Raw genomic sequence first — 288358 nt, forward strand, 5'->3', positions numbered from 1 at the left:
GGGATAGGCTCCAGGTTCCCCGTGACCCTGAAAAGGATAAAGCGGTATAGAAGATGGACTTCATTTTAGGAGAGTCTGTGTGACTACCACCGCTGGACGAGGTATTTGTGCCCATAATTAAACACACAGAGGCATCTACTGTAGTGGCTGTTTACCAAAGAACAAGTGCTTGAAAGTGGTTTGACTGGTCATGATCTGGAAGACGTGCTATCGGTGTAATAATACACCTTTTGAAATTACCTGGGTGGAGCAATGCGTCACTCTGATGCTCAGTATGTCGGTTTAAGATCCCCTTATCCTCCCCCCCCCCGCCCCCGCACACTAATATAAGGTCGAAACTCACAAGTGAAACTGGCAAAGGAAGGAATAAAAGCAAACATTTACAATGGCGCTAGCGAAAGGGAGAGTGGCAACTACTGTACACCTGTTTAAATATATATATATATATATATATATATATATATATACACATGCCATAAATCTCAAAACACGACGCCATTAAATACATATGCGACGGAGGAGTAACAGGTGAGTGTGACTTTTCCTAAATACAGCGACGACTGCAGGATTATTCTGTTCAATTTAAATCAGTATTTGTAATATTCCTTTTCTAAACCCTAACCTGCTTTACCTTTCGGTATGTTTTCATGGAAAGCAGGGTCGGTGCTTTGCTGAGGTTTAGCAGCACGCGCGCAGATTACCTCAAACACAAGGGTTATGTTACTTTAGTCATTACTGACCTTTACACCACCAGAGGTAAATAAACTTAAATAGAAGAAAAGACACAGGTAAACCACCTCATAGTGCCTTACTAAATAGTTTGGCAAAATGAATCATCAAAAACTTGGCAAAACTGTCTCTGGCTGTTTTTAAACTCAGAGAAAGATTATACTATATATATATATATATAGAGAGAGAGAGAGAGAGAGAGATAGATATATATATAGATATAAAAAGCTGTCCTGCTATTTTGTGTTGTTTGTTTCACTTTGCTTTGAGTTCTGCTTTGATAATCTGTAAACACAGCTAAAGATCTGTCTCACAATTTACATTTACACTTACATTTATTCGTTTAGCAGACGCTTTTATCCAAAGCGACTTACAAATGAGAAAAATACAAGCAAAGCGATATATCAAGCGGAGAACAATACAAGTAGTGCTACCGTACAAGATCCGTTAATTGAGTTCCAGAAGAAGCAAAGTGTGCAGAGTAGAGGCGTAAGTGCCAGAGTAAATTTATTTATATATATATTTTTGTATGGGTTGGTTAGGTGTTGACTGAAGAGGTGGGTCTTTAGCTGTTTCTTGAAGATGGTGAGAGATTCTGCGGTCCGGATTGAGGTTGGAAGTTCATTCCACCACTGAGGAACAGTTAGTTTGAAGGTTCTGGAAAGGGACCTCGAGCCACGCTGAGTAGGTAGTACTAAGCGTCGGTCGCTAATCGATCGCAGATTGCGTAAGCCTTCAGGAGAGAGTTGAGGTAGGAGAGAGCTGTTCCAGACAAGGTCTTGTAGGTGAGCATCAAGGCGTTGAATTTGATACGGGCAGCTAGAGGAAGCCAGTGGAGGGAGATGAAGACGGGTGTGACATGGGTTCTCTTGGGCTGGTTGAAGACGAGGCGTGCTGCAGCATTCTGAATCATCTGAAGGGGTTTGATGGAGCTGGCTGTACAATACAATTAGTGTCTAATATTGCACACGATTAAATCCAGTAGCTGCTCTACTCTGTCGCGTATCATAAAAGATATGAACAGCACACAGCCGTAATGTTGTGATTACAGTTAAACACGACTTGCCCTATGACACCATGTATTCTTCAATGAACTACAGTTCCGTTCTTCAACTTTCCAATGAGTCTGATGTCCACTATGGCACTGTTAACAGAAACTAAAATACATTTCATGTTCTTATATCCTCTGATTACAGTGTATAAGTGGCACGGGAAATGTCACAATAATGTTTCAGAGACGGTACACTCTTCATTACAGAAAAGTTTACACCTGTTGCTGAGCAACGTCACTCAATGCATCCTCTTAAAGTAGCGAGCGAGAACTTTTTTGTGTGTGTGTGTGTGTGAATAATGTTACCAAGCTACAACAGCACTTTTTTTTTTGTCAACTGTTAAGCATGGGAGTATATTTGCTTTGGGATTGTGTGACAGCCAGTGGCACAGGAATGATTGCACAGGTAGATGGAAGAATAGATTCCAGTAAATATCAGCAAATTCTGGAAGCAAATGTGATGCAGTCAGTCAAGAAACAGAAACTTAAAAGAGACAGCAGGACAATGATCCAAAACATACCTCGAAATCCACCATGAACTACTTAAAGAAATGCAAGCTCAAGCGTTTGGAATTTCCCTCACAGTCCCCTAACTTGAACATCACTGAAGGTACATTGTAGGTACATCTTAAACATGCTGTGCATGCAAGACGACACAAGTCTTTACTGACTTTTACTGCGGGTCTGCTAAAAAAAAAAAAAAAAGAAGCACAAAGATCTGTGTCTAAAAGCATTTAGACAAATCAGAGCTCTTTTGGAACAATATAATTTGGTCAGATTTGGTTATTTGTCAATAACTCAGTTTGTCATGTTGGGAGAAAGAAGGGTTGTGCATACCCACAGTGAACACCATACCCACACCGAGGTGGGAGCGTCATGATATGGGGCTGGTGTCTGCAAGCGGTGACCCTGGACATATTAATCTCATTAGCCAAGAAACGGAATCTGGGGGGAACATGGATGTTTCAACAAGACAACTACCCCAAAACAGCCGAGATTCAAAACTTGAATCCCACTGAAAATGTATGGAGTATTTTGAAATCAGTGGGATCTTGGTGAATTTAATACCATGATCCAAAACTGAACCACAATGCTGCAAAAAAAAAAAAAACCTGATTACTTCTTACTGTAGACATCTTGAAGCTGTAACTGCCAACAGCAGCTCTGCAACAAATAATAATAAACTTTATTTTATAGAGCGCCTTTAGAAGCAGCTTCTCAAAGCGCTGTACACAAAATAAGCAGTACACAGAATCTTTTTTTATTTATAAAAGTTAATAATAATAATAATAATAATAATAATGAAAGTAGACATCTGCAGTCAAATGCAAGTTTAAAAAGTTGAGCTTTAAAAATCCCAAAGGTCTGAGCTTCCCTGAGTTCAGGAGGAAGAGAGTTCCAAATGGAAGGAGCGTAAACAGAAAAAGTCCCGTCACCCATAGATTTTAAGCGTGTTTGTGGAACAGTTAACAGATCACACTGTGAGGAGCGCAGTCTGCGATTTGGGGTGTAAGGAATGAATAAAGCAGATAAATAATAAGGAGCCAAGCCATGTAACGCCTTGTATGTCAGCAGCATAATTTTTAAATCGACACGGAACCTGACCTGACCGGGAGCCAGCGCAAGGACTGCGGAGCAGGACTAATACGATTGTATTTCCTGGTTCCAGTCAGGATCCTGGTGGCAGAGTTTTGTACATATTGCAGTTTATTGATTGTGGATTTAGACACTCCGGCTAAAACGGCGTTACAGTAATCTATACGAGTGACTACAAATGAGTTAATCGGCTTTTCAGCTACAGAGAGAGTTTAGCATAGGGCGCAGTCTTGGTATATTCCTGAGGTGAGAAAAGGATGCTTTAACAGTGCTCCGAACAAAAGAATCAAATGTAAGACTAGTATCGGAAATTACTCCCAAGGTTCGGAGCCGTCAACAAATAGAGACAGTGGACCCGCTTTGAGAATTTAACAAAGTACTAATGTTGTTAATCTGTGGTGTGCGTTTACTTTTCTTAAGCGTATATATATTTTTTATGATTTATGCTTATGAATACATACTTTTTTTGTTCACATTGATAAGTACAAAGTTGGAAGACATTATTGTGTAAATGTGAAGTGCATATGGAAACACTGGAAGCGTATTAAATAACCAAAACAAACGTGTCGGATTACTCATTTCCCTGCACTGTATATTGTGACGCCACTAGCAAGCAGTCCAATGTCAGTGAAACACCGGCTAGGCAATGTGGATAGGGGGTTACTGTAGATAGGCTAGATGTGGGACTTCAGACGTAGAAAAGGGGTTGTATGTTTTGTTTTTAATTTCTGCCTAGATTTGGAGTGCACATCCAGAAATACAAACATTACAAAACGGGGGGAAAATGTATGTCTATGCAGAAAAACAAATTAATAATAATTTGAGGCGTGGATAGAGTTAAGGATATTTTATAGATGGAAGCTGGGCTGTTTTGAGCCACATCTGTGAGATGATTGGCAGTGTTTCCATAAACAGTTTGGATGTCATTCATCCAAAACTTTAAAAGAGACAAATCCTACTAAAGGAGATCTTGTACCTCTGTTTTCACACCTAGTCTATGGTCATATGCCAACACATACTCTCTTCTTCCCCATCACAGGATTGAACTCTGAGACAAGTCTAGCTTTGCAGTAGAGGATGAAGAAGAAGAAACATCGGAAGCTGTTTTTAGTGGGGGTAGTAACCTGGGTACTGCTCTCGTTCATTTTGTTCTGCCAGAACACAGACTCCAACTTGATCGTCTTCTGCACTTTTGTACTCTCACCTTTCACCCGAGGCAGCATGAGGCTCATCGATGCCCCCCATGTGGAAAACAGTGCCGGCACTGAACAACTGAAAGAGGCTATCTTACCTACAGTAAGCAGCAGTATGCAGCAGGATTTAGAGGAGTCCTGGGCAGATAAAGTGATTAGTGGACTATGGATGGGCTTGGCATCTTCTGACATGCTGAGTTCATATCTTCAGAAAGCCAAGAAGGACTATATTGCTATCAACCTATACAGGGTGACCTACACAGGACACGGGACAAAGCAGAAGGACAAAAAGAAGCTCCTGTGCCAGCTGAAGCAGCAGAAACCACTCAAGACACTGACAGGGTATGAGGAGCCCTTTGCGAGCCTGGGATGGCAGAAGCTGGTGCCTCAGCAACCTCTGGAGCAGGCAATTAGTGGTCCCTACAGAACATGTGCTGTAGTTTCCTCAGCTGGTGCCATTCTCAACTCATCCCTGGGTAGGGAGATTGGTGAGTGGCTGTGTTTAGATCTTAAACAAGTTTGACTGATTGCATAGATAACCACTGGACAGTTTGCGTTCAAAAATGAAGTCCTATTGCTTGAGATTTGTTTCCTGTATAGTTGAATGTCAACTAAAAACATACCATGTATCATTCTTCCACAGTTTTAATTAACATTAATATATTAATAATATATTATGAAAATGACTACGTATATCATTGTTTCTTATTGACCAACATCTGATATACTTAACAGAGTGGTCCTCAATGCGTTGTTCATTATCATCACCACCAATATACACAGATCAGCCATAGCATTAAATCCACTGACAGGTGAAGTGAATGACATTGATTATCTGGTTACAGTGGCACCTGTCAAGGGGTGGGATATATTAGGCAGCAAGTGAACATTCAGTTCTTGAAAGTGATGTGCTGCAAGCAGGAAAAATGGGAAAGCGTAAGGATCTGAGCGACTTTGACAAGGGCCGAATCGTGATGGCTAGACGACCGGGTCAGAGCATCTCCAAAACGGCAGGTCCAGGTCTTTGGGTGTTCCTGGTATGCAGTGGTACCTACCAAAGTGGTCCCAGGAAGGATAAACGGCGAACCAGCAACAAGGTCATGGGTGCCCAAGGCTCAACGATGCACATCGGTGAGCGAAGGGAGCGAAGGCTAGACCATAGAGGAGCTATTGTAGCACAAATTGCTGAAAAAGTTAATGCTGGTTATGATAGAAAGCTGTCAGAACACACAGTGCATCGCAGTGCTTGCTGCATAGTGAACATGCTGACCGCTTGTCCACCGCCGAAAGCACCTACAATGGGCACGTGAGCATCAGAACTGGACAATGAAGCAATGAAAGAAGGTGGCCTGGTCTAATGAATCACATTTTCTTTTACATGATGTGGATAATGCATTCTGCCACACTGCAACAATTGTTCAGGAATGGTTTGAGGAACAAGCCAAAGAGTTCAATGTGTGCGCCCAGGTTAACCTTAGGACCTACCTCGCAACTGACAGGACTTAAAGGATCTGATGCTAATGTCTTGGTTCTAGATACCACAGCACACCTTCCATGCCTCGACGGGTGAAAGCTGTTTCGGTAGCACCAGGACCTACACGATATTAGGCAGGTGGTTTTAATGTTATGGCTGATCGGTGTATACAGGAAAAAGGTGTATACAGTAAAATTAATGCAAAATGTCTGCGAGGTTCAGAATTAATTGAATGTGCAGCGATTCGTACAAATAGAGACATATTTGTGAATACAAATGTTCTATTTTGTATTAATGTATCATAATTTGCGCACGCAACAAGTAAGAGGTGTATTTGTGGATCAGGTAACACGTGTGCATTCACTGATGTCTTTTCTGAGTCGACCCTGTTCGGTTTATCAGGATCTCGCCTTGCACAATCCACACATTACTATCTCCCGATCCACACACAGCTGTGCGTAAGAAAAGCAGCTACCACTAGATGGCAGTCTCAGCTTTACAGCGTTCCAGAACAAGTGCTACTGGACGTTTTTGGCATCCTCCCAAAGAACTTCAGACACATCGATTAAAATGATAATACTAGATTTAACATTTATCAAGTTCATGGATAAATGTGAACGCGTTTGTGAATAATTGTGAGACTAATTTCCATCCCACCCAATACTGGAAGTAGTGTTTGCTTGCTTAAATAGGACACTTGCTAATTTACTCTTTTCTTTTACACAGCATGACCGTAATAAGAATGTTATCTACATGTGGTAGGTCCATTTTGTGGGAACTTTAAGTTACATTGAATTGCCAGTTTATTAGTTATATCGACCTATATCAGCACCATGGATTCGATCTAATACTATCATCATCAGATGATCATTTTGATCTACTGTAAATTTACAATTTCAAGAACTCTGGTTATGTTTTCTGTATTCAGACGCTCTTCTTATATGCTTCACGCCTGGAATGAGGTGATGCAGCATTTGCTGCCATCTATTAGTCACAGAAGGAATTGAGCAGCTTGGTGTAACCCAAATCTCACCGAGCTGCCATCGCCCCATCGCCTATGGTTGTGTAGAATATAAACCTGACCCTTGATACTGTGTATGAATTTGACTAGTATCTTTGTCTAACAAAACTGTATAAGTGTCAGTCAATTATATATTATATATTGTTCACCTCCCTGCGCTCCAGGGGGTTCCTCCCCCAGTCCAAAGACATACGTTGTAGGCTGATTGGCATTTCCAAATTGTCTGTAGTGTGTGAATGGGTGTGCGATTGTACCCTGTAATGGGTTGGCACCCCGTCCAGGGTGTCCCCCACTTTGTGTCCCTGGTATAGGCTTCAGGCTTCCCTGTGTAGGATAAGCGATATAGAAAATGGATGGATGGATATTGTTTGCTCAAATTTTGGCAACTACCAAGTTTAAGGAGTCAAAAATTCTGGGAAGGGCACAGTCACCTGCATACTGTCATTTGTAAATAATAATGATGTCGCATTTTGTGAGAGCTTGTGGTTGCCAGATACCGAACAGCTGAAGCTAGATATTATCTTCAGTATGTATCAAAAGCAACAGCAACAAGGAACAAGAATATGACTGGGGCTATTATAGAGTGGCAAACAAATAGAAACATTTTAGGGGAAAAAGGGGGTTGGGGTGTACAATAACCTGTCCGTTGTAACATTGTAACAGGGGTGTGTAGACATTTTTTAATATCCACTGTATATGAATTTGATTTGATCATATTTTTTATTGGGGAGGCACCAGTTTACTCCAGTTTTCCTGGTTTCCTCCAACCTCTGTGCCAGTAGGTGGATTAGTGACAGTAAAGGTGTGGAATGCAGTTCATCCATGTTGCATTCCCTAGTGTTCCCATGATAGGCTCCACATCCCTGACCATAATAACTAGGTTACTAAAGATGAATGAATATTGTTACTGTGTCAATAGATTCTCATGATGCAGTGCTTCGGTTCAACGCTGCTCCAACGGAGGGCTATGAGAATGATGTGGGCAGCAAGACCACCATCCGCATCATCAACTCACAGGTAGACCTCTGTCCACTCCCATCTGTCTCTCTCACATACTCATGTACTTGCTCTCTATCAGAGAGGACAGATATGGAATGTTAATTACATAATAATAATAATAATAATAATTAAAAAAACATACTATCTCCATCTGTGAACAGATTATGGCTGATCCACAGCATAGGTTTGCTGACAGTCACCTTTATAAGAATGTTACACTTGTGGCATGGGACCCTGGTCCATATTCTGGCAACCTCGAAGCGGTGAGTAATAACCAAAAGTAACCAAAAATTCAATAGCTTACCTCTGTTGATCAGTATGTCCACAAACAGCTTTGCAAGTCCAGCTTAGTCCAAGATTTATGTCATGTACCTTCACTTGTAATTCATTAGTGTACTCAAAATCACTAGCTGTAAACAGTTAACAGTGATCGAGTATTGAAATGGATTTGCGATTAAAAAACGTGGGTTTCACAATATGCTCATGAGAAGTGAGGAAATAGGAACAGACAGAGACGGCTGGTTCTCCCACCATACCCCACCCCCGACTTCCTCTTCCACTGAATGAAGAGTTTTATAGAAATATTAGCTTAAGATTCCGGCGCTTTCATGACTTCCCATGTCTTTCATAGTGGTACAAGAACCCAGATTATGACCTGTTCACGGCATATGTTGAACGCAGGAAGAGATCTCCATCACAGCCCTTCTACATCCTGCATCCAGACTTCCTTTGGAACCTGTGGGACATACTTCAGAGCAATACAGAAGAGAACGTCCATCCAAATCCACCCTCGTCAGGGTTTATAGGTTAGCCTCAAATCCATACAGAATTTTTTTTTTTTTTTAAAAACTCTGTTTGCGTAGGTGATCCAAAGACTTTTAAAGCCATTTCGGAACTCTGTACTGTTGAGCACCTCAATGAACTTCTTGATGACCTCATCAAAATAAGCCGATAGCAATGTTGATGAGTCTGAAATAATGGTATACCATTGCTCTAGCAATATTGATGTTACAAATGTGTAATGTGTAAAGGCAGCTTACTTCTAGAGGTATAAACCTCAGGCTTCCATGCGACACAACATGATTTTAGTTCTTAAGGCAGCGCTTCAATTTGACAGTAACACTGAATCTGCTGTGGTACAATATGAAAAAAAAACAAAACAAAGATTCCTAAGGCAACAATGTGATATTTGACGGTAACACGGAATATGCTAAGATACAATTTGATTTAGTAGCCTCTGATCGATATGTGACCCCAGAATCTGGGGTAGGCCTACTGTTAATTCATGAATGATGGTGATATAGAGAAGGATTATTTTATGTATTGGAGTTACAAGGAAATCAGCTTGCTAGCCTATTTACATATCAGTTTAAAAAGATGAATTATAGTTTATTGGTGGATTTGTACTCAATCTGAGTCAGCAATAAGCCGTTTATGAATTTTCCCTGATTTCCTTCAACCGTTGCCTTTTAAATCGATGAATCAATGCAAATCGTCCAATTGTCACACCCCTAATTTCTTCATGGTATTACGGAAGCCCTAAGCGGCCATGCGTTATTACTCTTTTTTTTTTCCCTGTTGTTTTCTCGTGATCACGACTTCATTTTCTCGTGATCACGACATAACGAAAGTCGTTTTTTCATGATCTCAACTTAATTTTCTTGTGCACTGGACAGCAATCATCCTGAAGTCAATGGGGTTTTTTTTAGTGGGTTTTTGGTTAAATGCCTGAAGTAAGGTCTGTGGTTAACACAAGCTCAATATATGTTCACGTTTTATACTATGCCATATAATACCCCACTCAGGATTTTTTTAAAAAGCTTTTACATGTCTTGAAAACAGACGGTCGCTAACAAGTGGCTAAATGGGACTACAGAGGTTGTCGCGGACATTAAACGTCATCACGCCGAACAGGAAAACTCTTCTATTACAGCCTCGTTGTGTTTATACTCACACTCTTGCAACTCAACTTGTAGATTTATCAATTTATAGTATTTTCCAATTGTATTGTTTTTTGTTTTTTTTAAATAAAGACTGAAAGAGTTGTTGCAGGATTGACGACTTCCACGTTAGTGTCCAACAATTGAAAAGTGGGACACACGCAACTCTCTCTTAATGCAGAGATAAAGTCCATCTCTACAGCGGGCAATTATTACATTCATGTTAGCGAAGATGCCAACGTGCATGTAACACCGGTCCCATTCACAAAGTGCGAGATTTTCTCTCAATAAAATTACATCGTGAGAAAACAACTTTAATGTCGAGATCACGAGAAAACAAAAAAGTAATAAAAAGTCATAATGCATGGCCGCTTAGGGCTTCCGTACGATGCTAATCGACACCATTTCATTTTTGGGAGCTATCTACGATCAGCAACTGAACAAAAAGCTCAACTTGTCTAAAGCTATTTAAAATAAGTGGAATATTCCACTTCCATCTCTTATCTTGACTAAGCACATGCGCATGAGTGTATAAATCTGCAAGCAGATGGCAGTCACGATAAACAAAATGACAATTCCTCTTTCTTTGGATTAGTACCTGAAAATATGATGCTCCAAACAGCTCTGGCATTGTTCCTTGACATGTTGGCGACAAAATAATTCCAACTTTTTACATCTGTTTTGTTTCAGGCATCATTCTGATGATGAGCATTTGCGAGAATCTTGATATCTACGAGTTCATCCCGTCCAAAAGACACACGACTCTGTGCCACTACTACGAGAAGTACCATGACTTTGCCTGCACACTGGGAGCGTATCACCCGCTGTTTTATGAGAAGCTCTTCATCAGAAGAATGACCAAGGTCTCTTTGGACGAACTTATGACAAAGGGCAAGGTCACTCTTCCGGGGTTCAGTCAGATCACCTGCTCCGGACAACAAGCGTAATCAAGACGTCAGCATAAACTCAGATCTCATTTAAAAACCACCCAAACAGAAATTACCAAATTGAAATATGAAATGACTCAGAAGCCATAACAGTATATTAGTAATATAGAGAAACCGGGTGGAAAGTACTTGAGTATTATTTTAAATTGAACACTTGTACTCTTAATTACATTTCCAAGAATTTTTTTTTATTATTATTTAGATCTTCAAAGTGCTTATTACAAATCACGAAGGTTTCTTCTTCTCATCCAGGCAAAGACTGTACGCTATGTATCAGTCGAGTGCGCTCAGTTTAGCATCCAATCATTTATTTCAGTTTAGAATCCAATCATTTATGTTTAGCGTCCAATCATCTCAGTTTAGAATCCAATCATCTCAGTTTAGCATCCAATCATCTCAGTTTAGCATCCAATCATTTGGGGGGGGCTCCAACGAACTCGGCGGGAGGATATGCAAGTGAATGTAACGTTAATGGTCAAAAACTGGACCTGACGTTAGCCTAGCCTACTTCATGGGTGTGCAGATATCACCAGTTAATTGACGTTCTTAAGAACAAACCAAGCCACGGTATGATGCCTTCTATACTAAGCTAAGGTCACCTACTATTTAGGTATCTAGTTACTGACTGTCTGAATAAAAAGCTCGTATGTTGTGCTGCACTTTTCTACGCTTGGCTGCTGTCTCCATTTCTTACAGACTGAGCTGCTCAAATAGATCAACCAACTTGCGTTGAGTATGGACGCAACCAAGTGTACAATGGGGAGGGGGGGGGGTGAGGGGGGGGTCACACACCTATTTTCCTTAACAAACGGAAATATATTGAAAAGGAATAGACATAAATAAATAGAATAGATGAAGAAAAGACAGATCCGTTGGCAGGGTTCATTAAATGGGGACATATAGAAAATATTTTGTACTGTATATTGGGGGGACAGATTGGTATTTCCTCAACATTGGGGGGGAAACGACCCCCCCCAAAGAATGCGTGGTTACGCCCATGGCTATAACTATCCGTGCATCTGAATATGGATAAACTGCCAGACCTCAGTATGGAACTTGAGTATGAGCACCCCTGGCCCTACCTCAGTAAAATATTACAATATTCTGTTATAAACAAACATTCGTAAAAATTAGACGTCTCCTTTGCCTCCCTAGAAGGCATGAACTGAATCTAATTTGAAAAAGCATGCTGAGGGGAATTTTGCTAATTTGCAAACATTATGTTAGCTTGTTTTCTGTGCTAATGCCAGGTTTGGCAAGACATTTTGGCTGGATACATCCACTTTAGATTTGTGACACATTCTCTATAATTTAATTTGAGTGTAATCTCTCAGTACTATTCCATGACTGGAGATTGGAAGCTCAGCTAACAATGTTAGATAATTATAGTGCGGAACTGGAATCAGAAAATGTCTGCTACTACTTACTTTGTAATAACACAAAACACAACATGCCAAACAGATCTGAAGAACAGTTACATAAACAAAATTAGACAAAGCACTGAGACATGGTCCATCTATGACATGAGATTGTTGGGCAACATACTTACACTTATTTATACATGAAGTTTCCTCAATTACAGAATAGGTGTAGGATAAAAAGGGACCACATTTTTTTTTTAGGGAAAAGGGTGACACATCTTTATCATCGTTAGGAGTAAACCACTATATGTGACTCATCACTTTTTATATTGAGAACGCACTTTTATTTATGGTACTGTAAGTTCAAAAGTGTATCCTTATTTCAAGGTAACTTAGGATTGTATGTTTTTATGACTTATTATATTTGAACCACTATTGCCATTTAAATAAAGAAATAATGTAATTACATTAAAACGCATGTAAGATATATCCTTTAATTTCAGACTATTTAAGTTGTGTTTTAGAACGCATGTCTTGAAGTTCAACAAATGTGGGTTAAAACAGGGTGTTCCAAAACATTTGGTGGTGTATACTGTAAAGTTTTCAGTGTTCAGCCTGCTGCGCTAAATCTAAAGTTTATGTGTATGTGTGTCTCCTTTTCTGCTTTATGTTAATTGATAGCAATTAGCTCCCCATGTTGTGTTTTATAAAACCTTTTTTTACCCTCTAACAATGTGTTCAAATTGTGTTAAAAACGTCTGATTATCTTTTCAGCTGTTTTTTTTTTTTTTTTTTTTTTTTTTTAAACACAAAGCACAAGTGTGGATGAAATTTCTCTCATATTGGCTTTATTAAATCATTCTGTAATGCTTTTTTATTATTATTATTATTATTATTTGTTAAAAAATTGATTAAAAAAGTCCCACTATCAAAATGGACTCCTCACTAGACATTGACCTATATAACAATGTATAGATTTATATGAGAACTATAAAGAGCATCTTTTAGTTCTCATATAAATCATTCAGTATTGGGAGGCTATGATTAATAATAATCATAGTTGACATTGGCTCCGTGTCTGAAGGCGCCGGCATCCCGCGGTCCCATTGCAGCATTCTCATCATAATGATGCTGCCGACCCTGATCGTTAGCTTTGGCTTGGTCCATCCAGTACGCGAGATCTGTCTCAAGCCTCTGTAAGTGTGAATCACAATATATGAAATATGTTTCATTAATAATTCAAAGACCTTCATTAAATTTCTTAACTTAAAGAAAACAGGTTGGAAAATAACTTAGAAGAACAATAAAGTGCATATCTACGCTTTTCCTTTCACTAAGTAAGCAAGGAAGCATCAGTAAATACACCCCCTGTAGATGAGTCTGACACGTGATAGGATAGATCAATGCTTCCCAATCTGGGGTCCGAGGAAAAAACCACTGGGATAGATCATGTACTTCCGTTTATGCGTCTATCCATAAAGCCAATCAACCTGATTAACATTCAATGTTATTTCATATTATTTCATGTTATTGGAGTCTTTATGTAATTCATGAAGCTGTGTTCCCTCTACAGACAGCCTGTATGACACACTGCTGATACTTCTTAAACAGACATTCATTGCAAGTATTACACTGCCTGCGCGTATCTACACCGCTCATAGTTACAGGCATTTATAAATGCGTACATGAAAGTTATGTAAGTATTATTACTTGTGTCAACTCCTTAAGGAAGAACCTTACTCAAAATGTTCACAGTGTTCTTGTGAGTTCATACAGTGAATTGCCTCAGCTACGTTCAGGAAATGACTATACTACGTATGTGAGTATTTTTTGTTAAGAGTAAAAACACAAGGCTTCACCAGGAATGATCAAAAAATGAGTACAAGCAATTTAAGATAGGACATGGGTACAAAACCAAAAAGATGGCAGATGGTCATGATGTGTTGAGTGAAGTGATTTTAAAGTATGTGAGTTTTAGAGATGTTATTAAAAATGAGCGACAGTGGGGTGTTGTGTTGTGGCCGCTCAGATTAGTTACCATTAGCGCCCCAAAGTTGATTATTTTCCAACACCATTATTATTCCTCATATACCACAATTACCAACAATTACAGCTAAAATGAAATAAAATTCTCAAAGCAAGACGTTATACTTTTTATCCATTTATAGTTTCATTTAATGTTATTGAACATCCATGACATGTTACCAATTTACAAAGAAACCGCAAGTCCTTGGACTTTTCCGTGTCGAGAAACTAAAAGTTACAGTACTACATTTTGATAACCTGGAAGACCCTCTAAGGTTAGCGGTTGTGTCCATCTTAGATGCAGTAGGGATTAATCAGAACGTAATCGGGCCTACTCATAATGGTGGTCACACTCTTGACCTCATACTAACATACGGACTAAGTATAGAAAATATTATCATTCTTCCGCAGTCTGAAGTTGTCTCAGACCATTATCTTATCTCGTTCATAATACGTATTGATCATAATATTTCCACCTCGCCTCGCTACCGCGTAAAACGTACCTACACATCAGCTACTGCACCGAGCTTCATAAATAACCTCGCAGAAACATCAATTAGATTTGGATCACCGTCAGATCCCATAGAACTCGATCAGGCGACTGAAAGCTTGGAGTCAACACTCCGCTACACGCTAGATAGAGTGGCTCCACTCAAAAGAAAAATAATTAGAGAAAAAAAATTAGCACCCTGGTATAACGATCAAACGCGAACCTTAAAACAGACAACTCGACAATTAGAACGTAAATGGCGTCAAACCAAACTGGTGATATTTCAAGCAGCATGGAAGGAGAGCCTACTGAAATATAGGAAATCTCTTGGCGATGCTAGAAAAATCTATTTCTCCACCTTAATAGGAGACAACAAAAACAATTCTAGATTCCTTTTCAACACAGTAGCTAAATTAACTAGGAATAAAACCACTACAGAGAGAAACACTCAATCATTACATAGCAGTGAAGATTTCATGAAATTTTTCATCGATAAGGTTGAAAATATTAGACGTGAAATACAGGCCATTAAATTAAAACCGGACAGTACTGTAACAAACCCATTACATGACAATGTAGCAATATCAGATCAATGTTTAGAGTGTTTTGCTCCGCTTAGAGAGACCGAACTAGCTACATTAATCTCTTCAGCCAATTCATCAACTTGCATACTAGATCCCGTACCTACATGTTTGTTTAAACAGATTTGTCCAGGAGTAATTGAACCACTTTTAAATATAATCAATTCTTCCCTAAGCACTGGCTATGTACCTAAATCACTTAAATTAGCAGTTATTAAACGCTTGATTAAAAAACCTGATCTTGACCCGTCTCAATTGCCCAGCTATAGACCAATATCAAATCTCCCCTTCATCTCTAAGATTTTAGAAAAGGTTGTAGCAAAGCAGTTATGCTTGTACTTAGATAGGAACAACATTCATGAAATGTATCAGTCAGGGTTTAGACCTCATCATAGCACAGAGACAGTGTTAGTTAAAGTAGTAATTGACCTTCTACTGACCTACGATCAGGGTTGTGTCTCGCTGCTTGTGTTACTCGACCTTAGTGCAGCTTTTGATACTATAGATCACACTGTTCTCCTTGATAGATTAGAAAATGTTGTTGGCATTAAGGGAACAGTCCTCTCCTGGCTCAGGTCTTATCTGACCGATCGTTATCAGTTCGTAGATGTAAATGGTGATTTCTCCACGCGTACTGAGGTTACTTTTGGAGTTCCACAGGGTTCTGTTTTAGGCCCACTGCTCTTTACTTTATATATGCTACCCCTAGGTCAAATTATTCGTAAACATGGAATTAGCTTCCACTGTTATGCTGATGATACACAGTTGTATGTTTCAGCGAAGCCAGAGGACAGACAGCAGCTTAGTAAAGTTGAGGATTGTGTAAAGGACATAAGACGTTGGATGTTAACTAACTTCCTTCTACTTAATTCTGATAAAACAGAAATACTTTTATTAGGCCCACGTGTAGCTAGAAGTAATCTTTCTGATCGCATGGTTACTCTGGATGTTCTTTCTGTTTCATCATGTACAGCAGTTAAAGACCTTGGAGTGATTATTGACTCCAGCCTATCATTTGATGCTCATGTAGATAATATTACTAGGATAGCTTTCTTTCATCTCAGAAATATTTCTAAAATAAGAAACATATTGTCACTACATGATGCGGAAATACTAGTTCATGCATTCGTCACCTCTAGATTAGATTACTGTAATGCCTTACTGTCTGGATGTTCCAGTAGGAATATAAATAAGCTCCAGTTAGTCCAGAATGCAGCTGCTAGAGTCCTAACTAGAACCAGAATATATGACCATATCACACCAATATTATCAATACTGCATTGGCTCCCAGTAAAATCTCGCATTAACTATAAAATACTATTATTAACCTATAAAGCACTAAACGGTCTCGCGCCACAATATCTAAGCGACCTTTTGGTTTTCTATGATCCGCCACGCCTACTTAGATCAAAAGATGCAGGCTATTTGACGGTACCTCGAATAGTGAAGGCTACAGCAGGGGGGAAGAGCTTTCTCTTATAGAGCCCCACAGTTATGGAACAGTCTTCCTATTAGTGCTGGGACTCAGACACAGTCTCAGTGTTTAAGTCTAGGCTTAAAACGTATTTGTTTACTCAAGCCTACCCTGACTAGATTCTGTTCTACTACTTCACAGTCATAATAATCTTTTTTCTCCCTCTCTCCTTTCGCTGAGCCCCACACGAATTTATGGAGATACTAGAGATCCAGATCCTTTCTGCCTCTGGATGGAGCTCAAATCTTCTCTAATTCCAGACTGCTGGGACTACGGCTGCTCCTAAGGCCATACAGACTTCATATAAATCCATAATGAACTTTTTCACACTATCTGTTGTTACCCAGATGAGGATGGGTTCCCTTCTGAGTCGGGTTCCTTTCAAGGTTTCTTCCTCTTAAAACATCTTAGGGAGTTTTTCCTTGCCACCGTCGCCACTCAGTGGCTTGCTCAGTTGGGATAAATTCACACCTTTAATATCTGTATACCGTGTTGATATTTCTGTAAAGCTGCTTTGAGACAATGTCTATTGTAAAAAGCGCTATACAAATAAAATTGAATTGAATTGAATTGAATACCTCTGAACATCACAAAGCACTGATACTGGAGACTTCTTCCGTACATGTAAAGTAAATGTTTCCTAACAGAAAACTTCACCATATCACTGAGATATATACATATACATATCATATATATATATATATATATATATACACAGTATCTCACAAAAGTGAGTACACCCCTCACATTTTTGTAAATATTTGATGATATCTTTTCATGTGACGACACTGAAGAAATGACACTTTGCTACAATGTAAAGTAGTGAGCGTACAGCTTGTGTAACGGTGTAAATTTGCTGTCCCCTCAAAATAACTCAACACACAGCCATTAATGTCTAAACCACTGGCAACATAAGTGAGTACACCCCTAAGTGAAAATGTCCAAATTGGGCCCAAAGTGTCGATATTTTGTGTGGCCACCATTATTTTCCAGCACTGCCTTAACCCTCTTGGGCATGGAGTTCACCAGAGCTTCACAGGTTGCCACTAGAGTCTTCTTCCACTCCTCCATGACGACATCACGGAGCTGGTGGATGTTAGAGACCTTGTGCTCCTCCACCTTCCGTTTGAGGATGTCCCACAGATGCTCAATAGGGTTTAGGTCTGGAGACATGCTTGGCCAGTCCATCACCTTCACCCTCAGCTTCTTTAGCAAGGCAGTGGTCATCTTGGAGGTGTGTTTGGGTTTCGTTATCATGCTGGAATACTGCACACTGATCATGCTCTGCTTCAGTATGTCACAGTACATGTTGACATTCATGGTTCCCTCAATGAACTGTAGCTCCCCAGTGCCAGCAGCACTCATGCAGCCCCAGACCATGACACTCCCACCACCACGCTTGACTGTAGAAGACACACTTGTCTTTGTACTCCTCACCTGGTTGCCGCCACACACGCTTGACACCATCTAAACCAAATAAGTTTATCTTGGTCTCATCAGACCACAGGACATGGTTCCAGTAATCCATGTCCTTAGTCAGCTTGTCTTCAGCAAACTGTTTGTGGGCTTTCTTGTGCATCATCTTTAGAAGAGGCTTCCTTCTGGGACGACAGCCATGCAGACCAATTTGATGCAGTGTGCGGCGTATGGTCTGAGCACTGACAGGCCGACCCCCCACCCCTTCAACCTCTGCAGCAATGCTGGCAGCACTCATACGTCTATTTCCCAAAGACAACCTCTGGATATGACGCTGAGCACGTGCACTCGACTTCTTTGGTCGACCATGGCGAGGCCTGTTCTGAATGGAACCTGTCCTGTTAAACCGCTGTATGGTCTTGGCCACCGTGCTGCAGCTCAGTGTCAGGGTCTTGGCGATCTTCTTATAGCCTAGGCCATCTTTATGTAGAGCAACAATTCTTTTATTCACATCCTCAGAGAGTTCTTTGCCATGAGGTGCCATGTTGAACTTCCAGTGACCAGTATGAGGGAGTGTGAGAGCGATGACACCAAATTTAACACACCTGCTCCCCATTCACACCTGAGACCTTGTAACACTAACAAGTCACATGACAACGGGGAGGGAAAATGGCTAATTGGGCCTAATTTGGACAATTGCACTTAGGGGTGTACTCACTTTTGTGAGATACTGTGTATATATATATATATAGAGAGAGAGAGAGAGAGAGAAAGAGAGAGAGAGAGAGAGAGAAAGAGAGAGAGAGAGAGATATTTATTGCAATGAGTCAGAGTAAAAACGAAAGGTTTTCTTTTTTTTATTATATATATATGCAGTAGATTTGTAGCAGCTGAGTTTTAAATATAGTGAAGTTGAGTTCAAATTATTTGTTGCTGATTTAATTACACTCACAGCCTCGTCGTAACCCATGTGCATGAACTGCTGGATCCACTGTTGCACGTCTGGACGGCTGCGGTCCCACAGGTTTCTCCGAGGTCTCCGGGGAGCCGACAGGAATTCCTTAGCTTTTACTTGAGAGACCACGAGTCCGTCTGCGGTTCTGCTCAGGACTGTGAAATAGATGTTCAGTCACTGGGTCTGTTCGACAGGTTTTATGTTTCATAATTCTTTATCATTCTGATTTTTAGATCAATTTAACAACACGGCTGGGAGAGAGCACGGTACAAATAATTCCACGAGAGGACAAATGGGTTTCGAAATCTATGCATAAAACTTAGTTCCAGTCTTTGGTTAGTGGAAACACGGCGATGGATATTTATCATCACTTTCTGAGGTTGACACAGCATAAAAGAAAAATCCACCCTAAATGACTATAATGAAAATGAGTCTTTATTTATCACATATACATATGCACAGTGAAATTCTTTCCTTCGCATACCCCAGCATGTCAGGAAGTTGGGGTCAGAGCATAGGGTCAGCCATGATATGGCACCCCTGGAGCAGAGAGGCTTAAGTAGCTATGAAGTGCTGGGGCTTGAACCCCCGACCTTCCGATCAGTAACCCAGAGCCTTGGTTTTTAGAATTAATGTGATCTTTAATGACATCCCAGATATATTTCGTAATCAGATCCTGATTTGACTTTTTAGCCTACTACATTACCCACAGTGCTCTTCGAGAACATGCTGATAGTGGTGTCAATGGAGTTCAGCTGCATCTCTACCTAACTAGACAGATGCAGCAGCACTTTAGTCCTTTAGTCTGTCTGGCAGTCTCACCTCCTCATCTGTAAAAAGCTTCAACTTTCACGCTAATCCCACTGTTAACCTTTTAGATTGCTAATTATCCACAGCGCAACTGCTCTGTATAGCTGCATTGTATTCTGGAATTGGATTTCTCATTTATACGATGTTGAACGTTGCTGGAAAATGGTGAACGAGAAAAGAAGCTCTTCCTCGGTTGTTTTTAAGAGTGAAACCTGACTGTCATCACTTATACACCATTATAACTGTGCTAGCAGTGTGAAGGTAGAGTGGTATAAAAATACAGCACTAATCAATACAACAAATTATCACCAGAATCACAAAGTACATCACACAAATTTAAATATACATTTAAATTGAATGTGTTTCAGGGCGGAGATTTCCTTTCATTCAAGCCCCACGATATCCTTATTGCTCTGATATACATGTCAACAGTAAGGGACAGTTATAGTTTAGGCTACACATAAAATCATTATGCTTTGAGAGGCTGTACTGGATAAAACAGTGGACATATTACCATCCCTTTTCTTCAGTATCTTGCTCAGTGTACTTTCACCTGATCCACCTGGAACAGACAATCACAATGCTGATCAGACATGGCATTAAAACTCTTGTCGGATTACTCTTTTTTTTTTTTTTAAATTTACCATTAGCTATAGCTGCTTTTATCACTAGTTATGTCATTAGTTCAATGTCGTTATGCCATTATTATAGTCTATAGTTATTAGTTATCTTTCCTTGGTATAGCTCACATTCATAGGTCACTCTTTGCCAGATCAGTTAATGGTTTATAGAGAATGAAACGAGCTGTACATTTCAAATATCCTTGCTAATCCTAGCTTATCTTGTATCCATCCATTTTCCATACTGTTTATCTTACACAGGGTTGCGGGGAGCCTGGAGACTATCCCAGGGAGCTCAGGGCACAAGGCAGGGGAAACCCTGAACAGGGTGCCAACCTATCACAGGGCACAATTGCACACACACACACACACACACACACACTCACACACCCATTATGAACAATTTGGAAATAGCAGTTAGCCTACAACAGATGTCTTTGGACAGGGGGAGGAAACCGGAGTACCCGGAGGAAATCTCTGAGGCACGGGGAGAACGTGCACACTCCGAACACACAAGGTGGGAATCGGAACCCGAGCTCTGTAGGTGTGAGGCAAATGTGCTAAGCACTTAAGCCACCATACACACCAACCCCGCACCCCACCCCAAGCTTCTCTTATCTTACCTATCTAATCTTAATTATCGTATCTACACTTAATGTGCTCCAGAAAATGCAAAGAAATCCTGAAATGCTTTCAGCCCTTAAACTCCCAGGACCTTTCACTGGGTCCAGAATTCTCTCTTGTAACAAAGTACATTTCCTTAGTTTCACTTTAATTACTGGATATCGTTTAAGATGCAAAACTGAATAAGCTGAGAGTTCAAAGGTAAGAATGAAATATTTTCGCTATATTTTCATCATGATATTAGAGTTACTTGTAGGTCTAGAATCATTTTTATAATTTGACGACTTGAAACTACTATACTAGTATGCATATGAGAGATACAAAGGCACAAAGTGAATAGATACTTCAGCACAGCAGAATATTTTGCCATGAGGCCTCTAGGGATTTTTCTTAGCAGTAAGCTACAGAAGATCAATCCAATTCCAACATCAGGAATCGGAGATACTGTACTTTCAGTGGTCACTGGTGGTCCTGCTAAACCTGTGTTGACTAGTCTTGCTGGATTGTCTTTTATGTTCATCAGAACACACTGTTTGCAACAAAAGTCAAGTTTTCAGTAGTCATTTAAATCCTATATCACTCTCTCAGCATAACCCTGATTGTTTACACTGATCTGGTAAGAGGAACAAATGCAAAAGCCATTACATTTGAGTGGGGGGTAAAATCCAGAAAAGAGGTAATTAAATGGAGCAAGAGAATATCGTCAAGGTATTAACGTACCTGAGGTGTTGCAGAGGATGAGGAAGATGAAGAACAGCAAAGCTTTTAGGCAAATACTGTAGAGCTTCATGTCTGTGGTCATTTAGCTTAGCTGGGGCTGTGTGGTATGAACTAAAGTACACTATTATAGGTACTTTAGGCTGAAGAATAGCCCTCAGGACAAAGGGGCAAAAATTCCTGCTGGGAAAAAAAAAAAACTTGCCACTGCTCGTAAAGGAATGCGGCCAAAAGCAGAGCAAAAGAAGCTAACGTTTGTGTAGCCCTCCAACTTGGGCCGTACACTCACTGTCAACTTTATTAGGAACACTTGTACACCTGCACATTCATGCAGTTGTCTAATCAGCCAATCATGTATCAGCAGCGCTGATCAAGATGCAGATACAGGTCAAGAGCTTCGGTTAATATTCACATCGAACATCAGAATGGGGAAAAAGTCTGATCTCTGTGACTTTAACCGTGGCACGGTTGTTGTTGTGTTTGTTAAAGTGAACAGTGTTAAAGTGGATGGTCAGTGTATAATCTTATAACACAGCGCTGTTGTTTCGGTGAGGAGATGTGTATTCAGAGTTTTTGGAAGGAGTCTCCAGTTTCGTGTGGTTTTCTGACATCTTCAGGACAGACAAGCTGCATTTCTTTTTTCTTATTAACTTAAATAGATAGATTGAGAGAGAGAGAGAGAGAGAGAGAGAGAGAATAGACTATCAAGGAACAACTAAGATGTATAATGTGTGTTGGATCTAAAATAGTTATACACCATACACCATAATGTCAGCTGGAGTGCTTGATCTGAAATGTACCATAAGACAAAGCAGTTCAATTATATCAGTGTGGATATGTGTTTACAAAATAACAATACTTCATAATTGCATAATTGGAACTCGAAGTTGGAGTAAACCCTCACCGTGAGCCAAATAGCTACAGGTCACGGCTCAGTGGATGGAGAAATGGATGGAGCTATGAACGGATAAACATGTGGATAGCCTGAGGCTGAAAGAGAGAAGTGTCTCCACAATGTCATCCTAGCCTTCAAGCTACATTCTTTACCACTCAACCTTTTCAACACTATATGGTTCACACACATTACCCATAGCTACAGCAGTTTCCATAAGGATGAATACATTAAAGCAATTTTGCTTAAACAGACCAAATGGAAGCATCAAAATCGTCCTACTGTTTACAATGTAAGAATTGCAGAGATTGAGACGTGCAGCACATTTATCACATATTTATTGCGTGCTTAACAATGCTGAATCTATTTTTTAATTTTTTTTAAACTCCAACGTTTAAACTTTGCCTCCTCTGTCTAGTGGTAGACATGGCGGCCGGACATGTGCTGTAATGTCAAAGACATTTTGACAATCATTAATGGAACTTCAAAATAGGCAGGAATTTCTGAAAAGCGGTAGCAGTTTAGACCGCATTAGTGTTGTTGCACAGAAAAAAACATCACACACGTCATCATTCTTCAGGAGCCGGGGAATCGTAGCCCAAACGACTAGCCGAGGGAAAATGAGCCCAGAAGGTTTTTGCCAGCTCGTCGATTTTGTCATAGCCAGCATGACTGCGCAGCTCTTCGATCCAGCCGAAAAAGTCTGAGGAGGTCAGCGCCCAGTTTGGCATGTCCCGCTTTTCCCTGGACTCAGCTGAGAACCAATCAGACAGTTAGCCAATGAAAACCAATGAGTAATATTTAAAACGATGAGCCGAACTTCACTTATCGTATATATGTAAAAAATGTAGGGTGCTCAAATGACATTTTTATCATTTAATAATCTTCATAACCTTTATCTTCCATACCGCTTATCCTACACAGGGTTCCGGGGGAGCCCGGAACCCGAGCAGGAGACACCTTGGGTGGGGTGCCAACACATCACAGTGCACAATCACACACACACCATGGACAATTTAGAGATGCCAGTCAACCTCCAGCACATGTGATTAGACTGGGGGGAGGAAACTAGAGTAATCCATGCACATAGGGCTGAGGCGGGACTTTGAACCCCAACCCCAAATGTGTGAGGCAAACATGCTAATCACTAAGCCACTGTGTCCCCTCTAACCTTTAACCATTGTTTAAATAAGAAAATCACTAGTAAGTAAAGTATTAAATGAAATCCAATCAGAAGTGGAAGAGGATAACATTTTGTAGTCAGTCAATTAGCAATGTTATAACACAGAGTATGTGCTTAACATGCATTTTATCACCATTTCTGGGATTATATTTATGTAATAAACTGATTTATTTCATGTAGTACTACATGTTTACTACCCATTAGAGAAGTTGTTGGGTTTTGGTATTTAATCTGGACATATTTTTGTGCTTTTTGAATGATGGTATGAATCAATATAGCACTTTTTTGTTGTACTGTATAATCTATACAGAATTGAGCATATTATATATTGTTTAGAAGATTGATCATGTTTACAGTGAATGCTCACCTTGGCTCTCTTCAGCACCTGAAATGAACAGATTTAAACCTGAGTGAATAAAATGGCAGTTCGAGTCCGAGTCTTGTGTGCTAAATAAGAGCCAGGCTGGGATAAAGCACACAACAGTACTCAAAAGTAGATTAAGATATGATTTTGCAAAAACTAATATGTATGAAAAGATAATAATTAAAGAAAAAAAAAAAAGGTTAGCATTAAAGCATGGGGTAGGTTATAAACCAGATCATGTAGAACAGCTTAACATGCAGATTGGGTTCGAAATGCCTTGTGATGATTTGCAGCAAGAATGAAGAAATCTGTTGTTTGGTTTTGATTAAAATGTCAATTTTAAATATATATATTTTTAATGTTTGAGATTTTCTCAACTCGGTTTTCTTGCACACCACGACGGTGCTGCTCTCTGCACCAAAATATCATCATGTGATTTTTTAACAAGCACACCTTAATCCACGATCAATCATTTATTCAGTCAGGTAATCATTTTTTATTTAAAAAAAACAAAAACAAAAACATCATAATAAGATTAGCCCGAGGAGTGCAGTAAATGCAGATGAAACGTCTTTCCCAGTTCTTGCAGACGAATTGGCACCGAGTATGCTGTCAAACGGCAGGTATATCCTTTATTATTTAAATAATGATTATTTAAAAGTAGCTAGGTTTCTTACCTGACAGGCAGATGAGTCCGAGCACAAGCACGCATAGGACAAGCGGGAAGCGAGGCATGGTCACTTTACAGAAAAGCAATGTCTTCTTAATTACAATTCCCTTTACTTCTGTTAAATTTCATCCCCACCGAGGAGGCGATTATAAAACACTGCTGTGCCCAAATACACCCCCCCCCCTCCCCATTACTAAATATCATGTCAGTTTTCTTCAATACATCAATTCTAATATAACGCTTTGTATTGTAGAAAAGCAACTAACAATAAATGAAACCTGGTGAGCTACGTAAACAGTAATATCCTAATCGGCATAGAAACAAGGCAATATTAATAACTGCAGCTGTTTGTGAGATTACCTGCAGCAATTTATTCCACTCCTGTAGCTCTTGGTGTGTTCCTGGAGAATTTTCGGTTCTTTAACCCGAGACCCTGACAGAGAACACGCTGAGGGCTGGAATGCACTGTTTTGCATTTCACATGTCCTCTCTATATGTAGTACCTCCATAACACCAGGGTACACTGCCTTGTTACTGTTTGTAGTGAGATCTCACACATCAGCATGCTGGCTGGCTAAAGGTTGTTCAGTGGAATGTGGTCAATATTCAAGAAACGAGGCCCTGGAAACCAGCCGATCCTGATTTAAAAGAAATCCAATTTTAACACAGTAAAAAACATTTAAAAGTGAAAATGGTCTAAACTAGTAGAGAGAGAGAGAGAGAGAGAGAGAGAGAGAGAGAGAGAGAATGTTCAATATGATGCTCACTGTAACATTTTGTTGAACTTTGAACTGCAGTGCTTTTGGGATACTCATTCCTGAACACTGCTGGATGTTCAAACTTGAGCTTCATGCAATTTTATTTATTCTTATTATGCAAACAAAGATTGTGACACTGTTTACATGTGACAAATGCAAAATAACCTTAATGACATTAAAAAAGCGAGGCATGCCGTACTGAACCAGCCAGAGGCGAGAAATCCAGGGCGAAAGAGTGCAGGAAGATGGCGGGAAGGTACAAGGCCAAGGCCCCAGTCCCCACACCACACCACACCCACTCAACTAATCCCCTCTGCACCAGACAGGGACTGGGATGCCAGGGTCCTGAAGAAGGGAAGGAATTAATATTTATATGTATTTAACTAGGTTTAATATTAAATCAGTACTGCTACCTCTTCCTAATCCCCCTCCTCCCCCAATCATATGTGGATGTTGATAGAGGTGTATCGTTGAGGTTGGTTTCAGACAAAGAAGGTCAGCGGATTCATGACTGTTGGAAGGTAATGAGAGCTGACCAAGAGGGGTGTAACTCTAGTGTAGTGTTTGGAATGGAAGTGGACAGGTTTTCCATGGAGAGGTAATCTATTAGTAAGTTTTTCCAAGATGTATGGTGTTCCTTGATTTCCAGTTCATGAGGATAGTTCTCATGGCGATAGTTAGAGCCACTAGGAGTAATTGACTGTTTGTGTTGTTTTGATTGATTATGATAATTTGATTACGGATAGGTCAGCTAATATACAGAGGGCGGAGGACATTGGGATGTGACATCCCATTAGGACAGATAGTGATTTAGTGATGTTTTCCCAGAATTATTGTCATTGGGGTGCAATCCCAAATGGTGTGAACATAGGTGTCTGGGTTATTTTGTGTGCCGTGTGAGCAGGTTTCTGAAGTAAATCCCATTTTAAACAATTTTCGTCCAGTTAGGTGAAATCTATGAAATCTATATAGCTTATACTGTATGACTTGCATGTTGGCATTTTTTCCCATAAAGCAGATATTTTTGCAGATTTGTGTCCAAAAACGGCATCGGGAGTAACGGATAAGTCTGATTCCCATTTAGCATTTGGCAATCTTAATGTATTGTCGGAGTTTTTTTTTTGAGGAGGATATATTAATTAGCTCTGAGATTGAAGGGGAAAGGTCTAGGTTAATGGTCAGAGGGTCAATTTTTGATTGGTTGGATGATTTGATTTGTAAACATTCCAAAAAACATTTACTCCCGACGCCATGTTTCTGGACCAAGTGGGAAAATGGTGCCAGGTTATCATTATGAAGGATATGTTGAAGTTGTGTGATGCCCTTTTCTGCCCATGTGTGTAAGTTGAGTGGATTCTTGTTAACTATAAAATCTGAGTTATTCCAAATGGGGGTGAATTTATATGGTGCAAGAGGGGTGTTTGTGATTTGATTCAATTTCCTCCAGGCTGTCAGAGCTGCTGCTGTTGTTGCTGTTTTAAAACAGAGGTGCATTTTGATTGTCTGACGGTAGAAGGGTAAGTCTGACATGTGAATGTCCTTACAAATTGTTCAACATCTACCCATGTGTTTTCTGATGGGTTAGGATGAATCCATTTGTATATATTTTGAAGCTGACTGGCCAGAAAGTAGTGCTAGAAATGTGGTGCTTCCAGTACTTGGTTTCTGTAGGGTAGTTCATTTAATTCTTGGGGTCTTATTTTTCCAATAGAATTTGGTAGTGATCGAGTCTAGTGATTTAACCCAGGTGAAGGTGGGTTGTGTTGGAATTATTGAGAATAAATAGTTTAGTTTAAAGAGTATAGTCATTTTAATGACTGATATTCTGCCCGTAATGGATAGTGGTAAGTTCATCCAGCATTGAAGATCATCGTTTTGAGTAATGGAGTAAAATTAAGTCCAAACAGCTCTGACAGAATGGGGGAAACATGAATGCCTAAGTATGTGATGTGATTGATACATAGAGGGATAGGTCGTGTCTGGGATGTCACATCCAAGCTGTTGGAGTGTAATGAAAGAATAGAAGATTTACTCCAGTTGACTCAGTATTCAGAAATATTTGAGAATGAATCAATGAGTTTAATCGTTTCTTGTGATGATGATGTGTGTGTGTGTGTGTTGGGTCTTCTAGATATAGTCATAAATCATCAGTGTAAAGGCTGATTTTGTGGTGCATGTTTAGTGTTTGAATTCCTTTAAAATAGCCGTTTTGATGAATGGCTGCTGCTAACGGTTCAATGAAAATGGTGAATAGTGACGGGGAGAGTGGGCATCCTCGTCTAGTCCCCCGGTGCCGTGTGAAACTATGTGATGCTAGTCCATTGGTGATGACAGTGGCTGAAGGTGATGTATACAGAATTTTGATCCAGTTAACGAATGACTCCCCAAAACCAAACCTCTCCAATGTGGAAAACAGGAATTTCCAGTTAACCTTATCAAAAGCTTTTTCTGCGTTGAGAGTAACTCTAATGGTTTTCGCTTTCTGAATTGATGAGTAATACATTAAGTTAAAAAGTCTGTGTGTGTTGGTGGATGCAAGTCTACCTTTAATGAAACCGGTTTGGATTATAGATGGCATGACTTTTTCTATTCTATGGGCTAGTGTTTTGGTGATGATTTTAATGTTTACATTAATTAGAGAAATGGGACGATAGCTTGACGGTAATGTTGGGTCTTTATTGAGTTTGAGAAGGAGTGAAATTGTGGCTGTGTTCATGTTAGCCGGGAGTTTTGATTTTTGTTTTGATTCACTTATCATTCGGATACAGAGTGGTGATAAAATGGCCCTTTATTATTTAGAATGAGTTTTAGGACATTAAAAAGTTCATGTTGTCTATCCACCCATCTTCTATACCGCTTTATCCTTTTCAGGGTCACGGGGGAACCTGGAGCCTATCCCAGGGAGCATCGGGCACAAGGCGGGGTACACCCTGGACAGGGTGCCAATCCATCGCAGGGCACAATCACATACTATGGACATGCCAATCAGCATGTCTTTGGACTGGGGAGGAAACCGGAGTACTCGGAGAAAAGTTTCCGCACAATCTCCACACACACAGGGCCACGGTGGGAATCGAACCCCCGACCCTGGAGGTGTGAGGCGAACATGCTAACCACTAAGCCACCATGCGCGAGTTCATGTTGTGTTATGGGTAATTCCAGTCTATGTATTTGATGTTTACTGAGTTGTGGCCGATTGAATTGAAATTGACGTCTTTCTGATTTGGGTCTTTTTCTGACGAGTATAATTTGCTGTCAAAATTTGGAAAGATTTGGTTTATTTTTTCCAGTGAATTGGTGGGTTTCCCTACTGTGTCCGTAGTAACTGGGATTGTAGTTTTTTTCCTTATTTTGTTTGATTTGATTTGCCAAAAACGGCCAGATTCATTACTGTAATGAAAGTCTTCTTATCAGGAATTGGGTATGTTTATTGATTAATTCATTTAGTTCAATTGATATTTTCTTAATTTATTCTGTGTTTCTTCTGTTGGGATATTTATATTGATAAATATAAATAACTTCTAATTGTCTGATATCTTCTAGTTGTTTGATTTTTTTTGGTTTTTTTTTGTTCCAGTTCTGCTTCTTATCCCTTTTCTTTCTTTTTATTGTATACAGAGAATGAGATTATTTTTCTTCTTAGTACTGCTTTCCCTGCTTCCCACAGAAGAGATGGAGACGCTTCTGGAGTGTCGTTTATTTCTAGAAATCACGCCCACTTTCTTTTAAAAATAACTGTCAAATTCACTGTCAAAATCTGTTACGGGGTTTACATGGACTAGTTCTATTCCATTTTAATATTACTGGGCCATGGTCACTAATGACTATTGGATGGATCTTCGATTCAGAAATATCTGATATGATAGAATTACTGGTGAGAAGCAATGAAGCCAAAATCAATGCGGGATTATGAGTGGACTGGTGAGATAAATTAACATGCTTTAGCATTTGGATGCTGTAGTCACCAACTATCACCAAGACCAAAATCACTCATTAACCGTTTTATGGTTTCTGCAGATTGCCAAATGCATTTATTGCTCGAACTGTGGGTCAAGAACTGTGTTGAAATCTCCTGCTATTATTGCTTCCTGCAGTGTGAAGAGCGTGTTTGAAGAGCGTGTTTGTTCTATAATATTCCTCTTAGAAACTCATCTGTTATACAATTTTTAAAAATCTCTAATCATAGTCTGTAGACAAGACAGAAACATACTAAGCGAAAAAAATAAATAAATAAATTAGATATATGTTTTAGGGGGGAAAACAGTATAAGTAATAATTAATGTGCACAAGACTTTATTCAGATTTAGTCATGGCTTTTGCCTGATGAACATGGTTTTGAATCAGTACAGCATACAGTCTCCATACCTGTACTACAGCAGCCATGATTCAAAACAGTGTGTAATCAGGCAAAAGTTGCAGCCATGTTAGCAAAACGAATCTTTATATCCCCCTTAGATAATACACAAAATAGATCTTACATAAAAACACACTGAAAATTGCTATTCAACTATTCCTCGCTTTAAGCGAACTAAAAATACACAGCACATACCGTGTGTAAGACTGACACCAGTACACACTGATTTGACTCTTAATCCTAATCCTTCACTATAAAATCATCATTATTTGGGTCGCCCAACACAAAATACACACAAAAAAGATCAGGATGTGATAGCAACAAAACCATTAACAGTCATAACAGACAAGTCCTGTTTTAAACGATGCTTCTAAAACACTGCTGTGTCCAAATACCACCCCCACTGATTACTAAATATCAAGTCAATTTTCTTCAATACATCAATTCTAATATAACGCTTTGTATTGTAGAAAACCAACTAACAATAAATGAAACTTGGTGAGCTACGTAAACAGTAATATCCTAATCGGCATAGAAACAAGGCAATATTAATAACTGCAGCTGTTTGTGAGATTACCTGCAGCAATTTATTCCACTCCTGTAGCTCTTGGTGTGTTCCTGGAGAATTTTCTGTTCTTTAACCCGAGACCCTGACAGAGAACACGCTGAGGGCTGGAATGCACTGTTTGCATTTCACATGTCCTCTCTATATGTAGTACCTCCATAACACCAGGGTACACTGCCTTGTTACTGTTTGTAGTGAGATCTCACACATCAGCATGCTGGCTGGCTAAAGGTTGTTCAGTGGAACGTGGTCAATATTCAAGAAACGAGGCCCTGGAAACCAGCTTTTCATGATTTCATGATTATTAATACGACTACTACTACTAATAATAAACATTCTTTATCACAGTTAAAACATTTAAAAGTTTAAATATTAGTGGAAGTGGCAGTTCACTTCTATTATACCCCAACACTCACAGGTTTTCACCGATCAGCCATAAAATTAAAACCACAGGTGAAGTAAATAACATTGTTTACCTAGTGTCAGTGGCACCTGCCAAGGGGTGGGATATATTAAGCAGCAGTGAACAGTCAGTTCTCGAAGTTGATGTGTTGGAAGCAGGAAAAATGGGCAAGCGTAAGGATCTGAGCGACTTTGACAAGGGCCGAATTGTGATGGCTAGACAACTGGGTCAGAGCATCTCCCAAACGGCAGGTCTTGTGGGGTGTTCCCGGTATGCAGTGGTTAGTACCTACCAAAAGTGGTCCAAAGAAGGACAACCGATCAACCGGCGACAAGGTCATGGGCGCCCGAGGCTCATTGATGCACGTGGGGAGCGAAGGCTATCTCGTCTGGTCCGATCCCACAGAGGAGCTACCGTAGCACAAATTGCGGAAAACATTAACGCTGGCTATGATAGAAAGGTGTCAGAACACACAGTGCATCGCAGCTTGCTACGTATGGGGCTACGTAGGCGCAGACCAATCAGAGTGCCCACGCTGACCCCTGTCCATCGCCAAAAGCGCTTACAATGGGCGCATGAGCATCAAAACTGGACCATGGAGCAGTGGAAGAAAGTGGCCTGGTCTAATGAATCACAGTTTCTTTTACATCATGTGGACGGCCGGATGCGTGTGCATCGCTTACCTGGGGAAGAGATGGCACCAGGACGCGCTATGGGAAGAAGGCAGTCTGGCCGAGGCAGTGTGATGCTCTGGGCAGTGTTCTGCTGGGAAACCTTGGGTCCTGGAATTCATGTGGATATTACTTTGACACATACCACCTATCTAAACATTGTTGCAGACCAAGTACACCCCTTCATGGCAGCAGTATTCCCTAATAGCAGTGGCCTCTTTCAGCAGGATAATGCGTACTACCACACTGCAAAAATTGTTCAGGAATGGTTTGAGGAACATGACAAAGAGTTCAAGGTGTTAACTTGGCCTCCAAATTCCCCAGATCTCAATCCGATCGAGCAATTGTGGGATGTGTTGGAGAAACAGGTCCGATCCATGGAGGCCCCACCTCGCAACTTACAGGACTTAAAGGATCTGCTGCTAACGTCTTGGTGCCAGATACCACAGCACACCTTCAGAGGTCTTGTGGAGTCCATGCCTCGACGAGTCAGAGCTGTTTTGGCAGCACAAGGCGGACCTACACACTATTAGGCAGGTGGTTTTTATGTCATAGCTGATTAGTGTATATTAATGTGCTTGTTATAGTTGATTATTATTTGTAATGAATTCAGGACTGGGTGCATGGTGGCTTAGTGGTTAGCACGTTTGCCTCACACCTCCAGGGTTGGGGCTTCATTTTCCACCTCCACCCTGTGTGTGCAGAGTTTGCATGTTCTCCAGGTGATTCGGGGATTTCATCCAGGTACTTTGGTTTCCTCCCCCAGTCCAAAGGCATGCACTGTAGGCTGATTGGCATCTCTAAATTATCTGTAGTGTGAGAATGTGTGTGCAATTGTGCCCTACGATGGGTTGGCAACCGGTCCAGGGTGTCCCCCCCCGCCTTGTGCCCAGAGCTCCTTTGGATAGGCTTCAGGCTCCCAGCGACCCTGTGTAGGATAAGCGGTATGGAAAATGGATGGAATTCAGGACTTGCTTGGCAGATCCACAAACTCTGATTCTCAAACAGCTTAAAAATGTGTTGATATATTTATTTAAAAAAAAAAAAAAAGAGAGAGATCGAATTCTTATCATGAAATTTGCTATAAGAAGGCATTTATTTATGGATGGAGTCTCCAGTGTCAACACTTGGCTAGAGGGTTTTGCAGTTTTTCTGTAACACGCTGCATTATTTTTAGCTTATTAACCAAAAAGAGAGAGAGAGAGACCAAATTTGTTTGTTCTTTTGCAAATTGCTATGCCAGAAGAGAAAAAAACAAACAAAAAAACACCTTGGAGCATGGTGCGATAGCAAAATAATCAACTTTGGTCTGTTAAAAGAATCATCACACTACCCAATCGTTAATTATTTTCCTAACCGCATGTCCCATCATGTTTTATTCTTTATTTGGTGCAGACAGCCATTGAAAAACAATAAACTGACAGTATTATAATGACAACAGATCACAGTGTAAACAGCATCAAAACGACATTTAGGATTTATGGCATTACAGTGCCCATCAAATCCATCTTCAGGTAAATGAAATAATTACGCAAATTGTACGTACTCTTAGATGCACGCACAACGGATGAAACGAAACTGAAACGTACTAAACTAAACTCATCTACAGACAGATACATCTCCAGCATAGCCACACTGATTCTTCCATCACTGTGTCCTCCTCTGAAACGGTTAATCGCGCATCCCGGTTTCACGCCATCTTTAACCGTCAGCAACAGCTCAGATAACCCTGGACCTGAAGTCATTAACGTGACATGTTAATGAACATATCTCCACTGTAAGGAAACATTCATTTGTATTGACTAGAACTGCTTCCACATTTGGACTTCCTTGGTAAATTGATAACCATCTTGTGCATATTACAAACCTTTTATACTTATAATAATACATGAAATAAATGGTAAATGGTCTGCAGGTATATAGCACTTTTTTTTTTTTTTTTTTTTTTTTTCAACCTTAGTGGTTCCAAAACGCTTTCCACTGGTTCTCATTCACCCATTCACACACAACAAATAACAACAGGAATGTATGTAACATTTAGGGTGATTCCACGATTGCAGTGCCATTCAGGCCTTTTAACTTAGAGAAATGATTCTTTATTTCATTTTTCAACATTGACTCTAAGAAAGCTCACGCAACAATACATATTTTTTAAAAATGGTTTTGTTGCTAACAGGCTGAATTCTATACTTGCACTAATCGTGTGAAAGCACCCTGAAAAAGTGAAAATAGCCTAAATTAGTGGAGAGAGAGAGAGAGAGAGAGAGAGAGAGAGAGATGTTCAATATGCTCACTGTAACATTCGTTGAACTCTGAACTGCAGTGCTTCTGGGATACTCATTCCTGAACACTGCTGGATGGTCAAACTTGAGCTTCATGCAATTTCAAGAGATTACCAAGGCTTGTTTTGTTTGTAATATTCCTCTTAGAAACTCATTTGTTATACAATAAATAATAATTTAAAAAAATCTATACTCTAATCATAGTCAGTAGACAAGATAGAAACCCGGTAGAAAGAAAATAAATTAGAAAAAAAAAAAAAAATTAGTAATAGGTGATGTGTTCAAGCATTCAGATTTAATCACAGCTTTTGCCTGATGAACATGAACAGGCTCCATACTTGTACTACAGCAGCTCTGATTCAAAACAGTGCAACTGTATTAGCAAAATGAATCTTAATATCCGTCCATCCATCCATCTTCTATACCACTTTATCCTTTTCAGGGTCACGGGGGAACCTGGAGCCTATCCCAGGGAGTATCGGGCACAAGGCGGGGTACACCCTGGACAGGGTGCTAATCCATCGCAGGGCACATTCACAAACACATTCACACACACATTCATACACTACGGACACTTTAGACACGCCAATCAGTCTACCATGCATGTCTTTGGACTGGGGGAGGAAACCGGAGTACCCGGAGGAAACCCCCACAGCACGGGGAGAACATGCGAACTCCACACACACAGGGCCACGGTGGGACTCGAACCCCCGACGTGGTATGAGGCGAACGTGCTAACCACTAAGCCACCGTGCGCCCAAATCTTAATATCCCCCTCTTAGATAATACACAAAATACATCTTACATAAAAACACACTGAAAATTGCTATGAATTGCTTTTCAGCTATTCCTCACATTCATGGAACTAAAAATACACATCACATATTTTGTGTATTACTGACACAAGGACACACTGATTACACAGATGAACTCTTCATCCTAATCCTTCCCTGTGAAATCATCACCATTTGGGTCTCCCAGATCAAAATACCTTCAGTCCAGACAGTAAGCTGTGGATTAAAGCATGGTGAACTCTGTGTGAATGAGATCAGAATGTGATCGCAACAAAACCATTCATATTCATAACATCGTATGAATATAGTATAAACCCTGTAGCAGAGCCAATAAACAATAAACTAGCCACTATAGTTTTCTAAATGAAGCATGTTCTCTGTTGCAGATTGTTGGCGATCATGATTTTACATCATATGGCCAAAAGTATGTGGACACCTGATCACCACACCCGTATGTAGGTCTACACCCAAAATGTTGCTACAAAGTTAAAAGCACACAACTGTTTAGAAGGAATTCTCATCCAACATCCGTGCCCAACCTCACTAATGCTCTTGTGGCTGAATGGGCAGAAACCCCCACATGGGGGTTAGGTGTCCACATACTTTTAGCCATATACAGTCCCATCCGAAACTATGGGAACGGCAAGGCCAATTAAATCGTTTTTGCTGTAGACTGAAGACATTTGGGTTTGAGATCAAAAGATGAATGTGACTGAATGGGCTGCCCAAGGAAAACAACAGCTGAGGACAAAAACATTGTGAGAGATTTTAAGAATAATCCAAAAAACAACAGTCAGTGACATCACCAACAACCTCCACAGGGCAGGAGTGTAGAGATCACAATCTACTGTTTGAAGAAGACTTTGAGAGCAGAAATATAGAGGCCATACCACAAGACGCAAACCACTCACCAGCAGTAAGAATCAGAAAGCCAGACTGGAATTCACAAAGTAATATGGAGATGAGCCACAAAAGTTCAGGAACTAAGATTAACCTCAGACAAAGTGATGGAAAAGTCAAAGTGTGGAGAAAGAAGGGATCTGCTCATGAGCCAAAACATACAGTCTGTGAAACATGGTGGAGGTAGCGTCATGGCTCGGGCTCGCATGGCTGCTTCTGGAACGTGATCACTAATCTTTACTGATGATGTAACTCCTGATGGGAGCAGCAGAATGAATCCAGAAGTCTACAGGAACATTTTGTCTGCCAATTTACAGAGAAATTAATCCAAATTAATCAGGAGGAACTTCATCATTTCCCCGAAACACACAACAACTGAAAGAGGCTGCGGTAAAAACCTGGAAAAGCAACACGAAAGAAGAACCCAACAGTTTGGTGCTGTCAATGAGTCGCAGTCTTGATGCCGTTTTTGCAAGCAAGGGATACGCAACCAAATATGAAGTGCTTCAAGACTGACCTGTTCCTATACTTTTGCTCCTGTAAAAATCGGGTTGTCCGATACAAAAGGTTCCATGTTTGATGTTGTTTAACACATCTAGATGTAAATATCAGGAAATAAAAGCTGAAATCTTAAAACTCTCATCTCATATCCATCTTTTGATCTCAAACCCAAAATGTTTTTAGTGTACAGCACGAACAACTGAACTGGCCTTGCCGTTTCAATAGTTTTGGAGGGGACTGTGACGTGTGTACATTATTTAGCTGGTGGCAGCTCATTGCATCAGAGACTACCAGAGCTACACGGCTTAGTGGGGAGTTTTCACAGACTTTCAGAACCTATAAAAAAATAAAAAGTCAACAACAATAAATGTGTGTTTTTTTTTTTTTAAAAAAACAATGAATGGACAGTGAAGTATGGATTTACTCTCCTTGTGTCAAATTCAAGATAAATACATCTGCAAATGAGTCTGTTATGCCCGTCAAAACCTAACCACTTTAAATGGCCTTGTTTATTGTCAAAAACAATAATTAATAGTTAAGTATTAAAAGGCAACGGTGTTGCCTCCTTTGAGTCATGTAGGCTGCTTATCTGGACCTCTGTACGCAAGGACTCTTATTTAACTAAACCTTTACAGATTTGAGTTGACCTCTGGTATATAGCTTCTACTCTGAACCTGTTGAAACCCGTTCCCGCCCCCCCCCCCGATCTAACTCTCTATACTTTACCCGTTCAATGATAAAAGCCTGAGACATTTTACCATTATTTTGCAAAATGTTTAATTAAACAAAATGTATATCAACGTCCAACATAACGGTCATTGGTACAGTGCTTAGTAAACTCCTATATGCACCTTATGCTCTAGTTTAAATAGACACAGATTTAAATAACAGTGCTCTTACATTCAGACAAATACTTTTAAAAAGCTGGGAAATTAAAGGCGTGTACAGAGAAAAAAAAAAAAAAAAAAAAAGCTGTCTTGTAATTATACAAGATACCCATAACAGATATAGTACGACTCAGGCTATTGTCGATTTTGGGTTGGAATAAATGTGGATCGTTACACTTAACGAGTGTGTGGCACATTTGGTTGAGCATTTGACATTCATCTCATCTCATAAACAGACCTCCCTTGTGTGAGTCCATGCATCCTTTTGTATATGTGTGCGCGCGTGTGCGTGTGTGTCCAGCAGGGGGCAGTCAGTATCTGTGTGTCACAAATTGGCTCGTCTTGCAACACGTAGACAGACAGTCCTGTAGCTCCTCTGATACAGACTGCCACGTGAAGGCTCAGAATATTCCCTATCGTACCGTCGAATCAATTTATAACAAAAATAAAATTAAAAGGCTATTTCTTGCCAGCTTAAGTCTGTTCGCAGTGTAAAATCTGAATCGGAACTGCGGCAACAAAAGCGTGCGCCTCTTATTATCGGTCAACACTTAACTGGAAAGATTTATTAGCAGACGGTTTTATGTCCGGCGAGGACAAAATATCTGACGTAGTAAACAGGAAATTCAACAGTAAGAGGGTAACAGTGTCACCGCCCAGTTGCGTGAGTTGGCACTCTTGCCCACTTGCTGGTGAGAACTGACCATCAAGGAGTTCAGTAAGGAGGCTTGGCTCAGTGTGAGGTCTGATAAGGTTCGTTTTTGGCTGGGAGGTCACTGCAGGGGTTTGACAAGGTAGAGCTTGTCTCCGTGCTCACTGGTGAAAATGGGTGCTTTCTTGTAGTGCTCGACGAGCTCGTCCATAGTGTTGAAACGCCGCTGCCCGATGCAGTACACGCCCTCGCCACACTGCACCTTGAAGTGCTTGTTCTTGCCCGATGCCTTCAAGGAGATGGAGAAGTCGTTCGGCTAAAGAAAGAGAAACATACATACGTATCACTGTATTAGTGAATTAAACAAAGACGTCCGATTCGTATCCAATCAAGGCAACTACGACTCAGGTTTTTACCCCCCCTCTCACCACTTCACCAGTGTGTGCTCGGTGATTGCGTGTAATGTTTTTCTTGCTGTAAATCTCCTTGAGTTATTGAAAAGAGCTGCGAGTATATGATTATCAAGTCACAGACGTTAATAGGAGAAGTTAAAAGCAACAGGTTCTGTTTGAGCGGGCCAATAAAGCCTTCTGTGAATATATGAGCACAGTATGAGAATATTTTATGAGCACAGACATTTATTGGAATAACAGGACAGTTTATAATTTCGCTCCCGGCTCCAATTTCGTGAAATGTACAAGAATCAGTCTGGCAAGCAGAAAAGATCAGTAACCAAACATCTTGAACATCATTGAATATTACCCTGGAGAAGTACCCTGTAAGTGAAACACTAATTCCCTCATTTACTCACAGAGGACTCGCTGTCCCTCACTAGGAAGTCTCCGTCGGCTCCCCTCTCGTTCAGCGTGCATTCAGCCTGGTGCCGCGTCACGCTGCCGTAGTACCAGTCCTTCCCAGCGAATCTGCCCGTGTGGGTGGGGCCTGCATGCTGCACAGGATGGACGGTGAAACTGCTGGCCCCTCCTCCTTGTGCCGACCCATCTTTCAGCACCGTCACATAGTTTTTGGGCACGAGGCCCACTTGGCCTTGACCGTTTTTACACCTCCACCACTCGGGGTCATTCTCAGGCTTCTCCAAGACCTCCATGATTTCCCCTTTATCAAAATTCAACTCTTCCTCTGTGGCCGAGCTGAAGGGGTAAAGCGTCTGCACTTTGTGCAACGCTCGTGAGCTCTGCCCATCACCCATACCTGCGTCTTCCTCCTCCTCCTCATCCTCCTCCTCCTCCTGGACGTAGTTGGAGGGGAACCACCCGACCCGGCCGTCACCGCAGCGGCCGCGCCACCAGCCGTCACTGCATTTCTCGAGCACCAGCAGACGTGCGCCTTTCGCCAGGCTCAGTTCATCATCGCGCTCTGCCGTGTACGCAAACTTGGCCACCGCCGCCGTGTGCAGCTCGTAGATGCGCTCTGCCCCTGCTCCGACGCCGTTCGGTGGGCACTCGGCATCCGTGCTCGGCTTCCGCTTGGTCTTACCCAGACCTGCAACGATACGCCATCCATCAGTCAGTTTCAAAAACACAACCGCATTCAAACGACGAGTTGTATTATAAACGGCAACGAATACAAAAAAAGTTCATCCCATTTTTAAACACAAAAAAACGAATCATCTTGGTGAGATTTGATTGGAATATTATCAGTTGCTTCGGTCATTTGATATTAAATGCCTGTAGTTTGCAATTATCACCTTATACAACAATATGAGCTTACAAGTCCAGCACTTTCTCTATGGCGGAATTCTCGAAAACAGGAGTGTTTCTGCCAATAATATACTTTCACATATCTACTTTAAAAAAAAAACAAAACAAAACACACACATAGGGGTATATTTTACCCCCTCAACCACAGTGATTGGGCATCTGTAAGCTCATGTGTGTGGAAGAAGGCGGATAGCGCTTTCCTCGGAGTGTGTTACACTGCCCTGTAAAGCAGTACGAGTAACAGGTCATAAAGATGTGGTTGTCTCAGAGGAAACTCGTATTAGCCTTCACCCTTTCTGGTTGGTACTGCGGCTTTTGAAGATGATAAGGGAGAACCGGCTGGTGGGTGGGAACTGGCAGATGAGCAAATTTGGGAGAAAAACATGCATCAAGATATCTAAAACCCAGCTAGCGAAGTGTGATTTCCTCACACAGCGAACGTCAGGCTTTCCTCGTGGACGTTAGCGTGACGAGGTCAGTCGGGTGACGAGACAATGATGAGGCTTGTGATTAAATGCTGCGAGTGACTTTTACCTCAGGCGATGATTCCCATTTTAAACGTGCAGTTCTTTACAATTTCGTTCACACGTTGTTTGTACACAAGTTGGAGATAGGGTCGGGTAGGTGGTAGCTCAGTGTTTAAGACGTTGGACGACTGATTGGAAGGTCGCGAGTTCAAATCCCAACACTGCCAACCTGCCACTGTTGGGCCCTTGAGCAAGGCCCTTAACCCTCAACTGCTCAGTTGTATAAACGACATAAATGCAAGTCGCTGTGTATTAGCCATAAATGTAGAAGTAGGTGGGACATCTTTCTGTGGAATTGGAATCAATTTTTCCACTTTTCATTTTTTAAAACTATATAAAGTAGTAAACATCAAATATTTGACCATGTGAAGGGTTTTGATAAAACACTGGTATCCATTAAAAAAATATGGTCAACCCCTACTTTATGGCTTTTAGACCAGGGGTTCCCAATCTTTTCCAGGGCAAGGCCACCCAAATGGCATTAACATTTGACCGAGGCACCCATTTTGCATGATATCTTTAAAACACATTAAAAATACAGAATTCCGAATATATCCCCCCCCCTTTTTATTATTAATAATTACATCTTTACATTACTTTAGGAATTGATTGTGTGTGTGTGTGTGTGTGTGTGTGTGTGTGTGTGTGTGTGTGTGTGGGGTTGTCAGAGTGAGAAAGAGAAAACACACTAGTGGGAGGGATGGGCTTGGTGGCTCCGACCAAACTGTTGAGGCCCCGTGGGCGCCCCCTGGTGGCCCCCACTTTGAAAACCACTGTTTTAGACAATTACAACAAGTATGTCATATTTGATAAACAAATGATTATAACACGGAAATCTCTCGTCTTAGCAGAAAAACCCAAATGAAACACGGAGGCGTCCGAAATCAAACACGTGACCAGTAATGAGAAAAGCTGAAACTCACAAACTGAGACCGGAGAGTATTCAAGCCCATTGTTACTGCGCAAAACACATACCAGCACCATGCACTGCCAGTCTCCCATAAGCAAACGCATACCATGACGAGCTCTATTTTTAACCAGCAGATTAAGTCAACAAAATAAATCTGACATCCTGTCTGTATTTAGATGTTTCTGAAGAATGTCAGACTTAAGCACTATGTTCTCTCCTGTACACATGCATCAATCTGTCAAAGCCATGTCTTCTTGAGGAAACGGTGGCAAGTAATCCAAGCCTTTTATGTGCATGTGTCTGCACATCCCTCATACGACTAACCACAACACACGCCACAATTCAGTGGCAACATCGCCCTCTTATTTGTGCAAGATACCCGGTTTTTAAGCAGCAAAGCCAGAGGGAGGCCAAATTTACAAAACAATACAGACATTAAATAATAATAATAATAATACAAAACAACATCTTATACCATATTCCTGCAGTTGACTCTGTAAAAGGTTTTCTTGTGGCAATGCGACCTCAAAATAAAGATGATTTAAGACTCTTCTAGATCATATAATATACTTCACACACAGGCGTTCTAATGGGTTTATTGACTGTGCTCATTTTATACTTTACTCAACAATCACTCAGTGATAAGTGTATTAATCATTGACTGATCACTGATTCACGGACTCATTATTGACTTGTAATTGACGCACCAAAGTGATCCGAGATCAATCATTGATCACGGACTCATTATTGACTTGTAACTGACTCGTCAGTGACGGATCATTGATCTATGATCATTAATCATTGACTAATCACTGGCTGATCATTGACTCATCAACGATTGATCAATCTGTTGAAAATTGTTGATGATGGCTATGAAATCGATATGTAAAATGTCCGCGCACTTATCCATTATCCTAAAAACTCTAGTCTTGGTTACTTTAATTTGCACACAGGATGAGAACCAGAAATGAGCCGATCGCAAACGTCGAGTCAATATGTTACGGGTAAAAACGACAGAACTGTTCGGGATGGGTAATGAATGAATGATTCGATCAGCTCTGCTTGTGTATTTTCAGATAATTGGTTTACAGCGCGTATACTTAGCGTCGAAATGAAGAATCATCTTCGAATGAACAGGTCTGACTATATATTGCTTACTCCACTATTATGACTCTGTTTAGTTTAACAATCGTGACAAAGGTCGTCTCACCTCCTTAGGTACAAATGGAATCTCTCCTATTCATACTGAATATTTAAGCGGTCCTAAATAATAAAAATATTCCTTATACAAAATACTTATTTTTCACAATTGCACTCAAAGCGCAAACTTCATCCAATATTATAATTATCATCATCATCATCATCATCATCGCTGCTTTTTTTTTTTTTTTTTAAAGTAACCTTTAGAACAAAGGCCTGTGTTATACACGAAGACATTGGGTAGACTTAGGGGTCAACGACGCGGCTTTTAACAGGCAACAAAAATAGAAGCTCTAGAGAGCCGCGAGTCATGGAGGTCACTGTTTTCCATACGCTTCAAACGGTTCACATGAAAGCACAGCAGATGACGACTCACAACACGATACGTCAGATGTGTCTCACGGTGGCTCCAAGACACAGGTCAGGACACAGGTCTGATCCAATTTAGTCTAGATAACTAGGATGTCAAGATCCAAGATGGCAACCCGCTAAATCGGGCATCCGTGCCACAAGGAATAAACAAGGTGCAATGTGGTATAGAGATGGCTTGTTTTTTTGTTTTACTCGTCACACTATTTCCACTTTATGGTAATGCTTTTCATTAAGATTCCCTTAACTGACATCGTTCAATGCTTTCATTAACCCGAACAATCCACGGACTTCAACATTAATACACCATTGACAGAGGAAGTAACACTTGTATTAACTGACGTTTTTCTTTTAAATAATAACCCGCATAAATCAATCGTCGCATTAACCGATGCTCTTACCACCGGTTAGTAAAACGAATCCCTCGGCGTCTGTGGCCGACTGGCGAGTTCTAATATTTACACCTGCAAACCAGAGTCCGGTTCTAAACGTTTAAGAACGTGCTGTAATGCAATTTCCACCTTAACTAGACAGGTGCAGACTGGGAAAACATTGCCTTATCATCTCAAAATATGTATCGGGACGTACTTGCATTGTGGCTTTAGTCTAATGGATACGAGAACAATGAAAAGGTATTACGTAAGACAGGTGGAAATAGGCAGCTTTGAACCGCAATGCTGTTTTGAACGTGTATATATATATATATATATATATATATATATATATATATATATATATATATATATATATATATATATATATATATTTTTTTTTTACCTATATCAATATTGTTTTATAAGTCTCTGCGGTGTAATTTATTTGAAAGGATTATATTACTCTCTATTGCTCTCCGTTATTGGATACACAAACTTTGCCACATCAGTACAGCTTAGAAATGTTTACAGACTTTTTTTTTGTTTTTTAAGGCCTTTATTATGCGGATTCAATGTTAGCATAAAAACAGGTGGAATGGAAACCCCACCTGAGGCCCTGTGCATCTGTTGTGTTTTGGGTCTCCGAGTCTCACATGCTCCCACACAGACAAACTGAACAGACGATACTCCGAGGGAGACAGCATGCCTGCTTTGCCTTTGATATAACGAAGTGTTTCAGTGGCGTTTCCCTGAAATACATGTCTGATATACTAGTGTGGTTATCAGAAGGGGATATCCGATTCAACCAGACGTCAGGTTATGGACTCATTTTTAACATGCAACAAAATTAGATCCGACCTCAGACAGCCGTGAGTCATCAAGGTCACTCAATTCCAAACGGCTCTCATGACTCACGTATTGACTCGTGACTCACTTATGCCATGTTAATGCAGGGCACACAGGTAAATCCCCGAAGCTACAACACTGTTAAAACAAGGTGGCCTACTTTCCAAAGAGCAAACATCACGTCAACATAACACATTCTGATTATCATATTGGACGTATAATGGTTTTTTTTGTTTGTTCCCCCCCCCTGAGCATTTGTGCGACCACCTGATTCACACCTCCAAGGAACGTCACACACACATTATTAAATATTGATTTAAAAATCAATAGGTAAGCAGAGTAAAGACTCGCGCTCTCCGCCAGATGTCTTCACTGACCGAGCCAAAGTTTTCCCATCCTATACGAGTCCTGATATGAGGGTCACTCCATGCGATTGACATCATTTTCATACTCAAACAAGTCACCGTATCTCTCAACCCAATAAAACCCCGATGGGATATTCCGGAGAGATGTCTCAGGCAGCGCTCTATAGCTCATTCGGCAACAAAACACAAACTGAGGCAATGTCTTTTGGAGGAACGGTGTTCATTCATCCTGTATACTTCCAGAGAGTTGTAGAATCTAGGCCAAGGCAATTAAAGCTGCTCTGTAAGCTTGTGGTTGCTGAACATTGAAGATGAATCTACCTCAAAAGTGAAATCAGTAACTACTCTGTGGTTGGTGGAAAAACGAACAAATGACACAATTTTGGTCGGCGGTTCAGCTTTTATTCTAAGGAACGGTACACTCTTTAGAAATACCCAACATTTTAAAAAAAATAATTAATTAATTAATTTGACGAGTTAGTGTTTTCTAACTTAATTCTGTTGTAGCAAGTATACAATAAAACGGGTGTATTTATAGAAAGAAACCTGATTTCAATCAATTTGATGAAGGGAATTCGCTAGCTAGAACACATCACGTAGCTAAACACACACTTACAAAAAAAAAAAATTAATAAAAAAAAGATGAAAAAAAAACGATAAATACTTGTGCAGCTAGTGTTAATTATAGAAACCTGGTCAGGAACACATGCAAGGACTATGCAAAGGTGCTTGGATATCAATGTATGTTTTTGAGGTTATTATATCATTTCAGATCGACAAAAACACATCATTTAGGCATAATTGATTTCTAAAATGTGCTTTGGTTACCCCGAAATGCGCTAAGGATTTGCTCATTTGTTCAGGATGGGAACTTGCAGAAGCTCCCGTGTGTTGATAAATGAAGCTTTAATTAAATCTGACTTCAGCATAATCTGACCTCTTCAAGTACTGAGATGACATTGAAATGCCTGCAGGTGAGGTTGGAAAACGGAGCACACGTTCCAGACAGGCCTGCATAATCCAAGTCATTTCAGGAACTCAAACGACAAACTACCGGACCATTGCTGAGATTATTGTACTTCCAAGTTCTTTCAGTTGAAAGAGGGCGTGGCCATGAGGAAATGCAGTGGATTTGAATCAGTATTTTGAGAACGTTAACCATGAGGTAGGTAGGTCTGATCATATACTGTGACCAAGTGTGAAACTGCGACTCTGTAATAACTGCAGGTCGGATGTGTACTGTGTACGTGTTCAGTAATAAAATGCGTTCATTGCTTCTGCAGTACAGTATATATTGTCTAGCTCTTGTAGGTAGAATTTTGATTCAAAACTAGGTTGTGTTTAGATGTGGATACGGTCTTATTATTTGAAACAGGAAAAAAAAAAAATTCATTTGATTTCATTGATTCCAATCTAGTCATGTAATATGGAATGGTTTGTTATGTTCTGCTAGAATGCCAGTCGCTGTAGTTCAGAAATCTATACTGGACTTCTGTTTTCTTTTTTTTTCTTTTTTTTCCAGCTTGTATTTGTCTTTAATTTATTTATTCATTTTCATATGGCTCATTTACATGTGATTCATTTACATATGATTCATTTACATGTGATTCATTTTCATGAGATTCATTTTCATGAGATACGTTTTCATGCAATTCATTTACGTATGATTCATTTACATGAGATTCATTTTCATGAGATTCATATTCACGTGATACATTTTCATCCGATTCATTTACGTATGGTTCATTTACATGTGATTCATTTTCATGAGATTCATTTACGTATGATTCATTTACATGTGATTCATTTTCATGAGATTCATATTCACGTGATACATTTTCATGCGATTCATTTACGTACGATTCATTTACATGCGATTCATTTTCATGAGATTCATATTCAAGTGATACATTTTCATGCGATTCATTTACTAATTTGCTTCTCTTGAAATCCAGTTTTAGACTGTAATATTACAAAGGTCTTTCCAGATTATTACTTGCTACACTGTATGAGAGAACCCCAGTAAAACTGCCTGAATTCTATAATATAATTTGCTCACCATGTTAGGTTTAAATCCTCTAAAAACAGATTCGCAATTAAATAATGTTTTCTGTGGTGGTATATGTCGTAAATTTACAGATTTACCCACGTTCTTTCTTTGTTCTGAACTTGCTAAGAGTAAGATTCGCCTTTAAAATAATTCAGAATTATGGGTTACAGTTCTGAGATAACAGTTTTCAAAACCCTAAATACGAATCTCAAATACGAACGATTTTATGTAAATGAACCAAATGTGAAGTGTCTGAGATTCTCAGGGAAAAGTAGATGTTTTTTTCCCCTTTATGTTCTACTCAAATTGGCAGATTTCTACATGTTCACACTCGATGCATAGTATATAATATTAATAGAAATGTAGCTTTTTCAGTATCACATGTATTTAAACACAATTACCTCTTTATGGTTCATCGTCCATTCTGACTTCACTAAACTACGAGGATTGTCAAAAGTACTTCGGTACCAAGTTGTTACTAAAAAGAAAAAAAAAGTTGACGGTACCAGATTTTCATAAGCACCGAGTACCAGGTCAAAAGAGCCACATCTTGAAATACTCTGGATTTGAGGCAGATCACAAAGGGAACATCAATAATCAAAAACCAATTTGCAAACACTGTAATCGAAGTTTTGCAACAAAAGGAGCAAACACATCTAACCTATCCATCCATCCCTCCATCTTCTATACCGCTTATCCTTTCTTCAGGGTCACGGGGGAACCTGGAGCCTATCCCAGGCTCTATCGGGCACAAGGCGGGGTATACCCAGGACAGGGTGCCAATACATCTAACCTATGAAAGCACCTTAAAGACCGACCCCCAGATTTATGTGAATTTTTGTTTCTCTTATTTATTTAAAATGATCGTTGGTAATTTGCGTTTGTTGTGTGGGAGCTCTCAGACGCTCGTTTCCCGCTCTTCGTGCCGTTACTGCTAAATGTGTAAAAAAAAAAAGCCGCACCCCTAAAATATACGTGCGGATGGATTAACCGTGCCTTCAGGAAGAGCGGCTGGTTTAACCGCAGTATTTATTCAAGGAGTTCAAGCAGGTGAGTTTCATTATGAATGCTGGAGCATAGTTTAATTCCAGTGTATTATTTATTTATTTATTTTGCTTACTTAAATGGTTAGCATATGCACGTTTAACGCTAACACGGTCAAGAGTCCTTATTAACAATTTAATGCTTGAACTTTTATCGGGGGAAAATAAATGGGAGGACACGACGGGGTTTACTCATTGTACACACCAGACGCGTTCTGATGAGCTGATCATTTACGTGTTCGAAAACGAGATGTGCGGCTAGCACTGCTCATGTCTTTAATATCAGTCAGTCAGGAAAAACATTTCTACTCTTGGCTGCAGAACTCTAGTAGCTTTAATGAAATGATATACAGTGGGAGAAATGAGTATTCAACGCGTCAACATCATTTTCACTTCCTGTATGAAGAAATTAATGGGCCGCAGTGTTCCGGCATTCTTCTAAACATATTGTCTTTAAATCTTGTTCAACTGGATTGATTTCTTCACACAGGAAGAGTCTTGAAGCGTCATTACAAACAAAGGATTCTCCACTAAGTATTAAATACGTTTCAGTTAGCGTGTTCAGTACTTTTTCCCCGTGTCATTCCGCTTTACTACACATAACTTCATTTATGGGCTTTAATGTTGTGAATTCTTTATATGTGAGGATTTATTGAGTTAATACCAAAGTCTGGTGAAAATTTCATGTGAATAACCTCGTTGGAAATATATTTACTGACTAAAATGTTGACACGTTCAATACTTATCCCCCCCCCCACTGTAAGTAAAAGCGGTCTAAATTCATATTCAAATGCTTGCGTCATTTTCCAAGCTCCATACCTCTCTGCATAACTCCGCTCATATCACTCTTCCATTTCCTGTCTCTAACAGATGCAATGCGTTCAATCGCTGATTTATTGTCCACGTCCAGAGCAGCCAAGAATGTCGACCTCAGGCTAAGCATCCAATTAGTGTGAAGAGAAAATTATGAATTTATGCGGCACTGTAATGTGTTTGTGCGCGGGTGTGAGTGTGTGTGTGTTCGCTCTGACGGCTTCTCACTTTAGTCTGTCAGGACAGTGGAGTACGGTGTAAATTGCTCCATCACTCACTGAAGTTCGCCTCTCTGTGCTGAAACACCGTCATTGAGTATTAAGTACCAATAAACAGGCACACGATCGATGCCCGGGGTTTCTACGTGCGCCTCCAAGGCGTCGTGGATCAAACCCGCATCTTCACAGAACATTGTATTTCTACATTCGACAAAATACAAGCACTCGTAACAACTGGACAACGAGTTTGAAAAAAAATGATCGCAGTTCACTAATCTAAATAACTAAACCCCTGCATTAAAGATTCACATTTACAAATATGGGCGCCTGCAGCAGTACGCCAGCTCTACCTATTCCACCAAAATCCTATCAGATAAGCCAGACACAAATCTCTCTGAGGTCAGACACAAAACAGGATATTTTTAATCTGGAGTATGAATTGCGCTGCATTATGTCGTCCAATCCCAGCTTTCAGACAGCTTTGAAACTCCCAGACTCGTGCTATTAATCCGGCCTAAAAAATGTTTCATTACAGGTGACGACATGGTCGATCAATCCCTCGTCCACTTTGTGCGATTAAAAGAGCTCGGTAATTAATTCTGCTTTACAATAAAACCCATCTCGATCAGTTTAGCCTCCTACGCACTCTTCATCTTAAAAGGTCCTTCAAGGGCAACGCCACCCTGATTCTACAGAGATGCGTCTAATGAAGACTTTCATTAAGCAAGATCGTGACAAGTAATGAACGGCGATTAAAAAAAAACAACAACAGTTGCTGTGCAGGTAATTGACCGATCAATAAAGCTTACCCAGAGTGTCCTTGAGGTTCTTCACCAGCGAGCCCTTCTTCAGACTGTTTTTCCTCTCCACGTAGTTGGATGGCACATAGCCCGTGCGGTTGGCAGCGTTGCGGACACGCCACCACGTTTTTGAGTCGTCTAGGAGCCACAGGCGTTCGTTCTTCCGGATGTCAAGTTCCTGCTCCTGCTGTGCCGAGTAGTCCCACTTGGCGATCACAATCACCTCTTCTGACATCTTTCATGGAGTCGCGCTAAAAGACGAAGAAGTATGGTTCATTCCAGTGAATAGTACAGAGGAACGCTATTTGCATACACACACACACACACACACACACACTACTGCATTAATTACCTAGAGTATGAACTCTGAATAAGAATATGAAATGCTAAAGAGCCCATGTGTCCCTTGCCATCTTGCACCATGCTCGCCATCTAGCGCTCCTGCCAGCCTGGGTAATTGACCATGGATGGGCAGCGACAGAGAATTGGGAGTCCTGCCAGCTTGAGGTAAGCTTATCTAGCCAGTCTCAGCCAGAAAATCACTTGCTTAGTTATACATACACACACACGCCACGTTTAGACTACAGTCCCACACCTAAAACAGCTCCCTTATTAAAGATTTTCCCAGTTCCACTAAAATACCGTAACTTATTTAACGGCTATAAAAGATCAAACAGTGAGGCGGCTTTGCGCGTAAAAACACTGAAGCTTGGGAAGAGGATACCATGGCCAGAAAAGGAGAAACTGAATGAGAAAGCAGAATGCGAGGGAGAGAGCAACAGATGAACCGAATGCCTCTAACAAGAGCTGGCTGATTGAGACGAGGCAAGAGTGTGTGATGGGGCTGTGACAATCCACTTCCTGCCTCAGGGATTCTTACTCACACTGCTACCCAATCACTCTGACAGAAGCCATACCCACAACAACCACTGGGGAGTAGCAGGTACAGCGGTCACTGCAGGGTCTTCTGGGAGAATACTGTGCCATCCATCATACTGCACACAAATCACGGCCACTTCACAGCCTGGCTCTCCATCCCCATCGTTCCTCTCTCCCTCTCTCTCTCTCTCTCTTACAGTTGGCCCAGTACAGCAGATAATTTACCAGTCACAGAGCATCATGCCAATGCTGAAGCAGGCCTGCAGGATTATGGGCTTTTGGGTAACAATTGTCACAGACTTTATGCCACTTCTAAAATAAGCATATTCAATTCAATTCAATTTTATTTGTATAGCGCTTTTGACAATAGACATTGTCTCAAAGCAGCTTTACAGAAATATCAACACGGTATACAGATATTAAAGGTGTGAATTTATCCCAACTGAGCAAGCCACTGAGTGGCGACGGTGGCAAGGAAAAACTCCCTAAGATGTTTTAAGAGGAAGAAACCGTGAGAGAAACCCGACTCAGAAGGGAACCCATCCTCATCTGGGTAACAACAGATAGTGTGAAAAAGTTCATTATGGATTTATATGAAGTCTGTATGGCCTTAGGAGCAGCAGTAGTCCCAGCAGTCTGGAATTAGAGAAGTATTCACCGCTCCTGAGTGGTGCACCAGAAAAGCGTTCGCCCGGTCGTCGGGAGACCGCGAGTTCGAATCCCAGCAACGCCACAGCCGTCCATGGCCAAGGAAGCAAAACCGGCTGTGCTCTCCGGATTCAGTGCAACTGCACTCTTGCTCATGTGATTTTGTTTAAGTGAAATTTGTTGGCAACTATTATCATCATCATCATCGATTTTTTTTTTTTAATCGATTAGTTAATGCAGCCCCTACTGTCAAATGCAGCCCCGACGCCAACCGTTGAGCGTATAATGGTTGTATCGGGAAGTGCAGTGAATAATTTCAGACAGGGCGGAATGATTTTCTCTGAGATGAGCATCCGAGACTACATTCACGTTCTCAAGAGCGAAATCGACCTGGAACTTTTCTCCATTTAGGCTGATGTGCACCATTCACAAATGAAAGCAGCCGAAATATAAAAGGAAATGGCTTTTTCCTGCTTCTCCGATTTGCTGTAATGGTTGTGCTTACACAAATGAGCTTTTGTTTGGGGCAACTTTTTCCCCAGGACGAGCATCTCTGAAAAATCTCTACGTACAGCACGTGCTATTAGACTAGTGTGATGGCACAAGTAAGTGAACAGAAAGAAAGAAAGAAAGAAGTCACTAGAGATAAGTTCCGTTGACTCCCATTGACTAATACAAATAAGGGATTAACACATGCGCAAATATTAGCATAATATTTCCTGTTGGCAATGTTTCAAATTAAACTTTTGTGATATAAATATTTAACCAATGGCTGACTGACTGCAAAAATTAAAATATTGTTTTATTAGAAAGGAAAAAAAAAAAAAAAGTTTGCTGGTTCCATCACAAATTTAAAAAACAAAACAAAACTGTGTACTGCAAATTTTCTTTTGTTTGGCTTCCTTAATGCGTCCATTGCCTATTGATGACAAAAACGGTTGCTGCAGTGTCAATATATTTGCAAAATGATTTACAAATTTAAAAAAATATTTTAAAAAATTGTGCAGTGCAGTGAAACCTCTATTTATCAGTTCTGGTGCAACCACTTAATCATCAATTAAAGAGTCACATGATCTCACTATAAATAAATGCCCATTCCTGGAAGGTCCCAAAGAGCACACCTAAACAAACATCACAACGACGACCCTCACAAGAAGCTATCAAAACAAGCCCAGAACAAAGTTCAGGAAATGTATAAATCAGGGTTTGGTTTAAAAAAAAAAAAACTTAAACATAACTTTGTTAAATAAATAGATAAATATTAACTGATCATTATTAAATCCACCCGAGTTCTATACCGCTTATCCTTCCTTCAGGGTCACGGGGGAACCTGGAGCCTATCCCAGGGAGCATCGGGCACGAGGCGGGGTACACCCTGGACAGGGTGCCAATCATTATTAAAAGAATGCCGTCAACCACAAGTGTGTGAACAGGTAAGGAGGCCCATAGTCAGAGAAACAACCCAGAGGTCACAATAAAAAAAGGTTTGGATGTACCTGGAGGGATCATCATCATCTCGAATGGGAGAACCATATCCAGGACACTCGATAAAGCCCAGAGCGTCAGGAAAAACAACTATTATTGAAAAACCCATTTGAAATCCCACTTGTGAACAACACTGAGAACACCATCATGTTGTGGGGATGCAAGTGAATTACTGTTAGAGAACGTGAGCAAAGAATTTACTGAAATGAAACTACAAAACGTGTTTGTTTAAAAAAAAAAAAAAAACTGCTATTGTTTCACCATCCCCACAGTGACGCAGGCCGGTGGTAGCATTGTGTAGTGTGGAAACGTTATCAGCAGGGACTAGGAAACTGGCCAGGGTTGATGGAAAGTTAGAGGTAGCCAAATATAGGGAAATCCTAGATGATCAAATATACAGTAGATGTCATTATTGTAAAGAATTAATCAAAGAAACGCTCCTTCCTCCTCCCTCCTCCACCTCCTCAGTCTCACTACTGCTCAACAAGTGTTTTTAAGTCATATATATATATATATATGTGTAATTTATTTATTTATTTACTTGCTGATCAGATTGCTGATGGAGTACCTACAACTAACACCTCGGCCTGTTCCGTCCATCTTCTCTCTGTCTCATACAGTCTACAACGCGCGCAGGGCCTATGGGAACCATCTCTGACCTTGTTCTTTCATTCAAGGCAGATGTTTCGGTTTTAGTCCACAGCCACCCATAATCACCCTTGCAGCTGGAAAACATGATCGGGCCGAGGGCACGAGAGAGCAATTTCGTTTCCGCAAACAAGAATCCCACGATGTTCCGCCAGCTTGCGCTGGGAGCTGTTAAGCAGACATTAAAACACACATGGAAGCACATCCAAGAAACCATCCTCTCACATTATCCCCTTTTCTTCATCTCAATGTCCTTGTTCATTTAGCACCTCATCCAACAGGATACAGGGAGAACGGTGCTGTGAGCTGGTTTATCGCCTAACAGAAAAGGGGAAAAACTTGACTAAGCGTTTTTCTAAGTTTTTTTTAACCGTTTTACACGAAGTACCATATGAACCAGAGCTTGTATGAAAGTAGGAAAGTCTCGCTCAGAGATGCTCAAGTGTCCGTCAGATATCAGCTTGAGGAAATCCGTATACTATAATAACCAAGACTCACTAATCCTCCTTATCCTCATTGCTCTCATGTGAAAATGAACTCCTTCAGTCTTTGTCTCCGATGTGAAAGAACGAATACGCAGAATGAAAGGACAACCGGATTATTTCAGTCTGACTCGGATTTCGCGTTCAAGAAAAATTGTACTGAAGGAGATTTCATGTACTTTCCATGTACTTATTTTAACTGTAAGCCAGACATCTGTACTCAGGTGTATACTACAAATTCTCCTTCTTCATGCTTGTTTAAAGGAGAAGAAAAAAAAACCCAGCCTTTAATAAGTAAGCTTTAGAGAATGTCACTGTGCAACAATTTATAAGCCAATAATCCAGTGCATGGAGGCCATTACTTTGAGAAGCAACCAAGAAATAATGCATCTATCCATCCATCCATCTTCTATACCGCTTTATCCTTTTCAGGGTCACGGAGAAACCTGGAGATTATCCCAGGGAGGATGGGGCACAAGGCAGGGTACACCCTGGACAGGGCGCCGATCCATCGCAGGGCACAATCACATACACACTCACACGCCCATTCATACACTACGGACACTTTAGACACGCCAATCAGCCTACCATGCATGTCTTTGGACTGGAGGAGGAAACCGGAGTACCCGGAGGAAACCCCCGCAGCACGGGGAGAACATGCAAACTCCACACACACAGGGCCACGGTGGGAATCGAACCCCCGACCCTGGAGGTGTGAGGCGAACGTGCTAACCACTTTCCCGACACCAAATCTCAAAGCCTAAACGGACACTAGTTAGTTTCCCTTGCTACAGTCTGTATTCGCGACCAAGATGGATATATCTTATTACATTTTATACACAGCGTGGTTAAACTCTCAAATCTGATTGGTCAGAAGAATGAATTTCCTGTACAACGGCAAGGCTCAGACAGTAAAGCTCCAGCTGTAACGTGAATGATAGGTTTATATTAACGCGCTCATTCTAATACGTTATTGTTTGGACTAGTACGGCGGACACGTCACATAAACTAAGACTAAATAAATAAACGGGGTTGTTTAACAAAGAAAAACATGATCGTTGACGTGGTGAAGTTTTTCCCGTTAGGAGACGGTTGTGTAACATTTATGTCAGGAGTCTCGAGTGTAGGCGCTTTGGAACAGTCACAGCGCTTTGCAAAGCTTCCCAGCACAGGAAAGTCTTCAGGACAGAAGAGTAAAGGAGAGGTGAGGGAACGGTTTAGGGAAGTATTAACATCCATTCCACAACATTAAATCGAACTATAAGCTGCCGAACAGCACGATGTGTCATTTACTGATAAATGAACATTGTAATCACGGTGTTATAAACATCATAACATGCCGGACCGTATCACGGCACGGTTCCCCACTATTTCGCCGCGTCGTTAGGTTTCCCGGTAACCAAAACAACTGGACAGCACATTGGTGCTTTTACGGGTCCTGAAGGGTTTGCTAATAAATCTATAATCGGTCCATCCCTGAGCATAATACAACTTAGTTAGATTACTGTCTGCGAGACCACATTTGTCACAGGTGTGGGATTTCAGTATCCGAGCACGGTTATATTTCTAACAATGTATCCAACAGTACATAAACCTGACCAAACATTACATAATGATTAAGATTTATCCAAAAAAATTAGACAAGTTTGTCAGCACTGAGGTTCTAGGCTAAAGGTTTTAAGGTGCCACATCATTCTCTAATCTTACATGATCAGGTCTGCATAACACTCCAATTAGAGAGAGAGAGAGAGAGAGAGAGAGAGAGAGAGAGAGAGAGACAGAGAGAGAGAGAGAGATTCAAGTCTGGTCCTAATATCAGTGGTGTCAGTTTTCAGTACTTTTAGCCAGACTGATCCATGTGACTCGAGCCCCCTTGCGACCCAGTTGCTGGGAAAGGCTTAACCCGGAGGCAAGAGAGGAAGAGGGCAAGAACGAGGGAGTGAGAAAGCGAGAGAGCACAAGAGAAACAGACTGCACCGGAGAGAAGACGACAGATAGGAATGTGTGGAGCAGAGATGGATGCAACACACAGGAAGTTAGAGACATGAACCATCTGATCCTTACAGAGTGACAGCGGACGAAGGGAAAGTGAAGGAATGAGTGTCGCACTTCTGACATCTTGACTTCCTCAAAGCCTCTTGTTTGTCAAATTCTAAAAATATACTTTATTCCCCTCACTCCCATTGCTAGAAGCAGGTCACTCCAATTCTGAAAACATTTATATTTTTACAGATCTGAACATACAGGAGAATGCAAGTTTTAATACCAGTCCTGCTACAGCCATCAAAAAGTTCTCTGTGTCCTTCCTTGGAGCACTTTTGGTAGGTACTAATCACTGCATACCAGGAACAACCCACAAGACCTGCCGTTTTGGAGATGCTCTGACCCGGTCGTCTAGCCATCACAATTTGGCCCTCGTCAAAGTCGCTCAGATCCTTACGCTTGCCCGTTTTTCCTGCTTCCAACACGTCAACTTCCAGAACTTGCTGCTTAATAGATCCCACCCGTTAACAGGTGCCACGGTAATGAGATAATCAATGTTATTCACGTCAGCTGAGAGTGAGTTTAATGTCATGGCTGACTGATCACTTGAACAAATCACAAAAGTTCTGGAACAACATCCTCTGGACTGATCAGACCGAAGTGTAGATATCTGTCCATCATACACAGCGCCATGCTTGGCGAAAAACCAAACACAACCTATCGCCATAAACACCTCATACCATCGGTCAAGCATGGTGGTGGATTGTTTTGCAGCCACAGGACCTTGGAATCTCGCATTCATTGACACAACGATGAACTCCACTTTATATCAGAATCTTCTTGAGATAAATGTGAGGCCATCTTTCCAGCGGCTTAAGCTGGGCCAAAATGGCGTCATGATCCCAAGCATGCCAGCAAATCAACATCTCAAGGGCTGAAGAAGAAAACATGTAGGTGGTGGAATGACCAAGTCAAAGTACAGACCTCAACCCCATTGGGATGTTGACGCGGGATCTTAAGAGGAGCTGTGCATAAACAAATGTTGTAAAGAAGAGTACGCCAAAATTTCTCCAAAACGCTGAGAGAGACTGATAAACTCCTAGAGAAAACGTTTACTTGAAGTTATTGTTGCTAAATGTGGTTCTACATGTTACTGGGTGTACTTAATTTTTCCCACCTGCTTTCTGAATGTTGGTTTACTTCTAGTTCTCTGCTACTGTTCTTTTTTTTTTTTTTTTTTTTTCCCCCAGGAAGAAATAAATCTGTCTACTGTCTCTGGCAAACTTTTCAAATAATGCCGCTCTGTGCGACATCTGACTGAAAACCCAAACCAATTCCACCTTGCAGAGCACGCGTGGACACTTTCCCTCGTGTTCTGAGACAATTTTCCAACCCTTTTAGGGCCTTCCAGACTTATTTGCACTTACGGTTAGATTTCTTTCCCCTCTTTGTCTGTGGATTTAAAATCACCACCTAGTGGAATGACACCAATAGAAATAACTCTGCGGCTGGATAGGAGAATAGAACAACTTAAAATAAATAAATAAATAAATAAATAAAAAGTACCTACTTATTTGTGATCGGAATTGTCCGTGTTATATCGGCCAGCCCTACCCTACTGTACCCAACAGCCTGGTAGGGTGCTTGGTAACGATCCCTGGTGGGATTGGAGAAAATGGAGCAAACATAAAACACCCTCATTAATCCTTCACTGACAGATATTATGTTAAATACACACCAAGCCTGTCTCAACCACAGATATACAAGACAAGACAAGTAAATACTGCAAGCTGTATCTTGCTAATAGGCTAATGCTTACAACTATAGTCAACATACTCCAGGACATGATAAGAGAAAGAAGAAGAGGATAAAAAATTTAAATAAATAAATAAATAAATAAAAAACACACCTGCTGTACCTGAACCTTCTTCAGTTACACGTCTGTAAACATCAGCCGCTTTATACAGAGTACTGTAAGCAAGAATGTTAAGAATAATTTAAAAAATTCCATTTCCGAAAAAGTTATATGACTAAACTGCTATGAAAAACGTACAAGCGTGACTGCAATTCTGCTTAGAATCTTCTCGCAAAATGGTGCCGAAATAACAAAGCGGTGAGACAGGAACTATTTCCCTCTCTGTTGAAAATTTTGCCGTTTGTTGTATTTCACACATTTTGTTCAGCTTCAAAAATCAGCCAGTGCCATCTGCAGACTACAAACAATGGCACACAAATCCCTGCATTCTGCTGTGTGTGTGTGTGTGGTATTTAAAATTGTGCCAAAAAAAAAAAAAAAAAAAAAAAAAAAACAACCGTCATTTACACACATCTAACTTGACTGCCATTATAGAGCTACTGCAGAGCAGCTAATGCCACAAACCAGTGAGAAACGCTCATCACACTTTGGTGTGTGCTGAGAACAGAATAAAACACAGCAGTACATACAGGATTTTCCATCCATCCATCTTCTATACCGCTTATCGTTTCCTTCAGGGTCACGGGGGAACCTGGAGATTATCCCAGGGAGCATCGGGCACAAGGCGGGGTACACCCTGGACAGGGTGCCAATCTATCACAGGGCACGATCACATACACACTCACACACCCATTCATACACTACTTTGGACACGCCAATCAGCCTACCATGCATGTCTTTGGACTGGGGGAGGAAACCGGAGTACCCGGAGGAAACCCCCGCAGCACGGGGACAACATGCAAACACGGTGGGAATCGAACCCCCGACCCTGGAGGTGTGAGGCGAACGTACTAAGCACTAAGCAGGGGAGGAAATCTCTCTAAAAATTTAATATGAGATGACGGGCACAATACAAAATGTACAAAGATTCTGTGGGACATCACCCCATGAAATCTAAACACAGAGCTTACCATTTAAAATACGCAATTCTCATCCTCTGCTGTTGTCCTCGTTCGAGGACTAAATAGTCAATAGGCTGATTGGCGTGTCTAAAGTGTCCGTAGCGTATGAACGGGTGTGTGAGTGTATATGTGAGTGTGCCCTGCGATGGATTGGCGCCCTGTCCAGGGTGTACCCCGCCTTGTGCCCGATGCTCCCTGGGATAGGCTCCAGGTTTCCCCGTGACCCTGAAAAGGATAAAGCGGTATAGAAGATGGATGGATGGAATTTTTGAGAGAAACCGATGCTTCATGAGATAGATTTCATACCGCTCATATCAAAACGCGTTGTATTTTCTCTCTTTCTTTACTATACACGAGAGACCAAACATTCTCCTCCGTGTTTAGCTCATCCGGTCATCCTAAGCCCTCTCTCACAAATCCCAGAAGCCCCAGCTGTAGTGTCACAGCACTCAGATATCGTGTTTCCCAGAAGCTAGAAACCACAGGAGCAACCATCTTTCCAGAATCTGTATGAAACATCAATCATGGGTTTTTTTTTTTTGGTTTTTTTTTAAACGCCAAAATTCACAAAGCACACCCGACAGAGTGAGGAAGACTGAGAGACATGAACGAACGCAGAAATCATCAGAAGAGAAAGAGAAAGCGATAGCTGAAGAGATTCTTCTAAACAAACACAGGAGGAAAGCGATAAACGAAGCCTGCTGCTCTGTGCTTAGTATTTGAGTCACACGCAGCTGTCAGAAGAATTCAGCTCTATTTGCCTTTAGCAGGAAAGTGATCTTTTTCCCCTTTTGTTCGCTACAGATATAAATAACTCCAAGTTAGTCATTAGGCGCTCTCCACGCTATACGCCGGTTTAATTGCCTCCATTTGTCGCTCATCTATCTTCAATACTGACAAACATTTCCAAGAGAGGCTTTATGAACATCTCCTTACGTTGCACAAAAGTAATCCAGTGCAGAATCACGTCAGGGTTAGAAACCTCACCCGATTCATGATGCCGAGCAGCGTCCGACTGTCTTCTGCGATTAGCGAGTCTGTATCATTTTAATACTCCCGATACATTACTGACTAACTGAACATGATTTGTCATAACTTGCTCTCTAGGTGTTTGGTTTTAAAATGACCCAAACGTCCGCTTGTAGTGAGACGCGACAAATTTAGCCTAATAAACGGATGCGGCGAGTGGGTCATATCAGTCAGAAAGCTTGCCATTAATGCATCACGTGTGTTATTCAACACTAATTCTCCTCTAAGTGCCTTATGAATTACTAGCAATAAAACAAACGATGCTAACGTAACCAGTTGTTAATGTAGCGTAGGCGAATTTAATTCATTAAACATGTGCTAGGAAAATATACAGTGGGGTCCAAACGTCTGAGAGCACTAGTGAAAATGCAATTCTGCATGAATTTCTCATTTAATACAACAATTTTCATTAGAAATTATATTCTAGACAGCAACTTGAGTGAAAAGTCGAGTCTTTGAAATAATTACTTTATTTATTTATTTAGAAGAGTTTCCTAATATTTGTTTTGTCCGCATTTTTGCTTTAATGACCGTGCACTCGGCACAGCTGGCACGGACTCCACGAGGTTTGTGCGAAACTTCATGATCCGTTTCGGATCGAATCCATCTGGGTGTGAGATTAGACATGAGGGAAATCAGACCTTTTGTACGAAGCAGTTAGCATGGTCAATGCTTACATTTAAATAGGGACCTAGAAACAGTGCGGAATCTTGAACATTACATTTTCAAGATACTGAAAGTTTATTTTCTTTGTTAAAAATAGTAAGAAATCCGAAAACCCTGTTTATTTCCAATTATAAGTAATAATAATAATAAAAAAACCAGATTTTTAATTTGATCTCAGACTTTTGGACCTCACTGTATCTACATCTGTATCTATGATCTGCTAAAGAATTGATGTAAGAATAAGTATTTCTCAGTCTCTCTCTCTCTCTCTCTATATATTATATATATATATATATATATATAAAATTTTGTTTAAAGAGCAATTTTTTTTCATTTAGTACTGCCCTTCAGATGCTAAATAAGATAGTATTTTGTCTTCTGGGAGACGTGCAACTAACAATTTACCCCGATCATCCTGTTCAAAAGTTTACACCCCCCCGGCTCTTAATGCATAGTGTTGCCTTCCTGAGCATCGGTGAACGTTTTCACCTTATATAATAGTCGTGTACGAGTCGCTCAGTCGTCCTCAGTGTGACGAGATGGATCTCAACATCATATAGAAACTGTTGGAAAGGGTGAAATATGCAGAATATGATGGGAAAGCACAGAATGTGCAGGACGTGGAGGATTTTTTCTGAAGAACAGTGGGCAGTTTAACTGCTCAGGACAAACAAGGGACTCGTGAACAGCTCTCACAAAACATAAACACAGTCGCTGATCATCCAGGTAACGACACAGTATTAAGTATCGAGGGTGTGTAAACTTTAGAACGGGGTAATTTTTATAACTTCAGCGATTATCTTGTCTTGTGGACTATATGTAAACATCTGTTATGTGAAATAGCTTATTCAGGACAGAACTAAATGAAAATCAACATGGGATTATTATGATCATGCTTATTTTGTTAACAGTATTAAGATTTTGCAGATTCTGCAAGGGGTATTGAGTACAACTAATTTTATATATATATATTTTATATAAAATCAATGCGGTGTGGCATGGAGGCGATCAGCCTGTGGCACTGCTGAGGTGTTCTGGAAGCCCAGGATGCTTTGATAGCGGCCTTCAGCTCGTCCGAATTGTTGGGTCTGGGGTCTCTCATAGATTCTCTATAGGGTTCAGGTCAGGCGGGTGTTTTTGTTTGTTTGTTTCTTACATTTGTCAAAGCACCATAAGCAAAAAATAAGTCATGATCTAAATTCCTATTTCATTAATAATCTTGCAGATATACATACCCAACATTTCATTTTCCACTGGCTATCCATATATGCATATATAAAGAATGAAACCAAATGCTAGGTTCTAATGGAAACCTAACCATTACATTAACTAACCGAAAGCGGCCAAACTGACTCCACCCAGCGACTGGGTTAAGTAAATAATCCAGCATGTGGTTCACACCTTCACAACTCGATCTATTCCCGAACACGGTTATCATAACGCTTAATTCTACACTGCCCTTCAGTAGAGAACTGAAGCTCAACAGCCAATCAGACACTCACAGGGAGGTCCCTCTGTCCTAAACCAAGAATGCAAATACAGAGGAAAAGCTTTCAGGAGAAAGCTTCCTTAACAACCCACATGACCGCCATCGGTACTTACAGAAAGTCTCAGAGCCAAATTTTTGTCCACCTCACCATCTAAACTTTGTGCATTCAGAACGCCAGCAGGATAATTTAATATACAGTCAGAGCAGACAGCTCGAAAATGATGGTTTCACATGTTTCAGTACCTGGAATCCAAATCTTCCCCTCTGGTTACTTGCTCCTCACTCTTGCCTCTCTGTTCATTTCCATATTTTTGATCAGAAGTTCCTCAGAAGTGTCAGTCTCAGTCAAACTCATTAAAACACCTCTCACATCCACAATGCTTTGTCTACGGTTTTGATTGATATTTTTATTCTCGGTCAAAAGTTGCCTGTCGAACTTTACAAGCTAAACGTTTTGGATTTTTTTTTTTTTTTTTTAATTAAACAAAAAAGCTTTTATACTTCCACAAAACTGAAATTAAGACAGATTATAAAATCACGTCAAGCTAACGGTTTCACATTATTTAGGAAATCAATACTGGCCCCAAGAAAAATAAGGGTGTGTATCAAGCCCTCACGGAACCTTTGAGTTGTGAATAGTGGAGCTAATGAAACTACTCAGTGATAATCACTATAACAGTTATTCCACTTCACATTCGATTAATCTGTGTTCATTTACAGCTCTGCACTCGATGCTGCAATTACGGGGATTGTGCTTCAACAAAAATGGGGTTCACAAATACGATTGTAAGGCACAGAACAAAGCTGGGAGAGATGACAATATGATCTTGAGATCATGATAAATTATGCCAATACACCTTTCCAAGATACTGTGAATATCCTTTTATTATTTTTGTAATAAATAAATAAATAAATAGTATATACAGTGCCCTCCGCTAATATTGGCACCATTGGTGAATGTGAGCAAAGAAGGCTGTGAATAATTGTCTTTATTGTTTAACCTTTTGATAAAAACTAAAAAAATACTAAATACTAAAAATAACTTTTTTTTTTTTTTTTTTTTTAAATATAGGTGTGCAACAATTATCAGCACCCCTAAAAATAATCCCCAATGATATTTTACTTTTTTTTTTTTAGTACACCTGGGTGACTAGGAACAGGAAATTCTTCAACCATGATTTCCCGTTTCAGAGGGAAGGTACGAGATAACACATAGGCCAAATTCCCTTAGTCATTCATAACAATGGGTAAGATCAAGGAATATAGCTGTGATGTGCGGCGAAAGGTTGTTGAGCTTCACAAAATGGGGTGTGGCTATAAAATAAATAAATAAATAAATAAAATAGAAAGAGCTTTGAAAAGGCCCATTTCCACCATCAGGGCAATAATTAAGAAAGTTCCAGTCAACTTGAAATGTTATGAATCGACCTGGAATTGGACGTGTGTCTATATCGTCTCAACGCACTGTGAAGAGGACGGTTCGAGTGGCCGAAAACTCTCCAAGGATCACAGCTGGAGAACTGCAGAAGTTAGTTGCGTCTCGGGGTCAGAATGTCTCCAAAACTACAATCCGAAGTCACCGACATCACCACAAGATGTTTGGAAGGGTTTTAAAAAAAAAAAAAAAAAAAAAAAAAAAAAGCAGCCTCTACTCTCATCCAAAAACAAACTCAAGTGTCTTCAGTTTGCCAGACACGATTGGAACTTCAAATGGGATCGGGTTCTGTGGTCAGATGAAACCAAAATAGAGCTTTTTAGCAATCATGCCCACGGTTAAATATGGTGGTGGATCTTTAATGTTTTGGGGCTGTTTTTCTGCCAGAGGATCTAGACATTTTGTTAAGCTATATGGCATCATGGACTCTTATCAAATATCAACAGATATGAAATGGAAACCTGACTGCCTCTGCCAGAAAGCTTCAAATGGGCCGTGGTTGGACCTTCCAGCAGGACGATGATCCACAACATACATCAAAATCAACACAGAAATGGTTTACTGACCACAAAATCAAGGTCCGGCCATGACCATCCCAGTCCGTTGACCTGAAACCCATAGAAAACCTGTGTGGTGAACTGAAGAGGAGAGTCCACCAGTGTGGACCTCGAAATGTGAAGGGTCTGGAGAGATTCTGTATGGAGGAACTGTCTCAGATCCCTCGCCATGTATTCTCCAACCTCATCAGGCGTTATAGGAGAAGACTCAGAGCTGTTATCTTGGCAAAGAAAGTTAGCACAATATTGACTAAAAGGATGCCAATAATCGTGGCACACCTATATTTAACAAAGACATATTTTTGGGGGTAAACTTGTGTTTGCAATTGTTTGATATCCACGAGAGCAGAGTACTTTTGTGAATTTTTTTGAACAAAATATAAAAAAAGTTTTCCACTGCCTTCTTTGCTCATATTTACCAAAGGTGCCGATATTAGTGGAGGGCCCTGTATACACACACATACACCCTGCACTTGAAGTCGGTCAGGTCATTTGTTTCTTTCCAGGCAGGGTGTGAAGATACGGGATAAATACATTTTCTGGTATTCATGAATGGTCACAAATTTATCTAACCTATTTCACTACCACTTGTCAGGAGAAGCCAGATTTCTGGCTTCTCGGGGTTAATCGGGGTAAATCGTGAAGACTGACATTGTACAGCCACAAGGAAGTTAACCAACATAATATAAAACAAAGGCAACCGGAGTAAACACAAAATACAGTTTTGAAATAATAACATTATTTATTGAAGCAAAAAACATTATTCAATACCAATTGGGCCGGTGTGAAAATGTATTTGCGACCATGGTTACTAATTCCCCGAATCTATGAAACTGCATTCGTAATGGGGTTCAGCTGGACTAGACCTGATTACTGCAAACCCTGCTCAATCTAATCAACACTTAAATAGAACTTTAACAAAAAAAGAAATTCCAGAAATGATGAGGAAGAAGGTGATTGAAATACATCAGTCTGGGAAGGGTCACAATGCTATTTCAAATGAGCACAGCAATGACTCATCCAGGAAGTCACAAAAGAGCCAAGGACAACATCAAAGGACCTACAGGTCTCTCTTGCATCAATACATTTACAGCATTTGGCAGATGCCCTTATCCAGAGTGACTTACATTTACTTGTTACTTCATTTATACATCTGAGCAGTTGAGGGTTAAGGGCCTTGCTCAAGGGCCCAACAGTGGCAGCTTGGCGGTGCTGGGGTTTGAACTCTCAACCTTCTGATCAGTCGCCCAACATCTTAACCACCGAGATACCATTGCCAAACAATGGACCAAAGTGCAGCAAAGGGAGGGAATGTCAGAAACGGGATTTGAACCCATGCCTCCAGGGGAGATTTGTTTATTTGTTTGTTTTTTAAAGCCATGCCAGCTTCTATGGCTATTTCCATGGCGAGAAATGTCTATGGAACGCTATATAAGGTTTTTAAAATCTATTTTTCCTAAAAACTCTAAAATTGCATTAGGTATGACTTTGTTTAAAAAAAAAAAAATTCCACAGTTTTGACTGAATAAAAAATATTTCTCACGGGGTTAAAACCAGTAGAGTCAAATAAAACATGTTTAAAGGATCATGAATTCTGGCAGAAGGTACATGTTGGCGAGTCTCCTGATACTAAAAATTTGAGTGTCATCCTGGAGTGACCGAATCAAAAGCGGGTGTAGACAATCTAGTCCCGGAGATTTGAAAACAGAGAACAGTGTGTCAACAATAGGGCTGATTTCATGGAGTTTGATGGTGCATTGGTCCCCACTCAGTTTGCCATTCGTTGTTAATATACGAGTTTATTAAGGGTTTTAGGTCAGTCGGAGCTATTCCTCCAGTAAGACTGTAACCTGAATGCAGTGCCGTAGACCGCTCAGCCATCCTGACACACACAATAAAGGTCACTGTTCATGACTCCACTATCAGAAAGACACTGGGCAAAAATGGCATCCATGGAAGAGTGGCGAGGTGAACACCACTGCTAACCCAGAAGAACATTAAGACTCGTCTGAATTTTGCCAAAACACACCTTGATCCTCAAACCTTTTGGGAGAATGTTCTGTGGATTGATGAGTTGAAAATGGAACTGTTTGGAAGGCAGGAGTCCTGTTACTGTATCTGGCATAAACCAAACACAGAATTCCACAAAAAGATCATCAAATCTACAGTAAAGCATGGTGGAGGACGTGTGATGGTGTGGGGATGCTTTGCTGCTTCAGGGCCTGGGCAACTTGTAGTAATTGAGGGAAAACACGAATTCTCTCTACCAGAAAATCCTACAGGAGAACGTCCAGTCTGTAAGTTGAAACTCAAGCGTGACTGGATTATACAGCAAGACAACGATCCAAAGCATAGGAGTAAATCCTAATCCTGGAAGTAAGTGAAAGATCTCCTGTTATCGGAAGCGTTTGGTTGCAGTTACTGCTGCTAAAGGTGGCACAACCAGATTTTAAGTTTAAGGGGGCAATTACTTTTTCACATTGATGATAGGTGTTGGATACCTTTTTTTGCTTCAAAAAAAAAAAAACCAAAATAAAAACTGTAGAGTGTGTTTACTCAGGTTGCCTTTTTTTTACGTTGTATTTAATTTGAACATCTGGAACTATTTAGTATGAGATATACACAAAAACAGAAGAAATTTAGGATAGGGGCAAATACTTTTTTCACAGTATTGTGTGTATATATTATATATAAAAACAGCCACAAGAAGCAAAACAACATCTGGGTTGTATCAGATTTATCCGGACATAATATCCGATATCCGTTTTCATATCCCATTCGCGGTCCGGACCATTATCTCCACGTTGTGGGAATGACGCAGCACTATATTAAATGGGCGTCGGATTTGAGATACGGAGAGCCAGTGAAAACAGACCATGTCAATGAAAGAAGTTTAAAAAGTCAATCAAAAGGCTAATACACTAAACACTAATACTGATGAGCAAGTCATTCAGGGTGGATTTTCCCTTTAACGTGAAAGGCGACACAAAGCATCAGTACAAACACACACACACAAAGCTCACTAAGACACTAAAAACAGCATCAGATTTCAATTCCGGAAAATACATCTGTCATGAGGCTACAGTATCTATCATCACAGTTAATTCATCTGACTAGATGGAGCCCTGGAGCATTGAAATGTAGGTTAATGCTTATAGTGGACATCTGCTGGGATGAAAGAATTCCCAACACAGGTGATGCTGAGGTATTAGCTGCACAGAAACATCTAGTATTGCAAGTTACATTCAAGTAGGGAAAGAATGAGGGTTGTTTTGTACAGGGATAGTCATGGGTGTGTGTCTGTTTTCATAGCAATGCCTAAAGGAGGAATGCGAATGCCAAGGATCGTCTGATGGTATTACAAAACCTAAATGGCATGATTCACACTCGGGGATGATTTGTAGTTTCCCAGCTATGTAGACTAGTTACACAGTCAAGAATGTAGGAAAACAGCTGTTCTGCAACGTCTAAGAAAAAAAATGGCGTTGGCTCTGGATCTTCTGCCATGTATTAATCCATAACCGGACTTACAGCGAAGCAAGCACAGCTGTGAATATTCCCCTCAGGCGCTGTGGCTCAGAAAATCAACTAAAATTGTTATAGAATTGTTGCGATAATGTTTCTAGATCGAATTGCTTTTCTCTCTGAACACTTCAATAGTGACTGTGTGTAGTGGCCTATTTCTGTTGAACGTAAAAGGCAACATCAAACACACAATCGCAAAAACATTAATGTTTCAGATTCATTTTTTTTTATACCCACAGTAATTTCATGTCTTATTGCCTTTGTATTATTTTTATTTGACTCCTAAATAAGGAGTAACATAAGGAAGCTGTTAGCCTGTGCCTTACATAAATAATGTAGAAGCATATTTGAGCTTGAGTGACAGAAAATGCTTGATGTATTTTTATACTTGATAAAAGTATGCACTTAAATTTCTCAGTATTTCCACAAAATGTTAAGTATTGGAGAGAAGAAAAAAAAAGGAGCATAGCAACAAAGCTAATGAATTTTCAGCAGAAATTAATGACCCATTGTACCCAACTAGGACCAATCACTGGTCCCAATTGTTCCAAACTACTCCTCACTAGTCCCTCATTGCTCCACTATCCCAGATCGCCATTGTTCCCATTGACCAACCAGTGGTCGCCACTGCTGCCAACAACCAATCACTGATCACCATTGTTCTCAACAACCAATCACTGATCACCATTGTTCTCAACAACCAATCACTGTTCCACCATTGTTCCCACTGACCAACCACTGATCACCATTGTTCTCAACAACCAATCACTGATCACCATTGTTCTCAACAACCAATCACTGATCACCATTGTTCTCAACAACTAATCACTGTTCCACCATTGTTCCCACTGACCAACCACTGATTACCATTGTTCTCAACAACCAATCACTGATCACCGTTGTTCTCAACAACTAATCACTGTTCCACAACTGTTCCAAATGACTAACCACTGGTTCCCATTGTTCCTAACCAATCACAAATCACAACTGTTGCCAGATTACCATTGCTCTCAACAGCCAATCACTGATCACTATTGTTGGTCTCTCTCACACACACACACACACACACACACACACACTTTGTTCTATGTTTTAAACTTTCTTCTTGGCTATATTTACAAGTAATAAAGGAGAGGTCTTCCTTCCATAACTGTTTGCCTCCATGTCTAACTCGGTGACTCCTCTAATCAAGTTATGTTCTATTCCCAGGATGCATTTGTGTTTGTGGCCCTGTTTTTATACCTAGATGGTGACCAAATGTCCCCACGAGGATAGGAATATTTGGCAGTTTTGACCTTGTTGGTTAATTTTTAATTTTTTTTTTTAAACCAAAAATAAATAAATAAATCCAGCTTTTATTTTAAACAAAGAAAGAAGAGACCCAAAAGGTCTGCGTTTGGTTGCCAATGTTAAGGTTACGGATAGATTCAGGTGTAGCATAGCGTTATTTAGCTGCATTAATAATTATGTCAATGGAAGGTCCTTACAAGGATAGTCAGACAAATGTGTGTGTACAAGTCAGAAAGTACAAAAGCAGCATGTAGTTACTTCCTGTGCTTACAAAGGAGAGATTAGGCTCGCACAGTACGTTACACCAGGATAAATTGTAACAGACCAAGCAGGTAATTAATAAAACACATGAAAATACACACATTCATCTTTCCTAAAGCATTACTACAACATATGAATATACACACATCATTAGTCATCAGGAGGATACGAGCAAACTGAAATGGAAATGGTTTGTACTGGACATTAATCGCTGTGACTGATAACGCAGGAGAATAAAGATGGCCGCAACACTGAATAAACGGATCTCCTGCTTAGAGGCTCTGTGTCTAGATGCAGAACAAATAAGGGTGTACCTTACCCAGGACAATTACTTAAAATCTCTCAAACATTAAGTCATGATTGACTTTCCATTAAAAGTGCCAGTAAAACTTCAATAGGAACCGTGGCAGCTTTCTCCCATTAACAGAAATGACTGTAACTAGTCATCTAAATCACTTCATATAAATAGATTTGACAAAGAAAAATATGGGAAATTGGACAAAAGGTAAGTAGAAACAAACAAAAATACGCAATGAGAAAGAAGAAAAACACGCCGAAACTGAAAACCGTGAACTCCGTGGCAAAAGTGTAACATGGTCTTCAAATCAACAGCGTTCTTTCTTAACACTTTCCTAAGCTTCCTTTTCACTAATCATGGTTTATGAGTTTTCGCTTATGCGCCGCAAATGTACGTTCACCATTCGGTCACAAACCTCTCGTGTGGGCGGGGCTTAACAGCGATTTACTCTCATTGGCTAGTGAGATTTGGATCGACAGCTCGAGTGTCCAGCTGAGGAGGAGGAGGAGGAGGAGGAGGATGAACAATGCTCCATGTCGCTTCTGAGAGCTCATCTTGAAAAAAAATAGTCATATGAGACGATCCAAACCTCAAGTATTAATTACTAATATACTGGTCATATACAAATATTAATAACTGATATATTGACTAAGTGAGAAAGGAAGTAAATAAGTAATTTCCATTACAAACGGCACACAATATAACTAGACCGAGAACCGAAAATTCGTGCCACTGAAGTCTCCTGGAAGTACTTCCTGGTCGATCCGAATCTCACTCGCCAATGAGAGTAAATTGCTATTAAGTCCGCCCACACGAGAGGCGGTACGGGCAAACATTTATATCACAGAATCCGTAGATATTGGCACCCTGTCCAGGGTGTACCCCGCCTTGAGCCCGATGCTCCCTGGAGTAGGCTCCAGGTTCCCCCGTGACCCTGAAAAGGATAAAGCGGTATAAAGGATGGATGGATGGACAGTTCACCTTTTAGCAAACCACCCCTCCGCTGAATGAACATTAGTGGTCACTAAAGTAAATAGTGTTTATATATTATATATATATATATATAAGTTGTCTGTAATAGACGCGAACACTTGTCCTCCTCCACAAACTGCAGGCAAGCAAAACCTGTTCTGTTTCTAAATCATAAAATACCGAGGCATGAGCCAATCACAGCTCAGCGGGCAGCTCCAATGCGGCACATTTTTCTCATTTCTAAAAATAAATGCATACCTTTTGTATAGACATCAGTATATTCTAAATGCCGCTGGGTGTGGACTGCAACTGATTATTTAAGCTACACTGTTAAGCTACAGACTACAATGTCAGTTAGGTTTTCCAACCAACCGATTTGTGTCACCTCATCACATGCATTCGATTACTAACTGACGAACGATGATAATGAGTCTTTATTGGTCAGAGATACACTACAGCACAGTGAAATTCTTTTCTTCTTCACGGTCAGAAAGCCGTGGTACGGCACGCCTGGAGCAGAGAGGGTTAAGGGCCTTACTCAACGGCCCAACAGTGGCAGCTTGGCAGGACTGGGGCTTGAACCCCCGACCTTCCGATCAGCAACCCAGTACATTTTCTTTCACAAGCAGCTCTCTTTCGTTTTCTGTTCTTCCCAGTAACATGACAAGCTGTGTTGTTTTTTTTAACCCCATTAACTTCAAAAGCAAAGAAGAAGAAGAAAAAGAAGAAGAAACTGAAGAGAGAGAGAGAGAGAGAGATAACAGGAGCTTATCTCATGGATGTTTCATAACCCCATTATTTGCTTATAACAGCATGGATCATGGTGTTTTCCTGTTTACATAAAGAGTGTGTTGACAACGGGATCCTTGATTCTATGTAGCGTCACCAACTGTGCTCTTCTTCCTCATCAAGCCTGGATATTAAAATCATAGAACATCAGTTACACATTTTAAAGACCTGAAGCTGGTTCAAATATTTACAAATGGTATCCTGAGCCACGACTGACAAGGGTAACCACTCTCTCGGAGTAGTACGACATGTCACAAACCCTCACGCAAGCTTAATATCAGCCAGAAATCCTTCAGAACAAACAAACAAGAACATATACTACATCATTTAAAATATCGGTAATGCCATCACACAAGACTTGCCCATTTATAGAGTGATATCGTTTCTGTTAACATATTGGTCTTTTGAGCCTCTTCACAGCTCACAGCCATTATCCTGATGCTGATCTCCTCAACACTGCAGATACACAGAAACTAACTCTTCTTTTCAATGACTACGTTTACATGGACAGCAGTAATGTGATTATTGAGCTTACTCTGAGTAAGATAATAATGTGATTAAGGCGTGTACATGAGTCGCTTTTAGAACACTCTTGTCATGTACCCGTTTTACATGTTCGAGAACATAGTTCGATTACCAGCACACGTCATTACGTCACCGCGCCACGCCGTCCGACGTTCCTCTAGAATTTCACGTATCGACATACAGTTGGTCTTCGTTATGGTACCGTATACAGTTTTGGGTGTTTTTATTTAATTTTTTACGAATGCTTTAAGTGCGGTTAATTATTTGTCGTGCTGTACGTGCTAATAGACGACTGCTTGCAGCCGTGGGCGCGTCCCAAACCGCGTACTTACCGTCTATATAGTAGCCGAGATGCATGTATTTCAGCTACTACAGGCCTATAGTAAGCAAGTACGTGGTTTGGGACGCAGCCGTGCTCTCTCGTTTGCCGTAAAACGGTTGAGCGCTGCCGTGTGTGATCGTGTCCTGTCGCAAAATGCGGTGCAAACTCTCACACGACGTTCATAATGTGATTAAGGTGCGTACACGTCTGTAATACACGTCCATAATGCGACTAAAACAGGAGTGCTCCAGGAGTGTCTTAATTCGATTCGTGTTTACTTCGAGTATGACGTTAATCGGATTAAGGTAATTAAAAATGGCTGTTTACATGCTGGTTTCTCAATCAGAGTATCGTCTTAATCGGGTTAATAGTGGATTATTGTTGCCCGTGTAAATGCACTGAATGAACACTGGCTTTGCCAAGATGAAAACGTAACCATTTTATTTAATTGCTGCCAATCTGAAACCTCCCATTAGAGCCTGGAAACTCCCAGTTGCACTACAACTATAGGTAAAGTGCTATGGTTGAAGATCACGTCTACACTTTCCTAATACAAAGATCTCAACTGCCATCTTGAAAAGCACATTCAAGCACAATTTGTGATTTCTCTGCTCAGAGACACCTGATTGAACTCCCCAGTTAATTACCCAGCATACCAGTAAGTGCCACTTAAGGCTTTCATGTGAATCCCTCATAGCTCTAAAGGTAATTGCAAATGATTCAAAACCTCTTCCCCCTTTATGCAGCTGTATGTTCTCTGCAAGTCACTTGTGTATTTTTAGCCGATCACTCAGTAAAACCTCTTTACAGAGTGAACTGCAGCTACCTTAAAATGTGCTCATGGCTAAGCAAATTACAAAATCACAGTGGCTCCTATTCATCAAAGCTGCATCAGTTAAATCTGATTGTAAAACAAGCGCATACAAATTCCACCTACAGTTTCCTTGTTCAACAATTTAATCTTTGGCATCTGTGACATCAAACTTGTGTCTGGTTGGAGTGCATGTAAATTTGAGCGGAATATTTTAACTACCTGAAATTTATATTTAATGATGAGTATATATATATATATATATTATATACATGTTAAACTTACATATATGCTTATATATAAACAAATGTTAAACTTCAGAAAGTCATCATTTACACCTCCATACGTTTTTTTAATTGATTTGAAATAGTACTCATTCGGTTTGCACAGGATTTCAACAGATTTCTTTTGTGACCGGTGCAGGCGAAAAATGCTCAATTTTGCTGCTGCTATTTCGTGCATGTGCAGAAAGTCTGCGGTAATTTTTCACAATCGCGAGCTCCTCTGAATATTGCAGAGTTTGCTTGATTTTCCATTCATTTCTGCGATCGCAAAATTGCAAAATCCTGGAGGGAGTGACTAATTATCTCTTTTGATGTTGCCTTATTATTGCAAAATCGGCAAGAAGTGCCAATCGAGGTACGCCGGGGCAGGACTCACGCTGCCCCATGCTCACTATATGAACATTTTCAGTGAAGGAGGAGAAGCGGACAGTTTCAGGGTGGCCAGCAAAAATACTCCACAACCATCAAGATCATTCAGCGTATAATCTAAATTAAACAGAATAAATTTCTGTAAAATAAAGAAAAAAAAAAAAAAAAACGGTAAAGTGTCTATAATGTACAGAACCGTTTGTATTGAGATAAACGGAGTTACTGACTCCCAAACGAAGGAACCCATTTTGAACAGCTGAATCGAGTCGTTAGTGATTCCAGACTTTACTTCCTGTACTAACTTACATCGGTTTGTAACAAAAAGCCCCGCCTCTGCTCTTCATCCGCTGCTCGCGAACAGACGGAGCTGAAACTCGTTATGGTAGTAGGCGTTTCCTTTTCGGCACACGCTGACAGCGGTAAGACCAATCACAACCGACTGGGACATCTGACCAATCACAGCAGAGTATGCTCTCTGAAAGGCGTTTAGAATGAATCCTTCAGAATGGATCACTGAACGAGTCGTTTGTGACACAGCAGGAAAAAAAAGGTTAACGCTGCAGTTTAAATTATGAGCACATTAAAGGGTTTTTTTGACCTTGGATGCATGTAAATCTATTGTACGAGACCTTTAAAACAAAATTCGGCCCGTTTCAAAACCATAACAGGTGCGCTTTAATAGGCAGGAGCTGGTTTCCATGCAGCTGAAGCGGATTCATCACTTGTACACAAATCTCAGCTCGGTTGTGCTTGTTCCTACACAACTTTGATGTCCTTATAATAGCTCTATCTGTTGTATAGTCATACAAGTGGGCAAAAATGTCTCACAACCTGAAAAAATTTGCAATTTAGAAATGGAACGGTTTCCAGAGCTGCTATATACCAGCAAGGCAACCCCCAGCGCAAAAATGTCAACACTCTTCCTCTTGACAGATTTAAATTTTATGGTCTAGATCGGACGGCATAACCACACACTACTCTCCCTGTCTACCACACACACACACACACACACACACACACATTACTCATAGATCCTACAAGATATGGAGTAAACCTCCTCCTGCATCTCACAGACAATTTCACAGGCTGACGAGTCTAATTTGCCGAAAATGAGTTGCAAGGAAGCAGAATGAGTGAGGAGAGATAACGCTCATGTGACTGAATGCTCAAAAGGAATGATCTTTTTCACAATTAGACACTGGGATGTATAAAGGGCTGAGGCTTTGTGAGTGACGGCTCGATTCAAAACGACTCGGCACAACCGCTGACCTTTTCTCTGTGAGAGAAATACGCTCAGAAGGAAACGGTGTACAGCAGACATGTAAAACGAAGATACGTAGATATGCAAAGTCAAAATCTGACAAAACCGAGGAAGGAAAGAGGACCAGTTCCAGGAAGGAAGTCGGCCAAAGCAGATTAAAGGATCCAACAAATAAATCGGTGGCAGATTCGAAACCTGGAGGCTCCCGAAAAGAAGCGACAACACAAACTGCAAATCAAACACAGCCTCACACATAACTCAACAGTAAATTATATACACCCCACGACATGCTAACAGAAGCTTCCTCTGCCCACAAGCTCGCAATATACACCAACCTTTGAAACAGAAAGGGCAGCACAGATTTTCCACACTGCACAGCAGGGCTGTCAAAAACAAATCTCACTATCCAAATCCTATTCAAATTGACGACAAAACAAAAAGAGAACACTTCCAAATGTTTAAGGGCTCGTGTTAGGCAAGTAAAAGAAAAACACGTCTAAACCAGGTTACTCTAAAGTCAAAGAAATCCCTAACGTTACAACTAGTAGATGGAAAATAAAAGACATGCGACTCCCGGACACTGTGTGGAAACTGGATTCCATCAGATAAATGATCTGATTCACTTCCCATGAGTGCAGCATAAAATTCCTGCTAATTTTATACCCAATTAATATCTGAATGCATTGGAAAACTAGCTGTTTTCTAGCTAAGTAACCGAAATTTGGTTGCGATTTTAGAAGATATTTGACAGCCCTACTTAATAATAACTAAGCATACGGTGAAGATTAACTTTCAATGTACAATTAGACAGATTCCATTTTGTGGAATTATACCTTCAGTACCAACAGTTAGAGGCCAAATGGATCCAAGTGCTTCTGAAGGAACCAGCTAAACATAAAAGGCGTACAATTGAACATGATCGTGACTTTGCAACAAATGACATGAAGTCATTTGTTGCAAAAGAGGAAACATAATTTCTTAAAATACTGACATTAACGTTGGAATCCAATAAAACATACAGTCCCCCCCGAACGTATAGAAACAGCAAGGCCAATTCTTTTGTTTGTGCTTTACACTAAAGGCATTTGTTTTGAGATAGAACACCAACATGAGACGATAGATCAGAATTTCAGCTTTCATTTCCTGATGTTTACATCTAGATGTGTTAACTTGGAACATGACGGCTTTTGTTTGAACCCACCCATTTTTCAAGTGATCGGAAACATTGGAACATGTGACTGACAGGTGTTTCTTATTGTCCAGGTGTGCCCTGTTCGACTGACTGTTTAAACAATGAATAGCTCCAAATGTCTACTCTTGGTTTGAGCCCTGTGTTTTGCCTGTGAAGACTGAATTTGTTGTTAAAAAGGATCACCAACATGAAGACCAGAGAGCTGTCTATGGGAGAAAAGCAAGCCTTTACAGGGCAGCGGTGAGGGATCACAATCCACCGTTCAAAGATGACTTTAAGAGCAGAAATATGGAGGCGATACCACAAGACGCAAACCACTCATCAGCAATAAGAATCAGAACTGGCAAAGAAATACAGAGATGAGCCAGAAAAGTTCTGGAACCAAGATTCTAACAAAGTGCGGAGAAAGAAAGGCTCTGATTCAAACATACAAGCTCATCGGTCAAGTACGATGGAGGTAGTGTCACGGCTTGGGCTTGCATGGCTACTTTTGGAATGGTTCACAAATCTTTACGGACGCTCTACAGACACATCCTGTCGGCCAATTTACAGATAAAGGCATCCAATCTAAATTTGGAGGGGACTTCATCATGTAAGACAATGATACAATGAAACATACTGCTGACACAAGAAAGGACTTCATCGGGGGGGAAAAGTGGAAGGTTTTAGGCTGGAAAAGTCAATCACCAGACCTTAACCCAAATGAGCATGCATTTCACCTCCTGAAGAGGAGACTGAAGGGAGGTGGCCCCCACTCCCCCTCACAAAAAAAAAAAAAAACCAAAACTTAAATAAGCTGCAAGCCTGGACAAGCATCACAAAAGAAAAATGCAACAGTTTGGTGAGGTCAGTGGGTCACAGGCTTGATGCAGCTATTGCATAAGGAATATACAATCAAATATTAAATAATATTTGTTCCAATACTTTTGCTCACCAAATGTGCCATATTTTAAGTTGCTTAATACATGTGGATGTAAATATCAGGAAATGAAAGCTGAAATTCTGATCTACCGTCTGATATTCATCTTTTGATCTCAAACCCAAATGTCTTCAGGGTATAGCAAAAATAAAAGAACTGGCCTTACTGTTCCAATACATTTCACAGGGGACTTTATACTCCAGTACACACAAACTGCAGGACTCAATGCTTTTACTTGCATTTCTTGTTGAAAATCCTCACCAGTCTGACAGAAATATCCATCCATCCATCTTCTACACCGCTTTATCCTTTTCAGGGTCACGGGGAAACCTGGAGCGTATCCCAGGGAGCATCGGGCACAAGGCGGGGTACACCCTGGACAGGGTGCCAATACATCGCAGGGCATCTGACAGAATTTTTATTTTGGTACGATCACTCACCAGCTGAAGAGGTGGCAACACTGCGTCTCCGTGAGTCTTTTGACTGTAATAAATCCCAGCAAAGCTCTTCCAATTAGCTAGTAAATAAAGTAGGTTAGCCTAAAGGCTTTCTACAGTGTTTTCATTATGCTCTGGACTTACCACCTACAAAGCAAAACCAAACAGCATGAACTGGATCCTTTGATTTGGGATTTAGGATGTTATATGAGATTTGGTTCGTTATGCAAGACCGCAAGTCTCAAAACCCTTAGGAATGTCAGAATTCACCTGCCAGTGGCAGAGATAACTGGCCACAGGTTCAGGCTGGTATGTCTCAAAGATATACTAGGCACTACATAATCTACACTACGTAATATATAGTAGTACCTGATCTTTGTAGGATATTAATATCTCCAATTGAACTTGAACATTCTAACATGTACTAAACAGAAGCGGGAACCAAAAAAAAAACAAAAAGCAACACGATTCATTGCATCAGCTGACATTTTTCCAACCTTCGATCGTACAGTATCGGTGAACCTGTGTCCATTTTAGTCTCCGATTCCTTTCTTTGACTGCCCAGAGTGGAACTGGGTAGAATGTTTTGAGATGCTTTTCTGCTCACCAGCTCTTTCGAGAGTGATTAGATGAGTTCCTGTCAGTTCAAACCAGTCTGGCCATTCTCCTGTGACTTCTCAGGGTGGTTCCTCCAGCAGAATTGCCACTCAAACATGCATACAATGTTCCACTATAATCGAACTGTAAAACTAATCCGCTTTAAAGTGTTATTAAAAAGCATATACTTGCAATGTCAAGGCCAATCTGAAAAAAAAATAAATAATAATAATAATAGCAGAGAAAGCTAAAAGCGGTCATTCCGTGCTGAAAGTAAGGCGATACCTCGAGAGGCGCTGTGCCTGCGTCTTTACACACGGGGTTTACCCGGCGTTTACGTTTGCCGTCTCGAGGACGTGGAATACCTCAGCTGTGAAGATGAGCTTGCTGACCTTCAAGCCGATTCTGTGTCAAAGGACTATTTCCACAAGAACGGACACAAAAAGCTTTGGATTGTAAAAGGACACGCTGTTGCACCCAGACTGGCCAAACACGCAGCTAATAAGGGTTATTCTTCCATTCAGCACTACAGTATGTACCTGTCTGAGACGGCCTTCAGCGCGCTTGGAACAATAAAAAAAGCCTGTAACAGGCTCGATGTCCACCAGGTAATAGGCTGGCTGTCACTGGCATCACATCTGACATCCCATCCCTGGTCAGAGCTATGCAGGCCCAAGGTGGCCATTAGTTTTTTTTAAGGAACTTATTTGTTATTGTTATTTTTCACAACACATACATTATAGCTGTGTCCACATGATGTGTCTGTAACTGCCCCTTTTCAGTTAATTGCTCTGACGGAGATGTAGGACAGAGCTACACGGGTGCTGTTAATCACATATTACGCTGGTAATGAATCATTATTATTCTTTTTGTAACAATGTGTAGGCCTAAAGTTAATTTTACACAAAAGATATATAATTGATGTAACTATAATTGATGTAAATCAAGATTAGGAACGAATCACTTTATTCTTGGGGTGTGTGCTGGGTAATGGGGAGACACAAAGGTTGGGAACCCCTGCTCCAGCCTATCATCAGTGTCACTTGTGCACTGCTCTCCGCTGGATATTTTTGGTCAGTGGACCGCTTTTGACCCAGCAGAGGTCTCAGCTGCACCAAGAATGGTCCATTATCCAAATAACACGGTCAGTGGTGGTGTTTTTCCATCGGTGAAGGGGGCCGAGGAGAACTGACAAATTGTGCACAGTAGAAGATGGACTGTAGTAAATGGTTATATACCTACAAAATTACTGTTAGGGTAGGTAGCTGAGAAAATGGCCGATGTAAATGTTTATGAAATAGGCATATATACATTTTTAAACATAAATAAATAGGCATATATTACTAAAAAAAACCTGTTTGCTAGCAGTTCGCTAGCTAGCTAGCTGTTTGGAGTCAGGGAGCATTTTCAGATCACATACTCATGTGTACTTTTTAATATATGGGGGGGGGGGGGTTGGATCTCTGTGACTTGAACCATGAACCATGGCATGGCTGTTGGTGCCAGATGGGTTGGTCGGAATATTTCAGAAACTGCTGATCTCCTGGGATTTTCATACACACACAACAGTCTCTAAGAGTGTACACAGAATGGTGCGATAAACAAAAAAACACAGAGTGAGCGACAGTTCTGCGAGTGGAAAACGCCTTGTTGATGAAAGGTCAGAGGAAAATGGCCAGATTGGTTTGAAAAGCCAGGAAGGAGAGAGTAACTCGATCACTCTTTACATCCGTGGTGAGCAGAAAAGCACCTCGGCATGCGCAAAACATCAAACCTCGAGGTGGATGGACTACAACAGCATAGGTTCCACTTCGGTCAACCAAGAACAGGAATCAGAAGCTATCATGGGCACAGGCTCATTCCAAACTGGACAGATGAAGACTTGAACACAAGTTCTCCAAAACCATGTAAGAGACTTACAAACTAGGTATTTGGTCCCTGGTGAGAGTGAGTCTGGGAGCAGGCTTTATCGAATACATTTTTCAAATTGCTCCATAACTGTCCCAAAGCAGGAACTGGCATCCTCCCTGAATCTTTTCTAACCGAGAATTGTTTATTCAGAGGCGTTCCAGTATTTCAACAAAACTGTCTTTCAAAATAAATGAGGAGCAACACATGGCTTTCCGTTCAGTTTAATAGGCCTACAATTTGTCCCTCTCACTGAAACTTCCAGCAGTGTCTATTTTTAGTAAGCGTCATTCTTTTTCCTGGCACCGAGTACGCACGCTAGCCTGATTAAATATTGAGGCGCTATTTTCCCCCAGATGGTTAATAAAAGATGCATCAGCCACACATGCTGAGCAGCTCATCACTCCACAAGCCGGCTAATGGATTCACATGGTGTATGGATTTCTACGGAGTGGGAATGCAGATACACTATGAGAACGTGTACGGTTATGGCGGTTTTGTATAATTTGATCCGATTCCGCTGTAACTTAGTCGATTTCTTGACAAAAGCGCTGGTAAAATACAACCTCGAGTCCACCTGAACGCCGACCCGACATTCTTCTACCTAGTCGGCTCAGGTCCCTGGTTACGTTGTTCACGTTTTGTCGACGTTAAAATCACTTAAAATAAGCTATTTTGGTTTTTTTTGGGTTTTTTTTGTAAGTAATCTTCCAGTAACTTTGCCCACATTTAAATGGTCTCTGTGAACGTGTACTCTCACAAGTGCAAAAATAGACATCACGTCACATTTCACCTCGCCCTCCTCCACACCCACAAATAGTTACACAAATACGACGGATACAAACGAGTCGGCTACTGACTAGCAGGTAGCTACACTAGCAGGGTTTTCACCGTCTCTGCCTCCTCTCATGTGGTTGCCAGTCGTGTTGCACGAGGTAAATAGTCATCCATAAATGCCTGAAGGCTAGCATCTAGATCTCGCGCATTACTTCCGATCGAAACAATGGGCAAAACCAAACAAACCGTCCCATCCTGATCACATTTGCAGCGTTCTATTGGGGAACTCAGAATGGCAGCTAAATCAACACAGTATCTTGTATTGGTGTCTGAAGCCACATGAAGCATATTACGGTTTAAAAACCCTTATTAAAATCAATCCTTTCAAACTGTTTCTTCCTTTTTACTGAATCATTGGCTACTTTCATACATCTTTTATGTGATGAATTCGATCGTGCATGAAGAATGTCGTATTGTCTTAAACAATTATGGTTTATATGCGTCTTAAGTTTCCATTTTCAACCGATCAAAAACATTCAACGTTATGAAAATACGATCGTCGATATTTAATAATGACGCAATCGTGTCCTCGTGTTGTTGATTACTTTACGGCCGACTAAGGGCTCGTATCTGCAGCTGTGAAGTTCCTGTGGCTGTGACGTTCGTTCGCCTGGCTTCGATCAGCCAGGAAAGGCTGCCTGAATGTAGCAGAGGACGTGTGCGTGTACGTTCCTTCATGTTCTCACCTACTGTAGTTTTACAGAATGGAAAGGTTAGGTCACCGGCCATCAGCATCATAACTTACCAGAAAGCCGCAGTGGTCCCGTACACCAGACAGTCACGTTCCTGCTTATTGCTGACTGTAGCCATTGCTATTTCCTCAAGGGCATGTTTAGGAGTAAGGGTTTTTTTTTTTTTAAACCCTGCTAGCCTATCTTGATGAGATGTATAATAAATAAATAAATAAATAAATAAATAAATAAAGCTACTTTTTCAGAGGATGGATTGTGAGCTTGATTACATTTGCATGTTAATTACAGCTTGTGCGATACAATAGGTAGTTCATAACAAAGAGCGTACTTTAATATGCAGTCTGTTGAAGAAATTGTTCAATATTCATGGATCAAATGATACAATATACTATATCGTTGCACCCCTGTTCAGGAGGTCCTCATTATGGAGCTGCTTCAGGCCCAGTTACACTAGCGCGTTTTCGTTCTGAGACGCATAACTGTTGCTACGGTTACGCCCGTCGTCTACACTACTCCGGCGTTTTCGAACCCTCGAAAATGGAGACTTTTGGAAATGCCGAAGACCCCGTTTTAGTTTGAAAACTCCGGGCTCGCGGTTCAGCTTCGCCCACATCCGCCCCACTGATTTGGCCTTCTGGATCATTGCGTATCCTTCCCTGATTCGTCAAGCCCTACCACATGCACATTACGCTACTTTGATTGTATACACAACAACACGGAGACTGAACCGCAAGCTCTGCGCTGCCTACACGCGCACGAGGCGAGCTACGATTAGAGAAAATCGCCAACAAATCTCATTTCAAGCGCCGTAAGCCCTACATGGAGCGCCGGTTTGTCGTGCCTGCCGGAGTCTAGCAACCGGCTTCCTGTTTACACTCGTATACGCGTATCCAGTGTGCACGAATGCTCATACGTGTGTATTCGGTCGCGTAGTGTGGACGGAGACCGTTTCTGAAACGCGGCGGAAACGCCAGTGTGGACGAGGATCGTTTGCATTTTGAAACGCCGCTTTAAAACAAGAACGCACTAGTGTAAAAAGGGCCTCAGAGCAATGCCACGTTTGCAGTCGGATCAATTAACCAAAGGAAAAGTGGTCACAACGTTTCCAGCTATGCAACAGGACACACCTCCCCGCCTCAACCAATCAGGTTGACCTACAGCACTGTAGATTTGCATTAAGCTTTTGAAGGAATACACATCGGTTCATCAGTGCACTGCTGCACATCAGACTTACCCAGAAACCCCCTCTCTGTGCCACAACATAAGTGCGCCTTAACACAGAAGTATAAACCAGTCTTTGCACATCCCTGCGAAAGAGTGATGCACATTTTCAGGATACTACTTCTGCATTTAATTGGAGACAATATATGAGCCCATCTACAGGCCTAGCCGGTTAAAAAACAGTATTCAGATGATATTTATCTCTAGTAGCATCAAAGCTTTAAATAAAACTACGCATGTGCTGATATAATACTTAAGCAACAGAGTTTCAGAATTTTCAAATCAGCAGGTGTTGAGTAATTTTCTATAACAGGACGGCTGTGACAGCAGCGCGGGCTGAAATTTAAATGACCAGTTTATATCAGTGTGATCTGATATGATCTAATACTTATTTTTAGAGATGCACCGATGTATCGGCCGATAAAGTCTATTCTTCACGCTAGTGGTTTAAAAACATCCGACGACCGGGGCCGATTATATCCTGTCAATCAAAAGAGGGCGGGAAAACACATGGATTACGTGCTGTGTGTAAAGATGATGACAAAACTTCAGTTGGTAATCTCTGTAATGTCTGCACTGCGAAAATTTTACACCGGACTCTGCAGCAGTGAAGCGGGAGTTTCAGCGTACAGTCCGATTTATTTTTTTTGCCGCGCTGCTCGCACTAAATTAAAACACCAGTACATTGATGAAATTTAAATGAAAATGAGTTGACAAAAAAGTATATATATTGCACAGAAAAATATATTTGTAGAGTCGTATATTTCATATCCAGTTAGTGTTAATATATAAAAAGTTGATATTATATACGACCAGTTTGATGTTAATGATGGAGTAGAGATGCTTGTGTTTGTGGAGAGTGAACGTGAGACTAACACGAGGCTTGTTTTAGAATTCAGTCGATGTTAATACGAATGAATAACATTCAATAAGTTAATAATCTTACTTTAATCTTCAGAATTGAGTTCGTGTGTTCATGTTCATGAGAGTCATGTGTGTTCTGTTGATGAGACCAGTTACTGTGGAACAACTTGCTGAGATGGAGCGAATAAAGTTTTTATTTGCATTTCCTTCAGAATTGCGGAATTAATCATTATCCATTTAAAAGAAGGTCTAAAAGGCAGAACTATCTGTTATCCGTATCGGGCCGATATCGCTCGGAACAATCGGTTGAGAAATTTAGTATCGGTGCATCTCTAGTCCTTTTAGTTAGCTTTTACAGTAAGAACTCATTCATGGATGATTAAGAAAAAGATGAATAATAACTGGATAAAAAAAGAAACATTATTTCACAAAGAAATGTGTATAATTATTGATACGGGACAGGAGACGTTTCATTTAGTATTTACGGAAGGAGTCTCCAGTTTCAGAGCTTCGTAACCGACAGTAACCTTTCCACTACAGAAGAGTATTCAGCATGCGCGTCGTGCTTTCCGATGTCTCCAACATAACAAGCAGTGTCATTTCTGTTTCTTATTCATTTCGAGCGAGAAAAAAAAACGAGGCTGTTTACAGATGTTAGAACGCAACTTGTCTTGCGGGCATTCGGCGACGTTTAACATAACTGTAGACGATTACGTGTATGTCTGAGAGATCACGCGATACTGTGGTTCAGGAATAACACTGCTCGAAATGTGCTCTTAGAAGAAAAGAATCTACGTCAGGGTAGTGACGGTCTTCACGTCTCATCACACCACTCCGTCGTTGATTATTATCCAACGAGAGCAGTTTTACTGCTTATTTATCTTAACCTCGCACCTATATTCGGACCCGTCCCTGCTCTTCAATCCACACGAACGTACAGTTTAAGCAAGGATCTCTGTTTTGAAGACTTCTTCATCAAGTAATGCGCACTTGTAGACCATCAAAAGTCCACAAGAAGTCACTTTTCAGCACCTTTAACCTGACTGCTCCTATATTTGGATGCACGTTCACTGTAAATCTGTCAACAAACAAACAAACAAACAAACAAAGAGCTTTGTTAAGAGAAAGCTAAAGGGAAAGCCTAAACATATAACTCCAGTGTGCGACATGTAGAACCCAGTTTATTGTTAGTATTCAGTGGATATGACCAGAGCACAGAGCCTGAGGTAAACACTGGGTAATGTTAGCGAGGAAAACAGATGGGCGTGCGTGCGCGTGCACACACACACACACACACACACACACACACTATTAACGTTGACGCTTAACGCTAAATTTCTGCTGAACAAATACATTATTCATCCTGAACACCGACTGTTTATCTACACAAACAAACAAACAAATAAATAAATAAATAAATAAATAAATAGCACCATCGTGTCCAGCTATTGTAGTGTTGTAGCGTTAGCTACCGCGCGCGCGCGGCTAAACAAAGCCATTCCCTTTGATTTGTCCTGTATATTCATAGAGACTCGGCGAAGCAAATAAACACCGTGTGTCAATCTCGCTCGGGTGAGGTGCAACTTTGTGGATTTGTTTCGTATTTGTGCAGGTGGGCTCCACAAATCGCACTTTAAATCCTTTCCAAACTGTCCCGCCAATGCATCTCTTATTAAACACACATACACGCGCACACGCGCGCGCCAACTTTCCAGCGAGCTGCTAGCTAACGTCAGTCTTACCTTGCGGCTCGCGCTCGAGCGGATCGGACAGCGAATACAGCGGGAGTGGAAGTTCCTGGTCTGCTGCTGCTGCTGCTGCTGCTGCTCCTCAACATGCGAAAGTTTGATTCCGAAAACGTGCTGCGGTGTTTTCAGCAGGCCTCCCCGGGTTTCGTCCTCTATCCTCTATCCTCTGCTTCTACTGCTCCTTCGCCAAGGGTTGCGGCGTGACGTCATCGCCGCCCGGACAGGACCGTCACGTGCGATGTTATGTTCAAGCGTCAAACCACAACATGATACAATTTAAAAAAAAAAAAAAATTTATTTTTTTTAAAGCGCGTTTAAATGAACGTTTTAACATTATATCTACGGCACGTGCTTGACTGTGTGCATACTTGTCTCAATTTTGGAAATAATTTGACTTAAAGCACAGTCTGAAAAGTTTAATGGATGGAAAAGAAGAAGAAGAAGAAGAAAAAAACTGGTTGCAGTGCTCTTTTGCATGGATCCACTCAACACTTAGGTGTGTCTGCTGTAAGACAGATAAATAGATAGACCGATCAACCATAAGATTAAAACCACTGACAGGTGACGTGAATAACATCTCCTTACAGTGGCACCTGTCAAGGGGTGGGATATATGAGGCAGCAAGTGAACAGTCAGTTCTTGAAGTTGATGTGCTGGAAGCAGGTAAAATGGGCGAGTGTAAGGATCGGCTAGACGATTGGGTCTCCAAAACGGCAGGTCTTGTGGAGTGTTCCTGGTATGCACTACCAAAAGTGGTCCAAGGAAGGACAACCAGCGACAGGGTTAGGGGCGTCCAAGGCTCACAGATGTGCGTGGGGAGCGAAGGCTAGCCCGCCTGATCCGATCCCACAGAAGAGCTACTGTAGCACAAATCGAAGGTGCCCCACCTCACAATTTACAGGACTTAAAGGATCTGATCTAATGTCGTGGTGCGAGATACCACAGCACACCTTCAGAGGTCTTGTGGAGTCCACGCCTCGACGAGTCAGAGCTGTTTTGTCGGCACAAGGGGGACCTACACACTATTAGCCAGGTGGTTATAAATGTTCAAGCTGATGGGTGTAGCTAGATGGATAGATACTTTATTGAACCCAAGGGAAACTTTAGGGTGGTGGTGGTTGTTTTGTAGATTTAAAAAAAAAAACAAAAACAAAACAATGCCTCAGTATGAGATTAATGCACAAGTTTCCAACCCTTCGGTACCTCCCATGTCTTTCACATTCGAGCAGAGAAAACACTCAAATGTGCACAACAGAGCGGGAGTCTAGGATCAGAGCTGTGAACCTGTGGTGTGATTTGTGGTGCATGTGTGTATACTCTCACTATATCATATGTCGCACGGCCGTGTGTGTAGAGTAGGGGTGTAACAATCAGATGACCGGGATTAATACACTGATTTAAACGGAGATGGAAACTATTCGAAGTGACAATTGTAAATCTATTATTATTATTGATTTTAATCAATTAGCAAAAAACGACAGACGAGTGGTGTAAAAAAAAAATTATTCATATTTTATTTAGTCAACAGTAGACCTACTCCTGATTCGGAACAAAGTTGGTCACATATTGATTGGAGGCTACTGAAGTGAATTGTAGCAGATTAAGTGGAACCGTAGACATTTTTTTTATAGTTGCCTCATGAATCGAAATCGTGTTGTATCGCAGCAAATTCAGTGGCATCGTCAAATATCAAATAATTGCCGTAAGAATCAAAATTGTATCGTATCATACCTTAACTAATATATAACAACATACAATAATACACACATCAATAATTTTGTTCATATTAAATGCACCACTCTTTTAAAAGTCTATAAGCAACATCATCTGTAATGGTAATATGATGCTTATATAAATTCAGGCAAATCTGTGAAAATCAGATTGTGTGCAGAAAAATCACTGAGCCGTCGCAATAGGTTGTTCAAGTGTAATGACACATGAATATTTTTATTAGCATTAAATGGGCGCACGGTGGCTTAGTGCTTAGTACGTTCGCCTCACGCCTCCAGGGTCGGGGGTTCGATTCCCGCCATGGCCCTGTGTGTGTGTGTGCGCGGAGTTTGCATGTTCTCCCCGTGCTGTGGGGGTTTCCTCCGCCAGTCCAAAGACATGCATGGTAGGCTGATTGGCATGTCCAAAGTGTCCGTAGTTTATGAATGGGTGTGTGAGTGTGTATGTGATTGTGCTCTGCGATGGATTGGCACCCTGTGTGGCACCAGGGTGTACCCCGCCTTGTGCCCCATGCTCCCTGGGATAGGCTCCAGGTTCCCCCGTGACCCTGAAGAGGATAAAGCGGTATAGAAGATGGATGGATGGATGGATGGATAAATAACCTTTTTAAAAAAGAAGGCTCTGGAGAAGAAATCCTGTCCAACCTGTTAACTGATAATTATGACACGCCATATTAATCATTTAGCACCATTAGCATCATTGTTCAGAGCTGAGCCATGGAGATTGAGAGCTTCAATTAGACAGCCAGCTGCGCTAATAATCTTTGGATATGAGTATCCAGCGTATGAATCACTGAACTGTAAACAGAAATCATAAAACAACCTCCTGTTGTGGTATATCACTTACACGCTTTTGGACTGATTATGTTCTGCTTTAACTGTGAGTCACGTTAGAATATTTAGGTCAAAACCTGGTTGTCATCCCCACTGCCCATACTGAAAGGGAACATTTGTTGTTAAACTCTAATCTTAAAATAGACCAACTATTACTGCAAGCTGGACAGGAAAAGTAAGTCTTAAATACCAGATAGATACCAGGCTACCAGCAATTTGCTGACCACACCTACTAAAACCTCACATTATAATCACTGCTAATCCTCCGATGATGTAAGCTGTTCTTCTTACTTAAATGTTATGAGGACTGTGAGCCACTGTTGGGGCACTTAACCCTCAACTAAACAGAGCTCTCATGTAGGGTGTGTCAGTCATCTCCCTAGCACGTGAATCAGTATATCGTGAATATACACACAAATATGTACTCGAGTTCGGGCACTGGTAAGGACCCCATGGCTCACTACACATTGGGACACTGATAACTCGATTTCCGGCGACATGATTATGTACTGGCGTCGTAAAACGTCACCAAAAATGTCAGTTTTATATGCCTTTTTAAAGCTTTTTAAAATTGTTAGGTTAATCACACGTACTTCTGTCATAATATGTCGAGCAGAATTATAGGCCAGCTAGTGGATGTTTTATTTTTTTTGAAATCATTAAACACTTAAAAGTTGTTAGACTCAAACCGTATATAGAAATAAAGTTTAAAATTGTTAACGTAAGTAATCATTTGAGAGCTACATCATCATCATTATCATCATCAATGAGAACAAGCTGACATGTGTAGCCAGAAGCTGGCTGAGAGTTCATCCTCCATCTTTTCAAGCTGAGAGGCTTCAGGAAACATGACGTCATTTCCAGTAAGGGAACATAGCGAGCATCGATGCTCCTTGGTTTTTGTGGTGCATTGTGGGATTTTTTTTTTAGGGTGCAAACGTTCCAGTTCATTGGAAGGATTTTGCAGTTGAGACAGCCCTGAACATGTCTGACTCCCTGATCAGTGCCCTAACTATTGAACTAGGGAGCTGGTGGAGACATACCCTTACTTTCAGGAACCATTTTATCCTGGTCAAGTTCTTGGTAAATCCCGAGCCTATTCCAGGAACAAGGCAGGATGGGACTACTCCATCTCAGGGCACTATGCGCACACATAGATTTACACTTGGGAGCAATTTATTGTAGCCAATCATGGCAAATCCATTCATCTGTCTATCTCTCTCTTCACTCAGATAGTAACCCGAGCTCAGGATTGAACCAGCAACCCTGTCAAGACCCTGTGAGGTGGCAACACTGCCCAATTTATTCAATAATCATGTGGCAATGCATCCATAAAGCAAAACCCCTTTTAATATAAAACTGATTTTAATTTTCACTATATTTAAAATGGATTCTCATATGTATTCCCGATTGTTGCCAAACTCTTCTCTCGGTAGGTCATGAACAAAGACCTACAGTGTTTGGTTTGTTATTTTCACACCATCCTAACAGGTTTGTTTGTCCCTCTCGCTCTCTCTCACACTCACACACACGACATTACCTCACAAACCTGTTTTAATTTGGATCATCCCATTGTTAGTAAACGTTGCCACCAACTTTGCCTCCCCAAACAATAATCAGATTTTTCCTCTTGATCTAGCAGCGCCCCCTGCTGTCAAAACACCATACAGCACGTTTCAAATGCTCCAGAATTTAAGCAACACATTCAATCAGACAAGGAGGCATGAACAATACAGTATTAACAAATATGTTTATATAATTTATAAAACTAATAGTCCATGTGCAAAATGCTGCTGTTGCAAGTGTCTTGAGTCCATGAGAAGAGAAGGATATTTCCTTCAACAATGGCTCTACAATTCTATATCATCTAAGGGTTTCAGGTCCAACGTTCATTACACAGGAACAACCTTTAGGCCTAGATTTAGATCTGATGAGCCGTCATCTCTGGGCCACCTCCAGTTTTGTTTCCGACGCAGGCAGTGCATCAATGACTTCCCCACACATAAACTGCTCCTGAAAAATAAACAACGCTTCTAAACATGTACAAATTTTCCCTCATTTAACCCATGTGTTGGTGATGATGCGTATACTAATCCTAGGGGACACCATAGAAAATGCTGACTTTGAGACTTGGGTTACTTTCAAGGAAGTTATTACATACTATAAAGTAATGATGTTCTCTAAAGAGGGAGTATACAAAAATAAAATAAAATGTTTAAAAAAAAAAAAGAAACACTAAGAAAACAAACAGAGGAAGTGTACTAACTAGGGCATATGGGGTCAGTGTGAGAAACAGCCAGTAACAAGTCTCTGCATGACAGTAATGAACTACTTGCCTTGTCATAAATTACTTTAACAATCAGCGAGCAGCTTGGACACGTGGCCACTTCCTCACCGTTCTCTAAATCCTCCTGTAAAATACAAGCGTTAAAGTTTTGCTTTAGAATTTCTTTAGATACTAGTGACAAAGTGAAGAGTTACAAACAAGTCAATTATTCTTTTAAATACTGCATGGGAGAATACCAATGCACAATATTTTAAATATATAATAAGTGGGTCTATCTATCTATATACACAATATGGACAAAAACTAATGGACACCTGACCATCATACCCATATGTGCTTGTTGAACATGCCATTCCAGATTTAGTCCTGCTTTGCTGTTAAAATAACCTCCACTGTTCTGGGAAGGTTTCCCCCCCGAGATGTTGGAATGTGGCTGAGAGGATTTGTGGATTTAGCATTAAGAGCATTAGTGAACTTGGGCACTGATTTCGGGCGAGGAGGTCTGGCACCTAGTCCATCAAATACAAAGGTGCTCAGTGGGGTTGAGGTCAGGGCTCTGTGCACAACACTCAAGTTTTTGCACTCCAACCTTGACATACCATGTTTTCATGGACCTTGCTTTGTGCTCAGGGGCACTGTCATGCTGGGAAATGTTTGGGCCCCTTAGTTCCAGTGAACAGAAGTCTTAATGTTATGGCATACAAAGACATCCTTTGTGGCAACGGCTCGGGGAAGAAGAACCATATATGAGCGTGTGATAGTAAGGTGTCCTCAAACTGAGGGACGTGGTGATGTGGAGGTGATGTGGAGGTGATGTACCACCCCCCCCCTTTAAAAACAAAAAAAACCCAAAAAACATTTGAGCCCCTGCTGAACTCTAGACGTCCCTGATCAAACTTTTTTTTTTTTATCTATCTATCTATCTATCTATCTGCTTGCTTATTGATTGCTTTTATTGACTGTGACCCACTGGTTCTGTTACTGTTGTTTTCATCATTAATTTGAGTTAGTTTAAGTTCTTGCTCTGTAATTGGCTGTCTTATTTGTTCTTATCCTAACAGAAGTCAAACGTTTGCTTTAATAAACACATAATGATAAACTTAAGCTGTACCTTTGGCAATAAAATGGTTTAAAGGACAGCATCTGGTCCTTTAAATAAGTAATGCAGCCAGGTTGTGTCTACTTTTCAGCATTAGTGTATATATTTAGCGTTACTGACCTTCGTGATAGCAAATCTGTCTCCACAGGGACACGGAAAGTAATACGTTTCTGTTTCTTCGTCATATTCGAAGTCCTCGATTTCGACCTCGTCGTGAAAAACCGACATTTTAAAGCCCAGCTCTTACTACTTGCTGTAATATCAAAAGAGTTAAGTCTCACGCATATTCTGCCCTAAAAGTCGCAGAAATATGACGTAGGCGAGCATTTTTAGCCAAATGCTAGGAGGTGTTTGACCACTAGAGGCCAGTGTTCCGACTAATTTTCAACTCTAAGACGCTAAATGGACAACATGGGCACAGGGGTTTCTGAAAGTGGGTTCTGTGAACGCCAATAGTGTGTGTGTGTGTGTGTGTGTGTGTGTGTGTGTGTGTTACAGTGGTGGAAATCACACCACTGTATTTATTATAATATTTCAGAGTCCCAGCACCAATGTCAACTCAGAGTTCATACATTGAAAGCTCTGTGGTTCTAAAATAATACTTGACTAATTTCAGTACCGTTCATTAAATAAGTCAGTACTGTGTCAGTGGAATGTATTTTGTAGTTAAAGAGGTACCTGGCTGTAAAATGTTTGAGAACACCTGTTATAAACTTCAAAAATATATACAGTACAGCACCCTCCACTAATATTGGCACCCTTGGTAAATAAGAGCAAAGAAGGCTGTGAAAAAGTATGTTTATTGTTTAACCTTTTGACCTTTTGTTTAAAAATAATATCACAAAAATACTCAGCTCTCATGGATATCAAACAATTGCAAACACAACACAGGTTTATCAAAAAAATATCTTTGTTAAATATGTGTGCAACAATAATTGGCACACTTTGAATTGAAAAATATATTTGAAGTATATTCCCATTGATATTGTAATTTTTTTAGTACACCTGGGTGAATAGGAAAAGGATATTGTTCAACCATGACTTCCTGTTTCACAGGGGCATAAATATGAGGTAATACATAGGCCAAATTCCCTTAGTCATTCATAACAATGGGTAAGACCGAGGAATATAGCTGTGGTGTGCGGCAAAAGGTTGTTGAGCTTCACAAAATGGGAAGTATCTATAAGAAAATAGCACAAGGGTTGAAAATACCCGTTTCCACCATCAGGGCAATAATTAATAAGTTCCAGTCAACAGGAAATGTTATGAATCATCCTGGAATTGGACGTGTGTCTATATCGTCTCAACACACTGTGAAGAGGACGGTTCAAGTGGCCGAAAAATCTCCAAGTATCACAACTGGAGAATTGCAGAAGTTAGTTGCGTCTTGGGGTCAGAAAGTCTCCAAAACTACAATCTGAAGTCACCTACATCACCACAAGTTGTTTGGAAGGGTTTCAAGAAAACAAGCCTTTACTCTCATCCAAAAACAAACTCGAGCGTGTTCAGTTTGCCAGACACTACTGGAACTTCAAATGGGATCGGGTTCTATGGTCAGATGAAACCAAACTATAGTTTTTTCGGCAATAAACACCAGAGGTAGTTTTGGTGCACACAGAGAGGTAGTCGTGTGGAAAAGTACCTCATGCCCACCGTTAAATATGATGGTGGCTCTTTAATGTTTTGGTGCTGTTTCCTGCGAGAGGACCTGATATTTTGTTAGTATACATGGCATCATGGACTCTATCAAATACCAACAGATATGAAATGAAAACCTGACTGCCTCTGCCAGAAAGCTTCAAATGGGCCGTGGTTGGACTTTCCAGCAGGACAGTGATCCACAACATACATCAAAATCAACACAAAAAGGGTTTACTGACCACAAAATCAAGGTCCTGCCATGACCATCCCAGTCCCTGACCTGAACCCCATAGAGAACCTGTGGGGTGAACTGAAGAGGAGAGTCCACCAGATTAGACCTTGAAATGTGAAGGGTCTGTAGAGATTCTGTATGGAGGAACGGTCTCAGATCCCTTGCCATGTATTCTCCAACCTCATCAGGCATTATAGGAGAAGACTCAGAGCTGTTATCTTGGCAAAGGGAGGTAGTACAAAGTATTGACTGAAAGGGTGGCAATAATTGTTGCACATTCAAGAAAACATGCATTTAACTATTCACAATATGTGTAATCCCATCTCAGGCAACAATATATTCTCTTTATACCACGGCGCTGTTGAATTCTCGATTCTGATTGGCTGACAGACGTTCTGAGGTGTGCAAATATTTTTCAGTAAATGCACAGCTAAAGTAGTTCCAGTCAGGTCTGACCACGTTACAGTTCTATATCACTTCGCCAATTAACGGAAACAACAGAAAAGTTGCCTACTGTCCACCGCAGCACACACATTTAACAACAATCAAAAGGACAAAAAAAATTTCAATTTCTCTCATTATAAGTAAGTAATTATTGGTGACGGGCCGTTGAATTATTACAAAAAATAATGTGCACCCGAGGTGCTAACGTGGCCACGAGGCGAAACAGCGGCTTGAGCATTGATACGCAGTTATTGGAACGAGAGAGAATGAGAGAGCAAGAAAAAAGAAAGAGAGAGAGAGCATGAGACAGCATGTGTGATTGCTGTAATATGACAGAAAAGCCAGTGAACAAGTATCTTTATTTATTTATTTATTTATTGTATTTTCTGCAGTAATAAAAAACTTAAATCCCTGTGAACAAGTAGGCTTATCGATATTTATTTATTTAATTTATTTATTCTATTTTTATATTATCAGCAGGAAACAGAAAAAAACAAAACAAAAAACCATGAACTCTCTCTCTCTCTCTCTCTCTCTCTCTCTCCCTCTCTCCAACTCCATATGGCTGAAGCCTCCGTTACTTGCTCTGAAGTGGCGGTATGGAATTAGCAACGGAGGCTTGAGATGGGATGCGTGATATATTAGTTCCACACGTGAGCATTTTAAGAACAAAAACCCGACAAATGTCTTTAAATAAAACATCTGAACGACGTCTTGAGGTGTGGTAACTGTGGTATGAGCGGTGTAATTGACTCCGGTCTGTTGAATCACTAGAAAATAACGCACACCCGAGGTGTAGCGGCATTACCACTTTGGGATGTGCAGTATTTTCTAATCGTTCAGTCGCCAGCCGTCAATTATTTCTTACTTTTTAGATATACAGCAGCTGCATTTTGCTCTTAAACAAGTAACTGTCATGAAAATAACAGGTCTGATCAATGTATATGTTCTACTGTATTTTAGAAAGCGATCATTCCTTTATCTTCAGTAACTGTTTTATCCTGGACAGGGTTACAGTGGATCAATTTGATTAATTGACTTCACTGGATTAACCAGTTAACTGACTCATTCAGAGACCTATAGTATTTTGTTTGATTGGAAGAGGCCAGGTGTAATGATTATCTATATTCTATATAAAATTTATCTATATATAACCTAATCTATAATCTGTTTTTAGATAGATAGAGAGATAGATAGATTTTTTTAATGACTTTTATAAACTATATAACGGACAGGTGTGGAACATGAATGATGAAAACTGTTTCTGAACACTATAACTACTTTGAACAAGAGAACTAGGCTGTAATAGCGTGGACTATTTTTACATGTAAAACATCTTGCATTCCATTCGTCTTGCATTATAGAAACATCCGCATAAGAATGATGTAAATTGGGAGGAAGGGCGCGTCTCGTTATCCATGACGGTGTTAAATCTCCGGCTCTCGGACCCTCACTGTACAGAGCAGACGCAGAGAGAGGTGAGAGTGCAGAGGGAAAGCAGGACCTCGCGCTTGCAGGACAGTACTAGCCAAATTTGGCAGGTTGCTAAGGTTTGTCCAAAAAGTCGCTAGATTTATCACTATGGACTTATTTTGCAAAAAAAAAAAAAAAGTTGCTAAAGGGGTCTGAAAAGTGGCTAAGTTGGTAACACTGGTCTACACTGACAGCTAGATAAAAGGCAGACTAAGCTCCGCCTCTCCTCAGCAAAAAGAAAACGCAGAAGGAGAGGGAATGCGGGGTTTTTCATTTATGCACATTCGATTTGAAAAGCAATAAAATACACCGAGTACACAAATGATATTCGGTGTTTTTTCTTGAAAACAATTTGCGCCCCCCTTCCGATCTGTCAACCCCCCCCCCACCACTCCCATGGACCATTTGTCACGAGTCGAGGTTGAGCCAGAAGCAGGTGCAGATAATAACATTTATTGAAACAAACGTACTAGGAAACAAAGACACAAACACAACTTGGAAAACTACTGTGGCATGAAACAAAAACACCGAGACATAAACAACGAGCGTCTAAGACAACGAAAGACCAGCACATAGTGCAGACCAGGACTATATATACACATGAGTGCTCATTAACCAAAACGTGAATCAGGTGCAGGTGGTCATGTGACAACTAGAGCAGTGCAGTGGCTGATGGGAAGTGGAGTCCAGAGTTTCTTCATACGTGACACCATTCGGACACAAACCTATAGCTAATTCGATTTCCTTATTTGTATTTGTCTGTTTGTATAATCTGTACATGCTTGTTAAATATGTAATCCCATCAAAAGCTAAGTCCATGAGCTACTTCTACGTAATAGTCTCTTCGACGTTTTCTCGGGTGTGGAGTACTAAAATCTCCCGTTTCCCACTGTGTATCTCGTGAACGTCAGACAGGTAGATTAAATTCTGCCTTAATGTGTGCCATAAGAGTAAAACACAAGAATAAAATAAATAGCAGGGGAACAAAATTAGCATTTTCCTTTATGCTTTTAAAATCTGGAAATATTTAATACTTAAAATATTTAATATTGTCCTGGCTATTCTCAGGTTTAAACACATTTAAGTTTTGCATTTAAGAACGCTGTTTAATAATTGCTGTTTTTATTTCACCTTCTGTAACTAACACTGCATATTTTATTCATGTCTCAGATCTTTAGTCGATAGATATTTTTTTTCAGTATATTGGATTATAATTATATTTGAACTATTACACACTATATGAGCATGTGCTTGCGTGTTGCCAGAGTTGTTAAAACAAATTCCTGCGATGCTTGCCATGTATAATTTGTGTGATTCTGATTTTGATTCTGGTCGGGGATCTTAAATCTCATCCGCAAAGGGCCGGTGTGACTGCAGGCTTTTGTTCCAAACAAACAGGAATCACACATCATTAGTTGTTCTTGGTCTTCAAATAACTTTGACATGTGTCTCCAGTTTGGCTGTGATGAAAACCTGTAGCCACATCAACAAGATAAGATTGTAGTTCCCAACCGGTGAAGGATATTTATCCAGAATAGGGGTCTTTGAGCAGTCCCCTTTTACATTAAACATTCCTATTGCATAGGGAGACCTTGTCAGTGGGATTCAGAGACATTCCTATGCGTTAGGACTGAGAGAATGACGCACGCAGAAAAGGGTAACCTAGTTATACAGAATTACAGACAAGCCGTGGTTCTTTGAAGGTAAACAGTCAGTAATTGTGTGGCCGGGTCAGTGTTCGGCCGCTGGGGTGGGGTGGGGTTGGGGGGGATCACCGCTGACCTTTTCTGCACCTCATCTGCTGCAACGCTAAACGAAGAGCTTTAGCTGCCTCATGTAGACAGCTGCTGAGCTTATCTGAGGTCTTATCTCTGGGCAGAAAGCCTGGCACTGTGCCAGCATAGCCTTATGATTTGTAAGCTTTTGCATGAGAAAAGGTACGAATTGGTACGAAAATGTTTGTAGGAGAGCAACTTGGTCTGGCTAAGAGTGAACAGAAGCTGCTCTGAAGGGGAGTCGCCATAGGAACTGAACGGCTGAGATAATTTAATAAAGACTAAAACTTCATTTGTTTAAGTTAATTAAACCCGTTTTTCCACCCCTTTAAGGTAAGTGTGATGCCTTTTTTTAAAGACATTAGGTTGCATCAGTTGACTCTGCTTTGCTCTTCTCTTCAAGAGACAAAGATTGCTTTTGTGTTGTTGCTTGAACACCTCTCTGACTTCTGATATTGAATACTGAGCGTGTATCTGGAATTCTGTTAGTGGGGTACCTCTTGATTATTTAATGCGAAGCTTGAAGACGTGGATTTGATTGTATGTGTTTTGGTACTGTTCCAGTTATCCATGAAAACGAGTTGCATATTTATATAACAATTATAAATCAGTAATCATTTTTGATGTCCCTGTTGATGTCATGTGTTAATTGACAAGGGATGTGAGCGTTCAAAGCCTTCTCTCTGACAACTACAGGAGAATGTCTGGCTGGTCTGCGTATGATATGTGAGAGAGGACATAGCCTGGGGGAATTTGGTGATGGAGGCTTCCCAGATTAGCCTCTGATCCTTCCAGTAGACTATGAGGTACAATGTTGAAGCCACATTGCTGATTGAATCCAATATAGCTAAGCTCTGTAACACTAGCTCGAACTCTATGAGGAATACACAGGTTGTATGAAAGTCTTTTTCTGAGCAAATCCACGTGATTGTTATTCGGTGTTTTGTTTTGTGAGGTTGGAATTCTTGTTCATTTCATGCTCTTCCTCTGTGTTCTTCTTCTCTTTACCCATCTCTATTGCAACAAGGGACTTGTCATTATGTTCATGGATTTCATGCCGTTATGCTCATGAAACACTAAGCATCAGTAAACACTCTGATTACTTTGAAAGTCTATTAATTGCCCATAAGATGTAGAGTGCGTAAAGGAGAAAAGGGCTTTTTCCAGTGTTGTTTCCCACACCTCTAATTCCTGAAGTGTGAGCACAATAAACCCATCCTAAGGCTGCAGATAAGGCGCTCTCAATGGAACAATATTCACTCTCATCTGGTGTTAGTTCCCAAATAGTCTATATAGAAAAATACACTAGGACAGTGCATATATATGTGTATTATGCCATAATTTGGTGTAAAGTACTAGATACACGCAGCATGCCAGTACACTTTGTACGTTTCAGAATCTTTTACTTATGTGTGCATGTATTAATAGTTTATTTATAGTTAGTACTAAAGTAAATTTTCCGTCCCTATCACGCCACTGCCCTGTTTGCAGGGGGAGTAATCCAATAAGGAGGAGAGACCGAATCGCCCCTCTGTGTTTTCCTCAGATACTAAAGCCAAAGCAACAGAGGAACTCGGCACGACTCAGCACAGCATCAAACACTGGTACGTGCAACATCCAAAGCCTGAGTTCTCTTCTCTTCTCTTCTCTTCTCTTCTCTTCTCTGAAATGGACTGTGTTGTAATACTATGTAGTTGTATGTATCGATTGACTTAAATTATTGTACTATACATTACATAAGAGATTTTCCCTCTGTAGTAGAAACATTTTTTAAATTTTTTTGCATAACATTTTTAAATTCTGTTTCCAAGGCTGCACAACAATGCCCAATTAGGCCTATTTTCAGAGATGATCATGACATTTAACACGTGTAATTTGACAGAGCTGCAGGTGTATTAAGTGAACCTACCTTGTTGTACCTGGTTCAAGTCAGAGAAATGTTTTCATGTTGCTGTATGTATTGAATATTGAGCACTGATAGCAGTCTGTACTCCTGGCATTACCTGGCATTCTAACGCCAGATGTCTAATACAGATCAGAGAAGTTATTTCGCAGCAACAGTAAGAGCTGATGATTTTTTTCTCAAATCAGCTTGACTCACAACCCATTCAGTCTGTCATCTAATTCACTGTTACAGTGAAAGTTTCATAAATGTTCCTTACAGTTTAGGTTTAACAGTAGACATACTATGTAGGTGAGTAAAAGATCTCGTACGCACACTCTAAATTTAGCTTAATCTCTGACTGGCAAAGTAAAAGGGCAAGATTTTGTGCAGCTGCACTTTCAGCTGGGGATACAGACTTATGCTTGGAGTCATCCCGCTTCATTATTGGCAACGCTTCAAAGCATGAGAACAAAATGTTTTGTCAAAGCTGTCTACGTTTCAGATCAAAGGATAACCATTTTAAATGACAGCCAGTGTTTGGTATATTTTCAGGGATAATACACAGGCAAAGCTTACCTCGAAGAAAAACACACAAGAGCTGATACTAACATACCTACGTGCTTTATGAATATTTGTACCATCTGTCTAATAGGTCTGCAGCAGTGAAGTCTATTGCGTTATCTGGCATCCTGATTCGTGCAATAAATATTCTAAAGAATCCTTGTTGTATCCTTGTGAAGATTATTTTTTTTTTCAACCTGAATCCAGACTCGCCAGTTTTCCAATTTGTAATACTGTACTGGGGTCTTGCTGTGTTTCCTCTAAATGCCAAACATGGTATTAAAAAAAAAAAAATTGTCATTTAATTTTCGTTTACAAACCACCCACTAAAAATATGCTTTGGTCGTTTTGTGTATCTTTGATTGTGCAATGTTTGCTTCAACTTTCAATTTCTCCTCCAGAGACATTTTGGGGGAAAAAAGGATGATAGAGTAAACACTCCATTGTGTGCACATTCATTGCATATATCTATATACTGTATATATTCCAGCTGCTGTTGGACCCACAATGGCAGAACGCTATGATTGTCACTACTGCAAGGAGTCCCTGTTTGGGACGAAGTATATTCTGCGAGAAGAGAACCCCTACTGTGTGAAGTGCTACAACAGCCTTTACTCCAACACCTGCGAGGAGTGCAAGAAACCCATTGGCAGCGACAGCAGGGTAAGTTCATCAGCTCAAGTTTCATCAGATTTCATCTTGACCCGTATGTCCTCTTCGGGACCCAGTTAAAATTTTCACAAATAGTGGAACGATAGTAAAAAAAAAAAAAAAAAGGTTGTTTACAAGAAAATGATTGATACCTTTCGAAAGAACAGGAAAACATTACTGTATAAAATACAATAATTCACATTTAACACAGAGAGATGTTTTAGTTCACAACCTGGTTACGCTGCCTGTAGATGAATAGATCTTCAAAACAAGATAATGAGCCAGTGACCCAAACTTATATCAAGACAGCAAGATCCTCCAGAAGTACCTCCGACTTTGTTAAACATTATAGGAAGTTTTGTTTTCCTCTCCAGGGACGGTCGCACCAGATATTAATTGTAAAGGTACATTTAGTAATATTTTTTTTCAAAAAGAAATAGTGAATTAATGCAGCATTTAATTATAAATCAGGTTTCGTTTATTATCTTAAAGGTTGGCAACAATGACGTGGTTGACTGTGTACTACTACATATATCGTGTTCTGGGTAATTTGACACAATTAGTGTAAGATAAGATAAAAGTATTACACCTGACTGGTCATTGTAAATATGAAAAAATAAATAAACAGTATCTAGACTAAGATTCATGACTTATCAGGCTTAGTCCAATATGAGGTAGTATCACTAACCTATGAATAGATCACTAAGCTTGGGCGTTTGCACAATATATTTAACATCTAGCTTGGCTGAACCATGCATGGGATTAATAATTACTACTAATAATTAATAATTAATTACTACAGAGTCTAGAATGGAGAGAAAATAAGCCTCTCCTGTTAAAGACAACCGGAAATCGAAACGTTATGAGTCTGTGTTACATTGTGCATGATTCGTCTGTATCCGTCAGTTGTGCAAATGTATTGCTTTTTGCCTGGGTCTAATGTTCTTCAGATCGTTACCTTCTCAATCACGATGATGTGTCGCAGATGTGCCAGTGATACGGGCTGAAAAACATCTAGGAATTGGTTCACTCTTTTTGGCATGGCTGGCATGACTGCCACTGCTAGTTTGCATGAATCTACATTCTGGCCTAGAAAGAAATCAGCCTCAGCTTCTTCATATCATTCTACGTAGTTTTCGTATGCCTATTGGTGATGCAGTTGCACATTTTGTTAACGGCAAAGAATCTTATACGGATGCCAGGAATGAAACCTTAGTAAAATCCCCAGTGTTGAATTAACACCCAGAGTGTTTATTTGTGTCCAGTGGACTTATATAAACACTGTAGGGTGTAAATTCAACACCGTGTGTGTAGTTCTGTTATCCCATTTATATCAACTGCCCCTGGTATGCCTTTCATACCCTTTCATTTTACACCAAGGAACAAAATGAATATTTTGCAGTTGTCCTACGGTATTACGTGTTATCACAGAGTGGGCTAAAAATTACTGTCGCTATTTTAGGGCGGTTCATTGCTTTGTTAGTTTAAGTGACGCTTTTTAACTGAGCCCTTGGATACCTAGGGAACTAGGGATATTGCATCTTATGTAGCTACAGTTGAAGTCGTGAGTTTACATACGCCTTGCAGAATCTGCAAAATGTCCATCATTAAATTAATTAATTAATTAATTAATAATAACACACTGTATTTACTGTCAAGGGGAAGATTGCACAGATTTCTGATTCAGTGTTAAGCCCTTCTCCGCATATCATTTACTTGGCCACTCTGAAGTTTTCCTGATTTGTAAAGAGATGTGAAGGGGGCTGGTTGAAAATAGAATTGCAACACTGTGCGGATCCAATCCAGACAAAATATTCCCTTTGGTTTTTATTAGCACTCATTTCTGTTCTGTAGATATGTAGGCTACGCATGGCTCCTCATTGGTATTTCAAGGACAAAACTCCGTAAAAACCTCTATGAAGTGGGACGTGGAATTTAGCATACAGCAAAAGCATTACCATCGTTAAGATTTGCATAGTAAATAAGCAAATAGCTTACTGTAGTCTATGAGAGTTTATTTTGTCTTTTCTCCTCAGGCTCCTGGCATTAGGGTCACATTCCAGGCTAATTAACCTGCAGAGTAGTCATTTTTGTTTGACCAGTGTCCTTGGCTTCTTTAGCCACCTCATCCCTCCTCTTACAGCAACCAAAATTCTTCAACTCACAGTCAGTGTGATTTAATAATGATTTAATATGTACGAGCACACCCTTGGGCTCTTTAAGGCCATATTGGCGGATAATTAAGTATGTCAGGTCACAAGGCTGTGCACATGCTGTATGTGCTCACAGGATAAGACTAAGTCTCACCAAAACACCCTGATTTATCACAAGCCCCATCACACACCGCTTAATGACCTGCCATGATGCTGAAGATTAAAGAAAATCGGTTTATGCTTCGTCTTTTATGTGGTGAGAGCTACAAATACGGGCCATTTAAAAATATATATATTTAAAAGAACTAATAAATACAACACGAAAATTGAATTTTGTGCGCTTGGGACCTGAACATGAAAAGGACGATCTCAATTCACATAATCATTGTATTCCAGTCATTTTTGTCACCTAAGGCACGTAATGGAGTTAAGAGCTTTATTAAAGAGAGGCAGGCAGGCAAATCCAAATCGTGAATCAAAAGCGTGGTCCAAAACAGGCAAAAGGTCAGGCGATTGGCCAACGGGCTTAAACTATGCGAAATGAGAAACGAGATCAAAAAACTATGAAATAAAAACGAGGAACAAGGTACAAAGGCTTGGTATGCGGAAATCTCACGCAATACTTCGCGACGAACAGAGAGACACGAGGGGTTTAAATACTAAACATGATCAGAAGTGAAACACAAAACAGTTGAAACTAATGACACAGGACAAGACAGGACAGCAATCACAACATAACTCACATGTCATAAGTAAACAAAGTCAGTGTCACTGAAACCCGGACGCGCGTTCTCGCACTTCGGAGCGCGCTGCGTGCTCCAGCGCTTAACGTGAGCGGAAATCGTGACGATTTGGACCTAAAAGTGACGAAAAATCTCCTCCTAATGTTATATTTGCAGTCACACCGACCCACATAAACCATGTAAAAGGGTTTGGGTACCTACAGTTCCGTACAACATATACCGTATAGCTAATCGTTGAGATATATATTAAATTTACACTGTATCATTGCAGCAGAGGTAGCAAGGGTCATGGGACATCCATTGCTAAGTAGTAAGAGAACATGAGAGTTAAGGCATTTACTTTCCATCTTTAGCACTCATCTAAATCTTAATGAGTGTTCATAGCATTTACAGCCTGCTTGGTGTTGTCCCACAGGATCTTTCCTATAAGGACCGCCACTGGCACAGTGACTGCTTCCAATGCTTCAAGTGTAGACGCTCCATAGCAGACAAGCCGTTCTCAACCAAGGATGAGCAGCTGCTCTGCACGGAGTGCTACGCCAACGAGTATTCGTCCAAGTGCCACAAGTGCAAGAAGACCATCATGCCTGGTGAGATCAAAAAACGCATGAGCTTTTATCATGCTCAGTTGAATGTCACATACCGTATGTACGTCCAGAAAACAAAGTAATTGTGTCTATACAAAGATTCTGATTGCTCAGAAGTGTTCATTAAGCAAAGAATAAAACACGACAAGCATGCTGTTATAGGAAGATAATCACCGATAGGGTGCTGTGATATGAAGCTGACATTTTAGTTATTTTATTAATAATACATTTTATGATGTTTCATTCCTCGTATACCACAGCGATCCGTCAGTTAAAGAACGACAGATCAGACGTTTTATCGGTTTATAGTTAGATTTAAGTTCGTTCCTGTTATCACAACTTTATAGACGCTATAGACAGTGCTCTCCTCCCGTCATCATCCCTTCTCTGACCTTCTCTGTCAGAAAATGTTACAACATGTGCTGACTCCCACTGGAGACTTGTTTCATAGACATTCCACCCGTTTAAACCATCGACGTAACATTGCACAATGTGATATTCTTTCACAAATAAAACGCGTTAAAGAGTTGACAAATTGCTGTAACGTAAGAAGAATCAAACACTTATAGGAAAACGATCGGATTCAGGGTAGTAACACGTCACAGTACTCTGTTGTTAATTATTTTCCTATAACACCATGTCCTGTTGTGTTTTATTCCTTAATTGCAGTATTTAAGTAATCGAGGGAGAGGGCTAACACTGTTATTAGTTATATTCAGTGTTTGGTTTGGGTGTTTCACTGACAGAAGCGTTAATGCGTGCATAGTGAGTAAGTAAACCCACTTCCTCAGGTTCGAGGAAAATGGAGCACAAGGGCAGTAGCTGGCACGAGACATGCTTCACCTGTCAGCGTTGTCAGCAGCTCATCGGCACCAAGAGCTTCATCCCGAAAGATGACAGCAACTACTGTGTGCCCTGCTACGAGAAGCAGTTTGCCTTCCAGTGTGTGCAGTGCAAGAAGGTGACACTGATAACGACATGAGCTTTCAAGCCAAACGTTTTTTTTCACAGTTTACGACATAGTAATATTAACATATAAAGGCACGCGACCGAAAACGAGACTTTGTTTTTGTTTGACACATCGGCTTTTGCAAACGAAACGAAAGATATAGATTTGAAAACAGGATTTGACCAGATGAAGAAATAAACATTCCCATTAACCGAATGGAAAGTCAAAAATCAAGTGTTTCACATGATCCACAGTGCGTCTTTTCGTATCTCGTGTTTTAAGGATATTGCAAAAAAAATAAATAAATAAATTCCATAACATTTATGCAAAGTCAAGTTACCTTTACAGATAATATATATTTCCACAAAAAAAACTGCAGCATGTTATGTAACTGCTTATCATTCCTGGAGCCTACAGTTCAGCTCATAAGTTATACGTACGCATTAAGAGGGATCATAAAATAGTGCTACACTATTTCACATAACAGATGTTTACATATAGTCCACAAGACACAATAATAACTGAACTTACACAATTGAACCCATTCAAAAGTTTACACACGTTGATTCTTAATACCGTGTGTTGTTAACTGGATGATCAAGGACTGTTTTTACGTTCCGTGATAGTTGTTCGTGAGTCCCTTGTTTGTCCCGAGCAGTTAAACTGCCCACTTTCCTTGGTTTTCTGACATATTTGACCCCTTTCCAACAACGACCATATGATACCGAGGTCCATCTTTTCACTCAGAGACTCATACACAACTACTATATTACAAAAGGTGCAAACATTCCCTGACGCTCAAGAAGGCAATACAATATGTTAAGAGCCAGGGGGTGTAAACTTTTAAACAGGATGATCTTCTGAAAGTCAGTACTAAATGAAAAATATAAGAACTGGTTCATTTGTGTCAATCCAGTTGTTATTGTGTCTTGTTGACTACCGTATATGTAAACATGCGTTATTTGAAATAGCTAATTCAGGGCAGTACTAAATAAAATAAAAAATAAATAAATAAAAAATGCAATGTTTATGATCCCTCTTATTTAAAAAAGGGGTAAGGGGTATGTAAACTTATGAGCTCAACTGTACACACAAAAAACACCCCCCATCCAAAATGTCAACATCACATATCGAACTAATTAAATATATTCTGCGTTATTTAAACTCCACTTATTTTGTTCCCCTTAGCCAATCACCACTGGCGGTGTGACCTACCACGAGCAGCCGTGGCATAAAGATTGCTTCCTGTGCACGGGCTGCAAGGAGCAGTTGGCTGGACAGCGCTTTACTTCTCGTGATGGCTTCCCTTACTGTCTTGCCTGTTTCTGCAACCTTTATGCTAAGAAGTGTGCCGCCTGTACCAGCCCTATCAGTGGTATATATATGTTTTTAATGATGTTCCCTGGAAACACTGAAAAACCCAGCACATATTCTGGCAAACTATCTATCTAATGTGACTGAATAAGCTAGGGAACTATCATTCAAAACCATAAACAAAGGACTGTTGTTTAAATTTGACCATATATTGTTTAGATTTAGTTTTAGGTCTGTTATATGATCAGCCTCTACTATGAAGCTGAGATGCGGTGCTGCTGCCAGTCAAACTGGGGTCCGTGATTATTATAACGCCTGTATGTTTTACAGCAGGATTGTCTCTGAATAACAACGGCATGACAAAAGCATACACAATGAATGTACAAGTTAATATTTTCCAAATGTATTAAATTATTATTTTCTCGGAGACCCCGCAGAGATGCTACCCTGTGCACGGTGCGTGCTCTGTGAGGGGTACGGGGCAGGCGCTCTGTGTATAAAAGCATATTTTTTGTACAGATATATGGTAGAAATATAGTTGGCATGGCTTAAGTCAGGCTACTGCAACCAATCCTGGCTCCCTTCAAGCAAAGGCCCACCTCGTATAAAAGTAAAAAAATAAATAAAAATCGACGTGCTTTAGAATGCATTATCTATTCAATCCAAATAATGTATTCATATTCAGTTACATCCCTAATTTACATACATAAAACAGTCGATTACGTTTTTTTATTTATTTATTTTTGCCAGTTTTAGTATATAATATTTATAAGTTCACTGATTTTACCAGTATGAACACACTACTAGCGTTACAAGTATGTGACGTGTGCCATTCGAGGTAATAAATATCCTTCATTTTTAATGCAGTTTATGTCAATATGGATGTAATTCTATCCTGCAAAACTACAGGTCTGGGTGGCAGCAAGTATATCTCCTTCGAGGAGCGCCAGTGGCATCATGACTGCTTCAACTGCACAAAGTGCGCTGTGTCCTTGGTGAATCGTGGCTTCCTGACCGTGAGGGACAACATCCTGTGTCCTGACTGTGGCAAAGACATCTGAGCACTGGAGCACCTGAGTGGAAAAGTAGCTGACGGCGTGAGATAATAAGTAGCTGATGTTGTTAAATGACTGTTTTAATTTTAAGATTTTGTCACACTTTTCACTGACATATCTAATCTGTTTGAGTGATTCATATATATATATATATATATATATATATATATATATTATTTTAAACTAGATAACTATGTCATTATATCGTTACGAATATATAAGTAGGAAACTTCCCCTTATGAGGCTGGATAGCCAAACCACAGTAGTACCTGCACTGTGAAAGGCTTTATGTTGACTCTAAAGACTATTTTGATTTAAGATATTGCTAAGGACATAACACTGAAATGGACTAATAGCATGATTCTGCAGCTGTTTATCTACAAAATTAAGAGCTACGGCTGTTAATAAAATAGACGAAAAATGCACTGAAGTGTCGTGTGTTAAAGACGTCTTTCTTATCATAAGTGTTATGGAGTCACAGAGAAGGTAGGGCACTTTAGGTGAAGCTCTGTGTCGATGGTTAGCACGTTCGCCTCACACCGCCAGGGTCGGGGGTTCGATTCCCACCGTGGCCCTGTGTGTGCGGAGTTTGCATGTTCTCCCCGTGCTGCGGGGGTTTCCTCCGGGTACTCCGGTTTCCTCCCCCAGTCCAAAGACATGCATGGTAGGCTGATTGGCGAGTCCAAAGTGTCCGTAGTGTATGAATGTGTGTGTGATTGTGTGCCCTGCGATGGATTGGCACCCTGTCCAGGGTGTACCCCGCCTTGTGCCCCATGCTCCCTGGGATACGCTCCAGGTTCCCCGTGACCCTGAAAAGGATAAAGCGGTATAGAAGATGGATGGATGGATGGTTACTATCCAATTGTAGAAAACTACACCTTACAGACATGATTGCACTAATGACCAATGACACAACTTACCTACAACTAAACATTGTAAGCTCCACCAGCGGGGCAGACACAGGATGTTAGGGGAAAAACACTTCACTGTTTTCTGTACTGTAAGGCCACCCTAGAGGGCGATTTATCGTTTTTTTTTCAATCAAATGTATCGAAAGAAAAGCAGGATAATGCACCATATCTGACAACATGTAACATGAACTTGTACATTGTAAACATGGGCTTTAAATAATATAAAGTTAAAATCTAGGCTACAATAAAACAATAACTTGTTAAAGATTCCTTTATTTGACATTATCCATTTTTCAACACGGTTCGCTGGAAAGGTTCCAGAGAAAGCTTCAGCTGTCGCAGGAAAACGCTCCGATGAATATCTGTGTTTTTCGATTTTATGAGAAGACTTTATGCAGGAGTTAAGGCAGGGTTATGTGTCTAATCTGGCATCTATTACTTATTTGGTAGCAGGCTGTCTATACCGGCAGTCACCAACCCTCTTGCTTGAGATCTACCTTCCTGCAAGTTTCATCTCCAACCAAAATCTAACACGCCTGTTCTCTTCTCAAGGCAATGATTACATGGTCAGGTGGGAACGATTATGGTTGGAGATAAACTCTTGAGGTAGGTAGATCTCCAGGAACAGGGTTGGCGACCGCTGGCCTACTGTATACAGGCAATGAAAGTGTTATATCTGGCGCCCTCTGGTGGTGTAAATTGAAATTCTGGAACTGGAAAATCAGCTACCGTTGATCACAATGAATGACTTCTATTATATTTTCGCAAATAAATAAACAAATGAAATTATATATATATAAACAAAAGTATCTGATTGTTTACAGATAGTTCATGTGGTTATTTTCATTATAAGTTACATGAGTAAGCATGAAGACTTCCCCCTTTCAGTAGTTGTAAAACAGGAGTTCTCAGACAACGTGGACCCCAGTATGATCACAACAACAATTCAAATATCAGACAAACTAGGCATGTATGTGTAAAATACACAGTCTCCTCCAAAAGTATTGGAACATCAAGGCCACTTATTTTGTTTTCGCTATATACCGAAGACGTTTGGGTTTGAGATCAAAAGATGAATATGAGACGATAGATCAGAATCAAACTCAAATTCTTGTCTTGATATTTACATCTAGATGGGTTAAATAATGTTTAACATGGCTTTTTGGTGGCAGACCATCTGATTTTTAGGTGAGCAAAAGTATTGGAACAGACAGTCTTGAAGTAAATGAAGTAAATGACAATTAATATTTGGTTACATATCCCTCGTTTGCAGTAACTGCTTCAAGCTGGTGTCCCACTGACATCACCAAACTATTCTTCTTTTCTGATGCTTTTCCAAGCTTGTGATACCATCACTCCTGCCCTGTGGAGGTTGTTGGTGATGTCACTGAATGTTGTTTTTGTGTTTTTCTTCACTGTCATCAACAGCTGTTGTTTTCTTTGGCCGACCTGTTCAGTGTCTGGTTGCTCAGTACACCAGTAGTTTCTTTTGTTTTCAGGACATTCCAAATTGTTGCATTGGCTATACCCAATGCTTGTAACATGGCTCTGATTTCCCCTCTTTTCTCAGCTTGCTTTTCTCCCATAGACAACTCACTAGTCTTCATGTTGGTTTATCCTTTTATCTTTTACAGGAAATAAAAGTTTTATTATATAATATATATAGAAAAACTAATTGCTCCCTTAAACCTAAAATCTGGTTGTGCCACCTTCAGCAGTAATAACTGCAACCAAATGCTTCCGATAACTAGAGATCGGTCTTTCACTTACATCTAGGGACTAAGACTTACTCCTATGCTTTGGATCGTTGTCTTTCTGCATAATCCAGTTGCGTTTGAGTTTCAACTTACGGACTGAAGACCGGATGTTCTCCTTTAGGATTTTCTAGTAGAGAGCAGAATTCATGTTTCCCTCAATTAATGTAAGTTCCCCAGGTCCTGAAGCAGCAGAGCATCCCCACACCATCACACGTCCTCCACCATGCTTGACTGTAGGTGTGATGTTCTTTTTGTGGAATTCTGTGTTTGGTTTACGCCAGATGTAACAGGACCCCTGTCTTCCAAACAGTCCCACTTTCGGATCATCAGGTGTGTTTTGGCAAAATTCATATGAGCCTTAATGTTCTTCTGAGTTAGCAGTGGTTTTCACCTCGTCATTCTTCCATGAATGCCATTTTTGCCCAGTGTCTTTCTGATAGTCATGAACAGTGACCTTTATTGATGCAAGAGAGGCCTGTAGATGCTTTGATGTTGTCCTTGGCTCTTTTGTTGCTGTGCTCTTGGAGTAATTTTGGAAGGCCGACCACTTCTGGGAAGGTTCACTACTGTGCGGAGCATTTCCATTTGGAGATAATTACTCTCACTGTGCTTCTCTGGAGCCCCAGAGCATTTGGAATAGCTTTGTAACCCTGATCTATTTCAGTCACCTTCTTCCTCATCATTTCTGGAATTTTTTTCAACTTTGGCATAGTGTGTTACTGGGTAAGACCTTTTAACCAACTTCATGCTGTTGAAAAAGTTCTATTTAAGTGTTGATGTGATTGAACAGGGTCTGCAGTAATCAGGACTGGTTGTGTCTCGTCCAGCTGAACCCCATAGTTTCATAGATTTGGGGAATTAGTAACCATGGGGGCAAATACATTTTCACACAGGCCCAGCTGGTATTGAATAACTTTTTTGCTTCAATAAATAACATTATCATTTTGTGTTTACTCAGGTTATATGAGAATATAATATTATATTTCCTTCAACATGATCATATTCTGAAGAAAGATGGCTCGCCCTTTTGCCAAGACGGGCTGAAAAATATCTTTAATGACATGTTTGATTATTTGTGACACGTTTTCATTGGTTTAGGATTTTACTTTCATCCGTAATTACACATTCATGGCATCAATAAATCACATTTTAATTAAAAAAAGATTTATAAAAATCTTATCCAAATGCATCATCACTATATTCGAATACTGTGTGAATATATCAGACTGAGTTAAAACGACTGCATATTAAGGTGTTGGCGTAAGTGAAATTCTATCATTTATTTATCCGTGTAATAATAGCAATAACAGGGTTTAGAATATTAACATTTCCTTGAAATATCTTCCAAATTTATACCCAATGTTTTCTGAAATTGAGTATGATCAGAATAAGTAACAATCTCCAAAATGTTATGAACACAGTGAACTAAATAAAAACCTCTTTACCTTATCAGTTTACCTTATTCCCTGTTTCTTAAGATAAAAAAATGAAAAAATACATCCTGTAATGCACATAAAAGCCATCACTGCATCATGTTGTAACCATAGTTGTGGGGTGCTCCATGCATCCATTCACACATTCATATTACAGCCCCTCTTCTCACCACTTACTGTATTTAATATTGTTCCAATTAACCTGAAGCATGCTGAGTTATGCATGTTGGAAATTATTTAATTATAAACATTCGTACATTATTTGAGCATATACTGTACATTGGTGTATTTTATGGAGATATGCCTCCTAAATACAATTTATGGAAAAAAAAATAATTAATGACAATTTCAAAACCTTAGCAATAAAACTAGCCAAAGAATATGTAATTTTCCTACCCCAAGATTTTTTGGGGTAAACTTTCTGTTTGATGCTGACCACATCCCCTTATATAACTGAATTCACCTTGCTATAATATAGCCAGGGCTGTCGTTCCAAAATTCCAGTAGTCCATAGACCCCTTGCTATGACTGAATTATTGTACGCATAACAGCCTGAATCATAGTAACTGAAACAGAATTTTGGCCAAAATCAAAATCCTGTGCTAGTGATGAAATAAGTTTCCCAAAGAATAAACCCCTCCCTTTAAAATAATAGTTTAGTCCACTGACCATGGTTCATGATTGAGTACAATGAGATACCACTTGACAAGGAAATAACTACCAAAACAAAACAAAAACTGTAACAGCATTTTGAAGAAAGCTGTGTGTTGAGTTATTATTATTATTTTTTTTACTGCTTAAGCTCACACATGTACACAAAGCTCTGTCCCCAGAGCCTATGGTGGTTTGTTTAGTGTTAGAATTTAGTTTCCTATGTAAACACTGGAGTTCTTGCCTGAGGGGGGAAGGGAGTACCTGTTGACCAAGTTTCATATCTCTACAACTTACGGTTTGATCAGCACGATTCGTTTTAAGGCATAATAATAACAATAACAACAACAACAACAACAACAACAACAATAATATATTATAAAATATAATAATAATAATAATATATTTTATAATACAGTATTGTTGTTGTTGTTGTTCCTCTTATTATTATTATTCATCCATCCATCTTCTACCGCTTACTCCTTTTTCAGGGTCACGGGGAAACCTGGAGCCTATCCCAGGGAGCATCGGGCACAAGGCGGGGTACACCCTGGACAGGGTGCTAGTCCATCACAGGGCACAATCACATACACACTCACACACACACCCATTCATACACTACGGACACTTTAGACACGCCAATCAGCCTATCATGCATGTCTTTGGACTGGGGGAGGAAACCGGAGTACCCGGAGGAAACCCCCGCAGCACGGGAAGAACATGCAAACTCCGCACACACATTCCCCGGAGGGAATCGAACCCCCGACCCTGGAGGTTTGAGGCAAACGTGCTAACTACTGCTAATTATTATTATTATTATTATTATTATTATTATTTCTTCCTTAAAACTAATTGTGCAGACCAAACCGTAAGTCATTTGGATTCGTCTTAAATGGACCACACCACCTTCCATAGGTAATAATAATAATAATAATAATAATAATAATAATAATAATAATACTATTGTTATTATTATTATATTATTATTATCATTGTTAATATTATCAACAACAACAACAAAACAACAACAATAATTATTATTATAACAACAACAATAATAATAATAATTATTATTATTTTATTATTAGTAGTACTAATATTATTATTATCTGCGGAAGGCAGTGTGGTCCATAATACAAATCCAAACGGCATCCTAAGTCACGTGACCGGATAAATCGGAAACTACGTCACCGTACCGCCGGAAAATCCTCTCTGTGGTGACAAGCAAGCAGGAGATTTACCTTCATACCCGTATTCCGACATATTCCTATCCAGTCCGCGTGTCAACTGCGAGCCGCTACCAAGAGGCGGGGTTTGTCGGAATAGCGGTGGGAAGCAGTAAGGCAGCAGTCGGGAGAGTGGACCACTGTGGAAGTGAACGGAGAGGCCGAGGGCTGTTCGCATCATCTCTCAAAACATTAGCGCGGCGGCCGTGGCTGGGGTATGGCGCACATTTCTCACTTGTGACCCCTCACTTTCTTGTAGAATCACACCGAGTCATTTCCAGCAGCGGTTATTACCATTTATTAGCCGAGCGCTCATTCAGTACGCTTAAGTTAGCTTTAAGTGCTGTCACACAGGCGACTCAGTCCACTGTCCGCTGAATGAGTGTAAAATTAGCAAGTGTGCGACTGAAATGTGTGAGTATTTTAGTAATAATAATAATAATAATAATAATAGAGGTTCTCTTACAGAACGGGTTTATATATTTATATGTATTTAAATTGCCGTTATTATAGGAAGCTATGCACAGGCTAGTATTTTGGTAGCTAACTGGCTAGTGGTTAGCGAGCTGCTTCACAACTCCTGAGCTCTGCTGAAGTGTCAGGGAGTTAAAGCCAGACAGGACTCGGTGGAATAGAGCTGGCCCTGAGGGAGTAAGCTGCAAACACATGCCACAGGTGGATGTATTCAGATCTGTTGATGGACAGCAGGTGTTGTAGCTAGTTGTAGCTAGCTAGTCCGCTTTAGCGCTCCAGTGCAGCAGCAGCAGTAGTGGTGGGTAAGGGTGCAACGATATCCGATACCGAGTATCGCAGTCGGGGCAGGAAACGATAGATCGATATCAGATCGGATTTGACATGCTCTCTGATGATCATTTTCTAATGATCGGCATGACAGAGATCCTCCATCGAATACAAGACACGGTTTCGTTGCGATATTAAGTTTGCATTAACAGGAGCTTGTCAGTATTGGGTATCAGATCATATCCAGGGCTCTGATATCAAGATTATGTCAAAAAAAAAAAAAAAAAAAAGGATTGTACTGCTTCAAAGCTGATCTTAAACGATCAATTCAATTTAATTTTATTTGTATAGCGCTTTTAACAACGGACAGCTTTACAGAAACATATAAAACACAGGATAGAGATTTTAAGTGTGTGGATTTAGCCCTACTGAGCGAGCCGGTGGTGAGGGAAAAACTCCCTGAGATGATCTGAGGAAGAAAGTTTGAGAGGAACCGGACTCAGAAGGGAACCCGTACTCATCCGGGTCACGACAGATAGTGTGAGAGTAAAAGAAAGTTCATTATGGCTTTCACATGAAGTCTTTGTTGAACGAGTCCGCTGTTCATGAAAGGAGACCCGAGTGCTGATGATTTGCTTTGCTATTCAGTTCCTGTTTCTCCTCGCTTGTGTTCATGTTCCTCACAGTTTTTTTTTTTCCCCGTCCGAAACTTGTTGTTGTCGTGTTCTTTTGATTTTGCCCCTCTGTGTAAAATCTTTAACAATGTTAACCATGCAGTACTTCTCCTCTTCTACTGTGTTTTGGCTCGTCCCACCGCTTCCACTTTATTCGCGTAGCTCCGGTTTGTTTGCTGGAACCGATTCAGCCGAGTCGATTCGACCTTAAGACCTGGATCTTCCTGGATTTTTTTTCCAGTTGATATTCGAAATAAACGCAAGGACTATCCTGTGCCAGTTTGGCATTCAAAACTGAATTTAAACGTCTGTGTCTCAGTTTCTACGTGGTTTATCAACACCAAACAAAACCCGCACATATATTTCCAGCCAACACATTTGACAGAAGTTGACCATATTGCTTAAAATGATGTGTTTGTTTTTTAAATGTCTGGAATTAATTGAGCAAATGTGTTAAAGGTAGCCGTCTGATTGGCTATCTAGTGTGCATTAGACTTAAAGGGATGGTTCACCCGAAAATGAAAATTCTGTCATCGATTAGTCACCCTCATGTCGTTTCAAACCCGTAAGACTTTCGTTCATCTTCAGAACACAAATGAAGACATTTTGAATGAAACCTGGGAGATTTCTGTCCCTCTGTTTACAGTCCATGTAACCAAAACTTTAAAGCTCCAAAACAATTCATAAAGGCATCGTAAAAGTAATCCATGTGCTTCGTGTGCGCAAAAAAACAAAATAGCTTCACTTCCGTATCGATCTTTGACGCGCGTTCTCAAGAGAACCGCGAGGCACGCGTCTCGTTTTGATGCGAGAGCCGACGTTCTCGCCATACAACGGGACCGGGAAGCACCGCACTGTTTACAGCAGAGGAAGAGGGACGCTGTACACGGACTGAGTCGCATACTGTAGAACAATCTTTGTAACGATGATTTCAACGTTTTTTTTTGTCCGCTCTTGCAGACATTGGTTTGTCAGCTCTCACGGAAACACGACACGCATGTGTCGCGGTTCTCTCGTGAACGTGTGTCCGAGATCTATGAGGAAATGAAGATATTTTGTGAATAAATAGTTTTTGTTGCACACACAATGAATTCGTATCGCTTCATAAAATTGGGATTAAACCACTGGAGTCACATGGGTTACTTTTACGATGCCTTTATGGACTTTTTGGAGCTTGAAATTTTTGGTTACCGGACTATAAGCGGAGGGACAGAAATCTCCCAGGTTTCATTCAAAATATCTTCATTTGTGTTCTGAAGATGAACGAAAGTCTTACGGGTTCGGAACGACATGAGGGTGAGGAATTGATGACAGAACTTTCATTTTTGGGCGAACCATCCCTTTAAGTCGTGATATTTGTTGTATTATCCTCACGGAATGAGAACTGTTCAAAGAGCACATTTATGCTAAAGAGTAACTTTCTTCTCATGTTCCGAGTAGATGTGAAAGGCAGCATGAGCGTGAAGGCCTTCGAGCTGGTGCCCGCTGTGGAGCGGGAGCAGTTGGCTGGCGAGAAGACGCGCATCGGTGTTGAGTGCATCGAATGCTGTGGCCAGCACCTGTACGTGGGCACCAACGATGGCTTCATCCATCACTTCCTGCTGGAGGAGCACACCACAGCTAAAGGCCAGCTATCCTTCAGCTCGCAGAAGCTCCTACACAAACAGCTCGGCCTCAAGAAGCCGCCGTCCGAGCTAAAAGCTGCCTCGGCCCTGGAGCGCCTGATCGTCTTGTGCGACGGTGTCATCTTGCTGGTGGATATGGTCACACTGGAACCGGTGGCATCTGGAGGGACCAAACTTAAAGGCGTGACTGTGTTCTGTGTTAACGAGAACCCTGTGACGGCCGAGCCTTTCTGCGTGGAGATGGCGGTGGCGTCCACGCGGCGCCGCGCTGTACACATTTGCACCGTGCACGAGGATCGTGTGCAGATCCTGAGGGAAGTGGCCACTCCCGATCAGCCATGCGATCTCAGCCTGGACGGCTACTTCCTGTGCCTGGCTCTTCCCACACGGTATGTCATCCTGAACTATGGCTCAGGTGCCTCGCAGGATCTATTCCCCTATGACAGCGAGGAGAGGAAACCCATTGTCAAAAGGATTGGCAGGGAGGAGTTTCTCCTGGCTGCGCCGGGTGGCCTCGGTGAGTTCAACCGCAAAATATCAAGAACAAACTACCGACCGAGAGTTTCCAAGAGGTGCGTGAGCTATCCGAGGAGTCGGCAAGCTATCAGGTTCACGTGGAATACCTGAGCATAGGCTATACTAGAATACGTAATCACTTCATTCATATATTACTACAGCTATGAGGAACGAGCACGAGATGGTAAGCACGTTGGTTACGAATTGTGCGGCATTAGCATGAAAGTTAACGCTTTGGAACCCTGTCTGTTTGAGACACAGTTGAGAGAGCTGGACATTTAGTTCTTATAAGTAACGGTGAAGCAAATTCTCACTGGCGCCACCTTCAGCAGGTAGTCAAACAGCGTTGCGGGTTATGTAGGAAGCTGTTATTTGAAACAAGACTGACATATCGATGAATGACGCGTACACCAAAGTAAACTTGGAGTTTCATTATAAGTTAAATCTTTGGCGCGATTGAATATCACATATTACTTATGGATATGGAAGTCGTTCAGGGTGGATTTTCCTTTAAGTGCTCGTATATTAAGTGGTAGAGCTTTGTGAAAGCATTGCCTGGGTTTATTCTATTCTATTCAGACAAAATGTTTATATACTCTTTTGGTTTAGCACTTGTTTAAGAAGCCCTTAGGCATTTAGATAATGCCGTTTTTTTTTTAGGTGTGTATTGCAGATCACACCCAAGTGAAACGGTTCCTTCTATCTTTTGTCATGGTGATCAGTTGTGTTGAGTCATACTTGTGTCTCGCTCGCTCGCTCACTCTCTCTCTCTCTCTCTCTCTCTCGCTCTCTCTCACACAGGCATGTTTGTTAACTCTGAGGGCATCTCCCAGCGTGCCCCAGTCAAGTGGTCGGAGAGCGTGATTGGCGCAGCCGTGTGCTTCCCGTACGTGGTGGCTCTGGACGAGAGCTTTGTAACGGTTCACAGCATGCTGGATCAGCAGCTCAAGCAGACACTCTCATTCAGTGAAGGACACATCCTGCAGGACTTTGAAGGTTTGGAATCCAGTCTTCTTTGTCTACACTCCTGAACATGTTTCTTCCGTTAGACTCGATATAACAAATCTACACAATTCGACACCGCCACGATATCCAATGGCGTTTACTCCAGTTATATTACTTTACCAGACCTGCCAACCTTTTAAGGTGGTTTTCACACTGGGCACGTTTGCCGCGGTCCGAACACGAGTACGATTGTTCCCGGCGTCCACTGCAGCGTTGGTCTGGTTTTAGACTCGCTTGAGTCTTTCGAACCCCGGAGCACTTGCGTTCATCTTACGTCATCACAGACATGCGTGGAGGACACAATGCGACTCATCATGGTTTTCGTTTTTTTTTATTATTGTTTTAGTGCTATTATTTGCAGCAGATATTATGCCCAGCAGTGGACCTCTTCTGTATCCCACAACATTCCCCTGCCACACATGATACACGTGCGGTGTGGAAGCTAATGATGTCTACATCAGCGAAAACACATGAACTAATTCCTGAACTAGCGCGGAACCGAGTACGAGTTGCGTTCACGTTCACAGGAATCGTGGCACGGTTCCAGTGCAGCCTGGAATCAGACCACCTCGTACAAGTAGTCTCGGGTTCGGTACCGCGGTGTACTTCCCGGTCCGCGCGACAGCTTTCACATTACCAATTTTTCCTGCAAACCGTTTCGGACTAAACTGCCAGTGTGAAAGCCCTCTAAAAGTTTGTGCGAGGGGAAATCATGACACTAACATGTTGCTAAATGGGACTACAGAGGTTGTCGGGGAAATTAAACGTCATCGCGCCGAACAGGAAAAAACTCTGCAGGTATACTGGTTCAGGTGTGCTGTGCACAATTCCCCGAAAAAAACGCGAATGAAGATTCATCTGCAGAGTAAATCCGTATTATGGAAAATGTTTTAAATCAAGTTTGGAAAAGTAGTCGGAAGTTCGGTGACGTTGAGGTGGAGCGACCGTGGTGTAGTTCGTTTATTTCCGGCGATTGTATGTAGGTTTCAAACTTCATAAAAGTCGTGTTCATTTGTGAAAAATATCTCGATGGACAAAACGTGTTAGTGTTGTAAACTTTTGTTCATCACAGAGTTTATTTTTTGCAATAATCCCAAAGCCTGTGTGAAAATCCGGTTGGGTTTTTGTCGAGGGAACCGGTGTGATGATAAATTCCGGGTTCCGGTACAAAATGGCGTCGTCCCTGCGTCACCGCTCTATTGCGTGATCTGTCTGCGTCTCTCCTCCTGCAAACACTGTTAATGCCTTTTCTGCATTCGCCTGAATTGTTTTCATTTGGTTGCATATTGTTGTATTTAATTGCATATTTTCATTTGGTTGATGGCATTTTTATTTTTATTTATCCTATAATCAGTTTTATTAATGTTCTGCTTCTACGAGATGATGCACTTTAAGGACCAGTCTAATCTGATGTAAAGATTTGTACATGAGCAGGAATGTAGCACGACATGGAGGTGAAAGCAGCGGTCTGTTTATTTAAATGTGAAAGTGCAATAAAAATATGTCGTCCCTAAAATCAATCAATAATCGTGATCTCGGTATTGATCGAAAATAATCGTGATGATCATTTTGGCCATAATCGTGCAGCCCTACGTCTGCTGGTAAGCAATCCCCAACTGCAGAAATGGTCATGTTTTTACACCCTCTCCTACTGCTAGAAATGTCTCGGCTTTGGGTTATCAGTTCTGGATGATTAAGCCTTTTTTTCCCCAGGGATACATCGATGTTAACTGCTTTTCTGAAGAGAAAAGTAGAAAGTGCTCGTCTCAAGAGAACAGTTGAATCTACCTTGAATTGAGTGTTTATAACATATACATCAATTAAATTGTTCCTTTTAACAGTACAGATACTTGGTTGAGTCCCTAGTAATAATATCTAATAAGAAAATGAAGCATCCACCATTGGCTCAGACAGTTCCAGTTCTTGTAACAATTTTTTTTTTTTTTTTATGTACTTTGTCAGCCCTATGTGCTCTGATTTCTATGAAAAGACTTGACTGGTGTTAGACAGATGAAGCGAGAGTGTCGTAAGCCCTTATGGGTATTTTGCTTCTGAGGGTGTCAGCTCTGCTTCAGGAGGTGTGTATCGATTTCGCTAAAGTGCTGAAGTGAGTGTTCTTGCAGAACAGAGATCGATTGTGCACAGAGTGAGACGTGGACAATGCAGCACATACAAACTGTATTACTGAATTACTAACTTACACTTGAATATATGAATATATTAGTCCTGTCACTCATGTATTTATATCTCGGTGTGTCTTTTAGAGTCCTTCGTACAGGCAGCAGCATTGTAGCTACTCTCTTTAATTAATGTCTCCTGTCAACAAATGGTGACCTACTTTGAGTTTGTTTTTGTTTTTTTTTTCTTCTACCATTTCAGTCTCTGTTTATTCTTAGCCCTCTGCTGCGGTACTCATGGATTAATGTTCTGTGTCATGTTGATGATATAGAGCCGATCAGCCATAACATTAAAGCCACTGACGGGTGACGTGAATAACATTGATTACCTCGTTACAGTGGCACCTGTCAAGGGGTTGGCAGCAACTGAACAGTCAGTTCTCAAGGTTGATTTGTTTGAAGCGGGGAAAAATGGGCAAGCGTAAGGATCTGAGCGACTTTGACAAGGGCCAAATTGTGATGGCTAGATGACTGATGATGTCAGAGCATCTCCAAAACGGCAGGTCTTGTGGAGTGTTCCTGATTTGCAGTGGTTAGTCCCAACCAAAAGTGCTCCCGGGAAGGAAAACCGGTGAACCAGCGACAAGGTCATGGGCGCCCAAGGGTCATTGATGCGTGTGGGGCGCAAAGGCTAACTGTCTGGTCCGATCCCACAGAAGAGCTCCTGTAGCACAAATTGCTGAAAAAGTTAATGCTATGATAGAAAGGTGTCAGAACACACAGTGCATTGCAGCTTGCTGGGCATGGAGCCGCATAACCACTCAGAGTGCCCACACGCTGAACCCTGTCCAACACCAAAAACACTCACAATCGGCACATGAGCATCAAAACTGGACCATGGAGCAGTGGAAGAAAGTGAACTGGTCTGTTGAATCACAGTTTCTTTTACGTCATGTGGGTGACCAGGTGCGTGTGCATCGCTTACCTGGGGAAGAGATGGCACCAGGACGCGCTATGGGAAGAAGGCAAGCTGGCCGAGGCAGTGTGATGCTCTGGGCAGTGTTCTGCTGGGAAACCTTGGGTCCTGGAATTCATGTGGATGTTACTTTGACACGCACCACCTACCTAAACATTATTGCAGATACGGTACACCCCTTCATGGCAGCGGTATTCCCTAATAGCAGTGGGCTCTTTCAGCAGGATAATGCGCAGTGCCACACTGCAAAAATTGTTCAGGAACGGTTTGAGGAACATGACAAAGCGTTCAAGGTGTTGACTCGGCCTCCAAATTCCCCAGATCTCAATTCGATGAGCATCTGTGGGATGTGCCGGACAAACAAGTCTGATCCATGGAGGCCCCACCTCGCAACTTACAGGACTTAAAGGATCTGCTGCAAACGTCTTGGTGCCAGATACCACAGCACACCTTCAGAGGTCTTGTGGAGTCCACGCCTCGACGAGTCAGAGCTGTTTTGGCAGCACAAGGCGGACCTACACACTATTAGGCAGGTTGTTGAAATGTTATAGCTGATCGGTGTATATTGGACAATGCAGTGACATCATACAATATAATTACATTGAATAAAAAAAAAAAAAAACATATTATACCACAGCGCCGTTGAGTTCTCAATTCTTATTGGTCAGAAAATTTGAATGACATTTTTCATACGTTATCGTTTCTGTAGTATCAACTTACACAGGAACTCAAAGACGCTTCACATAAAAGAATCAAAGCGAACATGTAAGCCCTGACACAGTGAGGTTTGCTGTGAAGAGATGTGTCTCGAACATTTATGTTAGGAGTCTCTAGTGTGCGAATTCTCTTGTGTTTTCGCCTGCCGAGGAAACAACTGTTCACAGCTGCTGTAACACAAGTTTTTAAAGTTGTAAATAAAATAAATATATATTGTGTATTTGTTCTGAATTTGTCCCTGACCTCCAGCTGCTTTGTTCGCGCACCTCTTATTGATCATGATGTTTTTTTTTTTTTTTTTTACTTTAATCTCTGTGTCCTGTGAGCATTACCGTGTAGTAAGATAATAAGTGAGTGTTTACCTCAGTAGGGAGGTTTGCATGGATTAGTCAGACACAGCATGTATACAGCAGTATAAGAAAGTCAGTGCTTTATATAAACAGATGACTCATATTTGCCGATGTTATTACGAATAATGGCTGATTTTAGAATAATTTAAAAGGGCCAGAACACATGTTGTTTTTCTCTACAGTGTTTTCATAGCATAGAATGTAAAACAAACCAGATCACACACTACAATCCCAAGCTTGGCTCAGCTTGTAGCTCAACACGATACCGTTTTGGTGTTCTCAAATGCAGCAACTTATGAAAATACCCTTATACGACTTATGTTTGTGGGTTTAGCTTGTTTTTCTTGCTACAGCAAAATGAACAGGTTTGTGTTCGGAGACTTTTGCTAGCAGTCATGCTACATCCTCCTTCTCATCTGATTGTAGCAGCAGAGACGGAAAAAGTAGGATCAGGATAAGGCAAGCAAAAAAGGTCAAAGGCACAATTGCACTCAATGCTACAGAACAAAATGATTTAAGCAACAATGATTCTCATCAGCATGTACTCCTTCATAGCTCTAGGGTCTGCAGGTAACTGTCTGTGTGGATGTTTTCCTCTGGGTTCTCCAGCCTCACAAATACATACCAGTAGGTGGACTGGTTATTCTGGAAATGGCTCGTGAATGAGCATAATAACCCACCATATTGGAATACTAAGCTCAGTGGTTAGGACGTTGGACTTCTGATCGGAAGGTCGTAAATTCAAATGCCAGCAACACCAAGCTGCCATTGTATAAAAAAATGAGATAATTGTATGTCGCTCTGGATAAGGGCATCTGCCAAATGCCATAAATGTAAAGGTACTTGAATAAAATGAGCGGATCAGCTTCGGCAATCCTTCTGTGCTAGCTACGTAATACAATGCCACCATGTTTTCGTAGGAATATAATCGACAACTCGGGGGTGTGATGCAGCCCGACTCGCTGGTGTATTTATTAAAGAACAATGTCATACTTAAAAATAAATGAAAATGACCCATTTATAGTTAACATCAACGATAGTCGATCCGTAACAGTTACTGTTATTACTTATTCCACAGCAGTAGAGTTTTTCAGTCCCAGTAGGAGTTGTTGCTATAGAAATTAAAGCGTATTACAACGAGCACATTAATTACCGTGATTTGAATCAAAGCCAACACCACTGTCCGAGCTGCCGTTCTAGAAACGTAATGATCAACACCGTCTGACCAATCATAATCGAGAATGGCATTGTGATCTAATTTAAAATGATCACATTATATTAGTGAGCTCATTATATCTCATTATGTCTCTCTCACAATCTCTCTGTTCTCGCTCTCAGTGATTCAGCTGCTCGGCAAGTCACACTAAAGTCAGGAAGTGGGTCATGCGTAAATGCTTTGCTCCGAACAAAGAATTCTAAGGAAGATATTGCCTCATTTGAACCTGAAAAAACTCTTCTTTTTTTTTTTTTTTTTTTTTTGGGCAAAAATCTGTGCAGTGCATGTACCTTTTTATGTGCTGAGAAATAGTAGAGAGAATAACTGTGAATTGCTCAAGTACAGCACCAGAATATCTACTTATAATCTAGAGAGCTGCATGGGATTGGACACAGGGGTAACATTGATATCTGCATGAAAGAACAGTGTCTAAATAGTTAACAGTATGAAACAGACCTCTATGTAAAGGGACGGTGTTAAGGCATGTGGGGATGTTTAGAAATCTCTGTGTAGCTCTCTATTATGAGCATTTATCAAAAATTGCACTGATGATTTAACGCCAATTTTGTTGACTCAGTAATTTAATCACTAGGGGCAAAAAGGCTTTTTGGGTTCTTAATATCCCGCTGCTTTGGAAACTGTAAAGCGACAGATGGTGATTTTAGGCAGAGCTTTAACACTGATGGAGAGATGGAGCTTTTTATCCAAGAATTTAGAATTAATGCGAGGCCTCTGATGTTTACTCGTCTTGACAAGGAATTGCTTGACCTCTCCATAGCATCGCGAGGGTTGCTAGAAATCCGGTGAACTGAAAAGTGAAATTGCTGTCGCCAAATCACTTCTGAATGTCGTAAAGATTTCCAAGCTCGCATAAGATGTATTCATCTAGTCAATAGTGTATCTATAAGCTACGTGTAAGAGCTCTTTCTTTACATTTGCATGGAGCACTGGTGCACTTTCAACACTTAAGTACACATACACTAGAAATAGGTGCATCTTATCAGTAAATACATACTGTATGTACACTATAAAAGTGGCCAAAAGTTTGTGGACATGTGACCATCACACCCATATGTGCTTGTTGAACATCCCATTCCAGATTTAGTCCTGCTTTGCTGTTACAATAACCTCTACTCTTTTGCGAAGGCTTTCTGCTCGATTTTGGAGCGATCTCCGTGTTGATTTGCCCATACAGCCGCAAGAGCATTAGCAAGGTCAGGCACTGGCGAAGAGGCCTGGTGCACAGTCACCGTTCTAGTTCATCCCAAAGGTGTTCAGTGAGGTTGAGGTCAGGAGTTCTTCTACAACCACCAACCCTGGCAAACCATGTCTTCATGGAGCTTGCTTTGTGCATAGGGGTATTGACATGCTGGAACATGTTTGGGCCTCTTCGTTCCAGTGAAGGGAAATCTTAAAGCTACAGCATACAGAGACATTCTGTGCAGTTGTGTACTTTGTGGCAACAGTTTAGCGAAGAACCACATATGGGTATGACGGTCAGGTGTCCACAAACCTTAGGCAATATAGTATGTATGTATGTATGTATGTATGTATACTAGGGATGTCACGATACCAAAAATCAGGTAGTCGGTACCGGTACCACCGAAAGTACACGATTCTCCGTACCACAGTCGATACCATGGTGTGGTTTAAAAAAAAAATAAAAAATTGAAAATAAAATTAAAAACTTGGAGGGGGGGGGGGTGTTTTAGTTATCAAACACTGTTTGACAATGACTAATAAAACAGTGCTAAGTGCTAATAACAAGTCCTAAGGTGCACGCCTAAACACACACACGCGCGCACCCACATACACCTTATACTCTGAATGCAAGCATTAGTTTAACTTTACTGATATGATGGCAGGCCAGAAAGATTTATTAAAAGCATGAACGTTTGAATAATTATTAGTGACATGAGGCTACATTTAGCTGACAGGACACGGGCTGAATGGCGATGCATGGTGGCCCATTAGGAGGTAGTTTATAACACTACAATGCGTTAGCGTCGTTAACAAATAACCGGCTATCGCTAACATTACATGGAGCATAACCTTAACTGGTTTCACGGCTACAATGCCGGCTGCCTCAAACAAACATAATATAGGGACCGTCTTTCAGGGGCTTCGCCAAATTCCAGGTGTTTCCTCGCTTTGTTTGAAATGAACGATAGCATCGGCTGCACACCGGAAACCGATGCTACCTTTCCTCTCAACGAGCTTTTCTCTCTCTGCCTCTTAACGAGTCGGGGCGGAGCTAAACTTCTGTAGTTTTTCCTGTGTGCTTGTTGGCGTTTTTCTTCTTCTTCACCAATTGTGGATTGACCAAAACACTTGAGCGTATTTGCCGCCCCCTTCAGTTCCGGAAGAATTGCATCCTCGTTACCTTCATTAATAACGGTACCTACACTACTGCAGAAAATCAAGTACCGTCCCGTTTTAAGAATGTTGGTACTGAAGTATCTGTTCTCATGACATCCTTAATGTCTACTTTTATGTGCAATTATATGTATAATGTTTATATACTATATGTTGTTATATGGTGTATACATGACGTTGCTAGCTTGTAGCCAAGTCATTTAATAATCATGATTGTAAATTGCAAGGTAGCACACATTTACTTTCATGTAGGGGTGGTCAGATGTAAAGATTGTTGGACAAAGAAAGACCGTTGTTGGTGCTGCTTGATCTGTGTGCAGTTGAGGCCAAAGGTTGCATACGTACATGCATCTAGGCTAAAGATTTTATTCACTATGTCCAATTTTCTATGGGATTCAGGTCAGGGCTTTGTGATGGCCACTCCAGTACTTCTACTTTGTTGTCTTTAATCCATTTTGTTACAACTTGGGAGGTATGCTTAGGATCATTATCATGCTAGAAGACCAAATTTTGAACCTTCTGGCTGATGTCTTGAGGTTTTGCTTCAGTATTTCTAGATAATCCTCCTTCCACAAGATGCCATTTATTTTCTGAAGAGCACCAATCCCTTTCCCAGCCAAACACCCCCACAACACGATGCTGCCGCGACCATGCTTCAGTCTCGCTTTTTTAGTCCGGCTTGGGGTAGGGGCTTCCTCCTTGCGCACCATGACAATGTAGGACTGTCTTAATGGTGGATGTACATACTTTGATATCTGATTCCTCCAACTCCTTCGTTGTTGTCTTGGGGTTCAGTTGAACATTTTAGACCAAAGTTTGTCCATCCCAGGCAGTTAAATTGTGCCTTTTTCCTCAAAGCTCTGAGACCAAAAGACACTGGCTCAAAAGGGTAGCCACTTATACAGCCACATGCACTCTCCTTTAACTCCTATTTATGACAGTTGGCCAATCAGAAGGCATTACATTAATTTCTGGATTTTTCTGGAGTGTTTAAAGAGACAGTAAACTTGGTGTATTTATACACATAGTGAATTAATGCTAAAAAAAAATTCTTTAATTGATTTTTTTTTATTTATTTAAAACTGATGTGAACACATGACACGTTGGTAAACTTTTGGCCTTAACTGTACATAGTAACAGCCTGGTCATGGTCATGGTTGTTTTTACATTCGGCTACTTAAATTATGCGCACATTTCTAGTCGAGACAGATTATGAACTCGTGATGAGGAACTGTCAGAGCCAGAATTCAGACAGTTGGTATTTCTGGCATTTCCTGTGTGTTTTCATATTTAATTAAATACCAAACACTTCCACTTTAGATCACCTCCACCTCATGTTGAAGTCCAAATCCAAATATGAAAATTGTGAGGATGAAACAGATTCAATTAAATTTTATTTTAATTTTACTTGTATAGGTTTACAGAAATATACATTCCGGATACAGATAGTGTCACTGCATCATACAGCTAGTCTGTATTAACTAGCTAACTACCTCACCATATAAGTCATTATGTTAGCTTGTTCTAGTTAGCTTGGAATATTTGTTGCTTTTCGGTAATCTGGGTCATATCAAATGGCATTGAACATTCATAGCAGTTGCTCATTAGGACTCTTGCCAATAACTGAGCTAAGCGTGTGTGTGTGTGCGTGTGTATAACTGGCAAAAACATTTCTCACTGATTTTCAGGCAAAGTGGTGTTGGCTTCCACAAAGTCAGTGTATGTGCTGGTGCCTCTGCCTCTGGAACGACAGATCCAGGACCTGTTGGCAGGACGTCGAGTGGAGGAGGCACTGACCCTGACCGAAGGTGCACAGAGAAACATTCCTAAAGACAAGTTCCAGGTACAATGGTTGAATGTTAATATTTCAGCGTCTTCATGCTTGTCTAAGGTATTGGTTTGGTTAACGGATAATGATCTTGGCTAATGCTTGTTTTCATTTTGTGTTTATTTCCAGATATTACACAAAAGAATTCTCCAGCAGGCGGGATTCATCCAGTTTGGCCAGCTTCAGTTTTCTGAAGCTAAAGAGCATTTTAGGTGACTGCATCATTTTGTCCTGTAATTAACGTAGTTAGCTGCCACTCCGGGCCCAGATGTTCCAAAAGCGACTAAATGCAGTTCATTAACGGCTCCCTTAATCGTCTCTCCCCCAGTGCACCTGACCCTAATGGCTGTGTGCTTAATGAGGGGGACATAAACTTCTCTGATAGCTGAATAAATGGACCACATGATGTTTCTGTGATCGCGAATAAACCATCATTTTTAGTCACAGATGCTGCATGAGTGCCCCCCCCCCTCCCCACAGCATTTTAATATCGCATTAATATTTCATGCTTCTTTCCACTTAATGCAGAGATGGAGATGGGGAGCGTTATGTCTGAAATAATAATGTAAAAAAGGCTCTTCTGCACCAGCAACGTGAATTATGTTTAAATCCGAATAGTTCAGGTATAGGAATATTTCAGTTCGTTTGAATATTTCAGGACCTAGGTTAAAAAATAAATAATAATAATAAAAAAAAGCTGCAACACACCTGGTCTTAATATCACCTTTGTGTCACTATGTTGTTAAGTCATGAACAATAGGACCAACAGCATATACGTTTACTTTATACCCAGTGCATTGGTTCACATGTTGATAAGAGTACATAGGTGTTCAGACTAGTTCAGCAGTTTTTGAAAAAAACACACGTTTGTGTTTTTTTTTTTTGGTTTAATAAAATTAAAAATGTTACATATGGAGTAAAACATGACTGGCATGTGCTGTTATAGGGAAAATAATCTGTGTGATGGTGTGATTTGGTTGATTATTTCCCCATAAGCAGCATACCCTTGAAGTGTTTTATTCCTCTGACACTACTGCAATTTGTCAACAATGACCTTTTTGAAACGGTTTATAGTTCAGTTTAATGTCGAGGAATACTAGTTCTTGTTATGACAGCTGTAAACAGTCGGATCACTCACCAGCCTCGTTTTCTCGCTGTCTCTTGAAGTTAATAAGACGAAAAAAAGAAGCAAGCCGTAAACCGCAGACCCTTCCAAGCTAAAGACGTGCGTTGGAAAACTTTTCCAGAGCGCCGACACTGGAGACTCCTTCCGATTACGTGAAATAAACGTCTCCTCATAGAAAATGTCATCGTATCAATAATTCTGTTTTCATTGTTAGATAACAGCACATTTTTAATGTACAGATCTTTCATTAGTCTTAGATTTATAGAAGTACCTCACAAAAGTGGATGCTAAAAAAATGTTTTGTGCTCATTGAGGCATCACACATGAGGATGTGTTGTCATGTGACAGATCTTGTTTCCATAGGACAGAATTGTTGTTGTGTGCATAAAGGTATATCTGCTGTAGTAAAATGCGGTTGGAGCTTGAGGTCAGGAAGTCTTAGGAGCAAGATTGGGAATGTGCATTTCTCCATGTGTTTTTGTCAGGAAGGGGCAGCTAGACGTACGCGAGCTGATCTCACTGTGCCCGCTGCTGCTGCCTGCCTCATCGTCGTTCACACGGTGCCATCCGCCACTGCACGAGTTCGCCGATCTGAACCATCTGACGCAGGGTGATCAGGAGAAAGTGCAGTCCTGCAAGCGCTTCCTCATCAGCTACCTGCGTGAGGTGCGTGCTAGTGAGAGTGCCAATGGCTTCAGACAGGATATAGACACTGCACTGCTGAAGCTCTATGCTGAGGCAGGTCACGAAGGCTTGCTGGAGCTGCTGGCCTCTGACAACTCTTGCCTGCTGGCCGACAGCGCACCCTGGCTGGAGAAACACCACAGGTCAGAAATCTTTACATGAGTGAAACATTTACACGACATGTACATTCATGAAGTGACAATAATGATCGTTCTTCAAAACAAAATCACGGTTGTCGGCACACTCAGAAACCAAGAGCGTACGGTACAGCTAAATCAATGCCTGCATTCTCAAGACGGGCTGAGAGACTTGTAGCTGTGCAGATTAAACGTTCATATGTCAGCCACCATATGCTTATGCTGTAGCTATGCGACCTGTATACCGAACTCCTCATGTAGATGTGGTATCTGTTATTTACAGTCAGCTCCAGAATTATTCACACACTTGGTAAAATCTCTCACTGCAAATCACTGGGATATTTGGGTGAAAGAAAATGCTTTCTTCTGGCATTCCTTCCTAATAATTTGTTGGCATGACAACCGATGTGGTCTTCTGCTCTTGTGGCCCACACTGCTGGATCAGTGTGTGGTGTGTTCTGAGATGCTTTTCTGCTCACCACAGAGTGGTTGCAGCCTTCCTGTTGGTTCAAACCAGTCTGGCCACTTTCCTCTGACCTCTCTCATCAACAGGGCGTTTTCACCTGCGGACCTGCCGCTCGCTAAATGTTTCTTTTTTTGTTTTTCACACCATTCTGTGTAAACTCTGGAGACTGTTGTTTGTGAAATTCCCACAAGTTCTTAAATACTCAAACCACCCTGTCGGGCCCCAACGGTGATGAAACGGTCAAAGTCACTGACATCACAGTCTGATGTTTGATGTGAACTTTAACTGAAGCTCTTGACCTGTATCTGCATCTGCTGCCACACGATTGGCTGATTGGATACCTGCAGATTTATTTCATAATCTTTTTTTTATTCTTTTCTTTTCACTAAAGGTGCCACTAATTCTGGAGCAGACTGTATGTAAGACAATCCAGTAACCACACACTTTAATATTTATCAGTCAAATAGTAGTAATTAAAAAAAAAAAAAAAAAAGTTGCCATGCTCAAGGTCAATTATTCCTAAGTGTGTAACGTGCAGAAATATAGAAAAGGTACTGGTCCAAGCTCTAGCAATAATCAGGTCATTCATTGGACATAGTGGACGGATCAAGATTCAGGCATAACCCGTGATGCCTATTAATCTGAGTCTATTAAAGGGGTTCGATCGGATTCAGTTTCAGGCTATGTATATCCAGTGTACTGTAGTGCCGTTTCTATATCTGTACTGTGACTGAAGGGAGCCTGTGTCTGTGGAGGCTTGTTACTTACTCGTCAAAATGCCACACAACACTTACAGGGAACATTTTTGGTACTTCTACCTACTGGGAATCAGTATCAGTTTATGTTGAGACATTGTTATGCAGGAGTTGTCTCTTCTGCCCTTGGACTGATTGCTGTAGAAGAATCTGCTGTTGCCATGACAACACAGAGATTAAACCGTCGATAAATGTCACTCTTTGACAGTAGCCTGGCCTTGCTAAGTAATAATTGCATGTGTAGGAGTTTCGAGGCTAATGGTATTTCTTTTCAGGTACTTTGCTCTCGGGCTCCTGCATCACTACAATGGCCAGGATGCTGCTGCTCTACAGGTATTCATATACATATAAAGGAAGCCATATTCATAAAAAGAAAGGGTGCTGACTCTGTATGTACACGGGTATTCAAACTCCTACGTCCTCATGGAGTCAGTGAGAATATCCGAACAAGAAAAGCCACGTCGGGCAATATTTAGATGAGAAAGCAGCTGTGACTTTTGTGGTGTGGAAGTTAGAGCTGTGAATCAGAACGAAAAGGAAGTCTTGAGAGCAGGCAGATTTTACTCTCATGCAGGTGGGAGTGGGACAGATAGGAAGCTCGCAGGATAAAAGCGAGAGAATAAATTTCCCAAATATTAAAATTCGGCAGAAGACACATCACTAGGACTGACTTTTTTTTGTTTAGTATTCCTTTTTTATTTATTTATTTATTTTTTTAAAAATATTTTTTGTAAATGTAACTGCCTAATCCTCTATTTTTAACCTTAATATAAATAGCTTTATATCAATTTACAACTAATACAATAGTTGTCTGGTATCTAGCTTTTTTGACTGCAGCAGTGTCTTGACAAGCCTTGCTTTAAGAAACAGACACAAGTCTTAGTTCACCCCCAAATGATAAAATACTGATACAGTTTTAAAAAAATAAATATTTTATACAATCGAGGAATGTTATTTTTATATTCAGTGGCATATGAACACGAACTTCACCCTGTGTATTCATAGTTGTGGGTTCGAGTTGTCAATGGGGACCTCCAGGACTCCACACATGCTGATCTGTTTGAGTATGTTGTGGATTTCCTGAGTTCCTGCAAGAACCTGGACCTCGTATGGAAGTATGCAGACTGGGCTTTACAGAAGGACCAGAAGGTGAGAGCATACTGATTGTTTGTTTGAAAAATCGTAACAAGCAGTATGGTTGTCGGTAGGGATGCATTGATACCGGTCTGGGTATCGGTCCAATCCTGTGCTCATTTACATATTCATACACAAAAAATTCTCCAATACCAACATTCGATACCGGTTGACACTAAGTGATCATGTCAGCGTGCCATGTCGCAGTACTTCCAGATGACACAAAATGACAACGATGCAACGTACTTTATGATTAATGGCTGTAAACTGTGCTCGGTAAAAATATCAAGAGCTACGGCATTTTCCTACATTACAAGTAAGCTGATAAAACTCAGCACAAGGAGTTCATCACTCGGAGCACATGACAGAGCTCTTACCCAGTATATTGTTCTTGATGATCATCCACCATCAGTCCTTGAAAACGAGGGATTCCGCCTCAAAGAAGCTGAAGAACCAGCCTAGTAGTATAAGTGCATAGACTTGCACGTGGCCACTGTTTAAACCAGGGAAACATAAACAGAGCAAAATAAAAATATTCTGTGATGTTCCTGATGAATTAATACTACTAATAATATCACAATCAACAGGAATCAAAAACATGCATCCCGAGTTATCAGTAGCTTTATCTTTCGGGTCCATGCTGTATCATGTAAGAGATTTAAATATATAAAGGGTTTATTTAATTACTGAACTAGTAAACCTTAATACTCTTCCTCTACGATTACGGCCTACTCTACTAATCCCGATGCTCTTTACAGAAGATTTCTTCACTATTGCAGTTGTCACTACCGTCCCCTTGTAGAAACCACTCAGTGCTGTCCCAGGCACTCAGTGTATATATATATATATATATATGAGAGGTTTAATTAGCACCATCCACTCTGGTGAATAATGAATGCAGAAGTCTAGGGCTTCAATCGTGCATGGCGGATTAGGAAAACCCATAGAATGATGCCGCGACTGATTTCTGACAGACAAAGAAAAAATATTTCACTAAACTCGCGTAGAAATGTTTTTATGAAATTTCTACACTTGCCTAGGCTTTCCGCAAATATCACGTCAGGTAGATACGGAGCCAGTTTTAATGAACTCGGCAGCAAAAACAGCAGTAGGCTATGAATAAAGGCGGGCGTAGTTGTCAGTATAATGTATAAATAAATAAATATGCGGTAGTGTGTCAGGGCCTTTCAGTGGAAATGGAATGAATATTTAATCGCAGTTTTCTCCTTTTTCACTTCTAGAGGTAGCCAGATTTTAAAGTGCTTCAACTAGATATACGCTGGATATAAAATGTCTACAAACCCCTGTTAAAATGGCACGTTTTTGTGATGTAAATTTTTTTTAACTCACTTAAATCATGTCGGAATCTTTTTAACCTTTATTGTGAAATTGCAACATATAAATATCAAGTGACCAAACACCTAGAAATGTTTTTAGGAGGGGAAAAAAAAAAAAAAGAATCCTTCCAATACCCAGCTTGCATAAGTGTGCACATCCTTTTATAATTGGGAATGTGGCAGTGTTCAGAATCAATACCATTCAAACTCATGTTAAATACTAATTAGTATACACCTGCCATCAATTAAAGTGACTGATTAACCCCAAATAAAGTACAGCTGTTCCGATAGGATTCTCCTCCAACACCCCCAACCACCGACATCCAACTAGAAAAACCATGGGCCAAAAAAACCATCACCAAAAGAACACCATCCTGACTGGGAAGCACGGTGGTGGCAGCATCATACTTTGGGGCTTCCGGAACTGCGGCTGTAATCTGGGTGGAAGGAATAATGAATAGCTCCAAATGTCCATCCATTTTAGCGCGAAGGCTTAAGGCTTCTCCTGGAAAAACTGGAATTTCACCTTTCAACATGACAATGACTCCAAGGAAACCTCCACATCAACAAAGGAATGGCTTCACCAAAACTAGTTAAAGGTTTTGGATCTAAATCTTAAATCCAATCAAGAGGACTGTGCACAGGAGATGCCCAGCCAACCTGACAGAGTTGGAATGCTTTTGCGACGAAGAATGGCAAAATTTGGCTAAATGAAGGTGTGCCAAACTGATGTGCCTCTTACCCCAAAAGATTGAATGCTGTGATAAAAACTAAAGCTGCTCCACCTACGTGTTAGTTTAGGGGTGTACACACTTATGCAACCGGGTTATTGTACATTTTTTATTCTTTATTTATTCCCCTAAAACAAATGTTTTTTTAAAACTTTTAATTAATAGCTTAAAATTTCACAGAAATGGTAGAAAAGGTCCTGACATGATTTATCTTGGTTTCATTTTTTTTTGTGTGTGTGCATCCACCGTAGTAGAAAAATGTCAAAATTTAAGATGAACCCTGAGTTCTTTTGTTAATTTTCAGAAGAAGAAAAAAAGACTAAAACTGACAAATCTTCAGTTAACTGCTTTACTTTATATGATGTATGTTTTTTTTTCTCTCTCTCTCTTTTTGTAATAGCTTGGAGTACGGATCTTCACCAAGAGACCTGTTTCCAAAGAGCAGACCAGGCAGCTGAATCCAGACGAAGTGATCACGTACCTACAGAAGCACAACCAGGCTCTAGTTCTGTACTTGGAACATGTGGTTCTAGAGAGGAGGTTACAGGTTCGAGTGCCTTTTTATTGTAGCCTATTCAGCTGTCATTTGTTGATAAATAACAGGTGTGTGTGGGTGTATATATTTGTATATAGACATATATTTATATATGTATATACAGTATCTCACAAAAGTAAGTACACCCCTAAGTGCAAATGTCCAAATTGGGCCCAAGTAGCCATTTTCCCTCCATAGTGTCATGTGACTTGTTAGTGTTACAAGGTCTCAGGTGTGAATGGGGAGCAGGTGTGTTAAATTTGGTGGATCTGAAAAAAAGAATTGTTGCTCTACATAAAGATGGTCTAGGCTATAAGAAGATTTCCAAGACCCTGACACTGAGCTGCAGCACGGTGGCCAAGAGCATACAGCGGTTTAACAGGACAGGTTCCACTCAGAACAGGCCTCGCCATGGTCGACCAAAGAAGTCAAGTGCACGTGCTCAGCGTCATATCCAGAGGTTGTGTTTGGGAAATAGACGTATGAGTGCTGCCAGCATTGCTGCAGAGGTTGAAGGGGTGGGGGGTCAGCCTGTCAGTGCTCAGACCATACGCCGCACACTGCATCAAATTGGTCTGCATGGCTGTCGTCCCAGAAGGAAGCCTCTTCTAAAGATGATGCACAAGAAAGCCCGCAAACAGTTTGCTGAAGACACGCAGACTAAGGACATGGATTACTGGAACCATGTCCTGTGGTCTGATGAGACCAAGATAAACTTATTTGGTTCAGATGGTGTCAAGCGTGTTTGGCGGCAACCAGGTGAGGAGTACAAAGACAAGTGTCTTCTACAGTCAAGCATGGTGGTGGGAGTGTCATGGTCTGGGGCTGCATGAGTGCTGCCGGCACTGGGGAGATACAGTTCATTGAGGGCACCATGAATGCCAACATGTACTGTGACATACTGAAGCAGAGCATGATCCCCTCCCTTCGAAGACTGGGCTGCAGGGCAGTATTCCAGCATGATAACGACCCCAAACACACCTCCAAGACCACCACTGCCTTGCTAAAGAAGCTGAGGGTGAAGGTGATGGACTGGCCGAGCATGTCTCCAGACCTAAACCCTATTGAGCATCTGTGGGACATCCTCAAACAGAAGGTGGAGGAGAACAAGGTCTCTAACATCCACCAGCTCCGTGATGTGGTCATGGAGGAGTGGAAGAGGACTCCAGTGGAACCTGTGAAGCTCTGGTGAACTCCATGCCCAAGAGGGTTAAGGCAGTGCTGGAAAATAATGGTGGCCACACAAAATATTGACACTTTGGGCCCAATTTGGACATTTTCACTTAGGGGTGTACTCACTTTTGTTGGCAGCGGTTTAGACATTAATGTCTGTGTGTTGAGTTATTTTGAGGGGACAGCAAATTTACACTGTTACACAAGCTGTACACTCACTACTTTACATTGTAGCAAAGTGTCATTTCTTCAGTGTCGTCACATGAAAAGATATAATCAAATATTTACAAAAATGTGAGGGGTGTACTCACTTTTGTGAGATACTGTGTATGTTTTATATATATATATATATGATGTGTGTGTGTGTAACTTTTACTTATACCTTATTGGTTTTGCAAACTTTTAGATGAAATGAAGCCCGCTCTGTTCAAATGTCAGACATTCTTAAAGGGTGTTTCACTTTTCCTGTTGATGACCGATGAGGGAAAATTGAACATGAATGACTTTGGCCAACTCGGTATTTTGTCTTAGGAAATTTTCTGCACGAACTACATCACTAACTTCTCACCTGGTTTTTGCTTTGCTCCATCTTTCGTGTGTGCTTGCACGCAGAAAGAGAAGTACCACACACACCTAGCTGTACTGTATGCCGACCGAGTGCTCGCTCTCGTCTCTCGAACCTCAGCCACGGAGGATCAGCTCTCTTCAGCCCGACAGAAACTGCAGCGATTGTTAAGAGAATCCAACCTGTACAGAGTCCAGCTGCTACTGGGTGAGGATATGTGTATTCGAGGTACACTGTAAAAACCGATATTGAAATGTTTATAGAATATTTATAGATAATTACACCTCAGTGCTGTTAAATTCTCAAATTTGATTGGTCACAGCTTTATATTAATGCACTTGTTCTAATTGGTTATTGTCATTTGTTTATTTTCTTAGAATAGCGTACCCTGTCATGTTTTATTCAAAGATCACAAAAATATTTGTGCTCATGCAACAAGATTGACTTTAATAGAGCAGGTAATATCAGGTGAAAATTGGATGAACATTGTGTTAATGAATAATCTGGAGATAATCTTGGATCTGTAGCATACATGTGATTACCATGGACAAAGAACGTAAATGTTACGTGGAAATGCAGACGTATTCCATTTATTGTAGCATTTTTCCTAGTGTACATACAGTGCGTCCGGAAAGTATTCACAGCGCTTCACTTTTCCCTCATGTTGTTATGTTACAGCCTTATTCCAATATGGATTAAATTCATTATTTTCCTCAAAATTCTACAAACAACACCCCATAATGACAACGTGAAAGAAGTTTGTTTGAAATCTTTGCAAATTTATTAAAAATACAAAACAAAAAAAGCACATAAGTATTCACAGCCTTTGTTAAAGCATCTACTTTGTTGAAGCACCTTTGGCACCAATTACAGCCTCAGGTCTTTTTGAGTATGATGCTACAAGCTTGGCGCACCTATTTTTGGGCAGTTTCTCCCATTCTTCTTTGCAGGACCTCTCAAGCTCCATCAGGTTGGATGGGGCGCGTCGGTGCACAGCCATTTTCAGATCTCTCCGGAGATGTTCAATCGTGTTCAAGTCTGGGCTCTGGCTGGGACACTCAAGGACATTCACAGAGTTGTCCTGTAGCCACTCCTTCGTTATCTTGTCTGTGTGCTTAGGCTCCTTGTCCTGTTGGAAGATGAACCTTCGCCCCAGTCTGAGGTCCAGAGCGCTCTGGAGCAGGTTTTCATCAAGGATGTCTCTGTACATTGCTGCATTCATCTTTCCCTCGATCCTGACTAGTCTCCCAGTTCCTGCCTCTGAAAAACATCCCCACAGCATGATGCTGCCACCACCATGCTTCACTGTAGGGATGGTATTGGCCAGGTGATGAGTGCTGCCTGGTTTCCTCCAGACATGACGCTTGCCATTAGGCCAAAGAGTTCAATCTTTGTTTCATCAGACCAGAGAATTTTGTTTCTCATTGTCTGAGAGTCCTTCAGGTGCCTTTTGGCAAAAGGTGGGCTGTCATGTGCCTTTTACTGAGGAGTGGCTTCCGTCTGGCCACTCTACCATACAGGCCTGATTGGTGGAGTGCTGCAGAGATGGTTGTTCTTCTGGAAGGTTCTCCTCTCTCCACAGAGACACGCTGGAGCTCTGTCAGAGTGACCATCGGGTTTTTGGTCACCTCCCTGACTAAGGCCCTTCTCCCCCGATCGCTCAGTTTGGCCGGGCGTCCAGCTCTAGGAAGAGTCCTGCTGGTTCCAGACTTCTTCCATTTACGGATGATGGAGGCCACTGTGCTCACTGGGACCTTCAATGCTGCAGAAATGTTTCTGTACCCTTCCCCAGATCTGTGCCTCCATACAATCCTGTCTCGGAGGTCTCCAGACAATTCCTTGGACTTCATGGCTTGGTTTGTGCTCTGACATGCATTGTTAACTGTGGGACCTTATATAGACAGGTGTGTGCCTTTCCAAATCATGTCCAATCCACTGAACTTACCACAGGTGGACTCCAATCAAGTTCTAGAAACATCTCAAGGATGATCAGTGGAAACAGGATGCACCTGAGCTCAATTTTGAGTGTCACGGCAACGACCGTGAATACTTATGTACATGTGCTTTTTTTGGTTTTTATTTTTAATACATTTGTAAAGATTTCAAACAAACTTCTTTCACGTTGTCATTATGGGGTATTGTTTGTAGAATTTTGAGGAAAATAATGAATTTAATCCATTTTGGAATAAGGCTGTAACATAACAACATGTGGGAAAAGTGAAGTGCTGTGAATACTTTCCGGATGCACTGTATTAGTCCACCTCTTAATAGATGGATGTTTACTTATTTGCTTTATTTAGTCTAGAGGTTCTCAACCTTTTGTAACTAAAGCCCCCCAAGCCTCTCCTATCATGCCCCCCCCCCCCAATATTGGAGGAGACCAGTTATAATGATTATCTATTCTATATGAAATCTATCTATCTATCTATAACCTAATTGATAGAAAGATTTTTATTTTTGCTTTTGTGCTTTTGTACTTTGTTCATTACATTTCATGACTTTTATAGAACTATATAACGGCCAGGTGTGGAACATGAATGATCAAAAATGTTTCTGAGCACTAGAACTACTTTGAACAACAGAACTAGGCTGTAATAGCGTGTTCTATTTTTACATGTAAACCATCTTGCATTCCATTCGTCTTGCATTATATAAACATCCGCATAAGAATGATGTAGATTGGGAGGAAGGGCCCGTCTCGTTATCCATGACGTCGTTAAATCTCCGGCTCTCGGACCCTCACTGTACAGAGCAGAAGCAGAGAGAGGTGAGAGTGCAGCGGGAAAGCAAGACCTCGCGCTTGCAGGACAGTACTGGTGACATTTGGAAAGTTGCTAAGGTTTGTCCAAAAAGTCGCTAGATTTATCGCTAGGCGCTTTTTTTTTTTTGCAAAACAAAGTGGCTAAAGGGGTCTGAAAAGTGACTACGTTGGTAACACTGGTCTACACTGACAGCTAGATAAAAGTGAGGCTAAGCACCGCCTCTCCTCAGCAAAAAGAAAACACGGAGGGAGAGGGAACGCGGGGTTTTTCATTTATGCACATTCTATTTGAAAAGCAATAAAACACACCGAGTACACAAATGATGCCCTGTCTGTGTTTTAGTTGAAAACAATTTGCGCCCCCCTTCCGATCTCTCCTGGTTGAGAACCACTAACTTAGTCAGTTGCATATCTAGTTATATATCATACTTGAAATGTTCTTGCTAAATATTAAAGCCAAGGTTAAGATTCATGCCAAGAGCTGTGTTTTAGATGTGTCTATACGTAATAGGTTTTACCCAGAGTAAGGCAGCAGAAAGTAACGCCGATGTAAGTTGTAGATCAGCGTGCCACATGAACATTTACATGGCTGTCTGCGTGCTTCCGCAGGTAAACTCCAAGACTCCGAGCTGCTCTTAATGGAGAGAGCGACACTACATGGTAAGCTGGAGGAGCACGATAAAGCACTACATATCTTGGTGCACCAGCTGAAGAACTCTGCAGCCGCACAGGAATATTGCACATGGGCAACTGCGGCTCACGATCACAAAAACCGTGGGGAAATTTTCCATCAGCTGCTGCGTGTTTATTTGGACCCGGACGTACCCGGAGGGCCGCGGACTGTGGAGGCTGTGGACTTGCTGAACCACCACGCTGAGGTTTTTGATGCCCCAAAGGTTTTGGAACTTCTCCCCGAGTCGTGGTCTCTACCTTTGCTCCGCCCCTTCCTGTGTGGGGCTGTGAGGGCCAGCATGCACGCTCGCCACACCTCCCAGATCGCACTGGGGCTCGCGCGAGCTGAGAACCTGCAGCTGCACCACGACAGGGTGAGTTTATTTTAAACAAGTGCATCCCGATGAACTTAACATAATATGAATATTTTACATTAGCCTTTTCATCATTTTATTTTTTAAATCCCAATTTCTCTTTAATGAAAATATAGGTTAAACTTTATAGGGTAATTCTTTTGTCTGTTCATTGAATATTGAGATACTAAGCTTTTGGTTCTAATAAAGTTCATATGGTACTGTCCCAGGCCATACTCTGGGCTTCATTCATCAAGCTAGATACAAACTATATGTTTATTCATAAGAGCATTTCCACAAGAAATTAATGGAAACCTTGGCTGTTAATTGGTGCAGGTGATTGCATTTTTATAAACAGATTTACACTCTCAGGTTTAAATAGCTTGTTTACTTTCCATGTAGATACGACAAAGGAAACGGCACAGAATAGTAAACGTGCCCGTGGTAGCGGACATGCTGCAGTGGCTGTGCTGCATTGGTGGATATTTTAGCACACTAGGTTTAGTCATTGCTTTTCCACTCTGTGAGCTTTTCATAGAGTTTTCCAGGCACGAAAGCTGTGCCTGATCATTTGTGGGTGATTGGCATTCATCAACATGCAGGTGCGAGTGGCGAGAAAATCATCGTTGCGAAAATGTTTAGAAATCTGGTGTGAATTTCAAAACCCCATTTAAAAACTGGGTGCACAAAATGGACAACCAGGGTAAAGGCTGAAAGACGGAAAGGGACGGTAATTTGACTCACATCTATTCCAATAAAAATATTTAATAATATATAATAATAAGCACGTGCTGAATGCAGCTGTTTCTCAGCTGAGGTGTTTGTTTACGGTTTACAGCTCTGCGCAGGCAGACCGGCCCGTCCTCTTATACGGGCCCGTTTCTTCTTCTTGTAATTGAATGATTCGTGGGGGGGGTACGGATGCTTAGAGGTTGGCACGTTTGCCTCGCACCTCCAGGTTTGGGTGTTCGAATCCCGCCTCCACCCTGTGTGTGTGTGTGTGTGTGTGGTGTTTGCATTTAAAGTGGGTTTCCTCCGGGAATTCTGGTTTCCATTCCAAAGACGTGTGATGTAGGCTGATTGGCGTTTCCAAATTGTCCAGAGTTGTGCGAATGTGTGTACGCTTGTGCCCTGTGAAGGGTTGTCACCCTGTCCAGGATGTCCCCCGCCTCGTGTCCTCTGGGATAGGCTGGTGTAGGATAAGCGGTACAGAAATCGGATGAACGATTTGTTTGATCTGTCTTCATTTCTTGCTTTAGATTCGTGTCGACTCGTTTACTTAATTTTTTTTATATTCTTTATTTGATGGCAATGAAATAATACCCAAAATGTCTCTACAAAGCACTTCTGTAAGTCGCTCCGGATAAATGCTGTAAACATAACAATAGAAATAAGCAATTTGACTTCAGTAGTATATTCCATATATAACAGTGCGGTTTATATGATCTGAAGGTTTCGAGGTTTACATCAGGCAGGCTTGTGTACGTTTTCGAGTAGGATACAAACGTTTTTCAGGATTTTCACAGATTCCAAATTTCTTGCGTGAACGCTCACGTGAACGATTTACAAATAAATTCCGTATCAGCTTGATGATACGCCCAGTCTGAGCACCTATGTTGTGGTGTGACAGACGAGAATAGTCATCAGAGTAAGCGTCTAAAAGCTCACTTTTTAAATGTTGGCACCTCTTTATTATACAGTCTCGTATTGGCGATAAATCATGGAGTAATTAATCGTGATGTGGTATCCGTGAAGCTGAACAGTAATGGTTGGTTTAATGCTATGCAGTCTTACGAATCATTTCTCATCTTTGTTCTGTTCAGCTGAAGCATCGAGGCGGTCCAATCCTGGTGTCGGGAAAAAAGGGATGCCACCTGTGCCACAACACTTTCAGCGAGCCAGACTGCGTGTGCCTCCCGGGTGGCACGCCCGTCCACACACAGTGTGCCACCCAGAAGCTTAAGGGCTCACCCACAAAGCGACAAGTAGACCACGCCCACACCAGCAATCACACATGAAGGTTGCAGGAAGTGGGACGCACCGCAGGGGGGCATCTGCTGGTCCTGGGCCTGGACGACTGAAAGCACCCGGGTGGAGACGGGCACAGGGAGAGAAAGAGGGGGAACGAGTGTACGCGTCGCACATCTAGAACGCTCAGAGCAGCTTGGAGTCTGGTTAAAGCATGGGTGTGGCTTGAGAGAAAGACGGAATTTTCATTTGGGTGAATGAGTATGAGGGGAAACTGAGAGCTGTATGAAATGATGAGATGCTATTTATTCGTGTTCCTCGCCTTAGACTTTCGGCATTACTAACACAGATCATGTTGAACCGGTCAAATTTTGTTTTAAAGAAACGGGCAACAAAAACATTTGTAAAAGAAGAATCCATTAAAAACGGTATGACGTGAAAAGAGCGGAGTCGTCGAGGCTGCTGTTGCGATGTTGTTCTTAACACTAACAGAATGTTTCGTTGGCGGTGGGTTCTGCTGTTCGTCTAACGACCCGTACTTCCCGATCTCACAGCGGATCGTCGTATCGTTACGTCATTGTACCCGACGTCATCAAACACTCGGACGTCGATGGTTTCCGATAAGCAAAAAAAAAAACAAAACCCCGTGGTTATTCTTCATGGATATGGATCTATTTTGCTCTATGTTTTCATCGACAGGACACCAAAGTTGCTCTTCACGTCTGTGCCGACAGGGAAACGGTTATTTTAGAAACAAATGCAAGATATTTCTGTCCAAATGTAAAAAAAAAAAAAGTAATTAGATTTTTAATTTCATAGAATCATAAACATGCTTGAGCTTGATTATTTCTATGTAGATATTATGGGATAGATCTTAATCACCACGACCCTGACCAGGCAGTTATGCTGAATGAATGGCCATTCTAAATGCGTCACGCTCACGTTTAATCAATCTGTTCTTTCTTTGTCCTTCCGCCCACGTGAAAGTGAAAGACGTTTTATTGCCTCCTGTTGGATTCCTCTCTAATCCACACCTCTAGTCTTAACCAGATTTCTAGCAAGCGTTAAAAGAATAGAGTGCCTGGCTTTGTATCTGTTTAGGACACACTGATCATTTCTGAATGTATTCATATTCCATTACATCCCTAGTAATATATGATGAGGACAAAGAAAGAACCACATTTGTAATTTCTGAAACTTTCTCAAAGCTCTCTTGTTCTGAATCTTCAGTAATACGATTTTTTTTTTTTAAATTTGTGAATGAAGAACATAGATTCAAAGATTGTTGTTTTTTTTTTTTTTTTTTAAAACAAAATGTTTTCTCCCAGTTTGAGTCATTTGCCAACCCCCACTCACTAGCTAGCCTTTCCCTAACATGCTTCCACGTGAAGCCAGTGCATCTTCTTGAACAGCTGCTCGTGCTACACAACAGGGCAGAAGAACACTCGTTTCGCATGGGCGCATTTCTCGTCAAGTCCTTCGTTTGAGCTGCGAGTCTTATAAATGCTAAGCTGTGAATAACAGATTTCAAAAAGTATTGAATAGCATAATGAAGGTCTTGCAGTCTAATAACTGTAGTGTGTTTTTGAATATATTTTGCGACATGCACATGTTGATTGGGAACGCTTTTGTGTGAGAGACTGGGAGTGAGAGCGGCACGATGATGCCCCTGGCGAAGGCTCGTTCTAAAATCTCAAGCACAGTATAACCACTGCCTACAATATCAATACTTCAACCGGTGCATGGGCAGGAACCAAAGACACACACCTGCTCGTGGAGACACACACCGACACCTGCTTATGGACTGGTTCAGGCTCAGCTTTTATTGGATGTAAACGTTTGCAGATTTCACTGTACAAAAATGAAGAAAAAACAAATGTTATGCATAGACAAATTAAATCAATGTGTACAGCAAAAAAACAAAAGAAGGAAATAACATCAACACGTCTTTTAATGTCGAATCCGTGCGATTGTTTGACAGTGTCTATAATCCAGGGCCTGGTTTTCCAAAAGCACTGTAGTGTTACGATTATCTTATCTATTAGAATGGTGCAGATCGTAACGGCGTTTATGACAACGCTGTATTTTTTTTGATCAAACCCGGCCCTCGATGTTGTCATGACACTCGACCTGGTCTTAACATGTAACAGACTCTAACCTCCTCTCCCTGATCACGAGTGCATCTAACTACAGCCGCCTGACCCTTAATACTGCAGACGGAATCCGTCTGCATCTTTCTATCCACTCGAGTATTTTATAAACGCATATCTACTCGTGTACATACTGTATTTATAACTGTTTGTCGCTTTGTAAATGGATGGCCGTGTAGTTGGAATGTACAAATGTAAAGATGTCCATTTTAATAAACATGACTGCTTATGTTAGTCGTGACTTTCTGTGCATCTTTTAGTACACAACCTGGAAGAAATATTTACACCTGTGTCTTGCAGCTTGTCCGTTAGCAACCTGAACGGAGGAGAACTTTTTTTTTTTTTTTTTAAAAACTTCACCCTGAGGCACTTTTTGTGCTTCCGGTGCCATTTTGTTGGTTGGTGCAGTATTTTCGTCATTTCCGTGAGAGGTCAGGCGTTGTCTACTGCTATATGTGAGATCGGACAGCTGGATAGGATAACGGACTTAAAGCGCTGCTGCGTCACAAAGTGAAAATAGAACATTGCGTCAATGAAAGATGTTTAAACTAAATTAAAAAAAAAAAAAAAAAGGAAAATCGGAATTCCACTGGACACCACTGAAGATCACAGGTTAATTATAAAGATTAATATGCGAGTCATTCAGGGTGGATTTTTCCTTTAATGAGAGCAAACTGGATTCGTTGGAGACCACCGATTTAATCCAGGCTGAAATACTTCCGATTACACCTGTACCGACCCGAATGTGTGTGTCTGGTTAGGGCTGGACGATAAGTGGGTATGATATCAATAACATCCTGAGTATCACTGGTATCATCAGGTGTATATGCATTTCTATCGGTTTCCTTGGTAACTACTATCTCTAAACGTACAGCTGAAGGCAACGTTTGTATCACTATGTTTCTAGATGGAAAAAGTAGCTATGTTTATACTGATTTACACTGATTTCCAAAAAATACCAAAAAAAAAAAACCCTGTCCAGAGTGTCCCATGCCTTGTGCCCCGAGTCCCCTGGGATAAGCTCTAGGCTCCCTGCGACCCTGTATAGGATAAATGGTACACATATTGGATAGATGTATTGTTAAAGTAAACAGCAGTTCCAAAATACAAGGCAAACATATCCTGAAGGTTGTGCCATGCCCTTCAGTCTCCAGACCTGATGTAGGCAGTGTGTGCGCGCGTCTGTCAGAGATATAAAAGATCAAGGTCAAGAACAATGTGCAAGGTGTTGGGCTATGCAGAGCCTCTGAGGTTTAATATTATTGGTGTTCGTTAAAGGCGAAGGGTCTGCAAGTATAGACTGTATAATTCTATAGAATGAGAAAATATATAATCACCCATAAAAAGGGATATGTAAACCCATGAACTGATAACATACACTCAAAATATCGATACTGTACATTAAATATCTTCATTTTGTATACAGTTTTTCCATAAAGCGGCTCCGTTGTTTTGTTGGTGCTTATCATGAAATGTAATTATTTATCAAATTACAAAACCAAAATGCTGTAGTATGCATCTTGAAGTATCGCGGTATGATGGTTGTTTTTTTTTTTGTGATATTACCCATCTGTACGTTTGGTATAAATATAATTCCAAACTGGAAAAAAAAAAAAAGAGAATTAATTAAAAATTTAAGTCAAATATTAAACGTCTGCAAAAAGGTCCAAGATAAAAAGCATGACCTTTGCACTGTGATACTTTTGGGTAACTCGGACCTGGTCAGAGGTGAATTTCTAGCAGCTTAATTTAAAAAAAATTCAAATAGAAACAGCGTAACAGCTCATATTAGAAGCATCTTGTTGTGTGTAGTGCCTCACTGCTCCTGGGTACCTGGTTCAGTCCTGAGTTCGAGTTACGTCTGTACGCTGTTTCTCCTGTGCCTGTGTGAGTCTCCTCCCACCTCCCAATAACATGGTGGTGGACTGACTAAGATAAATTGGCCCAAGGTGTGAATGAGAGTGTGAATGTGTGTGCATATGGTGCACTGCAATGTACCGGTTGTGTTCCCACCTTACACCTAGTGTTCCTGGGATAGGCTCCAGATCCACTGTTACCCTGGTCCAGGATAAAGAGGTTACTGAAGATGAATGAACGATCGAGGGTCCAAGTAACATCATGTCTGGCAAAGCATCACATGGCTGACTGGCTCTCAGCGCAGACGTAGATGCTGCAGGGACGAACCCTGGGTCCACCTCGTGCCCTCAGCCTGGGCATCCTGAAGCTCCTGGGTACAAATTCGTCGCAGGCCTCGCGGAACTTGCGGATCCTCCAGCAGTACACCACAGGGTTAAACACAGCCTTCAAGTAGCTGAGCCACAGCGCCCCCACGCTTGCTGCGTAAAACTCGTTACTCGTGTAGAACTTCTGATTGAAAGCAGCCAAGAGGCCGAGCGCCGTGTGGGGCAGCCAGCACACGGAAAACCCAACAAAAAGGATAAGGATCGTAGTGAAGGCCCGCGTCTTGAAGCTCACGTCCACGCTGAGCTGCGGGGGGCGCCGTAGAACCGGCAAACTCACTTTTCCTCCATGTTCAGGACTGGGAAAGGTGTGGTTGTGGACACGCAAGGCGTTGCGGCGCACCGTGTTTAGGATGCGCAAATAGGAGACCAGCATGACGCTCACGGGCACGAAAAAGACAGCGTTGACCAGCAGCAGTGTGTAGCCGCGGTTAGGGGACTCAATGTAGCCCAAAACGCAGCGTGAAGCTTTAATAGTTGGCACGCTGCCGGCAGCAGGCAAGGCCAAGCAGAAGGAGAACAACCAGGACGCGGCGATGAACAGGCGAGCACGACCCGGCGTCAGCTTGTCTTGCCGCTGCACGATGATGAGAAAGCGGTCCACGCTGATGATCAGCAGGATGGACACGCCTTCCAGCACAAAGAGCCAATAGAGCACAAGCGTGATGCGGCAAAAGTCCAGTCCGAAACACCAATCATGGGACACCACGGTAACAGCAGTCACAGGCATGCAGAAGAGTGAGAGCATGATGTCGCTGAAAGCCAGCGTGGCTAGTAACAGATTGATGGCAGAACGCATCGCCGGCTTTTGGTAAACTATGAGGCAGACGATGGCGTTTCCGAGAAAACCGATGGCGATGATGACCACCATTATGACAGACAGCACAACCTTCAGGCTGGTGGATAAAGAGGAGTTTGTGGTTTCCTGAAGCCCAGTGACATTTGTTACATATTTGAGTGTGTGATGTTCTGGTAGACCACATCCTGAACTGACGTTGCACACCATCATGATGGTGAGGATGGTAGGAAATCAGGAGCAACTTTAATCCAGTCGGCTTCCTTCTCCTCGTCTATGATTTCCATTCTTCTGCATCTAGATGATAGAGGATAAGAGAGCAGTTCTAAGTTACAAAACAGAGCAGGTTTCGGGAATGGGTGCCACTGATTAATCCCCCCTCCCAAAAAAAAAAAACCCCACAACAACGCAGAAAACTTGAAGCGTGAAGGCATTTGTGACATGAAATTGTATTAGATTTTTTTTTCTCTCCAGAATTTGTGATGCAACTTTTTTTTTGTGCTTTTTTTTTTTGCGGAAAACTACTGGCAATTGGCAAAATAGCAAATGCACAAAATTGTTTTGGAGGGTTGTTCGCAGTGATTGTTGGTAAATGAGAGCTTTTAGCTGTACTCATGTTTGACGCACATGAATCGAAAGAGGCTTTGACTGAATGCGCGTTGTGATGACGTCACATGGCTTGTCCCAAATGACGTCTTGGCCCAAAAATCTTCAGAAAATCTGCGGCCATTTTGAAAAATGCCAAGCACCTCCGAATATTGTGGAGTTAATATCCTGCAGGGACCGAATAAATATATAAGTTTTATACTTTTAGACCTGCAGTTTGTGTCTCAGTAAAAGGACAACAAGAGTCAGGTACAACTCACTCATACAATTCATGCGAGCAAGTCAGATTTAAATCATCGCTTGTTCAAAGAAACACTTCATTCTGCACTTCGACTTTCACGTCATCCAATGACAACGAGTGTTGTAGCAGGGGTCACGTTAAACATTCTATTAAAAAAAATATATATATATATATATCTGCAGGATCTCTGTCGTTAGTTTGGGTGAGCATGTCCAATTATGTGTTCGAGTACCACCAATTACAATTCACAACCCAAGAATATTCTTTTACGACGTGCGATTTTGTCTGGAACAGCAAAATCAGTCTGACAACTGTACAATGTAAACCTGGCTTAAACTTCTAACAGCCTTATTTTCGGGGTTATTTCCTCAAAGTCTACATAAGACATGCACCAGTTCAGACATTCTTTCTTTTCTACACGCACTGACCAAGATGGCCTCCCAGGCCAAGTTTATGGATTTTTCCATAAACTGAAGACCTCTGAAGTGTCTATAATCTCACAGACACACAACGGACATATTTCTATGACGTTCGTGTGAGATCATACCATGAAATATAGCTTGCTTCATAACAGTGATGCAGTGTCGTCTGTCTATGATGATGCTGATCCACACCCGCATCATGGGGATGATCAGAGAACGCCGAGTCCTCTTCAGAAGAACGAACACACACACACAAACAAACAAACAAAAAAAAATGTAGACTAGGAAGGTTTTGTGCCATGAAGGAATGAAGGTGTTGAATTCCTGTCCCTTGCTGCCAAGGAAACTGGAGAGCAGCTCCATGGCAACAAGAGCTCTCTGGGTGAGGAAAAAAAAAAAAAAGTATATCCAAAAATAGTGCAAACTGAATAGCTGGAAGCTGACATGCAGCACACCTCAACCTCAGAAGAAAAAAATAACATTAGACAATCTCATTTGTTTATTTTAAGTAAACAGTATATCAGTCACATCAGTGAAATAAATGCTTAGGCTTTATTATGATCAAGACTGCTAAATCCGTCTGTCACTGAGTCTCGCGAGATTTTACAAGGTGCGATTTAATCGTGAGAACCTGGTCCAAAACCGCACTACTGCAGTAAATAGTACGTAAAAATGACTATTACGCGTTCTATGAGTACTAGTTTTACATACTATGTAGTAGTTTAATAGATATTAATCCTACACATTTATACTTTTAGTATTAATACTCACCTGTGTCGGTTCGCGCTTGTGAGAGTCTAGAGCTCGCGTCTGGTTTCCCTCGCCTTTAAACAAGGCGACAGACTGCTAGTTCAGTCAGTTGGCCATTTTCGAGACTGTACAGAACGTCGCGGCGTTAAAAACAAACAGGGGGGGGAAACAGACATTTCAAAACAAGACATTTCTGGCTCATTCCTCAACAGTTTGTGCGCGTGCTTTCTGGCTCGTGAGGAGAGAGAAGATGCGCGCGCCGCACACGCCTCAGAGGGACACGCGCCGGGTCCGCCACCTACATTCTCACGTCCAAAAATACCTTCTTTCGCTAAGATACTCACTGAACTTTTTTTGCAGTTTCGTATCACTGAACTGCTCTGTTCATCTAGCGTCTAATACTCCTGATTATGCTGGAAAAACACTCGCTGTACCCGAAAGAGTAATGTGTCGATTCTTTGAACTGACTCTTTAGGTGAACGTTGGGAGCCGATTCGCATATACGAGTCATTTTTTGATTCTTCTTCTAGAGTAGGCAATACAATGCTGTTCCCCTTGCGATGTAATTTTATACTGTAGTAGTATCGAGGACAGGGGTTGTCACGATACCTTAAACATATCTTACGATACTATACTGACTGATCTGATGCGATATTATGTTAATTCATAGTTCAAATCTACAAAATGAACCGCATTTACAGGAATACAGAGCTATAAATGAAAACAGACAAACCAGATTTTTTCATCTGAATACGTTATGAATGAGAATGAATTATTGGGGAAAAACTCAAGAACAGTCATACGGTTGGAAAGCTACTAATTCAGTGTGCCACATATTTCATCTGTTGTTCTCTGGGGCAGTGAAGTCATGCAAATGGAAATTGTCCTCAGAGTACGAAGAACGAACACAACATTAGGAATAAATAACTGAATTCGGAAACGAACGCCAAAAAAATGATAAAATCGAGTATGTTCGCTCGCTCACTATAAAACACAGCTAATTTTGGTATTTACACACAGCGGTTAACATAACGTTAGCTTGCTTTGGCTAATTTTAGTATTTATACACAGCGGTTAGTGTAACATTATCTCGCTTACTGACAAACAGGAAATCTTTAAAGATATTAAGGTAAAGAATTTAGGTTAAATGAAGTGTCACTAACCTTTGTGTATTCTGCAAAAGCAGTGAGATGTGTCGTTTTTAACGAAAATAGTATTAACCGCCGCACATACAACATTACTTACGGTACTACCAAACTGACGACGCTACCGTTTAAAAAATACAGTGGTATCGGTGGTATTTTGAAGCTTTAATATTGCGATACTACCGTAGTACCAGTATATCGTGCAGCCCTATTAAAGGATGCGAGCATTATCAGTGGGAATTAATCTTATTAATGAAGCACAGACACAGCAGGCACAATAAAATTACCGTATGGATGCTTACTGTATTTGTCAAAATGCAATGCAAGGTAATGTTGTTTTTGTTTATTAGAAAGTTCATGAAACACTATCACTTTTAGTATGACAAAGAAGAAGAATCAGGGGTCAGAATGTTTCAGTCTTTTTCCAAAAAAGAGAAAACAGATGTGTTTCTAAAAAACACGTGTGATAATGAGTTTGGGAGCCAAAAGAGTTGACTCTTACTGGTGAGCTGAGTCAAACCCTGCTGAAAAAAAAACAACAAAACAAAAAACAATAGAAACCCTCATAGAATTTGAAATGGTTTTAATGGTTATAATAGGAATTTTAATGGTGTTAATGGAAACTGTAATGGTCTCTACTGGTAATTTATTGCCGTCTATTGGTGGCATGTTATGTCTAGTGGATACCATTAAGGACCAATGCTGGTAATGGTTTTAATGGTTAGCTGATGGTTTGTAATGATATTTGTAGTGGAAACCATTAGAATTTCTGTGATAGTTTGTATTGTTGTTTTTTTTCAGCATGGAAGAGAGAATTCCCATCACTATTAGTCCAAAATAGCGTTTACAATTTTACTAATATGCTAACCGTGTTAGCAACAAATGCAACGCACTCAATCATTAACACAAGGGGGATCTGGGAGGACTGCAGATAAACATTTTGTTAAACACTGTTCCATGTAATGTTAAAGTGTAACTATTTCTATACCATAGAGCTGTTGAATGTTCGATTCGGACTGATCTAGAGGTGAGCGTGGCTCGGAAAGTACTTCTATACTCCAGACTCCTTAAATATATTATCATTTCTATTAGGCTATTATCTATATCTGTATCTATTTAGTGCTCATATAACTGTCATATTTCTTTCTGGTTTGGATTAAAACATGAAGTGGGCGTGGTCTAAACCGGAATATTGTATTTAACCCTTCCACTATACTTTGGAAACACTGGAAAAACACGGCTGCTTAAAAATCGACAAATCATAACAATATACTATAGCAAGGGGCACAGTGGCTTAGAGTTTAGCACGTTTGCCTTACACCTCCAGGGTTGAGGGTTCGATTCCCACCATGGAGTTTGCACGTTCTCCCCGTACTTCAGGGGTTTCCTCTAGGTACTCCAGTTTCCTCCCGCAGTCCAAAGACATGCATTGTAGGATGATTGACATGTCCAAAATTGTCCGTAGTGTTTGAATGGGTGTGTGAATGTGTGTGTGATTGTGCCCTGTGATGGACTGGCACCCCACCCAGGGTGTTCCCTGACTTGTTCCCCGCAACCCAGTACAAATAAGCGGTACAGAAAATGGATGGATAGATGGATAAAAATATAGCTTTCTATCTTCTACCTAAAGTGACTGAACAAGCAAGCTAACTTCAAAACATTGACTATGTCTACATGCACATCAATATTCTGATATTAAACGGAATTTGGCAATATTCTAATTACAACCTCAATTCCGAAAAAGTTGGGACACTATGGAAAATGCTAATAAAAACAAAGAGGAGTGATGTGTAAATGTACTTTGACTCGTATATAAGGCAAAAAAACGTATAAAGACAAGGTTTTTGATTTTTTTACATAATCAGCTGCATAGTTTTTTTTTTTTTTTTTTTTTTTTTTTTTAAGATAAACGTTTATTTTGAATTTGAAGCATGTAACACGTTCCAAAAATGTTGGGACAGGGGCAATTTAGGACTAATAGTGATGTGACAAGAGCAACGATGAGAACAACATTCCCCAAAGACAAATCGGTAGGATTTTTGGCATTTCACCTTCTACAGTGCACAATATAATTAAAAGGTTCATTATTCCAGGCAGGAATGTCTTACAAAGACATCTTTTTAACATAATGCACCACTCCAAAGACAATCTGGTAATAATAATCTCTCTCGATGCTGAGAAACCTTTTGATCAAGTGGAATGGCACTATCTTTTCGCAGTGCTAGAAAAATTTGACGTGGGTGATAAATTTATAGATTGGATTAAGATTTTGTATAAAAGTCCTACAGCTCAAGTGTTAACCGATAATACTTTGTCCGGTCCCTTTAATCTCCAAAGAGGGGCTAGGCAAGGTTGCCCTCTTTCTCCTCTCCTATTTGCGCTGACCGCAGAGCCCCTTGTTCAATCTATTCGTTCTGACCCATCTATTCATGGCTTTAACACCTTAAATACAGTTAATAAAATATCTTTATATGCAGACGATATTCTGCTCTACATCACCAAACCCCATGTGAGTTGGCCGGTTATTCTGGACACTATTAATGCGTTTGGGATTTTTTCCAGGTTTAAAGTTAATTTGAATAAAAGTGAGCTCATGCCTATTGGACTAAAAGATTAGTCTTTGATACAATCTTCTCCATTTAAAGTTATGATGGAAAAATGGACATATCTTGGAATTGTAGTTACCATTAAATATTCTTCACTTTTAAAAGCTTTACCCCTTTAATTTCCAAATTGCAAGCTAACATACAATTTTGGAGAGCGCTCCCGATTTCTCAGTTTTGGCAGAATAAATGCAATTAAAATGATATTCTTACCACAGATATTAATAATAATCTATTCCAGATCATTCCAATCTTTCTACCTAAATCCTTCTTTACGCATTTAGATTAGATTATTCTTCCATTCTTGTGGGAATGGTGATTCTCTCCATTGTAATTCAGAGTCTTCAATATAACTTCAGTAGTAGTATCATAATTGGGAATATACTTCGTATCTGGAAACATATAAAAGAACAATTTAAGATAAGGTCCCTTTCATTTCCTATTGCTAGGGACCCATCATTTACGCACAGGGAAGAAATGGGTGTACGTACTGTAGGGGACCTTTTCATTGATGGGGTTCTGGCATCCTTTACTCAATTTACAACAGCAATTTAATTTCTGCAGATTAGGAATTATATACATGCTAATACACCCTCATTGGATAATACATCACCTTCCATTATTGATAAGTGTCTTGATCAGTGTAAAGGAAGTAAAAAGGCGTTAGTGATAATCTATGACTTGTTGCAATCCTTTAACTCTCAGAAATTTCTCAGGAAACTTCGCAGAATAGTTTAAAGGATATTAATGAACACGTTATCAATTCTGGGCCTTATTCGGTTTAAGGTTATTCACAGACTACATTATTCAAAAAAGAAACCGCATAGAATTTTTCAAAATGTCTCATCTCTTTGTGATAAGAGCAACTCAGTAGATGATGATTTGTCCCATAGTTTTATTTTTTTGCTCCAAGATACAAAGTTACTGGAATGGAATTTTTGATGTGCTTTCAGAAATATTTCAGGCGCAAATCCAACCGGACATTGCGCTGCTGCAACATGATGCACAGGTGTTCTTAATAAAGTGGACGGTAAGTGTACAGTATACTGCAAATTAGAAACGCACAACACTGTTAACTTGTTTCCCCTGAAAAGAGTGAGAAAATGAAGAAGAACGTCTCTTTCTTCTTTTTTTTTTTTTTGTACCAGAACATTTTTTTGGCTAGTTTCAAGTCTTTTAGTGCGGTTTTTGAGTTGTGGTGAAACTTGGCAACCCTCGGCTCCCCTCAGGCTGCCATGAGCTGTTCTGGATTGTGCTGAATTTCTACTACAAAGTAAAAACCTCGTGATTGTACTCGTTTTTTTTTTTGTTTCGTCCTGTGAGATTGACACCTATTGTGAGGGTTTGGCATGCTTTCTATTTATTAAAAAAACAAAACAACAACTAAGTACTCAGCCTTCTGTCTTTATATCTGTATTCTTACTTGTTTAGGATGCATTATCTGTCCAATCCAAATAATATATTCATATCCAGTTATACCCCTAGTCTTTACAGTACAAACTTATTCACAACAACAGGAACTAAACTTTTTCGTGAATGCTCCTTAACATTAAATGGAACTATAAAAATGAGATGTGGTATATGAGGAACAAAACCTTTTGGGATATGCTGTTATTGGAAAGTACTCAGTTTCAGCATAGCTCCGCTACGCCTTGGTCCACATCACACCACTCTGTCAGATTATTTTTCTATAACAACATGCCACCTTTGTGCCATGCTTACGTGCTTTAATCCTTACTTACAGGGACAGTTCACCCAAAAAATTTTAATTCTGTCATCAGTTACGCACCCTCACGTCGTTCCAAACCCATAAGGCTTTCGTTCATCTTCCGAACACAGATGGAAGATATTTTTAATGAAACCTGGGAGATTTCTGTCCCTCCATTTACAGTCCATGTAACCAAAACATTCAACCTCCGAAAAGTTCATAAAGGCATCGTAAAAGTCATCCATGCGACTCCAGTGGTTTAATCCCAATTTTGAGGGTGAATAATTGAGAACGGAATTGTAATTTTTGAGTGAACTATCACTTTAAGGGCTCTGGATGTCTCTTATTTAGGTGAATATTATGAACTTTTATGTACACCGTCAACTCCAGAATAATTATCCTTTGGTGCTTGAGGAAATGTGCTGATGCTTTGTTGGTTGCCTTATTGTGGTACAAAAACAAAATTTCAACAAAGCTTAGATGAAAACCTTTATTTTATTGCAATATACATGATTCCTTTATACAAACAATGCAAACTGCATGAGATGCATCCACTGGATTTTAATTCTATGGGGGGTTTGGGATGTTAGATGTTAATGTTGGATCCACAGTGCCTGCTACCGGTTAGCGCTTTTTCCAGGTGAATTTCTTGCGTGCTCCAGCCTGGCCAGGCTTCTTCCTCTCTTTGACTCTGGGGTCAGATGTCAGCAGACCAGCTGAAAGCAACAGATTTTAAAAATATTAAAAGTGTTTGTTTGTTGGTTAGGAAGTTTTTAAAATATATATATATATATATATATATATATATATATATATATATATATATATATATATATATATATATTTATTGGCCTCTAAATATACAGGACAAGGATTGACTAAATGTGTAATCACAAGAAAGATTCTGTCTGTAACTGCAGAAGAGTTTCTATGAGGAGAGAGAGAGAGAGAGAGACTGTTTATCTGTAATTGTGTAACAGGACAAAAAAGGTGAAAGTGAGAGAAAGCGGCTGTGCAAGTGTCTTTTGTGCTTCTATTGAATTAAACGCTATAACCACTAGAGGGCAGGTTGGAGCTGAATCATCCCTGGCTGGTAGGTTTTCCATGTTAACTTGTAAAATTTCACACCAACTATACTGGGACGCATTTGTGCCACTATAGAGTGGCATGGAGAGTCATGTTAGCTTCTCCTTAAAATCTGTCTTGGTTGCGGTCATAAAAGATCATACTTTAAGACAGGTTTGTGCATCAGAGGTCTGATAAATTCGAACACTTGTTAGGGACAGTTGGTAGAAAACTCACAATAAACATTATATTTAAAAAATATATATAGCCCTTGCTAGAGAGTCTTATATGTTGTCAATAAACAATGAAACCTATAAACAACAGACATTTGACTGACCTGCACACGGAAGTGAATTAACACACAAACCAAAAGCAAATCATGTTTTAAAGATCCTGAAGCTTATGATCAAAAAACCATCACATGTGCATGTCTCTGAAGTGGAGCCTGTAATGAGAGAAATTAGCAGTATGTGTGTCTCACACTCACCTTGCCTCATGTTCTCCACATCTCCATTAGAAACAAAGCTGAGCAGTGCTCGTGAGATGGCCAGCCTCAGAGCGCCGGCCTTGGACGAGTGACCACCACCCTCCACGCTGGCCTCCACATCAAACCTTTCCAACATGTCCACAAAGTGTAACGGGAACATCAGCTGTTCTCTAAGAGGCACAAATAATATAAATTCATTTCTGTCCATTGCATGCAAAACCGTCTCTCTAGAAAAAGAAGAACAACGAAGAGCAGAGACTACATTATCTATGTTTGGTTTTTGACATTTGCGAACACAAAATGAAAGCTTATAGGAACAAACAGATATTTGTGTTTGTATGTGTTCCTCAGAAAGGAAAGCCAATCTGGCCCCAATGGCTAATGAGGAAAGCAGGCTTAGCATACAGGACTTAAGGGTGTAAAGCAATGCCTGTATCTGTGTCTGTTTAGTGCTCTAAATATTCAGATCTGTATCAGTATTTGGATTAAAACCGGAATTTTGAACCCTACCACTATGTCTCCCACTGGAAAACCCACGGAGGTAGAAATGCCAGCACTACATGCATCCTGCATATGAATTCTGCAAGAGGATTTTTTTTATAATCCCACTTTATATTTTGGGAACGAGAACCAAACTTGCATTGAGCTTGCAATCTCCTAACAACAGGGCGAATGCTTTTATATTGCGCTTTTATATTTACGTTGTTTGTCAAATCCGAATAACGTATTCGTATTCGGTTACACCCGCACCCCTGATGGCCTTCGAGTTCACTGCACTGTGGGTATTAAATGACATTTGTTCTACTGCCAAAAAGGTATTTGATTTGATTACATTTATTTCCCCATTTCACTTTGCAGTCACCCATATCATTCACATACTGAGATAGAAAACATTCGGAAGAGCTTCTAAGGTTGTGTGTGTAACCCTGGTTCTCTGATAAAGGAGTGAGATATCTCACCCCATTTCCCGTCTTTCATTCAGAGTAGAACAGACTTGCAACACTCAGAGTTGCAGTAGGTGATCTAGAGGAGGCAGTGCTCCAGGTCATGGACGCTTTGTTATCAGCGATCTCTCCATTTGCTTTTGGTTTGTATTGAATCAATGGTTCTCAACTCCACTTCTGAGGATCCACACTGTTTGAAGTTTGAAGTTTTCTGGTATGGTGGGAGAAGTGAAGACTTGGGGGGGGGGTAGGAGGGGGAGAGGTCCCCACGACTGGACCTGAGAACCTCCTCGATGATTCTTGCATTAAAGTATATTAACACTCTAGACGTCACTGATATCATCCACGACTGCATGCATGCATACACCAAGTGCTCGTGAGTCGACCAGTCTGAAGGCAGAGCAACGTGTCTCACACTTCCGAGACCAAGAAAACGTCACTCATCCTCTTGAATGGGTTGTGATAAGAGCAGGCCCACTACTCACTCAGCTGTGTAATTAACCTTCCTCCAAGACTTACAAAAAGAAGGAAAAATACAATAGCATAGTGGGGAGAAAACTGCTGCGTACGAACATATTCTTTGAGAGGCTCTGGCTTTAGCATTCTAAAAGAGCATAAAGGCTTGAACAGACTAGAATACGCACATTAAATGTTTCATATCAGGACAACTCCTTAACCTTTTAATCGCAAAATACAATGCCACGCTTCTGCATAAAAATACTGGTAGAAGAATAACATGAGGATAAAACACAACGGGCCACAGAGTGGCGTCATGTGTTACTACCCTGAAGAATGATTTTCCAGTAACGGCACGTATATCATAATGTTTTATTCCTTTTATGCCACAACCATTTTACACTTGCTATCCAGTACAAGGTGTCTGCTATGGTTTTATATGTGTTGCATAGTAAAAGCTATAACTGTAGCGAGTGCTGCGACTAGAACCCCCGACCTTCTGATCAGCCTTTAACCAATGAGCCACCACATCTACAGTGCTGTGAAAAAGTATGTTCTTTTTCAGTACGCACCATCCTGATTTCTCATTTTTGTGTCTCGTACTAAATAATTCTAGATCTTCAAATGAAATACAACCAGAGTAAACACACAAAGTTTCTTTTTTTTTTTCAATGAAGCAAAAAAAAAAAAGTTATCCAACACGCATCACCTTTAGCAGCAATAACTCCAACCAAACGCTTCCGATAACTGGAGATCAGTCTTATATAGCGACGTGGTGGAATTCTGGCCCACTCTTCTTTGCAGAACTGTTGTAATTCAGCCACACTGGATGGTTTTCGAGCATGTACTCCCGGTTTAAGGTCCTGCCATGGCATCTCAATTGGTTCAAGTCAGGACTTTGACTAGGCCACTCCAAAACTTTAATTTTGGGCCATTCAGAGGTGGACTTACTCCTATGCTTTAGATCACGGTCTTGCTGCATAATACACTTGCGCTTTAGTTTCAACTTATGGACGGAAGACAGGACATTCTCCTTTAGGATTTTCTGGTACGGAGTAGGGCCGCACAATTAATCGAATATCGATCTCGATTTCGACCGCCCACGATTACATGTACACGATCGACTGCGATATTGACGTTTAAAGTTCGTCCTCCGCTCATAGAAAACTCCGCTGCAGATCAAATCAAGCGCTTCCTAAACTTACAGCCGATCACCATAGAGCGGCGCATCATTTTGTAACGCCAAAACCCGTAAACAAGTTAGCATTTTAGCCCTTTCTGGGTCCATCATCCCAAAGTCAATGGGTTTTTTGAATGGGATTTCGGTTAAAAGCCTGAAATAACGTCTGTGGTGAACACAAGCTCAAAATATTTCCAGGTTTTATTCTACGACATAAAATACACCAGTAAAACTCCACTCGTGATTTTTTTTAAAAAAAAAAGCTTTTACGTGTATTGAAAAAGGCGGTTGCTAACTGTCATGTAATGAGGGTTTAGGATGGATGCAAGTGCAGATAAGGGCTTTATTGAAGACAGGCAGACAAATCCAAAACGTGAGACAATAGTGTGGTCACAAACAAGCGAAAGATCAGGCGATCAGCAAACAGGCACAAACGAGGCTAAACTAGAATCAAACAACGAGGTCGAGAACAGGATTAAAACTATGAGACCTGAAACTATGAACAAATGCTTGGTACATGGAAGACTCATGCAATACTTCGCGTCAAACAACGAGACACGAGGGGTTTATATGACAAACATAATTAAGGGTGAACACAAAAGAGCTGAGACTAATGATGACACGTACGGGAACAACCAGTGACCATACAGGGGCAGAGACAGGACAGGACAGAAATCATAACAAACGCACATGTAGAAAGTAAACAAAGTCAATGTCACAGTTCCACTTTCGACTCATCAATCCACAGAACATTCTCCCAAAAGGTTTGAAGGTGTGTTTTGGCAAAATTCAGACAAGCCTTAATGTTCTTCTGGGTTAGCAGTGGTTTTCACCTCGCCACTCTTCCTTTGATGCCATTTTCCCCCAGTGTCTTTCTGATAGTGGAGTCATGAACAGTGACCTTTATTGATGCACGAGAGACCTGCAGTTCCTTTGATGTTGTCCTTGAGTCTTTTGTGACTTGCTGGATCACCTTCTTCCTCATCATTTCTGGAATTTCTTTCAATTGTGTGTTACTGGGTAAGACCTTTTAACCAACCTCATGCTGTTGAACAAGTTTTATTTGAAATGTTGATTTAAAGGAACAGGGTTTGCAGTAATCAGGCCTGGTTGCGTCTACTCCAGCTGAACCCCATTACGAATGCAGTTTCATAGATTCGGGGAATTAGTAACTATGGGGGCAAATACATTTTCACACAAGCCCAGTTGGTATTGGATAACTTTTTTGCTTCAATAAATAACGTTATCATAAGAAAAACAAAACAAAACTATTGTGTGTTTACTCGGGTTGCCTTTGTTTTATCTTAGATTTTGTTTTAATTTCTGAAACCATTTAGTACGAGATCTACACAAACACAGAAGAAATTAGGATGGGGGCTAATACTTTTTCACCACACTGTATCTCCAGCTCACATTATTAAAATTGTGCTACCCGTCTACACCAGAGCCCAATCTTAGCACACACACACACACACACACACACACACACACACGTGCACACACCTGTCCTGCAGAATGGGGAAATACTGCATGTAGTTGCTGCCATTGATTGTGATACGTCCAGAGCCCCGATCCCTGAGTGTGACGCTGGCCTTGGATGATTTTCTCCTTCCTGTTGCAGAGTGAAAGAGCAGTGAGAGAGCCGAGATCATTGGCATGTAGGAGTCTTGGAGAATTGTATTTATTTATTTATTTATTTTTAACACCTGCACTTTTTTTTAGAACCCAAATGGGAGTAGAACTTAATGGCTATAATGATGATTTCATGCACAGTCCTGGCAATGAAAACAAGAACAGTTTGTGTGTTTGTGCACGCGTGTGTACCATCAGCCTGACTGAAGGCCACTCCTTCCTCGTCGTGTTGTATCTCGGAAATCTCTTGCTTGCTGGACTGAACCTCCAATTTTCGGCGGAAACGCTGCACAAACTCTTCCTCCATAGAGCAGTAGGGCATGGACAAGAGCCTCTCCATCAGCTGTAGGAACCGAGCATACTACACACACACACACACACACACACACACAGGCAAAGAAAAATACATTCAACCAGACTTGATGTGACGTTTTCAAACAGCGCCCTCTTGTGTTATTAATAGGAAGTGTGCCGGCTATGCAAGTGCTTATAAGACGTGATGGTGGATGTTTGTCACTTACATCATGATCAGAGATATTCTCTACCAGTAACTGCTGCAGCTCCTCCTTCAATAGCCACCGACTTCCGCTCAGAGAGCTGGGAACACACACGCGCACACAGACATTTAACGTAAATGTTAATATTAATGTAAAACACTCACATAAAGCGCAAATAACATAAAAACAAATCTAAATATAGCACCTTTTCCTACATCTCTGTAGGACCAGTGCCCCAATGAACTATCACATCTTGGTAGCATGTAGATGATTTACTTCAACACTACTACAACAGTCATCTTTGTGTAGCTATGGATGGACTGTTCTCGCCAAGTCTGATCCCTGTACTGGCATTCTCCGTCACCTGAAGAACACTTACTCTTTTTTTTTTTTTTTTCCCTTACATACCACACTAATGTATAAGCATCACAGTCATTTCATATGCGTTTCAATTTCCAAACCTTTAAACTATCTTTCCTATAGATCTAAAAACAGACGTCACTTTAGTCATTGTCTTTGTTTTTGCACATATCTCAACCAGAAGAAGTAAAGTTCTAGCATGATGAGGTTTAAGACTTCTGGCGATATCGAAAGCCTCAAAACACACTGACTGTCCATGTTTAATTTAACATGTCATAAATATCATATAAAAAAATACTAAATATGACCATGAAAACTACATCTTGAACCCGCCTTTTGTTCAGAGCCTACAGATGTTTAACACTTTCTTACATTGCACTCCTTATCGATCTTATGTGATCTCTGTCGGTAGAAACCCAAGACAACGTTAGAAGGATAATAAAACATACAGTACTACACTCCGGGGCAAAAATTTAAAATGGGTAAAAAAATAAATTAAAAAAAAGTCCAAGACGGCAAAATATTTAATAGCTTTTAATGGTCTTAACGACAAAATCATTGGTCAGGAAATTAGAAAGAATTAAACAAGTGCACTCCTGAGACCTTTTTTTTTTTTTACTTTTGCTGCATTGAATTGTTTAGGGAAAAACTAGAAACAGGGGAATTCACTTATATAGTCGTCTTGTATGCAAAGGGAAAATCATGACAATTATTAAAATATTCGATGTGAAATTAACACAGCAAACTAGCATGTCGGTGTACAAAAACAAACAAAATTAATTATTTAAACGCCGTTAAAAGTTTACCCACAAGGCTGAAACAGTTAAAGAAATCCAAGAGAAAAGCGAATCCCATACTTGCTAACTTCCTGACCAATGATTTGTTGTTAAGACTATTACATGCTTAATAGTTTGCCATTTTGGGCTTGGCCCATATTTTGTTTTTTCCCCAGGAGTGTACATCAGAGGTTCCCAAACTAGGGGTTGCAACTCCAAGTGGGGTCACTTGATTTCCCAGTGAGGTCATGAGAGAAACCTCACACTCATCTCCTCCCCTTTTATTTCACATATTAATGTAAGAAGCATCACTCTATCTATGAAGAGGGATTTGGTGTGCTTATGTTTTGAAATGATACTGGGGGACATGTTCGAACAAGCCACATTTAAATGAAGAGTGTACATGCTGCTTTAGTCTTTTTCACCATCCTGTCAAACAAATTTTAAAAACCTCTCCCGTAGCCGAAAAATCTACAGTGGATGTTAGACCTGTCAGGAAAACAGTTGTAGGATATATTGTCCCAGAAATAATTGTGAAACGTTATTATTATTATTATCATTGTCATTTTAAGACCATTTTACGCCACACATATAATGACATTATAATAACATAATAATGCAGCTACACCCTTTCGATGAGCAATGATTTTTTAATTCTTAAGACAAAAAAATAAAATAAAATAAACGAAACAATTAAAATGAAACCACACAACCGAAACAATAAATGAAATGGACTCTCGGGCTCTGTTAACAAAAAGGGCAAAAAACATTTCACGTCCTTTTGTGCAGAAGCAGGTTGTAACGTTAAGGTTATGCTGTGTAAACGTCTGATCAATCTCATGTGTGTATATGATGCGTTTGGGGGAGATAATTAACCCGCTAGTAAAGCGCTTCAGTTTACCGCTGTTCATTCACTGTTCAGCTTCAGCTCACGCAGCTTAAGCGGCTCGATCCTGACATTTCTGAAGAACTATTCTTTCTGGATTTTTCTTCTGCGAAAACATCGTTAGTGCGTTGTTAACATCTTGCGTATCATTTATTTTCAACAGTCCGTTTTAATTAAGAATCGGTGCTGGTGCTTGCGACACATCTTAAAGTCGAATGCACACAGTTATGCATTTTTAACTCAAATTCGACAAAAAGTTCAAATTTCTTATTTGACAGCCCTAGAGCGGACGAGAGGACAGAAGCAGCGTGAACGGCTAAACTGTTGGTGACGTTCATTCTTATCTAAAACAAACACGCATGTAAACACAATGGGAAGTATGGGGGTCAGCAAAAACGATAGTCGGTATCTTAAAATAGCATAATTAGTGTGACAGTCCTAGTGGATGTCGCTTTTAAACCTGAAGATGAACTTAAGATTTATCTTATTTGAACATCATCATAAATGTTCAAATGTTATAGTAATCCTATATTATAAATCTGGTGTAAATTTTTTTTTTAATATTGCATTTAGATTTGTAGAAAATTTCCATTCAGCGTCATTTGCCCAAAAAGGTTTGAGAACCAGTGGTCTACAGAATTTTGTATAGAGTCAAGTTGAGTTTTTGCAAAGCAATTCATTAGAATGACCAGAATTCAGCCTTACTGACATCCGGTGGTTCGTCCAAGACCACCACGCATATACGTACTAGTGCAGAGGTTGGAAAATGATCAGGGAGTCGGCCTATCTCAAATCACAAAATCCTTCCTGGAATACCACAATGCACCGCGAAAACCAAGGCGCATCAATGCTCACTATATTCCTTTACTGGAAATGACGTCATGTTTTCTGAAGCCTCTCAGCTCAACTTTCGCCTACATATGTACGTAGCTCATCATCGTCGTTGTAGCTCTCAAATGATTACTTACGTTAGTATATTACGTTCTATATAGTTGAGTCTGACGACTTTGAAGTGTTTAATGAATGAAAATAAAGAAATGAATGAATCTACTAGCTAGTCTACGACCCTGCTTGACGTACTAGGAGAGGAACATGTGATTAAGCTAACAAATTTATAGGGCGTATAAAACTTAAATATTTTTAGGTATATTTAAATGTCTGGTGACGTTTTACGACGCGAGTATGGAGTCACGTCGCCAGAAATTTGGTCATCAGTGTCCCGGTGCGTACTGGGTCCTTACCAGTGCTGAAGTGTTACTATTTTTTTCCCCCCCAAACTCTACATGTCATTAGAAATGTATGAGTGCGGTACTTACATCTGTTTGGTGTCTTGAGTAAAAAGTCCTTTGCTTCTCAACTTGTCTTGATATTTTTCTATCGCCAACACTTTCCCAAACATATCCTGGAATCAATAAGGATTTCAAAGCATAAGAACAGGCAAAGGACTAAACAAACTGGATTTAAAAAAAAAAAAAAAAGTTTAATATGGCAGTTTCGCAATAAGGTCAAAAGACATTCAAGTGAGACGCAGCTGGGGGAAAAACGCACCCGTTTTAAATAGTTCAAGTGGAAATGGACCCTTTAGCAAGTATGAATAAACAACAAAAAAAAAATGTATTCGGGAATTCCTTGAAATGAAAAAAAACATGGATTTTAAAATCCCTCCTCTCCTCTTTTTTTTTTTTTTTTTTTTTTAACAGAAACTCACATACAAACAAACACACACATACAGGGATCTCCATTATGAAGGCAGATCCCATCTCTGTCTCTTCAGCTCTGGCTGGATTTAATTGTGTGTGGGGGGAAATTGAATTGGGGAGCACTTGGGCCGTAACCCCTTTCTCTCTCATCCACACACACACACACACACACACCCACTCCTTCCCTCCTCTCGGCAGGAGGAGCTGCCATGCAGAGCCGGATGGCGTCCTCGGGCATTCTTGTCTAAATTGGCATCGCGCCCACGAGCCTGGAGTGCCCGTCAGGCGTCATGGCGATGAAGCGAAGCGGGGCAGGGTGCGTGTGTGTGCGTGTATGCGCGCACACGCGCATGCAGCTCACGTCGGCCCTTTCCCCTCGGCCACGCGAGAATTCATTTCCCCCCGCAATTATTCCGCAGCTGTTTGTTTAATTCCATCCTGATAGAGTGCGTCTAATCCACCGGCGCTCGCCAAAAAAAAAAAAAAGAGGAGAAAAAAAAAAAAAAAAAAAGCAAACATCGGGCAAAAACCAATTTTCAGTGCAAAAAAAGAGAGAGGAGTAATAGAAAAGAAATGGGCAGAGCGAGAAAGAGAGAGAGAGAGAAACAGGGTAAGATGAGTGGAATGCACATTACACATTTTGTAAGATGGCCATAAAAAGGAGTCGGAGAATTTCGACCAAGCAAAGGAAAAAAAGAGAGTTATACAGAATCAAGGCCACTTTGCTGAGGGTGGGGGTTTGTGGGTAAGATAACGCACCTGATTTGCTATGAGCTGCGAGCTTTTCAAATTCAATAAATCAGAGGAGCATTGTAAAGCATGACAAAGTCTACAAGGTGGAGTCTTAAGCAGCTTTTTCTTTTTTTTGGGGGGGGGGGGGGGGGGGGGGGGTAACTGCAAGAAAATAATATCTGTATGCATCTTATGTGCATAAATAAGAGCATGGAATACGAGAGAATTATAATATTACGACAACATCTGTACTTTTTCCAGGTTATTGTTGTGCAAGTTCAAGTCGTACGAGAATCATTTGGATACTGAATAAATAATATTCTGAAATACTGAATACATTTCCATGCACACGAATATGATCATTAGCAGATTTTTGGCAGGCTACTTAATTGGTCATGTAAACAGCACAATACTAATACGTCACATCTTTAGAAGAAAGCTGTTTTCAGATTTCAAGGATTTCGCGATCGCAGAAATCGACACAAAGTCAAACGAACGCTGAAATATCCGGAGGAGCGTCTGCAGACACGTCATGTGACGTCATCACAACGCGCATTCAGCCAAAGCCCTCTTCGATTCGCACGTGTCGAACACGAGTACAGATAAAAGCTCTCATGCAAAACAATTTAGTGCCATTGCAAACTTCGCCAATTCAAGTAGTTTTCCACAAAATAAAGCACAAAAACCACTGAGAGTTGCATGGAAATATTTTTATTTTTTTATTTATTTTTTTTTTTTAAAAAGCCGCAGCAAAATCGAGCATTTTTGGCTGCAACGATCGCGAACAAACCCCGCAAAATTCTGTACGGACTGATGGACCCAATAATCTAGCAATAATTAGTGCGGTAACAAAAATAAAATAAGAAAGATGTAAACAGACAGGGGTTTTGTTGGTGCAGAGTAACAGTTGAACTCCATTTTGCATACGTCATGTATTTCAAAAGAAATTAGATTACTGTCTGCCTCATGTAGACCCCGAGTTTCCTAATGAATCGGATTAAGTTTCAATTATTGCCATAATATGATGTTTTTGTGTGTGTGCGCACAGATATGATTATTGTGTGTACATGCAAATGTACTCGGTGTTACGAGTGAACATCTTTTTCTTTGTGATTGATCAAGGTTACAGATTAACTCTGTATAAAAGGTACAGCTTTCATGTGTACTACATCACAATTTCAGTACACTTTGTTTATTCCGCCCCAAAAAAAAGGCTCTCTCTTTAGTAGCGTACAGATTCAGCATTACAAAGATTTTTAAAAAAATGTCTTCCAATGTGTATGCTGCGTTTGCGTGCGTGTATATGTGCGTCTGGGTTCTTTCCCTTTCCTTCTTGTCCCGGTAAAATATTGCTCTCTGCCGGCTGGGGAGCTGTACGTTATTTTCTGATTTGACATACCTATTTAAATGAACAGCAGGGGTCTCGGCTACTGCCGGGCAAAAGGGGAGCGGCTCGGGGGCTCGGGCAAGTCAAGGACAATGCCACATTAATCAACACTCGCGCACGGATCTGCACTACTATGGCGTCACGTCTTAGCCCAAGGTCGAGTCCGGAGATAAACGGTAGAGGAGAAAGGATAAAGAGCAGGAGAAACACTATATAAGAAAAAAAAAGTAATAAAAAAAAAAAAGAAACTTTGAAAAGGAATTAGCTGAGGTGACAAAGAGCTGGTTACAGTGCAGTGATGTCTCTGGGGTTCATTTCCCAAATCCTCAATGCACAGCTGTACCTCTATCACACACACACACACACACACACACACACGTCTGAAATAGCACAAAGCCCAGGCATGCCTAGTGAAGTGTGTGCTGCTCCCTGCTGTAAATGCGATTTGGGGAGGCGAGACAGAAAAAAAGCGTTACAGTGAACAAACCCAGCTTCTCTTTTAACCACACTCCTCTTTCTCCATATCTCTCTCGCTCTCTCTCTAGGTCTACTCCTCTACACACTCCTTAGTCTAGCGGCAGCCGATGTGACTTAAACATCATTTCACGATCCTCAAAGACATGTCTACGATACACGATATTTAGGTTTGCTAACAAATCTCCAGCAAAACTGTAGTGTTGCATTTAAAAAATAATAATAAAAAAATACCTGAGGATACTTCGATCTAATGTCTACAAAAATAAACTGAATACTGACAAGAAGGAAAAATTTATATTGTATATATGTCCCTGATTGCGCTTCTTTTAGACAAAGCCTATTTAAACATGTTCACCTGTTTAAACAACACACCTTGAATAGATTACTCGGAGTCAAAAGACAAACCCAAAACAGAGAGAGAGAAAGAAAGGCAGTGTGTAAAAGTGACAGTGAAGGGTGGAGAGAAAGTGAAAACGGAAAGAGACAGACAGGGGCACGGAGAGCAAAGGCGGACAATTATTTAAAAAAATATTAACAGAGATTCTCAGCCATGGGGTCACGACCCAACTTGGGGTCGCTGGAGATGTGAACGGGGTCGCAAGACATATTGACTAACCTTTATTTACAATGTAGTTATATGCCCTTAAACTTGAATATGCAGGGAATATTTCAGAATAATTAAAATGGTCAGATAATTATTATTATTAAAATTTCATCAGCCTTCATTCAGGTTCGAGCTCCTCTTAAGCCCGTTTTACACCAGACCTCCGCGGTGTCACGTCCAACGTGCTGTCATGTTAATCAAAGCCTTTATACCGGACACCGTCAGTTCTCAGAGCAGATATTTAAAATAAAAATAAGCGCTTTTTTTATTATTTGTGGGAGTGTGATGGTCATGGTTTCTGGTTAGAAACACTACAAAATGTAATATTCATGGTATATTTTGCAGTGTACGACCACAATGTGGGGGCTGTGAGGATTTTTTTTACCCTTAAAATGAGTTCACAGACCAAAAGAAGTTGATTATTCACTTTATTGTACTCTTTATGCTCCACGTTGATCCAGTGCGAGTCAACGTTCGGGCAGTATACTGGTAGATACGTCTGAAGAATTCCTGAAGAAAAAGTCACTACTGGTGTTTTGAAATAATTTACGTTTTATATGGACCTTTTAAAAATAGTACACGCAGAACATTAGCTGTTTTTACATAAATTTCGGTGTGAACCGAAATGAACCTCTACTAGAAGCAGATGCCTATCTTTCACACCAGAAAAGTGTCTTCAGGCATCTCCTGTATCAAAAGATTACAAATAATAAATGCTACAGCTAAACCACCGACGTTGGCTCCTCTGCTTCGGGTTTGTAAAAGCGGTTCTAATTTTTTAAAACTGACAGGCAGACAGACAGAGTCAGAGAGACAGACAGACAAAAGCAGGAAGTCCAAGAGAGACATACTATAAAGAGAAAGGCAAAGAGATACAGGAAGACAGAGAGAGTGACTGCACTTACATGCATGAGGGAGTAGTAGGACTGCTTGCCAGTGTAGAAGAGATAGTGGAAAGGGCGGCCGTCCTCGCCCCACTGCACCGCTGCACAAAAACACACAATTTTACACAATTTATAATTAAAGTGTTGTGTTAACGCACGGTTATCGCAAAAACCAACAAACAAAGCCTCATTTACATACCTGCCTGCTTTGGGAATATCAGATCTGGGTGCTGAAACACAAATATACAAATGTGAAATTACACGTGTGGCGTATGTGTGTTATTACTAACACCAAGACACTATAAAATGTATGAACTCTATCTAGCCTTAAATAGGGTTCAATCATACCTTCATTATAGGTCGAGCTCCCTTCTGAAACAGGCCAGAGGGGAAGAGATACGCTATGCACCGCTGCAGGGTCGAAAATACAAAACAAAATGTGAAGTATTAGTATAACATTTTTAGTATTAATTACTATATCATATTACTAAACATTATTAATTCAATCTCTCACTACTCCATGTGCATACACCCAGTAGGAGACACCAGGATGTCACAATGATAACCTATTAAACGTTTCGATCAGGATGACTGCTACTAAGTTTTTGTCATCTTTACAACATAAACACGATACTATACATCAGAACAGTACGTGTCTACATGCATTTGTTTAATTGGACAGCACTGAGTTCTGGACAGCTGGAACATTATACTTGTGTACACGCTTATGGATTGTGGTACCGATGCCGTTGCGGATCATCCACGGTAACCGCATACACCGTAGCTGAACGTCGTAATATAACGTGTGATCAATTATCAGCACCGGGGCAGTGCTAACATCTTTACCCTTCAGATGGCAAAAAAAAAAAATGCAGCCATTTGCGAGCGAGATGAAGAAGAAGAAAAAAAAAGGAAAACAAACAAAAAAAAAAAGGTGAAAGAGAGCGAGATGAAGTGCGATGACAGCAGATGCAGTGGAAAAGGACACGCAGTCATGCATCACACTGTCAAAATTGGAGAATTAGAGAGAGTGTGGTGAAGAGAGTGCAAGCAAAGAAACAAGAGCAAGAGAGAAGACAGAGGGAGGATGAGAGAAGGGGACGGATGCAGAATGCAGTGACAGATGAAGGCAGCACCTGTTAATACCTTGAAATGCAATATGGTGCAACTCCCCGAGGGAGGTGTAGCCTCATCACGCTGTTCTGCAAAAGCACTGCTGCCAAAACTTCATACAAGGTGGCCAAACTTTGTTGTCCGATGTTGCGGCGACGCTTAACTGCGACTCCACACCCCCACTTAAACTTCACTTTTTAGAACTTTGTCAGGTTTTGCAGTCTTTCCATTTATACATATGAATATACACAGGATATTCCTTTAAGGCTAGGGCCAACATACAAGACAAAAAGCATGTGAGGAATACAGGAAGCAATGACAACTGCCAATGGTTAGGATTATTTATTTATTTATTTATTTATTTATTTATTTATTTTTTTAACTAAGTAGGTTCCTGTTCCAAAGAGTGCAAACGTTTTGTAATAAATACTGTCCTTTTAGACAATCTACGCTCTAAATGGAACGCCAAATCTGAAGTCAATTAAATTTTATATCTACATTGTCAGAAAGCAGTTTTACAAAAATCCAGATGTAGATTTTAGAACCCTAATGAAGGGTTCCAGAACCGACAGTGGCAAGGTAGAACCCCCTGAAACCTTGAGTAGAATCGGACTCAAAAAGGAACTCATCCTGGAGTGACTCCAGATAATGGGATAAGGAATCATTACTCTTCTGCAGTGTGTGTTGATATAATATACATTATGAGTATCATAGTCTTCATGATTACAGCAGCAGTTCTTAGGTACATATGCCACAAACTGTTTTTCGACAATCTTTAGGGAGAGTATCCATACGAGACCATCTCCAGGAGCGTGAGCGCAGAAACTCCAAGCAGAAAAAAAGTATCAGGATGAATCAGGCAGATCCGGAAGGCAAGTGGAGCCATAGCATTAGAAGTGTGTCCGGATATCAAGTCTTGAGCACACATATTAGTTTTGCACTGCATAACTCTGCACCGTACTGTACTTCACTCAGCATTTGTGACTGTTTACACGTCCAGAGGCTCCAGAAATTATTGACCGTCATCTGTGATGTCTTTGTAGACCCCAAATCCTAATCGCAATGCCAATTGAACCCATTTTATATAAATGTAAATTACAGCTAATTTCTGCAAAGACGTAGTGGTACTGAACTTGATGTAAAATGGATTTAATGGCTTTCTTTTTAGACAGGGTGTCCCAAAAGTCTCCATACATAGGGGGCTATGTTTGCCAGCACCACATCGGTTGTGCCTTCGTCAGTGGATGTTCATGGACGTCCACTTCTCGGTTGGTCCACGACACTTCCAGTCTTTTTGAATTTGTTAATAAGTTTCGCAAGAGCGTCGTGTGTGTGATGTGCTTGCCATGTTTCCTGTTAAAGTCCATCACAACCTTGCGACAGCTTCCCGATCCATCCATGAGAATGATTCCAATACGGTCTACTTTTGTCAAAGGCATTCTTAAAGGCTATCTGAAAATAATTATTATATAAACTAATTAGACATTTTGCTAAAGATGTCTTGCTAAAGACATTTTGCAAAAAAGTGTTAATTTCTGGGGCACATGGTGGCTTAGTGGTTAGCACGTTCGCCTCACACCTCCAGGGTCGGGGGTTCGAGTCCCACCGTGGCCCTGTGTGTGTGGAGTTTGCATGTTCTCCCAGTGCTGCGGGGGTTTCCTCAGGGTACTCCGGTTTCCTCCCCCAGTCCAAAGACATGCATGGTAGGCTGATTGGCGTGTCTAAAGTGTCCGTAGTGTATGAATGGGTGTGCGAGTGTGTATGTGATCGTGCCCTGCGATGGACTGGCAACCTGTCCAGGGTGTTCCCTGCCTTATGCCCGATGATCCCTGGGATAGGCTCCAGGTGACCCTGAAAAGGAGTAAGTGGTAGAGGATGGATGGTTGGTGTTAATTTCCCCTTTGCCATTTGCAAGCACTTGAAAAGTCAAGCCAATCCCTTCTTGCTACACAGAGTAAGGATACGCCATTGTAGTGAGTAATGATGTGAAAACTTGCAAAATCAAAAACAAGAGTAAAATCTAAAACAGAATGTTGCCGGGATTTCAAAATCTTAGCACTGGCTCACTGCCACATCTGCTTTCACGACAGGAGCAGTTGCGCAGCTCAGTTATCGCTTAATGGATGTAAACGAGCTGGCGCGAGTGTGCCGATGAAATGAAAAGTTCAACAGTGCAGCTCTGCATGCTGGAACCCATAACCATCAGTGCTGCTTTTATCGAAGTTGTCACCAGTCTTGGCAACACATTCTGAAGTCTTCCACTCCACCTGACGGGTTCGGAAACACCGAGCGAGACCGAAGATACCGTGCAAGACCGTGTCTGTGCATGACAGTGAAGGGAAGGCAGGCGAAGAGAAGGTGAATTACTTCCTGCTGGCACAGCTGTCCCACACCTCTGCTGCACTCACAGCAGAGCTGGCAACCTGTTCAGTGCCCCGCCTCGCTGCCCGGCAGTCCAAGCCATTCCCCGCTCGTCTGGCAGAGGCTTGGTGGGTGTCACTGCCTCTTAGCCACGCTGGCACTGAGGACTCAATTCATTAACGATGGTGGAGGATTGGGAATAAATGCAAATTGGGCACATTTGGTGTGATGAATCAATTACAGTTCAGAGAAAGGACAAGAGAGAGGCATTAAAGTATCTTTGAACATCACTGTCTTCCCGTGACCACTGGAGAGGCTTCGACTGGCTTCTTCCCAAAAGCAAAGCTTTAGGCATTATGGCAGAATTGGACCCAGATCCCAAATGAAACTCCAGCCAAGCCTGATAACCACCGTTTATGTAAAAGTCAAACAAAGAAAAGATATATATTATATATAAAGGAAAGAAATATATATATATATATATATATATATATATTTTAGTTGTTGATGTTGGAAGATTAACCTTCAACATTTCTGTAAAGCATCCTGGGTGTCAGTGCGCTCCATCATGCGTTATTCCTTACATATTCAACATGCACAATATTATGGAAATTTCAAAAACAATGTCACTACCTTCGAGTTACATTCTCAAGGCCAGGGGTTCTTAAACATTTTGCAGCAAGAGATCCTTTCAACTGTGAAATAAATTCCGCAAACCCCCTCAGCACACTTTTTAAACATAATCTAACATTAATATTAGGAATATTATTTAAACAAGCACGATAATAATTTGGCTATTCACTGGAGCTGTAGAGCTTTTTATTCCAGAAGTTTCCACAGACAGAACACATTACGTATGATGGCACTAAACCGAGTCCCCATGGCTGCTGACGTTCTTTTTTTTTTGGTTATAATCATGCCTAGCAAAACAGATAAAAGTATTTGATTATTTATTGAGCATACAGTTACAAAGAGCTCAAACTTATCCAGGATATGACTATTGCAACGGTTTGGTTAATTTCCGGTGTCCGTTTATATTAATGATATATTTTGAGATTGTTCAACACTACCGTATAATTTTATTTAGCTCTGCTCATCTTCCCGTAATCACCCTTCAGGACACAGCACCACTTTTATCGTTCTCTGCCTGAACAGAAACATGTTTCAAAGTTTGTTTTAATGAACAGGTCTAGCGAAGTACACAAAATGGCCTACAATGGGAACCGCTCCAAATAACAGAAAGAAACAGCCAAAAAGCCTCGTTTTATGTAGAGAGAGTTGGATTCGCCTTCAACAGATGCACTCGAAAGGCAACTAGCTCCGGCTTTTAACTAAATCACAGTTCTGAATGTGACAAAAGGTTACAATTAGCTTCGGACATTTGAACCCGTTCAAAAGTACTGAAGACACAACTGGACATTGTAGGAATGTAGATTTTCAAAATATCGAGCATTTTATGTACATCTCTAAAAGACGCAAACAGATCACATATTTCCTGCCTCTTGTCAACATGGCTGCGCACAGAATCAGCAGCATACAAAGTAGCACTTCTTACCTTTAAACGAGTACACAGTGACAAGAAAAAGTATGTGAACCTTTTGGAACTTCATGGTTTTCTGCATAAATTTGTCATACAATGTGATCTGATCTTCATCTAAGTCAATGGTATTGACAAATATAATGTGTCTAAAATAATAACGCAAAATAAATTCTGATCCCTCAGGTCTTTATTGAACACACTCATTCAACATTCAAAATGGCAGTGGAAAAAGTAAGTGAACCCTTAGAATTAATAACTGGTTGACCCCACCTTGGCAGCAATAACCTCAACCAGGCACTTCCTGTAGCTGTACATATACTTGGGAATTCATCTTCCCCTCAATGATTGCAAGCTGGCCAGGCCCTGATGCAGCAAAGCAGGCCCAAATCATGATGTTTCCTCCACCATACTTTACGGTTGGGATGATGTTTTCATGATGATACGCCATGCCCTTTCTACGCCAGATGTAGTGCTGTGTGGTTTATCCAAATAGTTCAATCTTAGTTCCATCAGTCCACAAAACATTTTGCAAATACCGCTGTGGAGTGTCAACGTGCTCTTTTGCAAACTTCAGGCGTGCAGCAATGTTCTTTTTAGTAAGCAGTGGCTTCCTTCGTGGTGTCCTGCCGTAGATACCCTGCTTGTTCAATGTTTTGCGTATTGTAGACTCGTGAACAGAGATGTTAGCCAGTTCCAATGATGCCTTCAAATCTTCGGCTGTCGTTCGGGGTTGTTTCTTTACCTCATTGGTGAGTCTTCGTTGTGCTCTTGGTGTCATTTTGACTGGGCGCCCACTTCTTGGTAGAGTAGCAACAGTCCCAAAGTGTCTCCATTTGTAGAATGTTCGCCTAACTATAGACTGGTGAATTTCTAAAGTCTTTGAAATCACTTTGTAACCCTTTCCAGCTTTATGTATATCAACAATTCTTGATCGTAGATCTTCTGAAAGCCCTTTTTGGCGAGGCATAGCTCACATAAGTGTGTGCTTCTTGTGAAGAGCAAACTCCAAAAGTTTGAGGGGTTTTTATCAGTCAGAGTAGCTGTAGTCCACCCCTCCAAACTCATTTTCTTAACAAGAGTCCAATTAGCTTTTTTGAGGTCATTAACTGAAGGGTTCACATACTTTTCCCACAAGCACTATGAGGTTTTTTTGGTTGTTCTCAACGAAGACATGAGGGATCAGAATTTTTTGTGTTATTATTATTTTAGATACATTATATTTGTCAATACCCTTGACAAGGATGAAGATCAGATCACATTTTAGGACAAATTTATTCAGAAAACCATGAAATTCCAAAAGGTTCACATACCTTTTTCTTGCCACTGTATACAAGTATATACTATATATACACAAGTATTTGCTACTATGACTTCTGGCTAATGTGCAGTAGTAGATACTACAGGCCATTTCAGTATTACTTTTAGTAGCAGTAGTACTGCTTGTGGGCTGAATGAAACATTTCAGTGGGTTGTGTCTGGCCTGTGAGCCTTCAGTTTGACACATGCGCTTTACATTTTCTCCCCATGGAAAAGTCATGAAGACAGAAAATGCTGCATTTTGTGGTTTCTATGCTTCTCTGCACCAAGATGCATTTTTTTTTTTTTTCTGTCTTGTGAAGGAACCACTGTTTATATCTTTTATAATGTAAGTGATAAGTGGAACTAACTTTTCTTCACAGATGTTCCACCACATTTAATGTAACTATAAATGGAACAAAAGTATGACGTATTGATCATTAATAAACAAACAAGAAGAACGGCACCAACGAGGGATGAGTCCATTGCCAAGACACCAACAAGTCTAGTCCTTCTGGTTACTAATTTGTATGCATCAAATACCCTTAAATGACCTCAAAACAGTAAGAAAAACTCTGACATTTGACCTTGCTGTGACATTGACCCTGATTGGAACAATTCCAAAATCTAATCAGTTCATCTACTAGTTACAACGATAATTCCACATAAATCCTATAAACGTTCAACCAATCGTTCTTGAGATATCGCACTAACGATAATCTCAGATGATCGCATGGACGGACAACCCGAAAACATAATTCTTCCCCCATCTACTAGTGATGGCAAAAAGATTCATTATAACTGTTATCACATTGCTTTGGTATAAGACTTTGTAATCAACTTCAGAATGGTAACAGCCACATCGTACATCCCATTATGTTTTATTCCTTAAATAAATTAGCACAATATATAATACAAGTAGTGTTTTTACAAAGTCATGGCCAACTCATAGCAAAGTCGCTTCTGATGCACTTTTTAAAATCAACTCTTTCATAAAGCTAAGCTTCCATTCTAACCATCATTTCATATGAGAGCAACTCAATGAGACACAAAAGACCTAACTTTAACCCATTCTTTAAAACCTGATCCTACAGACCTTGTTTTGTTTTTCTTCAAAGTCTACATCTACATAATCATTACCCCAACATGAGTTACCAAAATAAACCCAGTTATGCTCTTTGCTCACTGACGCACTGTCTTACGCCACATTTTGAAGTGAATTGTGCAGATTACAGATACAGAGTCAGGTGTGCTGTGGATCAGCCTGATTTCTTCTGTTTTTGTGTACATCTCATGCGAAATAGTTTTAGATCTTCAAACGAAATACGGCATAAAACAAAGGCAACCTAAGCTAACACACAATACAGTTTTAGTTTATTTTTATTGAAGCAAAAAAAAAAAAAAAAAGTTATCCAACACCTATTATTCAGAGGTGGACTTACTCCTATGCTTTGGATCAATGACGACGTTTACGTGGACAGCAGTCATCTAATTATTGCCTTTATTCTGAATAAGACAATATTGTGATTAAGGTGCTGATTACATGAGTCGCTTTAGGAATATTCCTTTCATGTTCCTGTTTTACATCTTATAGAACATAGATCGATTAACGGCACACGTCATTACGTCACCGCGCCACGCCGTCCGACGTCCCTCCAGAATTTCACGTATCAACACACAGTTTGTCTTCGTTATGGTACCGTATACAGTTCTCATTTTTAATTTCATGAAAACTTCAAGTGCAGTTAATAATTTGTCATGCTATACGTGCAAATAGGCGACTGCTTGAAGCCGTGGGCTGTGTCTGAAACCGCATACTTACCGTCTATATAGTAGCTGAAATATATGTATCTCGCTTACTATATAGTAGATAAATACGCGTTTTTTGACACAGCCGTGCTCTCTCGTTTGCCGTCAAATGGTTAAACACTGCCGTGTGCGTACGTGTCCTGTCGCAAAATGCGGTGAAAACTCCTACACGGCGTTAATAGTGTGATTAAGGTGTGTACATGTCTGTAACGCACGTCGATAATGCGAGTAAAACAGGAAATACTCCACACATCTTAATTCCATTTGTGTTTACTTCGAGTATGACTTTAGTCGGATTAAGGTAATAAAAAATGGCTGATTACATGGTAGTTTCTTAATCAGAGTATCGTTTTAATCGGGTTAATATTGGATTATTGTTGTCCGTGTAAACGCACTGATTGTCTTGCTGCATAATTCAGTTGTGTCCGAGTTTCAACTTCCTGCACTGGAGCAGCTACAGTGATCAGAAGAATGTCTCAGCTTCGTAAGCTCTGTAAGTGTTCCGTTGTTGGTTGTAAGAATTAACATAAGAGTCTTCATGTACTCCTGGCATCAGAGCCACTGAAGTTTTATTTTTGAAGGAAATGTGCCACAAAAAATAGCTAAATTCGTATTTTTTATAATCATTTTACACCAGTCAGCTTTCTGAACGAGGGTCAATACAAAGCAGGATTTGCTGAAAAGTTGATTCTCAAACATGGATCAATACCAACTGTTCTTGATCCAGCTTCATATCCAGAAGACTGCGCTTTATATTTTGTGAAAGTTTGCAAATCGCCTTTCCGAATGTGCCGGTTACCAAAATCCATGGCTAAAGTTACTATTGTCTCTGATTGTATTCACAGAGACCAGAGCAATGTCGTAATTTTTATTTTTAACCCAAAAACACTCACTGTCTGTATAATTTGTACATATAGGGCTGAACACTGGTATTTACAGTGCCAGTCATACTGGTTCTCCTGATTTGTTGTTGCCGTAGTATCTGAAGCACGAGCTGTAAGGCACATCCCTCTTCTGGAAAGGGGGCGGGGAGCAGCAGCTCTTTTGCATTTAAAGAGACACATGAAAACAGTGTGTTTTTGCCTCCACCCAAACAGGGGCATTTACAGCATGGTATAATAAATGGTCCATGGGGTATTTTGAGCTGAAACGTCACTGACACATTCTGGGGATACCCGAGACTTGTATTACAGCTTGTAAAAGGGGTCATAATAGGTCCTCTATAATGTTCTTCTGGGTTAGCAGTGGTTTTCACCTCGCCACTCTTCCACGGATGCCATTTTTGCCCAGTGTCTTTCTGATAGTGGAGTCATGAACAGTGACCTTTATTGATGCAAGAGAGGCCTGCAGTTCCTTTGATGTTGTCCTTGAGTCTTTTGTGACCTTCTTCCTCATCAATTCTGGAATTTCTTTCACATTTGGCAGTGTGTTACTGGGTAAGACCTTTTAACCAAGTTCATGTTGTTGAAAAAGTTCTATTTAAGTGTTGATTTGATTGAACAGGGTTTGCAGTAATCAGGCCTGGTTGCGTCTACTCCAGCTGAACCCCATTATGAATACAGTTTCATAGATTTGGGGAATTAGTAACTATGGGGCAAATACATTTTCACACAGGCCCTGTTGTTATTGGATAACTTTTTTGCTTGTATAAATAACCATCATTTAAAAACTGTATTTTGTGTTTACTCGGGTTGCCTTTGTTTTATCTTAGATTTTGTTTTAATTTCTGAAATCAACTTAGTATGAGACATGCACAAACACAGAAGTCATCAGGATGGGGGAAAATACTATTTCACAGCACTGTATGCATAAATGTCACTTACGTTTTTGGTCCAGTGTGAGGTCTAGATATAACAAGCATCAGATTTGTAGTGTATCCATCTGGTGTTAAACTTCCTGCTCAACGAGTGCAAAGCAAAGTGCTCAGAACACATAGACAATATAATCTATAGCAATAATGTGCGTCTTACATCGATGTCCTCCTGCGTGAATGTCTCAGGGTCTTCTCCCATCATGTTGGCCAAGTGCCGTTTGCCGATATTGAACTCGTCTATTTGTTTCTTAATGTACTCCTCGGAGAACTTTTCAGGCCCAGCCGCTGCCAGGTTCTTCCTCCATGCGGCTGAGGACACACAGATCTGCCTACTGATCAGCTACAGAGACAAAACGAGTGTTAAACAATTGCTGTAAAACATCAGTAAAGTATTTACTACCATGCTATCATTCATCAAGATAAATCCATGCGGCTATGTTTCGCGTTACCGAACACACTGCAGAATAAACAAAACACTTTTACCAATAACGTTCGGATTTTATCAGTCAGATTTGCAGCCTTTAAACAGTATTTTACCAGGATGCACACATTGACATTTGCCATGAAAGTCCTGTTACACTGGATGTGTACATGATAGATGTTATTTTTCAAATCTCCACTCTTCTTTGGGATTCAAACTCATGATCTCCTGGCAAAACGGAGAACACTTCTATTGCAGCACTCAGGGTCCCCAACACACATCCTACACAATGAACTTTAGTAAACTAGATAAAATATAAGCTCTATTTGAAGTACTTGCATGCATTATTTATATGTTTACAGTTATTCATTCATTCATTCATTTAGCAGATGCTTTTATCCAAAGCAACTTACAAATGAGGAAATACAAGCAAAGTGATATATCAAGCGGAGAACAATACAAGTAGTGCTACCATACAGGATTTATTTATATATAAAATATAATATAATAATAGGATTTATATAGTTCTAGAGAAGCAACGTGCGCAGAGTAGAGGTGTAAGAACCATAGTACGTTTATTTTATTTTATTTTATTTATTTATATTTTTTTATCACGTGGGGTTGGCATTTTAGGGGTTAGTTAAGTACTCACGGACAACATGGTAACATTCAAAAGCCTTTTTGTAAAACTTCATTGAAATCAGCTTTATCTTGTTACCCAGAAATAGCACAAGGGCAAATATGGGCTGCGTCCCAAACCGTATATTACAGCACTAAAGAGGACGCCAGAATGCAGAGAGGTTTCGCACTATTCTAGCACACTATCTAGTACTGAAGTATGCGCTTTGGTATGCGACCTGTCATCTGCAAGCTTCACCGCTATCTACAGCAAACGTTAAGCCAAAACAAATGTATTTCTAAAAATCCATATGAAATAGGAGAAGCGCTTTTACCTGTCGGTTCATGTTTGGCGTAGAAATAAACAAGCTCCAGCTGCATTTGGCACATTTTGAGAAAATAGTCCTCACGGCTCTACTACTGGACGCAGCCATGTTGGATTACAAGCGCACGCAGTCAGCGGAAATAGTCGCTTCGTTCGTGTCCTATGTCACTTCCGCTTTTCAACACTAGCTGTTTCATTGGAGTTTAACGTTATGAGGTCGAGCTTATATAGCGCTGTGAAAAAGTATTTGATTATTGAGTATTGATTTTTTGTGTGTGTGTGTGTGTGTGTGTGTGTGTGTGTATCTCATACTAAATAGTTTTAGCCCTTCAAACCAAATACAACATAAAACAAAGACAACCTGAATAAACACACAATACATCCATCCATCCATCCATTTTCTACACTGCTTATCCTACAGGGGAACCTGGAGCCTATCCCAGGAGGCATATGGCACAAGGCGGGGTACACCCTGGACAGGGTGCCAATCCATCGCAGGGCACAATCACATACACACTCACACACTCATTCATACACTACGGACACTTTGAGACATGCCAATCAGCCTACCATGCATGTCTTTGGACTGGGGGAGGAAACCGGAGTACCCGAAGGAAACTCCCACAGCATGGGGAGAACATGCAAACTCCACACACACAGGGCGGCAGCGGGAATTGAACCCCCGACCCTGGAGGTGTGAGGCGAACGTGGCAAACAAAAACGTTTTCCAACACCTAGTATCACCTATGTTAAAAACAAATTGCTCCCTTAAAGGGGTCATATGATGCTTTTTAATGTTTCCTTTCATGTGTAATTTATCTGTTTGTGCATGTATAAGAGATGCAAAGTTACAAAGCTCATAGTCTTCCACAAAGGGATTTATTCTATCTAACAGAGAACACTGCTCCGGACCTGCCTAAAACGCCTAGACCGAAATCCAGATATTACTTATGAAAACGTCTACATCACAATTTTAAATATCAGCATAATGCTGACATAATTATTTACATTTTAATTAATATAATTTTTTAAAACTGTATTTTATGTTGTCACTTCAGGACATAATGTTGTTACAGTGAATAAGACAAATTAAACCGTTATAACATCATATCTGAAAGGTAAGAAAGTTACAAAATAAAAATTTACCACTGTTGAAACATTCTCCTCAAGTCGCGCTCGTTGGTTCCGATCGATCTGCTTGATCATCTGCATTATCAGAATCTGACTGGGACTCGAACTGATATGGTAAAATTGACGGCATTATTAACTGTGTTTATAATTGCTTTAGAAGCCTTGGAAGCTGAAGTTTGCGATTATGGTAAGGGGTGTTACATTTCCGACACACACTTGAGGTTTTTGGCCAATCACAGCGCAATGGGTCAGCTGGCCAGTCAGAGCACTCTGGGCTTTTTGTAAGGAGGGGCTTTGGAGAAACCGGAAATCAATCAGAGCATTTCAGACAGACTGGGAATAGAGGTACTGTAGAAATGTACAGTATGTGAAAAATAATGTGTTTTTTTTTTTTTTTTTTTTTTTTTTTTACATTAAAGCATGTTAACTTATTCTATTGCACCCAATAAACAAAATAGTGAAAATCATCAAATCACCCCTTGAAATCTGGTTGTGCCACCTTTATCAGCAATAACTGCAACCAAACACTTCCAATAACTGGAGATTAGTCTTTCACAGCACTCTGGTGGAATTTTGGCCCACTCTTCCTTGCAGAACTGCTTTAGTTCAGCCACACTGGAGGGTTTTCAGGCATTAACTGCCCGTTAAAGGTCGTGCCACAACATCTCAATTGGTTCAAGTCAGGACTCTCACTAGGCCACTCAAAAACTTTAGTTTGGCATTTTTTGAGCCATTCAGAGATGGACTTACTCCTATGCTTTGGATCATTGTCTTGCTGCATAATCCAGCAAGCAGCAAAGCATTCCCACACCATCAGACTTCCACCACCATGCTTGACTGTAGGTATGATGTTTTCTTTGTGGAATTCTGTGTTTCGTTTATGCCAGATGTAACGGGACCCCTGTCTTCCAAACACTTCCACTTTCAACTCATCAGTCCACAGAACATTCTCCCAAAAGTTTTGAGGATCATCAAGGTGTGTTTTGGCAAAATTCAGACAAGTCTTAATGTTCTTCTGGGTTAGCAGTGGTGTTCACCTCACCACCATGGATGCCATTTTTGCCCAGTGTCTTTCTGATAGTGGAGTCATGAACAGTGGCCTTTATTGCTGCAAGAGAGACCTGTAGGTCCTTTGATGTTGTCCTTGGCTCTTTTGTGACTTCCTGGATGAGTCATTGCTGTGCTCTTGGAGGAATTTTGGAAGATTGTCCACTTCTGGGAAGGTTTGCTACTGTGCAGAGTTTTTCCATTTGGAGATAATGGCTCTCACTGTTGTTCTTTGGAGTCCCAGAGCATTTGAAATAGCTTTGTAACCCTTCCCAGACTGATGCATTTCAATCACCTTCTTCCTCATCATTTCTGGAATTTCTTTCAACTTTGTCATAGCGTGTTACTGGGTAAGACCTTTTAACCAACTTCATACTGTTGAAAAAGTTCTATTTAAGTGTTGTTTTGATTGAACAGAGTTTGCAGTAATCTGGCCTGGTTGTGTCTCGTCCAGCTGAACCCCATTATGAATGCAGTTTCATAGATTTGGGGAACTACGGGGGCAAATACATTTTCACACAGGCTCTGTTGTTATTGGATAACTTTTTTTTGCGTCAATAAATAACATTATCATTAAAAACTGTATTTTGTGTTTACTGAGGTTGCCTTTGTTTTATCTTAGATTTTGTTTTAATTTAAAACTAGTTTCATTTTTTTTTTCTGTTAACAAAAAAGTAGCAGAGTCACTTTCTCAACACTAAATGCAAGGGTTTTGTAGTCAAAGTGTTTGCAGCCAGGCACCTCTCTAAGTATAAAATAAATTCACAGATTTATGACCATAAACCAATTACAATAATAATAATAAAAAACATAAGGTTCATTATTTAAATGTGTACAATAAGAACTTGGCTATTTATTGGAGCCATAAAGCATTTTTCCTTGAACTTTCAACTGACAGAACACATTAGGTCCAAGTTGATAGTATTTATAGGCCTACTTGTTTTTCAGTTATTGACGTTTGGAATAAACCCATTCAATACAAGTGACCAGTCAAATAGGCAAGTAACTATAAGAACTATGAATAATGGGTTTTGGTGCATTATGGACCCCACTTTGAGAATTAATGCCTTAATGATGGTGATAGCCACTGGAGTGCTAAGTGTAGTGTTCTTTCATGTTTACAGAAATGCGGTAATAATCACTCATCTATGTGTGAATTCATGTCCAATCCTTGGACAGAAATAACAGAATTCTTGTATTTTACTTTAGGTGTTGTTGCATTTTTTTATTCTGATTGGACAAAAGTTGAGAGAGCTTCTATAATAGGTCAGCTCAGACAATGCGATGTAAATCACATCTTCACCGATCAACCATAACATTAAAACCACTGATAGGTGAAGTGAATAACATTGATTATATTGTTACATTTACTAAGTCGATGTATCGAAAGCAGGAAAAATGGGCAAGCGTAAGGATCTAAGCGACTTTGACAAATTCTGATGGCTAGACGACTGGATCAGAGTATCCATTGGGCGCCCACGGCACATTAATGCGTGTGGGGAGCAAAGGCTATCATTTCTATAGTAACAACAGAATTAGTTTGTCAGCAGTCCACATCCTTTTATGTAACCATACTATAAAAGTAAATTAAAAAGCTGTATCATTATTGCTAGGATTAAGATTTATGAAAAGTGAGTATTAATTAAACATTTATTGAATTGTATTGTCAGCAAAATGTAATGCTATTCTGTTGCATAGGAAATCCTCAAGAGAGTGAAAAAAGAGAGAGGTGAGTAATGTTGAGGGATCAACTGTTTGTAGCTGATATCTTTCAGCTATATTTGCTAGCAGGAACTAACTTCTTTTGTGGGCATTACATACATATGTACAGATTAACATTTTGACGTTGTTATTTCATAATAACAATATGAAAAATGCATAATTGTTGGCAAGTTGCTGTAGTATAAGCAGAATGAGGCTCTGGGGTTGTAGTGGCCACTATCCAGAAGTTGATTATTTTTCTATAACTGCATGCCTCATTATGCTTTAGTTCTTATACAAAAGCACTGTTGAATTCTTGAATCTGATTGGTCAGAAGGTGTTGATTAATTTTCGGAAACAGCTCACCTGTGACATTAGTACTGGCTATGAGGCAAAACAAGGCTAATACATTTAAATACATGACCTTTTTCAATAGTAACAGCTAATTCACAGAGACTTATATGGCGTTTGCTCCATATAATCTAAGGTTAATAATATATGGAAAACATTTTTAAAAAGTGTTGTTATTTAACAAAACAACATTAAACAAAAATCATTGATATGGTGAAGCTTTCTGTAAAGAGATGGCTATTTAAAATGTTTGGAAGATGTCTCAAACGCCAAGGCTTTATAACAGTAAGAGTTAAAGCTGTAACATTAAGTTTTCTGTGATGACACAGACAAACAAGCTCTGAGTACACCTGAGCCTGCTGACATGGCCAACCAAATTCAGCCTGCAGAGTCAATGGAGAACAACGCTCAGCCTTCTTGCTCAGCTGAGGACATTGCTCTGCCATCCTGTTCCACTGAAGAAGTCATTCTGCTCCCATGCCCCACTGAGTACGTCGCTCCACCTTCCTGCTCGGCTGAGGATGTCACTCTGCCATCCTGTTCCACTGAGGACCTTGTTCTGCCTCCATGCTCGACTGAAGATGGTGCTCCACACTCAAGAAAAGCCAACAAGTTGGCCTACCAAGTCAAGCCCCCATCTGAAGTTGATGACACAGCTTCCCAAGCCTGGGTCTTGCCTAATGACCCTGGCGAACCTGCCCAACCTCTTGTCTGCTCCTCGGCCCTCAGGGAACCTGCTACCTGTTGGACCGTGCCTGCCTCAGGACCTGAGGGGCAGTGTGAACATTTTGCCCAGAGGGCCAGGACCACCAGGGGAGGGAGTGTTTTCTGGTACTTCTGGAGTAGTGCCCTTGGGGGTGGTGGGGGGGAGGGTGTTGGGGCTCTCTCAGGATTTCCTCTCATGCAAACCGTAGCACTCTGACATTGCAGTTGACATTGACTTTGTTTACCTGTTGACATGTGTGTTCTGTTATGATTTCTGTCCTGTCTCCGCCCCAGTATTGTCATTGGTTGTTTCCCTTACGTGTCATCATTGTTCTGAGATGTTGTGTGTTATCCTATTGGTTTTGTTTAGTATTTAAACCCCACGTGCGTCATTGTTCATCGCAAAATATAACATGTGTCTACACTGTACCAAGCCTTTGTTCCTCATGTTTCGTTTCATGGTGTTGAGCTTGTTTATAGCCTAGCGTTTCTTGAGTCTTGTATCAATCTAGTTCATGTTGTTTGCCGATCGCCTGACCTCTCGCTTGTGTGATTATCATGCTTTTGCCTTTTGATTTGGGTTTGTCTGCCCAAACATTAGTAAAAGAAGACAGCCTGTAATTTTGTATCTTCAGTGAATGGAAATGAGACCAATCAGACAGGAATTACAGGAAAATGTGGAAATACTCATGTCTTATTGGCTGATAGCTCTCACTTCTGCCAAATGCTAGCTCACATAGTCAGTCAGTCAGTGTGATGAAGAGTGGATATATGCCAATTTTTTTAAACCAGTGAATGGGTTGAAACTGAAACACTAACATCCTCTCACACTGAGCAGGAAAACAAGGTTTGTAAATGTCTATACGACTTCGTGAATGTGTATAAGTTACGTGAATATGATATGAGCAGAGCATAATGACATATTTGTCATATTGCTAGTAGTTTGCATGGCACTGTAGCAGCTAAACCCATATATTGATAGGTAATTTGTGCCTCCCACCCTTGGGTGACAGACACACTTTCTATGTGAAGTGTCTGGCAGCCCTTGAGGGGGCTGACTGTGCGCATTGTGAGTACTTCACAATTAGGCAGCTCTGCTCTTGGCTCTCTCTCTTCTCAGCTGAAGGAAGTTAGGTTTTAGAGCCTCTTGGCTCTGGGCTGGCTATTGACGAGGCAGCCAGCCGTCTCAGGTCCTGGGGATCCCATACGGATCTAGATGAGGAACCAGAGACAAGCGCTGCTCTATCTTTTGCGCTGTCCTCCGGATTGGACCTCTCTCCATCGACAGCAGGGAATTTAGGTGGGCAGCTTTGCCATCCAAGCCGTGTAAGTCCACCTCGGCGTTGGTTGGCAAAGCCTGTGTGGCAGCTGGTCTCGCTTGTGGGTCACAGCATACAATGGCAGTGCTGCAGGCCTACCAAGCAGACCTGCTGAATGAGCTTGACAGCAGGGATTTGTCTCTCTTGTGACCAAGCAAACAGCCCGTCATATCGGCTGTGCAATGGGTACCTTGGTTGTGGTGGAGAGGCACCTATGGCTCAACCTCTCAGGAATGGGGGATAAGGATAAGATCACTAAATGACTAAAACAACTAATGTCACTAAAATACCATCTGGCAGCATCGAAACTATTGCCAAATGTGTCTACATGGGTTCTGTCGACCATAGAAAAGGGTTACTGGGTCCAGTTCAGAGCTCGATCTTAACCCTGCCCCCCGCAGTTCAGAGCTGTGCCACAGTGCACCACAGTAGTCAGCACAGAGCAGAGCCCAACTTTAGCACAGGAACTAGGATCCCTCTTGGCCAAAGGGGTCATAGAACATAGTTTCCCTTTCTCTGAGAGAGGGAGGTTTTTACAGCCATTTTTCCTGGTCCGCAAAAAAGATGGGAGTATGTGGCCAATTTTAGATCTGCATCATCTGAGCCGTACTGCTCGGACATACAGATTCAAGATGTTGATGCTCAAACTTATCATTCCACAGATTCAGTTTGAGGACTGGTTTGTGATGAGGTGTACTAAACTACCTGGATGACTGGTTAATTCTAGCACAATCCAGGTAGTTGGCGATTCAACAGTGAGATGTTGTTTTCGCCTAAATGTGGAGCTTGGGGCTCAGGTTGAACTCCAGGAAAAGTATGCTTTCTCCAGTGCAGAGGACAAATTTTCTAGGGGTTACTTTGATTAGAGCGTATCTATCCCCACCACGTGTAGGGTCAATCCTATACACATTGCACAAGTTAAAGCTGGGTCTGGATATCCCCTCCAGTCCCTACAGGAGACTGTTGGGCCTTATGGGGGCAGCAGCCAACGTCATACCATTGGGCCTATTGCTCATTACACCATTTCAGTGGTGGCTAAAAAGTCGGTGTTTTCATCTGAGGACAAAACCTCTAAGAGTAATCAGTCTCACGTGGTGATGCCTATGTGCTCTGAGAATTTGTCCCCAGTTTGTTGTCCTCAAGTCACACTGTAGGTGTGTCTCCCTATTGCAAGATGGTAATGATAGTCACCTCCCTTACAGGCTGGGGCGTGGTCTTAGATGGCCATCTTTAGTGTGGCATATAAATAACCTACAAATGCGGGCCGTATTACTACCACTGAAATTCTTCCTTCCTCAGTTGAGAGGTCATCATGTGTTAGCTGTGACAGACAATACAGTGTTGGTCTCACATATCAACCACCAGGGAGGATTATGCTCACACCCCCTGTTCAGGCAGGTGCAACTAATTCTTCTCTGGGCGGAGGGAAATTTTTTGTTAGTGAGTGCAATGTACATTCTGGGCAACTGGAATGTGGGGGCAGATATCCTGTCGAGGGAGGAGCTGAGGCCCAGGGATTGGAGGCTCCATCTACAAGTAGTGGAGTCCGTATGGCGGAGGTTTGGCCAAGCAGAAATGAGACATGAGGAGACAACACACTGCCCGCTGTGGTTCACCCTAACTCCTCCCGCACCATTGGGGCTGGATGCCATGGTACACACGTGGCCAAGGTTACATCTGTACGCCATTCCACTGATTGCTCTGCTCCTACAAGTTCTAGCAAGAGTTCTCCAAGACCATCTACATCTGCTGCTAGTAGCACCTTAGTGGCCAGCTCGAATATGGTTCTCTGATCTACTGTCTCAAGCCAGAGGGTTGATTTATCACCCTCAGCCAGAACTAGGGAAAATGTGGGTCTGGCCCCTGAGGGGCACCAGCTTATAGATTCTGGTCTCTCAACCGAGGTTGTAGAGACCATGTTGAACACTAGAACACCATCCACAAGAAAATTGTATGCACTCAAGTGGTGACTATTTGTTTTGTGGTGTGAGGAATATCAGTTAGACCCAGTAAACTGCACAATATCTATGGTCCTGGAGTTCCTACAGGGAGGTTTCTCAGCAGGGTTAGCCCCTTCTACAATTAGGGACTACATGGCTGCCACACGCCTATTGATGGAGCTTCTGTTGGGAAACATCCTCTAACATCGAGGTTTAGGCATGGTGTCAGGTGGCTGAGGCCCATCTGCAGACCACGCATACCTTCCTTCGACCTTTCTTTGGTCCTGGAAGGTCTGTCAGGTGCCCTATTTGAGCCCTTAGAGTCAGCCTCAGAGAAGCTTCTGACTCTAAAAATAGCTCTTCTGCTGGCCCTGACATCTCTCAAGCGAGTAGTAGATCTACAAGCTCTCGCTGTTGCCCCTTCTTCCCTTGACTTTGCCCCAGAATTAGCCTTCCTATATCCTAGGCCAGATTACATTTCTAAAGTGCCTACGTCTGCTGCCCAGCCAGTAGTGTTGCAGGTTTTCTGCCCTCTTCCGTTCCTTACACCGGAACAAGAGAGAATGCACCTTCTATTTCCAGTAAGGGCTCTCTATACTTACGTCCACCGCTCCAGCCAATGGCATAAGTCGGAGCAGTTGCTGGTCTGCTTTGGCGGCAACAGTAGACGTGATGCTGTGTCAAAGCAACGCATCTCTAATTGGATAGTGGAGGTAATCTCTATCGCTTATGGTCTTGCGACGCCTCTTGGCTTAAGGGCTCATTCCACTAGGGGGCTCGCCTCCTCAAAGGATTTATCCAAAGGGTATGTGTGCTGTGGTGGGGTGGTCTACGCCAAACACATTCATTTGATATTACAGTTTGGACATGGATTCCACCCCAGGCTCGAGTGTCTTGCCGTGACCCACAGGCTCGGACCTTTTTGAACAGGCCATATCCTCAGTATGACGGAGTAGGTATACTTGTATCACAGTGTGTAACTCACGCAACGTTGAAAGGGAATGTCTGGGTTATGCATGTAACCCTGTTCCCTGAGAAGGGAAAGAGCTTTGTCATACTGGGGCATGCCTGTGAATTGCGTCTTCACTTCAGATAATAGAGACTGATGACATGATTTACAGGCGCTGTTTTATAATCACCACGTCACCTGAAAATGCCACATCACATGACCATGGCAGGCCTATAAATAGGCGTGATTTCACACAGACTTCAGATACCAGTCATGCGCAAGTGCGCTTCCCACAGCGTGAAGCTCATGCAACGTCTTGTTCCCTTCTCAGGGAACAGGGTTACCCAGACATAACCCAGACGTCTTGCAGTCCGTACAGGATTTTGCTGATTCTTTTTATTGTTGTGGCCAAAAATGCTTGATTTTGCTGTGTTTTTTTATTTAATATTTGTGATGCAATTTGTAGAGATTTGTGTGCATTTTTGTGGAAAACTACTTGAATTCGTTGGCACCCTGCCCAGGGTGTACCCTGCCTTGTGCCCGATGCTCCCTGGGATAGGCTCCAGGTTTCCCTGTGACCCTGAAGGAAGGGTAAGCGGTATAGAAGATGGATGGATGGATGGACTACTTGAACTGGCAAAATTACAATTGCAAGTATTTGTTTTGCACAGTCCTTCATAGTGATGTTTGTTGGTAAATGAGACCTTTTAGCTGTGTTTATGTTTGACTCACGTGAATCGGAGAGGGCTTTCACTGCATGCTCGTTGTTATGATGTCACATGAGAAATCTGCAGAAAGTCTGCTGTAATTTTGAAAAATTGCAAACCCTTCCGTGCCCTGTGATGGATTGGCACCCTGTCCAGGGTGTACCCCGCCTTGTGCCCGATGCTTCCTGGGATATTCTCCAGGTTCCCCGTGACCCTTTAAAGGATAAAGCGGTATAGAAGATGGATGGATGGATGCAAGCCCTTCCAAATATTACAGAGTTTGCTTGACTAATTTCTGCGATTGCAAAATCCTGGAGGGACTAATTTTGTGGTTTCGTGGTAACAAGTTGCATTTTATGTCTTCTTAACTTACTGTTTATAGCTGCTCTAAGTGAAATGACAATGAATTAAACTTAGAGGATGAATGTAACTATATTGTAAATTAATAAAAAGTACAAGAAGTTAGTACTTCAGGGTAGTATTGGCCTGACACTTTACATCAGGCTGCATCACGCAACCTGGCTGTTAATCATTTTCCTATAACACCCTATATCATGTTGTACATTCTTTTTAACCCTTTGAGTCACAGTGTGAAAAACCACCTCAGACCTTTCCGGATAAACCTAAGTAATGTAACTCCAAACTAATTGTAGTTTGATGATGTATCCACAGTAAGTTTTGAAAGCAGTTCTGTGTTTGTGTCTGAAATCAGTACTGTTCTGTTTTGTCTGCAGTTCTTCTCTACTTAGCCATTTATTAGCAACAGCAATCACAAGACTGTGCTCTATAGGCATGTGCTTTGTTACAGATCAATGCTACATGTACCACCGTGATGGAGCTGGAGCTTGTGCTGAGGCATATTCATCAAACTGAAGGGCTGCTAGCCTCTAGCTCGTGCCAGACCACGTGTGACGCTCGTCAGTGGCATGATGAACTGTGTTTGTGTTCAGACTTTAGCTACAAGCACGTTGTGGCTTTCTAAGAAAAATAGACCTGACCTCTTGTCTCTAATTCACTGTAGGGGGTTAGGGGACTAGGCATAAATCATACATTAGCTAAGGCCTAACTGAGTTAACACAGGACTAGCTTAGTGTTTGTATTTTGTGTGGCAGAGAGAAGTTACCTTTTGGTCTCTTGAGTAAACTATGAAACTATACCCCTGAATTAGAGCTGAACGTTATCCAGAAGTCTTCCATGTTTGTTTTGCATTTTAAATGAATTCTTTTCCATGTCTTTTAAAAAAAAGAAAGTGGGTGTATTATTTCAGCACTTTGTTACAGACAGTAGAAGTAGGTATGAATTCAGGCACTGACTGTTCACTTAATGAAATGAATAGTAATTATGTGCTTGTGATGTACACCTAAAGAGGTAATACCAGATTACTGAAACTATGAGTTATGCTCAATTCACTTTATTTTGTCACACTTCCATGCCGGTTTGATTTTTAGGATTAAAAAATTAGTATTGCAGAAGTCTATGGCTTGGCTGTCTTCTCTGAGGATTAATCAGCATTCTCCTTCGCTCAAGGAATTTTGGAAAAGTGGGCTCAGTCCAGTAAGCAAGTCATTAATACTTGAAAGGCAAAGGAAGCGTGTCTGTTTGGAGAACATGAGTGGAATGCCAGAATCCGTGGAATGAATTGTGGTTAGTGTTGCCGTTTGTGAAGCATTTGAATATTTAAAAAAATGAACGAACAAAGTCAGAGTGAGAGAGATCTGCTGAGCCTTTAGTGGTCGTGGTTCAGAGCTTATTGTAATCACAATTTTCACAGTGCTTTACAGCGATTTCCTAATATCCTTACTGGCTCGTGCCAGGATAAGCGCATCTCACCGTCTCGCCTTAAAGCTGTTATACTACTTAGCTCTGCTGAGTTATAGCCAACACAATCACAATCACAGGGCAGCATGCTCAGAGCTGCTTTTCCGCTAGCATTTTCCACCATTCATGCACAATTCACCCCTAAAAAACCATCTCAATAACAAAAAATATTGAGCTTTAGCCAAGAACTCAAGTGAACTAAAGTGAACCCAGTTCGGGTGCATCAGGATAAAGGCATAGTAGTGGATTAATTGATTACACTAACATTAATCTTAAGCCTTTAAACATTAAACATACCCATAAACAGATGTGATTGTTGAAGATTCAGGAAATTAAGTTGGATATCAAGCACTAGTTCAATCGGTTAGTATAGTCATGAGCAAAGTTTGTGAACACCTAGAACCAAATGCCAAGGACAGAGACATGCGTGTCAGTAAGGCACATTTACCAAAGTGCTGTCGAATTCTTGATTCTGAATGTTCAGATGACGTTTAATTAATTTTTAAAGTAATTTGACTGCATGGTTTATATTACTGTGCTCATCCTAATATGTAATAATTTCTATAGTAAGAACATACACAGGGACTGGAATAATAATATCATTAATATGTTGAGGTTTTCTGTGAGAAGTTGTTTATTTCACATATTTGGAAGGAGTCTCCAGTGTCAGAGCTTTGTAACAGTCAGAGGTAAAGCTGTAACTTTACGTTTTCTAATAACGTATACAGGATGGAGGAATTTGTGGTTTCTTGGTAACAGGGCAAGCTGCATTTTTTTTTTTTTTGGTCTTATTAACTTCAAGAGAGAGAGATGGTGGTGAGGGAATGACTGTTTATAACTGCTACAATGTAAGTGATAACAGGAACTAACCTGTCTATCGGATGCTCCACAACATTAAACCTAACCATATTGCTGTGCTAACTATGCTGTTCTATAAGAGGAATAAAAAATCGACTTCATGTCACATCACACCACCCCGTCATCGATTATTTTCCTATAACAGCACGCCCTGTCGTGTTTTATTCCTTACGTGGCTCGTAATAAATCAAATCCAAACTATAATTCATCAGAAACTGGGGGAACTTATTGATCAACATGCAGACACACTCTTATGCCCACAAATGTTGGAAGGGAGAGAGAAAAAAAGGCAGACCAGAGAAAGACAGAAGAAGAAAACTGCACAGATGTGGTGTGCTTTTGCTTTTGTACGCATATGTGTGTGCCTTTGTCATGGGTGCCAGTGAACTGTTCTTGCCCCAGGGCCATTCAGCCAACCTGCTCCCCCCGCCGTCCTCCGATGACGCTGCCCTGTGTGAACCAGCACATGTGCCTAAGCCAGCGATGATTGGCTTCTTATCTGCAGGGAGCGCTGCAGAGGGAACGCTGTGATTGGAAAAAAAGCAGCCGCGGGACATGAGCGAGGGCCACATGGTGTCCTTGCCTCAGCGTGGAGCCGTCCTGAGACCCTGAGCACCGTAATTCACGCAAGACCTGCATGACCCAGGAGACAACGACTGAATAATACACTCCCTATGCACACACATCAACCAAAGCCGGAAGGGGGTAAAAAAACGCAAGGACAAACAAATGATATGTATCTGTAGACACAAAAGGACAATCCAGAGAGAAAATGCTTGGATTAGCCATGCGATGGTATACCAGTATGGTGGTGTAAGGTGATAAGGGAAACTGAAATAGGTATTTCTTTAATTATATTTTATACCAGTCAGATCATTTTTTTTAGAGATGCAGCATACATCTAGATTTTGCTACAGTAAAAAAAAAGTATTTCTTTCTTTCTTTTTTTTTTGATCAACTACTAAATACCAGGTGCATCAGTAAGTCTTTAATTTTAATAAGTTTAAGCAAATACGTATGATGTCATTGCGGTGTCTATTAAAATCTCATCAGCCTCTTTGTAAAATTTCAGATTTCAATGAGGAAATTGTGAAATGGTTAAAACTGGATTGTACACTTGTACACCACAGTGTTAATACTTTTTTTTTTTTAACCATTCTATCCCTAGCTTATTATTTTTATATCCAGTCATGTATTTATTTTCTGTCATTATTTGTGACACTGACATCAAACTCCATCACATATTCATGTAATTTTTATTTATTTATCTGTCTCATGGACAGATATTTCTCATGCTGTTTCCTATTGTGGAGAACAGACGGCTCCCTTTTTCAGTATCAGCTTGTGCAAGACATTGTTTATGTATAGCCCAATCATCCTAATCATAATGCTTACACAGCTCTCCTCATCCATGGAGAACTCTTAACCCGGCTTTCGGTATCTTCTGTCCATGCGAATCGCTTCTCAGTTTATCGGAAAGTGACTCCAAGAGAGTCGGCTTTTAATTGATAACAAAAAGTGCTGTAATAAATAGAGACGTTTGGCTGAGAAGTGGAGAGAAGCTGAACCGCCAGGCGATTACCTGCTGGACTCAGGCCTCATCAATATCAGCCTAATTACAAAGCAATTGTGGCAGTGTGTGAAACTGAAACGAGCAGCAGGTAGATTGGGATGTGGCCATGGCCATCCACAGATATTACAGATTTTGGCTGGAGGAGGAGGAGGGGGCTACCTGAGTATCACTCCATACACAGTGGTGATAAAGGAAGAATGATGTGATTTAGATCAGATGGGTTCTCAGCTCATGCCAAGCAGCTTCATCATCTGCTCATGGGATCTGCAATAACAACCAATCAGAGTGAGCTCCACTACATGTGGATAATTTTTTCTTGCTCTATATGTCATGTATTTCCTTCTATTTCAGAATAAAAAAAACACTGCTCATTACAGTTCGTTGCAGACCGCACATATCCATAGAGTCATGGAAGAGTCTCTCTCTCTCTCTCTCTCTCTCTCTCTCTCTCTCTCTCTCTCTCACTTACTTTCTCTTCCTCAGATGGAACCACTTTTCAGTCTGAACTTCCCCCTTCCCCTCCCCACCCTCTTCACCAGAGGAGCGGCTGTATTGGGTTTCCATCCTGAGACAAGATGAGAGTTCCTTCCCAATTTCCCATGGATAAAAAGGCCAATGTCTTTTTTTTCCCCTCCTCTCCAGTCATGTGTCTAACCTTTTTTTCCCCAGGTGAGTGTCTGAGGAGGAGGGGCAGCAAGAGGAAGGAAGCCATTACTGGGCAACGTGGTGCGAGGGGCCGTGGGATGCAACTGCTAGACGCTTGGGAGGAAGAGGTCCGGGATCCCAGACAGGACGAGAGAAACTCTAGACTCTGGAAAGAGCCGAGAGCGACCGAAGAAAAACTTCCTATACTGCCTGATCCCGCTGCGCGTTCGCCTCTAATGGCCATTGGGGTTTCCCCTGGGTCCTTCCACTGCCTCCTACCCTCAAAACTGCTTACATATTTAACGTTCTCATGTTTTGCTCTGTGAACATAATTGGCTCCTGATGTTGCTTTGCAGAAAAAAAATCATCCATGAAAACCACATACATGTTTTGCATGGCAGATGTGCAAAATTATAAATAAACACTTTGAACAACAAAGCAACCACTGATGATCTCGATGATGATGATGATGATGATGATGATGGTGGTGGTGGTGATGATGATATCTGTGAAGAAATCACCAATCAGGCCTAAAGAGTGGCCTCTGAATGAGAGGAGGCTAATAAAAGCTGAGTCTGAAGACCATCCTTTCTCTGATGAGAGGACAGGAGCTCTCAAGCTACCGCTCAACATCTGTGGAGGCAATTTAAGCCCACCGTGAAAGGTTAAACCAGTAAAATCTAATATTTGCCTGGAGGGGGTCAAAGCTCCGCAATTACCAGGTCCAATCGGCCCGGGCTAATCAGCTGACATTGGGGGCTTGACAAGCTCCTGATCAGAACTCCTGTTCTTCTCGCTCTCTCTGTTTACTTATTAAATTCCATCTTGCGTTCAAAGAGCCATGCAGCAAGCAGCCACACTTCAGAGTAACTCCCGTTAATCAGTAGTTTTGCTCTTGGCCTGTGAGAGGAAAGAGCTAAATCTGGCAGTTATTAACACATCTAATACTTGCCCAGATAGCATAGAACTGCAGCTGGTTGAAACACAGGTTCAGTGAAAGATCTGCATTTTTTTTTTTGGAATGTTTCAATTGGTTGAAACATGCTCAGCTTGGTACTTGTTGCTGTTTTTTTTTTTTCTCTTCCCTCTTTGATACCCATAGCCCCTTGATTGAAAATCAAATATGGGATTAGCATATAATGCATTATGATTGTCTAGGCTACACCCCTTTTTGAACAAGGCTTGGGGAACAATTACGGTAATTAAATGTGCCCGTGCTGAAAAAAAAAAAAAGATAATTATGTCCTTTGTGTATTACACCAATTAATTACTATTATTTCAGGGAATAAAGCCTGTAATGACTTGGGAACGAGCACACAGTGTGGTTACTTATGTAGTGTGAAAGAGGTTTCTCCCAAAGTTTTTTTTCCCCCTCAAATATTTTTGTTTGTTTAAGAAAGGCCAGAAGGTTATGTTAAGTTAATTGCATTGGCATTCAAAATATCATGGATCCAGGACCATCATGACACATACAAGACAATACTGGGTTTCTGTACACAAACTATGTTATGTGCAAATAGCATTACAGGTAATTAAGTCAGGATGATTTCTGGTTAATGTAAAGTTAAGGGATATCTAAGTGAGCCGTCAAAGTGCAGAGAGCTTTTTCACCACTGCAGACTGCTGTAAATATCAATGGGATTGAAAATAAATCAACACACCGGTGCAAATCCAGTGCAAACAGCTGTGTTTCCTGCCCCCGTATGCAAAGTGGTGTGTGTTTAAACACACCAGCCCTTAACTGATGACCCGGATGAAGCTCCTGAGTCCCTCCTGCTATCCTCAATTTGCAGCTCTCCAAATTACAAACACTGAGTTTAAAAGCTAAGCTAGAAACATGCCCGTATGTTGTGGTTTCAGGCATTAATACCTAAACTGAAATACCTGTGCCCAATCATTAGTAATCTATTAAACCCTGCAACCTGAAAATGGTTAACAATGCAACCCTTGGAGCTAAACAGAGCTCGTCTCGTCTCTCTACCCCAAATCCCTGCTTGGTTAATTAGAAACTAATCCCAGCAGACACCCCCCCCCCCAACCATCCACATACACACTCTCTGTTCCTCTGACTATACAGTAACTCTATCAGCAAGCTTGTCCTAACCCTCCCCAAACATTTTGCCTAATCCACGCATGTATCAGAAAGCACATGTTTATCCAAGCGAAAGGATGAGCTTGGCTCTGTGCGGAGCTGTGTGTGTTTGTGGGTGTTTTTGCATGCTCGTGAATGTTTTAGGATGGGTCCCTCCCTTGCACTAAGCAGTATTGACAAATCCATCAGAGGAGGCGATGGCCAAACGTCTTTTATACGCCTGGAGATGTCAGTGGACTCCGGAGGATGAGGCCACGCTGCCATCGATTCTCCAGTCATCCTTCCCCACTTGTGCTAAATGTATTCCTCTTATTCGTGAGCGAGGCTGTTTAACATTTGGGAGGAGACAGGCCATGTGGAAGCTGCAGATTTGAGTGATTAATGGTGCTTCAGTAGGCCTTAGTCTGAGAGATGGATCATACATGAGCTGGTGGTTCAGACAAGGGCGCAACGCTGGCCAAGTGACTTCAACCACGAATGCTAACAAAGTAAAATTCATGGTGCTAGCGGACAACTTTTTAGTGCAGCTTAGAACACAATTCGTTGATATTAAGCACATGGTGTCACAACAAGAGCATACAAGAGCGCTGATAAGAATTGGCCAATGAAGTATTCGAGTTTAAGTGACAATGCTGTAGAAGAACATTGAAAAGCACTTATACTTTTCTGCCGATCCTTTTTCTTAATTATTCAGAACTTATGCTTAACTTGTACATAACGCATAAGTATATTCAAGCAAAGGTTCTGCACATGTGCTTCGGTGTGAATTTTATAAAGATAAACAGTGTCTAAACAGCATATGTATATATATATATATATATATATATATATATATATATATATATATATATTTAATATGGTTAAATACAGTTTGAAAAGTATCCATATGTTTATCATCACAAAACGATTGTACGAAAGGTAATAAAAGTATATTTTCATTGATATTTCTACAGTTCCAGGGTGATGTTTTTGCTTATTTTTTTTTTAAAGCCATTTCCTTTAAGTCACATTCCTTGTTGTCTCTATAAAAAGCTATTAAAAAATTAAAAAAAAATAAAAAGCCTAAATGATAATCTATTGAGGGCCACTTTATTTATTTATTTATTTATTTATACAGTTATTTATTTATAATCTCATAAGGGGGACGAATGACAAAACATTTTCTTAAACCCATCAATAATAAAGCTTAATGTTATTAATTATAGCCTGACAGCATTGAAACAAACCGCTAAAGCAACTTCAGGCGAGTTGACAACACAAGTGCCAGCTTGCTCGAATCCAAATTTAAATATTAAGCAACTAATAATTGTCTGATCATGTGTTGAAATGCATCTATACAACAACATGCACTGATCAAGACTTCACGAGGTTAAATATGTCCACGTGCATCATCTTGCTGTCCTTAGAATTTTATATAATCATGTACAGCAGGTGGCGCTGTTGGCCCGTAAAAGCGCAAAAACACACTCGGTATGGCAGATCACAGTGTAACACACATGTACAAGTATAGCATTCATATATGTAGCAGGCTGCTTTAAAGAGTTACATGGATAGAAAATCGCATGCTTTAGTAGGCTGTTAAAGTAGCTGTAGATATAGTCCTAATCGTTCATTAACCTACAATTTCATAATTATATTGTAATAAAAACAAAACTGATAAACACTGATAAAATAATCGGACCTGTTCCATGTAAGCTAGTCTTATAGTTAAATTATTCATCATTTCCTAGTCCTAATGTTTCACATAGCAGGACAAATCTATAGCATATATCATTACGCGTTTAAATAAAGTTCTTTTTTTTTTTTTTTTTTTTTGGAATTCTGACATGTTTTTGTCACTTCTTGGTTTGTTTGTTTGTTGTTTATTAAGGTTGACAAATCATCGTTAACATAGATGCCTTTTTTTTTTTTTTAGAATTCTTCACGTAAGAAATATAGCCTACATGTATATTTATGTTTTGTACTATGTTGTACACACACACACACACACACACACACACACACAGACACATACACACAGATATAGGCCTGTATATATATATATATATATATATATATATATATATATATATATATATATATATATATATATATAGGCTGTATATGCATATTCAAATATCATTTAAATCGTAAACACACAACAGAGTTGATCAAATTAATTTAAAAGACGAATAACTTGCTTATCTTTTCAGGAATTGCAAATGTCTCATTATATTCAGAAGATTTTTTATTATTTATTTTTTTTTTTGACTTTTTTACAGCTATGCAGCAAAACAGCCAGTGATGGTGAAAATAATAATAATAATAATAATAATAGTAGTAGTAGTAGTAGTCGAAGTAGTTCTTATGTCTGCTGCTCCTCCCTAGAAATATGTCAGCAACAGTGGCTAACAAACTCTACCAGGCAGGCTAATCTATCAAAACTATAAGTTATGTCATCTTACGTTTAAGTAGTTAGATTTTTTACTAATAACTCTTGCTGTATTACAGAGTAAACACACTGAGTAAACACACTGGCTTTTAAAGCTCTTCCTCCGCGACCCTCTTTTACGGATGATGTTTAAAATACTAATACTGAGAGGCGCAGCAAACGGGATGTTATATAGACTTTTTCTTACCCAGTTCCTGTGCATATAAGCTGCTAGTACAAGCCCAAAATCCAATGTATTTGGTTGGTTCACCAGTAAAAATAGGCAACTCCAACAAGTTATCCCGATCAAGTTCAGCTTCTCCAGCCCCCCCTTCCCCACCACCCCCCTTCTCTACAGAGGACATGTTTTTGGTGAGAAACTCGTGGAATCTAGGTCTTTAATTCTTTTCAGCTTCACTAATGCATGGCCACATTCATTTCGTAGACTTTATTTTGGAGGCAAAACGGCCCAAACATTGATTATTACCAAATTTATATTATTTTCAAACACCCTTAACATATAAAAGGGCTTACAAATATTGGTGTATTTTTTTCTCCCCCTATAATATGCTAAACTGTTTTTTTTTTTTTTTTTTTTTATTTTTATTTTTTTTTCCGAATGAAATGATCCCCAGCTCCGGTTCATTGGCTCGTTTCTCTCACCTGTCCTATTCTATAGAAAGGAAAGCCGGCACGTCGCGTCACCCCGCTGCATATTTTAATATTTGATTAGCGAGAGAGCGGCGAAGGGCACGCGGCAGCCAGGCCCTGGGAGTAGATGCCCCCTCCAAAGGGGGTATATGATCCGAAGCGTGCAATTTCACCCTCTCTCTATGCCTGTCCCGTGGCAGAAGGAAAGATTTTTTTTTTTTGAATGAGGCGGTGTTAACGACGCTGTAGAATATAGCCATATCGTTACACCAGGCCTATATGCGCTTTTCGTTTTCGAATTGAGTCGAGGCGCGCGCGACAGCTCATTAGACACTGTGAGAGTGCTGAGTGACAGTCGAGGATCCACAGCACTCCATCTAAACAGGCTAGAATCCCGATGAGAGCTCGCAGGGCTGATTATAAGTAACTACGAGGGAAAACACAGGAGTCTTGGATGAGGCCTATAATGTGTGGCTTCGCAGAGTAACGAAAATGACTAAAAGCATAATAAAGAGTGCAGATCTGTTGTAGTTAATCTGCTGGTCGCGCGCAGGAGTACAATCAACACGCTTGTGTCAATACTATCCAAAATCCCTTCCATTTGTGCACGTGCCCTGACTGTTATTCTACCAGGTTTTGCTCTAGGTAGGATGAGTTCTGATGCATGAGAATATTAATCAGGTTCCCAATGCAACCTGTGAAAGAACGAGCTGTGGAGCACATCGAGATTATTATTATTATTATTATTATTATTATTATTATTATTATTATTATTATTATTAATTGTTGTTGTTGTTTATACTACTACTACTACTACTACTACTACTACTAAATAATAGCCAGTTAGGCTGCTATACTATTTTATTGCTGTTGCCTTTATATTTCATATTTTGCACAACGTCGTGATTTATACCTGACGTGAGGAACCCAGTTAAAAAGCAAATACACCCATACTGGTGGTTAGACTACCGAAAGTTTCACTGCCCAAAAGTACCAGACGCTATTTAGTCACGGATTGTGTTTTCAGTAGGACACGATTGTAAAGCAAACAGAAATATAGTTGTTGATATTTGAACGCCCCTTTAAATGGCATTTAAAAAACATTCCAACATTTCCAAATTGTTTGTTTCTTGAAGTTTTTAGCCCCATTGGGTTATGCTTCATTCTGCCTGTAGTCCTATTTGCGCCTGGTTTTGTTTTGTTTTGTTTTGTTTTGTTTTGTTTGTTGTTATTGGTTTTTTGTTTGTTTGTTTTTTTTTTGGCTGTTTGTGGTTCAGTTGGGGTCTTTTCTTGCATATTTCAGACATCATTGACTTATGGTCATGATTGGAAAACTATTAAAGGTTACATGATTATTATAAATATGAACAAATATTCGGTTTTTAGACACCTACTGTAATAAATATAGTACTGTAAATAAATAAATAAATAAATAAATAAATAAATAAATAACGCTCGATTAAATCACCCTTGTCTAACTTATAAGTATTAGATGTTACACTACACACTGATGGAGCACACACAGTTACATAAGATATTCCACTTCCAAACGAATTCGAGAAAATAATAATAATAATAATAATAATAATAATAATAATAATAATAATAATACATGCAGTTTAACTTACAGAACAGGTTTCTAGAGTGTAATAAGATAGATTGTATTCATTTCCCCCCTATCGAATCTTAAAAGTGTAACTACATTCTTTTGGGAAAATACATTTAGAAACCTTGTGGATTCTTCGGCTGTCCTTCTGGAGAAACCCTTAAAGATTCTATGTAAAGCACTACACCATATTGCAGGGTGTTTCCCTGTCAGAACCTTTTTAGGAAGCCAAGAGAACCCTTAACTCTACCAAGAACCTTTTCAAGAACTCTATATCACAGTCAAAGGCTCCCAGCAGTGTTGCCTGAGAGTTTTAAAGGGATAACCACTCACATCAGAGTTCGTGTTGTAATTTATTAATGAATTGAATAACTTTGCAAACGAGTCATTTGTAATCGTGTAAGTGTGAGCAATAGTTTTTGCACCCTGGACTCCACAGATGGAATTGACATATTTCGAATTTCACATATAAAATTAAACTAATCATAGTTAAGCTTTTGACTTTAGTCCATTAATTTCAAGCTTGAAGGAAAAGGAACCTAACAAAATGACCCTGGGCCACATCGCAACGTAATCTTCTAATTCAGTTCAATACGCAGTTTTGTACACAAACAACTCAAGCTGACACAAGTGCAAACAACAAAAGTGGCTTTGAATTGCGTTTTTTTTTTTTTTGGTGAATTTTAATTATAAAACACACTCTTTTCTCATTCGTATACCAAATCAGTTTGAATGTCAGATCCCTATTACAGGGCACAAAGAGTGGAGATGCATAGGCTACTTCTATAACATTGATTGAATTCAGTTGCTTAGCAACTAGTGTATGGGAAATCATCCGCGAAATTTAAATTTTTTTGGAGAGTTGGGGATTGTGCGTTTTGCTGAATAGTCAGCTCGAGAAAGAAAAGTTGAAAGATAAGCAATTTCGCCCTTTTCTTTTCTCTCTCTCTCGTTTTTTTTTTCTTTTACAAAAAAATTTGTCCTGATACAACGGTGTTATTTAAAAAATAAAATAAAATAAAAATAAAAATAGAGCAGTGCTAAACTAATTTACTCTCAAGTAGGCTACGAGAAAATTAATCAACAGCATTCATGATAGGAAGGAAACGCATCTTACAGTGTTGTGTTTGTCCCCCCCCCCGCCCCCAAGCCAATATAGAGCCTAGAACATCCTTGATCTTTAAAAACACAGCCTACTGCACGGGCCTCAAAATCATACACCAAAACGCACCAATCATTAACGTCATTTCTGTTTTCCTTGTTTGTCAAGCTAGGTTTAGTAACTTTATTGTACTTTTGATTCAGTTGTAAACTTTGTATAGAAAATGAACTAAGCGGAAGAGTGGTACTTTTGGTGTTTTGGTTATCCAAAAAATGTCGTAAACGACGCGGCCAACAACCCCCCCCCAGAACCCGTGCTTTTATTGCATGTAGGATATTAGATTAGAGAATGTAAATATTTTGCTGGTGTTCAGGGATGAACAGAAATGTGCACAGAGAGAGAGAGAGAGAGAGAGAGAGAGAGAGAGAGAGAGAGAGATTTCTCAATGGTTCCAGACTGTAGCACTGTGCATGCGCATTTTGTTAAAATATTCACGCGACCAAGAATCAGGACTGGATGAAATAGAGGAAAATATTATCACAGTTAAAGAGCATAAGCATAAGCAGTCGTGAAAGCCACCGCAGGCCCAATAATTCCTTTGATTGCATACAAACTAATATGTGTGCTGCGTTCAAAATCAGCATAATCTTCATCGTCCTGCACATTTCACGACTACTAGGCTACATTATTTTGGTCAGTATTCTCTGAATCTTGCAGCTACAGCATCTATATCAAAATATAAAACGTCTCTCTTTGCATGTAAGCGATCTAATGCATGCATGCATCTTGGCTTGGGAAGCTGTCATGAGAAACCAGAAATTAGAAGTCAGGTGCACAACAAAAGCGAGTATTTAAAAGCTAAGCAGCTGTAAACACTCCACCTCGGACAAGCCTTCAACTTCTGCCCCGTGGGATCAAGGCCCAGTGAATAGCCACTACTGCTGCTACACAACATAGAGCAAAAAAAAAAAAAAGCTAATTTCTTGAAAAGAGAGGGGGGAAAAACCCCCCATGAAATTCCGTGATTATAAAAAGGCACGTTGCATTATAAAAAGAAACACTGATCATTTAAATTTAAACATGAACATGGCGCTCAGTGATGTAGCTTAAAATATCGAGTTGTTAGGGTCTACACAAGAGGCCCAGAAGAATTAGCATTGAAGAATATCTTTTGCATTATAATAAATCATTCTAACTACCACATCATTAGGTTAGCTCATATTTTTCATGTCTTCAGTTTGTAAAATAGCCTATATAAATTCCACTTGAACTATCATCTGTGTATTAAGATCTGAGAGCTTAGGCAAAACACACAATCATTTGTTTTTTCTGCATTCTAACAAATTTATTGTTCTCAATCATCTCTTACGGAATCACTACTAAAAATTAAATTACAATCAAATCATCACATCAAAATACCCTTTGTTATCGACTGCCAAAAGTCTGCTCTTGATTTGTGCTCGTTCAAAAAAACAAAACAAAACAAAACAAAAAAACATACAAAAAAAATTCAACGAAACAAATAAACAAAGTCGAAGAAAAAAAATAATAAAAATCAGGGAAGAGAACATTTTTACACAGTTCTGAAACGGGGGGGAAATAAATTACTGTTTAGAATAGTTCATATGTATCCCGAATAAAATATTAAAACAAAGCATTTGAATGAAAATATAAAGTAAATAATTCCGATCAACATCTGATCTAAGGAATCTATATATTGCCGGCTTTACATAGTCTCGTTTATTAAAACCTACCAAAGAATACTGCTTGGAAATGGCAGCATGGAGAACATCCACAGCTCCCGCAGAGGATTTCAAATAAGTGCAGCTGAGGAACCGTAAAGTCTTTTCAAACGTCTGTCTTTGATTTTTTTTTTTGTATTGTCTTCAAAAAAACAAAAAACAAAAAACAAAAAAACCCAACAACCAAAAAACAAAACAAAACAACAACAAAAAAACATCCGTGTGACGTTAAGTCCTTTACATAAAAACGTTCACAAAATATGATCTTAGAGATCTGAAAATGTGAGCAGTCTTTAAGGTTCTTTTTTTTTTTTCCTTTTTTTTCTTTTTTTTTTTGTTTTTTTTTTTGTCTGTTGTGTTTATAAGGTCTGGAAGGCAAGGCGAAAAATCCCATTCCGTGTCTTTTGTGAAGAAAAAAAAGAAAGGAACGAAAATATATTATAACGTGCAGTCTTCTCTGCAAAAATAAGTCGGAAGCGTCGCGGATGCTGTTCTCTTCTTCGATGTCGAATTTCATCCCCCTCTTTTTTTTTTTTTTTAAAGAGGGTTTAACGTCCCATCTCAATACATGCATTGACCTGCTTTCGGTTCCATCTCATAAACAAGAGTGTGTAGGGGTAGTAGGGAGGGAGGGGGGTGTCATTTCATTTTCAAATGATTTCGAAATTTTCCAACTTGATGTCAATGCGCCAAAATTACCTGATGGAACGAACGTGTGGTTGTTGTCACCTTCTGGTCGCCCGCCTCGCTCGGCCCGTTTAAACTTGCATCTTTTAAGTAATCTACTAAAAAATGTCCCTGAAAGAAAAAAAGCAGACAACCTTTTAGGTTAAAGACATTTGCGGGCCTGGAAGAACGTTAAAGCGGGGCGATATTGGGGGGGGAACAAGAGGGGGGGGGATTTTTTTTGTTTTGTTCTCTCTCTCTTACTCTCTCTCTCTCTCTCTCTCTCTCTCTCTCTCTGATGAAAAATAGATAATACATTTGCAGTCTCATTCCTATTTACCTCACAATCACAGTATCAAAATGTGTTTGCTATCTTCATGATAGTCTGTGTGTATATATAAAATATGCTTTTTGTTTCTTAAGTCTTGTTTATGCTTGTTCTACGTCTCACTGAACATTCGTTTGCAGTCCATGGAGGGGGGCGGTGTGTCTGCACTCACGTTGCCGACCTGCGAGTACACATCGTCCGGCGTCGGGGGCACTCCGGGCGGCGTCATGCGCTTCTCCTTCTGCCTGCGGTTGCAGAACCAGACGCGCACCACCTCCTTCTCCAGCTGCAGCGTGTCGGCCAGGGTGCTGATCTCCTGCGCTGACGGTTTAGGGCACTTGAGGAAGTGGCTCTCGAGCGCGCCCTTGACGCTCACCTCGATGCTTGTACGCTTCTTGCGTTTGCGGCCCTGTGCCGCGATCTTATCGATGCTCGTCGGACTGCCCGTGCTCGAGTCGGCCTCCTCCAGCCACTTATTCAGCAGCGGCTTGAGCTTGCACATGTTCTTGAAACTGAGCTGCAGCGCCTCGAAGCGGCAGATCGTGGTCTGAGAGAACACGTTGCCGTAAAGCGTACCGAGCGCGAGGCCCACGTCGGCCTGCGTGAAGCCAAGTTTGATGCGCCGCTGCTTGAACTGCTTGGCGAAGTGCTCCAGGTCGTCCGAGGTCGGCGTGTCTTCATCCGAGTGAGCCTCGTGGCTGTTGGGGCCGTGGTGACCCTGCTGCTGGTGGTGCTGATGCTGATGCTGCTGGTGGTGGTGGTGATGGTGATGCTGATGGTGATGATGGTGAGGGTGAGAATGCGGGTGCGCGCCGTGCTCCAGTTCAGGTGTGCCGCCTCGCACCAGCCCAGGGTGCACGAGACTTTGGCCGCCACTCAGCATGCCGTTTACCGTGAAGCCACCGGGTTGTGAGTAGATGAGCGATTGCTGCTGCTGTTGTTGTTGTTGCTGCTGCTGGCTCGCGGTAATGGCGGAGATGTGTGCAGCAGCTGCGGCGCCGCCCCAGGGAGCCGCGTGCGCCTGGTGCGGACCTAAATGCCGGTGATGCAGCGTGCTGGAAGTGTGCAAATCCTCGCGCGCCGTGCTGCTCTTCACATCCTGCTGCTGTTGCTGCTGAGACTGTTGCTGCTGCGGACTGGCCGCCATGCCCACCGGACTCGTTGACCAAGGCGAGGCGGCCTCGGCGGCCGCTACCGCGGCTGCGGCGGCTGCGGCGGCCGCATGAGGCAGCGACGTCACCCACTGGTGTGCGTGGCTCAGCATGTGGCCGCCGTTGCTCGCTGCCGCCATGGCCCCCTGCATGAAGTCACTCTGCACCATTTTCACCGCCGACTCGCCTCGGAAGCCGCCGGAGGACACCGAGGTCGCCGCGCCGCCGCCCGGCTGCATGCCCGCACCTCCTGAGTCCGAGTGCACTATCGAACCCGACGATAATATACTACTGCTGGGCAGATACGGATTAGAAGCCGCCGTGGCCATTCCGCCAATTTTATGAACAGCAGTTGTTTAAGCCCCCCTCCCTTTTCTTTTTCTTTTTTCTTGCAGAAACTTTCTCTCGCGCTCTTTTCTCGTTGCAAGCAAACTGTATCTCATGAATTATTCAAACTTTAAAAGTCTGAGTTGGGTTCTGGGGCGAACACCATCGAAGTGCGAAGCAACAAATGCCAGGAAAAAGGATACAGTGCACAGGTATAGGATGTACCAAAAAAATCCGTAAGCTATACTGTGCAGTTTGAATATTCGTACAATTCAGACATAATGAATAGAAATGATAATTCCTATTTTCTACGCCAGTGTCCAAAAGCCCTCTGAAGTCGTAAACAGTCTTCCTTATGTTGTCGCTTATGCTGTTTTTGGAATTTCTTTAAAAAACAAACAAACAAACAAACAAAAAAACAAAACAAAACATACACACAAAAAAATTCTCAGTGAAAAAAAATCTTAAAAAACAAAAAAACAAAAACAAAAACTTTGCCCCGTAAGTAAACTTCTGCTGATGGAACACGGTGATATTTTGTCCATAAAACCGTCCAAACGGATGCACCGTCACCGAATGGAAAGATATTAACCGTGTTTTTTCTTCGCTTCTTTTGTCATTTGGCCGCTGAGATTTCTCTTTCTCCGATCCCCTTTTTCTCTTTTCTTTTGCAGATTCTTTTATAGCGCTGTAGCGTCTCTCGTCTCTTTGTTCTGTTTTGATGTGTTTAAACCTGCCAAGCCGCTCCAGCTGAAGTACAATCCACTATTACAGTGTGAGGCGACGTCGCAAGGCTTCTTCCTCATTCGCTTGCTCTCTCTCTCTCTCTCTCTCTCTCTCTCTCTCTCTCTCTGGCAGTTAGCTCCGCTCTGTCCCTCCCTCAGCGCTTGAGGACACGCGACTGTTTACCCTGTGCCGCGCGCGTCCTCCGCGTCTCTCTCTCTCCCCCCCCCCCTCCAAAATACGAGGAAGTCGAGCGCATGCTTCTTCCTGATTGGACGACCGCCGCGTGATTGACAAGTCTGGAAAAGCCCGCTTCAGGCGTAAACCCCCCCTTCCGGTGATTGCAATTGGCTGCTTTTGAATTCCAGTAAATAAATCAAGATGCGTAATGTGCGTGCAATGAAATAAGAAAATAACAATACGCATCAAAAATAGATAGGCATGTTTTTGCCTGTAAGTTTGGAGCATCATATATATATATATATATATATATATATATATATATATATATATATATATATATATATATATATATATATATATAAAAGACACATAGAAGTCTTTTAATGATCCCAAACGGATCAATATAAGCTTGTTGTATATAGGCTACTGTTGGTTCATATAGCAGTGAAGTGCAAAACTCTTGATTAAAAATAATTACAGTTCGAATAAGAGATATGAGCACAGGTTCCTGTATAGAGCTGGGTATGGATGAACTATTAATGTAGGAATACTAGGCTAATTAAGGAGCTTAGTTCAAAATGTACAAAAAGCCAAGTCAGTATACACAGCAATGAACACAGCTGTCTCCCGTGACATGGATATGACTTTAAGAAGTATGTAAACATAGAAATGATACAGAATGCACTAAATGTAAAGTAACATACATACGCAGAAATAAAAGTACCAAAGTGTACTTTTTCCTTGTCACTGTGGAAAATGTTTTGTACCTTTATGTGTATATTTTACCCAAGAATATGCACATGGTGCACTTTCAAAGCGATATCAATGATCCTTAAAGTAAAGTTATGCACCTTCGATTCTTTTTGAAGGTATATAAGATGCATACAAAAGATGTACATGACAGCTTGATACATTTACTGTGTATACTTAAAGCCATATGTAAAGTGAAAAAAAAAAATCCAAAAATTCACCCCCCCACCCCCGCCCCCCCACCTTTGATTTCACTCAAAGGGCACTTGCATGTGGCTCCTTAAGAGTTAACTCGAGACGACGTGAGATGCTTCCAAGCGGAAACTGCAGCGCGCGGGCAACCCCACTGGAACAGGGCACGAGAGAAAGTGGCAACCAAACCGAGGGCAAAACTAAGCAGTCCTGTGAGAATTCGCAGAAAATATGTCTCGTAATTCGAGTAACAGTACCAAGGAACGACATGCACGCCGCACATGCCATCGATTCATTCTCCAACTGCCTGTTTCAACACCAGTCCCCTACAGGATGCAAGCAGGGGCATAAATGAACGTCAAGTAATGAATTGGAGCTGGCACGCCTGCTTGGCAAAAAGAGGCCAAACAAAGCTGATGAGCGCGAGATGATTTTCTCTCCTTAATGTGCTGTTGAAAGAAGAAACGTCATTCCCGAGGAAGGGTAGATAACAATTCACAAACTAATTGTTATTGTGCACTAAAGGCTATTTCGATGGCTAGTATAGGGAAGGATAGGATACATCAGGTTTAATTCAGAGAGAGAGAGAGCATATTAAACAGATCGGACAGATTTCCTGAAATGCACGAGAGAGAGAGAAAGAGAGAGAGAGAGAGAGAGAGAGAGAGAAACAGCACATTCCCTGTGTGTCCCAGCAGGTTTAATCTGAATCAAACTAAAATAAAATGAGAGAACCTCCAGGATTTGTTTACACTGAACGCCAGAGCAGGGCCGCTGCCATGGGGCCGTCTAGTCATTAATATACAGCAGGCTTTTGGGGCTAAAATATCTGCGTTGCGTTTTTTTAGCGCGCGTTTACAAAAAAAAAAAAAAAAAAAAAAAGAAAAGAAAAGAAAATGGGCGTCTCGCGTGGCTGTGAAGAAACGCGAGGAAAAAAAAAAGAAGAGAAGGAGAGTGGAAGCGTGCAAACGACCAAGTTTTGAAGTTTAAACGAAATCTCAAATGCATGATGTTTGTTATTTGTTTGTTTACGGGACAAGGTCCCCATGTTCCCCGCTGAGGACGTCATTTGTTCTTGGTGCAAGCAAGAGAGGGGGAAAATCCCCAAGTATAACAAGAGACGAACAGTTAGTGCTGATTTTCATTTGCATAAATTTTCATATATTTTAGTGAAAATAATAGCGGTGCCGAGGAGAGCTCTCCGCTCAGTCGAGGCAGAGCGAAAATCTTAGGAAGGACCAGATCGGAGGAGGGAGACTGCACGGTTACTGACCAAGATGTGAAAAAAAAACCTAAATCTGAGACTTTTTTAAGAATGTTTTTTTGGAGAACCTGGATTATTTGCTCACGGTAAGTGATGCACATTCTGTCTTTTGGAATGTTTAGTGCTTATGGAATTAGGATTTCAGCATTAGACACACAAATACATATACTATATATATATATATATATATATATATATATATATATATATATATATATATATATATATATATATATATATGTATGTATATATATATATATATATATATATATATATATATATATGCTTTTAGCTAGACAAAATCAATAGGGCTTTGTGGTTAAGCTGCATGGTTTTGTAGTGAATGTCCAGTAAAGAGGGGAGAGAGCAATCAATCAAATCCAAACAGGACACTCTCTGTGGAATATCTCCTGTGGGCGCGCGCGTGCATGTGGCAGTATGGCATAGGAAACCCGTCCGCGTGAAGTGAATCGATTCTCCCTACTCTCACCTTTCTGTAAAGTTTGACGAAACTTGAGCATGCTGCTCTTTAAGAACTAACGGGTGGAGAAACACGACAGTCATAAACAGGATAAACGGGAAGGAGGAGAGACTCAGGAGGACTCACGGATTTAAAAAAAAAAAAAAAAAAAAGGAAATTTTTTGCATGCGCAGGTGTGCGCAAAATTTGTATTCGATTCTGTTTTCTACTCTCTCTCTCTCTCTCTCTCTCTCTCTCTCTATATATATATATAGATATATAGATACACACACACACACACACACACACACACACACACACACACACACACACATATATATATATATATATATATATATATATATATATATATATATATATATATATGTGTGTGTGTGTGTGTGTGTGTGTGTGTATGTGTGATATTTAGGCTAGTCTAACTTGTTATTCTATATGTCGAGGTAGGTTATTATAATCTATTTTTGTATGCATATAGTGCACATGCTCTTAGTCGCTGCTTTCCTCTGGGGTTAACTGCGTCCCATCTCTCCCCCAAATAAAGCCCGTTGGTTGCATTGCTGAACTGTGCGCTTGGGTTGCCATGGTGAGTGGAAGAAAAGAGGGAACACTGGCCGCATTAAGCTATATGTTTGTGCACTGGAGTCGAGATGAAAGACCTTTGGCGAAGCCAAGATGATCAAACTGACCCCTCACATTCGCTTTAGTCCAACGCGTCGTTTTTTGAACTGATCCGAACCGAGTTGCTGGAAAGCTGCTTTTGGATTCTGAAGGCTAAAATCCCAAATTGACACTCAGTGACGTGACGGGGCGCGTGTGAGTACCAGCAGGTGGCGCGCTTACTTGCGAGAGCGCGCGTGATTGGTGAGTGGAGCCTTATTAAGAATTTATGATTTTTTTTTTTCACCCCAAAAAATGTGAGCAAAAAACAACAACCTTGCATTACTGAATTAAAAGACTGAGAATGAACATCGAACAAGAGGCGACGCTTCATGACTCAGTCCCTGTTAAACTTAGCAGTGATTCAGTCAATTTAAAATGAATTCAAGTAGCCTATGCTTTCGAAAATAACATATTTCCTGCAAATCGAGCTCAGACACACAGACTACGACATATTTCCTCCGAAATAAATTATTATTATTATTATTATTATTATTATTATTATTATTATTAATTAAATTTCTTTGTAACAAAAATCCCCAAAATAAATGGAAATTTTACATTTATTAAATACAGTTGGTTTATTTAAGAAAACAATCTTGGTTTTCAGAATAATAACTGGCTTATATTTCGCATTTTAGGCTGTTATTTGACAAACAACTAAATAAAATAAAGATAAAAAAAAGAAAGAAAAAAAAAAGAAAGAAATTCTGGATCTATGCAAGCATCCATCCTTGTAAAGTACACATTTAAAGTACTCCGAACTGATCATAAAGTATGAAATATTTCAGAATTTTTGTCCGACACTTTACATTTGTATGAGTATTAGAACCTTATTTGTGTCATTTTGTTTGTTTGTTTGTTTGTGAGTTATTTATTTATTTTTTAAAATTATTATTATTATTATTTTTAAACAGCCTACAGGGGCAGTGAGTTATTTAAATTGGAAACAAGTTTAAATCTCAAATATCCACACGTTTCAAATAATAGTCTGTTTTTAGGAAAATGAGGTTCCATCTATTACATCCACAAGCACACAATGAACAAACAGATAAATATGCTCCCGAACAGGGGGAAAAAAAAAATATAAATCAACTACTATTTGCATTCCGTCGATCTTCTGTAAATCTACCTTTTCAAGCACGAAAGCCCAGCGGAAATTAAGATTTAAAGTAATCAAGTAAAAGATATTCCCGAGTTGTGCTTGTGCATTAGTAGTGCTTGGATGTAATAGGTATCTGATGCTCAGACAACAGTAATGTGCATCGAAATATTTTTATTTCACTTCGTCATTAGGGTAATCTGATGCATTGTAATCGGTGTGTTATTGTTAACATTTTTAATTCAGCAATATACATGAGGAAAATGTCTAAAAGTACTGAATAATCGTGACAATGTTGCAACTTAAATATTATGCTAAAAAAACCAAAACAAAACAACGCGCTGATTCCAGTAAAGTAATTTTGCATAAATTATTATATAATATTATGGTATGGATTATTTGTAACAACAACAACAACAACAACAACAACAATAATAATAACAATAATAATAATAACAACAACAATAATAATAATAATTCCCATTGCATTTCTATTTTCAGTTGTCAGAATGTGAAAACCTTTTCATTATCGTTCAAATCGTGATTTCTTGTGTAGCGTCCAAGTTTGGCGACATTAGTTTTTCCACTTGAGCTAACAGGTGATGGAAGCGTATGGCTGCCAATTCGAGTCATCACCCCTTTCTTCAGTCAGCATAATCTGTCGAGGTAATATCATTCAGAAATTCAGAACTTCCCAGAACAGCATAAATGTATATTAAACATTTTGAAACACATTTAGAACAATTTAAGTGAAACTGGAGTTGAAATGCTACTACAGTGTTATCTATATAGTGTAACTTGTTGATGGTTGTTAGTAGACAGGAGCACAGCTAAACAGTTAAAAGAAAGAAAGAAAGAAAGAAAGAAAAAAAAAAATATATATATATATATATATATATATATATATATATATATATATATATATATATATATATATATATAGTGTGAGATGACATTGATTAGTGCTCATAAGTTTATATTTTTGGTTAGCATGGTAAGGTTTATTGATTGAAACTTAAAGTAAAGTTTGTATATCAAACATATATTGATGGACTGACATTTTATAGAAAAAGCAGAATTTAGAAACATTTTTAAGCAACTGCCAAAGAATAAAAAATGTTCTATGTCATTCATAAAGTACATGGAAAATCCACATCACCACCTATTTGTTTATTTGAAATCAATGTATAATGTGATAATGCGATTTAGTTGGCAACTCTACTATTAAGCAGTGCTTCTTGAATAGCTTGATTGTTCTATCAATTATTCATTATGGTCAAGTCACAAGCAAAAAGGCTGTGCGTGTATATTTTCAAGAGTTTGCTAGACTAATTGGTTATCGCTGATGTACAGTGGAGATCTAGATCTACTCAGGTTCAGCCTGACCACAGTCAGTGTCTGCCTGTATGAAAAGTACAAGTGTTTCAGTGGCTAAATCCTACCAATAAAAACGAAATATGTCAAATTGATGGTTTTATCATCATGCACTTTGAGTGTCAAAAGACCTCTTGTAAGAAAGAGAGAAAATCTTAAGGAAAAAAAAAAAAAAAAAAAAACAGGCCTCAGTGGATCACAGGTGTAGGAGTGTGTAGCAAATTTGTTTAGAAATATTTCACTTGCTGATGCAATGCCTCACTGCCAGTGTACGGATGTGTGTACTGGTTGTGTTTGAGTGGGAGATAAGAGATAAGTCAGGAGCAAAAGCTGAAACGAAGAAAAAAGAAAAAAAAAAAGATGTTTCTGAGTGTGCAGTGAAAAAGTTAAGCAGGCCTTGATCATCTCCCCTGTGTCAGAATGGATCAGGTCACACTTTTACACTCTCAGGTACTGGACTTTCTCTGGTTAATTGTGTCATCATGTACTGTATACATATTATTCGATTTAGGATCAGCATTCATCAATATTTCTGTTCATTTAAGCAACAGGAGTCTCATTTGCGTTGGTCTTTCTATACTTCTGAGTTGAGAAGGTGAGCTGTGATGTTTCCTCTGTAATGTAACCAGCTAACTGTGTGTAGCCCACGCTTGTGGCTCCTGTGTTTTTGTTTGTCAAACAGCTCCGATCCCCCAGGAGAGCGGTTTGTGGTAGCTCCCTGCTCAGGATTACATTAATCAAAGCATTTTATTTCCCCAGAGACATGACGGCACGAATCACCCCAAATCCCAATCAAATTGGATAACAGAGAAACAGAGCTCTCTGAATGACCTCTCCGCCTTTTTCACTTCTCGCTTCAGGAGGAAGGACGGATCTCCTGCAGTTCCAGTTTCAGTACAGAAAATAAAGCATTTGTGCTATTGTTGAAGGGAGACAACAGCAGTAGTTGTAACGTGTGCTAATTTTCTATACTGTTTTCGAGCAGTCGTTCTCAAAGTGGGGTGACCAGCGTGCCAAGCGGTCTGTTTTAAAAAAAACAAAAACAAAACATTGTTACAGTTGTGGAAATAACAATCCAACATTATCAAAAGTCACATCAACATCACGTGTCAATAAACACGTGACCTTTTTTTTTATGCTTGCACATGTGTTTTCCCCCAACAACATGATTAATTTATTTTTACATGTAATTCTCAAGATTCATTTATCATCATATATCACATATTGTTCACATGATGTCACACGTGCAATGTTCAGGGCATTACAGGTTGTTGAAATGAACCTTCACATATTTTTCACGTGATCACATTTTTATTCAGATAATCACATGGGAAAAACTTTGGATCACTTTGGAATTTTCCTCAAGAGATGTTTGTTATTTTCTTCTTCTTCTCCTTCTTCTTCTTCTTCTTCTTCTTCTTCTTCTTCTTCTCCTTCTTCTTCTTCTTCTTATTGAGTTCCTTGTTATTAGTCAGTTTGACTGGTCTATTGAATTGAATGGGTTAATCCAAACAAGTATGAATAATGTCAAACTGAAACTAAGTTTTATTAATAAATGTTTCCTGTAAGTGGAAATTTCAGAAATGAAAAGCTCTCTGGCTTGGTTAGGTCAGGGTTAGGGAGTTCTTGGCTGTTTTGAGAACTCCTATTTTAGCGGATATTGCTAGACCCTGTAAGTGCATGAACATTAATGTTCGTGGCTGAGGGAAAATAAATAAAGGTTAATTTTGTGAATTAAATGTAGACTTGCTATAGATTTGCATTCCTCGTTGCGGGTAGTACTGTCCAACATACTTAGCCACTAAATCAAGCAATGGGCCTGTCTGAAAAGCTCAGGATGTGCCAAAAGGATTTTGAATGGAGAACATTTACAATGCAAGTGCCTGCTAAAACCCAGAATAGGCTTAATGTGCGTCCAGGAAACTGTCCCACTGTGGTCATGCAGTTCAATTAGGACAATATTTAGCTAACTCACCTTCCTTGTCAGAAATAATGCTTTAAAGAAAAAAAAAAATTGGTTTGTTATTTGCAAGGGGTGGGGGGGCAAATGAAGCGAGCGTAGGCCTGTCAGCATAATGACTCTTTAAAAAAAGCTGGCATAAATACAGCAGCACTAGTCTATTACAGGTAATGCAAATAAAATAAAGGCTATAATTTTTGCTCCTGTATTATATCAGTGTAGCTGGCGTGCAGTGTGGGAGATTCATGGGGAAATTCAAGGAGGAAATGTCGGCCTCTTTATGGCTCCAGCACACAAATTCAGCACTCGTTCTCCCAGGCCAATCAGGGATAAATGATGGGCTCGCTGCTGGAGTTAGCTACATCCACTGTGTGCTAACACTGCTGGAGCTGCGTTGCTGGCAGCTACACTGCCTATCTAGTCTTTTAGAAGGAGCTGCATGCTGATATGAAGTGATGGTTCATCATAACCTGTAAATGAAGTGAAATGCATCGTGGGACTTGTGCGTTTTCTTCGAGAAGGGAAGCAAAGCAGAGTTTTTCTTAGTGCTCTGTTTTATTTGGCGCAGTGTAGCCTGGTGACTCACGAAAAAAAAAAAAACAAGAAGTAGTGGGAAATATGTTCTCTGTGAATCACTGAGTGTACTGAGTGTGTCAGTATGTGGATAGCATCTTCGTGCTCTTGTATGTGTGACCATGCTCGGCGGTTGGGAGGCCTTGATTCATGCGCACGTTACGTACTTTTGATGCTAATAACCCTCTCCGTGTTCAAGCTACGCCCGGGCCCATTTGTTTAGAAATGGGTTTGCATACATCTTCAGTGCCTCGTGCTTGCCTCATAGGTTCTCCCATAGCTCAGACACACTGGTGCCGTTTCCCTCTTTCCTTCCTTCTCTCTTTATGCGCACACATACCTACAGGGCAACAAAAGCAACATTGAGGAGCGTGTTAACTTCTGTGCCAAGCTGCCCACCACATATTACTCAATGCCTGGCCAGGGCACACAGGACCAACTCATTTATGGGACATTATATTTTTATCAAATGAGCTAACTTTTATTTAAAATGTGCATACAGGGCACGTTTAACAACACGACGAGGCTGAATAATAGCCAAAGCAAGAGGAACATATGTGTCTCATGTATAAGGTGGAAAGGTCAATGAGTCCAATTTGCAGTGCACATGGTAATACCTCTGCAATATTACTGCAGCGTGTGTGTGTGTGTGTGTGTGTGTGTGTGTGCGTATGACACAATGTAAACTGGAACCACACTTACATACACAACACACGCATGCTTTTTTCTTCATTTGAGACGGACATTGGATATTGCCAATATTTTATATATATATATATATATATATATATATATATATATATAAATGTGTTTTTGGCGGATATATAGGCTTGCTTTGGAGTCTTTTTCCTTGCCTCTGATTAGGGATCTAGATCTAGATTTATGTTTATTCCCAAGTCTCACCCTTTGGAGTGGAGAATCCCACATGGATACTGTAGGTTTGTACCTAGGAAATGTTGCTGTCTTGTATTTTTACCAGGACTCACTCACATAACATGCTCATACTGAATATCCTTTTAACTTTATAGTATAACATTATAGAAAAGTAATAGTGTATACTATCGGGTGTCAGAATAAGATTTAAGTCTGGTTCCTTTCATGGTTTCTTCCTCATGTCGTCTCAGGGAGTTTTCCTTTCAACTGTCACCTCATTAGGGATCTAAATCTACATCCGGATTTCCGTAATGCTTCTTTATAACATTTATGTCTATTGTTAAAAGTGCAATACAAATACAATTGGATCGAATTGAGTTGAATAGATTTCTGTAAAGTTGCTTTGGGACGGTTGGTTTTTGTTAAAAAAAAAAAAACGGTTGATAAAGGGATGTATAAGAGCGTACTTAGTATCGGCATGCTAAATTTGTGTCATGGTCTTCTCCAATTGAAAATTCTACGATGAGGGAAGATCTCATTACACAGGATCAGGAGGATACTATAAACAGAGAATTAAACATGACACAAAAGGAAAAAAAAAACAACAACACAAATTCATATTCACCAGAACAACAAGAATTCAAAGTAGAAAAAGGCACATTTTAAGGCTTATTAATACATCCTTCTTCACAGCCCTGAGGGAAGCTACGTAGATTATGGCTCAATAACTAGAAGCGACTCAAAAGCAATGCTGACTTTTCTCTCTTATTTAAATCTGCAGTACATTTGTAGTTTTTTTCCCCCCTATTTTTATTTTTTATTTTTTATTTTTTACAGTAATGCATAATTCATGTATTAGGGAGCTGCTCAAAGTGTTTACGGTAAACAACTACTAAATGCAACCTCATAAATGAAAGACGAAAATGTTAATGTTTTTGACACATAGTGTTTTATACAGTACATGTGCCCTTCTATCAGCTTCTAATAGAGATCCTGTCACCTTTCTTTTGCAGAAGAGGACTGCCCTCCTTCGGTCCCTCGCTCCACTCATCCTCGTCTCTCCACCTCTCGCCTTCCATCAGGGACAGGGGCCCCTACTAGGGACCCAGCCTTACAGTACAACCAAGGGACCAATGCCATGGCCATGCTGCAAAGACACACACACACACACACACACACACAAACACACACACACACTTCCGTTTTCAGCTCACACTGGCACTGCAGCCCTTCTCCTTCTGGCTATTTTTCTTTGAGAGACTATAAAAAATATGCAAATGCTATTGTTAAAGAAGAAAGCAAAGGCGTTTGTTTCTCCACGCTTATAGAGTGCAAGGAAGGCGAAAGGAAGGATTTCACATTTGTCTCTTTATGAAGACGGACAGAGAAAGAGGGAATACGCACAATAGGTGACCAGGTAGGATATTAAAATTAGCTCCCAAAAGCAGCCGTTGCTAGTTATTCTAGTGGGGCTGGTGTCAAGAGCGCCACTCTGGGGCTCTCTTTCATCATGGACGTCAGGCCTTAAACACATGCCGTCGAGCGCTTAAACAGTGCAGAAAGTATGGAGGCACATTTGCAAAGCCCTCATGGTGCCATCTACACTTTTTGAAGTGATTACGGAGACGGCTCAGATCAAAGGCTCTGACAACTCAGAGTGCCCGCCAAGACTGAGCCGCACTAATCGTGCCGAAGAGTCAGGCAACAATGCAACACACGCATAAAAAGATTATCAGGAGACAGAAAAACGTCTGGGGAAGCAAATACAGGAATAGATGTATTTATTTTATTTATTTTTTTCAATTCAACAGCACTGATAAAGCGGAGGAGATCAGCAAAAACATTAATAAATAAATATTAAAATGATCAGATGTTGGGGGAAAAAAAAATGATGGAGGAACATTTTTGCAGGAAAATGTTTCACGTTTAGCAAGAGCTTTGAGGCTGATGACGTGCTCGTTCTAACTCAGCTACATGTAAGGCCTAGTAGTCAAAATGGCCTGGTTTGTTTCTATTGAATAAAATTCCTCCTACAATACAGGATGTACCTTCCTTATATAGTGTTTCCAGATCACATACTTTTGCATAATTATATTACAGTAAGCACAGAGTTTTCATTTCCTATGGCTCGACATAATACCTGCAAGAGAAGCATGTGTTTTCATGGTTCAGTTTTATTTCTGCTGTTCCATTGTCATTCCTTTTGACTATAACTGAATTACTCAGAGTAAAACATGCTGTAATAACACTGCTAGACCGTGCATGACTGTTACATTTATTGTTTCTAAAGCAGTAATATCAGAATATAGATAACATTTTAGATATTATATAGGACGCAGCCATAAATAAAGAAATAAATGCATATGTACAGTACATTAACAGTAATATACTGTACTGTAACTGCCTTAATAATATAGACTGGCAAATGCAGGTAAGACCTTCAAGGACAAAATCCCACCTGACCCCTCTGTCACGTCTCGTGCAATGCTTTCCAACATTTCTTTCATGCTGTTTTATTTTATTATTATTTTTTTTATAGTTCTCTTTGTGGACTTTGTAATCTGTGTACACTGTGCTGGTGCATGAACAATAAAGGTTCTGTGAGCTCAAGCCATCTCCTCTCTCTGCCTGCTGTTTACTGTGTCACTCGGAGCCACTCTCTCGCTCTGTCCTGTGAGCTCTGGAAGCTTTCCAGACCCTCGGATTCCGAGTGGTCTCGCTCTCTGAACAGAGGCCAAGACAACGAGCCTTTCACTAACAGCGGCCGAACTTCTAGTGCCGCCAGCCGCGGAGAATGAATCTGCTTTTATCTGCCAGCCCAGTGCAGTACAATGAGTCTTCCTGTGCACGTAAGCATGAGACAGCAGAGAGAGAGGGTGAAACAGAGAGAGAGAGAGAGAGAGAGAGAGAGAGAGAGAGAGAGAGAGAGAGAGAGAGAGAAAGGGGTGGGTGAGTTGTAGCTATAAAACCCCAAAAAGCTATAAAGGTTCTTGTTGAAAGTAAAGATTTAACTGCAGCACATACACACACAGAAAGAGGGAGAAAAAACAAGGAGGCAGGTGAGTGATTAAAGGTAAATTGTACAAAAAAAAAGAGTATATACGGTTACATTTCTGTTCCCCAAGGTACAAATGTATTTAAAGATCCCCCAAATGTATATATATATATATTAAATGCGCTTTAAAAGCACAGAACATTCTCTTTCCCAAGTGAAAAGTACTGCATATACTAAATGCATATACAAATGATCTTCTCTTAAGCATAGACTATTATACCCGTGACAAGCAGGTGAACTTTAAGAACTGTACACATTTTTCTTTTAAAATAGCGCAATGACTACCTGCAATCTATGTTTGGAAAGGCAGGAGATGTTCATTTGGAAACAATATATATGTTTAGCTCCAACATACATGTGTATATGCATGTAAGTTTGTGTGCTGGGTTCAAGAAAGACAAAGAGTACTCAGAGTGGCTCAAATCTTGGTATGAAAAGGGAGAAGAAGTCCAGTTAAACAGTATGCAGGTGGTACACTCCAATTTTAAAACCTAATTTAATCTGTTTGGAAGTTACACACAAAATATTGATCTCAACAACACCTTTTCTTATACCATAATATCCTGTACCAGCAGTTCTAGCTGTAATTCAAATAACAGGTTTATATTAATGCACTCATTCTCAAATCTTATAATTTCTGTGATAACAGCTAATTCACAGGGACTTCACATAAACAGGTTAAAAATGTGCTGTTATGTAACAAAGTAAAACATATAATCGTTGATATGTTAAGTTTTCTGTAAGGAAACATTTATTCAGCATGCATTGAAGGAATCTCCAGTTTCAGTGCTTTCGGTCAGTACATTTTCTGCCATAGGAAAGTTTTCAGAATAGAGGACTTTCAGGGTACTCAGTCACGTGACGTTATTTTTTTTTTTTTGTCTTATTAACTTCGAGAGGGAGAGAGAGAAAAACAAGAGACTGGATGGGAGGACAATTCTGTTATAGCTGCTATAATGTAAATGATAACAGGAATGAACTTTTTTTTATGGATCTTCCACAACATTAAACACAACTGTAAACTGATAAACAAGAATCTTTGAGGTTTGATTCCCGCCTCCTTCCTGTGGAGTTTGCATGTTTCCCCCTTGCTTCAGGGGTGTCCTCCGGGTACTCTGGTTTCCTCCCTCAGTCCAACGACAAGCATTGTAGGCTGATTAACATCTCTAAATTGTCTGTAGTGTGAGTATGGGTGTGTGAGTGTGTGTGATGGGTTGGCACCCTGTCCAGGGTGTCCCCCACCTTGTGCCCTGAGTCCCCTGGGATAGACTCCAGGTACAGACAGATAATGGATGTATGGATGGAAAAAATGACATGTTCTTTAATTACCAAACAATATGTAAGTGTTGGCAAATTGCTGTGGTATGAGAGGAATAAAACCCACTGGGATGTGCTGTTATTTGATAATGATAAAAGCACGACGTCATTGATTATTTTCCTATAACACCTTTCCTATAACTGGTGTTTTATTCCTTACTTAAGACCATTGAAATATACATTCCTGGATATCCTATGATAAATATTTTGAAGAATTTTGAACACATAGGCATAGGTGTCATGGATTGTTCTGAAGAAGTTGGATTATTTTATTATATGTACAGTATATCTCTGTGCTTATAGATCAGTGCTTTGTGTCAATCACATTATCCGTACGCTGTGTATGTGTGTATGCGTGCTTGTGAATTCACACAGCAGCTTGGTCAGTGAGATGGTCATTGATTGCCGGATAATTAGCAGTGACCAACGGAAAAGTAACTTCTCTGCTTATGCTGTCAACACTGGAGTAAACCATCTGACCACTCTTTAATGAATGGCCATCGAGTGACCAGGCCCGCTCATTGACCCCTACAGTCTCTAAGGCCTGGTTTATTGGCTAACACACGTCCACCTGATCATCTGCCATTAAGGTTTCTGATAAACAGCCACGGATACCTTCAATAATAATTAGCATGCCTTTTACAACTAAGTATTCCAAGATACGAAATTGACTGTAATGATATTTATTCTTATTTAGAAAGTATTGTATAATAAAATCTTACATTTAACTGGTTCAAAACAAATTTCCACAATTAATTCTATGAAATACAAGTCTGAGGTCACTGATTTTTTATTTTTTTTTTTTAAATAAAATTGTTTATTGATATAATAAAAAATGACTCCTAATAGGAATAAAGTTGGATCCAGTTGAATTTCATTCAAATGAAGATTTTGCAATGCAGTTGCAGAATAGACAGCTATATTAATAGTTATATATTGGCAACATATTTATATAGCATTATACAGAACATTTATATAGCAGCCAGTTTAATAGGTACACATGTAGACCTGCTCATTCATGCTAATACCCAATCAACCAATCATACCTAAAATAATGCAGATACAGCTTCAAATAATGTTCACATCAAACATCAGAATGGGGGAAAAATGTGACTTTTGGCACGGTTGTTTGTGCCAGTCGGGCTGGATTTGAACATTTTGGAAACAAATGATATCCTGGGATTTTCCACACAAATCCAGTCTCTAGAGTTTACACAGAACTGTGGAAAAAAAAAAAATCATCCAGTGAGTGCAATTCTATTGGTGGAAACACATTTTTGATTAGAGAGATCATAGGAGAATGACTAGTCTGCCTTGAGCCGACAGGAAGGCTAGGGTAACTCAAATAATCACTCTTTACAACCGTGGTGAGCAGAAAAGCATCTCAGAATGCACTTTGACCCTTAAGAACGATGGGCTACAATTGTATTCTACAGTCGGCACGGGCTCACCGAAACTTGACAGTTGAAGATGATGAAGAAAAAGATGACATTTTGCATGATATGATATGATTTTTTTTTTTTTACAGTGTTCATTGTTCATCATCGAAGCCTGATCACAAAGTTAGCATCTTTATTGCTTTCAGTAATAGTAATAGTACTATATGGAGATTGAATAAGAGAAAAGAGTCTCATATCAAAAGTGATGCAAAGAAATATAATTTAACACAGCTTCATAACTTTCATAACAAATGAAATAAAAACATTCTTGAGAAAGGACTGACTTTTCAGCGGTAGTGTCTGTTATTTTTCTTGCAGACATTATTGCATAGAAGAGGTGGTAGAGAATATTTGCTACTCGAAGCCTGCTAAATTAGTTTACACTGATCTAGCATGCACTGCAGAGGGTCTACTAGTGGCACTGTTCTCCTTTTCAAGCAATTAGAAAGTCCAGAATTAGACCTTCTACATTGCTGGGGTGTGTGTGTGTGTGTGTGTGTGTGTGTGTGTGTGTGTGTGTGAGAGAGAGAGAGAGAGAGAGAGAGAGTTAATATGTGTGTGTAGTATGTGTGTAAGTGAGAGGGATATAGAAAGTGCAACACTGCTTAGGGAGTGAATGAAGCGTTTCGCTGGTCGAGTGTTTTTCCCTCTCTCTCGCTCTCTCTCTCCCTCTTTCTCTCCGTCTCTCTCTCTCTTTCTCTGGGAAGGAAGCACCCTTCATTGGATTGTGTGGAAATGAACTCGACAGAGCGGTGAGTGTGTTGACCCTGCACTGCCCTCACTCTTCTCATCATAGTGTGAGACTCACACTAGAAACTTCCTGCCTCATTTCACCTGTTCAGTCCATTAGACATTTAAAAACGCTTCTAACAATTCAAACACTCTACAAGAGTGATCACGTAAGGAATAAAACACAACACGACATGCTGTTATAACAAAATAATCAACAACAGAGTGGTGTGATACTCCTTGTGGTGTTCTCACTAAAAAAGTTGATTATTTTCCTAGAACAGCACACCCTGTCATGTTTTTGACTTCTTCTACTACAGCAGTTTGTCAATGACGGCAATATTTTATTTATTAAGGAACAACGCAATATAGTTTTTATGTTTTTAAATGTTACATTTTAATGTTGTGGAACGTCCGAGAATCAAATTAGGTTCTGTCATCACTTACTTCATAACAGCTGTGAACAGTTGTTCCCTTACCAGCCTCTCTGTTAATTCTTTCTTGAAGTTAATTAGAAACCCCCCCCCCCCACACCCCACCCCACTCCAAAAAAAAAAAACCAAAACAAAAACAAACAAAAAAAAACCCCCAACCCTCATTCCTTAAGACTTCCTTGTGCTGGAAAACTTACCTTTGACTCTTATAAAGAGCTGACACTCCTTCCAAAAATGCTAACTAAACATCTGGCCACAAAAAAAAAAAATTCACCATATCAACAAATACATGTTTTAAAAATCTTATCTTATCTTAAAAATCTTATGCTGATCATCCACCACACAAGTCCCAGTGTAAGTTGTCACTATAGAAACTATAATGTATTAGAACAAGCATATCAAACCTTGCAGCTGGAATTAATGTCTGAGATGCTACAGAAAATCAATCAATGCCATATGACCAATCAGATCCAGAATTCACCATAGTATTGACACGCTATGGTGACTAATGCAGACTCCAATCTCAAATGTGACAGACTGAAAAGCTCGATCTTTTCTTAGGATTTCTTTTAAGCCCTTCGGAGGAATGAATTTACAAAATACTTTAGAGGAGTACCATATGTCTACACTATGCCATGTATATGGAATAGAAGATATGTTATGGTCTCTGGATTCTTGCAATTGAAACACTAGTAGAAACTCTGAATAAAGTTATGGCCTGTGTAGCAGGCAGAAGCATTAGCAGAGGCAGATTGCGCGAGGAGGAAGTGCCTTTGAAGGCAGCAAGTTGTGGGTTTCTCTCCCGGGCCATCCGCCTGTTCCACCCTGAGTGCCCTCCCCCGCTGGCACAGGTGCTGTTGCTCGCTTCAATTTGGCTCAAAGGCACACTTGAAACGGCACGCCTGTCACAGCCAATCTGGAGCTGCAAGACGGAGCAGAGGGGAAGGGGGGCATAGGAGTGGACAGAGAGAAGCAGGGAGGGGAGGTGAAGAAGAAACAGAGCCCACCACACCTCCCTTCCTCCACTCTTTGCCATCTCACCCCTACACCCCCCTTCTTTCTCCTGCTGCTCCTTTCCTCTCCCTAGCACATGTTCACCGTAGGCGCACTCACCCAGAACAGCACAAAGAGAGGTCAGGACAGTCAACAAGTTATTTACTGCCGAGGAACGCTGCATCTCCAATCTGCTTCTGGGAAGAAGGAGCGGGAGGAGGAGCAAAAGGCATTATGTAATGAAAGAAGATGGTTTTATAACGCCAAAGGTCTGGCCTGTGTTCATTACCAGATCAACTATCAAGGATCACACACTCCTTTTATCACCTTGTTGGAAGATTTTTCCACTTCTGTTGATGATAAGAAATGCTTGATAAGAGTGTTTGACATTACACATAAGGCAAATGCAATTTTATTTTTTACATTGTTAGCCGTATGAAAATCAATGGAGTGGTAAATGCAGAAATAAGATTCTGCCATGGGTGAACCCCAAACATGTGATGCCCTGTTTCCATCAATACTGTTTATATTTCTGGCCTCCAGAAACATCTCCTAAACTCAGGATTCCTACTTGTCAGTTCCTCAACCCCGAGTTCAGCGAGTGACGTCAAATCAACATGGCTGCTCACAGCATGAACAGTAAACAAAGTAGCATTTCTTACCTTTAAATGAGTTATGCTGTACGGTATATACACATATTAGCTTTAGATCACCCAACATACAGGCATATTAACTTGCTAAATTGATGAAACTGACTATATGGTTCATTGTTTTGACAGGTATATACTATGTGGCCAAAAGGTTGAGGACACCTGACCATCACATTCATATTTGCTTGTTGAATATCCCAATCCAGAGTTGGTACCCACTTTGCTGATATTAGAACCTCCACTCTTCTGGGAAGGCTTTCCGCTAGATTTTGGAGCATAGTTGTGGGGATTTGTGCTCATTCAGCCTCAGGAACATTAGTGATGATGGTCGAGGAGGCTTGGTGCACAGTCACCATCAAATTCATCCCAAAGGTGTTCAGTGGGTTTGAAGTCAGAGCTCTGTGAAGGCCACTCGAGTTTTTCCACATCAGCGTTGGCAAACCATGTCTTTATGGACCTTGTTTTGTGTCACAAGGGCATGCTGGATCAGATTTCCTCCAAAGACATTCTAGACCAGTGTTCACCAACGCTCGTCCTGTAGGAAGGAACACACCTGTTTTAGTTGATCAAGAACTTCTTAAGGCAGTGATTAGATAGTCAGGTGGGCACAATTATGGCTGGAGCTAAAGTCTTCAGAAAGGTAGATCTCCAGGAACAGGGTTACTGACCACTGTTCTAGACAATTATTTGCTTTGTGCCTACAGTTTGGGGAAGAACCCCATTAGAGTGTGATGGTCATGTTTTCAAATACCTTTGGCCATATCATGTAAATCACTCATCACATTTAGCTGGCTAGACTGTTGTTGTTGTAATACAGTTTTGTTGTTAACAAAAGATTAACATGGACATGTTCGTGTTTCCCCCCACTTCGTATGTCGAATCTGACCTTTGAACGACCTCTTTTGAGGCAAGCTGAATGCAACATCAGCACCATTGTTTCATCTCTACCTAAAGAGACCTAATGAGCAACTGTGTTCTATAGCTGCAAGACATTCTGAAACTTCAAGTTCAATGCTTACTGTCTCCATTACTTCTACATTGGATTTTTCATTAACATGACATTAAACATCATAAGATGTTTAATGTCATATGGTGTCACTATGGTGTATTGTCATGTCAGTGCTGGAATTGGTGCCCAACTGCAATTCCGAAGAGACATTGTGGCCTACAAACATGACCACCAAGGCCTCCTACTCCTGGCATGCTCAGGCTGATTACTGATCGATCAAACACACCTGGACTCAATCACATACACAAAGACGCACAAACTATAAAGCGCACACTCAAGTATTCAGTCAATGCAAAGTGTCGCTTAGTGTTGCCTCTTCTCCTGACATACCAAGCCTTATTGCTCATGATTGCTTATCTGGTTTTGATCTTTGTTTGTCCCCTGGCTTCTGAATCGAGTCTTGCCTTCTATTAAGCATGATTGTAACTGTGCTAGCAATGCCCCTGTGTGAGATCAGAGTGGTAAACAACTGCTCACTTGTTCTTATGGGAATAACAAAAATACAGCAAACTAGAACCCCGTTAAGAACCTTAAAATATACAAAGGAACCCTTGAAGAAGCATTTTTCTAATAGTGTAGTGAAGAGAACATAAGGTCTAACAGTACTCATGTATTAACATTAGAATGAATGGTCATGCAAAATAATTTTCTGCTTGTTCTGCTCTATGAAGCACTCAGAGCATGCCGCTTGTTTCTCTGGCAGCTCTGAACTGCCTTTATGTGAAGGAAATGTGGCTGAAATGAGGGACAACAAAGCAGATTGCCAGATTACAGAGAGAATCGTGATTTAGGAAATGTTTCCTCATCAGACAGCCAGCTCTTTAACTGGTGTTGTCTTAGCCCCTGGCTACAGCCCACTGTATGCTTGGGAGCTCTTTCAGGGAAGACAGGGGAAGAAGAATGCTGAATGCAAATGGGGCTGAGCATCTTGCAGATGTCGCACATTAGCCCTTTACACTTACAAACTTGTAGTCTGACTGATTCACATCCTTCACTGTGTGGCGTCTGCTTTGTGGCTGTTAAGGATTATGGTGACTGGATATGTGTAATAATCTTGAAAATTCTTCCAGAGGGCTTCACCAGCACATGAGCAGAGAGTTCAGAAGCAAAATGGGAATCTACATTGATCATCCAGTCTGGATTGATGTTTGTGTCTACATAGTACACCGTTGTGTATTTGTGCTTTATGTATTCTTGCGTACTGTTGTGTTGCACCATGGTCCTGGAGAAACAACATTTTGTTCCAATGTATAAAAGCAATATAGAGGAATGACTATAAAAATCCACTCGACTTGTACAGCAGTATGGTATTGGTATCACAGGTGGCGAGTTGCCATAAAACAATTTTAGCACGAAACATTACCGCAAATGTTTAAACACACACAAGCAGTAGCCGACAATGTAACATTAATTCAGATTTACTGATATGTAGATACTGTAACCAACCAGTGTGACACATAGAAAATGTAGAGTGTGTCCTATTTCTTTACATTGCCATTAATCTTTACAGAACAGCTGCTGATTTTCTTTTCTGTATTTTGCATCATATGAAAAGAAAAGGTGTAATCTGTATAGCTTTCTTTGATAAAGGTATATCTCTAAGGTATATCTGTTTTTCTCTCCCTTGTACCCTGCAACCTCTTAGGCTTCAGGCCCGTTCACACCGGGACATTTTTTCAGTGCATTAAACGTTCCGTTTAACACCCCGTGTCTAAATCGACGGCTTTAAATAGGAGTGTTCACACCGTCAAAGCGTCAATTTTTTTTTTTAACGTTGAGGGTTGTTTTTTTTTTTGTTTTTTTTTGACGCACTGCATTAAAAATTGCCCAAGAAATCAGATTTGCGCTTGTGGTCACGTGCCTGGAGCCACTGAAGTTACATAAAACTACGACTTGATGGCGCTTGCACAAAACCATTTTGCCGAGAGAGAAAGTGAGTAACAGAAAAAAAGTCAGACGCGATATGATGCTGCTGTCTTTTATGTCTGAACACCAAGAACTTTTTAAGAAACACCCCAGCGACTACAAAAAAGGAGGGGTTGCTGTTCTATTAAAACATCTTTACTATCCATCATTTTGTTAAGAGAGTGAATAAATGACATAGCCAAAATAAAATGTGCACCGTTCATGAATCCTACACACATAAACAAGGAATCTTTGAATGATGAGAGTTCAAGACTCAAAATTACCCAGAATGCTACTAACGTGTATATATGCGTGTGAGCTATGTGACCGAGCGATCTATTTCATTCTTTCAGTGTTGTTTTATATACTAAATAGCATCATTTCTGTTTCTTTTGTGTCTTTCCTGCAAATATTTCACACCTCTGCTCAACGATAATCCGCTGATTGATTGATAGTGTATTGTATTCATTTAACACCTGGCATACACAGTAGGTGTGCAGAGGTTATGATAGTATGTGATTTCAGTTTGCTTCCTTCTTTTCGGTGTCGAGCGGCTGTCAGAAACCGGAAGATGTGCAGTGTTACAGCTTGTGTACCGGGTTATTCCTGTTGGTCAGTAAGCGCCATCTACTGTCAGGGAGTGAATTTGTACTCTCATTCAGCGGTTCGCAGCGTTTAACGCAAGGGTGTGAATACAAAAAAAAGGACCATTTAATGCACTGAAGAAAAAAAAAAAAACATTCTGGTGTGAACCGGGATTTAGTCTGTCTCTTTCCTCTCATTATTCAGGTAGGCAAAGATGCAGTTAGTTAGAACTTTAGCAAAGTGAGAAAACCTAGCCCAGCGTAAACAATGATAAGATAGTTTGCTGGTCTTAGCTAGTATAGCTTCTCTCCCACCCTAGTTTACCAGATGTTAGACTGGTCTAGTTGGTTGGCCAATTTGCCTCCCAACCTAACTGGGAGGTCTGCCAGCTGGAACCAGTCTGATCAGTGACAACCAGCTAGAACCAAGCTGTAGGTTTACAGCCAGTAAGTGTACAAAATATCTCTAATACCAAATACTAAACAAGTCTGATCAGCTAGATACACCCTGACTGGTTAGAAGAAGGTTGACCAGCTTGAACCAGCCTGACCAGCTAGATCCAGCCTGACAAGCTAGAATTAGCCAGATCAGCTAGAACTAGCCTGATCAGAAAGAACTAACCTGACCAGCTAGAAGTAGGATGAACAGCTAGAACCAGTCTGATAAGATAGACTTAGCCAGACCAGCTAAAACAAGCCCGACCAGCTAGAACCAGCCTAACCAGCTAGAACCAGACTGACCAGCTAGAACCAGACTGACCAGCTAGAAACCTAAAATCCAACAAGTCTGGCCAGATAGAAACAGCCTGACCAACTACAACTGGTCTGACCATCTAGAACCAGACTGACCAGCTAGAAACTTCAAATCAAACAAGTCTGGCCAGCTAGAACCAACTTGACCATCTAGAACCAGGCTGATCAGCTAGAAGTAGGATGAACAGTTAGAACCAGCCTGACAAGATAAGAGTAGCCAGACCAGCTAAACCCAGCCTGGCCAGCTAGAACCAGCATGACCAACTCGAACTAGCCTGTAAATCCATCAAACTTGACCAGCTTGACTAGCTAAAACCACATACTTTTCCCAGGCAGGGGAAATACTGGCAAATGCTGTTAGCATAAAATCCAGCTAGCAAGACACAATTTTTTTGAATGATGCTTCAAAAAGGAATCATTATGATTCCTCTATATTTAACAACCCCAGAGCTCAAATGAATACATCTTTATTCTGTTTAGTTTTTATTTAATAGATGTAAAAGTATCCAGTCAGGACCCAGCATTTTTAGTGCTTTTGTGTGAAAGCTACTAGCCAGCTAGCTACACGCTGAGCATAGGGAAGTGCAGAAAGTGAAAATGAAGGGTGGATCCGGTTTTATACGGTAAGATGTCATTCTGCTTCATGCTACCAGCATGTTTTTTTTTTGTTTTTTTTTTACCATTTTCAGCAGAACTATCATAAGGTTTTTGTATTTCATAAATATGGCAAGATTGATTGACGGCAGATCATGCCTTAGATAATCCCATCACTTTTAATTCTGTCTGGCATCCACGCAAAATGATTGGCACCCTGTCCAGGGTGTACCCAGCCTTGTGCCCGATGTTCCCTGGGATAGGCTCCAGGTTCCCCCGTGACCCTGAAGGAAGGATAAGCGGTATAGAAGATGGATGGATGGATGGATCCACGCAAAATGTTCAAAAAATGCATACCGTGCCATACTGCATGAATCAATTTAATTGTACAGCTCAAGCAATGATTTTAACTGGCATATTTCCTCATTCCCCTCTGAAATGAATTCTCAACTACATCGCTGCTGAAGTTATTCATTTTGAATTTCTAGAATGAGAGGATACAGATATTGCAAACAAAAAATAATGACCTTGACACTGTTGTTATCTTTGGACTTAAAATATTAAACATTCCTGAGTACTCACAGTGACACTGCCTGTGGCATGTTGAAAAGCCACAGTCAACATCTGCATAGTCATCAGCAGACAGTCTGGCACTGCTCAGCATAGCATGACCATGGAAAATCAACCCGTCATGCACTGATGACTAGTGCCAACCAAAACCTGTGCCAGGGCTTTGGCCCGGGCTGCAGTGGCATGGCACAGGCCATCCTCGAGGTGGCATTCTTCTGCATGTATTCCTGAGAATGCCAGGCACTGGTGGCAGCCTAGCAGCTTCAGTGGTTAGTCAGGCGAGTGGAGGAACCTTGCCTTTCATCCTCAGGCTTCAAACAGAGCCAAAATTGAGTTTTTAGCCAGTTTCTGCTACTCCTGTGAACACAGCCCGCGCACCATGGCTTTTTGCCTGAAGCAGCAGCGGGGAGTCCTTTCAAAGGCTCCCACACACACAAACACACTCTCACACGCACACAAACACACTCACACACACACACACACACACACACACACACAAACAAATGCATGGGAGCCTGCACAGAGGACACTCACAGAATTATTTTCATGTGCATGGGAGAAGAGAGGGAGAGTTTAGCTTCGAAGCCCTCCAAGGCATATGTCTGAGTGTGTGTGCATGCATGTATGTGAGAATGTGAAACCGAAGCTGTCGTTGGCTAGTTTTGCAGCTCTAATAGTTTTTCTTTTAACAAAGTGTGAAACATATTTATATTAGTTGAGCATGAAAACTTTGAGCGTGTATAGCTCTTCTTTTTTTTTTTAACCTTAAATCTCAGTTACTACATGATTTTCCTATAAATGTATAAACAAAAGAAACAAAAGTTTTGAAAGAGAAAGGGCTAAAGTGACATGACGAAGGGCGAGCTACTGGAGCTGTGCAATTACATGGCTTGCTGTGGTATATTTTTCATGTTGGAGATTTTCCCCTCCACTCTCTCATTCTCTCTCTCTCTCTCTCTCTCTCTCTCTCTCTCTCTCTCTCTCTATCCCAGGGGAGGCAGTGCAGTCCTACCAGTTAGTTTGTTTTAATTATTTTTCTGTATGCAAATGTGGTTTTATTTAATTGCGGTAACGTGTACGCCAGGCTCAGACGAGAAGGGGGGTGGGGGAGGTTTGCAAACTCATTATTGATGCCTTAGCCTTCTTTCTACAAGCCTTTGCCATTACTTACTGTAATCAATCTTTCCCATCCTCTCACTTCAGAACAGAGCAAGAAGCAGTAATGCCGCCTTACTACATCAATCAAACAGGGGCTCTGGATGAGCTTTTTTTTTTTTTTTTTTTTTTTTAAAGGTAGGCATCTTCGTGCTAAACTATGTTTTCATTACAGCAAAATAGGGAAAGATAATTGTCAGGACGAGGCCAGTTTAGATCAGCTGTACTGGTTACGTTACCACAGGTCTTTCAGTGAACCACCCTCTTGCATGTGAATGGACAAAGATAATGCTTTACAGCAGGATTCTAGAAAATGTCTTCTTGAAGATTCAAGTGATTATGTGCATATGTGTGCGTGCGTGTGCGTGTGTGTGCGTCCTGGTGATTGAAGCTCTTGATGGATCCTTTCAAGTGCACAGTATGACTTGCTCCAAGTGGAGATAAGCTATGCATGTAGTGAATAAAGGAAGGCACATTATCAAACTCTGCCATCACAGAAGAGAGACTAATTACCTACAGTCATGCAGTGTGTGTGTGTGTGTGTGTGTGTGTGTGTGTATGTGTGTGTGTGTGAAGAGTGAAGAGAGATGGCCATGCTTGGGATGTGCTGGCAGGGAGAATATGGCACGCCAGTGTTAACAGCGTTTGTCTGATTCTGATAGTTTGATTGCGTATCGATTTATTTTCACTCAGACTAACAAGTCCAACAAGAACATGAATGGTGCGAACCCCATCATAGTCCATGTACCCATATGCACATACCTCGGATAGTTCATAGGGCTTGAGATTTGATGTCAGGCTGCACTGCATTGCGTGATTCATCCGCCATATTGTCTCCATGAGCTTGTTTACATCCGATATTTACACTGAACAGATTATGCGGATAGTGTGTGTGTGTTTTTTTTTTTTTTTAAAGTTGATGGACAACTCTGCATGACATGCTTAAGAGAACCCGAACAAGAACAAGCTTTTGGTACATTCCAGTCATGTCAGAAAGATCATATTTACAAGGTGAACGTGCATGAACGCCACCACAAAGTTGTGATTAAAAGTAGGAAACTCTGGATTTTCCCTGAGATTCGAGTTTCTGAGTTGGGGTGTGTCAGTAAGAAAACATGGTGGAATCAATTGATGCAACATCTGTAGTTGACGGTAAATTTATTGACATTGAATTTTTACTCGTCTCAGAAGCTGATTTCAGTGATTATGTTTTATTATTAAATTGATTTCCTGCACAAAATATAATAGCAATGTACAATTACTATATAATATATAACAATAAAGCTCACACTGGCTTCATAAATTCACTAAAAACATAAAAAATCTAAACACACCTGATGCACTTTCTTCGTTCTTGATTTTCTAGAAGTAGAGTTAAAAAAAAAAAAAAAACCCTTGCTTTATTTTTGTAGTTAATTAAGAGAAGGTACATCACGACTGTGACTTGAATGCACCTGACATTGTAATTACAACTTCCCAACTCATAAATATGAACTTCCAAGGAGGATTAAACGCACAGTTTATTCGGTTAAACACTTAAAGAAAAAAAACAGAGAAGAATGCAAAGTCTAACAAGCTTGCTAACACAAGCTAGCTAGTGTAGCAGTAAAGTTAAATGAAGTTCCAATTCACCAGGGAAATTATCTGAAACCCAGAGGATTTAACATCTCTGTCACCTAAGAGACCTTGCTTCCCTTATTTTGCCTGTACATAGAAAACTGTCAAATAAAATTATGTTGAATATGGGAAGATTAGGTAAGGTTAACTATATATCTAGTTTTAATGTCTTGTTGCTGTTTATATGCAAATAGGATACCACATTATAATGGCCTGTAGTAAATCTGCCATATTTTTTGGATATCAACTGGTAAAAGGCCTTAAAGCTAGCTAAAGGTAAGGTTAACAAGCTAGCTAGTTCTAATGTACTGTAGAGGTTTATATACAAACCAGATGAACCAATATTATGACCTGTGTGGAATCTGCCATATTTGTTGGATATAAATTGGTGCAAGGCATTAAAGCTAGCTAGATGGTCAGTTAAAAACAACTAGCTAGGTAAGGTTAACTAGCTAGCTAGCTTTAATGCTTTAAACTGTTCATATCCAAACAATATGACAGATTTCCCACAAGTCATTACATTCCCAAACCCTATTGTGAGTGTTTACAGACATGTGATGGGCTTGGAAGTTTAATAGATGTCTTGAGATTACGCAGATAAAAAGAGCCTGCCAAAGCCTTAGTAGCTACAGAGCCAGAGAGTAGAGTCTCCTTTCTGTTTCCTCACTCTCTTACTAAACCAGAGGAGGAAAACCCTCAAAGTCATTCCTTTAATCCATCTTGACAAGACAGAGGCTAAGTTAACACCCCCCTCCATCTTTCATTCCCTCCTCTCCTTTTCATCCCCAGGAAGCCTTCAGCCTTCAGTGCCGAAGTCCTACCACAGCCTCTTAGTGGTGTGTGGTGTGTTCTATGACACAGCTGATCCACACACACACACACACACACACACACACACACACACACACAGAGGCATAATTCCCTCTTTGCTATGTAGTAGGAGCCACTTTAATCCTCTCTACACCATACCCTGTACTGGGAAAATTACACCTTCACTGCATGGACAGCATGTAGTTATACATAGTTATACATGACTTTAACCGTAAGCAGAATATGCTTAAGTATTGGTATGCATTTATTGATTTCCAACAGCCTGCAGTTATGTAATAGAATGATTACCAGGTTTCCAGCATCACAAACATAATGGCATTTGAAAGGAAATCCGCACACCATATGGCAAATTGTAATAAAATATTTCCCATTCCATAACAATAGAAACATCTGACAATCTGCTAGGTTATTAGCACGGTGTTTTCATATGGGCAGTGTATTTATAATGTCCGTCTTATCATCAAGACTAGAATAAAGGGAGGTGTCAAGGTAACAGAATAAATAGTGTCTTGCTTTAAGGCACAATAGAAATATCATCAATGTTTCATAAACACTGGAATTCTGGCAGATTGGTGCCTTTTCTGCTAATCAAAACAACTAGGATTGGAATGCTGCTTTTGCATCAGGGGGTGATACATTTGTGGTACCTGCTGTCTGAGAAGGAGAAAGAGAAAGATCCATCCATTGCAGAGTGTTGGCAATGCTTGAAATTCTAAGCTCGCCAGCTTCTGGGGGAACCACAGAATCCTGGCGAGTGAGGGCTGGAGGTTTAGGAGGGATAAGGCATGCCAAGAAACACTGTCTGATTGGACACACTACTCAGAGCTGAGTAGCCTGGCAGACACCTGAATCCGCCAGCATGTCCAGCCCAAGCCTGGCATACAGGTCATTGCCACTCGGGTTTTCATATGGTGGGTCAAAGGATCCTGCATAATCCCCAGCTCCATGTGAATCAATTTCCTAGTCCTGACTCTGGGGGGATGCCCTGTAACAATCATACTAAACCTACACTGTGACTGGTAGTGAAACCAGCTTTGGCACTCCCTGCTGTCCCATGCCATGCAGCTGGTGCCAGGGACAGGGGGATAATCTGCTCTAATGCTGCATGTCAGGGCTACCAGACCACCATGAACTTGCCAAAGCCAAGGCAGTGAGAAAATCGGCTTTTATTGTGGCTACTGTTGTTACAGCCAGTCGTGCATACTGTATACCACATAGCACATTTCTTAAGCTCTAAAAGCAATATAGGAATGTGGCTTTGTGCTTTGTACACTCCAGCACTCGCGATTCAAGCCCCTAATTAGCAGATGAGTTGCATCAGGGAGAACACAAAACTGTGTAGCAGTGGATGGAGAATGCCACATATGCAAAGTTTTCCCTTTGTATGTTATTAAGAACAGTACATATCATATCTACAACCATCCTATACATGTAAGGGGTCAGAGATAGTTAGATATTTGGACACAGAAAGCCTGAAAAAATATGTTGTTATGGTTCTTGTATGATGCGACAAATTACAGGGTGAAACCTTATTAGGATAGTTCAATGTAAACACTTTACAGGCAATTAAAAAACATTCATAGGCCATCATCAACCTGAAAAGTGACTGTCATCAGCCAGGCTATCAAGTCATTTTATATAATGTGCAAGCAATTTAGGGTTGTTGATATTTATTATATATCCTATACATATACAATACAATAGCAGAACTGTTCAGTTCAAATTAGTGAAAGTCCAGCTGGATAAAATTCCTTGCTTACAAAGGTATCTTGACTGAATGACTTTCGGTCATGCTTTGTGTTACATACTTTACAAAGAGACCTTATGTGTTACATGAAAGGTGCTAAAAAATGTAAGCAAATACATTTTAGTGCTTAAACATCAGTGACTAATACATTGTGACTAAGTGGTTATGTTTTCTTTCATTGTGGCACTTCACATTGCCACTTTTGACTAGCACCACAGCTTCTGAGCAGATGCCATCTCTGTTTTGAATCTGAAGCAGAGAAAAAACACATCCTTCTTTGACCAGTCGTCCTTAAACATTTTGTTTTGGTCAATAATTTTTTTTAATCAACCACTTCGCTAATCAGACCTGAGAGGGTAAATGAAATTTAAAATCTCTGAAAATATTTCAAAAATCGTTTCTTTCTCGATGATCTGCCATAAACTATATACTTTATACTTTATACTGGGGGCAGTGGTGGCTTGGCGGTTAAGGCGCTGGGTTACTGATAGGAAATTTGGAGGTTCAAGCCCTAGCACTGCCAGGCTCTGGGTTACTGATCGGAAGGCCGGGGGTTTGGGCCCCAACACTGCCAGGCTGCCACTGTTGGGCCCTTGAGCAAGGCCCTTAACCCTCTCTACTCCAGGGGCGCTGTATCATGGCTGACCCTACGCTCTGACCCCAGCTTCCTGACATGCTGGGGTATGCGAAGAAGAGAATTTCACTGTGCATATGTATATGTGATAAATAAAGACTCATTATATATACAATGGGGGAAATAAGTATTGGACACATCAACATTTTTTTCAGTAAATATATTTCCTATGAGGCTATTCACATGAAATTTTCACCAGACATCAGTATTAACTCAAAAAATCTGCAAATATAAAGAATTCACAACATTAAAGTCCATAAATGAAGTTATGTGTAATAAAGAGGAATGACACGGGAAAAAATTATTGAACACGCTAACTGAAATTTATTTAATACTTAGTGGAGAAGCCTTTGTTTGTAATGACAGCTTCAAGACGCTTCCTGTATGAAGAAATGAATCAGCCGCAGTATTCAGGTGTGATTTTGTCGCATTCTTCTAAACATATGTCTTTAAATCTTGTCCAATTGGATTCAAGTCAGGTGATTGACTGGGACATTCTAACACCTTGATTTTTTTTCCTCTGAAACCAATTGAGAGTTTCCTTTGCTGTATGCTTTGGATCGTTGTCCTGCTGGAAGGTCCAGCCACGTCTCATCTTCATCATCCTGGTGGATGGCAGCGGATTCTTCTCAAGAATCTTCCGGTAAAGGGCTCCATTCATCGTTCCTTCAATTATATGAAGTCTGCCAGTACCATGTGATGAAAAACAGCCCCACACCATGATGCTTTCAGCTCCAAACTTCACTGTTGGTATAGTGTTTTAGGGTGATGTGCAGTGACATTTCTTCTCCAAACATGGTGTGTAGTATGACAGCCAAAAAGTTCAATTTTGCTCTCATCTGACCAGACTACACTCTCCCAGTATTTCATAGGCTTGTCCAAATGAGTTGTAGCAAACTTTAAACAAGCTTCAACATGCCTTTTCTCTAGTAATGGAGTCTTACAGGGTGAGCGTGAGCAGTGGAGTGCATTGCTTATTGTTTTCTCTGTGACGATGGTACCTGCTGCCTCCAAGTGTTTCTGGAGCTCTTTCTGAGTGGTCCTTGGCTCCTGGGCTACTCTTCTGACTATTCTTCTGACTCCCTGGTCAGAAATCTTGCGAGGAGATTCTGTGCATGGCCGATTGATGACAGAGTGTTGTTGCTTCCACTTACAGATAATGGCCCCAATGGTGGAAGATTCAGAAGTTTTGAAATACATCTGTATCCGATTCAATCAGTATGTCTTGCAACAACCTAGCTGCGAATGTCTTGGAAGAGCTCTTTGCTTTTACCCTATCATGAGATGTTTCTTGTATGACACCTTGGTAACGAAAGCCTTTTTATAGACCATCAATTTACTCAGTTTACCCAGCTGATATTAATTTGCACACATAGGAGGTATAATTACTTTCTAACTATTTACAGATTACAGCTGGTTCCTTGCCTTACCTTGCCTTGGAGAACTGCTTTTTCTTAGTGTGTTTGATACTTTTTTCCCCGTGTCATTCCTCTTTATTAAACATAACTTTATTTATGTACTTTATTTACAACATTAATGTTGTGAATTCTTCATATTTCTGGATTTCTTGAGTTAATACTGATGTCTGGTGAAAATTTAATGTGAATCGCCTCATATTATAGGAAAACATATTTACTGAAAAAAAGGTTGACACATTCAATACTTAGTTCCCCCACTGTGTATATCAATCCTCAATACTTTGTTAGGTCTGCAATGGGGCCACTGCCCACCAGTTGACAACATCCACACTATAGACTTTTCACTTTCTATCTATCTTTTTTCGTTCACTTTATTTGAATAGTCCAGGTTCTAGCTATTGATGTTTAGTAGATCATCTATATACTATAACTCATCCCTAGGGCTAATTTCAATTCATGTGGGCTACTGATACATTTTGTTACATATTGAAAGATAATGAAGTTAAACATAATTTGACATATTTTTGAGAATCTGCTTCTTCTTCTTCTTCTTCTTCTTCTTTGTTTCATGGACTATATGAATAAAGTGTTACCATTTTTGCAGAATATGAAAGTTATAAAAAGAAAGACATCCTGGTTTCAGGTTTAAAGCCTTGTTGTTGTTTGCCATATTATCTTGCTGATAGGTTTTAGACCAGAGGGAGTGACACAGCTTGCTGCACTCCTGTGATGAGGTCAAGCTTGGCATATGCCAGCCTTTTAGCCCGTCCTGTCCGGGCCCATGCTAGCGGAGTGAGAGATACCAGCTGGCTGGGGAAGTGGGCACAGTGGACGGGCACTCCACTGGGGGTTAAACTGCCAAACAGGAGGATGGGAGGGGAAGACAGATGACAGTTTGAGTCTCAATTGTTCATGGATGTGTGTGTGACGACGCATGGATTCTGCTGGTCCTGGCGTCCAGATGGACGTGAGGAGGGGTCAGCGTGTGACGGAGCGACAGGAGAGACAGGATTTCTCCAGAGCCCACACTGTGCTGTCAGACTGCTCCACGCAGGAAACCTGTTAACCCCCTGCTTTTCCAGCCTGTTTAGAGACCTGTGACACACACACACATGTCTTTACACAAGCATATGCAAATACATGCACAACTAACCAAAAGCACATACTTGTACACATAACAGGACTGGCATTGCTTCCTTTAATTTATTGTTCCATGGTGTGTGTCCTTTAACATTGGTGAGTATGAAAGCTACCACACACACTCAATCAGTTTTATAAAGGGGTTGTGTTAACTGAAATCCGCTGGTGCGGTGTTACTGTCAAACCCAATTCTGAGACCAAATTTGTACTAATGTTACTTCCTCTTCAAGGCCTAAAAGTACATATTTTCAAATGTTCTCACTTGAGCGTAGGGCTGGGCAATTGTTATTCCATCCATCCAGCTGTCCCTTTTATCCTACACAAGGTTGCAGGGAACCTGTAGCCTATCCCACGACGTGGGGGACACCCTGAATAGGGTGCTAACCCATTGCAGGGCACAATCGCATACACAATCACACACTATAGACAATTTGGAAATGCCAATCAGCCTATAATGCATGTTTTTGGACTGAGGGAGGAAATCTGAGTATCTAGAGGAAACCCCCAAAGCATGGGGAACCGGAGAACCCGGAGGAAACCCACGAAGACTCGAGGAGAACATATGAAACTCCACACAGACAGTAACTCGAGCTCAGGATTGAAACAGGAACCTTGAGCTATGAGGTGGCACCACTAGTCATTGCTCAGTTCTGGCTAATAAATGTGAATCAAAATAGAATGACTTATTAAACAATTTATCAGATTACACAAGTCTCATAAAACAAATTAGACAGACATAGAATTAGCTTGTATAAATCTATTAAAGTGGTTAGGGAATGTCCCAGAGTTCTCATAAAATGTGCGCAAAAAAGAATGAAGAGTTCTGTAGGCCAGCTTGTTATTTCCACTACTGTAACATCAAAATTGAATAATATATAAAATTTAATCATATCCTGTAGTACTGTATTATACACACTTGTTTCCCCCTGCATTATAACTCCGCCCATTTTTTACAATTATGCTGTTCTTTGTGAGGTTAGCCTGTAGAGATGGTCACGAAAACACAACCTGCTTATGCCTTATTTTTCACTTGCCTTACGCTCATGAAAATACAGCCCTAAATATAATATGCTAATGTGTAGCATGTCTCTTTCACTGTGTTCTTTAGAAGAAGTGTACAAGGAGATCCAATAACCAGGAAAAGACACACTCGTTGTCACAGCTTGTCCTTCAGATGTTCCTTACAATAAGAGGGTAAAGCATTTCAGACCATGTGTTAATTAGACAGGGGCTGATTTGGTAGATTTGTGTTTATCTGTATGTGTGTGTGTGTGTGTGTGAGAGAGAGAGAGTTTGTGCATGTGTATGTGTGTAGTCATTTTCCATAGTCTGTTTTATGCCTGTTTATAGCCCTTGAGCTATCTCCGTTCCCAGTGCATTCCCAGCCAAGACAGCGACAAATACACACACACTCTCACTCACACACTCTTACACACACATGGTCACATTTACATTTCAAACTGCTACTCTGTCTGCCACACATTCATTATTTACCAGCCCCTGGCCAAAGTGAAGAACGGCTGATCTTCACTCTCTCTCCCTCCCAAGGTACAGTGTGTCCTCTGACTCTCTCTCTCTCTCTCTCTCTCTCTCCCTGTCCAATACCTGCACGCTCCTCTCTCTCCTCAGTATCAGCTGTCTCAGAATCCAAAATGATTACAGTCATAATTACATGCAGTAAACTAGATTCATTCTTAAATCTTGGGAAAAGATTGCCCTAATGCACTGAGACATGGAGAGAAAGGGAGATTCTGCCTTCCATCTGCCTTCTTGTCCTGTGTAAATCACTTCAAACCTGTCATATGTTTGTGTATGTGTGTTTTTTTTTTTTTAAATCTAGATGTGTGGTCATGCTTCTGCATTAGTTGTTAATTACCAGTGGCTGCAGTTGACCCAAGAGACATCCATCCATCCATCTTCTACCGCTTACTCCTTTTTCAGGGTCACGGGGGAACCTGGAGCCTATCCCAGGGAGCATGGGGCACAAGGCGGGGTACACCCTGGACAGGGTGCCAGTCCATCGCAGGGCACAATCACATACACACTCACACACCCACCCAAGAGACATTATTATTCAAAATGATTGTACAGAATATTATTAAGAATAAAATAAACCAACTCAGAATATATTGCTTAATGTGCTTCTTACTCTACACGAACAAATGACAGAGTGACAGTGTGAAACTTGAATTGAGATCTTCACTATGCAAATTAATTACGATGTAGTAAAGCGACAAATCCAATTGATTAGCTCGAATGATTCATCGAAATAATACACTAGCACATTTGCTTTGACGTTTCTTCAGTTCCCCGTTCACAATTTTATTTCCTATCTGCAATTAGTTCACATATGCTAACACACAAAAATGAAAGAACAACATATAACTGTGGTTTCATCGTACATACTCTCATTACTGTAAAAGAGTCAATTTTTCCCCCCCAAATTCTTCACTTGTATGGAATTACATTTATGCTAAAAGTTTTGAATGTAACTTTTCAAGAAATGAACAAAATTATACAATGAGAAAATGAGAAAATGAGGGAAAAAAACCCCAGCATTCTTTGTTAACAGTTTTCTAAGCTTCCTTTTCACTTATGAACGTGCTGCCAGAGTTTTCATTTACGCTTTCGAAGTTTTCGTTTGCGCTCCACAAGTTTATGTTCGCCATTCTGGCACAAACACCATGTGTGGGTGGATCGACAGCTCGAGTGTCCATCTGAGGATGATGATGACGATGCCACTCCGTGCCGCTCCTGAGAGCTCATCTCGGAAAAATAGTCGCATGAGACTACCCAAACCTCAAATCTTAATTATGAACTAATCTACTGCCTAAGTAAGTAAGTAAGTAAGTAATTTCCACTACAAAATACAAACACTATAGGTATACAGAGAACTGCATCCAGAACGATCTCCAAAATTCAAGACACTGGAGTCTCTACTTCCTGGTTATGGGGCTATCCATCCAAATCTCAGTAGCTAATGAGAGTAAATCGCTGTTAAGCCCCACACAAACATGAGGTTTGTGCCAGAATGGCAAATGTAAACTTGCGGAAAAAAGAAACGTTTAAAAGTGTAAGTGAAACGCTGGCAGCGCATTCATAAACCATGATTATAACGAAAAGGAAGCTTGGAAAACTGTTAACAAAAATGCTGTTTATTTGAAGACCATGTTACAGTTTTGCCACCGTGTTCACTGTTTTCAGTTTCAGTGTTTTTCTTCTTTCTCATTGTATATTTGTGTTCTTTTTTTTTGAAAAGTTGTATATTGTATAATTGTATATTTCTTGAAAAGTTATGTTCAATACTTTTGGCACAAATTTAATTAGATGGTTCTCTAGCTCAGTGTATCTTTTTTCTTTTTCTAATTTCAAAAACAAAGTTCTTAAGGGGCACTTAGATACGTTAATACACTTCAAATTTATGTGCAGCATGTGTATTACTTTAGTGACAGGCCCTAGCTTGCTGGAGTTTATCTCCTAGATCGTAATTTGCCATTAGCTAGGTGTTCCCGCTTTTTCCTCTAACATGCAAACCTGAACAGGAAGCAACAGCATGAAATACAGAACTGGATTTCCTGATACGACCGAACTGGGTGACTTGGCTGTTACTGTGGTAATGAAGTAGTCTGATGCTCTCTCTCTCTCTCTCTCTCTCTCTCTCTCTCTCTCTCTCTCTCTCTTCACTAAAACTCTTCTCAGGCTGACAGCAGTGCTTGGCAGAGGCTCCTGGCTCTAACAGCACAACAGAACCTGTTTTCTGTATCTTATACTTTTTTCCCTTTTTTCCTCTCCTACCTGCAGGTAGGCAGCCACCTGCTGCCATCGCTACTGCTATCTGAGAGCCAGGGACGAATGCCAAGGACCAGAATCCGTTCTGGACACGTATCCCATTCTTTTCCTCCATTAAACAAGCCACGTTACAGTAAGAAGGCCCGGTGTAAACAGCAGATTTGGCCGGATTGTATCGGTACTGCTGGTCACGCGGTCTGGTGCACCGCTAATTCAGAATGAGGAAACCTGCACCCCATGCTTTCCCTGAGCCCTGGCAGCTTCTGTTAGTCAACAGGAACTTGGCACACACTCACTCTCACGCCAATAACAGGTGTTATTTTCACATATGTTTTTTTTTTTAACTTCAACAATTTGTCTCTGAAGCACAGCCCAGTTAAGAGCGTGAAATTTAGCACATACGCTCCCCCCATTTTTTTTGTTTGCTTTTTTATCCATGGGCAGCAGTCTGTTGGCTGACACTTGATAAGAATCAGGCAACAGAAATCAGGTAACAAATGCCATATTTTCTTCACCTACCATTAAATCGAACATTTCTATACTGTATACTTTTCATTACTAGCGAAAAAAACGAATGTTTTTTAGCGTCCTGCTCACCCATCACCCATTACCTGAACATTTTTTGCTTGGGGGAATCACAAAAGGAAGGAATGAAGTTTCCTTGAGACATATGTGTTTTATTAGACATATTTGCCTCTTTTGCCAGGTAGTTAGAGGGCATACATTAAGAGCTAAAGCGCTTTCCCTGAGTCATACAACCACCCGTTCTGGAGGAAATCTTGCAGAACATATGTGTGCCATAAGCTGTGCATGCTGGATACCCGATAATATCTTGGCAATGTTACAGTTGTGGCTTCATTCGCCACCTGCACGCTCGGTTTGGATTGTGCGTGTACTTGCTTTCGCCTAAGCGACTGCTGGTCTGGATGAAGATCCCACAGCGCAAAGCAATCGTGCGCTCCACAGGTCACCCCACAGGTCAGAGCAATCACGGCCGCCCGCAGCCCACAGCGTTCTGTCTCCACTCAAGTAATTTTCACCTCAGAGAACTGCGCGTGTGGTGCATCTGAGTAAATCTGTAAGACATTAGACTCATCTGTAAATGTGACGGAGCAGCCGGGACAAGAAACACAACCATCTGAAGTCAGCACTTTAAAGAATTATCAGTCATTTGCAATGCAAACATGACTCCTGGCTTTTCCACTCAGGTCCAGCAGCAAAGATGGCAACCTTGAACCTTATGCAGTAGCTACTTCTGTCTAGTATATACAGAGATGTTTTGTTCTAGCCAAGGACATGGATTTCGAGTTCAACTCTGGTACCTTGCTGTAGATGTGATGCTTCCACACAGGGGTTCTGTATCTCAGAGAAAGTTCAGGTTCTTTCTGATGGCTGCTTCAAACACGACCAGAGGAACTCCCACACACACTCATAACTTCCTCTGCCTCTAAGTTGACTCTGTTCCATGTGCCTTTATTCCAGCACACACTCGCACACATCCTTTACTAAGGGTAAGCGGAGATGCTTTGCAAGATCAGAAACAATAATATTTGGAGAGAAAGAAATAGAGAGAGAGAAAGAGAGAGACACAGACAGAGAGTGAGAGAAAAGAAAATGCACAGCTGTTTCTCTCCCACCAGAGCGCTGATTTCGAGCCCGATTGTGCATTTTGCAGATAAAGTGACAAAACTACCGTATGTGGTGCCGCGAGCTGCTGTTGCTACAGCAACCCCGATTTGGAGACCAGGTTCTCCATTACCAGTTCATTTAGGCTTCCTAATTGCATTCCATAGAATCAGTGACCACGAGAGCTGCTGGGAGCAAAATGAAGCCCTGCTCTCTAGTAGAAGTAAAAAAAAAGAAAAAAAAGAATAAAAAATAAAAATGCAACAACAACAACAACAACAACAGCAATATAACAACAATAAAAAATACTAATGATAATAGAGATTTTAGCTGTCTTTTGAAACAGGTAATGGGGCCAAGTTTGGAGAAAAAGAGATAGGAGAACACAAAAACCCCCAAACAAACCAAAAAAAAATGCATCCATCCCATTTTTCCTACACAGGGTCACAAGGGGAACTTGGGACACAAGGTGGGGGACACCCTGGATGGGGTGCCAACCCATCACAGGGCACAATCGCACACCCATTCACACACTATGAAAAATCTGGAAGTGCCAATCAGCCTACAATGCATGTCTTTGGACTGGGGGAGGAAACCGGAGTACCTGGAGGAAACCCCCGCAGCACGGGGAGAACATGCAAACTCCGCACACACAGGGTGAAGGAAGGATTCGAACTCTCAACCCTGGAGGTGCAAGGCAAACGTGCTAACTACTAAGCCATCACACTCCCATAATAATAATAATAATAATAATAATAATAATAATAATAATAATAGAGATTTCAACTGTCTATTGAGACTAACAATTAGGCAGGAGTTGAGTGGCAAAACAAACAAGCAAACAAACAAATGTAAATAAATAGGCTACTCTCCATTCTTGTCCATTCATATTTTTTTAAACTGGGACCTCACAGGTACACTGGATACAACTGTTCAAGACCTTTGCTGAGATAAACCAACATGCTCTGAAACCAACATGCTCTGATCTCAGCAAGTGGAAATATTGAATATAGTCAGATTTATCCTTAAAAAGAGAAAATTATTTAGATGTTAATGTATAACATCACAATAAACCAAATATAAGATTATTAAACCCTATTTCAAGCCATTTGTACTCATTTCAAGCTTGAAATAGTCTTATTCTATTGGCAGATAATTTTGCTCCTTTTAAGAATTTCTTTCTAGAAAGAAGCAAAATGATCTGAGAACAGAATAAGAAAACCACAAGCTTGAAATGAGTCATAATGCCTAGAAATAGGTTTAACCATTTTATATTTGGTTTATTGTGATCTTATAATAAGAAATACTAGATACATTTTACTATATTCAAGATATTTTCACTTGCTAAGATGATTTTATTTGACTAAAATGTACTAAAAGTGCAAAATGAAGAGTTTGGCTATTGAACTGTATTACAGGGGAATAGTATATAGTAAAAGAAGGGAATGGGGTGTAAACGAACAGTCAGACATAGTAAGATGAATAAATAATAAAGTACTAAATAAATAAAATGGATTTATTTACTTAATATTTACTTATTTTATTATTTATTTTCTGTGACTATGTGACCAATAAGAAACCTAAGCAGGGGTTCAGAACACACATAGAATAATCAAGAAAGGACTGCAAAGGCAACTGGGAATACAGGTGCAATTTATTCTGTAGATAATGATGTACAGACAAGAAATAGGTGCTAATGATCAGAAGAGGTGGATAAGTGCTTTAAAACAGCGTTTGTTGTTATTTATGTGTTAATAACATTTCCAATTCTTATTATTTTTAATTAGAATGCAATTCAATATTTCAACACATAATTATTATACATAGCCACTGTGGGAATATGTTCTGTACTGTATGTAGTTGAATGCAAGTTTGAGTGTATATATGTACTTTAGTGTGTCAATGGCAAAGAGATCGTGTGTGTGTGTGTGTGTGTGTGTGGGAGGGTGAAATAGCTCTAATTGTGCTGGGCCTTGGCCTCTAAGCTCTATTATTCCAGCCTATAGTAACAGGTCAGGGCGGCCCTTTGAACCCCGGCAAGCCACGACCCTCAGAGAGAGGCGGCCCACAATGCCTTTCTTCAGTGCCTCTCTCTCTCTCTCTCTCTTTTTGTTGCTGGGGTTTGAAATGATTGGTAACTGTTGAGCTTGTGTTCTCACTGCCGCTCGGTTGCTTGTGACCCTCTTTCCACCGTGTCAGAGCCACTAGATAAGACAGCGCTCCAATTATCTGAACACTCACTCACTCACTCACTCACTCACACACACACACACACACACACACACACACACACACACACACACACACACACACACACACACACGCACTGGGTTAGCTGAATAAAGCAGCAGTGTGGGCTTGTATTTCTTACTTCTGACTTCTCCTGAGGAAAACTTTTTTTTCCACACACATTGTTTCCATCCATCATAGTCTACATGCGTGGACATACGAAATAAATATGTCCATACATGTCAAACCTCAAGAAAGAAGAATTTCTGCTCCAGATTTGGTGCTGAGTGCTCCTCCTCCCTCCTGCTGGACAATTTTGACTCGCTTGCTTGTGAATGACCGCACCCTGAGCATAGCCTCCCATTCATCCCAGTTTGACCTCCAGCTCTGTGGATGACCTGTTCTTTTTGTTTTCTCGCCTTCCATCCCTTTCCCTGCCACTCTCTCTGTAACAACAAAAAAAGCCCCCTGCCCTTGTGCGCTCTGAATTCTCCATGCCCTTTCATGACTTTTCAGTCATTTTTCTCCCTTTCGATTTTTTTCCTCCCTTTTCTCTCACTCTTCAGACAAGGGGAGGCTGCCGTCCTCTTCCTCCTCGGCCTTCGTCAGTGGCACGATTTATATCGTTGCCTGGGAATTAGGACCCCCTCCGACCCCTTTGTTACGGAATGCATCCCTGCTTTTATTACATGGAGAGAGGGCCATGGTTCCCACACGAGTGCAATGGGGGGAGCGATGAGGTAATGTTGACAGAGCTGGGTAAGGAAAAGCACCTCTCTCTAATTAACCCAGTATACGTATTCAGGAGAGCTACATATTAATGTATGTGTGTGTACTACTGTATATTCATATGCAGGAAGTGCAGCACTTCACTGTAGAAATGACTGAAAACTGCTTGAACGTTTCAGCAACACTGCAAAACGCGTTGTTCATAAATGGAAATCTGCAAATGAGTAATGAAAAATGTGTCGCTATGAAATATGAAGTCGTGTACAGTCTGAAAATCACACACACACACACACACTAACACACACACAATTATCATTCACATGCACCATCCAACAACATTTTGTTATAATCTGCAAACATAATGCACCACACACACACACACACACACGAACCTTCTACACACCATGCAGGGGAGGACAGCGGCTCTTTTCCTCCCTTTCTGTTCCAGAGAGGAGAAAGGACAAATGGAAGCAGTGTAAAGAAGGAACGGAGGTGGGGATTGTTATGGAAGGCAGAGGAGATGAAATATCTCAAGTTCATTGAGAAAGGTTAAAGATGTGATTAGATGTGATTAGATTTGACATGAGTCTAAATTGTCATGGAACAAATATTGACCCCCACACAAAAAACAGACAGCCAGTTTTCATATAATATCTGTTGATATTTGATAGAGTCCATGTATCCTAAAAAAATGTTCAAGTTCTCTGGCAAAAAAAGCCCCAAAACATTAAAGAGCCACCAACATATTTAACCGTGGGCATTAGGTACTTTACCATATGTCTACCTCTATGTGTGTGTGCCAAAACCACCTCTGGTGTTTATTGCCAAAAAGCTCTATTTTGGTTTCTTCTGACCATAGAACCCGATCCCATTTGAAGTTCCAGTAGTGTCTGGCACACTGAAGACGCTCAAGTTTGTATTTGGATGAGAGTTTTTTTTTTGTTGAAACCCTTCCAAACAACTTGTGGTGATGTAGGTGACTTCAGACTGTAGTTTTGGAGACTTTCTGACCCCGAGACGCAACTAACTTCTGCAATTCTCCAGCTGTGATCCTTGGAGAGTTTTTAACCACTCGAACCGTCCTCTTCACAGTGTGTTGAGACGATATAGACACACGTCCAATTCCAGGATGATTCATAACATTTCCAGTTGACTGGAACTTGTTCATTATTGCCCTGATGGTGGAAATGGGCCTTTTTCAGTGCTTGTGCTATTTTCTTATAGACACTTCCCATTGTGTGAAGCTCAACAACCTTTTGCCGCACATCACAGCTATATTCCTTGGTCTTACCCATCGTTATGAATGACTAAGGGAATTTGGCCTATGTGTTATCTCATATTTATACCCCTGTGAAACAGGAAGTCATGGTTGAACAATTTCCTGTTCCTAGTCACCCAGGTGTACTAAAAAAGTTAAAATATCAATGGGAATATACTTCAAATATATTTTTCTCATATGAATTCATAGGAGTGCCAATAATTGTTGCACACAACACGTATTTAAGAAAGATATACTTTAATTTTTATTTTAATTTTTTATAAACCTGTGTTTCGCTTGCAATTGTTTGATATCCAGGAGAACAGAGTATTTTGTGAATTTTTGAACAAAAGATCACAAGGTTAAACAATAAAGACAATTTTTCACAGCCTTCTTTGCTGATACTTACCAAGCGCGCCAATATTAGTGGAGGGCACTGTATATGGTTTATATACACTATATGTAGTTGTACTGTTCATTAGCTATTGATTGTAGAACAGTATTGATTACTTTACCCTTTAAAAACTGATTCTACATAATTTTATGTAGCTATAAAAATGTGTTGGAGAATGGGTTGGAGCCAGACAAACTCTCTTGCAGGATGAATCCAGCGACTGGATTTAGCTTTACAGAAGAACGTAGGGGAGAGCAATATACTCTTCCCATTGGCCACAACACCATAAGTCCGTATACCATTGCTTGAGTCTTAATTTGAGATCGGTCAGAAGGTGTTGATTAAGTAAGAAATAAAAGACCACAGGGCATGGTGTTGCAGGAAAATAATGAACAATGTGATGGGGTGAAGTGACGTTACTGTGTTATCAACCCAAAGTACATCCAGAAGTGTTTTCTTCCTTTTATACCACTTTTTTACTTTAATAATAAACAACTTTTCTCAGTTACTGTTACACAAGTTACTGTTATACAACAACCGCAGGACAAGCTGCTTCCTTGTATCACATACATTATAGCAGCTATAAACAGCTTGTCATGTTGCAGAGAAACAACAAAGCACACTCTGTCTTGAAGACTGATAGAAAACTTACAGACTATTACAAAGCACTGACACCTGAGACACCATCAATGAATGTTACATAAACATCAAATAGTTCACAGAGACTTTAGTTTAGCAGACGTTACACATTATTTAATGTAACCTGACCATAAACTGAGTTCTGTTGTTTAATAATGAAAAATAAAAAGGGTGCTTGTCATTTGTTGGTTAGTTCTCAGTTTAACTGTGTTGATTTATTTTCTATAACAGCATGACTCTGACAAATAGCGGGCAGTAACATCCTGCATTTATTATGTTACAGCAAGTGAGCTTGTAAAGATAACAATGTCAGTTTTGTTCATGACATTCATTTACGTTCTTCTTGCCACGTCATTTGTCATGGTTATGCCAACTTCGGTGCAGGACTATGAGGCCACTGCACCTCACCAGATCACATCACATGAGGGTTCACACCTGATTCATGTTTTGGTTTTATGAGCGCTTGTATTTCAGTTACATCTTGCACAATGCACTTTGTCTAGCTTTTGTCTTACGTTGCTGTCATATGGTTTGTTAGGTTCCTTAGTCCTTGTATTTCTTTCTGCCTCGAGTTATTGGTTCATGTTTTTGTGTGTCTAAGTCTACAGTGTTTGGATTGTTTGTTTGTTTTGATTGAAATTCAAATCTGCACTTGCATCCACCTTCACCTTCATTACATGACATCATTACATCATCTACGTTCGTCTTAATGCAGGCAACATTAAAGTTTATGATAAAATGTTTGTATCACATCCTTATTATTTTCTTTGCTTAATAAAGCGACTCCGTTTTCACTTTCCACAGTGTAGCCCTACTGCTAATGTTAGCTCTATGGGTGCCTGCATAATATTATATCTTAATTGATACTATATTTGAATTAATTGAAAATAGTAAACGCTTTAAGCAATTACAATTTGAATACTGTTTAAAAAAAAAAACTATTTAACAACGCCAATTCCTGATAATTTGACTAATGCTAATTTTGATATGCTAACTGTTGTTAGCACTAACAAGATAAAATAAATGGCCTCGTCTCTTGCTTCAGTGTGTTATACAAAGTAAAATACTGTTAATATTTATTTTTCCCATTAGACTCGGATTTCTCTCTTTTTCGCAACAGGTTCTCAGCAATCAATGCTCAGAGGCACATCTTTGTTGATTTATCCAGCTTGCTTGTGGATCTCTGTGAAGTTGGCACCTCATCAAATTAAATAATCACCAAAACTATGCCATTTGTTTGGGCTACGTTTGTGTTGATTTGTGCTGCAAAAATGAACGTTTGTGCTGATTTGGTATTGAACATTTTTTTTTTTTGGCTGTGTGACGTCACTCTCCACCGAATGTCGCTCAAATCACTCCAGATTGGCACGGTTCATTTGTACTCAGTTTGTGCCGTTACAGCAAACACTGTAATTATTTTCAGCCCCCCCCCAAAAAGTTTAATAGCTCAAACACCAAACCAGCACAAACTGTCATTTTTGCTTCTTCGTCTTCTTCTTCTTCTTCTTCTTCTTCTTCTTCTTCTATCTCTCTCGCTCTCTCTAGAATTTCATTCACTCATTCATGCTCAAACACACACGTTCAGTCGTTGTTTCCTCAGTTCTAGAGGCCAGCAGTGTAATTATTGTGAAGGTCAGAGGTCTGATTATTCTTATGCTTTTAGTGAAAATCAAAGAGCTGTATGGGTTCAGATCTGCCTTTCCAAGAGCAGCTGCTGTGGTTATTTATGATGTCAAAATACAAAATTAGTAGATCCATGTTCAAGGTGGCCTCAGCAATTTTTAGGTCAATAGATATTACTGTGTAATACACTATTTGGTCACGTTTTCTTCAAATCCTTGTACCTGGACAATTAAATATTTGTTCAGAAGGCAAAATCTAGTCTCTGTGTCACCTCAGGTTTTATTAACCAAATAATGTAGACCATTACTATCCAATCAATCAGGACATAGAGTTGTCTTGACACGTCTGTCAATCAAGTTGACTCTTAATTCGATTAATTAAGTTTCAACTGTCGCACCAGCTTTTGGGAGTTTAGCATTGGGTTTCGGGTGTGGTTTTGAACGGAGTTAACTTTAGTCAAAATCGCACAAAATCTTAGATTATACCTTTAATATACACTTTATTAGGAACACCAGACTGATATACCATACTGAAACTGGATCCGCTTTGCTCTCAGACCAACCTCAATTGTTTGTGGCATGGATTCCATAAAGCGCTGGAAATATTCCTTTGAGATTCTAGTCAATGATCAGTAATCACTCAGTAATCACTCAGATTTGTCTGCTGCAGATTCAGGCTGCGAATTACCTGTTCTACCCCAAAGATCCATCCATCCATCCATCCATCTTCTACCGCTTACCCCTTTTCAGGGTCACGGGGAACCTGGAGCCTATCCCAGGGAGCATCAGGCACAAGGCGGGGTACACCCTGGACAGGGTGCCAGTCTTCCCCAAAGATGCCTATTGGATTTATATCTGGTTAGCAGGGAGGCAACTGAAGTACACTGAACTCATTGTCATGTTCATAGGCACATTATTATGCTTGAATTAGCCATTATAATGTGGGTCAATTGTGACCATAAAGGGATGCACATAGTAAGGAACAATACACGGATCGGCTGTGGCATTCAAACAAGGCTTGATTGGTTTTAAGTCCCCAATGTGTGCCAAGAAAACATTGCCCACAACATTACACTACCACCACCAGCCTGAACTGTTGACTTGAGGCAGGTTGGATACATAGTTTCATGTTGTTGATGCCAAATTCTGACCCTAACATCTGCATGTTGCAGCAACAATCAAGATTCATCAGACCAGGTGATCTAATCAAATCATCACCTGTCCAGATTTGGCGATCCTGTGCCCAGTGTAGCATGAGATTCTTGCTCTTGACTGACAGGAGTGGATCCATGCCATGCTCAAGGTCACTGAGATAACATTTATTCCGCATTCTGATATTTGATGTAAACATTAAGAGAAGCTCTTGACCTGTATCTACATGATTTTATGTATTGTGCTGCTGCCAAATGATTAGCTGATAATTGCATGGATGAGCAGGTGTTCCTAATTTAGCGATCGGTGAGTGTATATGCTGTATAGATAGAATATATTGCCTTTTCTGTAACGTTTTAGCATTATTTAGAAAGACGGTAGCATGGTGGTACAGTTGGTAGCATTGCCCCCAGGGTTCCTATATCAATCTTGAGCTTGGGTTACTATGTTTTTGGAGTTTTTCATGTTCTCCCACTGAGTTTCCTCTGGGTTTTCCGGTTTCTTCCCACCTCCCAAAAGCATTCCAGCAGATTAACTGAATATTATAAATTGCCCCTAGGTGTGAATGTTTTTGTCGTGCCCTGAATGTTTGTGTTGTCCCATTCGAGCTGTGCTCCCACCTCACACGGTTCTTGGGATAGGGTCGGGATCCAGTGCAACTCTGACTAGGATAAAAACATTTAGGAAGATGGATACTTTTAGTACATCACAGAGAGAGTGTGTGAGAGAGAGAGTGAAAAAGAGACAAGTGAGGGAGGGAGAGAGACAGAGCGTAGTAAGTAGAGCAAAAGAAAGCGATAGAGGCAGGGAGAAACAGTGAAAGAAACCCAGAGAAACAGACATTGAGGAAGAGAGAGGGAGAGGGATAGAGAGAGGGAGGGAGAGTGTGTCCGTTCACTCTGGCACAGTTCTCACCAGCTGGCTGCGAGCCACTCATTGCTCCGTCTCTGCCTGTGCTCCCAGCAGGGGACCGTAGGAGGACAGGCCTGCATTTATAAATAAAAGCATATGGCAGAAAGACAGTAATATGCGGACGTGTAATTGCTAATTGCATAACACCGCTCCCTGTCTTCCTCGCTGGAGTGGCTGAAAAAAAAAAAGGCGCAACAGCGTGCTTCTCACCACCATCCTATAGTCACATGCACACGTTTGCACAAGTACACCAGCAGTGAAGCATACAAAGGTGCAAAGCAGGTAGGATAAACAGAGTTAGACATAAAACTCTTACTTTGTTGGCTGGAAGCTGCACAGAACACCGGCATCACTGAGGAGCTGCAATCTTCTTGGAAGTGTGCCATACATGTTTAAACTGCAAACAAGCGACAGTTTCAACTTACTGCATTTCTTCTCAAGCAATCAAATGAAGTCAGGCATTATGTAAGCTCTAAATACCTAAATATCTAATTACATTTTCTTTGCATAGCTGTCAGAGAATATAGTCTGCTTTTCCTTACTGATGATCCACTGTGAGCATTTCAGTGATACAACTTGGGACATATCTGTAAAATAAAAAATAAATTAAAAAAAGCCCTTTCTATTCTAATAAAAATCCAACAAATAAATCATCATCAATATGCATTTCATTTTGTTTATACTCATTGACCTGATAATCAGAACTGACCTTTTGTTGTTGGGTATAAATAAAAGCCAGATGAATGAATAGAGAACTGTCATGCTAACTGTCTTTAGCCCTCACAAACACTTATTACTTTGAACATTGACCCTGTCACCGCTTCTGTTAATGCTGTGTAATTTAAAATGCTGATTTTGTGAAACCCTGGTATGAAGAAATCTGATCCTGATTAAGATGACACTTGTTATCTGTCGGATCTGATTTATAAGATGAATGTGAATATGCGAATTCTTTATAAATAAATTTGTTATTAATCAATTGACTTGTCAAATGAGTGGCACTTGTTCATATTAATTAAAAATATGTATAGCGGTTTGGGAAAACGTGTCAGGTGTGTTGCTGTGGTGGATTCTGGAAAATCTAGGTTTAACAAAAAATGCCTATAACATACTAGTTTTATATCTTGAATTTAATAAACCATACATATATAGTACTGTACAAATGTTTTAGGCACATGCAAAGAGATGCTATAGAACAAAGATGCCTTCAAATGAAATCAAATGTTATGAAATTAAATGTTTCTACATGTGATAAAAACATACTGTAAAGAAAAGTAAACAGTAGTGAATATTGCTCCCCGCAAGATTTCTGACCAGGGAGTCAGAAGAATAGTCAGAAGAGTAGCCCAAGAGCCAAGGACCACTCAGAAAGAGCTCCAGAAACACTTGGAGGCAGCAGGTGCCATCATCACAGTGAAAACAATAGGCAATGCACTCCACCACCATGGCCTCTATGCACGCTCACCCCGCAAGACTCTATTACTAAAGAAAAGGCATGTTGAAGCTCGTTTAAAGTTTAAAAACCTCATTTTGGACAAGTCTATGAAATTCTGGGAGAGTGTAGTCTGGTCAGATGAGAGCAAAATTGAACTTTTTGTCTGTCATACTACACACCATGTTTGGAGAAGAAATGGCACTGCACATCACCCTAAAACACTATACCAACAGTGAAGTTTAAAGGTGGCAGCATCATGGTGTGGCGCTGTTTTTCATTGCTTGGTACTGGCAGACTTTATATAATTGAAGGAACGATGAATGGAGTCCTTTACCGGAAGATTCTTGAGAAGAATCTGCTGCCATCCACCAGGATGATGAAGATGAGACGTGGGTGGAGCTTCCAGCAGGACAACGATCCAAAGCATACAGCAAAGGAAACTCTCAGTTGGTTTCAGAGAAAAAAAATCAAGGTGTTAGAATGGCCCAGTAAGTCACCTGACTTGAATCCGATTGAACAATATTTAAAGACAATATGTTTAGAAGAACGGGCCAAAATCACACCTGAATACTGCGGCCGATTCATTTCTTCATACAGGAAGCGTCTTGAAGCTGTCATTACAAACAAAGACTTCTCCACTAAGTATTAAATACATTTCAGTTAGCGTGTTCAGTACTTTTTTCCCGTGTCATTCTGCTTTATTGCAAATAACTTCATTTATGGACTTTAATGTTTGGATTTCTTTATATGTGTGGATCTCTTGAGTTACTACCAAAGTCTGGTGAAAATTTCATGTAAATAGTCTCATTGAAAATATATTTACTGAAAAAAATGTTGACGCGTTCAATATTTACTTCCCCCCACTGTATGCTGTTTTTTTTAATGACATACAAACATTATTCTGTAACATTTAATTTTTTGCTAGAAAACAGATGTTTGGGAATATAAAATATTTTTTGTACTAACTTGATAATGTAGAAGTCATAAAATAAAAATCTATAATAAAGTAGGGTGCCTAAACCTTTTGCACAGTACTGTATACATATTTTTCTACAAAATGTTGCGGGGCGAAATGTCATTTTCATCTTCCTGTAAAGTTTATGTTGGCTAAAGTGCCGGTTTAACAAATGTGGTATTAAAACAGTCAGTCTGCCTAAAGATGTCTAAAACCTTGCAATTGACTCTGCTTATGTCCGTTTCACTATGGCATGTAGCTACACAACAACTTGATCAACGCGTGACATTCACCGTATATCACACCTTGATCAAGGTGTTGTGTAGCTAAATGCCATAGTGAAACGGACATAAGTAGAATCAATTTAGGTTGTAATCAGATATCAGCTGTCAAAATGTCCAATGGCCCATGCCACAGTCAGAATTCAATCTTTAAATGCAGTTTAAAATGCTATAACCTCATTTGTGTTTAAACTTGTGGGTAGTTTTCAGAACTATATATAGAAAAAAATGTCAGAATTTCACTAGGTGAAAGGGTTTCCAAGATATTCTGATTGCCTTTTAAAGGAGAGACTTTAAGTAGACTTAACTATTGTTAAGGTTTTAGGCAGAAATACGCTGAAGCTAGTTGTTTCAAAACTATGTTTACAACATAGTTTATCTTGTTTCAGTGTTTCTTCTGAAGCAGTGGATAGGCTTCTAGGGACTACTGGGTTTCTACAGATGTTGTACCAGTCTGTGGTGGCCAGTGTTATCTTCTTTGCTGTTGTGGGCTGGGATATGTCATGCCAACAAACTGAGCAAGTTGGTGAGGAAGGCCAGCTCTGTAGTGGGGATGGAACTGGATGGTGTGGAGGCAGTGATCGAGAACAGGATGAGAGGGTAGCTGAAAGCTATCATGGACAATCCTTCTCATCCTCTGTATTAGAGCTGGGGTACTCAATCCCGGACTCAGACTTGAGTCCAATTATGAACGAACTCGGACTTGTCACGCATTCGGGTAAATTCGTACTCGGACTTGACATGGACTCCAACGTTTTGGACTGATTAATTTTCCCAAGTACTTTCAAGTCCGCATCATGTGTAACATGAAAAGAAAGATAAAAAAATAAATAACAACATAAACAGACATCCCACCTCTCCTGGAAGGTCCAGGATTCTCTTGTATACTGAAAGTGGCTCCCTGACAGCCGCAAATTATATACAGTATCCCAGAAATCAATTTATTTTAAAGTGAGCGAGAGACCAGTAGAAGCAGAGAGCGAGTGAAAAGAGCAAGAGAGTGACAGAGAGTGTATCCTGATTGGTCTCTCTTTCTGCTAGCTAAACCTATCAGTTTATGGGTGGGCTCTAAAGTCAACCTCTCTCTCTTCAGTTCATCCATCAGTTCAGTGTACTGCTGTAGTTCAGTACCACTGTAGTGTTATGAAGTGTCATGGCAGAGTATCAGACCCCAGACTACGCTAAAGTGTACCCCTGCTTCATGGAGGTGAGTTTAACAGGTGTCCTTTGTTTATTAGCATAGCTAAAATTATTTAAAGTTGCTGGCAAGCTGCTAAGGAGCTACTCTATTGATGTCCTACCTGATGTCCTACATATAGAGTACAAACAAGACTAAATAAGTTGAATAAAATATAACTCTACATATTTTAATGTCACTTTAAGCATTTTGCTATTAGCATTGAGACTGCCAACAAAATACTTAAAACTTAGTATATGTATGTGTGTGTAGTATATATATATATATATATATATATATATATATATATATATATATATATATATATATATATAGGTGAGATGGGGTTTCAGGGGTGGTGGAGCTACCTTCCTGAAATGAGTTTTTGCAGGGTGGGATGTCAGCATAAAATTAAGATAACAAGAAATTAATGAATGTCTCCCTGCCACACTTGATGTACACAGAAAGCCCCCTCATCGTGCGAGTACTGAATTGAGTTCTCTGTAGTGGCTTAGTATGCTTGGACGGTCAAATAAATACACACACGTCATGTCAAAATGCAGGTCTGGCTAAGTATTCATGGAAACACAGTCGGTTGTGTCTTAAGTGTATGTAAACAGTTGGGGAAAAAATTCGGAGGTGTGTCAATACAGTATATTGGATCTGTGCATTAGGTCTTAAAGTGAAATCAATCTAATAAACCTGTTGCTGTCTGTGTCATTAATGTTCATCAAACAACATTAGACAGAGAAAATCACTCACTCACTCATTTGACTGAAAAACCTAGGTAAATTTAATGAGAATCACTGTATATGTCATACAGTGAAGTCTTTTTTAGTTTACATGTAATTGCTTTATTCAATTTCTATAGTATTTCTTACTTTAATACTACTGATAGACCTACCTGGGGAAACGTATCGTTATCGTGAAATAAGATCCCCCACCCCTAAACATTAGCATTTGGTCATTCCAGTCTCGAATTTCACGAAAAATGTGAAATGAACTTTTTAATGTAGTAAATAAAACCCTTCTGATAGGGACTTTTTTTTTTTAAGTTACAAGAACAGAGCTGTGCTCAGAAATGAGTTTGTTGTCATCCATAGACGGATTAAAAGCAGTAATAAGGCATGAAGCTTGTTTTTATGACCTGCTGTTAAATGTAACTCTACTCTATACTCTCTCTCTCTCTCTCTCTCTCAGCCTATATAACTGTGGGGGAGAGGCATCAAATCACTGAAATATCAACTTGAACTGGAGGACACAATATAGTGCGATACAATAACAAAACAGGTTCATTTATATTTTCATACACTTGTAATATAATAAAAGTTCTACATGTACCTCTACATCCATTTTTTCTTTGAAACCATTTTTTGATAGGAAACTAGTTGAGGTGCTGATGACATGAAATAAAAATATTAAATGGCAATGGCAAGATGTAATAGTGGTATTTTTTGTTACATGTATGTTGCCATTGGTTTGTGAAGGTTAAAATATTCATTTAACAGCCCAGTGTTTATGTTTCCAATTGAAATTTCAAATCTTTTTACAATTTAATTACTTTCTGGACTCCGCCATTAAGGACTTGGACTTAAGTCCAACTCGGCCCGTTTTGGACTCGGACTTGGATTTGGACTCGGTTAAAGACTTGGTCTCGACTCGGTCTCGACAAAGGTTGATTCGGACCCAACACTACTCTGTATGCTGAACAGGGGAGGCTCAGGAGCTCGTTCAGCCACAGATGCATCCAGCCACATGCCTCAAAATGTCTGGGGGGCTCTTTTGTGCTATCAGCCATCAGACTCCACAATGCCACTATACCCAGTAACTCCTACTCCACTGACTGAGTCTCACAATCTCACAATGCTAAATGCTGAATGCTTTGTGAATTGATAGAAAAGTTCAGACCTTCTTGTCCTGATTGGTTAGATGTTGGTGGTCCACATGGTGAACCCCCCCCACCCCAATTTGGAAGCTGAACTGTTTGAGCAGAGTGTACAAATGAGTTGGCGAGAAAGCTGAACAGATGTTCGGACTAAAGCACTGCTGCATCACTCTCTTTAGGTTGATCAAACTGGCATTACTATCAGCAGGTAGTCAAATGGCACTGTGACTAATGTAGAATACTGTTAATCAAAGTGAAAACCAATATGTCTATGAATGCTTCAATATTTTAACTATGTGGGTGAAGAATAGCTATCACATCACATCACATTACAGCAAAAGCACATAATAATGTGTTAACAGAATATTACTTATATTTCAACTTCATAAAGATCTTCTGCATAATTTTCTTTACCGATTTCCATTTTTTTTGTGTGTGTGTGTTTTTAGAGAAAGAAAAAGAGAGACAAAAGAGAATGGGGCAAAAGTGCTCAAACATTTCTAGGGGAAATGAGAGCAGTGGAATATATTTCCTTATACAATGATACAAATTTGCCACAGCTGTATGGAATTTTGCTTGCGTGCTCGGCTTTAGGCCTTCTCTCTCATTAGCTTATCATAAACTAGCCACAGCTACCTATTAACGATCATTCCCCATGTTCTCTGATAAGATCACAATTAGATCCCCTCCCATTAGTGGAGATCATATTGCAGAGAACAATGAGGGCACTTTTACTTTTCAAATAATTTTCGTTTTTGATAAGGATGTATCAGCCGAGGTGAGGTTACAGGGGGATGCGTGGTAATAAAACCTGCCGGTTAATAATGTAATCTTGAATTACAGTTTAATTATAGGTGCTTAGTCGCAGGGGATGCACCATAATTCAATCACTGGCCTTCAGTACAGTACTGCACAAAGCCTTATCTCTCTGTTTTAGACTAGAAATGAGTGATTGTTCAGGTCTTAGTGGAATTAAACTGAAGTCTACTGAATATTTCTCTGTGTACTTAATTATGAACATAATTAATTAATGCATTATAATTATGTACATATAAATTTTACAAGTTAACTACCTACATTAAACTTTTTGTTAACAATAAATGATTAACCACCTAATTACATTTATATAACAAAAAAAAAAAAAGCCTGAGCAATCCTTCATGCTGTATAATTTCCCCCTTTAAACTCAGCTAAATATCATTCATTTTTAAACATATCATTTCTCTTAAGCCACAGCAATTTGTTAGCGCTAACATTTTTGAAATTGAAATTGTACAGTTATGTTTATTAGTTATGTCGTGGAGCAAAAACAATTTCCTGTTATAATTTACACTCTGTCGCTTATATTTCATTATATTCCCTCACTTTGGCTTTTTCCCCCTCTCACTTGAAGTTAATAAGATAAAGCAGTTTGTCACGTTTCTAAGAAACTGAAAAGCCTTCCATCCTGAAGACTTTCCCATGTCAGAAAAATTGAAAGGTTACATTTTTAACTCTGACTATTACAAAGTGTTGACACTGGAGACTCCTTCCAAAAATGCTAAACAGACGTCTCCTCGGAGAAAACGTCACAATATCACCAATTGCACAATTTTCTTTATTTGTCCATGTGTACTTTCCACCACACAAGCCTGTTTATGTTGTCATTATACGGGATAATGTATGAGCGTATTTATTTAACCCTGTCATTTGCCTTGCAGTCAGAACTCCTTCCTGAGTCATGTAGATAATTAGAAACACCTTCTGACCAATCATAATCGAGAATTCAACAGAGCTGTGGTATAATATGAATTATGCATGAACTAAGCAAAATTTTGAGCTTCTCTGCCAAAATCTAAGGCTAGCATTTATGAAATTCAGTTTGTGCCAAAATTATTGTGTCACGTTTCGTGACGTGAGGAAATTCAGACGGATGCAAGCGCCGTATGAACAGGTTTTATTTAGGAGAGAGACAGGCAGACAAATCCAAAACGTGATCCAAAACGTAATCCAAAAACAGGCAAAAGGTCAGGCGATCGGCTAACAGGCATACACAGGGCTAGGCAGGATTCAAGGTCGCGGTCACGGAAAATAGGGTCGAGATACAAAACATGAAACATGAGCTCCAGCGAGGGACTGGTAGCGGAGGAACCAGCGTGAACTAAACTAACGAACCTAAACATGAAACATGACATGAACTATGACTATGGAAACGTCTCTAAACTAACGTATTCTACTATATCTATCTATTCTAACTCAATATTCCGCGTTGTGGGCTGGGAGGCACGCGGTATATATTCGGACATAATCAGCGTTGTAATGGCTGACGGCTGAGGGCAGTTCAGACACACATGAAACAACAACCAATGACAGAACGGGGAGGAGACATAACAGAAACATAAACAAATGCACGAGTCGAAATGTCACGATTGTCAACAAGGGAAAAGTGCACGCGCGCTCACATGCTCCACAGCGCGCTGCTTAAAGGGGAACTCGTGACATGTTGAACGTAACTTTTCTAGAAATGAGCAAAAATATACAATGAGAAAGAAGAAAAACACTGAAAACAGTCAAATCCGTGGCAAAAATGTAACATGGTCTTCAAATAAACAGAAGTCTTTGCTAATAGTTTCCTAAGCTTCCTTTTCACTAATCATGGTTTATGAATGTGCTTCCAGAGTTTACATTTACACTCAGCAAATTTACGTTCACCATTCTGGCACAAATCTCACGTGTGGGCGGGCTTAACAGCAATTTGCTCAATTTATGACTATTTTTTTTTTTTAGATGTACTCTGAGGAGCGGCACGTAGCGGCGTCATCGTCATCATCATTATCCTCCTCCTCAGCTGGACACTCGAGCTGTCAATCCAAATCTCACTAGCCAATGAGAGTAAATCGCTGTTAAGCCCAAGCCACACATGAGATTTGTGCCAGAATAGTGAACATAAACCTGCAGACCGTAAACGAACATTCTTGTCGCGCGTTCATAAACCATGATTAATGAAAAGGGAGCTGTTAACAAAGAATGCTGTTTATTTGAAGACCATGTTAAATTTTTGCCACTGTGTTCAGTTTTCAGTTTCAGAGTGTTTTTTCTTTCTTTTTTTTTCTCATTCTATATTTTTGTTAGTTTCTTGAAAAATAATGTTCAACACTCTTTCAAATACAAATTTAATTCCATACGCTTTCACTGTGAAATGAAGCAAACTAAGTGCACTACTGCTATGAAGTATAGAGCAAAAAATGTCCAGTTGTTACACAGCCAATACAGTGTACTTAGCAATCTAAACTAATACTTCACAGTAGTGCACTTAAGTTGCATTCATTAAGTATGTACTTAATAACACATAATAACACTGATTAAGAACGACGATTATTATTTGCTGAAAGAAGTGACCATAACAACATGTGACACATTAAGGGCTGTACTAATTAATTCAGCATCAAGTGTTGTCATTAAGAGACAACAATTATGTGTAAGTGTGTTAGGTGAATACTTTGAATAACAAATTAAGCGTCACTTAAAAAAAAAAAAAAAAACAGGATGTTCACATATAGTTCATTTTCTAAAGAGGATTTGTCAAACAGTTGTCTTGTCTTAGTTTCGATGTGCTCGTGATTAATAAGCCTGAGAGGGGGGGAAAAAAAAACATTTATTTGCTTACCTTATGACAGTTATGCTCATTAATGTTATTCCACAATTACTTTTTACCTTACTTTAATTAAGGTATTACTTATGCTTAAAGAGATCACCCCATTGAGAAACCTTAAAAAAAAACCCTTCACATTCCAATTTAGCACCTTTTTTCCCCCTCGAGACTGTTGGTAGTGTATGCTCCTCACTGCAGCTAAGTGGTTTGTCTTTTTCAGAGCCAGAGCCAGAGAAAGAAAGAGTGAGAGAAAAATTACATCAAATGCTCCCTGAAGAACAAGTGAACAAGTGCAATGAAGGAGTCTCCTCAGCGCAGGGAACTGGGAGCAGTGGAATCTGTTTTCTTCTCTCATCGCCAGGTCAGAGTCCACATACACAAACTCAATTTGTCTTTCGCTTCCTAGGCCTTATTCCTTTAGAGACGCTTTGGTGTAGATATTATGTGGCAGGGAAAATTTAATGCTCTCCATAAATTTCAGGGGAAAATATTAGATTTGCAGAGAGGGAACTTCATTTCGTTGGGGGCCAATTGCTCCCTCAGCTGCTCAAACCACGGGCAGGGAGACGCTGACATGTAGTGTGTGTGTGTGTGTGTGTAAAGATGAAATGAAAATCTATACAGAAGTGCTGAGTCAGCCCCATTCACCCTGGCTCTTATTGTGCCAACAGACACACAACACACTTCATAAGCACTAAAGCCACAATCTCTCTCTCACTCCCTCTCTTACTATTTTTTCCTTTTCCTTTCCTCCTTTTCTCTCACTTTCCTTCCAAACACATCAGCGCTCTCAAAGACAGAGGCAAATGGAGCCTGCCAGAACACTTTTGAGAGTAAAATAAGAAGTGTGACTTCTCTGCCATGTCGTTGGCTTTGCTGGGTATAGAGGGAGGGGCTAGCAAGGACAGGAAGGGCATCCTGGGTAGTTGTCTTGTTAAGCACACCCATACACCCCTCCCCATGCCTTTACAACACAGACAAATCCATTTTCATGTCACGCTGTCACCATGCCAGCCAGAACACACATCTGTGCATGGATATCCCTGACAGCGCACGCCTATATGGTTCATAAAAAGAAGATATAGGTTTCTCTCAATGATAAATCTAACACATGCACTCATTTTATGTATGACATAAACAGAGATGTATATGTCATGCTGGGAGAATTTAAATGAGAGAGAGAGAGAGAGAGAGAGAGAGAGAGAGAGATGAGCCTACAAGAGCTGTTTAACAGACACTCAATACGTCTACATGGACAACAATAATCTACTATTAACCCGATTAAGACGATACTCTGATTAAGAAACTACCATGTAAACAGCAATTTTTTATTACCTTAATCCGACTAAAGTCATACTCGTAGTAAACACAAATCGAATTAAGACGTGCGGAGTATTCCTATTTTAGTTGTATTATCGACAAGCATTACAGACATGTAAACACCTTAATCACACTATTAACGTCGTGTAGGTGTTTTCACCGCATTTTGCGACAGGACACATACACACACGGCAGCGCTCAACCGTTTGACATTAAACAAGAGAGCGTGGCTGTGTCCGAAACCGCATACTTACCTACTATATAGTAGGCGAGATACATCTATTTCAGCTACTGTATAGTAGGTAAATATGCGGTTTCGGACTGTCACGTAAATAACGTAATGGTGGTTAGGACGGATGCAAGTGCAGATAAGAGCTTTTAATAAAGAGAGGCAGGCAGACAAATCCAAATCATGAGACAATAGCATGGTAAAAAAGGTAATGAACTAGGCAAGGCAAGGATTGAGAACGAGAAACAAGAAACAAGATCAAAGACCATGAAACAAAATGAGGAGCAGGGTACAAATGCTTGGTATGGTGATAACACTCAATACTTCACAAAGTCATTGTGTTCAAACAGTCTCTTTATACTGTGGTTGTGAGTGCTGTGAATTTGATGCAGGTGATTAGAATGAATGTGAGTGTTCTGGGAACTGCAGTCCATGGCAGCTATGTTTGTAGGCCGCAGTGCAGGATGGGAAATGTAGTCACTGGTTTGCTGTGATATGATAGAACCCCCAACATTGTCCATGTCAGCAGACTTGGGCGTGAGCAGAACTTGGTTGTCCATGTCAGCAGACTCGAGCGTGAGCAGAACTTGGTTGTCCGTGTCAGCAGACTCAGGAGTGAGCAGAACTTGGTTGTCCGTGTCACCAGACTCGGGCGTAAGCAGAACCTGGTTGTCCGTGTCAGCAGACTCGGGAATGAGCAGAACCTGGTTGTCCGTGTCAGCAGACTCGGGCGTAAGCAGAACCTGGTTGTCCGTGTCAGCAGACTCGAGCGTGAGCAGAACTTGGTTGTCCGTGTCACCAGACTCGGGAATGAGCAGAACCTGGTTGTCCATGTCAGCAGACTCGGGCGTAAGCAGAACCTGGTTGTCCGTGTCAGCAGACTCGGGCGTGAGCAGAACTTGCTTGTCCGTGTCAGCAGACTTGGGAGTGAGCAGATCTTGGTTGGTCATGACACACGTCATTACGTCACCGCACCATGCCATCCGACGTTCCCTCCAGAATTTCACGTATCAACAAACAGTTCATCTTCGCTATGGTACCATATACGGTTTTGCGTATTTTTAATTTTAATTTGACATTTTTACGAACGCTTTGGTATTAACGCAAGAAATCCACACATATAAAGAAATCCAAACATTAAAGTCAATAAATTAAGTTATGTGTAATAAAGCGGAACGACACAGGACAAAAATTATTGATGGTGGTGGGAAACTTAAGTTCACAGCTTTACTTCTGACTGTTACAAAACACTCATACTGGAGACTTCTTCCAAAAATGTTAATAAACGTCTCCTCAAAGAAAACTTCACCATGTCACCAATTACACGTTTTTTTATAAACCGTTTATGTGCAGTGTCCACTATACAAGTCATTGTGTAATGTATTATTATACAAACAATAGCATATATTAGAGTGTGTGTATTAAGATAGCCCTTCCAGATTCTATTATATTACTGCCAGAATTGCTGTTATAGAAAATTAATCAGCACCTTCTGACCAATCAGACTGAAGAATCCAACAGCACTGTTGTAGGAATCTTGATAACTGATGACAAAAAATCAGATCTTTTGTGTAGGTTATGCTAGCTATTCTACAGACCAAATCAATACTATTATCATCCATGTAATCTGTCTAGTATTTCCAGATGTAGTTAGATCGATAAAGAAATTGGCATAATGATGGTGCCTGTTTGGATTTTGGAGTGAGTGTTTTATTATGTACTGCCACGCCAAACATGATACAAGATGACAACATTCAGATTTGACTGTCCAGTATTTCTTAACCTGCTTTATACATGCTTAAATAATTGACTCTAAATGACCACTTACCTTGGACCCTGATGGTATCCCTCTTTGTTTCTTCACTAGCCCTGATTTCTTAATGCTGTAATTACTGTTTTTTTTTTTTTTTAAGTGGTCAATTATCAGGGCACAAGATGAGCTGAAATACCTCTATCTTCACCCCGCTGGATAATAGAAGCCTACAGTTATCTTTTGTCATTCTTATCACCCTTACCAGGGGAAGTTTTGCACACAGTGGCCAAGGTGACAGTCATCTCTATGTTTCCCTATGCACAGCAGAACCATTAAAATGAAAGTGTATTTTCCAGCACCTTATTTTTAAAAAATCTTTTCTAGAGTCATTTTAGGGTTTTCAGATCTGATTTATTTGGGGGATGTGGCTATGGGTGCCATTAAATGTGTCTGGGTTGATCTAAACCCAAATTTAAAATTACACAGAACCTTTCAGTTACAAGCAATACAAGTCTGGATGAATGATGAATCCGCAACCCCTTGGAGAACACTCACAGGCAGCATTAGTTAATCTGCCATGCCTGCAGGATACCCCCTTTCTAACTGATAAATTTCTTCTTTTACACCTGACATCATTGTGAATCACTTTCCTCTTCCAAAAAAGATACAAAATCTTTTGCGTTTACTTTATCATACTCTGTGTGGCAGAATTATGCATCACTGGCATTGTGGAACCCACAGTGTTTATACTACAATTACACCGTGATCTTTCTCTCTTATGTAAGCTTTCATTCTCCTTGCTGGTTTTATTCACAATTTGGGAGAAATTCACAAGAATGAAAAAAAAATTGGATTTTATTCAATGTTATATTAATTATGTCTTGTACAATGTACAAATACTAATCCTGCATATAACAATATCCTTATTTTTATTTTTTTTTTCAAATAAATTGATTAATGAATTGTTATGAATTTGCAAATTTGAACAGTTTTCTCTTACAAAATACTTAAGCATACCAGCACACACAGGAAAGAAAAGCTAAGTAAATTGTACAATTTGTTGCAAGGTGGGGGGGGGGGGGGGTTTACAATTTTCTTTTGTACCTTTAATATGTATCTTTCACCTGGAAATGTGGATATATTTTACCTTTAAACAATGTTATAGACATTTTTAAAGGTAAAATGGTATAGATGCATAAATAGACAGTTTAGACAGGGCAACCTCTATATAATCAGCTGTTCAAACAAATGAGTATTAAAAATGTTGCCATTTAACAGACACATTTAATTTTCTCACCATTCTCAAGGTTGCAAAATCATGTGGCAATGCATTCTGCCCCATTTAGCTCAGTAGCACAGTGGCGTCCAATCTTATCCAGAAAGGGCCAGTGTCGTTGCAGGTTTTCATTCCAACCAAGTCGAAGCCACACCTGATAGTCTATTGAAATCCAAGCTCAGCTAATTAAACAGGTGGAATCAGGTGTTGCTCCTGCTTGATTGGAATGAAAACCTACACCCACACCGGCCCTTTGCAGGTAAGATTGGACACCCCTGCAGTAGAGTTATTATTGCACCTAGTGGTCAAAGATAGGAATGGCAACAAACACTAATATAGGCCCATTGGGGAAGCATTCACACTGCCCCATGCTTGCTCTATGACAGTCACATGACAGTCAATGGCTGTCAATAGCTAACTTAAAAATACTCCACAGCCACCAACATCTTGTATAATAGCAAACAAACTGAATTAAATCTAATACATTTCCATAGACAAAGGCAACATATACATGCACGCAGTGTATCTATGGTGTAAAGAACCAATTCTATTGTAAGATACTGTATATTGAAAAGATTGGGAGAGGGGGATTATGGAGTGGATAATATCCGCGCATGCATTTGCACTGCGAAGAGATGAGTTTGGTCTCTTGGGGAAATTTTAAGAAAACCCTCCTGTGTCAAAGCTCCCTCATGAAGCTGATTGAGAAAATGTACAATGTCTGGAAAGCTTTATCAAGAATACTGTTAAGAATAATAAATATAAAATATAAAAATTTTAAACACTTTTCTGTGTCACTGCATAATTACTTTCACGTTATTTCATAGTGTTAATCGTCATTGTTAGTCGAAAAAATTAGGAAAAAGGGTAAAAATGAAGATGTATTTTATGAGCAGTGATGCATTTCTCCTCCTAAAACTTACCCCTCTTGATTTACTTTGAAGATATAAGGACAACGGTACAATTTCACATTTCAAAGTAATTATCTGTCAGACATGCAATATAATACGATCCTTAATACTAGAGCAACTGGAAGCACTGTACATACAAATCAATAATATGCAGTCTCTATGACATGATGTCTGATGCCATAGGTATTTGACTCATGGTTTAGTCCAATCTCATTCATATCTTCATTACTTTGAACTGGAGATTCCAGCACAATCTATATTTATGCAGAAGGACCACGGTACATGTACGAGACTCTCCTCATATCTAAAATACAGATGCTAACCGCCGGCCTTTATTACAGATCATGTATTTTGTGAAAGGGATGATTAAGCAAGTCAACAGAACATGAAGACGTACAGTGGGAAGGCTGAAGTAATGAAAAATTTTCTCGTCTACCAAAAGTGAAGTTGCAACCCCAATTGTTTGATCAGTGCTTCTGTTTAATAGTCAGAACACATTAAATAAATAACAAATTTGCAATATTTCAGCAATTTCAGTGACAGTAAGCAAGTGACAAAGTGAAGTGCAGCAAGCAATATTTGAATTAGTAATTTCTCAATTTTATGCAAATTAGGTAGAACATTTTATAGTGACAAATTCAAAAGTATGGGTCAAATGATTCCTCAGACCAATTTCATGGCACCTGTCGTACTACGGGTCTGTAGTTCCCCACTTACATCTTTAGTTCCTACCTGCAATTAGTGTAAAATGTGGGAGAAATAACTTCTAAGCATGGTTTCATCCAGGGGAGTAACCTGGCCTGGGCATCTGAAGAGTTTTTTCTTTAGCCGTGAATAATTATCCACTTGGAACAGTTCGTCACTACGTAACTGAACGTCGGTAAAAGAAGACCGCCTGTAATTTAATATCTTCAGTCAACGGAGGCGAGACCAATCCGACAGGGTTTACAGGAAAATACATGGAAACACTCTCAATCCTGCCAAACGCTAGCTCACACAGTCAGTGTCAGGGGAAAATGGATATATGCAGATTTTCTTTTTTTTCTTTTCTTTTTTTTTTTAACAGTAAAGGGGTTGAAACTTAAACATCCTCTGATGCTGAACAGAAAAACAAGGTGTGTAAATGTCTATATGAGTTCCAGTTTATATGAACATAATATGAGCAGAGTATAAGGAAAGATAAACCCATACAGTGATAGCCTAATTGTGCCTCCCCTTGGCTTGCGACACCTAAGTAGCCTAGTTTTATATTTTATCGGTCTGGTAGTCCTACAAACCTTAACAACACCCGAAGCAAGTTTTGTGATTTTTTTCTGATCATGTCACTGACAGCTAAGTTACCTCAGAGTCCACAAAAAAAAAAAAAAAACTTAAGCTTGACCTGGGCTCAGCCCCGGATGATTAACCATCCAGCTAACGCCCCTGGTTTCATCTTATCCTGTCATAAACGAGCTCTCATTAAATGTGAATAGAGATACAAAGCTTGTAAAGAGGTAGCAGAGATTGTTACCTTACCTCTAGTAAGCTAGCTAGTACAGATAGCTTGCTTTGCTAATCTTCCAACAAAGCTAGTATATAACATGTAAATCAAAAAAACAATTCTCATACTGATTAATAATTTAATAAAATTTGTGTTTAACTAGTTTGGTATAGATTGCACATTTTGGCTACTGGTATTCTTCAACAAAAAATGCTGGACTGTACATGCCCTCAAGTGACAGCAGAAGCGATCGATACCCACCCAGCAAAAACTTGTTGAAAAGACAATTTCACCAAAAATCTCAACAACATTGATATTTGGTTGAAAAGTGAACGGTGTAAAGCCGTCTTTTTCAGGTTGTTGAAAAGACGTCTAAAAAAAGATGTCCAAGGTCTAAATTTGGTTGCAAAATGAAAGTTGAAAAGATATCTTTTTTAGACTGCTGCAATGACTTGAATTCAACCTAATTTCAACTATTTCAACCAATTCATGAATATATATTATATTCATTATATTATTACATCATCATATAATAATCATCATTCTCTCGATATAAGACAGTTGACAAAAAATACCAATAAAACATTTATTGACACATCAGATACACATCAGCCGCCAGACCGCCAGACCGATTATATGTACAATAAAAACACTATAACATTTTCTCTGAGCACGTCTTGAGTAAGAAAAGACAGATAACGTCAATGGACTTACACGCCAGTCCATCACAGGAACTTCCGTAAGGAACTTCAGTCCATAGAAACAAAAAGAGGGAATTTCATACTGAACAGACTAACTTTGGAATTAATAAAATGAATTCCAAATAAATTAACCAGTGTGCCTCCGTCACTCTCTGTTTTGATCTAACGTACATACTTCCACCTGCATTTTTTCACTACCTCTGTCCTTGTCCTCCTCCACTCCCACCTGCAACGACTTTGACTTTTGAATTCTGAGTGACCAATCAGCCAAAACCAATCACTGGCGTTCTGTACTGCGATCAATTTTTATATTAAAGAGCAGTAACATCAAGTTATTTGTATGGCATATTTTAAGCAGATGTATATTTATATAGACATATTTAAGCTTTTGAACGACAGTGACTATGTTCAAAAATATTCAGAACGACTAATTTGAGTGTAGTGTACTCAGCACAACACACATTCCCCACTTGCAGCAGTGTGATCTTATTTTCATGGCTATATTAGTGCCATATGTGGTCCAAAACAGATGTCCATCTTGGGATAAATTTGGAGCAAATCAGATGGACTAAACATTTACAACAACCCAATTTAAAACAGCTATTTTTGGGGTGAATAAAGGCTATGAGGGGCTGCCAAATTTAGCCCAAAACACAATGTCCTTGCATGTCTGGTGCTTGGTGGATACACCCCCAGCAACACAGGCATCTTGTTGCTTGCTAGTATGAAACACAGGGTAAAAACATATTTATAAGACTTACTGTGATATCCAGTGTAACATAAATACACTTAAAAAAAAAAATATATATATACACACACATATACATCAAATTGTTATTTCTTTGAAATGGAAACTGTTCCTTCATTTTGAAATGTGAAAGTGTCTCACAAAAGGTATTATCTATTGCTGTATAGCTTTACAGAGTCAGGTTGATCTGTTGGGATAAGTATACAGTTAAAACAGATGTATGTTTCTGTATTTGTTCCTGGAACACACGGATCCTGCCCATCAATCAATACAGCTCAACAGATCTCAATAAAGGTGAAAAATGTCCAACCTTATAAGTTGCTGCCATTGTGTAGGTTTACAATGTGCCTGTAGTGTGCGTTGCTGTCAAACTCCAATCCCCTAAGAAGAAAATCCCTTGCTCCAGCTTCACCCTCCCTACCTCACTCTCCCGCTCTCCCTTTCTCTCTCTATCTCTATTTATCTATTTCTCCCATCTTCACTCTCGCTCGGATGCTCCGGCGTGTGGGCCTCATAAAACATCTGAACCAATTTGTTTTAAAAACACGTTTTTCAGAAACTTATTAGGCACTTTAGAGATATATCATACACCTTCGGCCGAGCGAGGCAAGAAAAATGGCGCAAGCGGTGTAAGCCCATTTCTCCAGCCACGTCGCAGGGGAACTATAAAGGCCCAGGAGAAGCCCGCCGGCCATCGGAACGCTTGCTACAATACCAGTCCAACACAAGCATAAATCAAGATAATTCTCTGCAAGCCTTGAACTCGGACCTCGGCACAATTCATTGGGACGTCACAGCTGAGAAAGGAGAAGAGGAAGGAGAAAAGGTTGATAGAAGAAAGAATCCATTGGTACAAGTGAGTTTTAAAAAAAAAGCAGGGATGATATTACTCACTATTGAGGTTGAGACCCCAACTGCATCTAAATGGTGGCTCTTTACGAGCCATTTGTCTTCGCTTGTGGCCATTTTCATTAAGGCAGTTGGTTGCTGGTGCGGGCTGGAAATTAATAACCACACCTCTTCTTACATCTCTTCAGGCTTCCCACCATCCCAACCCTCTCTTTTTTTTTGTCTGCACTGGCACTAACACACACACACACACGCGCACACACACATACATTCACCATCCCCCTCCAGCAGATGAAAGGTACAGGCACTCTCCCAGGTTGTGTTGCTATTTTGCATCCATGCATCTCTGGCAGTCTTTCAATTTTCTTCAGTCTCTTAGCCTTTAGCTCGCCCCACCATCACCACCACCATTTCACTCAACAATACCCCCCACCCCACCAATTGCCTCTGCCCGCTTTCTCGTGAATTTCAAGTCTCCGAACACAAACAATTCATTCGAAGCATTTAGAATTCTCCCAGCGCCTCTGCCTCAGCAGTGCAGCCAGCAGTGAGCAGCCGCCAGGGCATGGAGAAAGAGAGAGAAAGAGAGAGAGAGAGAGAGAGAGAGAGAGAGAGAGGAATGGAAAAAAGGGGGGCAAGCGATTTGATTAATTCTTGCATCCTGCTTTCTGCAGCTCCTGTGGAGGTACCGAAGAACAGTGACCCCCCTCCCTCCATCCCCCAGGTCCCTTAAAGAGCATTGTGAGCTCTAAAATTTTACTGCGTGCAGCAGGATTAGTGGAAGGCTGAGATGACCTGCACCAGGCTTTGGTAAACAAGGAGCTTTGTGACTGAAAAAAGTGGAAGCCACAACGTAGTCTCTCTCCCTGAAATGTCATACTGGCAAGCACTCATTGGCCAATATTCACAGAAAGCATAAGGGCAGCACCACCGAATTTGGTTTCAGATTAACCTGTTTTATGGACATGTTATATGTGATTCACCAGTGAAGTGGAGAGTTGTTGGAACACCTTTATAATTTTCCTGATTTCCTGTGCATTAATTGAAAGTAAACCAAGATGAAAGACTGGAGGTCTAATCTGAAGAGCTTTAAATGGCCTCATTACTGGAATCAAGTAAAAAAAACCAAAACAACGAAAAAAAACCCCCCAAAAAAATCAATATTCGCATATTAAATAGAAAGGATCAGGTATCGCAATCAAGCTAAAAAACTTCATAGAACTGACTAACATGACTGTGTTCCCTTCTATACTGTGATATCTCACATATTTTAACACCTTTGCTACAATGTAGCAAGTAACTAGTACAGAATAAATAACAGCTTGTTCATAGGGGCAGGTGAGGCAGAGCCCCAGCATATATTTCAGCCATTCAACAAATATTAATCTTTATAAAGTCCTCAATCAGAACTATACTGAAATATTTATTACCTCTTTTGAGTGAACAATTTAAAAATTGTTTTGCTATTTGACAGATATACTGTCTTATTATTGTTCCTAATGGTCAAAATGGGAACTGCAGCAAGTGCTAACCATTAAAGACAGAGTTGCCAGAATGGGCTAATTTAAAAATACTCAGCAGCCAAACAAAGGCAAGGTGTAAGTGTATTTATAAAACCATTTCTAAGATATATTACCATTTCTAAGATATATTGCAAAGACTGGGAGAAGGAAAGGGGGATTATGAAGTGGATAATGTCTATACATCAGAAATGAATGTGCACTATGGTGAGAGAAAGAGAGAGAGGTTTCCCCACACAAAGGCTCAGAAAAAGAAGAAAAATGTAAAGGCATTAATACTTTCTTACTTCTTACAGTCAGATGTGCATGTACAATATTAACTAAAACGGTGTGGTAGGACTTACCATTGCTGCAGGTACTAAAGTATGTGTGGTATAACAATAATGGGGCCTGACACAAAGTGGAGTTACTTTTCTCATACAGAACACATCACAAGTGATTTATTCTTCTTATGCCACATCAATTTGCCAATAATTACCATTCTTTTTTTTGACGTCTTACATTTGACAGTTTAAATTTACATTTAATATCTGTAAAACAAGTCAGCTCCTGTTATCACTTACGTTACAGCAGCTATAAACAGTCCCTCACCAGCCTTTTTTTTCTTGCTCTCTGGAAGCTAGCTGGGTAATAATAATAATAAAAAAGAATGCAGCTTGTCACAAAACACAATGAGAAATCACAAAGAGCACCAACCTCTGTCCTGACATCTTTTTCCAAAGGTGGAAAAAATGAATGGAATAGTTTACCTTAAACTTCTGACACTGACTGAAGTCCATCCATCCATCCATCTTCTACCGTGATCCTTTTCAGGGTCCCGGGGAACCTGGAGCCTATCCCAGGGAGCATCAGGCACAAGGCGGGGTACACCCTGGACAGGGTGCCAGTCCATCGCAGGGCACACAATCACACACACTCACACACCCATTCATACACTACGGACACTTTAGACACGCCAATCAGCCTACCATGCATGTCGTTGGACTGGGGGAGGAAACCGGAGTACCCGGAGGAAACCCCCGCAGCACGGGGAGAACATGCAAACTCCGCACACACATGACCCTGGCGGGACTCGAACCCTGGACCCTGGACGGGTTGGTAAATAAAATTTTTTTTTTTTTTAAACCTGCATACTGTTAGGTCTAAACTATATGACATGTCCACCTGTGAAAGAGATAATACCATAGACACAATGACGTATTAGAATGAGCACACTAGTTTGAACCTGTGATTTGCCTTAATGTCTGAATTACTGTCAGAGCTGCTGACACCTTCTGACCAATCAGATATTAGAATTAAACAGTGTTTTGATATAAGCAGTTTCAACCTGTTCCACGTATTACATGCAATTACTATATTATTACTTATTCAATTCAGAGTCATTTTTGCATAATACAGCTATACAATAACACATGCAAGCCCGTAATCACATATTTACTTATTAAATGCTGGGTGATTATTAGATAAACTATAAATACATATAAAAGGTAAGGATTAAGTATCACTTGCTTAGCTGGCTTGGCTTGCATAGTTGATCTTATGCCGTAAACAGTGATGGCATAAATGGCTACTGATGCTCAACTTGGCATTTTCTTGATAAAAAGCATAGTCGGTTCACTATTTATAATAGACATAATGGATGTTACATTGACCCAGGGCACGTCCTTGGAATTCATAGCACAACAACTGTAAAATACAGCAAATAAAATACTAATAATCTGAAATATATTATCAGTCTGATTTATTTTCTATATAAAAATAATTTATGGATATAAACACAAAAGCCTTTCGGGTTATTGGGGAACATTATTCCACATGGTTACTCTCATGCTATAATCTCTGTTATATAAATAGCTTTGTATAAGGCATTAGAAGGCTTCTCTTTTAAGAGTACTTAAAGATCATTCCTTATGAAGGCCACTACACAGATCTTAGGATGGCTTACCAAAACATGGCATCTCCATTCTGGCATGTCTCTACAGGCTGATCGCTCTTCACCGAGTGTTAGGCCTCAGATGAGCAGAAATCGATGCAAGTGCGGCTCTTGTCCAAAGCATGTTGACCGAATGAGCAATCCTCCCGGCAATGAGAGAGAGAGTTCATTCCGCCTACAGGAATGAAGGTTTCTGGGGCCAGGGTCGGCGGGCACAGTTGGTAGAAGAGCTGCCCCCTGGCGAGGAACTCGCCGGGGTTACAAGACTCAGTTCACCTCCTTTGGGCGCAGAAGGAAACGAGGGAGCGAGGCCTTGTGACTCTAGCGCCTCTCTGCCAAACCCCTCCATCGTTTGCTTTCTTCCTCTCTATCTTCTCCCTCCTCTGGGCTATCAGTGCCGCACTCCTGCATCCGTAATTCAAAGAGACAAAGGAATGAAAACAATCTTTTGGAGCTCGCCAAGAATGGGTAGAGGAGCACAAGAAGATGAAGGGAAATAAAAGATGGCCCTTGATGATGCTGAAGACAAAGATGACTGTGTGTGTGTGTGTGTGTGTGTGTGTGTGTGTGTGTGTGTGTGTGTGTGTCTAATGGTTGGGAAGCTGTTTATGTTGAGAAGTGGCAGTTCAGCAGGGCTTTTTGTTTTCCTCCCCAAGAGAAGAGTTAGGGAGCCATGATTGATCAATACACCAGCCACTTCTCTGGCTGCATAAGGGGAGCCTGGCCACACCGCCACAACAGCATATTTCCTTTCATGATCTGTGGCACAGAAGAAGAAGTAGCAGAGCAAAGACTAGGGACAGAGAGAGAGAGAGAGAGAGAGAGAGAGAGAGAGAGTTAGAGAGAAAGAGAGTGAGAGAGAGAGAGAAAGAGGACAGCTTTGGAGGGGGCACCAAAGGCACAGGGTTAAGAGCTTCTGAATTACAAGGAGTGGACACTGAGGGATCGGAGGTCTGAGCTCCCATCTGCTTGAAGTGTAAAGTGCCTGAAGTTCTCATGTGCACAGAGCATTTTAGGAATTCTAGACATATTTCAAGGGGATATCAAGATCTTTAGAGGCTTCTGTTTGAAAGCCACAGCTGAACATGCCTTAAGTATTCAATGCCATGTGTCTGCACTCAGTGACATGTTAAACCTGGATTTGGTTCCAGTGTGATAGGATATTGTGTGTTATACTGATTCTGTCAATGTGCAATACATGTAGATAGATAGATAGTTGATACATGACCTTGTATGTGTTGTATTGATGGTCAAACCTTAAATCCAAAAATCCAATTCCAAAAATCCGAAATCCACTTTTAGTTCTACATTGTGAACTAGTTAGCTAACGGTTTCTAATCTAATCAAAATGGTCTCTCCCCAAACAAGGAATGACTAATAAATAGCTCATTTGGACATACCATATGTAATTATTTATTTCTCTTTTTCTCATTACCCTCTGCTTATTGTTCATCATCAGTTTCTCCAGAAAGATAGCAAATTAATACAGGAGTTTGTTGGTGTGTAAGTTTATTGGAGAACCTCAATATGCGCATGTGTGTATATGGTGTTTCTCCGCTTTCCGTCTCTTTCTTCCTAACCTCTAGTCTGCCTTCTCTTGAACACAGAGGCATCATTCAGGTCGTAAAATGTTAGACGTATGAAATGTTTACCAAACTAAGCAAGAGGTAATTGTGGTCATCTCAGATGGCTGCCTCGAACTTTTACAGCATTCAACTACTTTTTTTTTTTTATAAATGTAATCAGATTGGGCGACATTCAGACCAGGCAATTTAAGTTCAAAAGATATGTCAGTATTCATAGATGATATTCTTGGTGGACCTTTCAGATTAGGCACATCACCTGCTTGCAGTTCAGTCTGTCAAGATTGCCAGATTTTTCTTGAGTACCGATGTCCAAGATGGGTTTTAGACCCCCGCCTTTAAACACTGGCCTCTAAGTCTGAAAAATTCAGGGGACAGAAAATTTGGACTGAACAGGCAGATTGCATTTTTCTTTGTCATTTAAATTACTATATATATATATATATATATATATATATATATATATATATATATATATATATATAGTTGAAATCAAAATTTTTCAACCCCCATTGCAAATCTGATGTATTGTCAAAATTTACAGACTTTCAGCTGTTTGCAATGAACAAATCGAACAAAAGCAATTGGAATAGTTCAACACAATGAATGCTTCAAGTGTTTTCCCTAAATACAACTGAAAAATGCAACTTATAATGATTTCTCCAGTCTCAAAATTATTCAACCCCTGAATAGAATCCCTCACAACAGCACAAATATGCAAAACAGGTGTTGTCTCAAGCACACCTGATACAGCTAATCAAGGGGTTCATTAGTTGCACCAGGTGTGCTTGAGCTGGAACACATTAAATACCTGAACTGGCTAGGGGTAGAAAATGCAGGAAATACCTGGACGGGGCAGAAATAAGAAGCTTCAACCAGATTTCTGAGAAGGCAGGTTGTGAAAAACCCTCGAGTGACTGCAAAAGACCTGAGGGCAAGACTTTGTGGCAACAGGCACTGAGGTTTCAGTGAACACAGTAAGGCAAATACTAAACGCAGAAGGCTTCCATGCCAGAACTCCAAGATGTACACCACTACTGACCCAAAAGCACAAGAAAAGTCAGCTCAAAATTATATAAATAAGCCACAGAAGTTTTGGGATTCTGTTCTGTGGCGCGATGAAACAAAACTTTTAGGCACGATGGATCAGCGGTATGTCTTGCCATGAATGAGTTGAATAATTTTGAGACTGGAGAAGTCATTATAAGTTGCATTTTCAGTTGAATTTGTGAAAACCACTTGAAGCATTCATTGTGTTCAACTATTTCAGTTGCTTTTGTTTGATTTGTTCGTTGCAAACAGCTTAAAGTCTGTAAATTTTGACAATAAACCTGATTTGCAATGGGGGTTGAATAATTTTGATTGTAACTGTATAAATATATTGTATCTACTATATTGCCAGTGTTTTGCTGCATGTACAGTCCTAGTTGTATTTATCACATTAATTCCTTTTCAATTAACAGTATGGCTTCCACCATCATAATTTGGAAGTTTAGAAAATAGCACTTGATCTGCATTTGGGCTGCAAAAATATTTATATCATTCCTTAGCAGGTCAAGATACTAAATCAAGGCCATGAAGTTGTAATATCTGTGCATACGGTTTTTATCATGCCATTAATAAGCTAGTTTGAGTTGTTGAATAAATTAAATAATACCAGTGTTTTTGTTAATTTGATGTGCTCTCCTGTAAAGAAAATGTGACCATGGTTTGAAGGAGAAGCTGACCAAGCAGACATCTGCTGAAAATGATACAAGTGCCACCAAACTATGTTTCCACCAATAAATCAGAAGAACACACGCACACACACACACACACACACACACACACACATTTATGCACGCATGTACACACCGGGGATATTTTGTTCTGCTTTCACTTCAATAAAAGAATTTGTGTATCACTGCATGATTTCCACAGCTGCCGAAGAGATTAATTGACAAAGTGAAGGAAAAAAAAACCTAATCCCGGTCACCAGCAGGGAAAGTTTTAGCACAAATTTCTCACAGGTGTCTATGGATGGAGAGAAACAAAAAAGATAGGATGGGTTGATGGAATTATGTAAATATGAAATATCCAGTATTGCAGTTGCACGGTGCTCATATGAGCAGAAGCAGAGTCCAGCGGTGGTGAACAGCAGTGGTACTTTTTCGCATGAGCCGAATGATGCACGGATTCTATATCTATATCCGTGAATACTGTGTGAATTGAATTCTCAGGTTCCCTCCATTATATCAGCTGCCGCCTGTACCCGTGGATGCTTTGTTATCCAGCTATTTTCAAACACTGCGTTCTGCCGGATCACATCGCATGAAGGTGTGAGCCTGGTGTTATAACCAAGGTGTCTCTATGAATACAAACTGATTAAGATTTGTGTGTGTGTGTGTGTGTGTGTGTGTGTGTGTGTGTGTGTGCGCATATGTGTGTGGGAGGTCTCCACCACTGTATTAGCCACAATAGTACTGTTGTGGGTTTTAAGTGTTTTGTGTACAGGGGCTATTACTACCCATTTTAACTACATGGTCTTCACTACACACACACACACACACACACACACACACAAGCTGACAGAGGTTATATTCAGTCTGAACCCTATTAGAATGTCTTTAAGCCTTTCTAATGCAAATTGATCTGTAACTTAAGTCCTTTCAGGTTAATTCAATTAATCTATAAACACTGAGATGATGCAATACTGGGTGTTATAATATTACCTGGACACTATGATAATATGATATCTATATCTCAATATATTTGTATTGTCATTGTAACATTTCTGAGTATAGCTACAGTATTATGAGGTATCAGGTGTAAGTGCTCAGTTTTTGCTCTCAGTAACTGAGAGGTGTCAGAATTTATTTTCCTGCCCTTTCATCATTAAAGATGCAATGATCAATAAATTTATTGTCATTACTATTAAACATTATGTGGAAATATCTGGAGAACATGATGGAGCATATTCAGAGTGGTAAGGATTTAAATACTGAAATTGTGCACATCAGTATTCAGATCTCAGAGGTAATTATTGATTTGCGTGCTACTCTGAGAGTTACATGGGATTTGTGCATACACGTGGAGCTTGCGTGTCTCAGTTATGCATGATTCTGGCTTTGAATTTGCAGTATAAGTCCAGCACCACAGTCTGACAGTACACTACAATATGTCACTTTAAAATTGATTTTTGGGCTGTAAATACACTCAAAAATGATGGAAAGCCATTTGAGATCACTATTAAATACACAAATAAGACATTAATAAATAGTCTACATCCCAGGCATTCATTATGATTTCCTGATTTTGATTTAATGTCTTGTGGCTTAATTAAGCTGTAAACACAATTACCTGTCAGGACACAATATAAAGAAATAAAATGCAGAATAATAGAATGTGCTGGATCAAGTGCTATTCTATAAGATGATGTTGGAATTGTTGTTGTTGTTGTTAAATGAAAACAAATTTGCAGTGATTAATGAGATAATTACAACTAGGAAGATTCATGCAGCAATACAGTATATTGATAACCTACTAGATGTCTATCTGAATGCTTATGTTGCCTTTATCTTGCCTTTATCTTGCCTTTATGTTACATAATATTACATCTGACAGTAAAACAAATGTCACCTGCTTCTTCAGTCTGCATTTTCTATCCCTTGATATTTTTTTTCTGGCTTAAAGGCAAGTGCTTGGGCTATTAAAAAGAAAACAAACATAGCATTGGATAACTCTATTCAAGAAAAATCTGGCAACCAAGGAGGTGTGAACTACACACAGGTAATTTGCATAATTGGAATGCATAACCCATGTCTGAATACACATAACTTTCCCGGCGTAAATATTGACATAACTTCATAACCGAGTCCCCTCCAGGGACTCCAGGATTTAGAAAAATTACAAGCTCCTCTGGATATTGCAGAGTTTGCTTGTTTTAGCGTTAATTTCGCGAAATTAACGCTAAATCAGGCAAACTCCGCAATATTCAGAGAAGCTTGCAATTTTTCCAAATGACCGCAGATTCACATTAACGAGTATCCTTATATGTAAATTTACACAAACTCAGGAGTTCTTGTAAGATACGAACGTATGTTTTTCTGAACTAACAGGATTCTTGTGAACACCACATTTCTTGTTTAAAAGCTCCTGTGCATAATTTATGAATCAATTTGTTCATATTCAAATTGATTAATGAGGCTCCATGCATTGTACTTTATCAGTCTCCTGATCGCTGATTCTGCTTGTCCCTCCAGGATTTTGTGATTTTGCGATCAAAGAAATGAATACAAAATCAAGCAAACTCCACCATATTCAGTTGAGCTTGCAATTTTTCAAAATTACCACAAATGTTCCGCAGATTTTGGCCAAGACACGCCACGTGACGTCACCACAACACACATTCAGCCAAAGCCCTCTTCAATTCACGTGTGTCAAACATGAGTAAAAAGTCTCATTTACCAACAAACATAACTGTGAAGACCGTACAAAACTATTTCCTGTAATTGTGATCTCACCAATTCAAGTAGTTTTCCTCAAAAAAGAAAAAAAAAAAACAAACAAACAAACTTGTACCTAAGCCTGGATTGAATAATTTTTTAAGTCTCAACTTTTTGTTTTTGAGATACCGCTGGACAGCCCCAATTCATAGAGCAATTTATGAACCACTGCCAAAGTCAAAGGAAGTACAGAGATGTTGTTCTCTCTCTCTCTCTCTCTCTCTCTCTCTCTCTCTCTCTCTCACACACACACACACACACACACAGAAAGACCCTTAGCCATAACTCATTACCAGATGACTAGCTGGCAGTGAAAGTGTGAAGGATAAAGAAAAGAGAGCTAGATGGGGGTGGGGTGGTGTGGGGGAATTACTCCATCACTGTGAGGACACATCTGAACAGAGCTGTAGGGATAGGAGTATTTCCCTGAGTAATCCCTCAGCAATCTTCAGTTTCACTGGAAAGTTGTCAAAAAAAGATGAGTATAGCTCTATGGGCTCAAGCACAATATTTTGAGCCTCAGGCAGGAATTTGAGCATCATATATGATATAACTTCTAATAACAATGATACACATTGCTAACATACCTGATATACATTGTAAGCTATGTATCTCGATTAAGAGTGAAAAGGTGGGGCTATGTTAAATCAAGTTGCGTTTTGGATTGGTATCACTATGTTGTGGGGAAAACACATTAGATATTGTTTGAATTGCAAAATGATTAATGGTGCAGGAAGGAGAGAAATATGAGAAACAATTTAACATGTTTAATATAGCCACTGACCATTGTGACGATTATTTTTTTTAGTTTGAGTTTGTAAATCTATATTTGATATACTGTATATATGGGTAGTGAAATTGGTCACATTACCATTAATTGGTCAGCTGACACAAGAACATGTCTGCTCCAGAGCTCAATAAAAGGAAGTAAATAAACCATTTTCTAACACAGATGCAACTACAATATTTAGTAAATAGTAAAAAATCCATTTAGAATGGATTGTAACATTTAGATAATCTGCAAATGAGATATAAATATGTCACCACTATAACCAGTGGCATAAAAAAAATATTGCTACTTTAATTGCAACAAGAATGACAAGTTTAGAAAATTTACATCACTATGTATAATGGTGTGTCAAATGAAAACCTTAATTTAAAAAAATAAAAAATTGCATTGTTACTTGCAAATACGTGTCACTAAATATTTCATTTTTTCTACATGATCTCGATTTCATTCAGTGCAAGTGCCAAATTTTCAGTCAGTGGAAGCAATTAGTTTCCAGATTCCATCCATCCATCCATATTCTGTTCCGCTTATTCTACACAGGGTTGTGGGGAGCTTGAAGCGTATCCCAGAGGACTGGGAACATGAGGGGGATGACACCCTGGATGGGGTGGCAACCCAGTGCAGGGCAAAATCACACACACACTCACACACTATGGACAATTTAGAGATGCCAATCAGCCTACAACACATGTCTTTAGACTGAGGGGAGGAAACCAGAGTACAGAGAGGAAACCCCCAAAGCAAGGGGAGAACATGCAAACTCCACCCACACAGGGCAGAGGCAGGAATCAAACCTCCAACCCTGGAGGTGCAAGGCAAACATGCAACAACTAAGCCACTGTGCCCCCAGTTTCCAGATTCCTCCAGAAAAAAAGGACTCAAAAGTCTAACCCTTATACAAATGCAATTTACTGCTGCATAGTTTTAGACATTTTACACCATCTGAATGGAATCTATAAATAGAGTTTGTCTCTAGTTTCTTCTTACTATAAAGAATCAGGTGTGAATTAGTTTCCTATAACAGCAACAGTTTGGCTACAAGACTAATGACAGATTCAAATTAATGTGCTTATTATGATGTTGTTTCTATAACATTGTGGCAGCTAATTTACAGGGACTTGTTTGATGGACAGTCCACATGAATGGATTTGAAAAAAAAAAAACGTGTGTAATTGTTATATTATAGGTGAAGTTCCCATTCAAAGGAAACTCAATATTGTGTATGGGAAGTGCCCTCACGCATGACCGGTATCTGAAGCTTGTGTAACATCATGCCTATTTATAGGCCTGCCGTGATCAGGTGACGTCGCAAGTAAGGGCATCACATGATATAAAAACGGCACCTGTGAACCGCGCTGTCAGCCTTTATTATCTTCAGTGAGACTGCATGCCGGTCGTTTATGTAATGCTCACAAAAAGACTATTTTTTCAAAAAGAAAAAAAGAAAAATCTCTTTTCTTTTCTGACCTTTTAAAAAAAAAGAAAAGCATGAGTGAGAGAGAATTCAGGAAGTATGTTACGCTTTGATCCCATTTCATCACAGGGACAGACGGACACACTTTCTGTGTGAAGTGTCTAGGGTTGGAGCACGCCTGGGCAGCCCTCGAGAGGTTTGATTGTACGTATTGTGAACGCCTTAAATTCAGGCAGCTCGCTCGTGGCTCGCTGGGGATCTAGTATGGATCTGGAAGAGGAGCCAGAGATGAACGCTGCTCTATCTCTTGCTCTGTCTTCCAGGTCCGGCGTATTCTCCGCTGTATTTAGGAGCTCGTGTCGTGACTCCTTTCATTGTGGAAAGCCAAACAAACCCCAAAAAACTTCTCTCTGACTCTGAGGAGCCAGAAGGGTGTGCCAAAAATGGAGAGCACCTCTCAAGCACACAAAGAGCTGCTTGAAGTGATTACTAAGGCTGGACGAGCTTTTTTCTCCCCATTTAAAATAAATCTCTCTCACACCGCAGAAAACTCCCGTTTTTTCCCCAAAATGCATGACAAAATATCATGCTTCTGGGGAAAACAATACATAAGCCATATTTATAATCCTGCGATGTTGGATTATTCAGCCATCATGGGGAATAAATGGCATGGCTATTTAGCTATGCTGAAGGTGGAGGAGGTGCTTGTGAGCTACCTCTCTCCATCGATGGCAGGTAATTTAGGGGGTCCAGCTTTGCCATCCAAGCCATGTAAGGCCACCTCGACTGGCACTGGTGAGCAAGGCTTATGTGGCAGTGGGTCGTGGTTGTGGGTCACTGCATACAATGGCATTATTGCAGGCCTGCCAAGCAGACCTGCTGAGTGAGCTCGACATATGGCGGCATTCAGTCAGTTCCTTCCCCGCCATGTTGAGCTCCCAGCGCTAGTGCAAGGGAGGCACAGAAGGCGAGTGTGGCAGCCCCCCCCGCGGAGAGCGAGGGGAACTGTGCAGTCACAGTCACAGCCTGCTAATAGGCCTGGTCTGAGAATGGTTATAAAAGCCAAGCAGACAAAGAAGGAGCGGTCCTGAAGAGCCACAGAGGGACATATAAGGGGACATGATGTTGTTAGGCTAGATAGCCCCCAGTGCTACTGTAGGGCCTAACCTAGCCAAGGCTGTCCCAAGTTTTCAGTGTTTTCTGGTCAGTGAGCTGTCACAGGGCAATGAAAATCTGATGCTTTCCCTCCAATAGAATGTGGAAAAGTTAACATCACTAAAAGACCATCTGACACCATGGAAACTACTGCCAAATGTGTCTCCATGGGTTCTGTCTACCAAATAAAAGGGTTACCAGGTCCAGTTCAGAGCTCAACCCCCCTGGTTCAGAGGTGTGCTCACCACAGTAGTCAGCAAAGAGCAGAGCCAGGTGTTAGCGCAGGAAGTAAGATCCTTCTCAGACAAAATGGTCATCGAACATGTACCCTGTTCCCTGAGGGAGGGAGGTTTCTACAGCCTTTATTTCCTGGTCCACAAAAAGATGGGAGTATATGGGCAATTTTAGATCTGCATCATCTGAACCGTACTCTTCGGACATACAAGTTCAAGATGATGACGCTCAAACTTGTCGTTCCACAGATTCAGTTTGAGGACTGGTTTGTGACGATAGATCTAAAAGACGCATATTTCCACATAGAAATATCACCCTGTCACAGGAAGTTTCTGAGGTTCACATTTAGAGGAAAATGCGTACCAATATTGGGTTCTTCCCATCAGGCCAGCTTTTTCCTCTCACACCTTCACAAAGTGCGTGGATGTCATTCTGGCTCCCTTACAACTCCAGGTCATTTGTGTACTAAACTACCTGGATGACTGGATAAATCTAGCACGATCCAGGGAACTGGCGACATCAAGATGTTATTCTTGCCCACATGAAGAGCTTGGGGCTCAGGTTGAACCTCAGAAAAGTATGCTTTCTCCAGTGCAGAGGACAACTTTTCTAGAGGTTATAAGGATTCTACTACGATGAGGGCGTTTCTATCCCCAACATGCGTAGGGGCAATCCTATCAACATTGAGCAAGATAAAGCTGGATCTGGGCATTCCCTCCAGTCTCTATGAGATTGTTGGGGCTTATGGCAGCAGCAGCCATTGTCATACAGTTGGGCCTATTGCACATGATTCAGTAGTGGCTGAAAAGTCAGGGGTTTCGTTCGAGGACGAAACCTCTGAGAGTAATCAGTGTCACATGGTGATGCCTACCTGCTCTGAGAATTTGGAGGTGTCCCCGGTTTCTAACCTTGGGTCACACTCTAGGGGCATCTCCAAATCGCAAGACAGTAATGACAGATGCCTCCCTCACGGGCTGGGGCATGGTCTTAGATGGTTGTCCAGCTCGCGGTCTTTGGAGTGGCCCTCATCTGGAGTGGCATAGAAATCACCTAGAAATGCCTAGAAATAATTTCTACCTCAATTAAGAGGTCACCATGTGTTAGTTGTGACAAACAACACAATCCTTCTCTGGGCAGAGTGAAAGTTCTTGTCAGTGAGTGCAATGTACATTCAGGGCAACTGGAAAGTGGGGGCAAACATCCTGTCGAGGCAGGGACTGAGGCCCGGGGGTTGTATGCAACATCCTCAAGTGGTGGAGGCTGTATGGTGGAGGACCGGCCAAGCGGACGTTGATGTGTCTCCGAGGAGACAACACACTGGTCACTGTGGCACGCCCTCACTACTCGTGCACCACTGGGGCTGGATGCCATGGTGCACATGTGGCCAAGGTCACATCTGTATGCTTTTCCCCCGATCGCTCTGCTCCCACAAATTCTAGCGAGAGTTCGCCAAGACTGTCTACGTCTGCTGCTAATAGCACCTTATTGGTCAGCTCGAATATGGTTTTCAGATAATATCCCTGCTAGATGGCACTCCTTGGGAGATTCTCGTTCACAGGGATCTACTGTCTCAGGTCGGAGGGCTGACTTATCAACCTTGTCCGGAACTATGGAAACTGTGGGTCTGGCCCCTGAGGGGCACCAGCTCATAGATTGTGCTTTCACAACTGAGGTTGCAGAGACCATGTTGAACACTAGAGCACGATCCACAAGGAAATTTTATTTGCTCAAGTGGCGACTTTTTGTCTCGAGGTGTGAGGAACGTTAGCTTAGACCCAGTGAACTGCGCAATAGCTACAGTCCTGTAGTTCTAATAAGGACAGTTCTTAGCAGGGTTGGCTCCTTCTACAATCAGGGTCTATGTGGCCACCATTTTGGCCAGCCACGCCCCTATTGATGGAGGCTCTGTGGGGCAACATCCTCTAACTTTGAGGTTTATGTGTGGTGTCAGGTGGCTGAGGCCCATCTGCAGACCAGGCATACCTTCCTGGGCCTTTCTGTGGTCCTGGAAGTTCTGACAGGTGCCCCATTTGAGCCCTTTGAGTCAGAAACTTCTGACTCTAAAGGTAGTTCTTATGCTGGCCCTAACATCTCTCAAGCAAGTAGGAGATCTACAAGCTCTCAATGTTACCCCTTCCTGCCTTGATTTTGCCCCTGGATTAGCCAAGGCTTTCCTAGATCCTAGGCCAGACTTTATTCCTCAAGTGCCTATGTCTGCTGCCCAGCCAGTAGTGTTGCAGGCTTTCTGCCCTCCTCCATTCCTCACACCGGAACAAGAGAAATTGCACCTACTGTGTCCAGTAAGGGCTCTCTGTACTTCTGTCCACCGCTCAAGCCAGTGGTATAAGTTGGAGCAGCTGCAGGTCTGCTTTGGAGGTGAAAGTAAGGGTAATTGTAATAGTAATTGGAAAGTGGAAGCGATCTCTATTGCTTCTGAAGCGTATGGTCTTGCTACACCTCTGGGCATAAGGGCTCATTCCACTAGGGGTGTCACCTCCTCGAAGGCTTTGACCAAAGTGGTACCCTTAAAGGATGTGTGTGCTGCGGCATGGTGGTCTACACCACACACATTCATGCGATATTACGGGGATATACGTTCCACCCCAGGCTCGAGTGTCTTGCAGTGACCCTTGGGCTCGGACCTTTTCAACAGGCCACGCCCTCAGTATGACAGAGTGGGTATTGGCGTTCCCACAGTGTGGACCTCATGCAACGTTGAGTTCCCCTTTGAAAGGGAACGTCTGGGTTAGGCATGCAACCTGGTTCCCTGAGAAGGAAATGAGATGTTGTGTAGCTTTGTCATACTGGGGCATGCCTGTGAATTTTGTCTTTGCTTCAGATAACAGAGGCTGATGGCGTGGTTCACAGGTGCCATTTTTAAATCATGAGACGTGCTTAATTGCCACGTCACCTGATCATGGCAGGCCTACAAATAGGCATGATGTTATACAAGCTTCAGATACCGGTCATAAGCGAGGGCACTCCACAACATGGAGCTCACGCAACGTCTTGTTCCCTTCTCAGGGATCAGGGTTATGTGTAACCAATACATTTTCTGTGAGGAGATTTTTATTTAACATTTTTGGAAGGAGTCTCCAGTGTCAGTGCTTTGTAACAGTCAGATGTAAAGCTGAAATTTACGTTTTTCCACAACAGGAAGGTTCTCTGAATTTCCTGAAGTAAAAATAATAATAAAAAAAAGAAATAACAAGAGAGTAGAAAAAAGAGACTGGGGGGAACATCTGTTATAATGAAAGAGATAACAGGAACTAACTTTTTTTGATCAAAATACACATTGTTCTCTAATAACAATATGGCACTAGCAAATTGCTATTCTATGAGAAGAATCAGTTCCGGTGGTAATCATACTACCCCATCATTGATTGTTTTCCTGTAACACCACACACTGCATCATGTTTTATTCCTTACATAATGTAAATTTCATGTAAATCATGTAGCTGGGAAAAATGTTTTCAGCATACTATTCAGCAATGTTCACAGTTAGCTCCAAAATGCAACATGGCCTGATTTTCTAATGTGACCTTGCCATTTTTTAAGCCTTCAGAACTCCTTTGCACTAAATGTACAGTATTAGGATGTAAACTAACTTACACTGTTGAGTATGTGAAAGTATTGTGTATAGTACACAATCAGATAACATTTAAACATTTTAGGAAAGATAAACATCCCCAGGGCTAAGCTTTTTGCATTCCTGTTGTCAGATTTTGCACTACCTGGAGTCACACTGAATACTCTGAGCTAGTCCTGGACCAGCCTTGGTGTGTACGCCACCACCATCAGCGTGTATAGTTTTGTGAAAACAGCATATTGTCAAAACAGTGTTTTCCATTTTCTCAGCAGTATGAGAAGATGCAGTGATGTCTACAATGGTGCCATAAAGAGAAGCGCCAGGATGCAACCAGGATTGGTGACAAGTCCCAAAGCTTGCGATCTGATTATTTAGCCTTGGCGTGAATGTTTCCACTTTCTCATGTGAAGCCTGTCTGATAAAGAACTGCGTTAAAGGATGTTTGAGATCTACGGCGGCTTGAGGGAAGTCATAGCGAGGCAAGCCTAGCCTAGCCTAACACTCTGGCTCACAGCTACAAACTGCTTGGCTAACGGTTTGCCATTGTGCATACTCCATAAACTTGTCGAGCTTTTTTCATTTCTTTGTCACCTCCAACCCCCGCAAACTGAATTTCTCTTCTCCTCCGAGTGCTTAATAAATACATCAGGCTAAAAACTGCTGCGCTATTAAATTCGAAGCAGATGAAATATGAATGAAGCGACAGCACTTCAGGTGCATTGGCTGTGATTTAATATCTGTCTGGAGGATGCGGCGTGCTGG

At 40.5% G+C, this 288358-nt stretch overlaps 10 protein-coding genes across 15 annotated transcripts in view; 3 read left to right on the top strand and 7 right to left on the bottom strand.

The window, feature by feature from the left end:
- Positions 1 to 11695, top strand: part of st6gal2b (ST6 beta-galactosamide alpha-2,6-sialyltranferase 2b) — a 14724-nt gene extending 3029 nt beyond the window's left edge. The window contains exons 1-6 of one of the 3 annotated variants that reach the window (XM_053638395.1): positions 444 to 528; positions 4416 to 5057; positions 7984 to 8081; positions 8225 to 8326; positions 8695 to 8869; positions 10694 to 11695. In XM_053638395.1, coding sequence (XP_053494370.1) covers positions 4454 to 5057; positions 7984 to 8081; positions 8225 to 8326; positions 8695 to 8869; positions 10694 to 10950 — 1236 coding nt within the window. In that variant the 5' untranslated portion in view covers positions 444 to 528; positions 4416 to 4453 and the 3' untranslated portion in view covers positions 10951 to 11695. Of the gene's footprint in view, positions 1 to 443; positions 529 to 3077; positions 5058 to 7983; positions 8082 to 8224; positions 8327 to 8694; positions 8870 to 10693 lie in introns of those variants that run through there. The other 2 variants (XM_053638397.1, XM_053638396.1) reach the window with 2 other exon arrangements.
- A 1417-nt stretch (positions 11696 to 13112) lies between these two features.
- ecrg4b (ECRG4 augurin precursor b) lies at positions 13113 to 22188 on the bottom strand. The gene is made up of 4 exons (XM_053638398.1): positions 22027 to 22188; positions 20577 to 20624; positions 19250 to 19407; positions 13113 to 13505 (listed from the first exon to the last, which is right to left on the bottom strand). Exons 1-4 carry the CDS (start codon positions 22106 to 22108, stop codon positions 13356 to 13358), a joined length of 438 nt encoding a protein of 145 aa, XP_053494373.1. The 5' UTR covers positions 22109 to 22188; the 3' UTR covers positions 13113 to 13355.
- Positions 22189 to 23370: 1182 nt separating this feature from the next.
- otos2 (otospiralin 2) lies at positions 23371 to 25301 on the bottom strand. Its single transcript, XM_053638914.1, has 3 exons — positions 25140 to 25301; positions 24466 to 24483; positions 23371 to 23669 (listed from the first exon to the last, which is right to left on the bottom strand). The coding sequence occupies exons 1-3, from the start codon at positions 25195 to 25197 to the stop codon at positions 23485 to 23487; spliced, it is 261 nt and encodes an 86-aa protein (XP_053494889.1). The 5' UTR covers positions 25198 to 25301; the 3' UTR covers positions 23371 to 23484.
- Positions 25302 to 37120: 11819 nt separating this feature from the next.
- On the bottom strand, positions 37121 to 84710 carry nck2b (NCK adaptor protein 2b). 3 transcript variants are annotated; one of them, XM_053637683.1, is made up of 5 exons: positions 57170 to 57874; positions 56831 to 56917; positions 49145 to 49386; positions 38711 to 39402; positions 37121 to 38215 (listed from the first exon to the last, which is right to left on the bottom strand). In XM_053637683.1, the coding sequence occupies exons 3-5, from the start codon at positions 49368 to 49370 to the stop codon at positions 38021 to 38023; spliced, it is 1113 nt and encodes a 370-aa protein (XP_053493658.1). In that variant the 5' UTR covers positions 49371 to 49386; positions 56831 to 56917; positions 57170 to 57874; the 3' UTR covers positions 37121 to 38020. The 3 variants fall into 3 exon arrangements, with proteins under 3 accessions (XP_053493658.1, XP_053493655.1, XP_053493657.1); XM_053637680.1 differs by lacking the exons at positions 56831 to 56917; positions 57170 to 57874 and adding an exon at positions 84430 to 84710; XM_053637682.1 differs by having other exon boundaries at positions 56831 to 57874.
- A 4022-nt stretch (positions 84711 to 88732) lies between these two features.
- dph3 (diphthamide biosynthesis 3) lies at positions 88733 to 90692 on the bottom strand. The gene is made up of 3 exons (XM_053638117.1): positions 90506 to 90692; positions 89336 to 89410; positions 88733 to 89012 (listed from the first exon to the last, which is right to left on the bottom strand). The coding sequence occupies exons 1-3, from the start codon at positions 90611 to 90613 to the stop codon at positions 88938 to 88940; spliced, it is 258 nt and encodes an 85-aa protein (XP_053494092.1). The 5' UTR covers positions 90614 to 90692; the 3' UTR covers positions 88733 to 88937.
- Positions 90693 to 97237: 6545 nt separating this feature from the next.
- fhl2b (four and a half LIM domains 2b) lies at positions 97238 to 106625 on the top strand. Of its 2 annotated transcripts, XM_053638728.1 has the most exons (6): positions 97238 to 97554; positions 98887 to 99059; positions 102359 to 102533; positions 103322 to 103491; positions 104668 to 104854; positions 105703 to 106625. In XM_053638728.1, the coding sequence occupies exons 1-6, from the start codon at positions 97359 to 97361 to the stop codon at positions 105852 to 105854; spliced, it is 1053 nt and encodes a 350-aa protein (XP_053494703.1). In that variant the 5' UTR covers positions 97238 to 97358; the 3' UTR covers positions 105855 to 106625. The 2 variants fall into 2 exon arrangements, with proteins under 2 accessions (XP_053494703.1, XP_053494704.1); XM_053638729.1 differs by lacking the exon at positions 97238 to 97554 and having other exon boundaries at positions 98886 to 99059.
- A 5142-nt stretch (positions 106626 to 111767) lies between these two features.
- Positions 111768 to 143455, top strand: tgfbrap1 (transforming growth factor, beta receptor associated protein 1). Its single transcript, XM_053637686.1, has 12 exons — positions 111768 to 112041; positions 114682 to 115383; positions 116184 to 116378; positions 125828 to 125982; positions 126097 to 126179; positions 127579 to 127920; positions 129411 to 129468; positions 130141 to 130284; positions 132738 to 132884; positions 134658 to 134817; positions 137981 to 138417; positions 140220 to 143455. Exons 2-12 carry the CDS (start codon positions 114696 to 114698, stop codon positions 140412 to 140414), a joined length of 2604 nt encoding a protein of 867 aa, XP_053493661.1. The 5' UTR covers positions 111768 to 112041; positions 114682 to 114695; the 3' UTR covers positions 140415 to 143455.
- Positions 143456 to 144473: 1018 nt separating this feature from the next.
- LOC128615519 (high-affinity lysophosphatidic acid receptor-like) lies at positions 144474 to 147393 on the bottom strand. Its single transcript, XM_053637688.1, has 2 exons — positions 146945 to 147393; positions 144474 to 145847 (listed from the first exon to the last, which is right to left on the bottom strand). The coding sequence occupies exon 2, from the start codon at positions 145761 to 145763 to the stop codon at positions 144648 to 144650; it is 1116 nt and encodes a 371-aa protein (XP_053493663.1). The 5' UTR covers positions 145764 to 145847; positions 146945 to 147393; the 3' UTR covers positions 144474 to 144647.
- Positions 147394 to 153501: 6108 nt separating this feature from the next.
- mrps9 (mitochondrial ribosomal protein S9) lies at positions 153502 to 178533 on the bottom strand. Its single transcript, XM_053637687.1, has 11 exons — positions 178399 to 178533; positions 177182 to 177364; positions 167441 to 167503; positions 167292 to 167322; positions 167114 to 167193; positions 162625 to 162710; positions 159311 to 159386; positions 158982 to 159150; positions 158661 to 158769; positions 154578 to 154747; positions 153502 to 153741 (listed from the first exon to the last, which is right to left on the bottom strand). Exons 1-11 carry the CDS (start codon positions 178495 to 178497, stop codon positions 153650 to 153652), a joined length of 1158 nt encoding a protein of 385 aa, XP_053493662.1. The 5' UTR covers positions 178498 to 178533; the 3' UTR covers positions 153502 to 153649.
- Positions 178534 to 202312: 23779 nt separating this feature from the next.
- pou3f3b (POU class 3 homeobox 3b) lies at positions 202313 to 206152 on the bottom strand. The gene is made up of 2 exons (XM_053637689.1): positions 203902 to 206152; positions 202313 to 203533 (listed from the first exon to the last, which is right to left on the bottom strand). Exons 1-2 carry the CDS (start codon positions 205207 to 205209, stop codon positions 203417 to 203419), a joined length of 1425 nt encoding a protein of 474 aa, XP_053493664.1. The 5' UTR covers positions 205210 to 206152; the 3' UTR covers positions 202313 to 203416.
- Between the last annotated feature and the right edge of the window lie 82206 nt (positions 206153 to 288358).

The sequence above is a fragment of the Ictalurus furcatus genome, chromosome 12, assembly GCF_023375685.1.
Source record: "Ictalurus furcatus strain D&B chromosome 12, Billie_1.0, whole genome shotgun sequence".
NCBI classification, from domain to species: domain Eukaryota; kingdom Metazoa; phylum Chordata; class Actinopteri; order Siluriformes; family Ictaluridae; genus Ictalurus; species Ictalurus furcatus.

Coding starts and splice junctions, on each gene's coding strand:
- mrps9 (XM_053637687.1), bottom strand. CDS start 178,497: ATGGCTGCGTCCAGTAGTAGAGCCGTGAGGACTATTTTCTCAAAATGT. Junction 177,365..178,398: donor CGCCAAACATGAACCGACAG/GTAAAAGCGCTT, acceptor TTGTCTCTGTAG/CTGATCAGTAGGCAGATCTG. Junction 162,711..167,113: donor CCTACTACTCCCTCATGCAT/GTAAGTGCAGTC, acceptor TATTGATTCCAG/GATATGTTTGGGAAAGTGTT.
- otos2 (XM_053638914.1), bottom strand. CDS start 25,197: ATGCCTCGCTTCCCGCTTGTCCTATGCGTGCTTGTGCTCGGACTCATC.
- nck2b (XM_053637680.1), bottom strand. CDS start 49,370: ATGTCAGAAGAGGTGATTGTGATCGCCAAGTGGGACTACTCGGCACAG. Junction 39,403..49,144: donor GAACCTCAAGGACACTCTGG/GTAAGCTTTATT, acceptor GTATCGTTGCAG/GTCTGGGTAAGACCAAGCGG. Junction 38,216..38,710: donor TGAGGGACAGCGAGTCCTCT/GTGAGTAAATGA, acceptor CTCTTTCTTTAG/CCGAACGACTTCTCCATCTC.
- ecrg4b (XM_053638398.1), bottom strand. CDS start 22,108: ATGACCACAGACATGAAGCTCTACAGTATTTGCCTAAAAGCTTTGCTG. Junction 19,408..20,576: donor GATACTGAAGAAAAGGGATG/GTAATATGTCCA, acceptor TCTATTTCACAG/TCCTGAGCAGAACCGCAGAC. Junction 13,506..19,249: donor ACATGGGTTACGACGAGGCT/GTGAGTGTAATT, acceptor TCACACTTACAG/AGGCTTGAGACAGATCTCGC.
- tgfbrap1 (XM_053637686.1), top strand. CDS start 114,696: ATGAGCGTGAAGGCCTTCGAGCTGGTGCCCGCTGTGGAGCGGGAGCAG. Junction 127,921..129,410: donor TGGCTGGAGAAACACCACAG/GTCAGAAATCTT, acceptor ATTTCTTTTCAG/GTACTTTGCTCTCGGGCTCC. Junction 129,469..130,140: donor AGGATGCTGCTGCTCTACAG/GTATTCATATAC, acceptor GTGTATTCATAG/TTGTGGGTTCGAGTTGTCAA.
- pou3f3b (XM_053637689.1), bottom strand. CDS start 205,209: ATGGCCACGGCGGCTTCTAATCCGTATCTGCCCAGCAGTAGTATATTA. Junction 203,534..203,901: donor TGTACTCGCAGGTCGGCAAC/GTGAGTGCAGAC, acceptor TTTTTCTTTCAG/GGACATTTTTTAGTAGATTA.
- dph3 (XM_053638117.1), bottom strand. CDS start 90,613: ATGTCGGTTTTTCACGACGAGGTCGAAATCGAGGACTTCGAATATGAC. Junction 89,411..90,505: donor ACAGATTTGCTATCACGAAG/GTCAGTAACGCT, acceptor TGTATTTTACAG/GAGGATTTAGAGAACGGTGA. Junction 89,013..89,335: donor TTAAAGTAATTTATGACAAG/GCAAGTAGTTCA, acceptor TTTATTTTTCAG/GAGCAGTTTATGTGTGGGGA.
- LOC128615519 (XM_053637688.1), bottom strand. CDS start 145,763: ATGATGGTGTGCAACGTCAGTTCAGGATGTGGTCTACCAGAACATCAC.
- fhl2b (XM_053638728.1), top strand. CDS start 97,359: ATGTGTGCATGTATTAATAGTTTATTTATAGTTAGTACTAAAGTAAAT. Junction 97,555..98,886: donor CAGCACAGCATCAAACACTG/GTACGTGCAACA, acceptor TATATATTCCAG/CTGCTGTTGGACCCACAATG. Junction 102,534..103,321: donor CAAGAAGACCATCATGCCTG/GTGAGATCAAAA, acceptor CCACTTCCTCAG/GTTCGAGGAAAATGGAGCAC.